At 34.6% G+C, this 265,076-nt stretch overlaps 3 protein-coding genes, 1 long non-coding RNA gene and 1 other non-coding gene across 19 annotated transcripts; 4 read left to right on the top strand and 1 right to left on the bottom strand.

Annotated features, from left to right (window-relative positions):
• Positions 1–984: 984 nt before the first annotated feature.
• LOC128558580 (uncharacterized) lies at positions 985–34,998 on the top strand. 2 transcript variants are annotated; one of them, XM_053548314.1, is made up of 2 exons: positions 985–1,167; positions 32,161–34,998. In XM_053548314.1, exon 2 carries the CDS (start codon positions 32,215–32,217, stop codon positions 33,202–33,204), a length of 990 nt encoding a protein of 329 aa, XP_053404289.1. In that variant the 5' UTR covers positions 985–1,167; positions 32,161–32,214; the 3' UTR covers positions 33,205–34,998. The 2 variants fall into 2 exon arrangements, with proteins under 2 accessions (XP_053404289.1, XP_053404288.1); XM_053548313.1 differs by lacking the exon at positions 985–1,167 and adding an exon at positions 31,510–31,619.
• Positions 34,999–53,763: 18,765 nt separating this feature from the next.
• LOC128558810 (excitatory amino acid transporter-like) lies at positions 53,764–62,158 on the top strand. The gene is made up of 10 exons (XM_053549025.1): positions 53,764–54,027; positions 54,772–54,846; positions 55,090–55,212; positions 55,476–55,554; positions 56,310–56,476; positions 56,878–57,004; positions 57,294–57,527; positions 58,300–58,494; positions 59,993–60,127; positions 61,464–62,158. The coding sequence occupies exons 1-10, from the start codon at positions 53,814–53,816 to the stop codon at positions 61,726–61,728; spliced, it is 1,614 nt and encodes a 537-aa protein (XP_053405000.1). The 5' UTR covers positions 53,764–53,813; the 3' UTR covers positions 61,729–62,158.
• A 5,329-nt stretch (positions 62,159–67,487) lies between these two features.
• LOC128558811 (uncharacterized) lies at positions 67,488–74,463 on the bottom strand. Its single transcript, XR_008371937.1, has 3 exons — positions 74,341–74,463; positions 71,506–71,605; positions 67,488–67,905 (listed from the first exon to the last, which is right to left on the bottom strand). It is a non-coding gene; the product is annotated as an uncharacterized LOC128558811 (long non-coding RNA).
• Positions 74,464–85,624: 11,161 nt separating this feature from the next.
• On the top strand, positions 85,625–236,086 carry LOC123556063 (unconventional myosin-XVI-like). Of its 14 annotated transcripts, none has more exons than XM_053548315.1 (46): positions 85,625–85,750; positions 87,931–88,066; positions 99,796–99,866; positions 103,847–103,990; positions 104,844–104,952; positions 105,550–105,671; positions 106,234–106,359; positions 107,387–107,518; positions 114,306–114,472; positions 122,458–122,546; positions 123,653–123,762; positions 126,291–126,401; positions 127,101–127,166; positions 127,699–127,926; positions 130,168–130,282; positions 132,105–132,252; positions 133,796–133,898; positions 137,126–137,243; positions 137,741–137,812; positions 140,007–140,145; positions 140,461–140,484; positions 141,542–141,611; positions 149,812–149,961; positions 151,043–151,136; positions 151,743–151,895; positions 153,388–153,617; positions 154,000–154,205; positions 154,462–154,564; positions 156,185–156,281; positions 157,163–157,259; positions 157,890–158,044; positions 179,147–179,301; positions 181,709–181,783; positions 184,718–185,972; positions 190,174–190,296; positions 190,982–191,176; positions 202,677–202,724; positions 207,015–207,118; positions 210,441–210,563; positions 216,569–216,601; positions 217,862–218,032; positions 229,622–229,651; positions 230,735–230,788; positions 232,346–232,429; positions 233,973–234,056; positions 235,643–236,079. In XM_053548315.1, the coding sequence occupies exons 1-46, from the start codon at positions 85,670–85,672 to the stop codon at positions 235,730–235,732; spliced, it is 6,390 nt and encodes a 2,129-aa protein (XP_053404290.1). In that variant the 5' UTR covers positions 85,625–85,669; the 3' UTR covers positions 235,733–236,079. The 14 variants fall into 14 exon arrangements, 12 of the variants coding, with proteins under 12 accessions (XP_053404290.1, XP_053404291.1, XP_053404298.1 ...); XM_053548316.1 differs by having other exon boundaries at positions 114,309–114,472; XM_053548323.1 differs by lacking the exon at positions 190,174–190,296 and having other exon boundaries at positions 235,643–236,086.
• Trnat-ugu (transfer RNA threonine (anticodon UGU)) lies at positions 155,394–155,466 on the top strand. The gene has a single exon. It is a non-coding gene; the product is annotated as a tRNA-Thr (tRNA).
• Positions 236,087–265,076: the final 28,990 nt, after the last annotated feature.

Here is a 265,076-nt window from a genome sequence, read left to right on the forward strand (position 1 = left end):
TTGTAAATTGCAGTTTTTACGCAAAATGCTCATTTGCTTTGAGCCAATCAAAATATTTAAATCTGGAATCTTATCACAATGATCTGTTAAATACTTGAGCATTGTTTTCAGTGTGTTCTTATTGATTTACCCTTGCCTAGTGAAATAAATGTTCAATCACTGACCCAATAATAACAGCCTTTTTCATGTAAATTACAATAACAGACTAACCGAAATTTAACATGACGAGGTGATACAGTCAATTATTGTTTAATGGGATTTATTTCCTGCTTCAAGGAACCGGTTCAATAAATTACAGCCGTCGTTATAGGGAAATAAGCAGCAGATCGATGATTTCCCTTTGTGATAAACTCCATAGTCACACCGCTGGGCTTACGTGGTGACAAGATCGATTTATTTTAATTGATCAATTCCTGCACGATCCGGCGCTTAAAGATATACTTTCAGCATTAAATGTTGAGCACTGATATTGCTTGTTGGTCCATTTTTCTGAGTTTTTATTTAAGTTTAATAAATATGACAGCCAGCCAATGGTTGAGAACTTATAGTTTGTATGTTAACATTTACTCCAGACTGAGTCTCGAAGTATAAATAAATTGTTCTCGATATTGCTTCCTGCAAAAACTTATACTGGTGTCGAAATAGAAGTCTATGGTCGTGGCTAGCACGAGTTCGGACTCAATGCTTCCAAAATGACCAACTTGCAAATTAAAATTTAGACTTGAGGAATTTGATTGCAGTTTTTGGGTTCTTCTTGTTAACTTATGCTAAATAACTGCTAGTAAATGTTTTATAAATAAAATAAACAATACATTGGACTGTGCCATGCTAAGGTATTTCTTTCTTTCTTACCACATATATACTTCCTATTTTTCAAGTAGCTGAACTCTTGACATTTCCAGCTTTCTGTTTCATTACAAAATGATTTAAATATTGGAATGACAGCTTTAATGTCTCATTCGGGTCGCCAGTATGAATATTTCAACTTGAAACTTCTAACGTCATATAACAGTTGCCAATCCGAAACAATATCGAGCAGGATATATAGATCTGTAACACAGACTGTAATATGGAAATGACTGAAAATGGATAGCATGGCAGAAATAGTAACTTAATTCAAGTTTTTGTATTTTCGGAATCATATTATGCATGGGCATTTCTTTCAAGGTAGGTGAGAATTTAAATTATACAACCAAATCTAACATAGTTTCAATAAAGAATGAATTAATCTATCTGAGAACCGTCCTTATAAAACAAAACGGGAAGCTAAAGATATTATTCCTATCATGTACATGTTATACATTATATATTTTATTATATTTTAATATTTCTTTTATTCTTTGCGAGATCCGTAGCCGTTTCGGTACGTTTATTATATGGTGTATTACTTTTTTTTTTTTCAAATATAAAAATTGATTTTATTCGGAATTGTGCATTCTATTATTCCATTTCCATAGATACATTTTATATTTTTGGAATAATTCAGTGTGATACACGTATCAAGAACTGCGAAGAACTTGTCTGATTTATTAAGTATAACTCTTATTTCAAACATACCACTTTTAATGTCTGCTGTGAGTGTGGTAGGTCGGTGGTACGATCCCTTTAAAACGTCATACCAAAGATGTACTTGTTTAGCACTGAGTAAAATAAAATTAAAATAAAACGTACTTAGACAAAAATGTAACAATTTGTATTCAAGGCCAGTAATATTGCACAAATGATTTTTCCTTTGGAAATACGTGCACATAACGGTGATATACTTACGCACCTAATAAACGAAAAGACGAAGTGCGAGTACACATACAAGAATTTTGTTAGGATTAAAGCTTTAATAGCTGACAAATCTAGACGTCACGGGTTCTATGCTTGTGTAAGTACAATTAATGCTGTCCATGACAGTTTTGCAAAAATGAGTTCCGAAATCACTCATTAAAATGTGTTTTCTTAAGTGACATTTATACGTGCAGAAAACTAGTACGGAATAAAGGTGTTCTAGGTGGAATCGACACAACTGAAATCTATTGAAGTCAAAATAAAAATGCATTTGAAATTCATAGTGTGAATATGTGTAGTGTGTTTTCTGTACTATGAAAAACATTAGTTTGGATAAGTTTAAGTCATAATTAAATTATCTATATAATAATATGTTTGGAAATAATAGTTTCCACTAAATTAAAACAAAAGTCTGACTTGCAAAATTGACGTTATAAAACTCATACAGTTAAAATGTTATTTCTGTTCGTACAATAGCAACAGAGACATAACTGAATCATAGATGAAAACTTTGAAACTTGATTCCATTGCTAAAGTGTGAGAATATTAAGAAAAACAGTATGTACAGGATGTGTCGGACTGGGTATATGAATGAGTAAATTATGATCAAAGACAAAATAATTTCGGAAGAAGAGTAGAAAATATTCACTGTTTACCTATTTCGAACTTGGCTATCTTGAAATTGTTAGCTGAACAAAGTGTTGGAAATACACATCAATTGGTAAATCATTTTCTTTGTTTTGCTTTAAAGACTGCGTACATGAAACATACTTCAAAGTATACGTACATGTATAATTGCTAAGGTTGTGTTTTTGTGATTATTCTCAGCAGTGCAGTATATGACAAATATCAATTTGCGGAATGACGAGCATGTTCCTATTTATTCATTGAGTTCAAGTTACTTATTAATAATTAATCATGTTAACAACGGTTTAGATATCTACTCAAAATGACTGAATAAAAGTAACAAAAACAAATGAATAAGAGTTCTATGTTTAACAATATTATTCAGTCATTTAGAATTATATTATATCTAAACAAATTGTCCGTGACATACTTAATATATCCGCCTGGCTATTGTTCACCAATTAATCAGTAACTGTTATGATAAGACATTTCACATATGGGATTTAGGTCAGGCACTGCTATTGTTTTTCCCATAGACTTCCATTATAAGAAATGACTCTATCACATACCCCAAAATTTAGAGATGACGATTTAAATGTGCTTAAAATAAAGTAACATGTCAGACACAAAAAAATAGTGAATGAACAAATTTGACTAGATTAAAATTGGAATTACAGAAATAAACTTATTTAAGTCCAATACTTTATGGCCAGTAGATTTAAACTAAATAAGACCACTGACCAAGCAGGGGAAGCGAAACAAAATGAGATCTACATAATTTTAAATGGAGAAACAGTTTAGTTCTCAATGATTTTAATGAGACAATAGAATCGCCTATATCTTTATTGCAAAATATAAACCCAAAGGGACTCCTTCAAAATGAAATTCGTTTCCATTTTAATGTATTTCAGCTCAATGGCATACCATACCAGTATTAATTACGTACTTCGCAGGTTGGTAAACGGGCGGCTAAATAGTTTTTCCAAAAACCTAACCTTGTTTTCGGCGTACACTACTATTCTAATAGGAATAGCGTATTCAGGCAAACACGTGTATATTCTAGTTCTACAGTTATATCAGGAAATAAATATGGCTTGCATAACAGCTGACTTTCAAATAGCACTGCAAGCATTCGATATTGGTGTAATAGTGCATAATGCGTTCGAAGGTGCACGCAATTAAAATAACGTGACAGTTAATTACGGGTTAAATGTTGTCCAAAATTGCACCTGTTCCTGATGTTAACAAGATGTATACAATAACATATGAGCCGTGCCATGAGAAAACCAACATAGTGGGTATGCGACCAGCATGGATCCAGACCAGCCTGCGCATCCGCGCAGTCTGGTCAGGCTCCATGCTGTTCGCTTTTAAAGCCTATTGGAATTAGAGAAACATTTAGCGAACAGCATGGATCCTGACCAGACTGCGCGGATGCGCAGGCTGGTCTGGATCCATGCTGGTCGCATACCCACTATGTTGGTTTTCTCATGGCGCGGCTCATATTGAAATTCTTCTTACCATAAAATATTGGCTCGAGAGGACTTCTTTCTTAACAACTGAGGCCAAAAGAAGTTTAAACATATTTTGAAACAAATATTTCATATTCTGCATAAAAACCCACTTCTTAACTTAAGTTTCAAAGATGTTAGTATCTATATTTTGCTAACGTGTGCTTGTCAAGGGGTTAAAGGGGGTTAACTCTCCTCTAAAACATTAAGGGTTGGATAGGGTATAGCTCACATCTGCCTGTTTTTCACTGTGCGATTAAAGCAACTATCTGATTGCTAATAAATGTACATGTATTATATTGTCAAACAATGTCAACAGTAAGGAGTTTATAACAAGGATTCTTGAACACTGAACCTTATATTTAAATTCAATGGGAAATTACAAAAATGGTATATTTTATCACTTTTGTCTGGGATGAATTAGAGAAATGATCTTAATTATAATTAAAAACTAGTACTGAGCCAGAAAGCAAATTCTTCGTGTTCCTGTATCAAGAAGGAACCAAAAAGACTTTTCTCAACTTACATTGTCAGCTTGTATATTTGCAAAGAAGGAAATAAGTACTATACCGCATTCATATTTTTACCAAACATGCTGTAATCACGGCTCTTCGATAACTTGAAATAGCTTTTTGCTAGGATTCTTAATGCAATCTGCATATAAGTATTCAAACATGTTCCTTTTTAATGTCCAGTCTTTTATGCTTTATTGACAAACTATCAGCATGATCATTTCTGGGTATGTTGACACAAGCAAGTTTTAACAGTAAACCATTCTGAAAGGTGTCCATTAACTTGTACACAAGAAGACAGTGCTTTTTGCCGATGGCGTTTTGGTAGACATGACAATATTGACTAACGTGTGTCAAAATTGATTTCTGTCATTGGAATCACAAAATGTTGACTTCAAGTCTCGGATATATTTTTCAGACTGAATAGGTGACTGTTGTGTTTAATTTTGTATCAAAAACCGTTCTGCTCCGCCAACATAGAAATACGTAGTATTCATCATCTGATCTCCGTGATCCGTTTGTAGCACACATCAAAAAACTATTTCAAACAAATATCGAGTATCTTTCATGAACACGTCGGATGGAGTTAAACCTATATCAACTGATTTGCCAATTTCAGTCGTTCAATTAATTTGACAAGTCTATATATATATATATATATTCTTTATTTCAGTCTCATCAGTGTACAACATATATTACATTATATACATAATAAAATATCAATAAAATGCACACTGCCACTCTATAAAAGAGTTATAAGAGACTTATAACTAAAACATATCAATATTACTTTGACTATTATGTAAAACACCATGTTAAAAGAAAGATGTAGTTGCTAATAAGCTCAAAAAAAATGTTGAGGCATGCCCATAAAACCATATATAAGAAAACAGCCAAATTTAAAAGTTAGCGGTACTGAAAAAAATGTAAAATGATTTTATCTCATCAAATTGTTGATGAGCTAATTAGCACCCACTTCTTATCAAAAATTATACATGAAAATAAAACAATCATTTAAATATCAAGAGCTGTCCACAAGTCTAAGTAAAAAAATTAGTATCAGCATTTTGGCAGTATCTACAACAATATAGTTCGTTCGGGTTAAGGTATTGTTTTACAGAGATGTAAGAGAAAACAGGAACGGTTCATATCATTCAATGACCATATTTTGGGTTTTACTATAGGATAAGTTGAGATGAATCAAAGAAGTATAAAATTATTTTTATAGCTCTATGGATGAATGTATGAAATTCGGTGCAAATTTTCCCTTACTTACTTTTTTGTGTAGAAAATGGTATTTTTCACTAAAGTTTATGGGTGTAGGCCACTTCCATACTTAAAGTACATACATGACGCAATATATTTAGAAGTTATTTGTTTTGTTTTACATTTCTGTTACACAAATAATAATTCAGATCTGACTCATAAAATGTTTGTTAGAATCACTGGAAGAAAGAACGCTAGTTTATTTCCAAACGTTGAAATTTCTGAACTTAGTACATAGAACAAAATGTTTTTCTGCAATAAGGAAGTCTGAATTCAACTACATGTACTTCGATTGGTATTCTTTTATCACATTATGTAACCGTGCATATTAGATAGCATCGTTTTGCGAAGTATAATTATGTATGAACTAGTTTTATTTTCTGTGTTTATACATTTGAGCCAGCTTTGCTTGAAATTCCAGAGAGTTTCTGGTTACATCAAGATAACACATTGTTCCCTCTTTAAAATAATTGACCTTGTATGAAGAATGATTTAATAATTTAAAATGCCACACTAAACTACTAGCTATTATAAACAGGTTTACACAAAAAGCATGCTGATTTCAATTAGACAAAATGTTCCCTGGAACATTCTTAAGGAGGTAGGTTACCTTGATTTTTGTATGTGCGCATGTCCAACCGGAAGCTTACGTGACGATTTACGACGACGTTTACGACAAACTAAATGTGTTTGTATATCCATTATTCTGGAAATAAATCATGAACCTACCTCTGATCTTATGTTTAATGGCTTAATAATGCAGAAATAATGAATGAATTGCCGCAGAAACGCTTCAAAACATTGTTGCCTTAAAATGACGTCATTGACGTCATGACGTTACGTGTCAGTTACCGCGCAAAATTAATAGCTTTTATTTGAAAAGTACGTTATTCTGTGCATTTTCTTTTTTTAAACTATTTATAAACAAGCATTATTTGCTGAAATACTTTTTATTAGCCCTTTGCTCTGAATAATAATAAATATTTTACTTCTTTTATGTAATTATATTGAAATGTTATGCGAATTTAAGAAAATGGATGATGGTAACTGATGTGATTGGGAATATACCTTGGTAAAAGGTAACTTATTACGGCCATTTACAAATAAAAATCGGGCAGTTTGATTTGTTATATCTTTTCCCCAGTTTCCGTTCATAATTTGTTACTTAAATACTAAAACTAAGCTCTAAAACTGTTCAAATTTCAGTTTAAAATTGTGGTGTTTTGAATTAAATTGATGTTTCCATGGAAACGAAGCCCGTGACCTATATGTCTAATTGTAAAATTCAAAAGCGTTGATACTGGTCTATTTAAGCAACACAGCTTCGGCTTTTTATTTTCATTTCTACAATATCCATGAGAATTATAGCAGCATGCAGAACGATTTTTCAATAAAAATGTCAGACGATGGGCACCGCTGTAAGTATTTAAAGCTCTGAAATTTGTTTAAATAAATCCAATTCATACGAAAATATTACTTACGTTAGAAATAAGATGTTTTAAAGCTATATTAACAAGAAAGATAATTTTATATAATATTTTATATAAGAAATTATGATAAAAAGCAACATATAAGCTATTTTAAACATCTCTGTTGCCATGGTTACTCTAAACTTTAAGAAAACCATAGTACCATGTAAAGTTCTGGGTATTTTGCTAATTATATTGCCCAAATAATCTATGTTGGTCAATAACAGAATGGCACTGAAGTCGTTGAAAAACTCGTTTTCATACATAATTGTTGGGAAAATGAGAGAAAATGCGTTACCATGGAAACACGAGCCCCGCGACATATATATTTTAAGCTTTTATTAGAAAGCTAATGCGCATACTAGTAAAAATATTCATTATGCAGACTTCTACGGATATAAATGAAACCGAAATACACTAAAAAGTGTTAAATATCCGTATTTTCCTTCTGTTTTCAATATAAAATACCTTAAGAGGGTCATGTACTTCGAACCCGGATAAAAAATATACTTGAAGGGACAGAGATAAATGGAACTGAGATTGTAACAGTTAAATATTAAATTACACGAAATACAAAAAATCGCTGCGGTTCAAATAATTTGAATTTACCCTTGTAACAAGGTAACCTACCTCCTTAAGATAGTTCCGTACGTTTGACACAAATATGTTTTTACAATGTAGATTTTTTTAATTATTTTTTTTTATTTATTATTATTTTATTAAAATATATTTTGTGAAAGCAACATTGTATCTGAAAGAAGTCTAGTCAAACAGGATATGGTCGCAGGCTTGCTTTGTTTTAAACCGAATACAAAAATACGGTCCTCATATCAGTTATGTGGGAAAATCCTTTTAATGACATTTTTGCGTACATAGAAAACATTTCTGATGTTGTAGATTCAATCATATGGTCAGATACAATATAAAGCTCCGTGTGCTATTTTATTATCACAATTCGCCAACTGTCTATCTTAGTCTTCACATTGCTACTTATTTTATGTGATTGCTTCGAATTATTTTATATCAAAATCGACCTGTTGTCAAAACTAACCTAAAGAAAGACTGTTGTGGTGACTTAACATATAATAGATTCATTCGATATTTATGCTGGCAGTACATATTTCTATGTTTTCCGCATAATAGACGTTACGCAGGATACTTCCAATTGATCAAACCCGTAGAACTACTTTGAAATTGAATTTATTAAAAACGTGGTGGCGGTTCAAAATTGTCTACATTATGAGAATGCTGACTAACACTGATATCAGAGTATTCCGTGCAATTATAGAATGATTTAGATTTAAATGTACAATATTTCCATGTAAACATTATTAATTAAGTCAGTGACAGTGAGTAACCTTAGAATCAGTAAATTTTTAAAGATTCTTTTTTTTTTACTTATTTTACAGTAATCAAAATCATGGGATGCTTTACTTGAGTCGGACGTAAAATCGTGTATATGTACGTAATTACGGCCGTCAAGCACACACATCAAAACAGTCATTACTGCGAAAAATTTTGTGCGTTAAAAAATCAATTAATCTAGATGGATTATACGGAGAAACGGGGCGATATCCAATGCGAATTCAACGAAAACTGATTTTAATAAAATATTGGTTAAAATTAATATCACCAGATAATAACTGCTTGTTGAAACGTATGTATAGAACACTAAAAACTGATGCTGATAATGATAACTCTTATAGTGGGAAAAACTGGGCCCATCAAATCAAATCCATTTTAAATGAAATCGGAATGACAGACTTATGGATTAACCAAGAAAATATCCAGATCGACTTTCAAGTTATTAAAAACAGAATAATTGATATATATAAACAAGTGTGGTACTCAAACATTAATAATTCTAGCAGACTGGCTTCGTATAGCCTTTACAAACACTCATTTCAACTTGAAGAATACCTTAATCATGTAAATATTAGCAAATATAGAATATCACTGGCAAAATTTAGGCTATCTTCTCAAAACCTAGCGGTAGAATCAGGGAGATATGAACAAGTCAGACGGGAAGACAGACTGTGTTTAAACTGCAACATGAATGTAGTAGAAAACGAATATCATTTTCTATTAGTCTGTCCAAAATATTATATGTTACGTAAATTTTTTTTGAAACCACTGGCCAACTGTTCATAAGTTTGAAACATTAATGTCTTAAAAAAATTCTGTGACACTTAATAATCTATCCAAGTACCTTTATTTTGCTAATAAGGAACGAAATAATGTGTAATAGATTCTATTTTGTGCTTTACTTTAAATAGTTTGCATTGTTATTGAAATGCTTTTTTATCTACAAGTATTCTTATTATATTTGTCTTACTTTGTAAACATACTTCATGTTAGGACTTTCTCTGAAAATGTCACATGTTCTACTCCATGCATGCATTGAAATAGTTTGGCTATAAATGTAAATGTGTTTAATGCCAAATAAATGATATGTTATGTTATGTTATGTCATTACGAAACTGAATTAAGTGATTGATTTAATATCAACAATATTACTTTGTTTATTTATATCCACTCCAGCAATTAATTCAAGAAGGCCGCCACAGCAACTATTCATATTACCACGTATTTGAATAAGTCCCTGTTATTGATATTCATTAAAAAAAACAACATGAAAAGTGGAAAAATACAAAAGTCATGAAATTGTTATTCATGTAAATCTAAAATCTCATGTAATACTGATGCGAAAACGGCAAATTTAATATAGAATAGGCATGCCTATGTTATTGTTTACAATTGTTTAGAATACTTTAAATACGAGTGTCTGTTCGCTTCTCTGCTTTTTTGTTTTAAAGATCGATAGCCTGGCATTTTCTTTTATTGTCAGGTAAAAACTTACTTTGTAGCCAGTTGCTGTAAAATGTCACGTATACTTTAAATTATAAGGAACGTATGATATTTCCTTGCGTTTAGACAGGTATGATATTTTTACAATGGTGGGTAATTCTGGCTGATTAATAGTTCATAGAGTAAGACAGTGTATTGAAATATATTGTATTAAATGGTTAAGGACACTCTAGGGGGTCAATTGACATTATTTGGACATTTTTGTTTTTATTTCATATAAATTCACCATACTTTATTCTATCGGATGCCAAAAACAAAGAATTTTAAAAGTTCAAATATAAAACATTTATTTGATGAATTGTAAATATTTGACATGTGTTTACAGTAACAGCCTTCAGGCATCAGCTTAGAATTTAATTTCCTGAATCTCAATACTATAATCCAAGGCTCTAGAGGGAGTGTTAATGGGAGATGTAATCGAAATTATATGGGTGAGTTTCATCGGGTAAATATAATTGATTTTGATCGGCTGTCTTGGTAGATGTGAATGATTATTAATAACGTTCAAATTGTGGACCTGTTATTGCATGGAATGGAAAATGAAGTAGTCTTATTCATTGGCAGAAAAATAAGGGAAGTTTTGATGAAGGTGGGGGCCTAAGGATTTAGTTCTCATCATACATTTTCTTTGTTTTCTCAAAACAGAGATTCATAACTTGGTGAAGTGTTTAATGTGATCCAATTCCTTTATTCATGAAGGAAATTGCATAAAATGGCAGCCTGTTCCTTAGAAGGGTGTCCTATAAAAGTGTATCACATTTTTTTAAATAAATGAACCCATGATTGAATTATACCACTTTTAATTCGTTTGGAAAGGAAACATACCCAAAAATAATTGAATTGTCTGTATCTCTTTTTCCTGGCAATTAAGGGGACATTTTGATACCCTTTTGTCGTGTTCTGGCCTACCATACTGCACATAAAATTTGGCTCATTTGAAGATGATGAGAGAGCTGAGACTGTTTGAAGCAGGTCACCCCTCCACCCCTTGGTTTGTCCTTAAACACGAAAGGCTGTTACACGTTATTGAAATTTGATATCTCAAGCTTACAACAAAACATCATTAACAAACCTTCCTAATGGTCTTGTTTATGGAAGATGAGTTTCAAGTTTTCAAATCAAACGTGTAGAATGAAATATGCATTTGACGCCTAGTATCAGACATTTTGGAGGCTTTTGAAGCATTTTCTACCCATTAGAAACAGTCATCGCTAAAATATTGATTATGTCCTTTAAGCTGTCTCCCCCCATGTATTTCATCAAGTTGATCGGATAAAAAGATCAAGAGAAGTTTATTGTGCATGATGAAACATCGTGTCACTTTAAAAATACAAACACAAAAAGATATATATTTATTTCTCTCCGCTCAAGGTTTTGACAGTACGAGGCAAAATATAATTTACATATTACACGTCGACCCGACTTCGTCTCAGTGCTGTTATATTTTCTGGTCCTTCGGGATCAGTGATTTCAACTCATTTAGATTTGAAAATTGAATGCTGTTTAAGCCGGTGCTAGCGGGGCGTGGGCAGTGTTGCATTTTCCATTACTGCTCATGAACAGACTCAATCAAACCGAGTCTGTAATTTTCACTGTTTGCATTGTTCTCGATGCTTCCGAGGGATCTACTTTCCAGATTTTATAATAAACTAGGGCAATTCTATATACATGAAAACGGGCTATTATATGCATTATACTCTGATATACGATATTGTGGATGTTTTGGTTTCGTTTTATTCCTTTGATAATCAAAAGAAACTACATTAAAAGATAGTGTGTTACATTACCTATTGCAGAACTATACAGTGTACATTTTCTCATATTAGACCTTTCTAACTTAAACTGAAACATAAACGTAAACAGAAACTTACTTCGTAATTGGTTTGCAAATCGGGGACTTTCTCAACTGCACTTAGACTATGAAAAACAAGGTAGCAATCACCGTAAGGACTTGCAAATGTTATGCATAAGCTGTTGCATTTTAATTTTTTGGCGTTTTACCAAACAATACCAAAATTTGAGACCTATTCGAATTTAATGCATACTGTATAGGCTAGTTGATTATATTTCTTACTTTTTTCCTAAATTTTTAGATCCTATATATCATTTAGTCATCCTATTTATCTTGCAACATTTTCGACACGTATTCCTTAAGAAAATTAAAAGGTAATGGTAGATTTCCAGGAAGCACTGAGCACAGCAAACACAGCTACACTCATGCATTTCAAAGCAGGCCCACCAGATAGAAACTGTAGCGGGTTAAAATATTATAGCAGATTTTTTGCCCATTATTTTGTGCTGACAGGGTCATTTTAGCAGCGAGCACAGTCAATGATTTTTTTCCAGACTTGTTTAAAACATTGATTTGACATTAAAGGTTTCTTATACCCTTATACTAAAGGGGTCAGACGTTTTCTTCAATAAATAAATAAGTTGCCAAAATTTTCATGCAGTTTAACAAAAAGATCATTTTTATGCAGAGACCCAGTTTTTATGTAACTTCTGTTATCAGCACAGCGTTTGTCTAATTATGTGTGTTACAATGTTTACCATGCAGCAAAGATCAACAGAAAAATTGATGCACTTTTTGATGTCGATTAGATTTTAGAAATTAGGGAAGACAGTGCATGTACCTGTACATATAATTTCGTTATGTATTAAGGTTGATAAATCTGCGTAAGTAGAACTGTTTCCAAAGCACGCTTTGTCGATCCGAAATATGGTTAAGTTTAAAAAGTTGTCGTCTCTAATCCTAAGGACTTTCGTTCCTGTTGTGTCGCAACATTTCAGAAGTTAGAAAAAAAGGACAATCAAATTTGAATAAATGCAAATGGATACTTCGGTAATTTGTCAAAACTTTAACACTTACAATTGACATCTACAATCAACCTTAAGTATATATCCAAAAATGTTAACGTCTTAGGTGTGCACACGTGCTGCGACGGTTAACTAATCAAACGCAATGCACGAGAAACCTACGCTACCTTTTTTGCCACCGTGATGCGGCGAAGATATTGTCAGTTCAGGTTAGACCGGAAATAACTTTTTAAAGTGCAAGAATAATACCCTTGCTCAAACTGTCGTCAGGGTTATCTAATATTTAAACAAAGTGCTTAAGGTGACTGCCATTGACACTATCGTTGTTTGTTTTAGTTACAAAGTTTGTTAAACATGTAGAGCTTCCAGGGCGATCTCCTAGCACCGGGTAGTAAATTTCGCGACTTTGTAATCCATGTCTTACAAGGTTCAGCGTTATTTCCGCAACATTACTTCAACAAAAAGTCAAACTGAATCTGAAATTGTAGAATCCAAAACATAATCTTGGGACTCAGTACCACTAAAAACGAGGAGTATGTTTAACCCTCATGCAATGAAATGAATTTATGAGACATGATGCTATCATCTAGTTTTATAATCCCAAAGAAACATGTTAAGTTTCAATTCCATATCTGCATTAGTTTTGGAGATAGTAACTTGCATGTAAAACTTTAACCAGAATGTTTTAAGTCCAAAAGGGGGCATAATTTGCCCAAAATACATGTCAGAGTTATGGAACTTGACACAGTGATGTAGATAATTGATTTAGAAAAAGAAAAAATAAGTTTCAAATCTATATGCCTTTTAGTAATAGCTGTATGTACTTGCACGCAAAACGTTAACCAGAGTTTTCTAAGTCCAAAAGGGGGCATAATTTGGTCAAAATGAAGGTCAGAGTTATGGGACTTGGTGCTATCAAATAGTTTTATTACCCCGAAGACACCTGTGCAGTTTCAATTCAATATCTGGATTAGTTTTGGAGATAGTAACTTGCGTGTAAAACTTTAACCAGAATTTTCTAAGTCCAAAAGGGGGCATAATTTGCTCAAAATACATGTCAGAGTTATGGAACTTGACCCAGTGAGGTTGGTAATTGACCTAGAAAAAGAAATAGAATAAGTTTCAAAGCTATATGCCTTTAAATGATAGCGGTATGTACTTGCATGCAAAAACTTAACCAAGGTGTGACGCCGACACCGACGCCGACGCCAGGGTGAGTAGAATAGTCGAGCTAAAAACATAAGAACAATGCATTGTGGAATCATGTCATGAAATGAATTTGAAAACGTCGATTATAAAGCTCAACTTTTGGCACAAGAATGTGTTGAGAAAACCCCAAAATTATTTCCGGAGTACGCATTCCGTTTACGAAGTCCGTTTAAGTTAGAAAGGTCTAATTAAGGTCTACATCAGTCTGAATTCAACTACATGTACTTCCGCTAATATTCTTTTACCACATCATGTAACCGTTCGTACTTTCGCGAAGTTCTGGTTACATCAAGATAACACATTGTTCCCTCTTTAAAATAATTGGACTTGTATTAAGAATGATTGTAATTAATACATTTAATAATTTCAAATATCACACAATTCATTGTAAACTACTAGCTATTATAAATAGGTTTATAAAACAAAGCGTGTTGATTTCAATTAGACAAAATGTTCCCTGGAACATTCTTAATGTAGTTCCGTACATTTGACACAAATATTTTTCTACAGTGTAGATTTTTATCAAAATATATTTTGTCAAAGTAACACTGTATCTGAAAAAAGTTTAGTTAAACAGGATATGGTCGCAGGCTTGCTTTGTTTTAAACCGAATACAAAAATATGTTCCTCAAATCATTTATGTGGGAAAATCCTTTTAATGACATTTTTGCGTACATAGAAAAAATTATCCAACTATCAATTTTAGTCTTCACATTGCTGCTTATTTTATGTTAATGCTTGGAATTATTTTATATCAAAATCGATCTGTTGTGAAAAGTAACCTAAAGAAAGTCGGCTGTGGAGACTGTTTGACATTTAAGAATCATTCAATATTTATGCTGTCATGTAGTATTGCGGCTACTAGTCATTATTCTATGTTTTCCGCATAATAAACGTTACGCGAGATACTTCCGCTTGATCAAACTTGAAATTGAATTTATTAAAAACTTGGTGGTGGTTCTCAATTGTCTACATTATGAGAATGCTGACTAACAGTGATATCAATATTCCGTGCAATCATAGAATGATCTAGATTCGAAGGTACAATATTTCCATGTAAACATTATTAATTAAATCAGCGACAATGTAGAAACAGTAAATTTTTAAAGACTCTTTTTTACTTACTTTGCAGTTATCAAAATCATTGGATGCTTTACTTGAGTCGGGCGTGAAATCGTGTACATGCAATTATGGCTGTTAAACACACACACATCAAACGGTCATTTCGAAACTGAATTAAGTGATCACCATAGGTGTTTGATTTAATACCAACAATATTACTTTGTTTATTTATATCCACTCCAGCAATTAATTCAACAACGTCGCCACAGCAACTATTCAAATCACCACGTATTTGAATAAAACCCTGTTATTGATATTCATTAAAAAAAAAATAGGTGTTAAGTTGGTCTGCAGTTTGCATTTTGCAGTTCGCAATTCGAATTGCAAACTGCAAACTGTTTTGCATTTTGCATTTTGCAGTTCGCAATTCGAATTGCAAACCGCAAACTGATTTGTATTTTGCAGTTTGCATTTTGCAGTTCGAAATGAAACCCCAAACTGATTTCCATTTTGCAGTTTTGCTGTTCGAATTGCAAAATGAATTATTTTGTGGTTCGAGTTATATATAAGTAGATGAACTGCGATTCGCTTTCCGAGAAAGATGTTATTGTATTTTGCTTTCAGGCTTTTAACTTAAACATTTCAACCCAATTTGCACTTTTAAATTTGAATTGCAAACTGCAAAACATTATGCATTTTGCAGTTCGAATTGCAAAATGAATTTTATTTTGCGGTTCAAGATATATATATTTGAACGGCGATTCGCTTTATAAATAAAGATTCTATAATTATTTGCCTTTCATGCTTTATTATTTAACATTTCCATCTTATTTGCACTTCGTAATTTGAATTGCAAACTGCAAAACATATCGATTTTGCAGTTCGAATAGAAAAATGAACTGTTATTTTGTGGTTCACGTTATATATATTTGTTTGTTTTTCGTGAATATGGAATAGGCCTATATCTCACTTAGAAGTGAGAAAATCTCAAATATTTTCCCGAGCGCGTAGCGCCAGTGAAAATGTGAACATTTTCTCACTTTGAGGTGAGATATATTCCATATTCACGAAAAACAAACAAATTTTCTTTTTATTTTATGCTTAATTATGTTGAGATATGCATTTTGCAACAAATTTTAATCTTAGCGCGGGGAACAGGCGCGCGTATACGAATATGACGTCAGGCGTGTCGTGACGTTAAGTGACTCATTTTTTCCGCTGTGAAATTATATGAAAATAAGTTGGTTACTTTTTGAAAATCCTTCGCTTGTCATTGGTTAAAAAAGATTTTTGAACTATAACATATTATCATATTATAATGTTTCCGTACTACATGACTTTTTATTTCACAATATCTTATTAAACTTTTCATTTTTCTAGGGTACTGACGCGAGTTTCGTGAATTGTAGGCCTAAGTTAGATGAACCACACACTTGTTAAAGATTTCAGTCGACATATTGAAAAATGGTTTACTGACATGTACGTTTGCGTTGAATAGTACAGTATTCTTTTATAGATGAACAAAAAATCATGATAAGTGTGGCAATTTTTTCGTCTTTTAAGTTTAATGATTTTGACGGACAGAGAGTCGAACATACAATCACGAAATTGGTAGCTGAACAGCTTTGATAATAAACTTTCAATAGTTATATCGTTATTTAGGTTCGGACATCGACAATTAATTTACGCTAAACATACGGAGTATTCATAACTGTCGGGTCAATACTTACGGACGATAAAAATGAAATCAGTATTTATATAAAATAACACGTTACAATTTTTATGTAGGTTTAAATACTAGATGGTGACTCGGAATATGTTCAATAGCTTTCTGTAAATAAAGACATTGTTGGTCTAAGTGATATACTGCATTTTGCAGTGTGAACTGCAAAAATGATTTGTATTTATTTATTTACTGAACCGTGGTGAAGTTTCTCAAAAGATGGTATAATTTTTAGGCTTTGGGATTTTAAGACTTAATTTTTAAATCTTGTTTGAAATTTTAATATTTTGTAATTTGAAATGCAAGCTGCATAATATTTTGCATTTTGCAGTTCGAATTGCAAAATGAATTTTTGTTTTGCGTTTCAGAATTAAAGATTTCAATGTCAATTGCGCTTTGTAATTTGAATTGCAAACTGCAAAATATTTTGCATTTTGAATTGCAAAATGCATTTTTATTTTCGATTCAATATAGGCCTATGTATCGAACTACGATGAAGGTTCTCAGAAGCATGGTATTTGTTTTTTTTTGGGGGGGGGGGGGGGGCTTTTCTGGCTTGAAATTTTAAAGTTTCAATTTAGGTTGCGTTTCGTAATTTGAATTGCAAACTTCAAAATATTTTGCATTTTGCAGTTGGAATTGCAAAATGAATTTGTATTTTGCGTTTCAGAGTTCAAGGTTTCAATATCAGTTGAGCTTTGTAATTTGAATAGCAAACTGCAAAATATTTTGCAATTTGCATTTTGCAGTTCGAATTGCAAAATGATTCAATATGTATTGAATTGCGATGAAGTTGCTCAGAAAGACGGTATTGTTTGGGGTTTTCAAAATTGAAAATTTAACGTTTCAATCTTATTTGCGTTTTATAATTTTAAATTGCAAACTGCAAAATATTTTGCATTTTACAGTTCAAATTGCAAAATGAATTTTTGTTTTGCGTTTCAGAATTCAAGATTTCAATGTCAATTGCGCATTGTAATTTGAATTGCAAACTGCAAAATATTTTGCATTTTACAGTTCGAATTGCAAAATGAATTTTTTTACATTAGATTCAATATATGTATTGAACTGCGATGAAATTTCTCAGAAACATGGTATTGTTTGGGGCTTTTCAGGTTTTCAATCTTATTTTCGCTTTGTAATTTGAATTGCAAACTGCAAAATATTTCAAAATATTCGCAAATAACCTTCAATATCTAAAATATCATACATATTTATATTTGTTTTTGATACAGAAAAAAAGAAATTCTGTTTCAAGTAACTAGCATTCAGTGAGGCAAATGTCAAATTACAGTCATTCGTAATACTTTAGACATCCCCCATCCCTTTTGTCCTATTGGGGTTTTGCTAAAGTCTGCTACGTCGACAAAGATTGTTTTTCTTGAGACCTCGGACGCTTTATTTCGTATACAGACATTCTTTTTTGATCGTGCCGAGTGGGGGCTCGTTGGCTCTAACCACGGTTTGATGGCGGGGATCTTGATTTCTGTTGCCTTGGTATTTAAGAGGAGTCAGAAATGGCATAGCTTTGTGCAACTGATTCATTTATACGGTTTCCAGCATACTGGGGTACATTGTTATTAGAAACTCTTGATGCTTGTGTTTCTGCACATAATATAGTCCCAGTGTGGAAATACATTTTTCACAATTTTTCCTTTTATACTTCTCTTTGCCGAGTAAACTAAACTAGCCTTACCTACTGGCCTTGATTGTGATCTGAGGTCAGTGTACTAAGCCCATATTCTTTTCCTAGCATCGCCAAAAAGATAACTTGTTGAATCTTAACCAGAATTGGAAAAAACGCATTTGAAATTCGAACTGCAAAATGGAAAATATTTCGCGGTTTGCAATTGAAATTACAAGTAGAGGAATGAATTTAAAGCCTGAAAATCATTTTCTCGGAAAGCAAATCGCGGTATAAATTTCTTGAACCGAAAAATTAAAATCTAGCATAAAACTGCTGTTCTTGATACGTTTCGAGGATGTTTTAACAGGAGAGTAAACGTGTTCTCGTGTTCACGTGCTGTTAAAACATTTTTTATATGCGCGTTTTATGCTAGAATTGCGTTAACGCATGTTCATTATATTTTCGTGTTATAACATCATCAGCTATCCCTCGGTATACGTTGCTACTCTCGCCCTCGCCCTACCGAGCTTGGGCACCCACCGATCCCTTGGGATTCTGCAGATGTTATAACAAGAGAAAAAAAAACGTGCGTTATCCATGCGTTCATTTTGAAAACTAATAATGCAAAGCGTAAATGAGAATGAAATGTTGAATTAAAAATTCTGAAAAGTTCAAAACAAAGCGCAAAAGTGACTGAAAAGTTCAATTTTAAAGCCTGAAATATATTCATTTTTAAATACTCTCCAATGAAAAGCTCAAAACATCACAATTCATATATATAATGAACAATAAGTAAAACTTCATTTTGCCATTCGAATCGCAAATCGCAGAAAAGAAAAACGATGTGACTGAAATATTCAATGTTATAGCCCGAGTTGCTCAAAATATTAACATTTTTCATGGAAAGCGAATTACGGATTATATATATCTCTAGAACTGCAAAATAAAAGTTCATTTTGCAATTCGAACTGCAAAGTGCAAAATGCAAAATATTTTGCAGTTTGCAATTCAAATTACAAAGTGCAAATTAGATTGAAATCTTCAATAATAAGGCCTGAAAGGCAAAACATAATAGATTATTTCTTAGAAAGAGAATTGCCGTCCATATATATATCTTGAACCACAAAATAAAAATGCATTTTGCAATTCGAACTGTAAAATGCGAAATGTTTTGCTGTTTGCAATTCAGATTACAAAGTGTAAATTAGAGTGAAATGTTAAATTTCAAAGCCTAAAAAAATGCGCTTCATATGTATCGTGAATCGCAAAATAAAAATTCATTTTGCGATTCGAACTGCAAATGCAAAATGTTTTGCAGTTTGCAATTCATATTACAATGTACAAATTAGATTGAATTGTCAAAGTTTCAATCCTAAAAAGCCCAAAACAATAACAGCTTTCTCGGAAAGCAACGCGGTTCATACAAATCTTGAATTGGAAAATAAAAACGCATTTTGCAATTTGAATCGCAAACTGCAAAACAGTTTGTGGTTTTCAATTCGAATCGCAATCTGCTAAACAGTTTGCAATTCGAACTGCAAAATGCAAAACAGTTTGCGGTTTGCAATTCGAACTGCAAAATGCAAAACAGTTTGCGGTTTGCAATTCGAATTGCGAACTGCAAACTGCAAACTGCAGACCAACTTAACGCCTATATAAAAAAAAACATGAAAAGTGGAAAAATACAAAAGTCATGAAATTGTGTTTCATGTAAAACTAAAATCTCATGTAATACTGATGCAGAAACGGCAAATTAATATAAAATAGACATGCCTATGTTATTGTTTACAGTTGTTTAGAATAGTTTAAATACTAGAGTGTCTGTTGGCTTCTCTGTCTTTTTATTATAAAGATCAATAGCCTGGCATTTATTTTGATTGTCAGGTAAGAATTTATTTTGTAACAAGTTGCTGTAAAATGTCGCGTATACTTTAAATCATAAGGAATGAGTGTTATTTCCTTGCATTTAGACGGGTATGATATTTATTTTTACAATGGTGGGTAATTCTGTCTGACAGTTGTACCAAATGGTTAAATATATTGACATTTTTTGTTTTTATATACATTAACCATACTTTATTCTATCAGATGCTAAAACAATGAATTTAAAAGTTCAAAAAGAAAACCTTTATTTGATAAATTTCCTGAATTAGCAGTAGATATTTGACATGTGTTTACAATAACACCCTTCATGCTATAAATTTAGTCACGTTATTTCTGGACCATCAGCTCAGAATTTAATTTCCCGAATCTCAATAATCCAAGGCTCCAGAGGGATAATATTGTTTGCATGTTATCGAAATTATATGGATGATTTTCATCAGGTAAATATAATCGATTTTGACAGACTGTCATGGTGGAAAGGGCTAATTATTTGTGAATAATTATTAATAACGTTCAAATTGTTGACCTATTATTGCATGGAATGAAAACGAAGTACATGTAGTCTGATTTGTTGGCAAAAAATAAGGGAAGTTTTGATGAAGATTTAGTTCTCATTATAAATATTCTTCGTTTTCTCTAAACAGAAATTCACAACTTGAAGTGTTTGATGAGTTTAAATTCCTTTATTCATGAAGGAAATTGCATAAAATATGACAGCTTGTTCCTTTAAAGAGTGTTGTAAAAGTTTATCACAGCTTTTAATAAATGAAGACATCATTGAATTATATCACTTTTAATTCATTAGGGAAGGAATCAGATACCCCAAAATATTTGATTTCTCTGTAACTCTTTTTCCTGGCAATTTAGGGAAAACTTGTGATACACTTTTGTCGTTTATTGGCCTATTATACTGCACACTAAACTTTTGGCTTATTTAAAGTATTGATGAGAGAGTTGAAACTGTTTGAAGATAACAATAGACTTTTACCTATTTTGTTATCTTAAAAGAATCAAGATGCATAAAATGCTAATTAATAGTACCATAGATTAGTTCAATCTTTCACCTTCATTATGGTATGCTGCACAATATCTTTATCTTCAGAAATGTGGAGAAAAAGATACGTTGAAGCAGGTCACTCCTCTACCCCTTAGGGTTTCCTTAAACACGAAAGACTGTTACAACTCAACTCAATTCAACTCAACTCATATCTTTATTAGAGTCTCATCTTTGTGTACATTACAATTTACAGATAAAACCATTTACATAACACAAAGCCACTCCTTCATAGGAATTATAAGAGACTATAAAACATCCCTATTAAAAATCATTATTAAAAATTCTATTTACATTCTACCAATACTATAATCAATATTTAGCTCATTAATTACAAAGTGTATATATTCTATTTTGTTTTGGCTATGGTATTATATAGTTATATAAAAAATTAGCTAAAATTTATGACTATTCCTATTTATAATCTTTTAAGCATGATGTACAAAATTCATATTAAGCTAATTTATAATTTCCAATTTTCTTGAGTCATTAGAAGGTATTGATAAAATATATAAACAAACTGCTACCTATTACTGCTAGAGTCATTTCAATTTACAGCCAAAAATTCATATTATTTTAAAAATTTCTCCTTAAACTAAAATTACTTCTCAAAGGTTCTAAAAGAAAAAACAAAGTTCACAGTGAACACCAGATTTGTCAAAATTATCTGCACCTAAGTTGTAAAATATAAAACCAAAATACTATATATTACAACTACAGAGTAATTTCAGCTTACCATTTTATTTTAAAATTTCTACTTAAACTAAAATTACTTCTCAAAGGTTCTAAAAAACAAAGTTCACAGTGAACACCAGATTTGTCAAAATTATCTGCACCTAAGTTGTAAAATATAAAATCAAAATACTATATATTACAACTACAGAGTCATTTCAGCTTACCATCTTATTTTAAAATTTCTTCTAAAACTTAACATTACTTGTTAAAAGTTCTAAAAACAAAGTTCATCAGTGAACACTGAATTTGTAAAATTTATCTCCTGAACAATTTTAAGCGTCTAAGTTGAAGTATTTGGAAGCAGGATTTGGCAGAAAATTTTACTATATCAGAATTCTGAAGTATAAAGCAAAGTTTCTCTCTATCAGACAACATCTCAAAAGTGTTACAAACATTTCGTATTTCCACATACAAATCCTCACGGATTCCATTGTATACCGGACAGTGCAGAAGGACGTGGATCTCGTCCTCATGTTACATATTAATTGAAATTTGATATCACAAGCTTACAACAAAACATCATTAACAAACCTTCCTAATGGTCTTGTTTATGGAACGATGAGTATCAAGTTATCAAATCATGAAATATGCATTTGAAGCCTACTATCAGACATTTTGGAGGCTTTTTGAAGCATTTTCTACCTATTAGAAACAGTCATCAGTAAAATATTGATTATGTCTTTTTAGTTGTCTCCGGCATGTAATTCATCAAGTTGATCTTATAAAAAGATCAAGGGAAGTCTGTTTCGCATGATGAAATATCGTGTCACATTAAAAATACAAATACAAGAAGATATATCTTTATTCGTCTCCGCTAAAGGTACTGACAGCACGCGGCTATTAATGAGTCTTTTAGTAAACTAGGGCAATTCTATAAACATATAAATGGGATATTATATACATTATACTCTGGAATGCGATAGTGTGAATGTGTGTTTGTTTGTTGTTTTTATCCATTGATCTCTACATTCTTGCTGTATCTCTGCAATGTTGCAGCTATAAATTGAAAAATCACACATAACATGTACACATTAATTAATGCAGAACTCTTAGGTAATACTAAACCTATCCAAAATCATGAAATTAATATGTATTGTCACAATATCTTTTGACAGTGATTTTACAACAGATTCACCATACACCATAGCATTAGGAGTAGAGGCTACCAATGCTTAAATCTTTTTATGATGCTATGTTACGATAGCCCCATATTTCACACCCATATAAAAGAACACATACATTATTACCATTTGATATGCTTTGTAGTATCACATATATTTATCAGTCTGCTATATATATTACGTTTGTCGTTCTCCATTGAACTGCAATTTGTTAATATGATATGCCGCCATTACCCACTGTATAACTATGAAAATGATGCTTATGTTGTTTACTTGATGTAAACCTAAGTTGGAAAATAAAGTTGGACAAAGAATGTGCTTCATGGTTTATTTAACAAATCTATGTGAATATCAGTAGGTAAAAATAATGACTTTGCTTTTATAAATTTGACATACATTGTAATAGTTTCTTGTTTTGCTTTGTGCGATTTTGCATTCAAAAATGAACCACTTCATCAAAAATAAGATCACGGTATTTGTATATTTGTACAACCTTCAATTTTTCATTCTTAACAGTAAAATTATACTGGATAGATATACCTTTTGAGAACCCTTTCATCTTTGTTTGTTTGTTGTTGTTGTTTTGTTGTTGTTGTTTTTTTTGTGTGAGATTTAATACTAATTTCCATTTATCACAATATGTTGATTATACATGAAAAGATTTTTTTTTGTAAATTTTTGAAAGATTTGTCAGATATAATAGTATTTTCTGCGTACAGCAAGAAACAAGTTTTAGAAAATTCATGAAATTTTCATTAATGTCATCTACGTTACAAGTGGCGCCTTTCAATAAACAAGTAACTTGGATCATTTAGAAGCAGTGAAATTAAGAAGGTTAACAGGTTTTATCCCAGTTGTGAACGAAGTAAACAGATCTGCTACCATTTTCACTTTCACAAGATTATGCGTTGGAATATAATATTTTACCCGCATTCAAACAATTACTTTTTATACTGATAGCATATAATTTACACTAAATCCCTGATCGTCAAATAATGTTAAAAGCGCATATAATAATTTCTTTTTACTTTTTATTAATATATCAACAAGAATATTTTACCAAAAAAAAACAACATTTTATCAAGTGTAGAAACCCCTCCTGGTTTTCATTAATTACACTGTGTTCTTCAAGTTTGTTTTTGCATTTACCTTACAACTTTACAGTATTAGAAGTATTTATTTGGAAAGGTCACGACATCACTTTTATTTTCATTAATTGCGTTAATTACTCCAACTGTCTAATCTGCTGGTACAATACCAGAAGTGAAATCAATATTAAATAGTATGTATTTCATACATGGACATGAATATTTAATATGTTCGCCTAATACCCTGTCAATGCCTCATGGCTTGATATTTGAAGTGCTTTTGTAGACTTTTCAAATTCTTCAATTGTAATTGGCATTTCTATTTCTGCTTTCTCCACAACAAACAGATAATAACATAAATATCTTGTAAATTGTCACTGCGTTTTACATGTGTTCAGATTCTTATAACATGTATATAAATCGCATCATTCGTCATGGATTTTAAAAAATTTCTTTCTATCAGAAATTGATCAGCATTGTTTCGGCTGCTTTGTTTTATCTAATTGTCTCAGGTTGGTTATAACATTATTTTTAAACTGCGTTAAATTCTTACAAACTTTACTTCTAACAGGAAGATTCTTTTCTCAATTTATTCCTTGAAAGTAACGTCGAGCTTTTTTACATTCAGAATTAAACCATCTAGTCACCTTAAGTTCCATATGGTCAACCTTCTGGATTTCTGATATACTAAAAATCTTAAATGAGGTTTTCTCAAATATTTTAGTAACATACTTAACAATATCGTCCAAGCTATTGAGGTAAAACAATATCTTTATTCAGCAAATTCTGTTATAACTTGATTTATTTTCGACATTATATGGTTTTAACAAATTCTACACGTTTACCTATATTCCAAAATTGGAAAGTTTAACAAAGAACGCATGTGAATAGTAGCAAACAGATATTAATTAGATTAAAATGATTCTTGCAGGATTTCCATGTATGTGATCAATTTTTACATATTGCAAAATGTAATATGTGAAGACGGTGATATACAATCCTTTTCAAGTTTCTAACTGCTACTACTTAAAATAACAGAGATGAAATTTGTTTTATCTATAGATTTTTATAATAAATTATAAATTATTATAAATTTAAAGAATCTATATTACCTAGCTTAATATACTAGTGGCAGTGGTGCAAATTCGATTATAAAGCAACAAATAAAACCCCTATACTCCAAAGTCATAAAGTGCAACATCAACCTGACAGTCTATACTAAAAATAAAATCTATAAGATCCTTTGGAGGCATAGAAAACAACAAATCAGAAAAAAATACAGCCTCGGTTTGAGTTTGTTAATTAGAAGAACGAAAAGAAAAAAAGCACCCCTCACGACACCTTACACCGACCTAAGCGGAATTCTATTATTGTAAATTTCAATGGACATACTGATATTCAGCAAAAGAAAATGTTCACAGACAAGGCAGTGTCACTGTGTTGTCTTTTTAACGATATAAATTCGAGAAAATTGAGTACATAATATCTGAAGAATGATTTCTCGATGCTTACCAGCCGATGCAGAAATGGCAATTATTCGTGCCAGTAATACACAGGTTCATTGGTGCGAATTACTCGCTGGAAATACTGCGTGAACTCAAATGCGTGGGTTCTTTTTCAGTCGTTGAAAACCAATTAATTATTAATGTCGTTTAACACGAACTGCATCTAGACCATACGTATACCACAACATCGAAAACGTTTTACACTGTACGTCCCGCTTTCATATGACATCATGTAGTATCTTTTGGTCGCATTGCTTTTCCTTAGCACTAACATAAGAATTAAATACAAGACTTTGAGTGCAAGAAAATCGCTGGTCTACCCATAGCCAGTTTATTTTGTAAAACATTTCTGCAAAAGATGACTGGTATTAAAATTTTCTTTTAGTAAGACTGAAATTCTTTAAGAAAATGTCTTGAGTATTGGATATTGAAATATATCTACCTATTGAAAAAATCATTTTGAGACGACGCCTTCCGATTTGTAGACCATAAACTTTTTAAAATTATGGAAACAAATTAAAGACACCCTAGAACCCTGGAAAATATACAAACCTTTGTTCAGTACATTTTCATATATCAGTGAAAAGATACAATAGAGTGGGCTGTTGATTCCCCCTATTAAGAATTACTTATCCCTCATTTCCAAGAGTCCGAACCCCCTTTGGCTCTTGATGTGAGAAGCAATCAAGTTGTTTTGAAAAGCTTCGGTGGTTCTGCTGAAGTACAGGCCGTACCTGAAATAATGTGCATTAGTGTACCTAGGTTCTTTCTAAAGCATTAAAGCTGGTACGTCGCCAAATCACTTGAGCTGAGTTAGTGCCACTTAAAGACCGCGGCAGAATATAGCGATATATATATGATAGTCTTTATTTGTAAAAAGCCATTTATGGCCCACGAACAAAGCATCAATATACAAAGTACAGAAAACACTGGAAATACAGCGAGTCACATTATACAATAAATAAAATACAACACAAATCTAGCATTAGTGGGAGAGACAAATTTACATATGAATTAATGTATTTGTTATTAAACATCGCATATCATTTCGTTTATTCGTTAATAAAATATATCTCACTATAGTCAAAAAAGAGAGTATGGCGGTCCGTATTAACAATTTGCGTAATATGAATAACTAAGTGTTGCGAAACTATTGTGTAGCAAAAAATAATAAGCTTTAATTTGAAATTCATAGCTTGTGAATAATTCATGGTCTGAACGTCACATTTGCGTTCAAATAAAACGTATGCTTAAAATAACGCTATTGTCACAAATCATTTGAATAAAACATTAGTTTAATAGTGTATATTGAAAATAAGTGCATCTCGAAAATAACTGTTCCACATGCCGACTTATACAAAATGAAAATATAGGTTATTATTATGTAAAATCACATGTATCTGTTTTGGGAACAATACTGTGAAATCATTAATTTTCGTGGGGGACTAATTTTCGTGGATTTCGTTGTAGAGTCAATCCACGAAATTTAATACCAACGAACAAATAAAATTCCCATTTATTTTATGTTCAAAAGTTGAAATCCACGAATTCATATCCCCACGAAATTGCCGTTTTAACCAAAACCAAGAAATTTCATGCCCACGAAATTAAATGATTTTACAGTAACTGGAAATTTTTATGACGCTTTATTCGTATTGCTTTAGTTTTTTTTATATTTCCGATATTATCATAATAATAAATGACATAAAATATAAATTTTTATCATTCTCATCATTGTCAATGTTTTTATAAGTATCTGAAAAAAGAATTGGAGGTATATTTTCCGTACCCAACCTACAAAATTATACTGATGAAAATCAAAACATGAATGTAATATCATGCTTTATTGTCGATAATGTTTAAATGTTTATTTATTTTAGCAGCCCGATTTTTGCCATGTTGATAACCAATATGCAGTTTCAAATATAAGAATTTGCTAAAAACATCATTTCAGATTGCTTATCTCAAGCTCTAATGCCGTATTTGTTTTTGGCAAACACTTTCTTGTAAGAAAAGAATAGGTAGCCTAACTTTGTTTATAAGAGACTAAAAAATACATAAATTACGCTTTTCGATGAAATACTGGAATATCTATATCTGTGAAATAAAATTGATAGAAGTCTAGAAAACTATTTAGAGATTCTTATAGTTTTTTTCAACTCAGATAGTGTGACGTCATAATGTAATGATGCACATTCCATTGTGCTGGTAAAAGGTAAATTTGGTATTTCTTTTATTATTTAAGCATGCAATAAAAAGAAAATCGGGTTGTTTTTCATCAAGAATGTAAATATTTTTCACTGGTGAACATCACAGTTTACATTTTTATAGTGTATCTGGCGTTCACTCGGTGAACTTTCTCCCTTATTTGATGTTTTAATTTGGTGTAACATTTTTATTCCTAGTAATGTATGTAAAAAAATAAATAAAATTTGATATTTTTAGTTTTTAAACAATAATCAACATTTTCTTTTATGCAAAATTATTTTGAGGCTCACCTGTGTAAACACTTTTCCGGGACAGCATGGAATGAACTCAGGATGAATATTTACAAATGGTGTTATAATCAAGCAAAACTTTCATTTTCCCTTTGTCTTGTTGTCTTTGGTTTAGTGGTTACATAGACGTTCCACTTAAGGAATCTCCATACAGGTTTAAAATACAAAAATACCAAAAATACTGATACTAAAATGATTTAAGAAAGGCGGTATGAAATATGACAGAACAGAACAGAACAGACGTTTTATTTAGACTTATACATAGTACATCGTCATATACATATATATAATATACAATGAAACATGTTATCACGTGTAAAAGTGTAAGTAAACATAATTTTGAGGATGAAAATGATACATTCGATTTTATATAAAAGTATCTAAACTTTGGGAGCCTGTACCGAAACATATAAACAAGTTAACCTTATACATGCATTAAGAATACCAAGTGAAGTCAGTTGCATTAAATATAAACATATCAGATGTCATCTCGGGGAAAATGTCAATATTCTTTCATCTAAACTTTTGTATTAAATCATCCCTTCCTGTAAGTTTTATAACAGTCAAAAAACTGTACAATATAGTATAAAATAAAACTTCTTAAAAAATCTAGTTATCATAAAACAGAAATAGCAGTTATCTACAATACATGTGCATCATTTTTACAGACCAAAAGGTATATATTTCCCTCTACAATTCAAAACAGAGTTCATTTTGAACTAATTGAATTCCTTTATAAGAAAAACACATTTCTAGCTGGCTGATTTTGCATATATCAAGTTAACTTAACCTGTATTTGATAGAAACTTTATTGAGAAATACTGCACTGTTTTGAAATACTGTTTGACGCGTTTTATACGCAATTAAAATTTTATATTGGAATCAATAACGAAATAATTGCGGTTGTCTGATTTATCAATTTATCAAATGTAACCTGTGGAATGAACTATGCTATCAGACTTCTGGGCGCTTACCTAGCAATTTCTATTTCTTACATATATCAATCAGTCGACCCATGAAAATGTCCGAGATATCCCACAAGCATTGTATTACATCGTATTCATTTGAGAAAAATCGGTAGGCAGTCTATTTAGTTTGTTGCAATCAAATTGTTTTCAAAATGGTTCTTACAAGATGTCATAATTTTAAGACGTAGGCCTACATATGGACGTCTCATTACGTCTGTACATGCTGCAAAATTTGTATGTTTGAGACTGTAGAATGTAATCGAAAATCTAGTACTTACGGAAGAGGAATTTTGTTTGCAAGGCCCGTTTTAAACCTATAATCCTGTCAATACGTACTTTAATATAATAATATCAATTTGCTGCCTTAATGATAATAGAATCAAATCAAGTCGTCAAGTTAACCGTAACACCGGCAACCCAAGATTGAATAGATTTATTCTGTTGAAGACAATGTTCGCGATCAGGGCACGCAGAGTCTTTTTAATTATGTATGTTCAATGAAAGGAACCAAATTTAATATCTCAAAGGTGATTATTTGATGATTACTAGTCAACCGTTGGATGCAGAAATACCATTTTATGCCAATAATAAATAGTTCACTCAATTTTTCACGCTAGAAATACTAAGTGAACTTAAGCTTAAAAGCGTGGGCGATTTTAATATGTATAAGATTGATGAGAAACACAGTTAGTAATTAATTTCCTGTAAACAATATGGATGTAAAAAAAAAAAACATCACTGAACTAATACGGTCCGCTGCCATAAGAAATTGGTAAAATTACATATTGCACATCATCGATTTTTTTCGTACTGGCCATCCTTTATTTGTATGAAAATCATTGGTCTCCTTCTGACTAGTCTTACTTTGATAGTGACGACTGTAACTGTTTATTTGTCTCTTAATTAAATTGATTATCTTAATTATTGACAAGAAAATTCTTTGTACGTTACAAAATACTTTTGTTTTTCAAAACATTTTCCTGTTTTAATATATCAGTCTCCATGGCAGAATACTTAAGGTTGCTGCTGAGGTCGAGCTGTACTCGGGTCATCATGTTCGTCTTGTGAGGATGCTACTCCGCTGGTTCGCGAAATAATGATGGTTCTACCGAAGCGTCTGCCCGTAGTCCCGAGGAGCATACGGGGTATCCCTCTATCATTAAAAATGAGAAGTCACCGTATGACACCAGTTATACCTATGTGACTAAAGAACCCAACATAAAGTATTTCAATAGTATGGAGACCTCATCCCACTTTCCTGAAAACAATTTCATACATGAAATTTTGCTCTAAACACATTTAAGCCTACAGAAAAAAACTATTACCCGAGACACTAAAGGTGAGGAAAGGTCATGACCAAGGGCAAAACAGTCTATTGCCTGCACCTCTAAAATGAATGAAGAAAAATATCAGTTTTAATTAAATATAGCAATAAATGTAAGTTAAAGTATTCTGTTACTGCTTCCAGATTTTTTTAAAAAAAGATAAATATTTCCAGCAGAAACTGTTTCAAAGATTTTATTTCAAAAGCGAAGGAAGGTCATGATATACAGCAAAATTAGTCTATTGCCCGGGACACTAAAAGCAATGGTTATGACCTACAGTAAAAACGATCCATCTAATGTTTGGGGAAGTAAAGGTGAGGGAAGGTCATGACCTACAGGAAAAACGACCAATCTATTGACCAGAATATTAAAACTGAGGACAAGTTGTAGCATACAGAAAAATAATACATCTGTTGATAAGGGCACCCTAAAACTACAGCATAAAGAATTAATCTATTGTCCATGACATTTAAAGTGAGGAGAAGACATGACTTTCAGCAAAGATAATATATTGCCTGGGAAACTGAAAGTGAGGAAAGTTTATGACCCTGGGTGCTAATAGCGAGAGAAAGACATGACCTAGAGCCAAAACAATCAATCTATTGCCCGGGACACTAATATCTAAATACCATTTTCGAAGCTTTAAATTATAATCAGTTCTTCACATAAAACAGTCGATTTTCTCTGTTTGTCTTCTTTGTTATATAGACTGCTTTTAAATAGCATTATGAATAAAATATCTATAAGCAGGTCGATACTCCGAAAGTGTTGTCCTGGTAGGTAATTCAATGCAACAATGGTGTTGGCAATTCAAAGAGACAATCAATATAATATGACGTCAAAGATTAATGGTTTGATGTTTTTCTCGGTCGGGTAAATATATTAAAATTGCTACTAACATTCATATCAGAATAACAAACAATTGACATATATTAAATAAACGTTTACTAAAACTTTGGATAACAGAAACAATGGTATTATTTTATATTTTCCTGTTCTGTACTTCTATTCTATTTCATTTATACATGTATTTTATATGGGGAAATATTTAATAAAGAAGCTTTTCATTTAAGTGTGCGAACTGAGCATAAAAGTGAGGTAAGAATAGACAGTATGAAGGGTGTTCGAAAAGTAATGTAGCCGATATTTTAAGTTAGAGGAAGTATAGGGAAACACTTGTAAAGACTAATGTTTTAGTTGTATTCACCATACATATCACGTGCACTGGAATCAAACAATTAGTAGCTAAGCTATGCAAGTTTCATTAAGGTACTGTCATATCTGCTTGCAATTAAAGATAGTTTTACTGCGTAGACGCTTTATTTTGCTGACGAGATAAATGAAGTTGAACTTCGTAACTTAACATTCAAATGTGGAATTCGGTAATTGTGTTATTATACTAGTGCACGCATATTTTGAGTATCAGTATATCTGGAAAAGAGTAGGCCTTAAAATACAAATAATTGTTTATCTACTGAAATCAATTTAAATGTCAATTATTTTATATACTTTCAGACAAAATAAAAATCAAAGTTCATCAGACTACGTCTAACACACTGACATAAGACAATGCATTTACAAAATCAAGACTTCCAACCAGATATGGCTGGCGAGTTGCTGCATCGTCAAAAGAGAGACTTATCATGGGACGATGTGGAGGACTTTTATGCAGACAAAAACAATTTTGCTATGTACTTAGTCTTACCAATAATTGTGATAGTTTATGGAGGATGCGCAGTAATATATTGCATAGCTAGATGCCGAAGATATCTACGTCGTAAGAAAAAGAAGTCCCTTCCACAACAGGAGTTTGCTAATGAACCTATAGAGGAACCAAGAACATCAGTACCTGTGGTTAATCTTCGGCAGGACGGCGGAGCCACAAATCGAGAAGGAGCCTCCTCATCTTCAGAGGTACGCGTGTCTATGGAACGTGACAGCGAAACTCCATTGCCCTGGCAGGTTCCAGGAGCGGGCGCCACAGCAGCTGTAATACATGAAAAGAAAGCACATGATAACAGAGGGTATGAGAGAGATTTCGACGAAAAGTCAAGACCACCACCAAGCTATGATGAAACATACAAACCACCTATACGGCCAATGTCAAAACCACCACCTTATGAAGAAAAGGGAATCAGGCAACGTCGCGGTTCCGTTGAGGAAATAATCACACTTGAGGCACCTGTGATGCAACATGGGGACTTTAACGACAGAAAACGACGAAGGCCGGGATCACGACCGGCATCTCGGCAGTCTGAAAACTCGCAACTTCAAAAGGTTGATGAATATGATGTAGAAAGAGAGAAAGCCCGACAACTTGTGCGTGGGGATCGTCCAAGGCGGGAACCATTACCGGAGAAGGTGGATCGACAGAGGACTCCGGACATTATATCACACGCGAGGACCGAACCACTAAAACCACAATATAAACCAACACAACATGATCCGAAAGCAGAGGCAACTTTAATGGCCAGACAAGCAGCACAGTTGCTTAGGTTAGATCACATGGGGAGACAAGCAGGGAAGAAACAAAAACGTCTAGTGTTTGTGGCAGAATAGCGAAGAGCACTCATATTCTATACTGCTGATTATTACTTGATAATTTGACTGATAATGTTAAGATAGGAAAGAAAAGCTTGGGAATATTGATATCTACGAAGATTGAAGATGTGTCTGTGATACGTTTGGTTTAATTATTATTTAGATAAATTTTCTTGATTGTAAAGATTCATTATTGACGTGAAATATTTAAAACCCAAAAAGCGCAATATGTTATATATAATCTTATTTATGGAAACCTTGTAATGGCACCTGTTTATGGAAACCTTGTTGTTAATTATATTTCATTGATTTATGGTGGAAAAAGTAATTGGATTAAGTGTTGAATGGTCCCTTTCAATGAAATACATGTACATTTTGTACAAAATGTACTTTTGTTGCTTCACGAATACCTGCAAATATAACATTGAATAAGAGTCGAGTGTTTCCATCTAATGAACTTATGACGGTGCCACACCAGTAAAATGCATCGAATATAGACAGTGTATCGAATTGATTATATTTATTTATCTCAGACAAAATTTGCAAAACATTATTATGCAGTCAAGAAGGTAAAAAAACATCTAATGTACATTGTCGTTTGAAATAATTAATTTTATCAAACTGAAGGAAAACCTGCAAATAGTATCACGCCGTCAAGAAGAAACTGCAAATATAATAATGCCGTGAAAAAAGTAAAAAGGTATATAATATACACTGGTTCTTTTCAACGATTTTTTTTGTTTACATGAAACAAAAATGGACAGTAATAAGGCGTCACAAAAGATTGAATTATCTGATAAAGGCTGTTTTTTCTATTTATATGAAAGAAAATCATGTTGACAGCGCCAAAAGAATAACGTTTAAAGCGAAGACGAAGAAACAAACGTACTAAGTGTAATACAAGATCTAATTTATTCCACCAAGTGCTGCAATGTTATTTGAATCTATGACATATCATCATGGTACGGTACAGTTCCTTCTCTAGCAGGTAACCACGGCAGACCGCTGGTGTGCGAGATTGTACAGGACACTCTAAATCAAGCACAACGCAAGTAATTATTGCCTTTACTGAAAACATGCTAATGGAAAACAATCGAACAAACTACTATCTGACATGGAAAAAATACCTTGTAATAGATCAAGGTGAAATAAATCATTTTTCAATTAGATTTTTTATGGAACGTTAGGCGTTTATGCAGGGCGTTTAAAGTGAAGCTAAAGAGTCAATTTCAGTGTTTAACAACTCTTGTGATCTATTTTATATCGATTCTAGAATTATAAAACATCATTTTTATTGACCGGGCAGAAGCTTGTAATCATGTCATATTGTGCTATTTAAGTATGTAAATAATGAAACAATAGTATGTTTGTTTGGTATTTAAACAGTTGAATCAATCATATTTCTACAAACTTTGGACTTTTAAATTTAAAATACCAGCAAATCAATTGCTTTTGTATGTGTGGTAATTAGAATTCCTATTGGTTTTCATTATATTAGATATAAATGCTGTGTATTTGTTTTATCATTTGCCCAAGGATCTATCTGTAGATTAGAATTGTATTCAAGTTTTGACACTTTTATATGAACCAGACACTGTTGTTAACATCAACTGATGTATCAATATATGCTTTGATAGATATATCTTGTGTTTCAAATCATATTCAGTTTTATATGGTTGCTGTTATATATTATATTTTAAAAGATATATCTGATGTTTTCATTGTTGAAATTATTAGATGTTTTAATTTATATAATTTGTGATTTTATTGTAATATTACAATAAAATCACTAATTATATATATTAAAACATCTAATAAATATGTTTACTATCTGCATGTCTGATCTTTTAGTGATATATCTGGTGTTTTGTTGATATATCAAATGATTTAATTTTTTATCTGTTATACCTTTCTCAGACTAAAATCAGCTGATTGTTTGGCCTGCTGTAGTGATACTTCTGTGATGTATTTAGATTATCTGTCATACTGCTGAGGTGTATTTCGGTTATCTGTAATAATGCTGAGGTGTTTCAGAGTCATCTTTTTGGTGGTTTAGTTGCGTTGGCTTTATTTGATGTTTTCTGTAATTCTTCTATTATATTGTTAATTGTCTCATAACATGTTTGGATAACGTTGTTTTTTACTTCTAACTGGGAAATGTTTTCTATTTTTACGCGACTTATGTTAAATTTATTCAGTCTGTGATACTGCATTCGGGAGAATTATAAGTTTTAGCTCTTTGATATAGAAATTGTCTGGACGTAACATTAAGCATCGTTGATTGTTGGAATTTTCTGACACTTAAACGAATGTCTAATTACATTAAAATACACAAGCTTTTAAACGTCAGAAATAAAGTTATTTATTGAATAGCAATATTATAAATTGTGGTATCACAGATGCTTAATCAAATTAAATACTACACGTTTACAAATATTACATCTAAACGTCTACAATTTAATGTTGTAACGGCATTCTTTGCATTTGTTTATATGTATAGTATATGTGTTTCTGTGATATTTATATTACACAAGGGGTGTTTATAATAGTTAAATCATAATGATATTAGTTTAATAGGATATTGAAAGATTCCATGCTTAAACATCATTTAATTAAAATTTAAAGCAAAAGTTAGTATTCGACGACTAGAAAAGTCGCCTACAGGCGTATGAACATTTGATTAAATAATGTATTGTAAAAGTTACTGCTTGTTGCGTTTAAATATTTGATATTCAATGTTATGACTTGAAAATCTGCTGAAACAAAAGAGTGATTGTTTTTAAACAGATACATTGAACACCTCTTGTTTTACAATATTGTGTAAATAGTTCTCTTTTAACTTGCCTTGCCTCTATAGTGCCTTTTTCTTATCTAATAGTTTAGTCTTATAGTTCAAAACAATCCTTTCATCTGATAAGAATGAAAAGAATAAGTGCATTGTTTCGTTTTGATCTCGGCGTAAACACAGTTTTCTGTATTCACTGTTTGGCACAAAATGCATTAGCTTCTCTGTGCCCGAACACAACATGTGCAATATTATAGTATATTTGACTCACATATTTCATCCAAACGTTTTCGTTAGTTTTATATATCTGTATTTGATATTAACAAGAATTAATAAGGTGATTATTTATCCTTTACAGATCTAATTATTGCAGACGATACTAGGAACAATTTAAAACATAAACCTTATACTCGAGTCTTAAATTGTATCTGTCTTACTATTGAAATCCATAATTTCATGTTTTGCATTCCGAATTTCATCAACTAAAAATATGAATATATTTTATTATAAATCTTTCAGATTAAAGATAAACATCAAAGCAATATAAAGGCAAAGGTGTACCAAGTGTTATTCTATCTGCTAGGTATTCTAAATCAATAGTTTTTACAAATCTATTTCATGACGATCGCGAAACGAGTTTTACCATTTATATTGATCACTATCGACACCTCATTCTTTACATGAGAGAAGAGGCCAGGTTCCCTTTTAAAATTGATCGCTAAGCAACGGAGCTACTAGTACCTATCTTCAAGTCTTTGATATGACACGATCAGGGAACGAACCTAGGGCCTCCTGCACTCAAAGCGGACGCTCTGCCACTAGATAACTGAGCTGGTTAATTCATTCGAAGCAGTGAAAGAATTTTTAAAATCGGCTTTCGAATAAAAAACACTAATATGCAAAAAGTTGATGAAAAGGCATCCATTTAGCTCCCAAAGCAATGTAAAAAAATGTGGATTTAATTTGTTTTAGATATTTATTTACATTTTCCAATCAGAACGAATGCTTTAACATCTTATGAACTAAAAGAAATGTAGGAGTTAAACAACTTGAAACAAATAATTCAGCCGTGTGTGAATGACGACAAAAACACTAAAATGGTTGCCTGGACGGTTTGTCATTTTTTCTAATTTCAAGCTACCGCCCTTTTCTCAACAGTGACCCGATTTTAAACGTATTGCAGTGTTCTGAATGAATTGAAGATGGCTTCAATATAAAATCAACTTACAATTATGTATTCCTTCCCCTTTAAGTATCAGTAATCATATAGCATATTAAAAATCGTAAATTAGTTATGTACTTGAACTGATTTCTGACAAAGTAAGATGGTTCTTATGCTGAAATGAATTAGTATATATTCAGCGAAAAGTGTACAGTCTAAAATGTTTATTCAGTTTGTTTTTTCATAAACGTAATTTGATAGATCAGTTTTCTGTTTAAGATTTCATGTACCCCTTTCCTGTAAATCATAGTGTTAAATAAGAAGGAATGAAAAACATAAGTAATCATTTTTGTTGCACTGTTTGTTTATGTTGCCATGGAAATTGACTTTAACTTGCAGAAATACTAACAAAAAAAAATGGAAATCTTCATATATATACGTCACATGTAATTAGGATGAAGATTAAAAATTTAGTTTTCATGCCTTAGATACTTCAAAGGATCTGTTTAACCTAAAGAATCGATATAAAAGTAATAATCTTCTAGGTCACTTTGAACGTTCCATCTGTTGAGCATAATAATATCAGGTATGTAATGATCAAAGTGATTCCTTTAAAGCAGTAAATTGGCTGGCAGGTTTAATGATCATTTTATACACTAGGGTCAGGCTAGTCTCTAGTCAAATTGATCGTGGTGAGATTAAATTTGACCTCAGCAAAATGCGTCAAAGTTCCTTATTAGGAGGTAAGCTATCATCCGACGTCTATTTTGATTTTTTTCACCATGGGGTAATAGTTCTTCAAATAGCTTAGAATTGTTCATAAATAGAAATTACATTGTATTTTATTTTCTGATGAAAGAGTTGTACACATGTGTGGAATGCATCCCGTGTGTTTTGATATGTGCTATGATCTGATAAAAACAAATTGGAAATACATGGACCCCATTCTTTATATGTTTTAATATTTAGTGCTAAAATGAATTGATGCCGAAACAACTTGGGTCGAAACGATCAGTTACCTGTGCGATAGCTCTCAAAGTGCCTGAACCCGCAGTTATAGTTTGGCGTGACGGTTTTCTTAATTGGTATATATCGTGACCATCCAGCGCTTCACTTTCAAGATTTTTGTAATAAACAAAATTGATATTTTATAAAGGATGGGCTTTGCATATTTCTAATCTGTTAGTTTGCTGTTTACATCTTTAAGACATTAGTATTATCACAAATTTCCCCGTAACTTATCTGATTCAGGTATGTAACAAGTAGATGGAATAGGGAAGCACTATTTCACAGCGCATGTATGACGTCAATTCTAATACGTCGACATGACGTCAACATGTAAAGTTCTGCACGTTTGAATCGAAATTTTTTTCAACAATGTAGAATTTGATTAAACTCTGATTTTTCAAAACTTCAGAATATATTTATAAAATTCAGCAAATAAAAATGTTAGGGCCGTGTGCTTAATTTTTGCTAGACTGATTTAAAAAAATTTGGACCTCACGCAATTTTTGATAATGGGAGTCTATGGGGAAATCATACCTTTCATAACATTTTCGCGAATAAAATTTTTTCTACACTGTAGATTTTAATGAAACTTCTCGCAGTTGTAAATAGACATATGGCCTATAAATTGGTGAAATAAAATATATAGGTCCGTGTGCTTATTTTTGGGATATTTGACCAAGCTTAAAGTGAACCACACTTTCACGCTAATATCAAGTCATTATTTTGAATTATTTAGCGTGTCAGACGTTTTAATATCATATTTTAACTTTAGAAAGATAGTAGCAGTGCTAATATATTGCGTTAACTAACAGATTGCCATTTATTCATAAAATGATTTTAATTTCCGTATGCGGAATCCAGGGTTTATTCTACGTTCTCCGGATAAATAACATTACGCCATCACTTCCGGTTTATCAAACGTGCAGAACTACCTTAAAGTACCTGGAATTTACACGTTCCGCGAAATAACTTAGAAGAGCGTAGACGTAGATGTCGAATGAGTTACTTTTCGCGCTTAATAATCTATACAGTTTGTGTGCGTGCGTGCGTGCGTGTGTGCGTGCGTGTGTATATGTGTGATTTTAGTGTTAAACCATTCTGTTCTATCATTTCGATTCTGAAAAGTCTTTTACGTGAAATAGTAGATCAAATTTCCGTGTTTTAACGGGAATGTGTACGAATTTTGCACATTAGAATTATGGTTAATTCACAATATCTATTTAGATATATGTCATCTGTAATTACTTTATATATTTTAGTTTCGGCAGTGAAAATTAAAAATTTCGTCAGAAATTTTTCAGTAAGCTGTCTTTAGTTATGTCATTTATGGTTAAGTTTTCAGAGTTTGTGGCTATATACATAAAGTTATGTCATATATATCAAAGTTTTAATTACTCTTCTTGCAGAGATTTTTTTAATTTTTTAAAGCTGTATACTCTTGTATATATTTTCGATTCAGTAACATAAGTATGTTATTACAAATTATGTCATAATTGTTTTCTTTAAGTTGACCTTAAATCAATTACATTTAGTTAATTAGTTTAATTGGATTAATTTTAAAATCAGTATTTGAAAACAAGTAAAATGTCTTTTTATGTTACGGGAAACGGAAAGTACTATTGAAACGGCATTTACTTCCAGCCTCGTTTTTAACGTGAAATATCTTATTTTTAGATGCTTTCCTATAAGAACAATACGCTATTGGAAGGAAATACGGATGCATTCACTTCTTTTTTTCCGATTCCAGACTTTTGTCGTACTTTCTATGTCTATTTACACGTTATCTGCAGCAATTGTTGTTGGGGACTATTTTCTGATGCGTATTTGTTTTATGTCAGCTGTTACTATGTGTTGAACAATAAAAGTTACCTGTTTTAAGTCGTGTGTCTTTTCCTGATTAGTTATGCATGAACAGACTAATGGGGTGGCGGAAACGGTATATTATTTCTTCGAAAAGTTAAAATCAATATACTGTATGATAAACGATCACAAACCCGGTATGTGATGTAAGTCAGCGCTTGACGTCTGTTTACTAAATACAATGCCAGAAACTTGAAGGAGACGTGATAAATTTGAATCATCTCTCTGGCGTGATCTAATCATAATCACGCATGAACCAAATCATCTCTAATGATTATTAATAAAAATATATACAAAGGTTGAAACAAGTCATCAATATCAAATCCAATATTCAGCCGCCTCGTTTACACAAAGGAGCAATTTTCAAATTCTTTCTGGAATTGGTTGACCTAGTATTGTGAGTGTACTTTGCATGGGTTATTGACAGGAGGTTACTGATCCCTAGGTGACTACAGAGTAAGAAATAATTGATCTTTCAGGTGGTTATGCGTGTATAAACCCCGCCAAATTACCAACACCTCCTTCAGTACGGATTTCGGGGATTATTTGAAATATATGCGTTTTCTTTTCGGCGGGCACATGCATAAATACCATAGAAAAAATAGTCTTTACAATTCCAATGATACATTCTCCTCATCGATTGTTCATTATTTAAAATGATTTTGCAAAATCATTTTCTTTCCGATTTTGAACCGAGGCCGTGATTAAGTTTACTGTTTACTAGGAATGTAACGAAGGAAGTGCTCCTTTTAGCTTGTTTCATTCAGAAATGAAAATCGTCGCCATTTTTCAAATTATGCTACGTTTTGATTCGGCACTGATACAGTGCTGAAATAAGCGTATAAACACAAAATAACAAGCAAATTCAATGAATTTATATTACCCGCCGAATAGAATCAGACGGAAGGGGAATATATTTGTATATTCTAAAAGATACACAAGTTATGTGCAAAAGGACAGTGCAACGGTTTCTTGGTTCCTATTTTTCACAAAATCAAGTGGAACATTTTTCGGAAGACATTTTTGACCGGATTACTGCTATATAGCCTGTAAACGGCTTCATGAAAATCCATCAATTGATTACCTTGTTTTCTAATGTGAATGCAGAGATTCTGACGAAAGATACCCATGCATCACCGCTCTTTGATGATTTATAATTATGCCCCCGCCCCGCCCCCCCCCGCCCCGCACCCCCCGCCCAGCCCCCCCCCCCCCCCCCCGCACAGGAAGTATTGTTTTGCAGATGTCGGTCGGTCGGTCGGTCCGTAGACTCAAGAACGCTTGGGCCTAAGATCATTAAAGTTGATAGGGAGGTTGGTCATGACCAGCAAATGACCCCTATTGATTTTGAGGTTAGTAGGTTAAAGATCAAGGTCACAGTAAACCCGAACAGTTAAATGGTTTCCAGATGATAACTCAAGAACGCTTGGGCCTAGGATCATAAAAGTTGATAGGGAGGTTGGTCATGATTAGCAGATGATCCCTAATGATTTTGAGATTAGTAGATTAAAGGCCAAGGTCACAGTGACTCGGAACAGTTAACCAGTTTCCGGATGATAACTCAAGAACGCTTGGGCCTAGGATCCTAGGATCATGACAATTGATAGGGAGGTTGGTCATGACCAGCAGACTACACCTATTGATATTGAGATCAGTACGTCAAAGGTCAAGGTCACAGTGACTCGGAACAGTCAAATCGTTTCTGGAAGGTAACTTGAGAACGCTTGGACCCAGTATCATGAAACTTGATAGGGAGGTTGGTCATGACCAGCAGATGACCCCTTTTGATATTGAAGTCATTAAGGTCAAAAGTCAAGATCATAGTTCATAGTTCATAGGATGATATCTCAAGAACGCTTAGGCCTAGGATCATGAAAGTTGATAGGGAGGTTGATCATGACAGCAGATGACCTCTTTTGACTTTAAGGTCAGTGGATTTAAGTTCAAGATTAGCATTGACCCGAAACAGTATAACTGTTTCCCGACGATAGCTATGAACAGCTTGGGTTTAGGATCATGAATGTTGATAGGGAGGTTGGTCATGACCAGCAAATGATCCCTATTGACAATGAGGTCAATAAGGTCAAAGGTTAAAGTCACAGTGTCCTGGAACAGTTAAACTGTTTCCGGGTGAAATCTCGAGAACGCTTCGGCCTAGGGTTATGAAAGTTGATAGGGACGTTGATCATGACCAGCAAATTACCTCTATTGATTTCAATAGTCAGTAGGTTTAAGGTCAAGGTCAGCATTGACCCGGAACAGTTTTTCCGGATGATGACTTAAAACGCTTAGGCCTAGGATCACAAAACTAAATAGGGAGATTGATCATGACCAGCAGATGACCCCTATAGATTTTGAGGTCAGTACGTCAAAGGTCAAGGTCACAATGACCCAGAACTGTAGAACTTTTTTTGCCAAATAACTAGAAAATGCTTTGGTCTAAAATTACATTTCATAAGAAGGTCACTTATGACCCATAATTATTGATATAAGGTCAGTACATCAAACATCCAGTTCACAGTGACCAAATAATTTCTGTTCCTTGTGCAGTTACTGAATGCATCAAGTGGGAGCGGGGGTGGGGTGGGTATATACGAGCTCTTTTTATGTTAAAATTGATTAGATCCATCAGTGGATTACTTGTACGATGTGGGAATTAATGGATTGTAAAATATCTAAAGGGCAATAACTCCGGTTTATGAAGAGTTCCTGACGGAATTGCACGCGCACCACTGCCGTATAGTAATCTATATTTGTGTAAAGATCCATTGATTACTTAGACACAGTCAAAAGTCCATATTTTTACAAAATCAAGGGGAAAACTCTGCTTTTAAGGGGTAATGGGAGAAGATACTTCATGTGAGCAAATGCCATATGCTAATAATCATTACATGAGGATTGGTGATTCTAATCTAAATACTTTTTGAATTAATCCATAAACAAATCAAGGAGAAAAACTGATTTTACTGGTTCAAGGAGGAAAATGTTATGTTTGAGTAAAGGTAATGTTCTAATTTATAATTGTGTGAGGTTTGATGATTTTAGCTTAAATATTTTTTGAATTATTAGCATTTTCTTTCTTTTTTCCCAGTCAAATTAAGGGAATAACTCCTCTGTATCATTGGGAGTAATGTGTCAGCAAAAGTCATGTGCTAAATCACAATCGTACGGACAACGTCAAAACAATATCCCTCCGCATTTGGCGGAGGTGGGGTTGGGGGAGCGGTAATCAATGTGTGAACGTCTCGACTAAACAAATCAAATCGCTTGAATTAAGGGCACGCATACTTTGAAATTAGAAAAAAGTGGGTGGGGTATGATAAAATTTACCTGCAAAAAAGTACAAGATTTTGGTACATGAAATGGATACAGTTTCAACTGTTATAAGTACACAAAGGATTGCTCACTAAAATAAAAATGAGAAAAACTGAAACAAGAAAGTTATTGTTGAATTACATAAGACTTATTGTGTACATTCAAAGTCAACAATTAATATTTTTTTGTGCGAAAATAATAGTGCTTCACCTTGTCCAAACATTTATCAATCTCCTACAGATTCTAATTTAAAGAAAGAATGTGAAATAAGTTCACTGTCTTGCTTTTCATTTCGCATATGTAAGCTAAAACACATTATTTAGTTTGTTTACAAAGTAGTGCATAAGAAAATATACGGTGGTCAAGGAATGCCACATTCCAAAACTTAAAGAGTATATTCCCCTTAATACATTAAACATTTATCGTTACGGAAGTCTAGTGGCTTACAATAAGGGCCTAGAAATGTTGCCATTATTAATTTTTAACTTGGTATTCATGAACTACAATGCACTTAAATATCAAGACACATTCAACAAACTTTTGAAAATGTATTGTCTTAAAAATCCCTAAAATAAGGTATGAAATTTGGTTGAGAGGTCCAATCAATGTGTATATATGCAAAAGTAACATTCTAATCTTGTTCACAAAACTTACTAATACACATCAGGAATGTCAATGATCAAAACTTGACGAATATACAGTTATCCTCACTTTAATGTCATTTATAATTTGTCCTTGAATTCTCCACCATACTTTTTATAACCCTTGTTTGCACGAGTTGCACGAGAATGCTGTCATTCACGTAAAAAACGGGGTCAAATAAGTTGTAAATGCAATATCATTTAAACGTAATTAATGGATTATGCAGTTCAAGATAAACTATATCTCATAACGTAACGAACATGTATAATGTTGTAACAACAACTATACTTACACTGATTAAGTAGCAATCGGTTTATAAGTGACATTATTGATTCATTTTGTGTTTTGTTATTGTTGTCAAAAAGTATAACGGAAGTGCCTCACAACTGAAGCGGAAACCAGTTTGATGCGCAAAGTAGTCCACTGTAAGTAATATTTTTTGATAAATGTCCACACAAATTAATAATTTTCTAATATTAAAGACGAATATCTGAATAGAATTCATTATTTGATAAGAAATTATAATCAGCGACATGTTTTTTTTAAAAATCGTACACGTGCTGACACCTAAGTTGTCTCCCGTTGTTTATTAGAGTTACCTTTCGTCCGGCGCAGTAATACATTTGCAGTGAATCGCCTTGAAGTCGTGGGAAAATTAAAAACCATGTAAATAAACTAAAATTAGCCACCTTTTCAAGATGAATTTCAAGTGATCGACATTATGCATTTAACCCGCCTGACCAGTGTAACATCTTAGATATCTGTTCTAAGGTATTCATTGTGTAGAATGTCATGTTATGCCCTTGCAATGCTAATCCCACTCTGATTTTTTTGTTTACATTTTTTATCAATGAGAAATATGGCGTCCATCCCGAGCTGAAATGACGTGGCGTTAAATTTTTACATGTTTAAACAAACCCGGTGTGTTAGAAAGAAAATTTCAGCCCTTCAACATTATTTGGAACACTGTTATTGTAAAAAATCTGTTTTTTCCTTATACAAAAGCTTAATATTTTGTGTTGAATGTACTTTCAAAAAGACCTCTGTTTTCCTATTACATTCATAGTACTGCATCCTTATCCACAAAGTACTGAATATTACAGGTGTCCATCAGTATTATATCAGTTTAGGAATATGTTTTTTATTTTCCCACCATCGATTTCTTGAATATGCACCCCTTCCGCATTGCTGTATGAACTGTGAATGTAGCAATATGCGTCCCCTTAACAGACATTGGAGTTATTTATTAATGAGCGCTCTTTGTACTGCCAGTATAAGGCTTTGAATAAATAATTCGTTTCAGAAGGCTATGTTAAGGATGACAGCGTGCTTATCTCTGACTCAGAAGACAAATTGCAAACTATGTTAAATACACTTTATGAATGGTGTAAAAAATGGAGAGTGCTTATAAACTCACAAAAATCTAAATGTATGCACTTTAGAAAAGGTCGCTCACAGCGTACAGAGTTTCAGTTCCGAATTGGGGAGAATATATTAGAAACAGTTAACCAATATAAATATCCGGGGTTATTTTTAGCGAAAAGAATGATTTTACGTTACATTGTGACGCTCTTTCTAAAGCAGCTGGACGTGCCCTGGTAGGAATAATCAGCAAGATACATAACCTCAAAGACTTCGGTTTCGGCTCATATGAAAAACTGTATAATTCATGTGTAGTCCTAATATTAGACTATTGTTCTTCCATATGGGGTTTTAAGCAGTACCAATCAATAGACAATATACAACATAGAGCCCTACGTTACTTTCTCGGAGTACATCGTTTTACGCCTGTCTAAGCACTGTACGGAGACTCAGGTTGGATACCGTCTTTATATCGTAGATGGTCTAATGTATTACGTTACTGGAATCGTTTAATATGTATGGATAATGACAGATTAACTAAACGTATATTTGACTATGATTACTCCGTTAACAACAACAATTGGAGCAGTGACGTAAAACAAATAATTAACTCTTTAGGTCTGGTTGAACACTATAACAGTAAAACGGTTATTAATCTCTCAGTTGTAAAGACTTTATCTAAGGAACATTATGCACAGAAATGGTCACAGGATATATTGTCAGTACCTAAATTGAGAACATTTAAAACTGTTTTTAATTGTGAAGAGTATGTCAAGATGAACTTAAGCAAGAATGAGCGATCCCTTTTATGTCAGTTTAAGTCTGGTATATTAACACTAAGAATCGAAACAGGGATATATGTTGGTGAGCCCCATAAAAATAGACTTTGTGAATTTTGTGATCTAGGCACAACGGAAGATGAAAAGCATTTTCTATTAGCCTGTCCTTTATATAGAGAGATTAGAACAAATATATTCGGTGATATCATAGCTAGCAATACATTTATCGGCATGTCAAGTGACCAGAAATTACAGTCATTGTTGTGTAATTACCCTAGAAAGACCGCTAAATTTGTATATAGAGCTTTGGCGAACAGTGTTGTATTGTAAACATTTCTTCTCATTTCATCATACTTATAGTGGACTATACTATTGTTGTAATTTGATATTGTATGACATTGTTGATTTAATGTTCAAATTTATATTACTTAACATTACCTATCTAACTGCCACACCATTGATACCAATATAACTGTAACATACGTGATTTAAATGTGATATATTTAAAGTTATTTCAGTTAGGTGACATATAGGTCCACTGGGCTGGGTCGGGTACTGTAACTTTGTTTTGTCATGTTATGAAATAATATTTGCTGTCTTATGTACATGTCACTATAATAAAATATTTACTTACTTACTTACTTACAATTGGCAATTATATAAAAGTGTTTTTTTTTAATTTCTAAAAGTGATTACGTGACAAAACACTTTGACAAAAGCATGGTAATGATGTAAGGCCTAGAAAAATTCTTTTTCTGTAACATGCTAAAAAAAATAGGGAAGGTAGGTCGTTTTTTTTTTTTTTTTTTTTTTTTTTTTTATTAAGTGAGACTTTTCAGAAATTATTTTTGTGTCAAAAAATGAGTACAAATAAGGGGGTTATGCCTTTAGAACATCAGTAAGTTGATTTGTAACATCACTGACAATGTTTAAAGTATTAAAAGTGCAGTTATTCTCTAAACACATTTAGGGTCGGGCCAAACATTAAGAGGGGTGGGGGTTAGGTCGGGATACCGGAAACAAACATTATTTTACGCCTTATGAAACAAAAAGACAAACAAAACATCTGGAATGAATCATGAAAAAGGGGCTTAAAGAATTAAATGACATTTATTATGGACGAAAGGACTCTTGAGCGGGAGCACGTGTCCTAACATAGTATCAAATACGTTCTTCTCCATATGTTAAGTTGTTTACATCTAGTCCGATGACATTTGCAAAATCCGTTACATCATAGTAACAGACCAGAACACCATTTAAAGAAACTGCTTTACATTTATCTGTGTATACAGACAGACAAACAATGTCATCTTATGACCAACTTTCCATAGTACCAGCGCACTTGATATATCAAACTCACGAAAATGTACAATTTGGTCAGTCCACCTGGCCTATGGAAGTTCACCTTAGGTCATCATCCACTATTAAAGCTGGATAGTCCCCAAATGACCTGAGATTCGCCGGCTTAATTTATCTTATCGGTTTCTTATGATAGAAGTTAAGTTAAAGATGTCAACTGTCTATACAGTCATTTTGTCTGTTTAACTTTCTGCACCAAAATTTAAAATGTGATTATGCAATGTAAATGTAAGATACGTGACGTTTTATGTGAACCAAGTTCATGAGCATGTAGGATTGACGACCTAATCTGTTTGCTTAGACTGAATCGAGCAAGGGTGTGGAGACAGGAAGAGGGCCCCACACCGCTAACTTTGCTTAAAACGACCGTTATGGTGGAGGATAAAGGATGGTCTTAGGTGGCATTAGCTGGGTTCGACGTATTGACTTTGTGTCCTTGACTGCGGTATCCTTTGATTGCGCCCGTTCCCATGTTATCCGGGTGGTCCAGGAGTATCTGGGCATGGAGGGTATAGAGCATATTGACTGGCCGGAGAGGTCTCCAGACTTTTATCCAAGAATATCTCTAGAATGAGTTACAGCTAGCGAGTTCAGCCCCATGCGCTCCAGCCGGGGATTGTGCGGGAGCTTGGCGCCATCTTGGTTAAAAAAAAATGGAACAATATCCCATAACACTTCATCCGGAACGTGATTCGGAGCTTGAGAAGACGCTGCCCAATAAAAAGTTCAGATTTGCGGTAATAGTTTCGAGTCATTGTCCAAATCTAGTACAATTATAATTTCATAATGTGTCCAAAAGTAGTACAACTGATACAATCTAACTTTGTGTTTAATTATGTAACCCTTTCATCACTTTAACCACTTTCACACTTTTACATTTTTTGCTACCCCCAGCTAAACACCCCGCTTCCTTCATTCTGATCAAGCGGTTTGTTTTTCAGGTGAGAAATAATCCGTCCCATTTTAATTTCAAAATAGAAAAAGTGGAAAATCTACAGGTCGTTCATAACCACAAAAACGGAAATGTTGCAGGTTCGGTTTGAATCAGCTTTTCAAGACCTTCAAGACTAATGTTGTTGTCGTTAACTCGATTGTTGTTATGTTAAAATGCATTCTAAAAAATGTAAATACAGATATTTAAGTATTGATTGAATACTACTGATTTATTTTCTGGTCCTTCGGGATCATTGATTTCAACTCATTTAAATTTGAAAATTGAATACTGCCTAAGCCGGTGTTACGGGGCGTGGGCAGTGTTGCATTTTCCATTACAGCCCATGAACAGACTCAATCAAACCGAGTCTGCAATTTACACTGTTTGCATTGTTATCGGTGCTTCCGAGGGATCTACTTTCCAGATTATATTGATTGAGCCCGTTTATGGACGGTAGTGGAAATGCATGCTACCGTCCACGCCCTCCAGCCCCGGGTTGAGCAAAACGCAGCATTTACACATGCTACAAGTACAAATATCAATTTAGAAACATCCACAGGTGTATTCATAAAGCGGTGGAACATTCAATGGTCCCCTGTTAAAATAATGGGTTTGCCCTAGAAAACAGTGGGCAGAACTAAACAAACTGGAATTTAGATAGGGGATCTGAGGTTATGGAGTCTGCATATCACAGAAACTGCCAAAAGACAAAATTAAAAAGCAGGCACCATATCCAAGGGGTAATTATACAATACCCAAAGCTATGAAAGTGGGAGTATTGGCACCGAGGCCGAAATGTCCAAAGACGAATTGTCCAAATTCTTCAAGGCCAACAAATCTAACAAGTAGGACAAGCCCTTAATACAATAAGGACCAATAAGCGTAATCTGAGAGCGTTTCTAATGAAAGTTTTGTATTGGCTGAACTACATACATTGTGTATTAGTAGCAACAGGGGCTGTATACACTGTGTACAACTCAAACAATTCTGTAAGAAAACCCCCACTTGAACCGTTGATATCCTTATTTTATGAAATTGATTTGGAGTATTATCAATGGCTATGTTTTTCTGAATACATGATATAGAAATAAGTGATACAACAACATGTTCTTGACATATTTAATGCAAAAGAATTATAAAACTTGTATCCAGCTGACCGTAACCTGGTAATTTAAGTGGGTTATCTATAATATTATAGTTGTTGTTGAGTTCCCTCAAATGTTGCGTTGTGTTGTGCATTGATCATTGTATTTCAATCGAATCTACTTTAGTGTGCGTGCGGTTTTTTAATTGAATTATATAATGTAAGATCATCAGATATTTGAATTTCAAACAAGAATAAGGAAATCTAACTGAAATCATTACGAACACAGCCTCCCCGAAACGAAAATCTACATGTACAGTGTATCAATATGGATATGAACACGACAACAATGACATAGAAACAATTATAGGAAGTCAATGGGGCATAGCCTTGGAACTGCCAGTGTCAACACAGTGAATAAATGTGATCAATGTTATCCTCGTCAGATCAATCCCTTATACATGGAATGGTACATTTTTGTAACAAAAGCTATAGGGTACTTCACAATAAATACAATATGAAGAAAATATTCCTAAATGTAGCATGACTTGTGTTCCTCTGCCATTTGGTATGAAACAATAAACGTAAGTCTTATGTGAAGGAATAACCAGTTCCTTTGGAAATACAGAAGGCAACTGATCAAAATAAAAGCACAATTTGATTTTGATAAAATATGTAACACCCTTTAGGCTCCAGAGCACTGGCTGAAGAGGATTCTATTGTACAGATATATTGAATGGACTCCATGATCCCCAAGACAAAGCAAATGTAACAAAACCAAATGCAAATACGTGGATTCTTGTTTGCAGTCGCCATATGCTACTTTAAGACGGCAGTTGTGATAGTTAATATGATACTTTTGAAACACGGAACGCAACCAGGTAAAAATATAGCATAGGTTCTCTGCGTTTAGATAATATAGCCGTCGCCGTTTTGACTAGCAGCCGTGATTTGACTGAAATCTTTACATATGTAGCCACCAAATAGCCCACAACTTTCGATGTTAATGCTTCTTTGAAATATTCAGAATTTGCATATGATAATAAATGGCAAGGTATCTCTCGCCATCTTTTTTAACCAATGGCAGTGAATTAATGTTTTTTACCTATCGGTCTTTGCTCAAGCCCTATCCATCCCCGGTCACAACCTCTTACAAGCTGGTCCGTACAGGTACCATATCTGAAATGAAGGTAAATTTAGCTACTGTGTAGTATGCAAGAGTAAAAAAAACTCTTTCTTTAGCGGATTATTAATGCGCTCCAAAAGTCGCACAAAAAGTCGCGCAATATTTACGCTGCAGAACTCGTGCATATATAGGGGATATTACATTCATGAGCCTCTTTTCATATTGAATTTATTATTTATTAGACGAGTTGAATAAAATAATAAAATGCGAGGCTCTGCCGAGCATTTTATCAATTTTTTCAACGAGTTTGATAAAATCAATGTGGAAAGACACAAATGCAATCTTCTTTTTATCAAATGTAAGCTTTGCCCGCTGAAACAACAAAATTTCTTCTTTCTTTACCTATTATAGACCAAGTAAATTCGGTCAACATCTCCTATACTTCAAACGATGTCAACGTCAAAGCTTTATTACACTAGCGTATTATCAAATTTATGTAATGGTTTTATTTCATTCCCACGACATCAAACATGTGATAATTCCCGATACAAAACTAACAAGTACAATTATAAAAAAAAAGTATATATATCATACAGAGATCAATATGACTCATATTTCAACTTCCAACGTATTTTAATTATGATTTTTTCACTAATCAAAAAGTTTCATCTTTTTATTGCTCTAGCCTAAAATTAGACTTAAAGACACACCAAAGAAGATTTTTTTTCAAGTTTGCATGATGGAAATTTTCAGCATGAACAAATTGAGAAATACTAATATCTAATTACAAATTGAAAGTAATGTATATTAGGCCAAGATAATGTTTTTAATTATTTTCTAGAATTAACACAACAGTATATGCCTACATGGTGTTTTTAGTAAAGTTTTGACCACAGTTTTCTAAAGTGGAAGATAATTATTTATTTTTGTTTTCAAAACTATACTGAAAATAGATTGACTGGATAAATTAGCAGCTAATTTGTGAGAGCGTTTTTAGTCAGGAAGGGTCTAAATTGTCCAACTGTCATCTTGTAGTATACCTGTATTATCAAAATAATTCATCACGAGGTTTATGTTGGGAGAAAAATTAGGTCACTAGGTTGTGGTGGGTCTTTAAACTAACCCAGTGAACCCATCAGCAGTTTTATTTATCTTATCGATAGATAATCCTGACATTGACACTACAGCTGACCCTGATGTCCCCTGTTTAAATCATGGTACATTTTTCACAATCGTTCATTTCCTCATGTTTTTAGTAGGGTTCACACGTACAATGCTAACAAAATATCTATCATTAACTAATGTTTTAAGCATACGCATAGATTGTTGTAAGACAAAGCATCTTTGTGATGACAATTGTATTATTGCGTTCTTAAAATTTTGATCAGATATATTGAAGAAAGTAACTGAAGTGTTTTGTCGAAGTTACATTAAAAAAGGAAATATCTTCAATCAATGGTAAGTTTTATACTACGTTATACTACCCCGAGGGAGATAACATAAAATCAAAACTTTTACATCTCAATGAAAGTTAACCTCCCTTGTTAAAATATGTATCGGTCAAGACCAAGTTTCCAGTTTAGTTAAAAAGTTTTCAGGATGCTGACTATACGTTAACATGAAAACACATTTCATATGTACACAGAATTCATAGAAACAAGCACTCCTTCAAAAGGAGATGCTTTTTCAAAACGCAAAATCATATCTCGGGGTGTATGACCAAAGATGTTGTTTTCTGAGGTTTTAAGTTTAAAAGTGAATATTATATAAAGATCAATGTCATCATCTATATGTAGGTCTTGCCACAAGGAGTGTTGAGTGCGAGTATGGCCTAATCGGGTCATGGCGAAACATACAACGATAAACCTGAACAAAACTATCACATTTGAAAAAAAACTTGAAAATGATACTGACGTATATATATCAGAAATGACGCCCGTTTTTTTATCATATAGCAACTTGATAGAATTTTATTTTGACACTAGAAGCATTTTTCAATTCACAATTTTCTATACTTTTTTCCTGATCTTTTGAATAATTTGAAAAAATCACGTATGTGGACTGACTACGAAAGCATTATTAAGACGTAAGATTGCATGTGTATGGTTGTGGTGGAAATTTCCTTTGACACTGTTATCTCCTTTTTCATGATTATGTTCTCTGCTTATTATCCCCTTGTTCTACAGCTGATTATTTTTTTCTTCACGTTCATCTGATGCATTTTCCCATACTTGTAATGTATTAGACCTTCATTCTTTTTGTCGTCAAACCCTTTGCATTTTAATCCGCGCATTAGTTGAAATATGCAGGCTATGGTAATACGAAATAATTATATTTTCTTTTAACCAATCCATTAAATATTCATTCAATATCATGCTATATAAAGAAAAAAAATGAAAACAATTCTTAAAGGGAAAAGGACATTTTAGTAAGGAAATGTATTTGTGATTAATTCATAAATCTATTATTTGATAGACATTTTCAATTCAATTCATTGAATCGTGGGGTAAGTCATTTTTGTAGTTTTTTCCGCTATAAAATCATCAACAAAATGCCATAGCTTTTTATTGACATAATTAACTGTATTTAGACATTTCTTTCTAATAACATGTACAATAAATAAATAAAAGACTCTTGTTACTTATTTAACTGAAAAGATTGGCGAGAAATCTGTCCGCTCTGTACATATCCGAGTAAGTAAATTGTTATTTGCAATTTTGCAAGGTTATTTTATTTATTTTTGACAATTAGTACTTAAATCTAAGTACGGGTAGCCAGACACAATTTTGGACACGTTCGCCATATTTCAACTCTGTCAAGTTCGTTATGTTTGACCACTTGCTCACGTGAAACTGACCAAAGATAAATTTGTTTAGTACATACGTATCAATATCAAATCTTACTTCAATGTAGATAAACTGAGGTTAAGAGGGTTCGGAAAATTTTCAACATAAAAAACGAATTTGATATAGCTGATTCAAGGACGCCTTACATCACTGCAGATAAACTGTTGATTTTAACTGACCTCTTTGCATAAAGTAGTGTACTTTGTTGAGGGAATTTTTTGCTAAAAACTCACACGGCTATGAGATGAAAACAAGTACTCAGTCAATACTAAAATACTAATTTCAGTATTTACTTTTTCAGAATGCTGTTTAACGTACAACAATCAATTTAACGAGAACAAAACTACTCCTAAAGGTGGTGAAAAATGGAAAAAGCACATCTAACAAACGGACACGCTGTTTTTATGCACGATACTTACAGGAAGAGCTCAACCTGTAGGAGGACTTGCAGAAAAATAAAGAATGTCATATTAAACAATTTGCTTCTGTTTTCTACAATACTTGGTGTTGGTGTTGGTTTTATCGTTGGGTTTGCAGTACGTGAGACGCATCCTTCTGAAAATGCACTGATGTGGTTAGGTCAGTTTCATTTTTTTTCTACTTTAATACTGGTTTAAGTTTGTCTCTATAAATAGACAAACTGATGCTTTGTCTCTATAAATAGACAAACTGATGCTTCCTTACTTGGTAAAGGTGGATTATATTACGTTTTTGTCTGGATTGTTATTTCCATTCATACATTATTCATAGGCACAGGAGCTAATCATCGAGTCTTGACTGTATCTTAGTTTTGGGATGTGTCGCATCAATAAAATTGCATAATAATCAATTGAAATGAGATTTTCTTTTAGTTCGTATTTGGTTAATTCTACAGTTTCAGAAGGTTTCTGTCACAACACAAATGAAGTAATATATAAAATATTGCAGAGTTATGTCACAATACAAAATTGATATGCTTTGTCGCAATACAGATGTACTATATACAGTATTACAGATTTCTTTAAACTCTTTCCAGCTATGAAGCTGTATGATATATCTCAATGATACATAAAAAAGCACATGTTGTTGCATACGTTTAAATTAGCTCAATATTGCAACTGTTTTTATCAACAAAACCAAATGCGACTTCAACTCATTTAGATTTGAAGATTGAATACTGCTTAAGCCGGTGCTAGGGGCGTGGGCAGTGTTGCATTTTCCATTACTGCTCATGAACAGACTCAATCAAACCGAGTCTGCAATTTTCACTGTTTGTCTTGTTCTCGGTGCTTCCGAGGGATCTACTTTCCAGATTTTATTTAATTAACTTCCTTAACATTGTAGGTTTGCCTGGGCAGCTGTACCTCCGGCTGTTGAAAATGATGATAGTGCCACTGATCTCCTGCAGTGTCATCTGTGGTAAGAAATAAGACTTTTTTCGTAGATAATGTTGATATATCGCGAGACATAGAGGTAAACACATTATATAAAAAAAAGATATTACAAATGGTTAAAAATTCTACAGGTCAATAACTTCCTGTCTTTTTTCAATTTTCGAAACAATGAAACAATAATTGTTACTGTTTCAAAACAAGACTTTGGCTATAGATCTAGTAAAACGTCGGATTGATACATATGCAAATGCATGTCGACTTCTTGCAGGTACGTCAGCGCTGGACCCAAAGGCAAACGGAAAGATAAGCTTGATAGCGTTTATTTTTATCATATCTACTAATGCTTTCGGCTCCGCCCTTGGTGTAGGGACAATATACATGTTTAACCCTGGTAAGATCTCTTTTGTCATGTTAAATACATTTTAACACATTTTGACTAAGAAAAGATTTAATTGTTGATAAGCGATATCCCATTACTTGACAAGTTAAACTTTCATTTTACTATTTAGTATCATACAAACACGTAGTACGTAAACATTCACTTATTTAATCGTCTTTACCTTTTTACTAAAACCTTCATCTGTTAATTTCACAGTTTCTTATAACCTTTCTTTATTTTGGAAATATTCAATATCGTAAATGTATCTTGTCTAGGGAAAGATGGTGTAAGACACGGTGAACCTAGTGTGGAAGGGACGATGCAAACACAGGATATTCTAGCTGATCTGTTTAGGTGCAAACCGTTTATCCTCATTCTTATTATTTGTTTGAATTAGATATTCAAATGATTATGATAAAATGATGAAATTAGAAACGACATTGCTTAGTCTGCAAGACATGTATTAGACAAGGTATCAAAATAAGTGATTTAGTCGGGCCCTCAATATTGTATCATTTTTGTTCTGCTTTCTGCAAAGGCACTGTATATGTGTTGATGTTTCTCCAGGTTTTGTGTTTTACATATTGTGCATTTTGTTATCAATTTAATAGTAAGTAGATTTACGGTGGAGTTATTTTTACTTACACTATCTGTTTTTGTTTTGTTTGTTTGTTTGTTTTTTTTTTTTTTTTTGTTGAAGGTGGTGGGAATAAGGAGTGAGGGTTTGCGCGTAAGTAACCAGATTTAGCTTCCGACTGGTATTTTACCACTGACCGTTCCAAGGCAGTGTTCCACTGTGTTCAATGGTGTGTTTGTTTGTCGCTTTTGTCTTCTTCTTGTAATATATCTATGTTTTATGTATATGTCTATTGACACAGACATGCCATTTGCAAAAACATATTGTGATGCGGTTTTGTTCTTTCACATACTGCTGGAAAAACACATAATGTCATATTTAGTCGCTCTTGAGAAAGCAAAACGGATTTTTGAATTATAATAGTTTACAATTAAGTCACAGATTCAACCTGTTCCACAGAAAACGGATCATCTCATTTATATGTGTGATGGTTTTTCTGCCAAAGTTCTTACTGAGAATCCTCTTTTTTCAGAAACATTGTACCAGATAATTTGTTTAAAGCGGCCTTTTCACAGACACAGACCAAGTATTATGTCAGGTATAAATCCGTACAGGTTAATGGCACAGATGGACTGAAGAACGAAACTGCAAGAGAAGTTACAAAGTATTTAGGAAGTATGGACAATGCTAATATAATTGGTAAGCCAAATACTATTTATCTATGTCGTTCCTAGTTGATTATCAATTATTTCATTACAATTCCATATAGCATTTGACCACACTGATAAGTTTTAATAACAACAATTATGAAAATAATTGACAACGGATCATAGTCCGGCAGACTAGTAAATTATTGACGTACTAGCTTTACTTTTATAATGATACAATTTCACTTAAGCCGGTGCTGTGGGAGGGGTGTTGCACATTTCATTACCTCATGAACAGCCTTTGCATAGTTACGTTTTAAGCGCCGAAAGGATCTTTTAAAAGACTTTATTCATATATTACATAATGTAAGGACAGTCTACTGCGTGCATATTAAAAAAGCAAAACACTTTAAGTCTATTTTAGTGTTGGAAATTATGTGGCATCTTTTACAGGATTGATATTTGCCTGTACACTTATCGGTCTAGCAGCAGCCAGTCTGAAAGAGAAGGGCAAGCCATTCATGAACTTCATACAATCTGTATCTGACACTGTCATTGTAGTGGTACGATGGTTTATGTGGTATGTTAACCCTTTCGGAACACTTTTTTTTTGTCTACAACTACCTCATTTGGTCGCTCTGCTCTTTTGTTCTTTTTTCTGTTATTTCTAGTAACCAAAACTCATAAACAACAGCCCAAGCCAAAAATAAAAGTAAAAACGATGTTTAACTTTAGTATTTATTTATAAATTTATTCTATATTTTCTAAATTTGTTAAACTACATGTGTGTACACATTGTTATAAAACATCGTTAACGTGAACTGTTTCCCTTGTTCCATGTGACTACTTCGTTCATCCTTTCTTTACAGGACGACACCCGTTGGTGTTATAAGCCTAATTGCCGTGTCTATAGCTAGTATAGGGAGTGTTGAAGATGTTTTTGCTCAACTTGGACTCTTCATTGCAGCTGTCACTGTGGGAATAACTCTGCAACAGCTCGTTCTTATGGCGGCCATATACTTCGCATTCACACGAAAAAATCCTTACAAGTTTCTTTTAAGTACGGCAAGGCCATGGATGATATCTTTTGCATCAACAAGCACGTAAGGATTATGTAAAATGTTACATTTGGTTATAAGAATATCAGAGAAAGTACAAAGAGATAAAACAGCCCTTTTTCACGATTTCTTTTTTCTCCTTATTATTTGCCTTATCATTGTACTTGAAAGCCACGTTAAATTTCTCAAAGTAAATTGTTGTGGTGAAAATTTTGTGCAATTGCAGTAATGTTTTGTGGTCTTTTTTTATATTTTTATGGTGACATTCAGCTATTTTTGAGTTGACTTGCCGTGAAGTTTGATTATGTTTCACAATTTCATCAAATAATCTCCTTTATAATGTTTGAAAGACATGCTAGAACGCATACAAATAACATTAAATGAAAGAAAGTAATTGCTGAATGACATTAACTTTATAAAATTGAACTTCATATTTTAGATCCTTAATAGTTATTTAAAAACAACAACGTTAAATTTGATACACATAGAGATAGATAGAAAGGACTATTTCATCATTATTGTTACAGAAATAGTCTAAATTAAACCAGTTTTATCATAGAAAGAAAAGTGTTTTGTTATTTCTTGCAAAAGATTTTTTTCCAACAAGCATATAGTTTAGATAATGGAGACAATGCAATGCTCATTTATGATAGATGAGTTTCACTAAAGCATGTGCTAGGTTGAGTATTTTGTTACACACTACATCATCTCTTATAAATAAAAAGACACTGTCATTGTTTTGCTCGATACCTGTCTATGCTTCCAATTTATCTTCTTTGATTATGAGTTGTTTATTGGCTCCTTTTCCTCTTCTTAGTGCAGTAGCGATCCCAGAAATGATGGCTGTGTGTGAAGAGAAGAATAGAATTGACAAGAGGATTTCAAGGTTCGTAGTTCCGTTCAGTGTAACGATCAGCTGCAACGGCAGCGCCTTGTATATCTCTGGAGCAACGATGTTCATTGCAAACCTTACAGGGACAGATCTTACATTTGGAGACGTTCTATTAATTTGGTAAGTTTCTATACATAGATATCTTCACGTTTTAGAAATAATTGTAATGTCACGTATATATTTTCCTTTGAGCAACAATATTTTAATTTTTCTGTTTTGTTCAGTTCGCGAATTTCAATACAAAAGAGTTTATATTTTTCATTTTTTTAACGTTATTCGTCAGAATTATAAAACAGTTAGTAAATTGGTAATACATTAAGACTGCCGACGCGGCATTTCTACATCGGGTACCTTTAAAAGGTAATTACGGTGTTCCATAAAATAAAACCGTTTGTAACATCTGCTATATTTGAAATATTTTCTTTGAGTATTCAAAGATATTGCAAAAAGTTGCTAAGACATATGTGCAAATATAAACAAGCTAAAAGCAATTTGAAATTAAGGAAATGCTCCTCTTAAATCATCTGGTAATGGTTGTAACTTACTGGCTTATTGAGAACCATCGATAGAATATACATCAATCTTAAAATATCTACATATTTCTCATGGTTGTGAGTATCGCATCATATCACATTTAAAAAAAAAACCAATGTATTTCTTCGGAGTACGCAAATTTTAATACGGATGAAAATCTGTTCTGAGGCTCGACAACAGCATATGCTCCTGCCTCTTCAATACATAGGTCTTTTCTTTTCAAACATATTGTTATTTACAGATACAAACATCTCAGAGAAAGTCTGTTTATTGTCAATCATGACAAATTATATGAGAATATTTTGTATAATTTCATATCAATTTTGATTGATGTGTATGAATAGAGGGGATTCTTTCATATGCTATTTATGGAAAAATCTTTCAGGAACCTTGACATATTTTAAGATTGAATATGCATACTTGTTTATGCAAGTAATCTAAGCTACTGATATGCCGTGCGTTGTACATAGGGTATTATTCAGTATTATTCATGTCTTAGCATTATGGTGAATATCTATGATTTTGTTATTGTTTCAACGGTATTATGGTAATCAGCGTTTAAGGTCAAACCTAAATAAAAAATGAAGCAAAGTTGTCATGTTTATGTTTGATATTCACTCATATGCTGGTACCATCGCATTTTTAGTGTTTTGTTTGTTTTCTGTCTCGTTCTGTTATGGCAAAAAATGTCAAACAGCAATTCTATAAAGCTGCTGAGGTTGTACTTGTATTCAGTTGTTTCATAACACGATGTTCACAATGAACTTTATACTAACATGATACAGTAACACGATTTACAATGATTAGCGCTTAATCAGTTAGTCCAAATATATGCCTTCCTCAGTATTGCTGCTATAATTATGGTGTAAATACTGTGAAATTAAGAGTAGGAACAGTAAAAATGGCATATATGCTATTAAGTGTATTCTATAAATAAACTGTGAACGAATTCTTTTAATATTTCAATATGACCGTCAGTTTCAAGATGGCCGACAATGCATCAAAACATTTTAATACGATGATTAAGATAGACATAGCTGAATGTATATCTTTTTTTTTATTTTGTATGTTTTATTTATTTAAGGTTACTGGTAACGGTAGCAGCTATGGCTATTCCACCAGTTCCAAGTGCAAGTATAATGACAACTATTATGATTTTGACATCAATGAATATTCCTGTGGACGACATCGCTCTACTTTTAGCTATAGAATGGTATCTGTAAGTGATTTTTAGCTACATAATGTTATAAATCGATTTTGATTGAGTCTGTTCATGACCAGTAATGGAAAATGCAACACTGCCCACGCCCCCTAGCACCGGCTTAAGCAGTATTCAATTTTCAAATCTAAATAAGTTAAAATCAATGATCCCGAAAGAAGTCATGAAATATTGTATCTCTAAGCGACTTTCTTTAAACTGCTTTTATCTGTAAATACTTCTTGCTTTTTAACACTATCAACTGTATTCATGCTTGCAATATACATCGTGTATTACTTTTATTCTCCTGCCCATTCTACTTTTAAATTTCTTGTACAGGCGCGCAGCTGCACGTAATACTCGAAAAGAGGCGTGATACAGTATAGATAGATAGATAGATAGATAGATAGATAGACTTGTAGCTTTAGAATTAGATAGATAGATAGATAGATAGATAGATAGATAGATAGACTTGTAGCTTTAGAATTAGATAGATAGATAGATAGACTTGTAGCTTTAGAATTAGATAGATAGATAGATAGATAGATAGATAGACTTGTAGCTTTAGAATTAGATAGATAGATAGATAGATAGATAGATAGACTTGTAGCTTTAGAATTAGGTAGATAGATAGATAGATAGATAGACTTGTAGTTTTAGAATTAGATAGATAGATAGATAGATAGATAGATAGATAGATAGACGTGTAGCTTTAGAATTAGATAGATAGATAGATAGACTTGTAGCTTTAGAATTAGATAGATAGATAGATAGATAGATAGATAGACTTGTAGCTTTAGAATTAGATAGATAGATAGATAGATAGATAGATAGACTTGTAGCTTTAGAATTGTATTCGTAGATGATGTTCATCTACAGAATAATAACTTGCAAGTACCTGTTAAAGAGCTCTATCTTTGAACTTGCCTTACAACCGCTATATATTGGTATTTGTAAACGACTTTTGGCTGTCAAATGGTATAGATAGAATACTAGTAACAGAAATAAGCCAGCTTCCATAAAATCCTCATATTATGTATTTGATGTCTTAATAAAACAGTGATCACGGGATATATTAATATATAAAATATATTAATCTTCAGATATATAGCGTAAGAAAACAATAAAGAATTGCAAAATGAATAAAAATACTATCACTTTTGGAACGTTAACAATATTTCCTGGGGGTACAAAGCAAATGTAATCTAGTCAAACATAACAATTCAATTCTTAGAATAGCAATAATTATATTAAATAGCACACAAATTTCCTAGATGTTGAACACCACCTTTGTTAGTGTTAATAAGTTAAAAATATAAACTTTTATCACGTTACAGTATAAAAATTATTTTGACAGGGACAGAATACGCACCACAAGCAGTGTCGTAAGCCACTGTTCATGCGCAGCTGTTGTTTGGAGCATGTGTAAGAAAGATTTAAAACATATTGATGAAAAGAATCGTCAAATGCACCGTAACGAAACGGATTTAACACTTGTCATGGGTGATTCGGAAGAAGTCAGAGTTGAAAATGGAAAAATAGTAAATGGATTTGGCAAACATGGAAAAGATCAAGAGAATAGTGACTCCTATTCAATATCACATGAGTCGTCATGTTCTTAAATGACTATAATTGTGATTATTAAATATTAACACTCAAAGGTACAGGAATAGTAGTAACCAGTTTACTGCTTTTTTCAACTTGACATATGCTTTATATATATATGTTGGCTAACAGTTAATTCAGCAGTTAAATTGAGTGAACGACAGTGTGAAGCCTACGAGGACTCATAAACGAGTTTGTTAGTGTTCTACAATTCTTTATAACGTTTACTGCCAACGTTAATACATGGTCGTGTCATTGTCAATAAAAGATATTATCTTCAAATCTAATGAGTTTCTAAATACGTGTTTTTATCATACTATATTGGACAACAATTTGACGCATTGATTACATTTGCATTTAGAAAAAATGCTCGTGTTATAACATCCCGCGAACAGACTCGGTCATGCCAAGTCTATAGCTATAGCTTTGCTGATAGTAAAAGATCTACTTGTATATTATTTTGTTTAATTTTTTAAACAAAGAGTATGACAATATCTGGAACCTGCTGTTCCGAAAATTAAACAGTACTAAGGAACTATTTAAGGCGACGTCTTTTAACGCTACGTCTGTAGTTGAAGTGGTACACGACGCCCTAATTGAGACGAAAACGAGTGCTAACGACTAGAACTAAACGTATTTTAAGGGCTCATCTCAACATAATTTAATTATATGATACGGTATGAAAAACAAGCCTTAAAAGGTAATAAGGCCGGGCTTATAAATCTCCGACTTCTCGTCGTGGATGTAATTAAGATTTGCCGTTGTCCATCGTTTACTTTTCTTTGCGATTCCACCCTATAAAGAAGTGTTGTGGCGGTTGAACTGGCAGTTTCAAGTTTATATCGCACGGTGCTCAAAATTTATATGACCTGGAGACATAAAACGTTCAGTATATCAAGTTGCCTCATCCCTACATCTGTTCTTTCGCCGTCATTTAGTCACACAAAAGAGGATCACCTGATAACTTTTAAAGTGCACATTATTGTTTCTTTAAATATGATATATAGATCAAATGTAATATGAAGAATGTGTACGTTACTTTGTTTTACCAAATCAAGTTGTTGCTACGCTAACTGGTACAATGTACGTACAATTTAGGACAAAAAATGAGATAGCTAAGAATGCAAGAGTTTCTTTCATTAAGCCTTAAATACAAATACATGTAAATGCAATATGGAATATATGTACTTTTTGTATTTTGTCGATAGCTAGATGGACTGATGGATGGCCTGATTGATAGACATAGGAAATTGAGGTCATAATACGCCCGTATTTATAACTATTGTGGACACGCGTTTTCTAGCCTTAAAATAAGGCTTTTATTAAAAGTACAAAATACCCGACTATGACTCGTCTTTAACTTTATTATCATTTCATTGTGGCGTTTATCGTCGTTATGTCGTCTGGTAACGCCGTCGTCTCGTATCATATTATTGTAAGTTTGGCAAAAGTCGGCATGCTAGAACTAAAATACAACGAGGCACATTGACGGTGAGACGATAACACTAGATTATAACGGCACAGCTACTACACCGTGCGCCGACTGGCAATAGTACAACGAGGATGATTCAACAAACATCCAATCAAACAGACACGAAAACTTCAATTCTCGAATATGATAGTGTTTACATTGTGGACAATAAATTTTGAAAAGAACTCTATTCTACATGGTAACACACACGGAAAGGTGATAATTTTAAAAAGGAAAAAAACCACGGGTCTCATTGCGAATAACAATTTTTTTGAAATATTACAGCAATGACACATAACTCGTTCGAAAATCTCCGTATTTCTAACTCCAGGTAATATAGGTAACCCTATCGAGTCAGAGAAAAAAGGACTTGGTAAATGAACGAGGACCAGCACATGTTGGCAAGGTGTTGAAAGGAAATGACGGCAAGTTGTCTATTTTAAAAATGAAATGTTCATAAAAAGGGACAAAATGACTGCCAATGAGTCAAACTTGACCAGGTCTTATCAATACAGAGCAAAGTGTTTATCAATAAAGCGACTATACCGAGTCATGAAAACAGGTAATATAAAACTTTGGGCTTAGAAGCAAGAAGATGAAAACATTTACTATTTGAAGGTTTCAAAAAATCAAAATGTGAAAATTATGACAATGTTATTGCTATTAGTTAAAACAAAGAGATCGAGTGACCTGTCCAGCATGAAGATGCCCTCGGGAGATCCTCGCCCGACAAGAAACATGCTAAATTACAGTTGAATTTGAGGATGTATCTGACGTGAAGCCTATTTTGTTAAAGTTAAGGGGGCGCATTAAAGCATTTACAAGGATTTACTACATGACACTGCACGCAAAAATATATGGGGACCATAGGAAGACCTAAAGGCGGACAATACCGAAAGTATAGAAATCACATCTACTGCTAAAGTAGTCGTTCGAGATGAATTCGTGCACTCGATTTACCGACACTCATTTACCTGTCCATTTTAGGAGAAGAACTCTTTAAGACTTATCTTTCGTTCTAATCCTTTCCATCAACTGTACTTGTTAAGTCTTATATAAATATAATAATGTATATTGTTGGGAATAAACTATATTTAAACCAGTATTTATACAATATCAACACTCTCAGTATCGATTCGCTGCGAGACGAGAATAAATTCATATCTCACATAAGTTGAACACACCGTTTGGCAAACAATGTAATTTACGTCGCCAATCAAAGTCGCCTCGCCGTAACTTGGCTCACCAGAGGTGTCAGGCATCGGAAATATACACATATTCATCTCCCGGTGCAAGTCCTGCTTCTCGCCTGTGGGGTATAATAGGGTTATTAAAATAATAGCTTGATTTGTGATGCTGTATTTGGTTCGAGTGAATTTTGCCAGGACGGATCACACGTGGCGCGCAAGCACCGTGTGTCATCCGCACTGGCAAAATCCACTAGAGCCGAATACATAGTCCCAGATCTATGCTGTTATAATGGCCCTTTTATTATATACTTCCACCTTTTTGTTGTCTTGTTATATGTTTCTGCCTATTCGTATTAACTTGTTTTCATGAAAGAATTTATAAAGGTACAAAACAAAAACACTTCCTTTTGCAAAAACCGTGCCTGTTAAAACTAACTTGTAAAACTATTCCCTTATAACGTGAATGGGTTCAGAAAAGACATTAGACTATCCGGACTTCGTTGACTTTATTAGATAACATGATATTTTGTGCTATTGAAACCCATACTGATGATATTGATTTTGTTGATATCAATAATCGTGTTTACTTAGAAATAATAGAAAATAAAGTTACAAGCACAATATAAGGATGTGTTTGGCTCAACTTACGTCAAGATTACCTACTTCAATATTCATCAGAATATTAAAGCTCCGCATGATACTAGTATTTATGACGTCATATATTTGGTGTGTTTTTTTTTATAATTATTTAAATGAATTCCATTTGCTTTTCAATGAGTATCATTTCGAAAGTATGTAATCTTTAATTATGGCTTTTCTATAATGATGGAAGTGGCTTTCCGACAATCAGTCTATTTGACAGTGTTAATAATTTAAACGCCCCAGGTGTATGAAAGTCGCTAATCTCATTGTATTTCTCAACAAATGAAATGAACGGTTTACTGATATCTCGTTCATGTTGTACAGGCAAGTGCGTTATAACAAACTTTCGGACGGCTGTGTCCTGTGTCTGTTGTTTACATATAAAACACTTTTGCTAAATATTTCAGTTACATTAAGTACCTTACTCACTTTGGTAAACAACAGAAATGATGAAACAGTCTTTAGCTAAAACATGCTTTGTATGTAAATCTGTTTAGATCAAAGTCAACAAGCCTCGTATCGTACCGTCGATGACTTGTATCATGACAACATGGTCTCGAATCATAACGCCATGGGCATGCATCATACCATCGTACCCTCATATCATACTGTCATGGTGTAATATCAAACAGTCGTGGCCTAGTATCATGCCGCCATGGTATCGTATCAAACCATCGTGGCCTTGTGTCATACCGTTGTGACGTCGTATATGCCATCGTGACCTCCTATCATGCCGTTTTGTCTTCTAACTGCATACATGTATGTTACTAAATATAATATCAAATTTGCACCGAATTTAAACGTATATGAGCAGCATGAGGCCGATATCAGAGTTTTTGTGTGCTGGTTTGGCAGATATTGATATCTGACCAATTTCCGGTGATATCAGGCACACATCCGGGTGCGCAAACATCCACATTATATACTTCAACTGACATAATAACAAAATATCTACAAACTAACATTCATTTTACAAAAGAAAACATGATAAATTAACATAAATTCGCTAGCTTCTCTCCTGACGTGGTTAATTGAGGCTGAGACAAGAAACTACAGCCTTAGAATGAATAAATTTATAACAGATGTTTGTAAGGAAATGACGTCAAAGTATCGTACATTTTGTATCAGGACATCGTGGTCGTGCATATTGTCGTACTCTCAAATAGTAGTCTTATCGAGAACTTAACTTTTGAATTTGCTACCCGACAACAACTACGTATAATCGTAACAGGATTCTGTGACGCATGCCATTGGTTGTGTAATACATGTCCTTACATTTTAATACCTTGTGTAATACATGAAAAGCGGTTTTAGCAAAATACTGTATTAACAGTCACGGGGAGAATTGATAAATTCTGTTTGGAACAGCTTACATAGTTCTCGGAAAATGCTTTTAAACTGTAATTTTTGTATCGCACTCAATCCGATTGTAATCTACATTTAGGGCTTTCTCATATCTGGTACCACTGGTTAGATCACTTAAAAGGAAGCAAGCTAAATCGAACTAAAGTGATGACATTTGCAAACATATAAAACGTATATTTAGAGTTGTCCGTGTAGGCCAATAAACTAAATGTCATCATCATTAATGCCGAAAGCTTTATAACGTGTGTGCAATAGTTAGGTCGGTGGATATATTATATTAATCATGTTTTTCAGTCAATTTCAAATGAATAAGACTAACTTTCGACATAATGATAAGCGAAGCTATTTTAGAAGTATGTATGTAATAATATGAGGTTCTTTACATAGAATTTATTATAGATACTGACTGATTCAATTTTACCAATTAATTATTCTCTCAAGTGTCTTTTGTTTCAGACATTTCGTACCTAACAATAACATTAAATACAATCACTTAGCTGTGGTAATTAGATTCTACTTGGTTATTTAATATGGATTAGAAATAAACATTTCTTAATTTACTTGTTCTTGAGGAACAACATCGATATAGCTTAAAAGATCAATGACACGTGTGCACAGAAAAAACTTTCTGTTGATTTGGCCTAACTTTCGTTTCAATACAACTTTGTCACAAGAGTTCAGTCATGAACCTATAAAGTTGCTTTAAAGTTTGAACAAATCTTTGCAAAACGGCAAAGCACCATTTTTGGCTCGATTTGCCGCTTTATTGTATTGTTTTGGTTACATTTTATACTTCCAGACTGTTATAAAGTATCCCAACAGTTGTCTTTAAGTGCCCTGTGTCAGCTTAAACAGTCTCCCCGTCGTTATCCTTTCTAATCCTTTTGGGTCACGGAGTTAATTCAACGTGTATTTATAAAGGTAACACCTATTTTATGAATAGAGATAGCTAAATATTTGCTTGGTTACGCTCTGTGTTTCGAAAGGGTCTTCTTGTAAATTATATTACATTGTTTACATAAATAATGACTTGTGGATGGTATTGTTAGGAAGCCACAGGGGACACTCTAAAAGGCAAGTAAAGGGCTTGTTATAAAACAAATCAGCATTTATCTCAGTCAATCTTTTATTACCAAATTGAGACATGATATTTGAAAAAAAAATGGACAAAATGTGTGTTCTGTGCGTTCTGTGTTTGAAAGTTGCGAAATCGTCTAAGAGTGTATAGTGTACGTGTTTTCGTATTTTACAGCAGGAAAACTTCATGTTTTTCTTAACAAAGCACATAATATGTGAACAATGCACATAGATTTGATATCATATTTTGATAACGAATGTACACAGTCCTAAAAGACATGTTAACAAGGTATATGTCTACTGTCTCACAACAGTTATAGTGTATCCTTTTGGTTGGCGGCATCTTAAGTCGAATCTCCCTCTGGTCAAACAATACTGCAAAAATGCCATTTCTTGGCTGTCCATCTGACGTTTTACCATTCCGTCTTCAAGGCTTGAATCTTCTAAGTCTGAAAACGAAAACACAAAAGTGCTACACAACACTTTTCCAACAGTCACTCTATATGCTACCGAGCTTTCAACTAAACGCATGTTAAGTACCAATAACTCAAAGATTGATTAACTGTTACTTTTTTGTCTTTTTTTCTAAAATTGTTTCTTTTGATGGGCAATCCAATTTGCAACGTTGTTCTCAGGTTATCAATGATAAGGTTTCATCATTGAGACGTGATTAACACGTGCGTGTCTTTTATATTTGGCACCAAGAATCACTATTAATAATAACAGCTCTTTCAAGTTTGTCTCAGAAATGGGACCAAGGTTATATCTTGGAGAAAGTACAAAAACTGCAAGTTATCCTTTATCTGGTTTACATCAATGGCCAAAGTTAGCTGCCTTCGAAGATGTCATCACTGATTTTGATTTTCATTACGAGTATTGTGATTTTCCCATAGACTCCTATAATGAAAACTTGTGTGAGGTCCAAATTTTTCAAATCAGTCTAGCAAAAAATCAAGCACACGACCCTATTTTTATTCGTCGAAATTTCTAAGTACATTCTGAAATTTTGATATTATCAGGGTTTCATCAAGTTCTACATAAAATGTTTCAATCCGAACGTGCAGAACTACCTTGAAAATGTTTATTTTAAATATGAATATGATAAACTTCTATTCTTTTTATAAGAATGTACTGATCAACAAAAGTAATTTGTAGTCTTGAAACTGTGTTTGGAAATTAAATGCTGAAATATCCGTAATTATGCATAAATCATTCAAAAGTATGTTTTTGTTAATATAATGCTCTCTTGCCAGGCAATTGCCGAGGAATCGTTTACTTAAAAATGGAAATTTAGTCCCAGATGAATTCAAGAAATCTGCGACAAATCCCTTGCATATTATTAAGCTGGTAAAATCAACACACGTGTAATTTTCATGCGACATTAGCAACTCTTATCTTTTTTGTCATAAGTCTGTATTAAATCGAGACGTCAGCCTCAGCCTAAATTTTTATGATGATTGGAATGCGTGAACAAACGATCTTGGGTGATTACTTATCATCGCAGGCTTATCATTCGTCTAATCATAAGCTGATTCAATAGGAAAACCATTGTCCAGCAATTTACAACACTGAAATAATTTTTAAATCGGACTTTGTTTGAAAAACAACTGACAGTTTGAATTCAAAGAAAATGGCTTCCCGCGGATGCATCCGTTTTAGTGTTTATGACGTCAATTACACGCTGTTGCATTACGTATTTAGCAAAAACGACAAACGACAGGCGTACCATTCTGATGTCTGTGTTGATTCATTATAAATAACATATTTTGAATAATTTGACTTCGTATTTGTGACAGTGATATCATTAAACGGATAGAAATAGCAATGATTATGTAAATATTTTAGAACTAATACTAAACAAGGTCTTCTTAGCGAAACTGCATTCTTGATGGATTCTTGAGTTATATAAGCAGTAATCATGTATCGCATGAATATCATATATTGATAGCAATGACAGTCATTTTCTTTATTTCAAAAATGATAGTCGAAGCAGTCGCAACATGTCCCACTGATCATCTAGCCCGAATACCTCTCTCTTAACCTATACGTGAAGACTTATAATCTCCAACTTTGTGTTATTTCTCTGATAACATGGATTTTTGTAAATAGTTATCTGATATTTTATTCATTATATTTGATCACATTTGTATATTATAAATGATGTTATGAAAATAAACTCGTCTGGCATTCTCAGTCAAACATTGCCAACCAACTGTAAGTTTTGTGTTCAGTTGAAATGAAAGACCTAGACTTAGATGTGCCAACTCATAAATAGTATGATACAAATTAACGAGAGGGTATAGCTTAAAACAAGCGATGTGCAAATATAAAGACCTCGTCCAGAAGGTCATGCACTATAGAGGTGTTTTATTGTAGTAACTTTATAACATTAGGTGAATTATGTATCAACTTGGATTTGGCAGAGAACGACGGCAGTTAGTGACAAAAAATCCCTTTATGACAATAAACACGCATATTGTAACAAAATTGGTTTATCGCTAAATTGCATGACATATAGCTTCCCGTTGGTATTCTGATTGTCACTAGAGGCAGTCACTAGTCATTCAAACGATTGCAAGCTATTTGTTTAAATGTGAAGAATGAATTTATCTTGAGGTGATATACTGCTCCCTTTTTATGACAACTAATAACGAATAACTGATTAAGAACTAGCAAAAATAGAATAATGTATATTTTAAATGTATATCAGGATATTTTCGTTTATAAAGAACAGTTACTATCAAAACAAATTCGATCCTTTTTGCGGTAGTCAGCTTTCTGTACAAAATGTCTAAATCATGACGGTGAAAAAAATGCATATCCAGTTTAAGAACAAAATCTAATCCATTCAATTCAATCTAAAAGAAATAATCGGAAATTGTACGTTTTCTTTCTTTCATGAGAACAATTGCCTAGAAAAGTTCTGTGTGATCTGACATTTTTAGCAAATATTATGATGTAATCAAAAGAGATTGCCAATAAGCCTCTGGACATATTATAACTTGTAGAGCTTCCTTCATGACCTAATCATAACTCTCGTAGCCATTTCTTTTCTATTATTGTCAAAGTAATATTTCACATTCTATAAAAATGGTCTATATAAAAGAGATTCGTCAGTAAATTTCTGCACAAATGAACTTAATTAATAAATGGTTTTAAATTGTAAGGGAAAGAGTGTTAAATCGTTGCAACAGTTTCACATCAAAACGTTAATATTTGCAAGATTATTATTTCATAATCTTTAATTTATAACAATAAAAAAATTTATATCATGCAAAAAGCAATACCTTCAATGTTTATTATCATATATTACTTTAAAAACACAATTAAAGTTGGGAATGCTGTGTGGGTATTGGGGTGGAGATCTAATTACAGAAAAGGGATTCATTGATAAAATTAAATAAAACCAAATTACAAATATCTGCGGTAACTTCTATCAAAACCAGGAATTATATGGAAATCAGAGCATAGATACGTGCAACCACATTATAAACAAATGCACTATGAATATTATTGTACGAAAATTTTAAATATTCTAAATATTAACAGTGCTACATTGTCTTGCAAAATTATGTCTGTTGGTGGGTGGAGATTCAGCTGATATTGTTTATAAGGCGCGTTTGTATTCCATAACACGGCTATAACGCAGTATCCAATGAATATTGGACTGCCATAGTTAAAATTGTATTAATAAATGAAACCTGAAGAGTGTAGAAATTTGATTAGTTTTGATAACATCTCTTTAAATATAATCAAATTACGAACACTATATTGTCCTCGAATTTATTTTGAACTATAGTCTGTCACGATATCAATAGATGTCAGAAACATGAGAGGCCTTTATTCCCATGCGTTCGTTTTAGTGCCCGGTCACGTGTCACGTCAATGTGGTTTCAATGAAGGTCTTTGGTCAACCATATTATGCTACTGCCATATGCCCCTAAACCATAAAACTAAACCAGGTTCACCAGAGTCCATCTATTTGTCAGAAACGTTTTACTGCCTTATCTTGAATTTAGAAACTCATAAGAAAATATATATCACTCTACCTGCTCTGGGTCCCGAATCAAAGAGAGATCTGCTTGCTACCATATTCATACATATCACTACAGCAAAGCAAAGGCACCACACAGTTGTTTTAAGTGACATCTGTAATGAAGTATCAAAATACAATCGTACCAAATAGTTGAACAGCAACAATAGTCCCAGCAATAATGATGAGCATTTGACTTGAGATAATGTCTATTGTTCAGTCTGTCTTTTTGGTACTTCCCCCTTTCAATTGGTGAAACAAAATGCAGCTTACAACGCGGCGGAACCAAAACCGAGTTGGATTTGGTCACTCTTCTCTTTTCGTGTTGAATTTAATAATTAAACATATTGATGCTGTTCTGGTCGGTCGATATGATGATTTAACGACTTTACATAACTGATATCGAACCTCTTGATACGCCCTCGGTTTCTCCAGGCAAATAAAACATAGCTATGTTTTCTGATGAAGGTTGATGCATTTGATGCACAAGTATTAATTTGTTCCCTCCTTCGGACATATTACATAAACCATTATGTCATTTAGGTACTAGCAGTATATTTTAAGGCATAATTTTACGCAGATCTGTAACTGTTTGATTACATATAATTAGCTATGGTCAGTTTGGCTGACTATTTTCGTAAGTCTGCAATACAGTAATTTTAAGCATAAATTAGTCAAAAGAGGCTCTCGTTTTAATTTTAAAATGATCTTGAAACATTCTATTATTATATATATTATTCAAAGGGAGAAACCAAGCAATATAATAGCAGGCTCTGTTTGACTGAGGTAATGTAACGTGCAACACATCCCTCCATTAACCGAATGAAAACACCGAGTCCAGGTGCGCACTATTTTAGTTATATGGCTGATTACTCCTTTGAAGAATCTATTTTCAAGGTATATATTACAGTGTGCAAGATTGCTTTACTTGATATATCTATATATGGATTAAATAGGAGTTTCTAAACATTTACGCTTTTCCGTTTCTATATTGGCAAAGAAACTCAAAATATAGGCCAGATTTTTTAAAATTTTAATGGAGTAGAGGCAAGACTTTAAGCACACAAGTTAGATAATCGCCAGTGATAACCTAACCATTGTAAACAGCATTTAAAAAAGACACGACGCAAAATAACTGTAATCTTTTATGTTTCCGTGTTGGTAATTTTGCATAATTTGTACTGTAAAATTGGGAAATGCAAGTACCTACTTTGTGTTCAGAGTTACAAATTGACTGGTCGCAAAGGCAGAATCACTTGCTGCCAGCAGGCTAAGGGTTAATAGATGTGAACGATAATTTGTATTTCCTGCATATGCTAAATAGTGTGATGATTGGATTGAGTGGTGAACTAAATTACCTTTAACGACGATATTGTGAAATCGCAGGACATTTAGCTTTATATTTATCAGGGGCAACAGTAAATAAGAAATTTAGTAAGATCCGTAAAGCTCTATACACATGACATGATGATTTAGTTAGTCCGTTGTAGTTGTCATTATTGTAATCACCCAATTTGTGAACAATATTTCTATGTCAAACCATTTGCTGGCGATTTCTCTAGTAAATGTATTTGTACTTCTGGCTGCATTGTTTTAATCTTTAGCGTGAAATTGCCAAAAACAAACAATAAATTTCAAATTAATTAAAATGTGATCGTGTCTGCTTTGATGAAATTTTCAAATTGAAAAAGAACGTGAAACTGCATTGGGACTTAAGTTTTCGGAATTTAATGAATTATATTGCGGACAGATAAATTGTTTTGAGAATGGCAATTACACTGCGCACACAACATTGACTTTGCTTGAAATGGTTGCGGGAAAATATTGTTATTTCCATAGCTTTAAATAATATGTTATTTTTTAAATTAAGGAAGTGAAACATTATTCTGTTATCAAGTTAGAACTTTAACCACTGCAGTATCTAATAAAGTATCTAAATTATATAATGAGTAGATTTCACCACGTCTAAAACTTTACTCTCAATATTTTCGAAAGATGAACATTGTAGAAAGCTTTGTTAGATTTGGTTTAAGGATAACATGGTGTAATAGCCATATTTCATATCTTGTAACTGGATGGTAATATTTAAATGAAATTTGGTCACTTTAAGACATTCAAAATTAAAAACTTTTCACCGAGAGATTTTTAAAATTTTATCATTTTTTGGGGAGATAGTCGGTATTGAAGTTAACATTGATGCCTATAGGAAATATATAAATTCTTTGATTATGAGAATCTGAACTTGAGTTTCGAGAAAATTTTGCGGCAGAAAGCTGCATTATATGATTCTGATACAAAAATCAAAAAGAAATCTAAAATTCCCTGTAGGGAAAAGGAGAAAATCATTTTTTTCTAGTTTTCAGGGGAGATAACTCCTGAAAAACCAAAATTATCAGGGGAGGTAATCTAAAGGAAATTTTTGAGAACTTCTGTAACTATATGACTTGTCAATATGCACCTTATTTCTATCGTTTGACATTTTTAAAGCTTACATTATCAGGTTGTATGTACGCTTTTGGTGAAATTGAGGCCTATTATACCATGTTATCCTTAATAAGAGCAGCATCTATAAGCTACTAAATATGATTTGAAATTACTGAGAAAAAGAAAAACAAAATGAGAATAATTGTAAGAACGAGACAATTAAAACGCACGTAAATTGAGCCAATACTAGCTAAAATAGATTTTAAAAAAGAAACATTTAATATGAAAATTATTGTTTTGTTGTAATGTCAAAACGTGAAAGAAAAGCATAAACATTTTTATAATCAGTATTTTTTCCACAAACTAAATAAAGCCTCTGGAAATCATATTAAATTGTAAGATTTAAAAACTAAATCAAACAACTTACTATTTCAATAGTTCCAACACAAAAGCCACTTGTAGAGTGACCACGCCAAAGGACTTGGTGAAAGTCTCTGGTGACTTTATATACGGTGTTCTGACGTGAATGGCGAATCAATAGCGCCTCACAGCTGACACGCAGTCAAAATAGGATAGGCTATATTATATTATTAAATTATTTAGTAATATTTGCTCATCACGTTCTTTAATAAACGTGGAAGAAAGACCGTTCGTTTTTTTTCAATTCTGCTGCAAAATATGTACATTCGGTTTCAAAATTTGACTTCATTGGGAAATAGGTCTAGCTCATAATTTTTCGCATACTTTGTTGGCTAAATTATGACGACACTGAAATGCATATATTACTTTTGCAAATGTTCTAGGGATTCCCTTAGATGAGTTAAAGTGATAATTCCTCTTTAAATAATCGATGTTTGACATTAATTCTTATATCAGGACACAAGGGAGAATATTATAGCTCGATCTGCTTATTAAAGATGCAGTCATGAAACCAACCATGTGTACTGGTCAATGAATAAGGTCGTGATAAGTATGAAGAGTTTTTGTTATTATCGCCGGCTAAAACAACCTGCGTTTTCTATAAATGTTCTAATGTTGACCAGTAACAAACGGGAAACAAGATTTGAAAATATTTGAAGTTAAAGAAAACAAAAAAGGCATGTTCTGTCTGCATAATCTGATCTATTTCACGGAATAATATATTTTCTTTGGACCAAGACTCAGCCAAAAGACTTTCAATTTGTTTTTTTGCCATTTAATATTCCATGTTAGAGATATAAGAATCGTCAAATATGAAGATGTTACATGTGCATCATAGACAAGATGCTACATTACTATGTGAATAATTGCTTATAATGTGCCATGCCAAGCTAGGAAAACGTACATGTAGTTAAAACAAGTACAAACTTAAAAATAAAGATAATAGTATTAAAAACCCTGACTGTCTAAAACATACACATAATCTGAACATTTTATCCATCAAATACCGCTTTAAAGCACGCCAAAAAGCAAACTTTGACAGTGACATTAGAAACTCAGTTTTATTTTGATGTTTTGAGGACTGTCTTACAACACGTGGAAACTACCGTCATATGAGCACAAGGCGTCAGTGTGTTTACGTATTACGCCTACTTGTGATGTTATAAACATTATCAGACGGTCCTAAGTGATATTTATGTAGCATATATTCACTGAAATTATAATTAGACAAATCATGTTTCATGTTCACCATGTAGCGACAAAGAAATAGGGCTACCATATTTTGATTTACTATTTAATTAAGGTCGAAAACGATGTTTATAACCGGTGGCGAAAGCCCGACTGTCTGGACTAAGTTAGGCCAAATTAATTACTTGATTATTTTAATCAAGATTAAACCTAAACGGCATTCATGTTTTCGTTTTTGTTGTTGCTGTTGTTATTTTTGTAAGTTTGGACATTTTGAATAATTCTCAGTCGTATAATAAGCAGTAGAAATACCTGCAACTAAATCGACTTTAATACTAATGTTCGCTTGGATTTCATGATATTGACATAAATTCTAATTAAGTATTAATAATATTGGTTCCTACCTAGAATTACCGTTATAAAGTTACTCTTTCACCGACCCCATCCTTAAGTATTACTTAACCGTACTTAGATACAGGTCAAAACAATACGCTAGACGGTATGACTTTGACTGTCTCCCCTTTAATAACGCATATACCTGTGTCTGACAGGTTGCAAGTCAGACATTGAAACATATCAAACAAGTGCAGTGATAATAAACGAAGAGCATTGTCCGGTCATGGTTCGAGGAGTGGATGTTTTGAGGACTCAAGTCCTTCCGATTTTCCGTATGCAAGTCCATTTAAACGGAATTCTATTATACATTAACAGTGAATGGACTCCATCAGCCCAAATGACTAGAAAATATAACAACACTGAGTACAAGTACGTGTTTTACGGCCGCCACATGGCACTAAAAGTCCGCTGTTGGCTAAAGCGAAAGTCTTTTATACAAAGACAATATATGGACTTCATGATCTTAAAATAACCAGGAAATACAAGAACACTGTGTCAAGTTATTGGGAGATATTTTTAATTTACGGCCGCCACGCGACACTTATTGCGATAATTACTACGATATGTAAGTAGATCCTTTGAAATATATAAAACACAAGCAAAATAAGAGTAGGTTCGGTTTGACTGAGTATGTTCATCAGAGGCAATGAAATGTGCAGCAACCATTCGCCCACTAACACTGGCTTAAATTTATCCATGCAGTGCCCATCTTTCACTAACATATCTTAAATGCCAAGCAGTAACAGATGTTTGTTAAAGAAACTTCCAATTGTTTTTAGTGGCAGTACAGATTTATCTATACATGTACATGTACTAAGTGTGTCAATTCCTCCTCAAGGCGAATCTTATAGTGACCGTTTTACAAAGGGAAAGACATTGTGTGGATGAAAAACCTTGTTATGCATAAAAAGTTGTCAAAACACAATCTGTTTCACAAAAAAAAGTGTTTAATTCGAAAAATGAAACTAGTCACCGATCTACTAGTACATCGCGAGTGACTTTTCCCGTTGTATTATGAAGAAGAAAAAGGACAACATCTTTATCCACATGGGAGGTATCAAATCAGCTGTCTTCGAAAATAACTAAAGTAGCAGCACTTAATCCCAGACGTCCGCCTACCCAGGCTCACTTTCGTTTATTTCCCAAGATGGCGGGCACGAAAACTATACCTACATTATTTTGTTGTAACTTATTCAATTTGCCAGGATACCATTGTGTCGTAAGTTTATGTCACCTTTAGAGATTTTTAGTGATATATGACCACCACTTCGTACATTACGAAACCTGAAGATCACATCGTTCATTCGTCTCGAGTGTGAGGTATCCCTGTTTTTCTATTATTATATATTTGTGAGAAACATTGCTGGAGTTCAAAACAGATACACATGTATATCATTTTGAGTTCAAACTTATTGTTTTCTCTTTTCGCCGTTATTACTTGCAGTTGTACCTCAAGAATAGGTTGGTCACTGAATGATTTCAAATCGAACGAAAATGAAGTCTTTATACGAATATCCTTCAATAGCATAGAACGCATTCAAACAAAATATTAGCAAACTAGGTTTGATGATCAAGTCGTCTGTTCGTGAGAAGTAATGAAATGTGCAACATCCCCCACCCCCACCCGCCTATGACTTTCACTTGATCACCTTGGCAGTATCTATTGCTTCCATCATAACTTCATTATTATATGTAACATTATAAATCAAAGCCTTGAGATGTCTGATGGTTGCGGGTTTTGCTTGATTTATTTTCATTTTAAATGCCAATCTATAAATATACATGTATAAGAAACAAATACTAATGTGCCTCATATCTAAGATAAACCCTGCCTGACCTTACATGAACAGCTGGAAGTCAGTGATGTAACCATGGGCTGGAATACCTAATCATTGACAGATTTTATATAATCTAAATGGTCAGTGTGAATGGATAGAGGATGAATAAGAACTGCTTGATCATTGATAGTTCATCCGCATTGTTCATGAATGGGACTACTTTGTGTAGCACATGAATATCCGGCTTTGGATGTGATTTGGAATCAAATAAAGATGCTACATGATTGTCAGAAATACACTTAACTTTGGTAGCGGGATAAAATCCTGAAATTTATTTGTTTCTCTACATATCTAGGTCATCGTCACTGCGCATTTTGCACCCCAGGTTGACGTTTCATTCCGTACGTAAAGGTTTAAAAATGGTAGTTATTAAAGATCTTTTCGCGAAGGCATTATATGATGATATATTCATCAATATATAAACGTTCCCAATGTACTTCTACTGCCCAGCAAACATTCATAACTGAGAGGCGCTTGTTTTAATTAAAACACGAGGTGCAAGTGTTTAAAAAAGTCTACAGTATAGTACATAATAGATAGCGTAACCAGTCATTCAGCAAATAGAATAGAGCGTGTACAAGATTTACATGTCCAAGGACATACTTTTTTTGTAATTTCGTGTACACGAATGTTTATCAGGTAGTGTTTAGGTTAGTTGCATTTGATTTTGAGGAACATAACAAGGGGTGTGTGGAGACGGTGTTGTTCCAGTGTTTGCCTGTTAAGAATGTTATCTTACTATTTATCGCACTGATACCCTAAGGCCTTGTTGCAATTATTGTTTCCGAATTTGAAATGTATATAAAATGTATCTTCACTACTATGATTGTTTATATTACATATGTAGTTGCCATTTTTCATATCACTTCGATAATGGCCAAAGGCAAAAATTTTGCCGATTTGCTATAAATAAACTTGTAACATGTATCATTTTACCTGCACTGTCACATTGTGTGCCACAGACATGCTTATCATTTGAGATTTACTTTTTTTGTTCTTCGGTAATGAAAACCGTGCACGTGTACATATATATACAGAAACCAGTTGTAACCAGAATATATATTTTTTGCCCTATACACAAATATTCCCCTTACACCCAGTATAATATTGATAAAATTGAAAAACTTCCAATGTAGAGCTCTTTGCTGGGTTAAAAATAAGTACTCGTATCATTCAGGACAGTGTAACCTCTATGAGAAACGAACTTGGGCGGCAGACCTTAGAAGATAGACGAACTGAGACAATACTTATTACTTTTTATAAGATTGTTATCCATCTAGTTGAAGTACCACTGCCGTCATGATTGAGCGCCCCATGAGAATGACTCGCCACATGCATCCCCTATCATATAGACAGGTAAGATAAGAATAAGATAAGATATGATAAGATAAATTTTATTTTAAGTCGGCAAGACAGAGAAACAATACAACATAAGCGACAAGCGCTTTTTATTAACCGACTATATATAACAAAGATAAACAGTTAAAACATATAGTAAGCAAGCTGTAAATAAGAGATAGGGTTATACAAAATTACATGTAGCAGGTCCATATCTCTGTCAATTATTTCAAATTTTCTTTTTTCCCTTATACGGTGGTGATATGGAGCAGCCTTCATTATGTCGTCTTGCAACCTGATCTTGATAGATTCAAGCAGGCCTATACTTACAAAGTCTGTTTAGATCAAATAGTCTGTAATGATGTTAATTTCTTTCTTCATACTGACACTGATAATGTCTCGGAAAACCATTTTCTCTCTAGGCTGAGGTAAGAGATGTTGTAATTTTTTCAAGAAAGTGCGATTAAAGAAGATTTTATAGTAGAGATATTTGTTTTGAAGAACTCTGCAGGCCCTGCACTTCTACTACAATCCCTGAGTAGCTGAAGCAGTGTTTTTAATCTTTTAACTCACCTGATGATGTGCTGTTATCTTTTAACTTCTGTCACTTTTGACAACTCTTGTCAATTATTTTTTAACCTTTTCTCGCACTGACAGGCAGCTGCTAGTAATATCCGAAAGGGGAGCTCGAGCAGTACCACGAGATAGATACTATAGATGGTTACTGGGAGGCTACTTCCATTGCGGTGTGTCTTTGGGAAAGGTATTTTATCACGATTGTCTTGATTTGTGTTTGTTTTGGGTTTAACGCCCTTTTTCAGCAGTATTTCTGTTATGTAACGGCGGGCAGTTATCCTAACCAGTGTTCCTTGATTCTGTACCAGTACAAAACTGTTCTCCGCAAGTAACTGTCAACTTCCCCACATGAATCAGAGGTGGAGGACGAATGATTTCAGACACAATGTATTTAATAAAATAGTCACGGAGAACATACGCCCCTCCCAGGAATCGAACTCACGACCCCGCGATTCGTAGATCTCATTATTGCATATTTTTGTTTCTTAGATGATTGTCCTTCAATATCCAGAGTTTGAAGAAATTCTATTTTTGGGAAAAATTTCGCCCATTTAAGTTATTTATAATTCTATAGAGGCGGATTAGTGTGCAGTATCAGACTTATGTATTATAAGTTAATTCCCCTATTGTTTGTCTTGATCTTTCTCCTGCCGATGCAGAGGGAGACATTTACTTTTGGTGTACTATTATTAATATAATTAGCGCACGTTTATTTTCGCGGATAATGTAGACAATAGAGACACTGATCATGAATTCCTACGTAAAGTAATGGGGTTTAAAGGCCTAATAATACAGAAGGAAATTCTATATATAGTATGCAAGAATTGCAATATCCCTTGGGTGCATTTTTATGTGACAAACTTTGACCTAAAAGACTCACTGGCTTGATTAGGCTCCATTTAAAAACTGCGCGCCTTTTAACTTTCACTAAACATTAAAATACTGGCGCTCAAAGTTCTATCAGTAAATATATTTAATAAACTAGGCCTATGACCGAGTGCTGCTTCGAACGCCTAACGTACTGTATCAGTGGATCTATATTCCATATCATTTGTAGATCTACATTAGTTGTTAATGAACTTTTTTTTTTCATTCCAATCAAACAATATCAATCATCGATAACTTCATACTGAATTTTAACATTTTGGGCGATTTCTCATTCGAATGACTATATACTCCTACTCCATGTCTATTTCAAGACGTGCGTAAAACCGCAAAACTTCCCGAATAAGAAATTTAGGTGACTGTAACCATCGTACCCGGAAGAACACGGGTAGAGTCTGAGAGTTTGACAGCGGAGCATTTATGTGTTTTGTTTGCTTATTATTCAACTTTTTGTTGTGGATTATGTATTAAGATTATTATTAAACCGTCCTAAAAAAGCTGTAAGTGCCAAATTAGTATTTATACATAAGAAGGAAGAGTAAACATGAAACAACTGCTTGTGTCACATGTTTTCGCGATGCTACATAATGATTAAAAATATCTGTCATGTGTTTACGAATCGGATAGAAATATCCGTCCCTCGGGCACCTGCGCATTGGGCGGTAATGAGGCTTGCCCATGGGCAGGTGGCCGAGGGACGGATATTTCCATCCGATTCGTAAACACATGACTGATATTTTTTCTTGCATATCGTATACATGTTAGCATTTTATTCTGGCAGACTTTTTTCTTGCATACCGTATTTTACAAAAGGTAGAAATAGTTTCTTTTTAGCACTCTTTCTTATAGCAGAGAATGAACACAAAGCGCGGGAAATTAACGTCCATAAGCAGAAGTGACGTCATGATGTTTTGCGTTACGCACAATAACAAAGTTCCACTATAGTTTTGTCGTTTGTAGCGTAACGTTATGTTTTTATGCTAAACTAACGTATTTTGAATCGAGAAATATACTGTAAGGAACAGAGAGAAACTATCAAGGTACCTGCTTTTTTCGTATTTTACATAAACAATATATTATTAGTGCATGAACCAGTAGTTGTCATTAACAGCACGAGAGTCATCTGGCATGGGGGGTGCCAGATGGGTTTTGTCGGCATGGGTAAAATAACCGGAAACGCCAGTCCGATATGCAAGAAATATGATACCACAAGTGACAACCTCAGATATGGACCAGTTAAAAATTTCTCAATCTCATTTCTGTGGATTTAGACTTGACTCTTCAGCACAAAAAAATTATAGAATTTAAAACAATTTTGAATTGCCGTGGCGCAATAAAAAGATTTATTCTGTAGTAAATGCATCAAGAAATGCAACTATTATTATTAATAGCATAGTGAATAACGAATTTATAGCAATTTTGTTTAACCCACCAGAAAAAAAAAAAAGTTTTGTTTTTTTAAATTAAGTAAAGTGCCAATATTTTCATCCATTTGTGTTGAAATCACTTGAAATTTTCAGTGTATATGAGTTTTGTCCTATACCTGTCTAGAAATAATTTTAGAAACATATAAAATTTATTATTTTACAACTTTAAAGCAATAAAGCCTATTAAAGGAGAATAAGACAAACCTTAAGTTAAAGAGAATTCCTTTAGTTTTTAGCTCACCTGAGTTTTTCTGATCGCTCGATGTCCGGCGTCCGTCGTCTGTCTGTCGTCTGTCTGTCTGTCAACATTTAGCTTTTGTATGCGATAGAGGCTGTATTTTTCAACTGATCTTCATGAAACTTGGTCAGAATGATTGCCTTGATGAAATCTAGGCCGAGTTCGAAAATAGGTCTTCTGGGTTCAAAAACTAGGTCACTAGGTCAAATCAAAGAAAAACCTTGTGTATGCAATAGAGGCTGTATTTTTCAATTGATCTTCATGAATATTGGTCAGAATGATTACCTTGATGAAATCTAGACCGAGTTCGAAAAGGGGTCAACTGGGGTCAGAAACTAGGTCACTAGGTCAAATCAAGGAAAAACCTTGTGTATGCGATAGAGGCTGTATTTTTCAGTTAATCTTCATGAAACTTGGTCAGAATGACTACCTTGAAGAAATCTAGGCCGAGTTTGAAAATAGGTAATCTGGGATCAAAAACTAGGTCACTAGGTCAAATCAAAGAAAAACCTTGTGTATGCGATAGATGCTGTATTTTTCAAATGATCTTCATGAATATTTGTCAGAATGATTACCTTCATAAAATCTAGGTTGAGTTCAAAAAAAGGTCAACTGGGGTCAGAAACTAGGTCACTAGGTCAAATCAAGGAAAAACCTTGTGTATGCGATAGATGCTGTATTTTTCAATTAATCTTCATGAATTTTGGTCAGGATGATTGCCTTGATGAAAGCAAGGTCAAGTTCGAATATGGGTCATCTGGGATCAAAAAGTAGGTCACTAGGTCAAATCAAAGGAAAAGCTTGTATATGCCATAGAGGCTGTATTTTTCAATAGATCTTCCTGAATTTAAGTCAAAATGATAACTTTAATGAAATCTAGGCCGAGTTCGAAAATGGGTCATCTGGGGTCAAAAACTAGGTCACTAGGTCAAATGAAAGAAAAAACTTGTGTATGCGATAGAGGCTGTATTTTTCAATTGATCTTCATGAATATTGGTCAAAATGATTGCTTTGATAAAATCTAGGCCGAGTTCAAAAATGGGTCATCTGGGGTCAAAAACTAGGTCATATCTAAGAAAATACTTGTTTAAACTCAAGAGACCACATTTTTAGTCCAATCTTAATGAAATTTGACCAAAATATTTGTTTTCATGAAATCACTAGGTTAAACATGTTTACACTGTTATAGTGTGTTTCTCAGGTGAGCGACCTAGAGCCATCTTGGCCCTCTTGTTTTCCTTTCATAGAATTTTTTTTAATTCACATATATGATAGGAAAATTTGTGCTGAAAACAATGAACAAATAAAAACAATAGGTCACCAGGCTTGTTTTTGTGAAAAATTGTTTTGAACACACCCACTGTTGCTGAAACTGCTAGCGATTTTTCAACATTTTCATAATTTTCTGCTTTTTTATAAATACCAACCAAAATATACATCAAGACAGCACAATAAGGTTTTTTTCTTTTTACAGATTTTATTATATACTTATTTGATATCATAGTCATATTTGTAATACTCTATCCTTACAATAATGGGTACAAAATTTAATGAAAAAAAAATACTGTTTCATATTTACTTTTGTGAACTTTTTTCAGTGAAAAATACCCATAGTGAAGAATATATTTTTAAATTTTGAAAAAATTCTTTCATAGAATTTTTTCCTGTTTTTCTTGTGTATAGATAATTGTATTGTGAGCATAAAAATGGCTAAAAATGTATGGGTCACCAGGCTAATTTTTATGTTAAGACCGCTAGAATACAACACCTGTTCGGACGGAAAATAGCGCGAACCTGGCCAAATTGATTACATGTATGTCTGCTAGAAGTTAAAAAAAAGTTTTAAAAATTCTTAATTCTTTCTATAATTGAATACTAAATAATCTGAAAGGTGATATTGTCGTATCAGTACTAAGTCAATTATCTTACATTATATGAACAACACTGTCTTTGTACCAAAATGCGATGTGAAAACACAACCACAAAAATAGCAAGATACCTGTCAGGCATGATACTTGTCAGTACAACATAAACCATTATCAACATTTGATTACTGATAAAACTTATCAATAATGTTATTTCATTCAAGATTCCTCATATTTATGACTGTCTATAACATGTTTCAACAAGTGTTGACTTCAGTTCAGTTTTCCATAGAAAGTGTCGGCTGCGCAGAAAGATGCGCATAAAAAACTATCGGAATTCCCTTTAAGAATACGAGAAAAGGGGATTTAGGAAGTGGCTAGGGGTCTGGTAATGGACCTCTGTACCAGAAGGTCCAGTAATTAATATATACATGTATGTACTGTCATTTACCATGTGTTTACTGTACTGCTGGTGTATAAGGTATTTTCTTGGATAACTTAAGGTATGATTAGTTGTCATAAAGATGCTGTTATTTTGTATTATGTCCCGTAAATGGACGCCTAGCCTGCATTTTAGCTACCGGTAACTGACTGTCTAGCCTAATCCATACGTTTTTTCTAGGTGTCTGGTAATCAGTTTCTTTATGAATATAGTTTAACAAATTAATTGATTTATTATATTTTGTTTGCCTAAGATAGTACATGTACGTAGTATTTACCAGTATACAAATACAGTATGACTTAAATTCAGACCTAAAATAGACAGATTTTTAATTACCGTTTCTCAAAGGTTAAATTGGAATTTGTATATATTTAACTGAATAGAACAGACAGGTTGTGAATTTTTTTTTTCTAAAGTCACTGTTGGGTCAAGGTAACAGTTACGGAAAATAGAAAATGCTTGTTCTCAGGCAATTTCCAAGTTTCGTTTATGCTTTGTACAGATTGTTTATCTTGATGATTCCTACTGGGTTATATGGGGTCAAAAACTAGCCGGTCACTTACTGAAATCAAAGGAAAAGCTTGTTAACACTCTAGAGGCCATATTTGACCCTATCTTCCTGAAACTTGGTAAGAATGTTTATCTTGATGATTCCTAGACCAAGTTTGAAACTGGATCATGTGGGGTCAAAAACTAGGTCACCACTCAAATCAAAGTAAAAGCTTGTTAACATTATAGAGGCCACATTTATGAACATATCTTTATGGAACTTGGTCAGAATGTTTATCTTGATGATTCCAAGGCCAAGTTTAACAGTTGAGCAATATAGGGTTATCATGACCATCTTTTTGAGCTAGCTGCTTTTCTTGACTTCCAAATATCATGGCTAGATTTGTATCTAGTTGCACACTGAACTCCTACAGTTTCCATCCTATTCAAATCAAACTTGTTATCTATCATCAACATGAAGCAGGCATGCACATTATATTCGTGGGACATCCATGTCTGATTACTCTTTTTGGAATAAGTCATTGTTTGGACTTGTCAAGCTTTTCCAAGTGGCAATTGTCATACAATGTTTACATGATTCTGATTTTTCAGGTTGACGTAGATGGTGTGAAATTGTCAAATTGAATTGCAAAAATGGATCTAGATCAGAGTTTTCTGTCTGAATTACCCCTTCAGCACCGACAGAAAGTTTGCCGGCAGATCCGGCAGAAACAGGTAAACGATTTTACTAGCTTTGGTGTAGTGATAAGTTGATAACCGTACTAAAAATTGGCATAAAAGGTTGGCATAATTTATTTTTATCAGCTTTTTTTTCTGCAGAGTTACGCTTGCCCACATAAAATGTCAGATACCTGTGTTTGCTTGAACTTGTCATCATCAGACACTCATGTACTTGCATTGTTAGATACCGGTACCTGCCTTTGCTTGAACTTGTGATGTACCTGCGGTGTCATATGCCAGCCTTTGTTTGAACTTTTCATGCACATGCAGTGTCATATACCTGCCTTTGCTTGAACTTGTTATGCACCTGCAGTGTAATATACCTGCCTTTGCTTGAACTTGTCATGCAGCTGCAGTGTCATATACCTGCCTTTGCTTGAACTTGTCATGCAGCTGCAGTATCGTATACCTGCCTTTGCTTGAACTTGTGATGCACCTGCAGTATCATATACCTGCCTTTGCTTGAACTTGTGATGCACCTGCAGTATCGTATACCTGCCTTTGCTTGAACTTGTCATGCACCTGCAGTGTCATATACCTGCCTTTGCTTGAACTTGTGATGCACCTGCAGTATCATATACCTGCCTTTGCTTGAACTTGTCATGCACTGCAGTGTCATATACCTGGCTTTGCTTGAACTTGTCATGCACCTGCAGTGTCGTATACCTGTCTTTGCTTGAACTTGTCATGCACCTGCAGTGTCATATACCTGCCTTTGCTTGAACTTGTGATGCACCTGCAGTTTCAGAATCCTGTCTTTGCATGAACTTGTCATGCACCTGCAGTTTCAGATACCTACCTTTGCTTAAACTCACATGTACCTGCAGTGTTAAATACCTGTCATGGCTTGAAATTACCATGTAGTGGAAAAAATCTCTATATAAATTATAATGCATATTGTTCTACATTGTATCACTCAAACAAAGATGGCTGGAACATTTAAACCATATTTCAGAAAGGTTTAAGAAAGTGAACTGTTTGGATTTTTTTGTATCATTTATGGAGATATTTGATTCAATGTAATGTATCTTACCCATATTTGAAAGTACATAGGGAACCTCTACTAGTCTATACACACAGATTATATTGATGATTTGAAATGAGTAAAATGTTCATTGACACAGAATTGGCTCTAATTATGTAACTTTAAAAATCAGAGATGTGAACAGAGAAATAATGCATGTAGAATGTTGTAATTTGTATTTCTTCATTATTTCAAAATTGTCTGAGATTTTATTGCTGTAGTGTGCATTTAGATATAATCTGTGCACCTGTAATACATGTGTTACACAATGTAACTACTTTACTGAATGTATGTCTAAACAAATTTGAGACAAACTCAATCTCACCAACAGAGTTTGAATAAGTCCTTGCTAATATATTTTTATGCCCCCACTTTTGGGGGGCGGCATATAGATAATGATTTGCCCTTGTCTGTCCGTCCGTCCTTCCGAGAATGTTGTGTTGCGCGTAGCTCAAAAAGTATTTGACGTAGAGTCACAAAACTTTACAGGAATGTTGGTCAGCATGTGTAGTTTTGCACCTGGGGTTTCGCGTTCGGATTCATTCAGTCTTGTAGGAGTTATGGCCCCTGACTTTGTAAAAATTGGTCATTTTAATGTTGTGTCGCGCGTAGCTCCAAAAGTATTTGACCTAGAGTCACCAAAGTTTACAGGAATGTTGGTCAGCATGTGCAGTTGTGCACCTGGGGTTTCGCGTCCGGATTCACTCAGTCATGTAGGAGTTAAGGCCCCTGACTTAGTTAAAAATTGATCATTTTAATGTTGTGTCGCGCGTAGCTCCAAAAGTATTTGACCTAGAGTCACCAAAGTTTACAGGAATGTTGGTCAGCATGTGCAGTTGTGCACCTGGGGTTTCGCGTCAGGATTCATTCAGTCATGTAGGAGTTATGGCGCCTGACTTAGTTAAAAATTGGTCATTTTAATGTTGTGTTGTGCGTAGCTCCAAAAGTATTTGACCTAGAGTCACCAGAGTTTAAAGGAATGTTGGTCAGCATTTGCGGTTGTGCACCTGGGGTTTCACGTCTGGATTCATTCAGTATTGTAGGAGTTTATGCCCCTGACCTAGGAAAAAATTTGTGTCCTTTGTCATGTAGTGGGGGCATCTGTGTCCCATGGACACATTTCTAGTTATAAACTTGTTTGTTATTACAGATAGAAAAGTACTTTGAATTCGAAAAGTCAGACAGGGGACGAGAATTGTTGCCAAGGAAGCAAGAAAAACGAAATGTGCATTTCTCACAGGCTTTGACCCTGCAAGTTGCAGTGGATAACTTTGATGATAGGGAAGGTATAATATTTAAACTTTTTTATCAAAAGAATTTGACTTAGTGCCCCATATTTTGGCATACAGTACAGTAAGTAACTTCCTGAATTTAGGGAAAAAACAATCATGACTCTTTTTTGACTGAACCAAATAAATTATTTAAGGCCCTCTTGAGTCAAACTTTTTTGTTTCCAATTATTTAAGAATAATTGTGCCACCTATACAGTACTCTGTAATTTGTTTCAGAGGTAGGCCTACATTTTCTTATGCCCCAACCACTCAGTGGAGGGGGCATATAGATCTGGTCTTGTCTGTCCGAAAAAAGTTTGTGATGCGCCTGGCTCAAAAAGTATTTGATAAAAATTGATGAAACTTTGCATGAGTCTTTATCATCATGTGACCTTGCTCACTTGACATTCTTCTTGAGAATTTAATGCTAATTACAGAGTTTTGGCCCTTGAAATAGCCAAAATAGTGGATTTTTTGTTTGTGATGCTCTCATAACTCATAAAGTATATGGCCTAGAATAATGAATCCTTTTATAAAAATGTTTGTTTAGGCTATACTCCCTTATGACTGCAAACATTTTAATTATTGCCCCTTATTTGTGACAAATGTATCAGTGGGGGCACACCCTGTGTCCTACAGACACATTCTAGTTACTACACACTTGCTACTTGTTGGTCTGGTGCTAATACTTTCCTCAAACTGTATGACATTTGATCAGAAATCCAGTACCTCCTCTGGTCAAATAGTGTGTATAATACATCTCTCAAATACTACAGAAAGCTTAAAAATGTATGTTAGAAGTGGTATTGTTGAATTACTTTTCCTTGACTTAATGTACTTTGAACTTTAGAAAATATCATAATGGGTAGGAATTATTAAATGAGAGTTTGTCTGTACATTTATATTTCTTCTTTATCATACCAGGTCATATACAGAAGTGAGTTATAACAATGGTATAATGCTTTTTTTGGTATAAGAACCAATCATGTTGTTGCAGCACTATTGTTGCTTTATGAAAGGAACCATTCCTTTTGTTGCCTTGTTGTTGCTTTATGAAAGGAACCATTCATGTTGTTGTCCTGTTGTTGCTTTATGAAAGGAACCATTCCTTTTGTTGCCTTGTTGTTGCTTTATGAAAGGAATCATTCATGTTGTTGCCTGATTGTTGCTTTATGAAAGGAACCATTCATGTTGTTGCCTTGTTGTTGCTTTATGAAAGGAACCATTCCTTTTGTTGCCTTGTTGTTGCTTTATGAAAGAAACCATTCATGTTGTTGCCTTGTTGTTCTTTATGAAAGGAACCATTCATGTTGTTGCCTTGTTGTTCTTTATGAAAGGAATCATACATGTTGTTGCCTTCTTGTTGCTTCATGAAAAGAACCATTCATGCTGTTGCCTTGTTGTTGCTTTATGAAAGGAACCATTCATGTTGTTGCCTTGTGGTTGCTTTATTAAAGGAACCATTCCTTTTGTTGACTTGTTGTTGCTTTATGAAAGTAACCATTCCTTCTGTTGCCTTGTTGTTGCTTTTTGAAAGGAACCATTCATGTTGTTGCCTTGTTGTTGCTTTATGAAAGAAACCATTCATGTTGTTGCCTTGTTGTTGCTTTATGAAAGGAACCATTCATGTTGTTGCCTGATTGTTGCTTTATGAAATGAACCATTCCTTTTGTTCTTTTGTTGCCTTGTGGTTGCTTTATTAAAGAAACCATTCATGTTGTTGCCTTGTTGTTCTTTATGAAAGGAACCATTCATGTTGTTGCCTTGTTGTTCTTTGTGAAAGGAACCATTTTTGTTGTTGCCTTGTTGTTGCTTTATGAAAGAAACCATTCATGTTGTTGCCTTGTTGTTCATTATGAAAGGAACCATTCATGTTGTTGCCTTTTTGTTGCTTTATGAAAGGTAACATTCATGTTGTTGCCTTGTTGTTGCTTTATGAAAGGAACCATTCCTTTTGTTGACCTGTTGTTGCTTTATGAAAGGAACCATTCCTTTTGTTGACTTGTTGTTGCTTTATGAAAGGAACCATTTCTGTTGTTGCCATGTTGTTGTTTTATGAAAGGAACCATTTCTGATCTTGCATTGTTGTTGCTTCATGAAAGGAACCATTCATGTTTTTGCTTTATGAAAGGAACCATTCATGTTGTTGCTTTGTTATTCTGTATGGAAGGAACCATTCCTTTTGTTGCCTTGTTGATGCTTTATGAAAGGGACCATTTCTGTTATTGCCTTGTTGTGTTTTTTATGAAATGAGCCATTCTTGTTGTTGCTTTATTGTTGCTTTATGAAAGGAACCATTCATGTTGTTGCTTCATGAAAGGAACCATTCATGCTGTTGCCTTGTTGTTGCTTCATGAAAGGAACCATTTATGTTGTTGCTTTGTTGTTGCTTTATGAAAGGAACCATTCATGTTGTTGCTTCATGAAAGGAACCATTCATGCTATTGTCTTGTTGTTGCTTCATGAAAGGAACCATTTATGTTGTTGCCTTGTTGTTGCTTTATGAAAGGAACCATTCATGTTGTTGCCTTGTTGTTGCTTTATGAAAGGAACCATTCCTTTTGTTGCCTTGTTGTTGCTTTATGAAAGGAACCATTCCTTTTGTTGCCTTGTTGTTGCTTTATGAAATGAACCATTCCTTTTGTTGCCTTGTTGTTGCTTTATGAAAGGAACCATTTCTGTTATTGCAGCATTGTTGTTGATTTGCATAGAAGGAAATGTAGATTCCAGCTTTATGTTTGTTTCAAGTCTTCAGTTCTAATGTATAATATATTGTCTTCTAGCTTTGATGCCAAATCCACATACTGTAATAATTTATTTTCTTCAAAAGTAAAGATATATCTTCAAGTGGATTCATTGTTTCATTTGAAAGTGTTTCTTGTAACAAAAACTTTTTTTGAGAATTTAAAGATTAAGGGGATTCTATTATCGAGTAATTAAGTGTGATGGCATAAATTTATTTGTCATTCCTTGCTGTAGAAAGGTGTTGTGCGAAGGGCATCTGTCATTTGAGAAAGTCATTCATGTAGCTTATAAAGGGGTGGTGATACTACCCAGGTGCCTGTCTGTTCAGAGAGACGTCTATGGTCTATCTCTAACATCTAACATGGAGAACTCTCGTCAGAAATCAGCATTCAGTACACCATGATGACATCCATTAACAAAATTTCATAAAGAATTTTTTATCAGGTCCTAATTAAAGTATGTTTAATATGGAAAAATAACAACAACAACAACAAATAATTTTATTGCACATCATCATTCACATGAATTTTGCAATGAACATTACAAACAAAATAAATATTACAATAATGTGCATCATATATTATATAATACAAAACATTTGTCATAGACAACGTAGTCACATACTCTTAAGCATTATGAATTAAATATAAGCATTTATATCACGATCTTTAAGGAAAGGTTTACTATATAATTGCATGTTAAACATACCGGTAATCAGTAGTTTTATTCTAATAACTTATACAAATATACATGTTTACAAATACTAGAACAAATGCAGGATTCATAGATATCAAACTTGTTGGAAGTGAAATAACAAGAATGACATGTGAACATGCATATAATGGCAAAATTTCTCACTGTTATGTATCTTGTGCAAAAGTAAAATACAAGGTAGACATGCACACACAGATATACCTGTTTAAACTTTATTACTTATTAAAATCTGTGTTATTTCTAAGTTTATATGCAGCTTTTAAAAATTTTCCGAACTTATCAATGGTTCTATGATTTTTTTATTTCATAAATGTAATAGACTTTTCAATTGTTGGCCAATTCATACAATATTTTGGTAAAAACATTTTTCTTAGCTCTCTATATTTAGGACAACACATTATAAAATGATACTCAGTTTCAACTAAATTGGTACAATTTTTGACATGTTCTATTATTTCTTTCTACACCCATTATATCTTCCTGTTTCTACAGCTAAACAATGAGAGTTTAAAAGAAAACATGTGATTAAGCTTCTTAGGTTATCATTTTCACAAAAAGTCGAATAATTTATAAAACCAAATGATGTTTTGCCTTTTCTGTAATACTCTAGTTTTGTACAGCTATCTGTGGAGGTATGCCACTCTTGAGTAAACTGGTCTTTCAATCGCTGTTTTAACATAGGAAATAACTGACCATCAATATTGTTCTGATAGAAAATGTTCCCAAAACCTATTTTGTCTAGAAACTTTTTTACAGATTTAACCCATGTTATACACTTGGTTCTATTCACATGTTCCCTTTCATTTAGGAATATTTTGCACATAAAAGACTCTTTATTTTTCATAGTTTTAAACCAGTATTTTAACCTTTACCCTGCTAAATTTCTAAAATGGACTGGTCCATCATTCAATTTGGGCAATACCATTTATTATTTGAAGGGGTGTTCACTGAAAATTTACTGACTGAACAGCGAACAGTGCAGACCATGATCAGACTGCACGGATGTGCAGGCTGATCTTGGTCTGCACTGGTCGCAAAGGCAGAATCATTTGCCGACAGCAGGCTAAAGGTTAATACTCTTTCTTTACACATAACTGACAAAGGATATCTACCTAGCTCTCCTAGGACAGCCATATTTGATGTCTGAGTTTTTACCCCTAGTATTCTTTTGCAAAATTTCATGTGTATCTTTTCTGCATCTTTTACATTATATACTCCCCATATTTCTGCACAGTAAAGAAGAATAGGCATAACCATTTGGTCAAACAATAAAAGCTTAGTTTTAACGTCAATATTACTCTTGAAAAAATTGAATATAGACCGTTCAAAGCTGAGACTCAATGCCTGATTGGATAATGTTGAGATGGTTTCTGTATAAATAAAGTTACTGGTAAATTTTACCCCAAGGTAACAAAATGAATCAACAGTTTCTAGCGATTTGTTATTTACAAGAAATTGTACATTAAGTTGCAATCTCTTGTTATTAAAAATACAAATTTTTGTTTTATTTAATATTGATTTTCAATCCTTGGCTTGAATTTTAGCGAATACATACATACATATAAAGACTATCAATCTGAGCCTGTAGACTCTCTGGAGTAGTTGTGAATAATAACATATCATCCGCAAATAGAAGCATTATATATACATGCATAGTTGGTTTAAATCAGTTTCTGTCAATGCATTAAAATTCATATTACATGTGATTTCACCAACACAGATAATGAAGAAATCCGAAACTACTTGATCATATCCTGGTGCTGTGTTACGCATCAAGCTAGAAATTATTGTTTTCCTATTTCATTTTGCATGAACAGCTTATAATGTAGACAATCAATATATACATAATTGTTCTATAGAATACCAAAATTCAATGTTTCTGTATCGGTTGCGGATGTGTTATACAATAAAAAGAACTATTATATTACCCATAAAAATAATTTAATTTAAAAAGAAAATGTCAATGTCAAATTTACTTTTTTGAGCATATTGTTTGATTACTTAACATGCTATTAAATAAATACCTCAAGTTTTCTGCCAAACAATAGTCTACTGTCAAATTTTTCAGGTATAAATTTGTAACAATAGGTAATTTGTCAGGCTGTTTTACTTATAAGGTTTTTCACCAAAATAAGAGTTCATATTTCTTTCGTTTCTCATGATAATTTACTACCTTGAAGTCATGAAAATATTTAACAAGTTAAACTGTTAAAGTTACCATCACCCATGTTGAATGACTCATTTAATCTTGGATACAATAATTATAGCTTTTTATCTGTATAAATCCTTATATGGGTAAATATATGAAACACTGACTAAGTTATACCTGCCAAGTTTCATGAGTTTCAGAAGCAAAATGTCTGAGCTTACCATACAAAAGGCCTGCAGTGCCCTCTCATTACCCATATAATGCTAAATCTAAGTGTTGAGACAACAGAGTATTTATACTTAAAAGCAATTTAAACCTATTATGATATTTGATATTACACCAGATTTATATAGCACGCTTTTCATAATAAACACATTCAAAGGTGCTTTACATACAAAGGCAGCCACTAAGGGTGCCAAATTATTCTGTGCTAGTACAGACACAGAGCAATGTGACCACAGGGACAGAGCAGTGAGTGTGAGAAATTGCCCCCAGAACAAAGAGAGAGATAGAAATCATTTAGATGAAGGCATATCTAACTAACTTAGCCTAGCTCTTTGCAGATAGACAGCCTGATCCCTTAGCATGTTAAATGTATAGCACCTATACACACAAAGCACTCTTTTTGAGGAAGAACCAGTATAGTACAGGCCTCTTGTTTGGGTGGGAAGCACTCAACAGCATCTCAGAAATTTCCAGCACCTGGACTATGATTCGAACCTGGGACCTCTGGATTGACAGGCAAGCGTGTAAGCACTAGATCATTCAGTCGAAATTGATGGTTTATTACCATGGTGATTCATGGTTTACCATGATAGTTCATGGTCATGGGACAATGGTTTACCGTGGTTGACCATGGCTGTGGTAATTGGCACCACAGTAAAAAAAACATGGTATCTGACCATGGTCAAAAACCATGGTTGTGGACCACAATCAGCCATGGTCGACCAAGGTTCACGACCATGGTTGAACATGGTATAAATATGAATTTGAAAGGGTAATGAAAATACATGACAATTGCAGCCTATATCTATTTTTGCAGGTCATTTATTTGTCATAAAATTGCTAAGATGACAACAAATTATAGTCAGACTATGAAAGTTTACCTTTGAAGCTGTCTATAAATGCAGGAAAACTATTCTATATCCAGGAAAACTTTTGGAGCCAAAATGCAGTCAGGTGCTTTGGTGCATTGCAAAACTTGATAAGTGTGAAAATTACTAGCATGACCATGGTAGTCCATGGTCAACTGTGGTTGAAAAAAATAGACCACAGTAGACCATGGTCAAACTGTTGATCGTCTTTTCTGACCGTGGTCGAGCATGGCCAATCTTATCTCACCATGGCCGACCGTGCTCCTGACCATGTTTTCACCATGGTATTTGATGGTTAACCACGTTAAAACTTGGTCAACCATCAAAAACCATGTCAACCATGGTCATCATTTCGCCTGGGCACCAAGCCCCCCAATTTATTTGTTAAATGAAGTAATTATTCATACTTTCAAATATTTAGTATTTAGTAATACCTAATTATGGCTTAAGGAGGTAGGTTACCTTGTTACAAGGGTAAATTCAGATTAGTTGAACTGCAGCATCTTTTTGTATTTCGTGTAATATGAAGTTTTAACTGCTAAAATCTCAGTTTCGTTTGTCTCTGTCCCTTCAAGTTCAATTTTTATCCAGGTTTGAAGAACATGACCCTCCAAAGGTATTTCATATTGAAAGAAGAAGGAAAATACGGATATTTAACACTTTTCAGTGTATTTTAGTTTCACTGATATCCGTAGAAGTCAGCATAATCTATAATTTTACTAGTATGCCCATTAGCTTTCTAATATAAGCTTAAAATGTATATGTCGCGAGGCTCGTGTTTCCATGGTAACGCATTTTCTCTCATTTTTAAACAACTATGTATAAAAATAGGGGTTTTCGACGGCTTCAGTGCCATTCTGTTAATGACCAACATGGAATTTTTGGGTAATATTATTAGCAAAATACCAAGCACTGTACATGGTACCCTATTTTTCTTGAAGTTTAAAGTAACCATGGCAACAGAGATGTTTAAAATGGCTTATATTTTGCTTTTTGTCGTAATTTCTTATAAAATAATATTGAATAAGATTATCTTTCTAGTTGATGTAGCTTTAAAACATATTATTTCTAACGTAAGTTATATTTTCGTGTTATCTGCATTTATTCAAACAAATTTCTAAGCTTAGAATACTTACAGCAGTACCCCTCGTCTGGCATTTTTCATGGAAAAATAGTTCTGCATGCTGCTATTATTCTCATGGATATTGTTGAAATGAAAATAAAAAGCCGAAGCTGTGTTTCTTAAATAGACTAGTGTCAACGCTTTTGAATTTTACATTTAGATACATAGGTCACAGGCTTCGTTTCCATGGTAACGTCAATTCAGTTCAAGAAACCACAATTTTCTACTGAAATTTGAAGAATTTTAGACCTTAGTTTTAGTATATAAGTAAAAATTATCAACGGAACCCGAAAAATAGGTATTACAAATCAAACTGCTAGATTTTTTTATTTGAAAGTGGCCATAACAAGTAACCTCTCACCCAACTATATTCCAAATAACAATGGTTACCATCATCCATTTTCTTACATTCCGCATAACATTTCAATATAACTACATAAAAGAAGCAAAATATTGATTATTATTCAGAGCAAAAGACTCATAAAAAATATTTCAGCAAATAAAGGTTATTTGAAAATAGTTTGAATAAAGAAAATGCACAGAATTACGTACTTTCAAGATAAAAGCTATTAATTTTGCGCGGTAACTGACACGTAACGTCATGACGTCAATGACGTCATTTTAAGGCAACATTGTTTTGAAGCGTTTCTGTGGCAATTTATTCACTATTTCTGCATTATTAAACCATAAAGCGTCAGATCGAAGACAGGTCTATGATTTGTTTTCAGAAGAATGAATATACAAACACATTTAGTTTGTCGTAAACGTCGTCATAAATCGTCACGTTAGCTTCCAGTTGGACATGCGCACATACAAATATAAAGGTAACCTACCTCCTTAAAGACACTTTTGTTGTAAAAATGAAACTCTGTCAAAACGTGTTCTAAACTGTAATATTTTTATATTGTGATATTTCATTTTTGCAAAGGTACAAAAAAACTTTTTAGACAATACTCTGCAATAAGTTTAGGCATAGGAAATAGAGATTAATATAATTGCACTTTTACAAATATTATAAAAGTGCTTCTATTGTGACATTTGATACAAGGAATACTGCATTATAAAATACTTTAACTGGTATTTCGGTTTATTATCGACTTGTTAAAGGTTAATTTTTTATCATAAGTAAGCTGACAAAATCATATGAAGCAGGTTTTGAAGGGTAAATCAAACACATAATGACTTTTAGACAACTAGTTAAATTGTCATTTGTTTGAAACAATTTGTTAATGCAAATAATTTTAGTTAAAATTGCATTGAAAGGCATTAAATTTATAAATGCATTTTCGCTCCCTTTACATCTACAGTTATATTGTATGCCTTCTTTCTCTGGCTTATTTCAGATTTATTAGTCACATATTACTAGCAAATCAGTGAGGTTGGGGTGTTGAAGGGCAGTTTCTTCAAATAGTGGGTTGTATTAGTTAAAAATCTCAGTTTAGATCCCAGAAAAAATAAAATGTTAAAGTTTCATGTTTACATTGCAAGATTAAATTTTGTTACTTACTTCCTATAAGTACCGCACAGTATTATGGCGTTTTTATTTTTAGCAACATGTAAATAAACAATCAGTCCTTAGCTATATCTTTTAAAAGGAAAGATATTGAAAGTAAGATCAATAGTTGGCTTGATGGTGCAGTAGGTTGAGTGTAATTATTTTGTGGTGATTGTTTTGATGGTTCGAACCTTGCATCCGTCAATTTTTTTTTTTCTATTTTGCATTTAATTTTTATACTTTGTGTATGTTTGTTTTTCTCCGATTTCTAATTCATTCACGAAAGCCTCAAACACATTAGATCATTTTAAAGGTGAGGCTTATTTAAACATGATTACATGTTAACAATGACATATATAAGTTAGTGAACAAGTAAGAACTAGATTAACAGACTTTTGTTGTTTTCGTTTGATCGTATTGAAAAAAAAAAGAAATTAAATTGCTTTCAAAATACTTTTTTACGGGTCCGGGAATCGAACTCCCGACGAAAAATTATAAGACGGATACCAATACCGCACGGCCAACAAAGATTTACTGTTTGCAGCATAAACGTTGTGTATTGACTTTAATTTATGCTATTGTTTTGTTTGTTTACATTTCAAAGCCCTTATTACTGCGCGATACCTATAGTTTCTTGATCAGTTTAATTAACCAATAGTTACATTTAAAAAACTAGAAATTCTTCAGCAATTTAACCATTGGCTGATGGACTGGACTATCATTCAACTTTGGCAGTACCATTTATTATTCGAAGGGGTGTTCACTAAAAATTCATGACTGAATAGCTAACAGTGCAGGCTGATCTTGGTCTGCACTGGTAGCAAAGGCAGAATCACTTGTGACCAGCAGGCTGAAGGTTAAGAACTATTCCACAAAGTTACCAACTACTATTCCCACAAATTTAGCAGATTTATTTAACCTTTATCCTGCTAAATTTCTAAAATGGACTGGTCCATCATTCAATTTGGGAAATACCATTTATTATTTGAAGGGGTGTTCACTGAAAATTTACTGACTGAATAGCGAACAGTGCAGACCATGATCAGCCTGCACGGATGTGCAGGCTGATCTTGGTCTGCACTGGTCGCAAAGGCAAGATCAGTTACCGCCAGCAGGTTAAAGGTTAAACAAATGCTATAGTTCCAGCTCAATGTTTTTCACAGATAGGTGTGCCAGAATGGAATACAAACAAATTACCATGTTAATTGAACAAGAGAGATAAATCTGCACCCACTCAGTCTCCCTACTTTTCAGATCAGTCCTAATTTTCAAAGTGTTTGTAAATGAATGATTTTCACTTTCAGAATTGTGAAAAGTACATGTTAAATGTATGTTGATATTTTTTATTTTAAACTTTTGGAACAAAATCAAAGGTGTTGTTAGCCTTTGTCAAATTGAGCATGGGGTGGAGGAGTTGTCTTACTTTTGCTAGAATAGGTTGTAGTATCCTTATTGTATTTACTTTTTGCCAATGCCTTTGAGTATGTGTGTTATTTTAGAAAGAAAGAAATATACAGAAAATAAAGAAAACACAGTCATGTATATTGTCATTGTGTTTCATTCTTCAGTAAATAACATTATAAACATCATAAATCAGTCTGTAAAAAGGAGGAGGCAACTCTATCAAGCATTTTGACTGAATTATGGCCCCTTTTCGACTTAGAATAAATGTTAAAGTTTGCGTACCACCCCAAATATTTTCAAAGTCCATTGAGATATTGCTTTGATATTTTGCATACTTGTTTACCATCATGACCCCAGTCTGTAAAAAGGAGGAGGCAACTCTATCAAGCATTTTGACTGAATTATGGCCCCTTTTCGACTTAGAATATGCTTATTGTAATGTTATAGTTTTACTCATAGCTTAATTATATTATAGCACTGAGAATAGTCGAGCCTGCTGTCCACTGACAGCTCTTGTTTTTAAATAATGTAACTTCATCAAAACTGCATTTATTTTACATTATAAATCTATGTTACTTTCTTCATTTTTTGTTGTTGTTATTTTTAAGTGTATTATAAGTATTTATTTCATTATTTCTTTTCTATTCATCAGTGCATGGTAAAATACTTATGGACATTGTGATTATTCTATATTTATGTAACTGTTCCAAGACTGCAGATGTTGTGCTGCCAGTTGGTTAGGCCAGTCTTGCATGTGTTATATTATTCACAGTGTATGTGTTAGATTGTGAAATATATAAAATTTGCCAGTCATCTATAACTGTCCTTTTCTGTACTGTAAATATGATATCACAATAATCATCATGTCATTCTATAACTATTCAAAATCAGTTTCAGAAATATAAGCTGAAAAAAATCTCTCAAACTGTATGTTCTACAAGAAATATTCTTTCCACTTAGTTTAGTTGTGCATACTTTATGTATATTGTTATATGTTTTATATGTACTTCCTTTTTTCAGTTGCAAAATGTCTTGACAATGGTTGTGATCCTAACTTTACCACTGGTAATGGGACCTCCTTGCTACATAGGGTATGTGTTATATTGTACTTTGTGTGAAAAAATTACACCTAATGAAAGCGACTATCTTTTGTTTCCATTTTTACCCACTATTTTTTGTTTCCATTTTTTTACCCACTTTAGCAAAGGTAAGATTTTAATGAGGCAACGAAAATGATTGCGAGGCAACCATGTATGAAGATGTTTAAAAGTTTCATGTTCTTTAAAATTTCCTGGCTGTCAAAGGGCAAGGTCATATTTTTATGGCTATATAGAAAACTAAAGTTATTATTCTCTTCATAGTTTAGGCCGCAATGAAAATATAATTGAGTCGCGCCATGAGAAAACAAACAAAATGGCTTTGCGACCAGCATGGATCCAGACCAGCCTACGCATGTGAGCAGTCTGGTCAGAATCCATGCTGTTCGCTAATTTTCTCTAATTACAATAGGCTTTGAAAGTGAACAGCATGGATCCTGACCAGACTGCGCGCAAATGCACTGTGTTGGTTTTCTCATGGCGCGGCTCATATGTGTTTGCTCGTCCCCTTAAAGGGTGAAATGGTAGGATGGCAATTAGCTTTTTTTGCCAGAATAAAAAGTGAGTTTTATGTGAAAGAATAGTCATTTTCAGCCTTTTCTGTGATTATGCATTAATCATTACTTTTTTGAAATTGAACACATAGATAGAACATTGGGAAATTGAATAGAAAAATGTCAGAAATTCAAACACTTCAGAGCTAATCACAGTCGTATAAACACTCTGAAGCACGCATTTTTGTTTTGTTATAGAACATTTTGATTACATTTCTATGACAGACAGCTTAATAAGATTCAGAGAAACAGTTCTGTTGACATATAAACTTAATGCCACTCTGTAAATTTTAGCTCACCAAAGCACACAGTGCTCAAGGTGAGTTATTGTGACCGGTCATTGTCCGGCGTTCGTCGGCTTCTGTTGTGTGTCGTCCATCAACATTTGCCTTGTGAACGCTCTAGAGGCCACAGTTGTGACCCAGTATTTATGAAACTTGGTCAGAATGTTTATCTTGATGATCTCTAGGTCAGATTCGAAACTGGATCATGTGAGGACAAAAACTAGGTCAGTAGGCCAGATCAAAGGAAAAGCTTGTGAACACTCTAGAGGCCCCAGTTGTGACTCAATCTTTATGAAACTTGGTCAAAATGTTTTTCTTGATGATCTCTAGGTCAAATTCGAATCTGGGCTATGTGGGGTCTAAAACTAAGTCACCCGGTCAAATCAAAGGAAAAGCTTGTGAACACTGTAGAGGCCACAGTTGTGACCCAATCTTTATGAAACTTGGTCAGAATGTTGGTCTTAATGATCTCGAGGTCAAGTTTGAAATTGGGACATGTGATAAAAAAAATTGGCTTGTCTTTGTGCAAGATGCTGACTGACAACTTAATGACGCTGGTTCAAGTGATGATGACACTGTACCACATCCAGATATATGTGAATATGAATAGATTAAAATATTAATAATAAAATATTATATAATTAAATATATGGAAGAGTGGGAGTATTCAGTTGATTAAATTATGTAATAAATGATTAAATGTCAAAATTGTTAGATTAAAGTAATATTACAATGAACAACAGTTAACTTGGGAATGTTTTAATATCGTTATAATGCTGCTCTTGACAGTTTTAACCTTAGATAACCATAATTACGGAAAGAAATCAACATTAAATGAATCATTTAGACATTAAAATAATGATATCTATTAAACTCTTTCCCCATTTATTATCGTATATGCTATAAAAACAAATGAATTTGAACAAAATTGCAATTTTCAGGTTTTATTGTAGACATGTTGCCATGGTAACCATCTTTCTGGTATTGAATTAAATGTTTTGTTTATGGCAAAAAAATTGTCTTGATATATTATTCAAGTCAATTTTTTGAAGTTCTGAGATGCTACCAAAAACAGCCGTTATAGTCCCTAAGCCTTTGTTTAAATGGGGGAACTTTGCCCTTTCTCCTAGCTAGGAGCAGCTAGAGCTAAAAAGGAAATACCTTTTAATGATATTTCCTGATGATCCACTGGATAGATCATCAGGGAATCATTGTAAGGTGTTCTCGTAAGTTTGTTGAAATGAGTGTACTTGGCCCCTTTTGGGGGTTGCTAGAGTTTTAAATAGGAAAACCTTTAAACAATTTTTTGTCATGAACTGCTTGATGGACCTTCATCAGTCTTGTTCAATTGCACCATTGTAAGGTCCTCTCCAATTATTTTTCAAATGGGAGCACTTGACCCCATTTAGGGGCCTCTAGAGCTAAAAATAGAAATACCTTTTAATGACATCTTCTCATGAACAGCTGGCTGGATCTTCGTCAGACTTGGTCTGTAGCTGTAAGGTTCTCAAATAATGGCATTTGGCCTCTTTTAGGGGCTGCTACAGTTTTGAATAGAAAAACAATTTAAACCACTTTCATGAACAGCTTATATATAATATTGATCCTCATCAAAGTTGGTCTGTTGTGTCATTGTAAGATCCTCTCTCAACTTTGTCGAGGTGGGGGCATTTGGTGAATCCATGCTGTTCGCTTTCATAGACTATTGCATTTAGAGAAACTGTTGGCGAACAGTATGGATCCTGACCAGACCTCGCGGATGCGCAGGCTTGTCTGGATCCATGCTGGTCGCAAACGCACTATGCTGGTTTTCTCATGGTGCGGCTCATTTATTTAATGCCCCCACTTATTATTTACAAAAAGTTTCATTTTATAACAAGTTAACATAATAATAAATTATATCTACATAGCACCCTTCTTTTATTCCCATTATACAAATAACACAAAATTAAATATTTTTGACAATTGCTATAATTTATACACTGGTTACAGATGCTATTTGCAAATGTCATGCTACTTAACATCATAATGTTTACTTTAAAATCTTTCACTCTTATGGGCATGTAATATTTCATTGTTTTACTCAAAACTGTTTCATGATGGTAATTTAAGAATTCATTGGATTTCAAGTTTTCATGTAAAGTCGATGAGAATTCATTTGTTCAATTTGTAATTGATTTTTTGTGGATTCATGCATTACAATTGTAACCTCGAAATTGTTGGAAAGTAGTCCGTCATGAATATTAATGATTTCACAGTATAATGGAAATAAATATTCTTACACGCATTCAAAGTCAGGCATCCTCTTTATTAGCATATTAAGTTCCTTTTTTCAAATTCAGTATAATTTAGTCAATTGTAAATAAATTGATCTATTTCTGTGCCTTATCATATTTTTTTTTATGGTTTCTACAATTTTGTCCTTGTATATGATAACAACAAGCTTAGACTTGATCCAATATTTATATAACTCTTTATTTAAGTGGCATGTCACCATATCAGATTTTTCAAACTGATGGCAAGGTCTTTAAATATCAAAACTCATAAATGAGAATTATTTAAATTGTTGTGTTGTGTGTATGATAATGATATATATTCCATCTTTACTTACTGGATTGCATTTGTCCTGCACCTCAGATTCTTGTGAAGAAGTTGTCTATCTTGCTAAGAAAAAATGGTGATATTGTTAACCCTTACCATGCTCAGACATGATTGATTTTGCCTTTGCGACCAGTGTAGATCATGACCAGCCTGCACATCCATCTGATCATGATCTGCACTGTTCGCTATTCAGCCTGTATCTTTTTGGTAAGCACCCCTTTTAACAGTTAATGGTACTGTCCAAACTAAAAGATGGACAAGTTCATTCTAGAAATTTAGCAGGGTAAGGGTTCAAACTGAAATACTGCTGAAATGCAGCAGTTGTCCTAGCAGAATGTTTTCTTTTCTTGAAAGTTTTACTTCAACATATTTTTGTAATATTTATATACATGACTGTGCTTTATAAAGCAGCAAAAACTTGAGTTTTTGAGTATTATAGCAGATTGTCAATTTCAATGTGAGGGCAAGCAGAATTTTCCAGAAAAGTAAAATAACTGATACTTGTATTGTTAACTAAATGTGCATGCTTTTTCAGTGTGCAGCAGAAGACAATGTTAGCGCAGCTGAACTGTTGATATCTCATGGAGCAGACGTGAATTTACATGATGATGATTGGTGGACACCACTACACACAGCGTGCTCATGTGACTGTCCTGAAATAGCAAACCTGCTTGTTAATGTAAGATCTATTATGATACTTTAATGCAGCAATAAAATTATTACAGTCAAGGAATTATAGAACAAACTGATTACCTTTTTTGGCAGTTTACATGACAATAGCACTATATACTCATTTATACAAAACTATACCATACAATATGCTGCGAACTACCAGATTTTTTTCTGGCTAAGGGAGGGTTGGTGGTTCTTCCATGAAGGAACAGTGTACAGAGGTGCACCTGGGGTCGTCCTCAACCATCAAAAGCTAGAATATCGCCATATGTCCTGTAAATGTGTCAGTGTGATGTTAAACCCAACAAAAATTGCACAAATTTCCACAGAGGCTTACAAATCCTCTGCCACATACTTTATAAAGGGTGAGAAAAAATGCGCAGCAAGACCTGAAATCAGGGCTTTGAAATAACAGTCAGATGTTTAAACTGATTGACCTGAGTACACTTCCATTCTCTCCCATAACACTTGTAGTTCTCTACCATAAAACCTGAGTGATAGTCAAATGCGTACCTTCTATTACGAAATGTTAAAAAAGTGAAAATTTTCACAGCCAATCATATTTTTCTCACTTAATAGTACTCATACCCGATTTAGTAGATTTTACACTAAATCATGTGAGGTTGAATTAATCCACACAGTTTTACATGACAGGTTATGTGAGAGTATTGAACTATTATATGTGTAAGAAATGTAATACTTCATAGACCAAGAGGAGACTTTGTGGTAGGAAGAGGTGCCTGTCATTCAAAGAAGGAGACACATTTTTCACAATTTACTGTAAAGTGTGAATTTTCATTTAGAAATGAGAAGGGCTATTAGCTTCATTTCTTTATTGAACATTACTTGTACTTTTTCAGAATGGAGCTGATCTAGCTGCTATAGATGTTGATGGTTATTTTCCTTTAGATCAGGCAGCAGAAGGGTCAGAGGTCAGGGCAGTGATGACCAAACACATGGAAAATAAAGGTACATAACCTTTACCCTGCTGAATTTCTAAAATGGATAATGGTCCATCATCCAATTATCAATTCCGGTAGTACCAATTATTCAAAGATGTGCTCACTGAAAATTTACTGACTGAATAGCGAACAGTGCAGTCAATGATCAGCCTGCATGGACGTGAAGGCTGATCTTGGTCTGCACTAGTGGCAAAGGCAAACTCACTTGCCACCAGCAGGCTAAAGGTTAAAAGACTAAAACATATTTAATCAGCGATAAGGCAGATCAGATTATAAAACTGGACCCTTACTTAGTCTTAAAATTTATGTCAACAGTTTATTAGACCAGTGGAATAATTCTTTTCATAAATTGGAAAAATAATGCCAGGAATAAAACACAAAGATGATGGGGATTCTGTTCATGCTAAAATGATTTAAGGAAATACTGCAGCTGTCCAAACTTATTGCTGTTTCTCTAGAAAAATAGGTTTTTATTTAAATGTTAATACTACCCTATTATTATAATTATATTAAATATTAAAAAAAGGCAATGTTTCAGTAAGAAGGCTGTGTACAGCTTTTACATTCATTGACACTAGTTCTTATTTCATTTATATATTTACAGGGTTAACAGAGAGAGTTCTACATGAGAACAGGCAGTTGCGACCAAAAGAGTTTTTAAACTATATAAAAAGTTTACCACTTGCTGTTGATGTCAACATGTTAAACAAAGATGGAGTGTCCCTGGTAAAATTTTATTTTTTAAGGGCTATATTTCATGTTTTGGGTCTCTGTGATAGAGTGGTTAAGGCTGATCACTGCTCCCAATGGTTATGGGTTCCAGATACCACAATGGATGTAATCTCTTTTGTGAGGAAGCCATCAAGCTAGCGTATGGATGCTGTGGTTATACACTGGTGCCCAACCAGAGTGGCACCTGGGGTCTTTTTCCTTCATAAAAGCTTGAAAGTAGACATATGATTTAACATGTGTTATTGAAGACAAAAATCCAACAAATCTGAATAAATTCATGTTATCATGTTTGTAATATAGAGATACCCATAGAGAGTTACAGCGTGTGTTCCACAAACACATTTCAGTCTGTCCTGATGTATTTGCTTTGCAGAGGTTTTACTGTATATCAGTAACTGTGAAGCAGTTATCTTAAGTTCAGAAAATAAAATATATCCTGGTTAAGAAAATAATTTATTCATCAAACAGCCTCAAGAAAAAATGGAGAAACATTAACCAGCAGTATGATAATTATTTTAACATGACAATCTGACTACATGGAGAATTTCTTTTACAGCTTCATATAGCAGCAGCAAATGGCTACAGAAATTGTATGAAAGCTTTATTCAGGTACAATGCTGATGTGAACAGGCTGGATAACTATGGTTGGACACCCCTTCATGTTGCTGCAAGGTTTAATCAGGTAAGGTTACACTATCTTAACCCTTACCCTTCTAAATTTCTAATATGGACTGGTCCATCATTCAATTTGGGCAATACCATTTATTTTTCAAAGGGATGTTCACTGAAAATTTACTGACTGAATAGCGAACAGTGCAGATTATGATCAGACTGCACGGATCATGATCTACACTGGTTGCAAAGGCAGAATCACTTGCTGCCAGCAGGCTAAAGGATTTACCTTCAGGTGATTATATCATTCTCAGAAGATGGTTTTGTTTGTTTTGGGTTTAACACCGTTTTTCAACAATATTTATGTCATGTAACAGCGGGCAATTAACCAAACCAGTGTTCCTGGAGTCTGTACTATTACAAACATGTTCTCTGCAAGTAACTGCCAACTTCCCAACATGAAAGAGAGGTGGAGAACTAATGATTTCAGACACAATGTTGTTTATCAAATAGTCACGGAGAACATATACCCCGCCCGGGAATCGAACTCACGATCCGTACACCAACGCTCTACCTACTGAGCTAAGCGGGTGGGCTCAGAATGTGATAGCTTTGAGAACATACTGCAAAGTCAGTAATATTTGTAATGGATTAATTTTCATGGATTTCCTCTGGTTAAGTCCAGCCAATAAATTAAATGCCATTGAACAAGTACTATTCCTGTTAATTTTATCTTCAAAAATTGAAATTTCATGCCCAGGAAATTAAGTAATTCATAGGAATGGTTAAGTTTGAGTAGTATTAAAAATGTTTTATTTTAAGATTCCATTTTGTTAGCTCCAGTTGTTAGAGAAGAAGGGAGAGTAATGTAGTTAGTCTGTCCATTGATCTGTCACACTTTTTGTCTGTACGATACCTTTTAAACCATTGAAGGGAATGTAATGAAACGTGACATACTGATACATGAAATGAGGTAGAATGCAGAGGGAGAAATTGTAACTCAGTCTTAAATATTTTTTTATTTCTCTCAGTTGGCTTGATGCAAAGTTTGAAAACCTGGCTTTTGTGGAATTTTCATTTTCCTTGATATATTTCAGGAAAGATCAGTTATACTGTTGTTGAAGCAGAAGGCCAATCCAAACCAGGAGGACCTGCTTGGGTGCAAGCCATCAGCTGTAACAAGCTCCGATAAAATCAGAGGGATTCTCATGAAGTGTGAAAGAAAAATGGTATTTATTACCTATGTCATAGTTTGATTGCAAGAAATTCACCAAGTACAGCCCCACTCTAAGAAGATCTGTCTTTCCTTCTAAATGTGTATTTTTGATCATACTGTTATTTCACACAAAATGTATGAAATTAAGACAAGATCAGTTCTTGACAAAATGTCACACAACAAGATAATGGGCTTGGTGCTTGATGACATAAGAACTGTGAGGTATGATTTTCTTGATTTATTTATATTCAGCACCAGTATTATTTAAGCTAACTAGTGAACACAGCATCTAAACTCGTATTTACTTGTTCTCCACAAGTCATTTTTGGCAACTTACCATATTTTCCCTCAGTCTTGGGACACCCCTAAAATCTGGAAAAATAATTATTTTTCTTGTCCCTAATTTTTTGGACATGTATTTTCTCAGCGTATTTTTCGTCCCTAAGTGTTGGGACTATAGTTGTGTACTGATTCAAGATGTAACTCAAATACCGTTATTATACATTGTATGGTGTTGTATCGATCAAAATATCAAATAATTATAAAAAACAAAGAATATTTTTTATAACATTGTCTGGTCGTGTTTTTAGCTCACCTGTCACAAAGTGACAAGGTGAGCTTTTGTGATCGCGCAGCGTCCGTCGTCTGTCGTCCGTGCGTCAGTCCGTCAGTCCGTCCGTCCGTCCGTAAACTTTTGCTTGTGACCACTCTAGAGGTCACATTTTTCATGGGATCTTTATGAAAGTTGGTCAGAATGTTCACCTTGATGATATCTAGCTCAAGTTCGAAACTGGGTCACGTGCGGTCAAAAACTAGGTCAGTAGGTCTAAAAATAGAAAAACCTTGTGACCTCTCTAGAGGCCATATTTTTCATAAGATCTTCATGAAAATTGGTCAGAATGTTCACCTTGGTGATATCTAGGTCAAGTTCGAAACTGGGTCATGTGCCTTCAAAAACTAGGTCAGTAGGTCAAATAATAGAAAAACCTTGTGACCTCTCTAGAGGCCATATTTTTCATGGGATCTGTATGAAAGTTGGTCTGAATGTTCATCTTGATGATATCTAGGTCAAGTTCGAAACTGGGTCAACTGCGGTCAAAAACTAGGTCAGTAGGTCTAAAAATAGAAAAACCTTGTGACCTCTCTAGAGGCCATACTTTTGGATGAATCTTCATAGAAATTGGTCTGAATGTTCACCTTGATGATATCTAGGTCAAGTTTGAAAGTGGGTCACGTGCCTCAATAACTAGGTCAGTAGGTTAAATAATAGAAAAACCTTGTGACCTCTCTAGAGGCCATATTTTTCATGGGATCTGTATGAAAGTTGGTCTGAATGTTCATCTTGATGATATCTAGGTCAAGTTTGAAATTGGGTCAACTGCGGTAAAAAACTGGGTCAGTAGGTCTAAAAATAGAAAAACCTTGTGACCTCTCTAGAGGCCATACTTTTGAATGGATCTTCATGAAAATTGGTCAGAATGTTCATCTTGATGATATCTAGGTCAAGTTCGAAACTGGGTCAAGTGCCTTCAATAACTAGGTCAGTAGGTCAAATAATAAAAAAACCTTGTGACCTCTCTAGAGGCCATATTTTTCAAGGAATCTGTATGAAAGTTGGTCTGAATGTTCATCTTGATGATATCTAGGTTAAGCTCGAAACTGGGTCAACTGTGGTCAAAAACTAGGTCAGTAGGTCTAAAAATAGAAAAACCTCGTGACCTCTCTAGAGGCCATAATTCTGAATGGATCTACATGAAAATTGGTCAGAATGTTCACCTTGATGATATCTAGGTCAAGTTCGAAACTGGGTCACATGCCATTAATAACTAGGTCAGTAGATCAAATAATAGAAAAACCTTGTGACCTCTCTAGAGGCCATATTTTTCATGGGATCTGTATGAAAGTTGGTCTGAATGTTCATCTTGATGATATCTAGGTCAAGTTCGAAACTAGGTCAACTGCGGTCAAAAACTAGGTCAGTAGGTCTAAAAATAGAAAAACCTTGTGACCTCTCTAGAGGCCATACTTTTCAATGGATCTTCATGAAAATTGGTCAGAATCTTCATCTTGATGATATCTAGGTCAGATTCGAAACTGGGTCACGTGCCATCAATAACTAGGTCAGTAGGTCAAATAATAAAAAACCTTGCGACCTCTCTAGAGGCCATATTTTTCAATGGATCTTCATGAAAATTGGTCAGAATTTATATCTTGATGATATCTAGGTCAGGTTCAAACCTGGGTCACATGAGCTCAAAAACTAGGTCACTATGTCAAATAATAGAAAAAGCGACGTCAGGTGAGCGATTCAGGACCATCATGGTCCTCTTGTTAGTTGATATTCCTTGACAGTAAAGTGTTTTTTACCATACCAGTTAAGTGATGTATATTTTTTGCTGCAGCCAGGAAGTCCGTTTTCCATTGGTTATTTATTTTTATTTACCACTGACTGGAATTTACCTGCGAATGGTACAGATATCAAAACCCCATGCCGGTAATTTTCCATTGCACGAGCACGTGCGACCTATCGTAATGTCTAATTTACATTGCCGTTACTTTTGTTTATCGACACGTATACAAAAAACATGCGCCATGCATTCATTCTTTAATATTATCGCTTCAAATTTTCAGCTCCGATTGAGAAGTAATATAGTTTGAATTCTGTAATGATTTTAAAAAGATATCGACAGAAATGTGGGCAATATTCTATATAAACAGTCAAATTTTCATAAAATTACTTGCAAAATTTCAAACAGCGCGATCCTAAATACTTATTAGTCCCCTACTGGTTGAAAACCAGTTTTGGGGACTATAGGAATGCTCTTTTCCGTCATTCCATCTTTCCGTCATTCCGTCATTCCGTCCGTCCGCAATTTTGTGTCCGGTCCATAACTCTGTCATCCATGAAGGGATTTTAATATTACTTGGCACAAATGTTCCCCATGATGAGATGACGTGTCATGCGCAAATCCCGGACCCCTAGCTCAAAGGTCAAGGTCACAATAGGAGGTCAAAGGTCAACAGGGCTTTTTTCCTGTCCGGTCCACAACTCTCCCATCCTTGAAGGGATTTTAGTATTACTTGGCACAATGTTCCCCATGATGAGATGATGTGTCATGCGCAAATCCCGGACCCCTAGCTCAAAGGTCAAGGTCACAATTGGAGGTCAAAGGTCAACAGGGCTTTTTTCCTATCCGGTCCATAACTCTCCCATCCATGAAGAGATTTTAATATTACTTGGCACAAATGTTCCCCATGAGGAGACGACGTGTCGTGCGCAAAACCTGGACCTCTAGCTTAAAGGTCAAGGTCACAATTGGAGGTCAAAGGTCAACAAGGCTTTTTTCCTGTCCGGTCCATAACTCTCCCATCTATGAAGGGATTTTAATATTACTTGGCACAAATGTACCTCATAATAAGACGATGTGTCATGCACAACTTTCAGACCCCTAGCTCAAAGGTCAAGGTCACACTTAGCAGTCAAATGTTAACATAGCATGAACAGGGTCTGTTTCGTGTCCGGTCCATAACTCTGACATTCATTAAGGGATTTTAATATCACTTGGCACAAGTGTTCCCCATGATGAGACGACGTGTCATGCGCAAATCCCGGACCCCTAGCTCAAAGGTCAAGGTCACAATTGGGGGTCAAAGGTCAACAGAGTTTTTTTCCTGTCTCGTCCATAACTCTGCCATCCATGAAGGGATTTTAATATTACTTGGCACAAATGTTTCCCATGATGAGACGACTTGTCATGCGCAAACCCAGTACCCTAGCTTAAAGGTCAAGGTCACACTTTGAGATCAAAGGTCAAGAGGATTTTTTTCCTGTCCGGTCTATAACTTTGTCATGCAAAGCAGGATTTAGATATCAGTTGGCACAAATATTCCCCTGGATGAGACAACTTGTCATGCGCAAGAACCAGGTCCCTAGCTCTAAGGTCAAGGTCATATTTAGAGGTCAAAGGTCAAATTCAAGAATGACTTTGTACGGAACATTTCTTCTTCATGCATGGAGGGATTTTGATGTAACTTGGACCAAATGTTCACCACCATGAGGCACCCTTGTTTTTAGGATTACGTCCCTTTGTTATTACTATAAATAGATTTTATTGTAACTTTTTTATTACTGGCGGTGGAGAAAAATCGAGACCACTTTTCTGTGGTACAGCATGCATGTTACATCCAATTTTTAGGTGTATTTTGACCTATCTCTACCTGGTAAAGAGTTTCTTGTGGACTTATATTATTATTATTATTATTTTTTTTTTTTTTTTTTTAAAGATTAATTTCCCTTTGTTGTTACTATAAATAACTTACATGATAAAATTTTTATAATCAGCCCAAAAAATTCAATATGAAAACAACTGTGGGTCTTTATATATGCACATTTTAATCCAAGTGTGTTGTTATAATGTTATAACATATTGTATATGTAGTACAATATTGTTTATACATCATTGACAGATATCAGTTCATTATGTTATACTGCAGTAGAAAAAATTAGGTGCCTTCCAGTAGGGGACTTTGTATTGCATGGCAATACTTCATTCACTTGTTTCTTTCTTAAAGTAAATAAATGATACATACTATGGGCATAAAATTCAGACTTTTGACCAGAAAATACAAAAAACAGAATAGAAAAATCTTAAATAATGAAAAAGCGGCAGCAATTTAAAAATATGGAGTAAAAAGATTTTTGGCAAACAGATTTCTGTTAGTGCGTCAGAAAAGGTTATGTGACCTTGTGAACGTAAATAGAAAATGCGATTAAAAAAAACCAAAACAATAATGATGTCGTCCTTGCGGTCTTTTAATAAGTTTTGAATGAATCTATGTACATGTATTTTTTGACACAACACTTTATAATAAGATATTCTTCTCAAACCATTATGTAATTTCCTTAAGGGCAAATAGGTCACAGAGGTAGGATATCCGCTATTATAGTTTGACACATTTACCTGTCAGTTTATACGGGATATTGCACATTCGCTTTAAAAAATTAAAGAAGAAACTTTTTTATTGATTTTTACAACACTAGATCTACTTCTCAAAGATCTTCTTAAAGAACCAAGGCAGGTCGATCAAACAGTGATGTGCCACATGGCGCGAAAACATGACGTAACGCCATGAAATTCCTAAAAAACTATACCGCTTTGATCTCCACTTCAAATGTCATGATACCGACACACTTCTTTCAGCTCTCTGAGGCGGGTGTTAATTGATGATGAAAACAAGGCCAATTACTTAGTTTATCAACAGAATAATTTAATTACCGATAATTGTTAACATTTGTTTTTTTTTTCGCTTTCAACACGGGTGGGTGGGGGATGTTACCCAATGACAATTATTGTGTCCATATTTTTGGGACACTTTTCAAAATAATTATTTTTCGAGAAATAAGTCTTGGGACAGTGAAAAAAATTATTATGTTATGTTATGCTGTCCCAACACTTGGGGAATATATGGTACTCACATAAATCAGAGAAGGAGGTTAATTGACCTCAGACATGATGTGTTCTGTCAGATCAGTATGGTGACTGTACACCTCATGTAACCTCTTGATCAACAGTCTTGTGCCAGATCTATTGAGTGTAAAGCTGACAGCGCAGACTGAATGAGAATGTTTGGATGTCAGTTAGAATAAGCTTGATGCTTCTTTATTGATGGCAGTTCTCTATGCTCAGTAAATTACCCTATTTCCAGAGTTATGGCCCCTGAAAATGCACATTTTCACCTTGTGACGCGCCTAACACAAAACGTAATACATATAATTTGATCAAACCTTACCTGAGTCTTTATCATGATTAGAACTTGCGCACCTCTTATTTTTCATCTGGGTCTGCCCCCTATTTTCAGAGTTATGGCCGCTGAAATAGTAAAAAAATGCACATTTTCACCTTGTGAAGCACCAAGCTCAAAAAGTATTACATATAAATTTATTAAACCTTGCGTGAGTCTTAATCATGATATGAACTTGTGCATCTCCTATTATTTGTCTGCCTCCACCCCCTATTTTCAGAGTTATGGCCCCTGAAATAGTAAAAAAATGAACATTTTCACCTGATTATGTGCCTAGTTCAAAAAGAATTTGATGTAAATTCATGAAACCTTGCTTGAGTCTTTATTATGATGTGACCTTGCGTACTTGGCATTCTTCTCGTGAATCTTAATGCTTATTACAGAGTTACAGCCCTTGAAATAGCCAAAATAGTTGATTTTTTGTTTGTCATGCTCATAGCTCAAAAAGTATATGGCCTAGAATTATGAATCCTTTTTATAAATTGTTTGTTGAGGCTATACCCCATCAAGACTGCAAACATTTGAATTATTTCCATTATTTGTGACAAATGTACCAGTGGGGGTAACACCCTGTGTCCTACAGACACATTCTAGTTTATTTTCACTTCTCTTGAATACTTTTAACTCTGAAACCATATACTGTGAAATCATTAATATTCACGGGGGGCTACTTTTCATGGATTTCGTGGTTGAGTCAATCCACAAAATCTAATCCCAACAGTCAAGTAAAATTCCCATTCATTTTATGTTAAAAAGTTGAAATCCAAGAATTTATATCCCAACGAAATTGCTGTTTTGACCAAAACCACGAAATTCATGCCCACAAAATTTAATGATTTCACAGTAGTTTTTGTCATCAGTAGATTAGTAAGAATTCCAGAAACCATTAATCTTCCCTTGCATATTACCTTAAGTCAAGCACTTACTGATCAGTGTAGGCACCCATAGGCCGTGCTCTTGTTATGAAATTACAGTTATAAGTTTAATTGTTTGTTTAGCAGCAGAAAGGTCAACAAGAAAATGGACCTGTGTATTTAGAACTAGATGGCGGGGATGATGAAGATACAGATGACAATGTTTATCATGAGATTCATGACAGTGAGGTAGGGAAAGGCAGAGAAGATTCACAACTTGTTGGCATTTTCAGGATAAATAGTAAAACTGTGTAAGTGGTTCTGCTTAATAATAGTAAAAGACTTTGTGAGCTAATAGAAGAAAAAAAACCAAAACTTATAAACCTTTTCTATTAAACCAATTGTTGGATCTTCACCAAACTTTGTCACTAGCATCCTTTGATAGACAGTTCTAAAATTTATTCAAATGGTTTTGCTTGGCATTTAGGGTTCTCCATTGCTGAAAACACAAAAACCTTTAAACAACTGGATGTTTACTAAACTTGGTGAGAAGTATCCTTGTATAGACCTGTTTTCAGTTTTGTTTAAGTGATTCTTCTTGACAGCATTTAGGGGCTGCCAGAGTCCAGTTTCCCTTTTAAAAGGGTTGAGTGTTAAGCAACGGTAGTACGGGTATGAGGGGTGTTCAAAAAAATTTGAGACTAATGCACTTCCGTAGAAAGTTACCATTTGATTTTCACGAATTTCACGGGATCATATTGTTAGCATTTCGTTGACAACCGAGTAAAATTTAATTGAAATCAAATCAAGCGTTTTAAAGTTATTGTGCATTATTTTCAATCTGATAAAGGAAATTTTAAACGAAAAATAAAAACCTAGTGAAAAATTAGAGCCGAGGATATAAAAATTACGGGTTAGTTTTGGGGATTTATGCAGATAAGATTTTTAAGAAGTGCTAGCATTTTGGATCAACATGTATGGGAAAAGCACATTTACGGTGGTTCAAAGCTTCACTAATGGATCGAATAATGTCAAAATGGGAACCGTTCGGGCAACTAGACAGCAACATTCCCAAAACTTGCGCCTAAAAACCCCCTCTAAAAGTGATGCCCCTTACACAGTAAAAGGAATAGTAGTTACTGAATTATCAACGAGAACGTTCAGAACTTTCGACGAAGAAATTGTATTTAAAAAAGATTTGCCCAATGGGTGCCCCTCCCTGACGGGTCAAAAAAACATTGAGAAGAATCAAAGGCTCGTTTCCAGGAAAATAAATAAACTGTTTAGGGGAGATGAAACTAGATCTAATTCGAGCCACAGAGTGCATAAACAACAAGCAATGGCCCCGAAAAGCCCTTAGGCCCATCATTGCTAAAAGGCCCAAGAGTGCCAAAAAAGTCAGTATCGTTTTTTTTAAAGGGCCCTGTGGACAGATTAAAAAATTCCAAAAGGGAAAAAACTTCCTGTAAATTTTTTTGGGGAAAAGGGTTTTTTGAAACTTTCAAGGCGTTTTATGAAAATCATCGCCAAAACGGGGTTTAAGGGGGCTGATCACATAAAACGCTTCATCCTAAAATGATTAGTGCAAAGGTTCTTTGAGGAGAAAAAGTTGTCAATTGGAGCACCCCCCTTTATTTCCTGTTTTTATCCTGTGTTTTTTTTTCTCTTCCCTAAAGTCAAAAAGCGGCTGTCGGGACGGTGTTACGCACACCAGCACCGGGGAAGTGGCTATACGTCCCTTTTGGGTACCCCCAAGGGGGCTACTCTGACGCTTTCCCGGGGGGGACGATCGACTTCAGAAGGATTCGGTTCATGGGAACTATTTTGGGGATTAAAATAGAAGGGTTTTTCATATCTTTTGTTTTTTTTATTCTTTTGCTACATCAAAACTTTTTGAACCCCCCTCGTACCTTTTTTTTTTACGTCTTTTGGTTCCGTACAGTAAAATGGTGTAAAAAAATTCAGAAAATGGGAAAAGCAGGGAAATTTGGGTAAAAAATACTTCAGGGCAAAATACAAAAAAGCAAACCCCCCGAAAATCCAATAGGCCAAAAATCCAAGATGGCCCCCAATTTGTTACTTTTTCAAAAATACAAAATTTTTATATAAATTTTTCCTATTGCACTTACATCATCATTAAATAAGCTAAAACCACCTGCCGAATAAATCAAAAAATTATAAAAAAAAATACCGCTCCCCCAAAAAACAAAAATAAAAAAAAGTTGTCTCCCTGGATAAAATTCTATTAAGCAAAGAAAAGTCATAACTTTTTTAAATAAAACAAAATTAAGTTTTAAAAAGGTAACTGGCAATCAAGAATGTTTAAAAGGGCAACAGTCCTGTGCAAATTTTACAACAATTTGAAATTAATTAATTATAAATACATTCGAACTTCGGTAACGAAACCCATAGGACCGACAAATTTATTCAATTATCGTTGTATAGTGACGAAAAATATTTTTTAAAAGGAATTTGTTTGGGACCTGACGATAGTTTAATTGAAAAAAGGGTGTTCAAATTATCAGAGTTTGAGCAAACGAATTTTAGTCGTAAGTGTATTATAAAAATACACGGTTTCATTTTGTCATTAGTTTTGTGACCAAATTTTTTAATGTTGCTGTTTTCAAATTTATTTACACAAAGGAATAAGGGACCTTAATAAAAATATATAATTCTTTAAATTATGTTAGGTATAGACCTGTGAAACCCCGGCCCTTGGATCACATGATTTCTTTAAAAAGTCATTCCCGTTGATCACAATCAAATTTACATTTGCATGACCCTGAAATTTTTCTCCCTTTTGTCAAAGTAGCACATTGTGCCATAACTGGTTTTTAGTTTATTGTCTAAGCTAAATGTACAGTCATTTTCCCTGATCACTCCAGGCAAAGCCCAAAAAGATCATATGTTCCCTAAAAAATTTTGACGCGGGGGGGACGGGATCAAACTCGAAAAATTGAATTCAAAGTTCATATGCGCGTTTTTAAACACCTTCCCATTTCTCACGGGCAACACTTACCAATTTTCTACCAGCGTTTTTCCGGGTAGTGTGTTTTTACAATTTCTTTAGTACGATCAGTCAGATTGCACCTCGCTTTCCATGCTTTAACCATATTTTATCACCTTTTCCTCATCGCGGCTCTTATAAATACTACGCCATGGCCTCTTTTTTTTTCATTCCTTCTGCAAGTTATATTGCAAAATTTGTGTCCGCATCTAACTCAAAAACCCTAATTACAAAAAACCCCCCCAAACCCCCCCCCCCCCCCCCCCCCCCGCCCCAACGCCCCAAAAAAAAAAGAGCAGTTTATAGAGAGACTGGGGTGGAAAAGCAAAAGCGTGTAAAGGAATCGGGGTCCAAAAGTCCACTACAAGCTGCCGTCTGCGAGCCATGATAGGGCCCAAATTCTGATGATGTTTCGAACCCATTTCTGATTGAAAACGAAGTATCGGGAATTGGATCCATATTCAAAATTAAATTTTTTAGAATCTGAACCCAAATATGGGAGAACCTCTGCAAAGTAATAATGTGTTAAGAACCGAAAGAACGTATTAATAAACCCTTTTAGGTATACTACAAAGTGGCATCACGAGATGGTATAGCACAACGTAATAAGTTGTATAAGAAATCCATTGACGGCAAAAACGCCCCAAAGAAACCAATAACCGCAGGGCACGCCCGCAGCCTTTTCCCCTTTCCCAACCACGCTTGTATAGTCCACCAGGTTTTTGTTAATCATTACTCGTCCTTCCCTTTCCCGATTTGACCGCTTCCCCTACTTTGTTTTTAACATGCCCAAATTTGACCGCGTTTTCTACAAATGGAGACCATAATTATTACTTTTTCATGTTCTTATCGGATCTACTTATTTTTTCTACTTGTACGTTTTTTCTGCGTCCTTGTTTTTACCGTAAAGGAAGTGGCTGATGAACGGGGGGATAAATTTAAGAGCAATCATCATTTCTACAAAAAAAAATGTGCTTAATATCTATTTCTGGACATTTTCTGAAATTAAAATTAAATTAAAAATGAGTATTAGATTTTTTAATGAGCACAGGTACATTCGAAACACATTTTTAAAACCAATTTAATTACTAGTTTTAAGCACAAAATATTATCTATTTACCATTTTTTACTTCCCTTAAACATCCAAAGTAAGAAATTTAAAACTGTCTTTTCAAAAAAAAAAAACCAGTACAAACTCCGCTTACCGGTGAAACAAGCTTTTTTAAAAGCATTTTACTTTCCACAAGCAAACTGTTCGTATTTTTTTGGGTATAAAAGGGGGCTTTTGATACTCTTTTTTTAAGCAAACAGTAAAAAGCTTTACAACCCTCGTTCACATAAGATTAGGGGTAAAATGTCATTCCCCACGCTTACACCTCTTGAACATACAAAAAAGGTTCCCATTGGGCGGGCAAAATTTTGGGGGTGGGTTTTTCTATCACTTTCCCAAATTCCATCAAAACAAATAAGCTGACCAAGAATCTTTGAAATTTTTTGGACCTTTCAAAAGTTTTTTTCCTCAAGTACCCGGTCCGTACCAAACTCCCCAAAGGGTTTTTAACCTTTTTAAAAAATCTGTCGAAGACTAATTGTCAAACGTGTGAAATGCTCGCACGCCTTTTGCAATTTTAATAAAGTTGTCGACAATCTGTGTTGTGTGTAAAAAAGTATCGATTGTACCTTATTTCGTTTCAGCTCACTGTTCAGGTAAAATTTTAAGAAAGTTACTAAAGGGGGTCATGAAAGCAACTTTTTATTTTCCCTTACTCTTCTTTTTACACAGTTAGCAATTTTTTTTCGCAGACATTGTGATGCGGGTGCTAATAAGAACATTTTTTTCATTTTAAACCCACTAGTCCGCGTATAAATCTTTCTTCATTTCGAAGCCCAAAAGAAAGGGGTAGTTGTCGTACTTTTTGTCAAAAAAACTCAATTTTTTTATAGCAACTAAGTTTAATTTTCCTTCACATTTCCAATCTTTCCCCTATAAAAAGGTTTCATAAAAACTCTTTGAATTTGCAATTTTTAAGTTATTTTAAAAACGCTATTTTCAAATGAGGACCGACAAACAGACGGACAAAATGATGACAAGAGGGAAAAAAAGTAACAAGCGTGTTCTCAAAATTTTTTTCCCCCTGCCCCATGTAAAAATTTTTTAAAAACAATCTCTCTTGTTTTAAGAAAGAGGAGACACTTTTTGCATATTCGTGCACTATTGTTGCCATGCAAAAACATTTTTTGCCAAGGAACAAAATTTAAAGACATTGGGGATTCTCTGTATTGCCATCATCCATGTAACCCCGATCATAAAATTTGCTGTGTTTCAAAGTTATTTCAGTTTCCCACCTGCTGGCTGAGTTTGAAGGGAAAAAGGGGGAACCATAACCCCCCGGCTAAATACTGGTAAGGGGAAAAACAACAAAATTTCAATAGCTCGTGGGGGAATTAAAATGAAATAATATAAATTCTTTATTAAAACAAAAATTCTTTAAAATATAAAAATACACAATATAATATTTTAAAAGTTTTAAAGGTTAATTTTTGCCGTTTCCTAGAAACAAAAGAAAAAATAACTCTTTTGAATTGTTTGTTTTTTTGCATCTGATCAAATTTGGATTTATTTTATTTTATACATTTTTAAATTTTTGCATTTTGGGGGGGAATGTAAATATAAAGACCTTTTATTTGAAACTTTTAAGTAAAATTGAGTTTTTGGGGGGCCTTTTGGAAAATGCCCCCATATCGGCCCCTTTACAGATATAAAGGGGCCCAGAAAAAAAAGTTTTTTTGCTTTTTAAAAAAATTTTCCCTTTAGGTTTTTTTTTCCTTTTTTTGAAGTATTTTTTCATTTTCGTTCGAAATGTTCGCACATCCCTTTTTGGGTGAGGTCTAATAGAGAAACCTTTTTCAAGTTTGGTCAAAAAGTTTTGCTTTATAACACTAAGGGGCTAATTTTAAAAGTAGAAAAACCTTATAAAACAGCTTCATCCTATGATTAAATTGTAAAGTTAAATAAAAAATTAATCAGTAACAAATATAGCTTTTTAGCAGCGTTATTTCCTACATCACATGTTGCTGTACTTCAATCAGGGTGTAAATTGTTCAAATGGGGATGTTGGGCCCCTTTTAGGGGTTGCTAGAGCTAGAAATAGAAATACCTTTAAACAAATTTTTTTCATGAACTGCTTGATGGATCTTCATTAAACTTGGTATGTAGCGTCAGTGTAAGGTCCGCTTCCAATTTTTTGCAAATATGGGAACCCATCCTCTTTTAGGGGCTGCTAGAGCTAAATATAGAAATACACCTTTAATTAACTTCTCCTGGTGAACTGCTGGATGCAGATAAGCATTACAAACAGATCTTCCACAACATCCTCAGCCTGCTCCAATGGTCTCTGTGTATTTTTTTCCACCAAAATTTTAACGACCTAAGAAGCATAAAGTATTAGAGCTATCACATTTATGTAATCAACTTCTCCTGCCTCAGAAACTTTCGACAGCAGGAACATATGAGCCATGCCATAAGAAAACCAACATAGTGGCTTTGCGACCAGCATGGATCCAGACCAGCCTGTGCATCTGTGCAGTCTGGTCAGGATCCATGCTGTTCGCTAACAGTTTCTCTAATTGCAATAGACTTTGGAAGCGAACAGCATGGATCCTTACCAGACTGCGCGGATGCGCAGGCTGGTCTGGATCCATGCTGGACGCAAAGCCACTGTGTTGGTTGTCTAATGGCGCGGCTCATATTATTATAGTCCTCTTCCAAAGTTGCCTGTTTAAGCTCTGAAACTCAGGTGAGCGATCTAGTGCCATCAGTTTATTGTTTTTACTCTAATGCTTGCTCAAAGAAAGTTGGTTACCAAGCAAAGCTTTCTGTATTTTGTAATCAATGATGCACATCAATACACACAACTGGTTTTATACAGATATGAATATTTGAAAGGAAATTTTATGAAAATTAGCATAATATTAACTGGGTAATTGCTTAATAATACAGTAATAAATGAGAATTCTGTAAATGCATGTTGTGTTAAATGGTAATTGATTGAAAATTAGTAAATCTATAAAAAATATATTGAAATTAACAGTACATAGAAAAAAGGATATAGAATTTATACTGAAGAAAGAATGTGCACTGGCATATAACCTTTTCATCATATTTAAATATATTAAAACATGGTTCTGCTAAATATCATTTCTTAAATAAATCTTATTTATACATTTGATATTTAGATGGAAGTGTTAAAGATTAGATTTTCTTAAATTTCATATAAAAAATACTGAATTGTGTCTTGGACATTCTGAGGAAGGTGAAAAGCAAATGTGCAATAGATATACCTTATTCTTTTACATTGTGGCTCAAATAACTTGTATGATATGAATTATATACAGGATATTTCTTTGTTTCATTGTAAGATTGAAATAAATAAATTGTATGTTCTGTTCTGTTCAACCAGATGCAATATTTTAACCTATAACCAGTGAATGCTATTTTGATCATACATGTAACACATATTTTCTTTAATTTTCATGTTTAACTAAATTTTAGGCCTGCTATATCAATAGTTTCTTATCAATAAAAGCAGTAATGATATTTTTACTGTAAAAATAGCTGAAATATTCACTAGAACTGAAAACATATAAATTAACATAAATGTGGCATTTAATAAAACATTAGGTAAACAGTATCAGAACCTTCCGACAGTCTACTCAGCGGGAAGATCATTGAATCGCAAGTGTTTTTCTGCCTGTTTAATTATTAATCCCTTATTATCAGTTATTATGCACATTAGTTACACTTGCTATTTTTCAGCAAGGCAGTGCACATTGTGCAAATGGGTATTACATCAGTTTAGTTACCATATCTCTTATAAATGAAAATTTTCTTTCCAGCTGTGACTGAATATATTTCAGGTTTGTATACATGGAAGGTGTGAGTAGCTTCCTGGTTTAGAATACAGTTCTTCCATCTTCAAAGTAAATGTATATGTTTAGTGAGGCATGCTTTCAGTTTAAACATCAAAATTTGTCAAATGGATAGCAGCCTATAATAATCTTTGGTAAATGGTATATTGAGGAGTATAGTAGATAAAGTACATCTAAATTCTGTCTGTTGGTTACTCAGCTATAGGGATGTCATATTTTAGTTACTCTTCAGTTATTCATCAGAGAAATGTTGTTAACATGTCATTTATTTAAAAAAAAAATTCTTGTTTTCAAAAGAAAAAAGTGTAGGAACTTGCCTTGATAATGTTTAAGAATATTTAAATGTTCTTTGTTTTTCAGTCGAACAAAACATGTGACAATATCAAAGGAAGATGAGTTACAAGAAGCCAAACAGATGTATGAACACATAGCAGAATTCAGCAGTGGAGGTATTAACTTTTATATCTACTTCACTTAGCATTTTATTGTCAAGATACTACAGTTTTACTTGTGTAACAAAATGTCACATTTATGAACAGGTGTTCTTTTACATGACAGGTAGGCTTAGTAAAGGTGTTTATAATATCCATCTGTAGTAACTGCCTATGCCCACTAATTGCAGGCCAGTGTTGGATAATAAATGAATTTCTTCTTTCATTAATGTACATAAATATATGAAATGTATATCTTGATGTTGAGAAATAATGAAAGAAACAACAAGTGTATTTTTTATGTAAATAAACTTGTGTTTTAATAGCGGTCCTACAATAGAATGTTGTATTAGCCTGAAGCTGCAGTTAGTTTAACCAGATTTAATAATCCGGATGAAGATCATCTTATGACAGAAACCAGTAGATTGATGAAAACTTAGTCTAGTTTTCCAAGTGTGCTTGTGTTGTCTCTCTCTTCCATATTTAAAACAGATGTAGTAATAATGAAAAGGTACTATTACGCAACTTTTAAACATGGGAGTCAGACAAAAACCAAAACTTAGCAAGTTGCAGATTTCATGATAAATACATAGTTTTGAAATGTTATGCAAGTTCTCTTGAGCCACATTAATGATTTCTTTGAAGTAAAAAATTGAAATATTTCTATAAGACTTCTATTCCATTTTAATATGGAGGTGCTTACATATATTGTTTGTACAGTAATTATACACATCTTTGCCTTTATTTAACAACAATTTGATAAGAATTCCTGATAGTAATAATTCATCCTCTGCATTTAAGTGTAGCTCCATTCCAGTGAAAAATATCAACTTTATTTCATACTTTTGTTTCCATATACGGGATATCATTGTATATTTCGCTGGCAATGAAATTTCGCGCAAACGGAAAAGGACTGTTTCGCGCGACTTTTAATTCCACGCATTTTCAATTCATATATGCAAAAGTAAATTAAAAAATAATAATAGCTGGTCTTAAATTCGCGGCATCGTTTCCTAGCGCGAAAAACGCAAAATTTCGTCCTACGCGAATAAAAATGATTTCACAGTAGTGTTTTTCAGTTTGGAACATGTCTTGGAATAGTATTGTTCCTATTTATTTTAAAGATGTAAGTGCAACTGCTGCTACTGCTGAGGCTGTTGAGAAAGATGATAACAAAGATGATGAAGGTGACTATGTTTCCATGGCAATCTGGAAATCAGCTAGTAAAGAACAGGTACGAGGAATAAAAAAATCAAATGGTACCATACAGTTTTGTTTGATGGAAATCTAAGTAAATATACTTTGATAAAGTAGAGATCTTTGACCAAACTACACAACTAGGAGTCCCCAGTTATATTCTGTGCCCAAATTTATAACTTGTGGCATCTGTAATTAAACCTAGATATTACATACTCGTTTCTATTCCCCGTTAAGTTACACTGGTACCGGAAACGTCAATATTTTTCCATACACTGACGCCTGAATTTCATATTGGGTGTGTGACGTGTTATTGCACTATTTTAGTCCCCTACTGGTTGAAAACCAGTTTCGGGGACTATAGGAATGCACTTTTCCGTCATTCCGTCCGTCCGTCCGTCCGTCCGTCTGTCCGTCCGTCCGTCCGTCCGTCTGCAATTTCGTGTCCGGTCCATAACTCTGCCATCCATGAAGGGATTTTAATATTACTTGGCACAAATGTTCCCCATGATGAGACGACGTGTCATGCGCAAAACCCGGACCCCTAGCTCAAAGGTCAAGGTCACAATTGGAGGTCATAGGTCAACAGGGCTTTTTTCCTGTCCGGTCCACAACTCTCCCATCCTTGAAGGGATTTTAGTATTACTTGGCACAAATGTTCCCCATGATGAGATGATGTGTCATGCGCAAATCCCGGACCCCTAGCTCAAAGGTCAAGGTCACAATTGGAGGTCAGAGGTCAACAGGGCTTTTTTCCTGTCCGGTCCATAACTCTCCCATCCATGAAGAGATTTTAATATTACTTGGCACAAATGTTCCCCATGAGGAGACGATGTGTCATGCGCAAAACCTGGACCCCTAGCTTAAAGGTCAAGGTCACAATTGGAGGTCAAAGGTCAACAAGGCTTTTTTCCTGTCCGGTCCATGACTTTCCCATCTATGAAGGGATTTTAATATTACTTGGCACAAATGTACCTCATAATAAGACGATGTGTCGTGCACAACTTTCAGACCCCTAGCTCAAAGGTCAAGGTCACACTTAGCAGTCAAATGTTAACATAGCATGAACAGGGTCTGTTTCCTGTCCGGTCCTGACATTCATTAAGGAATTTTAATATCACTTCGCACAAGTGTTCCCCATGATGAGACGACGTGTCATGCGCAAATCCCAGACCCCTAGCTCAAAGGTCAAGGTCACAATTGGGGGTCAAAGGTCAACAGAGTTTTTTTCCTGTCCCGTCCATAACTCTGCCATCCATGAAGGGATTTTAATATTACTTGGCACAAATGTTCCCCATGATGAGACAACATGTCATGCGCAAAGCCCAGACCCTTAGCTCAATGGTCAAGATCACAATTGGAAGTCAAAGGTCAATAAGGTTTTTTCCCTGTCCGATCCAGAACTCTGTCATCCATCAAGGGATTACAATATTACTTGGCATAAATGTTTCCCATGATGAGACGACGTGTCATGCGCAACACCCAATACCCTAGCTTAAATGTCAAGGTCACACTTTGAGATCAAAGGTCAAGAGGATTTTTTTCCTGTCCGGTCTATAACTTTGTCATGCAAAGCAGGATTTAGATATCAGTTGGCACAAATATTCCCCTGGATGAGACAACATGTCGTGCGCAAGAACCAGGTCCCTAGGTCTAAGGTCAAGGTCATATTTAGAGGTCAAAGGTCAAATTCAAGAATGACTTTGTACGGAACATTTCTTCTTCATGCATGGAGGGATTTTGGTGTAACTTGGACCAAATGTTCACCACCATGAGGCACCCTTGTTTTTAGAATTACGTCCCTTTGTTTTACTATAAATAGATTTTATTGTAACTTTTTTATTAATGGCGGTAGAGAAAAATCGAGACCACTTTTCTGTGGTACAGCATGCATGTTACATCCAATTTTTAGGTGTATTTTGACCTATCTCTACCTGGTAAAGAGTTTCTTGTGGACTTATATTATATAGATTTTTTTTTTTTTTTTTTTTTTTTTTTTTTTTAAAGATTAATTTCCCTTTGTTGTTACTATAAATAACTTACATGATAACATTTTTTTAATCAGCCAAAAAAATTCAATATGAAAACAACTGTAGGTTTTTATATATATAAATTTTAATCCAAGTGTTTTGTTATAACATATTGTATATATAGTACAATATTGTTTATACATCATTGACAGATATCAGTTCATTATGTTATACTGCAGTAGAGAAAATTAGGTGCCTTCCAGTAGGGGACTTTGTATTGCATGGCAATACTTCATTCACTTGTTTTTATCTAGTTCAGTATTGTCAATCCTATTCAGGCTATTGAACTAATTCATAATATTTACGTTATATTTATACATGTAGATGAGTATGTAATAAAAAGGTTATTATCTTTGCATCGGAAAATATGCACTCGTTCTTCAGCGGAAGAATATTGCGCTCCTAAAGTCAAGCAATATTTCCGCTGAAGAACTCGTGCGTATTTCCCGATACAAAGCTAATAACCTATAAATACACACTCTCACTAACACTGATGATGATTGTATTGTACTTGTTAAGTTGTTTTATGTTACAGGGAGATCTCGTTCCATGTATGGATGGCGATAACTTAGTGACAGTGACTCTGGTCAAAGATGATTCAATACTAACTGAAATACAGAGAAGATACAACAGCAAACAGATATATGTAAGCCTTAATAAATGAGCCGCGCCATGAGAAAACCAACATAGTGGGTTTGCGACCAGCATGGATTCAGACCAGCCTGCGCATCCCCGCAGTCTGATCAGGATCCATGCTGTTTGCTAATGGTTTCGCTAATTGCAGTAGGCTTTAAAAGCGAACAGCATGGATCCTGACCAGACTGCGCGGATGCGCAGGCTGGTCTGGATCCATGCTGGTCGCAAACCCATTATGTTGGTTTTCTCATGGCATGGCTCAAATAATTTATTCGAAAATTATACTGACTGCTGTGAAACCAATTTAATATGGTTTCTGCCAAAAGATAAATTTTTAGCATTTAAATTTTAAAAGATATAAAAAGTAAGAATTGTATTGTTCTTTATGATTGAATTTCATAATTTTTTTATGACAGTAAAACAAATAATCAGCAAACACAGTTCATTTTATTGTTAGGTCATCAATGGTCATGTGGTGTTTGGCCTTCAGTAGTCAAGTGGTTAAGGATGCTGATATCACTTGATCCTCAGTACTGAATGTTCAAACGCCACTTGGGTGTACAGTTCCTTCATGTAAAGTAGCTATCCAGCTGGCTTGCAGAATGCCGATGGTTTTACGGAGGTGCCAAGCTCTTCCTGAGGAGGACCTGAAGCCCTCAAAACATAACAAAACAAACAAGATAATATTATACATTTATATTATTTTCAGACACTAATTGGGGATGTACTTGTTGCTGTGAATCCATTCCAGACCTTGCCATGCTATGCCAAAGATGTAAGAATTTATCGAGATTTTTCTTTATACACTGAAGCTACATGTAGTGTCACACTTGTATTGATGGCTCAAGTGCACAGGCTTGTTCAAGCAAGTCATGTGGTCACCAGCCATTGTCCTTATTTTTTCCTGCAGTTGTATTGCTTGACACCATTGATAATTTGAGCATTGAGTTAATCTTTTGGTGTCCTTGAGGGATCAGTGTTTAACTGCCTGATTAAACCCTTTTTGCTCAAATGCTTGAAATCCTTTGTGTATATTTTACTGTTGTTATTTCTTTGAATTTGAAAAGTTAATTCAATATGAGAAGAATTTTTATGTTTGTTTTATTAAGGCCAAAAGTTATGATCTTTTTAATTTTAATCTGTGGTAACTTTAAATGTAGACGATTGTATGTTGTTTAAAAGGCAGATAGTTGTATACTGTTTAAAAGGCAGATAGATATATACTGTTTAAAAGGCAGATAGATATATACTGTTTGGTACCTTTTAATGTAACATTGCTGAAGCAGTTTTTATGCCATTTGTTTCAGATATCATTACAGTACCATACTGCCACTTTAGAAACCAAATTGCCTCCACATATATACCACATTGCTGAGAAATCATACAAACGACTTTTGTACAATAAGAAATCACAGTGTCATGTGATATCGGGAGAGAGTGGTGCAGGCAAATCTGAATCATGTAAATACATTATACAGCATCTCTTACGTGTTGCTGGTAGTGAAGAAACAAATTTAAACTCAAAAGTTAATCAGGTATGTTGTTGTTTGTGTTTTAGACCATAGCTAGGGGCTAAAGGTTGAAAAATGTGAAAGCTGGTTGTACATGTTATAAAACCCTGCATCTGATTGTTTGATTAATAAATACATTGTTTACATAGACCTGGTAAAGTCATGGAAAACAATCTTTTTTGGGGAAAATCATGGAATTTGAATAATGGACAATACCAAATTTGACTTGGAAAAGTCAGAAAATTTCTCAGTAATAGCCTTAAATTTTAGTATGTTTCTTGAAAATATAAAAAAAAATGAAAATGTCAAAAATAAGCACAAAACTAAACTTATTTTTAATTGATTGAAAGCCTATACAATCATAAATGTGTTAAGAAATAGGATGTTTAAGCATTTTGGTCTTGGCTAATATTTGAATGACACACAGTTTTGCACCGTTTCTGATAACAGACGCATTCGTTTTTAGCTCACCTGTCACATAGTGACAAGGTGAGCTTTTGTGATCACCCTTCGTCCGTCGTCAGTCCGTGCGTCAACAATTTCTTGTCTGCATGATAGTGGTTTCATTATGATTTTATTTTAACCAAACTTGCACACAACTTGTATTACCATAAGATCTCGGTTCCTTTCTTGAACTGGCCAGATCCCATAATGGGTTCCAGAGTTATGGCCCCTGAAAGGGCCAAAATTAGCTATTTTGACCTTGTCTGCACAATAGCAGCTTTATTTATGATTTGATTTTTACCAAACTTGCACACAACTTGTATCACCATAAAATCTTGGTTCCTTTTTTGAACTGGCCAGATTCCATAATGGGTTCCAGAGTTATGGCCCCTGAAAGGGCCAGAATTAGCTATTTTGACCTTGTCTGCACAATAGCAGCTTCATTTATGATTTGATTTTAACCAAACTTGCACACAACTTGTATCACCATAAGATCTTGGTTCCTTTCTTGAACTTATGAGATTCCATTATGGGTTCCAGAGTTATGGCCCCTGAAAGGGCCAGAATTAGCTATTTTGACCTTGTCTGCACAATAACAGCTTCATTTATAACTTGAATTTAATCAAACTTGCACAAAACTTGTGTCACCATAAGATCTTGATTCCTTAGTTGAACCGGCCAGATCCCATAATGGGTTCCAAAGTTATGGCCCCTGAAAGGGCCGGAATTAGCTATTTTGACCTTGTCTGCACAATAGCAGCTTCATTTATGATTTGATTCTAACCAAACTTGCACACAACTTGTATCACCACAAGATCTTGGTTCCTTTCTTGAACTGGCCAGATTTCTTCATGGGTTCCAGAGTTATGGCCCCTTAAAGGTCCAAAATTGGCTATTTTGGTTTTTGCAGGCATATAGAGACTTCATTTATGGTTTTATTTAATACAAACTTCCAAAATAACTTCAACAACAATGATTCTTGGATTCCATGACAAATCAGATCCAAGCGTAGGTTCAGAGTTATTTTATATCTGATTACCTCCCCTGATTGTAATCAAAATGGATTTATATCAGTAAGTACTTATAGGACTTATTTGAAATTTCATTATTGTCATTAGTTGGACTGAGCCAATCAGGGTAGATAACTATGGACTGGTTTTATGTCAAATTACCTCCCTTTATTTCAAATTAAAATGGGTATATCTACGTAACTAATGAAGATACTGATCTGAAATTTCATTTATGTCAAAAGATTTATTCGGCAGATCCTTCTTTTGTTCACTTACAATAAAAATAATTTTCAATTACTTCCCTTTTACGTTACTATAAATAGCTTATTTTTAGTAACTTTTTTGTTATTGGCCGTAGGGAAAAACCGAGACCACTTTTCTGTGGTACAACATGGATGATACCTCCAATTTTTAGGTGTTTTTTGACATATCTGTACCTTGTAAGAATTTCTTTTTCTTTTTGGTTAAATTTCTTCCCTTTATTGTTACTGTCCTTTGGACTTAGATATTTTTTCTGAGGACCTTCTTGTCCTCAAGTGCAATGATAACAGGTGAGCGATATAGGGCCATCATGGCCCTCTTGTTTCAGCCTTTGTTGGCATGTAAAATGTTATTGTTAACTAAAAAATGTGTTGAGGAAAAATCATGGAATTCCATCAGCTAAAATGTAAACCAAGAAATCTGGAGAGATTGATATATGACATAAAAAAGCATATGAATGATACCATTTTCAGCAAATTGTTTTCAGAGGCTTAAGTTGTAATGTTAGATGTGTTTTAACAGCTTAGAAGTCATGTTACATTTTTTGCAGGTGAATCCATTGCTGGAAGCATTTGGTAACGCTGTGACGGTGATGAACAACAATTCCAGTAGATTTGGCAAGTACGTGGAACTAAATTTTACAAAGGAGGGAAAAGTTTGTGGAGGTAAGCTTGCTGTTGTACACAAATGTTTTTGACTGGCATAGATAATCCTGTATATCTGTTTTGGAGAAAAATTATTTTCAGTTATTTAGAATACTGGATACTGAAAATGCTGGATGTGCTATCCAATCGAAAACCTGCTAAATTGTCTTATGAAAAATTTGCATAAAATCTTTAGAACAGTTTTTTTTTTGTACTTCTAATACATCGTATTTTTTTTTTAGTTTTAGACAGGCATCTGATAACTAAACAGGGGAAAAAATGGTATTAAAGTTGAAAACAATAATTATATCACAAAAATAAATCAATTTTCATTGTAGTTACTGAAATATTTCTACATGCAAAATCTGTGAAGACCTCATAAAAAGACATTCATATTTTGATTAAAAACTGTCATATCATCATGTATATTTCATGTATTTTATTTTTACAATTTTGTCATTAATTTTGAAATTGTTATATATATGCAGTATTGAAGAAACTTGAAACCTGAATTTTGTTATGAAAAGTGTAATCAGTATTGCTATTTCTAGTTAGTATGTGTTCAAGAAATAGTTTGGATCCTTAATTTTTTTAACCTGAATAAAGGTTTTTTGTCTCATGAAAAATGTTATCATTTGGGGTTTTGAATGCCAGCTGATGATATGTTAAACTTCATTCTGAAAGAAACTGGTTAAGTATTCATGGACAGAAGCTTGCAAAAATAAACTGGTTATCACTGAAATCGAATACTGACTTCACTCTTTATTACTGGCATGCAAGTAGTCCCCAGACAGAAATCGCATATATTTCGTCCTCGAACGCTTAAACAATATCAAAAATAAAAACGATTAACATATATAAATACCTTAGCTCTGGTATTACCAGTTCAGGGGTTTTCCTGTGAAATGACGTCACGTTCGCGAGGAGTAAGCGAGGCCCGAAAAGGGGTCTGTAGAACGTCAAATTTTAACATGCTCGATAGTAATGCCCGGACACCATTTTGTCTTGAATATATTTATTGGGAACTGCCCATATGAGCTGGAATTATGAAAAAGACAAATGATATTTTATATAACTGTAAAAAGATCGAACGTTTGAGTCAAATTTATTTGTCCCAGCCACACGGAAAATTGCGACAACAAAAATAGAATAATCATGCTTAAATCACTTGCAATAACTGACTAATCGAACAAATTATGAAATATTTTGGCATATTAGTATTGTTGTCACAAAGAAAATAAGGTTTTTTTGTTGAACGTGTATGTATCGTCTGCTAGTCGTGAAGTAAAGACATGTAGCCTTAATTTTAAATCCCTCTAGACGGGCCTTTCTTGCGCATGCGCAATAAAAACGGAAGCCCCGCCGATGAAAATGTAAACAAGTAACCATGCGGAAGGATTTCCACGATTATTATATTCATATGATTACCTGTGAAAAAATAAACTTGATAAACTTCTCCAAAACAAACGTCTGTATGATTAGGCACAAAAATATGTAGACAAATCGCGAAATTAGAGCGTTGCGGGAGTGTGTCCGGTGACTACTGCTGTCCGGGGACTACTTGCATGCCAGTAATACTCTAAGTTTCTTTTACAAATTTTATTATATACATGTATACCATTTGTATTTAATTCAAAAGCATTTATAGTTTTAAATACTTTTTTTGCTATACATACCAATTTTAATTTTAAGATTTTAATCTGTAGAAAGGTCATTGATTAAGGGAAGTTTTGTTTATAAGCTGTTTGCTGAAAATTTGAAGAATTTATGTAATGATATAAGGTATTACTTAATTAATACAGATAACATTGAAAATTCTGAGATTTCATTTGTTTTATTTCAGCAAAGATCTCGGAGTATTTACTGGAGAAGTCCAGAATAGTACTTCAAGGTAAAGGGGAGCAGAATTTCCACATTTTCTACTGGATGATGGCAGGCTTGTCACACGAAGAGATCAGTCTTTACAAACTAGAGAAAATGAATCAATTCAGGTAAATTTTAGGGACACAAATATGGGTTTTATTTTATTTGTCTCTATGTGAGTTTAAAGGCTTCATAATGTTGTCTAGAATTTCATATTCTAATAAATAAATCAATACAAACAGACATGGTCAACTGCCAGCTGTTACTATTTCATTATCAATCCTGGTTAAAATTTTGCATGCAAGTACATATGGCTATCATATAAAGACAGATAGCTTTGAAACTTATTTTTTCTTTTTCTAGGTCAATTGCCAACCTTACTTGGTCAAGTCCCATAGCTCTGACATGTATTTTGGCCAAACTATGCCCCCTTTTGGACTTAGAAAATCCTGGTTACAGTTTTACATGCAAATTACTATCTCCAAAACTAATGCAGATATTGAATTGATACTTCACATGTGTCTTAGGGGTTATAAAACTAGTTGATTGCATCAACCCATAACTCTGACATGTATTTTGGGCAAATTATGTCCCCTTTTGGACTTAGAAAATCCTGGTTAAAGTTTTGCGTGCAAGTACATGTGGCTATCATTTAAAGGCATATAGCTTTTAAACTTATTTTTTCTTTTTCTAGATCAATTACCAACCTCACTGGGTCAAGTACCATAACTCTGATGTGTATTTTGGGCAAATTATGCCCCCTTTTGGACTTAGAAAATTCTAGTTAAAGTTTTGTGTGCAAGTTACTATCTCTAAAACAAATGCAGGTATTAAATTGAAACTTCACATGCGTCTTCGCGGTTATAAAACTAGTTGATTGCATCAAGTCCCATAACTCTGACATGCATTTTTGCCAAATTATGTCCCCTTTTGAACTGTAGTATGCAAGTTACTATCTCCAAAATTATGCAGATACTGGATTGAAACTCTGTACATAGTTTAACATTTCGAGGGTTCAGCGCAATAAGGGCGTATCTACATATAGTTATTATATGTAGATACGCCCTTATTGCGTTGAACCCTCGATTTAGGATAATATTCCTGCTTCTAGGACATTGATTTGAATAGTCAAACATTACAGACAGCTCTTGTTAAAGTTCCTGTTTATCTTGACTAAATGATTTCTTGTCTCCTTGTTGGCAATTACAATGGTTTTTTTTTTTTACCCTTATCAAATTTGCATAGCAATGTGGGGAAGTTGGCAGTTACTTGCAGAGAACAGAATCCAGGAACAGTGGTTAGGTTAGCTGCCCTCCGTTACAAAATTGAAACACTATTAAAAAACAGTGTTAAACCCAACTCAAACAAAGTTTTTTCCAGTGTAATTTGTACTAAACATAACTAAACAATTAATCTCTACAAATACATGTATATAATAATTTTTCTAATGTAAACAATGAACAAATGGGAATATTGATTTCATTTCTTTTTAAACATCTCTCATAAGTGTAAAGCACCCATACAGGGGACTGTTATCTATAAGAATGTTAGTGATTTTAGTCAGTGGAGTTGTGACTCAAACTGGCAACCCATTATTTTGTAATGTGACATCTAATCACTGCACCACTCAGTCTGTTCCATCTGACTATATGTTGACTGGTTATTTTTCAGGTATTTGAAATCTAGCCTTCCAACTGACCAGTCTGCTTCAGAGAACAAAGCCAAGTTCTGGGAAGTGAAGGAATGTTTGAAATATATTGGCTTCACCTCAGCAGTACGTACAAATATTATGTCTTATAAGGAAAAAAAAAATCTAGTTGAAATTACGATATTTTTATTTAGTACATCTCTATTAGATATAGGTAGAATTGGTGTAAGATAAAAAGGTCTTGTATAGTCTCGATGAATGCACATTTATTAGTGGCATAGGAAATATTATTCAAAGTTGGACACCTCAAAGAGGTTTGTTCACAGATTTTTTGATAAAAATAAAATATAGATACACTTTGAAATTGCAGTGTTAACTTGGCCAACTTAATTTTATTCTTTGAATATCTCTTTGGTACAATAAATGTTTCTTAACACACAAGAGAGTTTTTGTTTTTTAGCTCACCTGAGCACAAAGTGCTCAGGGTGAGGTATTGTGATCGCTCACCGTCCGGCGTCCGTCCGTCCGTCCACACTTTCCTTTAAACAACATCTCCTCCTAAATCAACAGGCCAATTTTGATGAAACTTCACAGGGACGTTCCTTGGCTGGCCCCCTTTCAAAATTGTTCAAAGAATTGAATTCCATGCAGAACACTGGTTGCCAGGGCTTCGGAAATTTGCCGGTTTGTCGGTTTTGGACCGATTTTTGACTTTTCAGACCGATTCGTGAAGTGAAAAAACGAAAAAAATCGGTCCCGTAAAAATGGAGAAAAGTATAAATTTCGGCCTGATATCTCAATACACGATCACCTGCCAAGTAGGAAATTGTTGGTCGCACCTTCAGATAATCAATAAACGTGTCAATCGGTCTGATTGTCACTTTGATAATCGGTCCGTAATTAGCGTGTGACGCAATCAGTGCTCGCGCGGCACATCCTTTAATGTTTGCAGACAGCCGACTGCCGTGTATTAAACATTTTTGACTGGTTTCCTAACGTTTCTGACTGGATCCAAATCATTTCGACGGGGATCCACTTCTTTTATTTAGAATCCGACGGATGGTTTATTTCAAAAGGCTATGTTTGATCACGGTAACAAACAAATGGTCGCATTTAATCAAAGAGCTATAATTGTACATTTATTTTAATATAGGTCTTTGATTTAATGATCACAAGGAAAACCGATAAAAATAATTTTTATAATTACTTGATTTGAAAAAATTACATGATTCATTTGTTGGGGCTCCAGTTGAAACAAATGCAGAAAATCGTCTTTGCAACCCGACTGTACAAAAAAGAAAAAAATGGACGGGCAACCACGAATGATAAAGAAAACCGGAGTGGCACTGTTTATCAAATCGGTCTTTTAAAAAACGTTTCAAAATGAAATTTTGTTTACATCAGAAGAGAACATATAACTTTATAAAATGTAGTTGCTTATTGAAGTACAACGTAAGTGAAAAGAAATATCCGTGGCCAACCCGCGTGACGTTTTGGTACTATACATGCGGGAAATTCGATCTCAGCGTTCAAATAACGTACACATTCGGTCCGCGGCAGAGTATTCTTTAAATACTGAGGTTGTTTAGCAGAGAATATGTGTCGTGTAACTCACTTTGACGCATTGTATTTTAGACAAGAATGAGGAAACATCACAAGTATCTGCCGTGTATACGGTATCGAAGTCACGTGCGTTGGCTTTTAGACTAGTTACGCACACGGTGTCAATGCCTCGTATTATCTCGGAAAAACATCGAAATTTAAACAAAGTAACGATCACACATAACACTGAATAACTGTCTTCATTGTATGGTAACGCGCGGTGACTGGTAACTTAGTTTTAATGCATGACATGCTTATTTCTTTACCCTATCACGTTTTACAAAATATGTAATATTGGGAATGCGGTGGGTGGGGTAGCGCCGATGTCAGGATTTTCGTTTCGGACCGATTGAGTTATCAAAATTTCCGGAGCCCTGCTGGTTGCCATGGCAACCGAAAGGAAAAACTTTAAAAATCTTCTTCTCAAAAACCAGAAGCCTAGAGCTTAGATATTTGGTGTGAAGCATTGCCTAGTGGACCTCTACCAAGTTTGTTCAAATCATGACCCCGGGGGTCAAAATTGACCCCGCCCCAGGGGTCACTTGATTTTACATAAGAAAATCTTAAAAAATCTTCTTCTCAAAAACCAGAAGCCTCAGAGCTTAGATATTTGACTTGTAGCATTGCCTAGTGGACCTCTACTAAAAATTTTCAAATCATGACCCCGGGGTCACTTGATTTTACATAGGAAAATCTTCAAAAAATTTCTAAAAATAAACCAGAAGGCCTAGAGCTTAGATATTTCACATGTAGCATTGCCTAGTGGACCTCTACAAAATTTGTTCAAATCATGGCCCCCGGGGTCAAAATTGACCCCGCCCCAGGGGTCACTTGATTTTACATAGGAAAATATTTTAAAAATCTTCTTCTCAAAAACCAGAAGCCCTAGAGCTTAGATATTTGACATGTAGCATTGCCTAGTGGACCTCTACTAAAGTTGTTCAAATTATGACCCGGGGGTCAAAATTGACCCCGCCCTAGGGGTCACTTGACTTTACATAGGAAAATCTTCAAAAGTTTTCTAAAAATAAACCAGAAGGCCTAGAGCTTAGATATTTCACATGTAGCATTACCTAGTGGACCTCTACAAAATTTGTTCATATCATGACCCCCTGGGTCAAAATTGTCCCGGCCCCAGGGGTCACTTAATTTTACATAGGAAAATCTTCAAAATTTTTCTAAAAATAAACTAGAAGGCCTAGAGACTAGATATTTGATATGTAGCATTGCCTAGTGGACCTCTACAAAATTTGTTCAAACCTTGTCCCCCGTGGTCAAAATTGACTCCGCCCTAGGGGTCACTTGATTTTACATAGGAAAATCTTAAAAAAAAATTTCTAAAAATAAACCAGAAGGCCTAGATCTTAGATATTTGACATGTAGCATTGCCTATTAGACTTTTACAAAGTTTATTCAAATCATGACCCCTGGGGTCAAATTGACCCTGCCCCGTGGGGTTACTTGATTGTACATAGAAAAATCTTCAAAATTTTCTAAAAATAAACCAGAAGAGCTTAGATATTTGACATGTAGCATTGCCTAGTGGACCTCTACAAAATGTTTTCAAATCTTGTTTTTAAAGTTACTTAAAGAAAATTTCAACTATATTTTCTCATAATTCTTTTGATTGATTTCTATTATGATCTTTTGACCTTGAAGACTTGTCCTTAAGTGCAATGATAACAGGTGAGCGATATAGGGCCATCATGGCCCTCTTGTTTTTGCTAATGGAAGTTTTATTCTCCATACAGGATATACAGAACGTACTGAAGACATTGTCAATTGTTTTACATCTCGGGGAGATTGAGTTCCATGGTGTGGGGAACAATGAGGCAGCACAGGTGCGAAATACTGACATGTTGACTACAGGTAAGTTTTTTGCAGGTTTTTTGTAAACTTTGTTCACATTATTCTTTTAGAAATTAGGCTATAAGCTCTGATTTGGCACCTTTGAAGAGCAAACACATTTTTGTAAAGCCAGGTGTTTTCCTTCCCACTGGAAAAAAGTCATAGAAAATTGACTTTCTCAGAGCAACAACTCATGATCGGACTTGTGGTTTGTCTGCAGTCTATCAGCCAGTCCATTGTGATATGAATTTTGTAAGTACAGTATGGTCAGCAAGATAGAATCATGTGGTTTGTGAAAAGATGCAAGGCATACTCAGTTGAACAAACCCATATCAGACTTGAGATTTGCTCTTGTCCTTCTAAGAATTTTAGTGACAGATTCTTTCACCAGCAAGTCATATGACGATTAATTTAGCTGAAATATGGATGAAAGTACTGGCAAATAATTTTAGTTTGTTTGCAAAAAGATCACACAATTTTGAATTAATAACTCACTTATCACCTGTTTGCTATTTAAGTGTCAGAGATGCTGGATGTTTCTGCAGAAGAGTTGAGATCTGCCTTGGTTGCTGATTACACTGTGACTAGAGGTTAGTTTGTATATGTTTTCATATCATAAAATGGGAATTACTTGAGCTGCTAAATTCTTGTTTGATATTGTTTTGTGCTTGTTTTCTCTTTATGGCTATATGGAAAGCATTAAAAATCTTCTGTGAAACAGCTAGCTAATTTTAAAATAATGAGGTTCTTTTACAAAAATTTCTTCAAATAATTCCACTATGATTAAAAAGATGGCTGCCAGAGGGTGGGGCATGCTTTTCTTACATGGCTTTAGTGGAAACAATTATTTTGTCTGAAACTGCTGGCTTGATTTCAAAGTAATTTCTCACAAGTGTCTCTTAATTGAGCCTCTACCTAGTGCCATCAGATCATTCCACTTCATTAATAAACATGGTTCCACCCACCTGAGAGGGAATAATACCTGAAGGGGCAGCTGGAGTCTTCCATCCCCCATTTACGGCTGGAATCAATTGTGCTATTGTGACTCTAAACACACAAAAATGTCAATAAACATGGCTGCTAGAGCTAAAAATAGAAAAATCTTCAATAAACATGGCTGCTAGAGCTAAAAATAGAAAAATCTTCAATAAACATGGCTGCTAGAGCTAAAAATAGAAAAATCTTCAATAAACATGGCTGCTAGAGCTAAAAATAGAAAAATCTTGCAACAGTTTACTATGTCTCCTTAATCACCCATCCAATTTTGAAATATTTCTTGAAGGACCCTGACCCAAGACCATTAAAACTTTTCGGATCCTTCAAAAACATGGACACCAGAGCTGAATATCAGGGCTCTCGCGAGTGGGCGACTTGAGCGAAATAGGCGCTCTAGAACTTCAAACTTCGCTCAAATCTAACCTCAAAGCGAAATGCAAGTCGCCCGATTTTCTTTGATTTCCGCAGTCGCTAATTACTGTTGACAATTTGCACGGTGTCATAACGAGTGTCGAATACACAAACACACGCCGGTAGCATAATTTAAGCTCCGCCTGCTTCAGGTACTTGCGAGATTTTCCCGAGAAGTGTGAAAGCGAATCAAATTATCCGATACACCAGAGTCGATTGTGTTCAGCCAATTAGCGCCGCGTTTATGTCTTTGACACTTCGCGTTTAATTGTCATCATGTTCGAGTGCAAAAAAAACCTATGTTTTTATAAAGAAACTGCTGATTAACCATGCGATTAATTGGAATATGGTACACAATTATTTGTTATCTATGATAAAATAACGACATGTAATGTATTAACTACGTTAAATTGACTTCCGTCGATGAATTTATTTGAATATGTATTTCTAGTTTACACAGTTTACTTTCAGTTTTATTTGAGTGAGATACTGACATTCCTCGGTCACGTCGGTGAATGACTCGGTGTTAATAATAAACACTTCATACAAGATATAACCAAAATTCGGCGGGTTACATTTACAGAATCGGCTTGAATTTTGAAAACGACTTTTTTCAGAATTTTGTAACGAAACAATAACCACTGTATGGGAAATGATCTAACTAAGAAAATGAATGGTCACATGCTTTTTATCAAGAAACAAGAAAATTACATCCACCTTTCGAATCACTCAACATCATTGCGGTAGGAAAAGTCTTCCCACTTCTCCCTAAAGTCTCCCCACTTCTCCTTAAATCAGCTTGAGGGAGAAGTGACCTCCCAAAAAATTGGACCTAGCTAGACCCCTGAATATAGAAATGTCTTTAACTGACCTGTTCTTCTAAATTGCTGGTTGAAACAATTTCACAAAATGGTTTCTTATTGGCTCCTCCAAGATATGTTAAAATTATTTTAAAACATCAAAAACATGGCTGTCAGAGTAAAAATTAGAAAGAGCATCAACATCAACAGCATCTCAGAAACTGTTGGTCTGACTTTGAAATAATTTCACAGAAATGTTCCTTTGGTGACTTTATACAATGTTTGTTAACATTATTTTTTTTTTTGTATGGTTTATGTGTAGTGGGTCCTGTATGTATCTTGTCAGAGACTAATTTCAAAATAGTTTCACAGATATTTTCCTTGCATGACCCTGTGCTAATATTGTTCAACTCGGGTGAACGATATAGGGCCATCATGCCCCTCTTGTTTTGCAAGCGTATTTCTTGTTTAATGAGACTGTGTTTTGAAATTGCCATTATAACTATGCATGTTTCTATTGTAAATATTTTTGTTTGTGCATGCTAACAATTGCATGATTTGCATGTTTTGTTGTCAGGAGAGCAGATAAAGAAAGAAAGAACAGTTCAACAGGCTATAGACTGTCGTGATGCGCTTGCCAAAGCTCTCTATGCACGATTGTTTAGCTGGATTGTGAATGGCATAAACCAACTTATACAACCTGTATATGAACATGGGTAATATAAACTTTATAGAATACAGCCTTTCTATGATTATGGATAATATAAAACTTTGTAGAATACAGTCTGTCTATGAACATGGGTAATGTAAACTATATAGAATACAGCCTTTCTATGATAATGGATAGTTTAAGTCTTTGTAGAATACAGTCTGTCTATGAACATGGGTAATATAAACTATGTAGAATACAGCCTTTCTATGATAATGGATTATATAAAACTTTGTAGAATACAGTCTGTCTATGAACATGGGTAATATAAACTATATAGAATACAGCCTTTCTTGATAATGGATAATATAAAACTTTGTAGAATACAGTCTGTCTGTGAACATGGGTAATGTAAACTATATAGAATACAGCCTTTCTGATAATTGATAATATAAAATTTTGTAGAATACAGCTTGCTAATGAGCTTTGGTGATTACTATAAGCTATGTGTAATAAACAAGTTTAGAATACAACCTGTATTTTGACATGGGTATTATAAACTTTTAGAATACAGCCTTTCTGTGAACTATGGAGAAAACATTGGTAATATAGACTTGTGGAATACAGTCTGTCTGTGTACATGGATCGTATAAACTCTTTATAATGCAGTCTGTCTGTGAACTATCGCAGCCAGCAGTCTTCAAGTGCCTTGTGGCGGCTGTAAAAAGTCTCCCTATACTTGGACTCAGTCTTATATTTTCAGGTCCTTTTGGAATCATGGAGTACACTCATTTTTACTGAAATAGAATTTTGCTTAAGCTAGTGTTAGAGGGTGTGAGGGGTGTTTGCACATTCCATATTCTTTCATGAACACGCACAGTAAAACTGAGTACTGTGAAATCATTAATATTCATGGGGGACTAATTTTCGTGGATTTCGTGGTTGACTCAATCCACGAAATTTAATCCCAACGAACAAGTAAAATTCCCTTTCATTTTATATTCAAAAGTTGAAATCCACGAATTCTTATCCCCACAAAATTGCCGTTTTGACCAAAACTGCGAAATTTCATACCCATGAAATTTAATGATTTTACAGTCTGCCATTATGTTGCTTGGTTGCTTTCTATGCTTCCAAAGGAGCTTTTCACCAATTATATTAACCATGTAAACTAGCACAGATAAAATGAATATTGCAGAATAGAACTATTGATAGGTTTATACTATGAAAAATAACTTTCTTGAACTCTTACATGCTATATTTTGCATAGCATACACATTTTGAGTTTGATTGAAATCAAAAGTTTTCAGATATTATTTTTATTGTTTAATATAAGTTTTAAGCCGTTTTCAACAGTATCTCACTGATTTAGAAAAATGGCCATTTATCGTAACCAAGGGAACAGAGATGTTTTATACCTGTTTTGTAAATGATTATCACACTTGATATTGTTCTCATTTCAGAGAGGACCTGCAGCTTGGTATCCTTGACATATTTGGATTTGAAAATTTTCCTCACAATAGCTTTGAGCAGGTATGGTGTTTTAATATTATATGGCTATTAAAAATGTAACATTTTCTCCCAGGGAACTTTACTTCATGCAGGTGTGAATGTGAAAGTCAGTTGGAGGGTAATTGTTTTAGGTAGTAACAAGCCTCAGCCAATTTGTGACATGTATATTTTGTGAAGTTTGGCACTCTTGTTTTTCCAGTTTTTAAAAGTATGAGCACTTTTAAAGGTCTTTTTTGTAAGGTCACTTTTCACAGCCTGTAGATAATTTCTGACTGAGTTACTTCCTTAAATGAAAGAAATGCACAACTGTTTTTATGATAATATCTGAAGAAGGAGACAAACTTATAGTTTGTAATACATTGGTTTGAAAACCTTTTGCAGATATTGCACAACTGATTGCATTTGCATTCATGAGTTTGCATTTGAATCCATGAGCTTACATTTGCATCCATGCCATAACATTTGGATCCATGCACTTGCTTTTGAATCCACAACCTTACATTTGCATTCATACCATTGCATTTTTAGCTCAACTTTGCGAAGAAAATGTAGAGCTACTGCACTCGCCCCAGCGTCGGCATCACCTTGGTTAAAGTTTTTGATAAAATCAGATATCTCTGTTACTATCAAAGCTATTGACTTGAAACTTAAAATACTTATTTACTATCACAGTCTACACCAGGAGAAACAATCCCAATAACTCTGATTTGAATATTGACAGATTTATGCCCCTTTTAAACTTAGAATTTTTGGGTTAAAGTTTTTGATAAAGTCATATATCTCTGTTATTTTAATACTCGAAAGGATTACAAATAAACCATGCTTTATACCTTTTAATTACTACACGGTAGTATTTCATATTACAATGTTAATATCTTAATATATCATAAACCAAACAAATAAAACATTTGCTAAATGAATAAAATGTTGGGTATTGTATTGGCCGCTCAAAAACATATACTTGACAAGGTATCTGCCAAGTATGTGATAACGTAACCGGAAGGAGACCAGGCGCGTCTTGCAAATATCTGCAAACTATTTACACAAACTCTGCACTGTCACATATAATTTACACTCTCATAAAGTGGTAGCAATACTGCTTAATTTCAACATAACGTAACTCTGTACTGTCGGACATAGCGAGGTAGCAATACTTGACTAGCTTTAACATAATGTGGCAATGCACGGCAACTTCGGAGCCAGTAGTCACGGTATGATAGTTACCAGACACGACCAGGTATCCGGAAATGACGAGTCACCACATACCAAAACCACTGCGTGAAGGAAAGCAGTAAGTTGCATGCTAGAGGGTTGATAACGCAATACAAAGCAATACGCAATACAAAGCAATACGCAATACAAAACTAGATTTCGCCAAGTACTATGGGCAAAACCTATTCAACCCTAGCCACATAACATCATAAGAGTAACCACATAAGAGTAACACACGCCGAAAATACAGTGCTTGTAACTTCTCGCCAGACAATAGATGTATTAAACTTATGAAACAATATTTGTTTCCATTATAATTATCAGTTTATTGTAAACTAATGTAAGCAGACACGCCTGATCACCTTCCGGTTTATAGAATTTTCCGCCACAATAAATTGAAACAATTTATCCCCCAAAATTCTATTTAGTAAAATGTGCATTCTATATACAAGGTTTTAACATGGAAGCTTCAGCTTTTATGTTTACTATTTGTTTTACTTATATTAATTTCCTAATTGAATCCCTTAAGTAATCTATGTAGAATTCTAGTCCGACGAGATTTAAATGAACGCCGTCGTTTCTAAAAAATGCTGTTTCCGCGTCAATATCGGGGCTGATGACGTCACTTCTCCCGGACTCGGTTACTATTTTCCGCGCAATGGGGTTAAGGCGTTTCCTTTTCTTTTCAGTTGGCTTTTTCCCGCCAAATGCCCCTTGCCAATTTTGCCTCTGCAGTATATCTACCCAGACTATTGTTGTATCTGGGAATGCTTCCCGTAAATAATTGATCTCTATCTCAATGATTCTTCTTAACTCACATGTATTTTCATAAACTAGGTCATTTCCGCCTAAATTGATATAAATTATTGAAGGTGGAGATGAAAGTATGACCTGTGTTTCAACTGCATGTCTGAAACCTCTCCAACGAAGACCTCTGACAGCCCACCAAGCAATTGATATGTTAGGTTTACCAAGATTTGGCTTCCCGGTCGCCTTTGCATGTTCGCCGGCCCAGAACGGGATCGAGTCGCCCACAACCCAGACATCTGAATAAAAATTTATTCAGAGATAAAATCGAATTAATGAAAAAAAAAAAAATATTACGTTTGGAATGTAAATTACTACTGTTGTGAAACAAAGTTAATTGTATTGTACCCTATAAGACCTGCAGGCTAATACTATGTTCGAACATAGAGATTAACGCAATTGGATGTCCATCTACCAAGTTTCATTATGATTTCCGACGGGTATCCATCAGAAGCTAGATCAGTGGCTCTACCTATCCTAAAACTGTGTGTTTTGTACTGTGCACTTAAAAAGCCGGTTTTACTGATGGCTTTTGCTAAGACTGCAGAGAATTGGGTCCTAGTTGTAACAGACCCATCCCGATGACAAAAAAGTGGAGCTTGAATGCTTGGCCTCACAGACAGAAATTCCTTTATTGCTTTGACTGGGCACAAATTGTCAGCTTGTCTTGGCAACTTTAAGTATACCGGTTTACCCCTTTGATTTGTTTTATAACGGTGTAATCGAATGATTAAACAATCATCTTTCGTAACATATAAATCTTTGCGCTGTAAGGCAATTTCTGACTGGTGTTTGTTTACATTAACAAGTTCACTGACCCGAAACAAACCGAAATACGCTAAGGTAAAAAGTGCATGAAATAGCTTTACTTCATAGTTGTCATAACATACTTCCGAGAGTGACCTACAAACAGCGAATAATACAGGCTTGGTCAGCGGAGCACGCTTATCTTGTGTAGTGCGACTCCTATGACAACCTTCAAGCAATTTCTTGACAATAAAAATACTGTTAAGATCATAAAAACCGTGAAGTTTATGATAATAATTGATGCCTGCTACATAAGTAGATATTGATTTCGGTGAGAGTCCTTTCTCAAAGCAATAAGCTATAAACAGCGTAAGTTGTTGGACAGGAATAGGTAGTTGGTTTTTTAACCCATAAATAGACCGAAAGTTCATGAAAGCATTTACAGCTGTGTTATATGTTGACCTGGAGTTATATGCAATTCCTGATCGAATGAGCTGTCTAGCTCGACGTCGAAGATTTTCCATAGGAAGTGTGGAACGGGACATGGCTCTTGATCCGCGTCTGGGACTATATTTTTGAATCTGTTCAACTGAAAACGAGACAGTGCATCACAGATTTCGTTTTTACGACCAGGTACATAACAAGCTTTAATTAAGATATTTAGTTTTAAACATCGTAGCGTCAATACTCTGACCAGGCACATCACTGCTTCTGATTTTGAAGTTAATTTGTTCAAAATTTGTACTACTGCCTGATTATCACAATTGAATTTTATCTTTTTATTGGACAAATCTGCACCCCAAATATACAGTGCCGCTAAGATTGGAAACAGTTCTAAAACTGTTATATCTGCCGTAATACCCGAATCATGCCATGCTTCAGGCCATTTAGCGTGCGACCAGTGACCTTGAAAATATATGCCGAACCCTAAGTTTTCACCAGCAGCGCTATCTGAAAACAGTTGGACATCTGCATTCGATATCCAAAAGCGGTCATGAAATACAGAAATTCCGTTAAAATTCTGCAAGAAAATCAACCACATTGACAGATCTAAGCATAGTTCTTTTTTTATCCTTATATGATGATATGGTTTCGTTAATCCACAGGTCGCGTTTATCAAACGACGGATGAAAGGTCTACCCATAGTGATTGCGCAGCAACAAAAGTTCAGAGAACCTATAAGTGATTGTATTTTCTTTAGTGTTGTTTTTGGATGTAGCAAAATTTCTTTAATTTTTTGCATTAGTTCTTGGATTTTTGAAGCTGGGATACGAACGAGCATTTGGTTTGAGTCTAACTCCAGCCCTAGAAAAACTAATACCTCAGTCGGGCCTTCCGTTTTTTCCTCGGCCAAAGGCACACCTAATTCTATCATGGTATCTCTAAACGTTTGAAGTGCAGCAGTACATGATACGTTTGATTTGTCTCCGCCCAAAAAATCGTCTAAATAATGTAATAGACCACCTGATTTGAGTTTCGATTTGACACTAAATTCAAGAAATCTTGCAAATCTTTCAAAAGTGATACAACTGATTGAAGCACCAAAAGGAAGCGCTTTATCAAAATAATATTTTTCTTCAAAACGAAAGCCTAATAATTCAAAATCAGTCGGTTTTATAGGTATTAGCCTATATGCACTTTTAATATCAGTTTTGAATAATTTGCAATTACGTCCCAAATCCTGTACTAATTTCACCGCTTCGTCGAAGTGTGTGTATTGTACAGAACACAAAGTAGGGTCTATGTAATTGTTCACCGAATCTCCTGACGGATATGATAAGTGATGTATCATTCGATACTCTCCAGGTGTTTTCTTTGGCACTAATCCTATGGGAGAAATGATTAAATTAGGTAACGGCCTTTCTTTGAATGGGCCAGCCACCCTACCTGTTTTAATTTCTTTTTGTATTTGTAGTTTTATGATATCGGGATTTAACAAAGTTGAACGCAAATTTTTTGAATCCCGTGCGATACGTGGACCTGTATACTGTAACGAAAAACCATTCATAAATCCATCTAATAGGAAATCTGCTTTGGTGACGTCATAGTTTTTTAAATGCTTTTTAAGGGCTGTTATGTTTACTGGCGTTTGGGCCAAATTATGAACGTCCAAATTACTCTGTTCAGTGGAAGAGCTAGATTTTGAGGAACTGTTAATTTTTTCTTGGGCCTCCGTAACTGCCTCGTCTAACAAAGGGTCTGCCGCGAAAAAGATTTCGCTGTGTTGGGCGAAACTGCCCACCCCGTGAGTAACCAGATTGGTTCATTACAGATGAACCTTGTTTAGAGCATGTGATGTCTGGATGGGGCCCCGAACATTTTGAGCATACATGAGGAAATTTGCAATTTTGCCAAGTACAGTTGCCTCTGTTAAAGTCTTGACACGTGTACCGACCTACATATGATGTATTGTTATGAGTGGGTTGCAGTTGCATGCAGCGCCACCACAAGTCATTATTGATTTTTGACCAAGGGGCTGGGGAAATTGCTTGGCGAAGGCGAAATTGCTCATCATACGTTCTCCATGAAAAATCGCCTTGGCGTAAGGCACATTCTCTAATGTTAAACATGTAGTGTAACATTTCATACACTTTATCTGCATGCGTAGCTAAGTAAATGGATGTATAGATTATGAACGCGTTCGTCCATTTCTCTATGTTTGTAATTTTTTCTTTACATTCTTTGTTTGTTGATTCGATATGACCTTCAGAATTTAAACGAAAAACGCTACCCGAATAAAATTCTGATAATTCTACTGCCCCTTTGAGCAGTAACGCTAGGTTGACAAATTCCCCTTTGCATATTTTTTGTTTTAAAGAAGCTGGGACATGGGCAGCCAGATCGTCGTCCGCTAAACGAACCATGGGCAAAATAGAATTTTCGGACTGAAAATTAAATGGCCCGTTACATTGGGTACCTAAGGCTTGTGGGTCAGTAGAATTTGCGCCGCCACACCCTTGTAAAGAATTAGTTACATTCGAATCAGCATTGCACGTAGGAGGAATAATTTGTGAGCTTCTAATAATTTGTTCACAATCAATTACATTGCACTCACCGGCTTCTGTTTGTAGCAGCCTCTCGTCTACAGCGTCCTCGAGGTCAGCCGCAGGCCTTTTCTGTCCTCTGGTACCCCTGACATTTCCTTGACCTTGGTCATTCTGCTCGTCTCTGGCAGCGTTCCTTCTCAGATTACGCCGAACATTTGGCGCATTTTGTTCCTCCTCCTGTTCAACGTCTCTCTCCTGTCTCGGTAATGCACGTCTAGCCTGTGCCTGTCTCCGGCGACCGCGTGGCATTTTAATGTTTCTTTATAGCGTAACCTTGAAAAACTTCTCTCTGGCCTTGGTAAGTTTTCTCTTGACACAACCATGTAGTAACGCAAAGTGAATGAAGAGCACGGGTTTAGCGGTATTTATAGCACAATACCTGATCATGCGTATTAGCTTGAAACCGGTTTAAAAAACGTCGGTACCCAGGAGATAAAGAAAAGCTATGGAACCAGTTATAAATCTATATTGTTTTGCCTAGCGACCAATAACGTGATTTCTCGAAAATAAATAAAATTATTTTTATTCAAAATAATTTACATTACTATCAAAGCTTTTGACTTGAAACCTGAAATAGTTATTTACTATCATAGTCTACACCAGGAGAAACAATCCCCACAACTCTGATTTGAATTTGACAGAGTTATGCCCCTTTTTAACTTAGATTTTTGAGTCGGCTAAAGGCTGAAAGCCTTTTGACGAGTCCTTGCTGTTCAGCGATTCTCTAAATGGACCGAATAACACGTGAAGGGATGTAGTTCCATTAGATTTCTCAAATTTCAAACAGTTCACTGCATGAATGAAGTTAAGTTGTGTCAATTCCCTTTGCTATGACCAATATACGATGTAATCTGTCATATTTATAACTTGTAATTGTGCAATACTCGAATGTAACTCATTAAGCATAAATGTGCATTTTAAGAATTGCGCAGGCTTACAAAGCTTGTGTAACATCCAGCGAAAGACAAAAAATAGTTCCACAGGGCTCCAGATAAGATGCGTATTAGCGTAAATTACGTATAGAAATAATGCAAATACGCATGTCTAATAATTTCTAAGCGTATAAAAACGTATATAAAATTACAGAAACGCACACAATGCTTTTTTAAAAACAAAATCTGAATCGTCTGGATGCGTTAGTTAACATAGCCGATCAGCCTTAATTTTCCCACATTGAACGTATACACGCATCGTATGATTTCTATAAACTTTGCTGCGGTTGAATTTTGCAGTCAGTAAATGGATAAATTATCAGAAGAAGAAGCTCTTACTGGTTTGTTTAGTTACTACTGATATTAAAAATGATTTTAATTCTTATTTTTCGAGAAATAAACAAATCGGCGAAACATTAAATTGTATTTTCTTGTAGTTTTTGAAATCGAAAGTAGATTGTCTATGTTTGGCTGCTTTCACGAAACGAAACAACTTTTTTATGAAAAGATTTAAATAAGAGGTAATTTAACCGTAAACTTCAATGTCAGATACTGCCAATTGCTGCTAAATGTCTCCGTATCATCACAATTTGTAAAATATATTGTTGAAACTGGAGAAAAGTGTAATCGTATCCGGATATAATATTTTGGGTAAATATCGAGCTGTGTTATGAAATTTTAAGAAAAAAAACTAAAAACAAACTGAAACTGGTAGACTATACTGTCAGTACATCAATCATTAGCCGACTCAGGCCCTTCAGGCCTTTGATTTGTTGTTAAAGTTTTATCTCTATAAGTCCAATATCTCTGTAACACAGTTACTGTCAAAGCTATTGATTTGAAACTTAAAATAGTTATTTACTATCAAAGGCTACACCATAAGAAACAGTCCCCATAACTCTGATTAGAATTTTGACAGATTTATGCCCCTTTTACTGGCAAAGCTCTTATTCAGAGTCAAGTACTGAGAGAAGTCGAGCATGCTGTCTTACGGACAGCTCTTGTAATTCATGCCCATTTGTCTGTATCCATGGCCTTACATTTGCATCAATGACTTTGCATTTGAATCCATGACTACCTTTGCATTTATGCCATGGATCCATGACTGCATTTTATCCCATGCATTGCATTTGAATCCATGCCCTTCTAAATGAATCAGTGACCTTACATTTGCATCCATGACCATGAATTTGAATCCATGATGTTGCATATACATCTATCCCCTTACATTTAAATCCATTACCTAACAGTTTCATCCCTGCCATTGCATTTGAATCCATACCCTTGTAATTGAATCCATGACCTTAAATTTACATCCATGACCTTGAATATGAATCTATTACCTCAAGGTTAGATATCCATCTCTTTATATATGTTACCTTTAGCACTTTGTTTTTAAAATGTTGCTACTGTTTTCACATATATATAGCAAATGTTTGTTTTCAGATCATGTATAAATGTTGTTACTGTTTTCAGATATGTATAAATGTAGCCAATGAGCAGATCCAGCAGTACACCAATGATAATATATTCCAAAATGAGCAGGAAGACTGTTTGTTAGAGGGTGTGCCATTGGTTGACTTGGATTATAACAACAACCAGGCCATATTGAATGTCTTCTTTGAGGTGTGTTTTTAGCTTGTTTGTTTGAAGAATATGGAGAGCTGTTTTTCTCACTCTGATGTCGCCATTTCTTTAAGCTTATAAATTTATTGCAAGCTTTTCAGTGTCACTGTATCTTCTTTACTGCTGACCCTGTTAACATGAATTCTAACATAAAGATATAAAGATTGGTCTTGGTAAGGGAAAGTAAAGTTGTGGTTAAGAGCTATCAGGAACCCAGAATGTCAAGGTCACTGGGGTCAGGTATTGTAATAGTACTGGTTAGAGTTGTATGTCAAGCTTCTCATTTTAAATGTTTTTGTGCCCCCCCCCCCACCCCCCCTCCGCCCCAATAGTACTTCACAGACTTCTTTTGTCTGTGAAACCAAGAGTTAAAGGAGATGTTGAAGTTTTCTGTTGGTCTTCTCCTGTTACACTCCCGAACAACCATTGGCAGGTCTTCGACATCGTCGAAAGATGAGCCTCTCAATTCGTTCTTGATGATGGAGCTTGTCGGCAAATTCTTTCTTCACTATGACAGTGCAACGACCATACGTCTGTCTTTACCAAGACAACACTAGCTGGGCTAGATATTAAAACTATACCACATCCCCCATACTCTCCAGACCTAGCACCATGTAACTTTTGGCTTTTCCCAACCATCAAGAACGAATTGAGATGACGTCGAAGACTTGCCAACGGTTGTTCGGGAGTATATCAGGAGAATACCAACACAAAACTTCAACAGCTGCTTTAAATCTTGGGTTCACAGACACGAGAAGTGTGTGAAGTACTCTGGGGAATATTTTGAGAAAATTTGACATGTGTATTGTGTCCGATATTACGACATAGACTTTCTGCAATTATTTATACATTTAGTTGACCTGCTCACATTTATCTAACATTGCTATGGTAATAATAATTAGCATGTTATTTTTGATTTTGTAAATTTGCTTCTGACAATGGGTAAAAGGTATATGGAACTATGTATGTTTAAAGAATTATATAAAAATATTTAAAAATACGAATGCTACAGCACTTGTCCTGAAACTTTCCGAACACCCCTCGTATATTATATGTTTCATTTTTATTTTCTGTATTACAGAAACACACAGGTTTATTGGCCATTCTAGATGAGGAGAGCAGCTTCCCAAAAGCTACAGACAAATCCTTGGCTACTAAACTTCATCAAAACACAGGTAATCTCAAGTTGCCTTGATATATAACATTTAATTACCTCCCTTTATCTAAAAAAGAGAACAGAACAATTTTAATATTTCATTACAGGTTCTGTTAGTTATCTGCATTTTATGAAAATATTTGAAAATGATTTCAATCTTCCCATCTTATACTTTCTCCATGAACAATTAATTACAATCATTTAAAAAAACATCTAAATCATTGTGGCTGATGGCCGATTCCATATGCTGTAGATAAAGTCCACTTCTTACTAAGTTTTCCCTGTTTCCTTTGATAAAACCTTGTCACTTATTAGGCAACTCATATTTGGTGTGTAACAATCACATGGTTTAATACTTCTGTAATATTTACTGATGAAGTTATCATTTTAGTGGGTTCTGCTCAGCTACATGAATTATGGTAACAGCTGTTTGTAACTTGAATGTAAATGCACCAAAAGATGTGCACTGGCAACTCATGGATATGTCTTTAAGCCTGGTGAGAAAATGTGTAGAGCATAAGTGTCAGGTCTGTATGTCCCAGGTCAAGGTCACCCTAAACCTGGAAGGGCAGTTCACTTTGGGGGTATTTATCATTTACAAATGACATTTCTTATTCTGTTTCAGGAAAGAAACATCCAGGTTGTTATAAGACACCGAGAGATGGGGGTTTGTGTTTCACAGTGGTGCATTATGCAGGAAGTGTCATGTATGATGTCACAGGAATGTTGGAGAAAAATAGAGATACACTGCCAAACAGTATTCTATACACCATGAAAAGTAAGAAACATTTAGTCAAGTTTGAGTTACTGTTTATTATTATGCTTTGGTCAGTGTTAGAAGTTTTTTTTAATTTTGTTTATGTTAAACTACTGGTAAGTCATGTGAACAGGCATCATAAGTTTCGACCACAATGTGTTGTTTGTTGTTTTCTTTAGGTATTGTTGTTTGCTACATATAGCCTTAGTCTTGCAGTGTTTCATGTGAGTAAGCTATCCAGGAATGAGTTGACTACACAGGGGAAAAAATAAAAATAGTATTCATACTTTTTCAGCTAGAGTATAACATTTGTATTGGTACACGGCAAGCAAATTTCAGCTATTCCAATAATGCTTTTATACAGTGGTTTCATTTTGTTTCCTTTGTTTTTGAACCGTCTGTCTGTCTGTCGGTCTGTCAGTCTGTCGGTCTGTCCGCAATTTTCGTGTCCGGTCCATATCTTTGTCATCGATGGATGGATTTTCAAATAACTTGGCATGAATGTGTACCACAGTAAGACGACATGCAGTGCGCAAGACCCAGGTCCGTAGCTCAAAGATCAAGGTCACACTTAGACGTTAAAGGATAGTGCATTGATGGGCGTGTCCGGTCCATATCTTTGTCATCGATGGATGGATTTTCAAATAACTTGGCATGAATGTGTACCACAGTAAGACGACGTGCAGTGCGCAAGACCCAGGTCCGTAGCTCAAAGGTCAAGGTCACACTTAGACGTTAAAGGATAGTGCATTGATGGGCGTGTCCGGTCCATATCTTTGTCATCGATGGATGGATTTTCAAATAACTTGGCATGAATGTGTACCACAGTAAGACGACGTGCAGTGCGCAAGACCCAGGTCCGTAGCTCAAAGGTCAAGGTCACACTTAGACGTTAAAGGATAGTGCATTGATGGGCGTGTCCGGTCCATATCTTTGTCATCGATGGATGGATTTTCAAATAACCTGGCATAAATGTGTACCACAGTAAGACGACGTGCAGTGCGCAAGACCCAGGTCCGTAGCTCAAAGGTCAAGGTCACACTTAGATGTTAAAGGATAGTGCATTGATGGGCGTGTCCGGTCCATATCTTTGTCATCGATGGATGGATTTTCAAATAACTTGGCATGAATGTGTACCACAGTAAGACCACGTGTCACACGCAAGACCCAGGTCCGTAGCTCAAAGGTCAAGGTCACACTTAGACGTTAAAGATCATTTTTCATGATAGTGCATTGATGGGCATGTCCGGTCCATATCTTTGTCATTCATGCATGGATTTTAAAATAACTATGCATGAATGTGTGACACAGTAAGACGATGTGTCGCGCGCAAGACCCAGCTCCGTAGGTCAAAGGTCCTAAACTCTAACATCGGCCATAACTATTCATTCAAAGTGCCATCGGGGGCATGTGTCATCCTACGGAGACAGCTCTTGTTTTGCATAAGCTTGTAAATATATATATAAAGAGCTGTGATCAGAGGCCAATGATTTCTTAATATTTTCTATTACAGCTAGTAACCAGCTTCTCATCAAAGAATTATTCCAGTCCCGGATCACACGGACTGGTTCTCTAGCACCAAGCGCAAGACAGCAGCGGAATAGCAGAAGAACCAAGAAGAAATCCTCGTCACCATTTGAGTTCTTCAAGAAATTCAAGGCCAATAATAAAGAGGCAAAGAAGGCACCAAAGAATGTCAGTGTGGAGAAAAAAGGTGCTTCTACCATGGCCTTCCACTTCAGAGTAAGGAATTTCATACAATTATTATATGTCATTTTGGTATTTCTTTATGTATTTAATATGATGTCATGCATTGCCCAAAACATGATTTACAATGTTTTTTTCATGGCACACTATTGTATCTGATAAATATGATTTAAACTTGGTAGAGATGCTTCTATATTTAGTTGCTGCTTATTTCAGACAGAAGCCAACAACTGTTTAGAACCCATGACCTCCCAGAAGCCAGCTTGATAACTGTCTCACAAAAGAATTAAATACTCCAAGCAGGGTTGAAACCAACAGCTGCAAGGGGCAAGTGATTTGAAGTCAATGTTCTTAACCACTCAAACACTGAAGCGTGGCTCATTACTTTATTTTACATGCTGTTATTTGTACATTTCAGAATTCCCTTAGTGACCTTATCAGCAAGCTACAAGTGTCCAGTCCACACTTTGTCCGATGTATAAAACCCAATACAACCAAGTCTGCCTTCATGTTTGTCCCGGAATATGTTCTCGCACAGCTACGGTATACAGGAATATCGGAAATAGTAAAGATCAGGAAATTTGGATATGCACTACGGCTGCCATTTTATGACTTCTTGAATAGGTTAGAATACCACTTGTATGACAGTTAAGAAAGGTTTAATTTGTCATCCCTTGTAATAGTATTATGAATTAAAGTATATTGTCAAAGATGAGGATTGTATCATGCAGTTAGAAAGAATAAAGTATAAAAGTTTATGCAGTGTACAGTACTGCCCTTACATAGCAGAGAAATGTGCAGACGTTAGGTTGATATTGAAATATAACCGTGAACCTTCCAATTAGGCATCTACACGTAAGTGAATATTTACATTTTTCAGGTTTCATGTATTGGTGAAATGTTGTCTACCAGCATTTTGTCCTCTGACAGACATTCAGAAATGTGAGGAAGTTGTCAGAATATATGGGCTAGAGCATGTCCAGGTATAGTATAATAATTGAGCCGTGCCATGAGAAAACCAACATAGTGACTTTGGGATCAGCATGGATCCAGACCAGCCTGCGCATCCGTGCAGTCTGGTCAGGATCCATGCTGTTCGCTTTCAAAGCCTATTGCAATTAGAGAAACAGTTAGCGAACAGTATGGCTCCTGACCAGACTGCGCGGATGCGCAGGCTGGTCTGGATCCATGCTGGTCGCAAAGCCACTATGTTGGTTTTCCCATGGCGCGGCTCATATGTTGAAACCATGATAGATTAATTTCTGTACAGCATTAACATGGCAATCAACATCATTACATACATGACTTAAACAGTTAGTAGCTACATAAATGGATAAATAGAACTACTTAATTATCAGGAAGTTAATAACATCTGTATTTATAAGATGTATGTATCATTAATGTGATGGACTAATGTGATGGACTAAACAAATAAAATTTTATGCATTTCAACAAGATCTGAAACAAGGGAAGTAAGTCTTGCAAGGCAATAGAATTGTGTCTTACCAGGTTTACTCCCTTATGTTTATAACCTGGCATGGCTACCTGAATAAAGTACAGCTCCAATTAACGCTACGCACATAGGATCTGAAGACGTGCTATTGATAGCGTTGTTCTGACAACCCTTACAGTAGCCAGTCAGAGCCTACTTACTACATCTTGTAATCGAAAGTAGTTTTAAAAAAAAAATCTATATTTAGCCTGGGTTTTTCATATTTACAATTCTTATGGCGACCACATCGCGACTATGCCTTTGTGTTTTGAGAGAAATCGTATGTCATGGTACGGACTTGGTCACGTAAGGTGTCAGACAGCCAGTTGGCTCAGTCGGTAGGGCACTCGCCCTGTAAGCGAGAGGTCCCGGGTTCGAGCCCCGGACTGACTGCACATTTTTCTCACCCTTTGACATTCGACGCTGTTTTGATGGTTCAGTCAAATGCTGAAACAAGGCGTCTGATCGGTTCAAATAAAAATAGATTTGCAAAAATAAAAATAGTAATATCGGAAATCCAATATATACAGAAGACGAATGTGAATGGGTCATTCTCAGATCTTCGTTTAGAAGATCAAATACTTTAGTCAGATTGCCTGAATCATTTGCCCAGCAGTGCTGTGGGTTCAAGACCCACTGGATTCATCATGTGAGAAAGACATCAGATGCTTATGATAGTTCAACCCAGGTGCTTGCCCGTGATAGTGCCTGTGCCTGAGGTAATGCTTGAAGGGACACTTCACTAAAAGTGTTGAAGTCACACCTAAATTATGTTAGTGTGACTTCAAACAAAACCAATCAAAATAATCAAAACACAAAAATGACCTTCATTACCTTTACTTTGAAGCGTTATTTTTGGTCAGCTTACACTGAGGATATGTAAAATGTAATTGAGTACCGGGTACCAGCACTGGTACAAAATATAAGCTTCCTTTCATGAAAGTACGGTTATCCAAGAGCAGAACGCAGCTCAAACTGACAACAGTGAGGAATAAAAAATTTTAAGTCAGCAACTTTTACTACTTTGCTAAGGAGATCCCTTTTACAGTAGACAGTTCCTTAAATTCTAGTAAGTTTATGCATCTTAGTTAGTATGACTTTATGTTTTCAGTTTGGAAGAACGAAGCTGTTTCTGAAGAGTGAACATGTCGACAAACTTGATAACTTGACCGCTGACCTTGAAAGGAAGGTCACTACAGCACAAGCAGGTGAGTTACTACTGCAATAACCATTTTTCATTTGATAAACCTGTAATATTAGAACAAGTAGAAGCTTGAATATGTTGATGTCTTGGTCCCTTACATATCTGTACTCAGCTTCCTACAATTTTATCAAAACTTTGGTTTGTATCTTTAATACTATTATATGAATATAATATCTTCGCGTTTTCTTTCAGAAGTACATGTAATGAAACATCTGTATTTGACAAAACTGTCCTTGTGTGTAGTAAAAACCAATAGTTGCTAAGAAATTCTTTGATATTTGCTCTTTTCATCCTATTTCAAATACATTATTGTTACTTTAGGTGATAGAGGATTGAGAATCATGTAATGTTTAAGAACGAAGTCATATTTACACCTTGTAGAGATATTTTTTTAGATGATTGATGTCACCTTAAATCTTAAATTTTTATACGCCCATCTCTGAAAAAGCGGGGCGTATTATGTAAACACCTGCGGCGGGCGGGCAGGCAGGTGGTCGGCGTTCAAAAGCATGTCTGCTCTCTAAGTCAAATAGTTTTCATTCGATCCTAACCAAACTTGCTGACAATTTTTGTGGGCATAATATCTTAGCCAAGTTCGATAACCAGCCAAATAGCCCTGGGCACTCTTTGATTATGGCCCTTAAATTATTCGAAATCTGCGAATTTAGCCTCTCCGCTCTCAGAGTCGAACAGTTTTGATCCGATCTTCACCAAACTTGCTGACAATGTTTGTGGGCATAATATCTCGGCCAAGTTCAATAACCACCCAAATCACCTCAGGCACTCATGGATTATGGCCCTTTAATTACTCAAAATCTTTTTATGATACTTAACTGAATATTTAGACGGGCGTATTTTGTGACAGACTTGCACTCTTGTTTATAGTTGTACGAGGATTTTTGGGAAGACAGAAATCAAGAAGACTGTCTGCAGCAAGAGATGAAGAACTTAAACGTAGTGCTTTGGTCCTGAAAAATGACCAGTATGTATAAATAATAAATAACTACAACATTTAACTTGTCATTTGTAATATATAGAGATATTTCCATTCAATTATTAGCTTTACTAGCTGTTCCTTGTACTTTTATATAGACTGAATCTTGGCTATGAGTATAGAAAGATTGTCTCCTAAAAAATGTCTTGGTGGAAACACTGTTGAAAGACTTGTGCTTAATCGTTACTATAACATATAATTGAGCCGTGCCATGAGAAAACCAACATAGTGGCTTTGCGACCAGCATGGATCCAGACCAGCCTGTGCATCCACGCAGTCTGGTCAGGATCCATGCTGTTCGCTAACAGTTTCACCAATTCCAATATGCTTTAAAAGCGAACAGCATGGAGCCTGACCAGACTGCGTAGATGCGCAGGCTGGTCTGGATCCATGCTGGTCGCAAACCCACTATGCTGGTTTTCTCATAACACAGCTCATATTGTATTGAAAGTATATTTTGACAGTAAGACAAACATTTTTACAATGCTAAGTATAACATAGCTGTTTCATCAACCTTTAACTGTATGGTCACATTACTGACTGGACAGTCACATGACATAAAATTGAGGGGTGACATGACTTCCATAAATTATTACATGACTGATTTCTGTATTACAGAGCTGAGCAGGCTGCCAAGTCTTTAAGTAGTCTAGAGGAGATAATCAGTGACTACGATGATGCTTTCACAGTAAAACGAGAAACTGCTGTCACTGCTGATGATGATGATGAATACTTGTATGATGATGCTTTTAGCGTTCAGCAGCATGCAACAGGTAAGTGATATGTTGTGTCTTACTGTTTCTTAAAGTCAGTATTAAGTAAAAGATAGAATTGAACAGCTGAATATAGAATACACTTACTTATGTAGAAGGAAATTCTGCAGGAACATGTACAAATCTGAAATCATAACCTCATAATCTTTTTCTTCTTTAACAAATAATTTTGAATTTTGCATGAATTAAAAGGGTGAGGGGTTTTGTCAGTCCATTTGAAAAATAAGTGTTTTTCCACTGGAACACTGCCCCAGTGTGTAATTTAAGGAACAAGACAAAAAGCTTAAAAAGTCACGAAGCATGAAGTGGTAGAGAAAGGGTGCAGATATCATTGTCACCTATTCTCTAGTATCTTATATACTGAACCAGTATATTGTTGTGTAGTGGTCACTTCAACATAAATATTTCTCTTGTGGTAGAAGTAATATAATGGTATCAGTAAGTAAGTAACTACTTATTGTCATGCAATTCATCAAGTAAAATTAAGTAGAATTTAAGCTAGTGTGGAAATGTCTCGTGTGCAGATAATAACTAATCAATATTAATATTTACTCCACGTTTAGGTTGGTGTAGAATGTTGCTGTTTATAGTAAATCAAATTTGTTTCTGTGTTTGTTTAATACCTGGCCAACATTTGTAACTAACTTCAGCCTGCTGGCGGCAAGGGAAATTGCCTTTGCGACCAGCGCAGACCAAAATCAGCCTGCACATATGTGCAGGCTGATCATAGTCTGCACTGTTCGCTATTCAGTCAGTAAATTTTAAAATAACATCCCTTCGAGTATTAAATGGTACTGCTCCAGTTGAATATTGGGCAAGTTGATTTTAGAAATTTAGCAGTCTAAAAGCTAAAAACTGTAGATATACTGTGAAATCATTATTATTTGTGGGGGATTAATTTTCGTGGATTTCATGGTTGAGCTCAACCACGAATTTATGTCCCAACGAACAAATTGTGCCAGCAATAATTTTTAATTGTACGCAAAGTCGTCAAAACAGACAACATAGCCATTCAATCTTATCCATAGTTGTGTGCATGCGGCAGTACTAACCTGCAGCTTTCGTGTAGTTATGGAGACTCCATAATGATAAACATAAGTATGCGTGGAAACAAAACTGTTTCATTTAGAAATGTACCCGTGGTTTGTTTATGACATGTTTGTCAAAGTGAAAGTAGATACTAAAAATAGAAGTTTGACGTAGCGTCACGTGCCAACCACACTATAATACGGCTGTTATTTGATTTTTTTCGGCCCCGCTATGCAGTGTTTATACACTAGCCTTTATTTTTACTGAAATGTAGTAAAATACTACGACTTTAGAACTATTAAATATTACAAATTAATTGTTAGATTTGTATCCGATGCATTAATATCTAATTCACATCACACCTTTCTCGGCAGGAAATAACACATGCACAAGTTCAACAGCTTGTAATTTTAGATGCAGACGCGCATTCATTTTGAAAAAAAAAAAAAAAAAAATCTGACCAGTTTATAATAGTTTATGTAAGGATTATTATGGTACTACATTATTCCAACTATTATAGTTTGTTTTAATTTGCAGCACAATAAGTAGTTCTTGTTTAAAACACGATCAAATGATCAACTTTATATTTGTTTCGATTATGAATACTAATTGTGTAAGTTGCTACGATTTTGACACTTTTTAATTGGCGCCCACTTTTCTCGTTGAATATTTCACAGTTTTAAAAAGTTTTGCAAATTAGGGGTCGTATAATTATAGATAACGCATTCGTTAATTGGCACATGATCACTCACTAATCTCCTGAGGCGTAGATTGCAAATTCGGTAACCATGTTAGCGCTGTTTGACATGTGTAGGTTTCACATGTAAGGACAGAAGTACTAGTAGATCTATTCCTGTGGAAATTATGATATATTTTTATGCCTCCGGCATCTACTGATGCGGGAGGCATATAGTGATTGTCCTGTCCGTTCGTCCGTCCATCCGTACGAGGTTAACCTAATGGAATCGTTTCGTCTAGCATCAATACCCTAACTAGAATGACTTGATACTAATGCAGATGTAACCTGTGACCATTCCTCATCTTCAGACATCACCTGACCTCAGTTTGACCTTGACCTTGACCTCATTTTGGACTTAGGTTGCTTTATATGGGCCATCTCTTGGTTAACCAAGTGGGACCGTTTCATCTAGCATCAATACCTCTTACTAGAATGACTTGATACTAATGCAGATGTAACCTGTGACCATTCCTCACCTTCAGACATCACCTGACCTCAGTTTGACCTTGACCTTGACCTCGTTTTGGACTTAGGTTGCTTTGTATAGACAAGGATGCCACCGGGGGCATCAAGCATTTATTGAACGCAGCTCCTTGTTGTTTTTTTCAAAAATTGAAAATCCACGAATTTACGTCCCCACGAAACAGCCATTTTGGCCAAAACCACGAAATTTCGTGCCGACGAAATTAAATCATTTCACAGTACCAGCTCATTTAAGAGTGTTTGCTCAGTTGTTCACCATTCATCTGTCCACCACATTACCTTTAAAATCATTTAGTGCATGTTGATGAAACATAGGTGATCTTCTACCAAGATTGTTCAGATTATTCTTATTTTGAAAAAAAAAGATCATGACTGCCAAAGGGCATGATCACTTTTCCCTGTATATATGTAGTAAGAAATTTATATCTTGTCAGAAAATATTGGCTTAATTGTATTAGAATTTCATTCAAATGTTCCTTTAGTGACCAGGATTAGTTTGTTTCTTGAGATTCATCGAAAAACATGATTGCCAGAGGGTGTGGTCAATTTTCCTTTTATGTATATTTACATAACGAAACTGCAACCAGTTGAAATTTGATGTCTCGAACTGTCTTATCTCAAAATTCTGGCTATCTGGAAGACATTTTCAGGTACTTGTTCAGTTTCAACTGTAATTTATCGCAGACATTTCTTAGGTGATCCTTTTTCCAAGATTGTTGAAATAGTAATTACAAAGAAATGTTCCTAGAGTGACTGTCTACAAAGGGAGTTTAAATTATTTTGAATTGTCTGAAAACATGGTCTCCAGAGCTAAATATATGACGAAAAATATATCTTCAAGCTTCATCTTTCATAAAACATGATTCTTGTTTTGAAATGTTTTCATGGAAATTTTAATTTTTGCTCGACTATATGAAGTATATGGAGAGCTATCCTACTCACCCCAGCATCGGCGTCTTTCTGCATCCCCTCCTTGGTTAAAGGTTTTTTACACCTACTCTTTTTTATACGCCCGAAGGGACGTATTATGTTATGACGCTGGTGTCCGTCTGTCCGTCCGTCTGTCCATCTGTCCGTCTGTCCGTTAGCAATTTTGTGTCCGCTCTGTAACTCTTGAACCCCTTGAAGGATTTCAAGGAAACTTGACACAAATGTTCACCACACCCAGACGACGTGCAGAGCGCATGTTCCGGATGTCTCGCTTCAAGGTCATGGTCACACTTAGGAGTCAAAGGTCATATCAGTTTGTTTCGTGTCCGCTCTGTAACTCTTGAACCCCTTGAAGGATTTCAAAGAAACTTACCACAAATGTTCACCACACCAAGACGACGTGCAGAGCGCATGTTCCGGATGACTTGCTTCTAGGTCAAGGTCACACTTAGGGGTCAAAAGTCATATCAGTTTGTTTCATGTCCGCTCTGTAACTCTTGAACTGCTGGAAGGATTTCAAAGAAACTTGGCAGAAATGTTCACCACATTGCAACGATGTGCAGAGCGCATGTTCCGGATGACTTAAGGGTCAAAGGTCATATATGACTTTGCTTTGTGTATATTGCTCTGCATTGCAGTGCTCTTGTTTTTATTTGGCAGATCTCTTTTTTTGTACTTACAATAATTTTTTTTTGAATTACTTCCCTTTTATGTTACTATAAATAGCTTATTTTGAAACTTTTTTATTATTGGCCGTAGGGAAAAACCGAGACCACTTTTCTGTGGTACAACATGGATGGTACCTCCAATTTTAAGGTGTATTATAACATACCTGTACCTGATAAGGATTTTTTTGTAGACTTTGAATATTTTTTTTGTGGACTACGTTTTTTTTTTTTGAAGCTTTCCTTTTGTTGTTCCAGTCCTTTGGGGCTTCAACAGTCAAGTTCTCCCATCCTATGATGTAAGCCTTTGGGCGTATATTGCCCCGCTTGGCGGCGCTCTTGTTCTCCTTATCTCTGTAATTACTCAATGGATATGCTCTAACTTTAAAATAGTTATTCCTCATCATCACCCACATAATATGGCACCAGGACCATAACTCTCACACCAATATTTCATGAATTATCCCCACTTTTTACTTAGAATTTCAGGTTAAAGTTTTGATGCACTTTCACTCTATCTCAGTTATTCCTAAATGGATTTGATTCTAACTGAAAGTAGTTGTTCCACATCATCTCCCACATCATATGACACAAGGTACCACTATTTAATGAATTATCTCCCCTTTTACTTAGAATTTCAGGTTAAAGTTTTGATACACTTTCACTATATCTCGGTTATTACTAAATGGATTTGATTCAAACTTAAAATAGTTGTTCAACATCATCACTCACATCATATGACACAAGGGCCATAATTCTTGCACCAATATTTCATGGCTATCTTGCCATAAATTTCAAGGCTGATTTTTTAAAGAAATTTAAGGTATGCATAATGTTTTTGGTTATGTTCAAAACAGCTGTGTTGTGGGGACATGAAAATAGTGATTAGATATCCTTAGGACTAAGGGCACATTTTTATACATTCTTGCATACCAGACGGGGATTTCCGGTATTTTTACCGGTGCTGGAAAAATCCATCTTATACCCCGGGGTATAAGATGACTCTCGTGCTTTAAATGACGTATTACGAACTACATATATGTAGAAGATTTATGTAGTTATTTATATTTTATTTCGAAAAACGGAATAAAAATCCAATTCCTTGGCAGTTCCTCTTTGTTCCTGATAGTATATTTCTCGATTCAAAACATGTTATTTCATCAAAAATTCATAACGTTACGCTGGAACTGATAAAACAAAACCGGAACTAGACATTGTTATTTGTCTTTGAAACGTCATGACGTCTTTCCTGTTTACGACGTTGATTTCCCGCGCTTTGTTTAAATACGCTGCTATAAGAAATAGTTCTAAAAAGAAAGCCGTTCGACTGATTTTAGTTTTATTATTATATCTTGATATCGGTTTGCAAGAAAAAGATTCTGTCACTGGTAATAGGTGCAGATGGGAATATCCGGCTCCCGGGTAACTGTTTAGGTGGTAACTCGGTAGGAACTTCGTTACCGCCTAAACAGTTACCCTCGAGGCCGGAAATTCCCATCTGCACCTATAACCAGTGAAAGAATCTTATAATCTCGCCAGGCATACGTATGTTTTTGACAACACAGAAAGTGACGTCAGACAACCTTTAGCTTTTTCTGAAAGTAAAGAAAATGAAAGTAAACAGGCTAAACTTGAAAACGAAATTTGCATTTGCATTGGTCTATAGTAGTCGGATATCATGCACATGGGTTATTCTGTTTAAATGTATGCGCGTGGACTCCTTTTTTTATGCTAATGGAGATTCAATTTTCAGCACTTTCTAACAATTTGAAAATACCTGGGCTTTAGCATGACATGTCAGCTTTTCATCTACAAAAAAATAATTGAACTCAAAATAAACACAAATCTCACAGGGGTTGTAACGGTGCAAGGGTATATGGAGAATTTTGGAACTTCGTCAAATCATTCAATTTAAGTCTAAAAGTGTCAGTATATGCCTCGGATGTTAGATATTTCTGTATTTGAGAGCTGCAAACCCAGACATGTCAGAAATAGTTTCAAAATGATTTTTGTGTAAAAAAAATAAATGTTGATTCTATGGAGGAGTGAAAGGGCCATCAGAATCTGATGCTAATACTTTTTAATACATTACAGGCGTGGAAAGGTTATCTGGTCACTGTAATTTGTTGTTTTTCACTAAGAAAAATAGTCACTGTCAAATGTCAGTGATTTTACATTGTAAATTGTTAAGCTTTAAGTTTAGCATAAAAAAAAGCACTTACAGACACACATAAAATAAATTGACTGTTCTTACCGCATGGTTCGATCAATTTGTTTCTCTTTATTGTAAACCATACCTTTGATCAGTGCCAAACATTGAGAACTGTTATCTATTGGATCTTGACCATGTACAATGTCTGGAAAGAATTAAAATAATTATATATATATATAATTTTTTTCTGACTGAAACCAGGAAGAAAAAATAAGTCCTCTTAAATTTGACATATTTTCGTTATGTTGTTTGTTTTGTTATGCCTAATGAATTCTGAAAATCTACTTTTGCATTGCCTATGGTAACTGTCAGGCTACAATTATTTTGGAAATTATCTTTTAAGGAGTTACAGATATGGAAACATTTTCAGGTATTTTAACAAAAGCATAGAAATTTTTCTGAGGGTAATATTATGATATGCACATAATAAAATGTTTTTAATTTAGGTAGGTGGACCTGTAGTGACAGTTAATGAAGTACGTACTGTGATTTCATTATTTGAGCCGCACCATGAGAAAACCAACATAGTGCATTTGCGACCAGCATGGATCCAGACCAGCCTGCACATCAGCGCAGTCTGGTCAGGATCCATGCTGTTCGCTTTCAAAGCCGATTGCAGTTAGAGAAACCGTTAGCGAAGAGTATGGATCCTGACCAGACTGCGCAGATGTGCAGGCTGTTCTGGATCCATGCTGGCCGCAAATGTGTTATGTTGGTTTTCTCATGGTGCGGCTCATTTGTAGCTATGTGCATACTGAGTTTAGTGTAGTTACATCTGAAGAATGCTGAATTTAATAACAAGAATATGTAATCTTACAGAAATGACCAAGTGTTGTTATACATCCAGTACCTTAACAGAAATGTTTGATTGGTTAAGATAAATAAGGGTATGAATGTATGATATTTTTATGATTTAAAAGAAAAAAATGTAATTATTAGGTGTAAAATTAGTTGCTTTTTAGATGAATTATTTTGCAGTATGATACATAACAACCGTACTGGCATTGCAGCGATGTATACATATTAGCTGATTAATGTTCATGATGCAAGTAGTTCTGTAGGTGGTAATAACTCCATCACAAGTAATATCCAGTCAGCAGTATTTGTTTGGTTAGGTGATACAGTGATTGTCCTGGGGACCTCCGTGGCCGAGTGTTTAAGGTCGCTGACTTCAAATCACTTGCCTCACACCGATGTGGGTTCAAGCCTCACTTGGGACACTGAATTCTTCATGTAAGGAAGCCACCCAGCTGGCTTACGGAAGGTCGATGGTTTACCCAGGTGCCGGAGAGGCACCGCTGTGGTCTTCCTTCACCATCAAAGCTGATAAGTCACCATTTGACGTATAATTGTGTCAGTGCGACTTTAAACCCAACAAAACAAAACATTATGATTGTCCAGTATAATGAGTGAGACATATTGATTGCTTTTTCAAAACTTGTACCCACCCTTAAACATTTTTACACAGGCAGACATAATCATCAGGCTTCATTTTCTTGAGCACAATATCAGATCAATGTATCAGCTTAATTTATGATCATTTGATAATCTGTTTTTATTGAAAAATTGATCTTTCTGATATAAATGAGTAATTTGATATGACCTGTATTATTCTTTTAAGATCTTTTGTAGATTGTGTTATAAATGTATCTTTTGCTGTAAAAAAAAGTTCAAATACTGGGAACAAAGGACTTTGACCCAATCAGGAAATTATTTGTCCTGTTGTACAATAATTATGAAATGAGAAAATTGGATCAATTATTGGACAGATTAGGATCTTTGTCAACTAGAAGAGCAGCGGCTAACTGGCATGAGGCTTAATATGTCATGTTTGTTTTTCTGTGCTACCAATTATCTTTCTTTTTAGGAATTTTTTTTTGCAAAAAAATGAAGAATTTTTCTCTTATCCAAAATTTACTTTGATTTTATTTTTTTATAGATAGGCTATTTTTAAATACTGATAATAAAATGTATTACAGAATTTTGATATGATAGTTTATTTTCAATATTCCATTAGGCCAAATGGCCCATGAAGATATACAATACATGATATATGGCAAGACAGTGTACATCAAATAAATCTATATGCAACTGAAGTTTATGTGCAGAGAAGGTTTACAATGCATTGCATAATAATATCCTTAATGCATGATAATATCAATGCCTAATAAATAAATAATATTGAAAATTACAAAAACCATGCGTTTTACAAACCACACAATCTTATGATACATTTTCAGACGAGTTTTGTTTGAAGTCTAGTTTTGCAAACTCTTTGTTTTATAGACACATTTTGATAACTGATAGCAATATTTGTATGGAAGTACTTTTGTGCGATAATGAACTTTGACAGCAAAACTGGCGGGTAGATCATTTATTGTACACTAACTTGTGAACATTGATAATGAGTGTTTGGTATGCCAATGGATCACTGCAGTCACAGTCACAAGAATTGCAAGCAAAAAAAAGTACGAAGAATAAAAAAGAAAAATAAGCTTAAGTTCAGAAAAAAAGGAAACTGAGCATTGCTTAAGAATGCTTTGAACATAAAGGAACATGACATTTGTATTTAAAGCATTTTATTCAACCTTTTGTATTTAACCCTTACCCTGCTAAATTTCTATAATGAACTTGTCCATACAATGTTATAAGGGGTGCTTACCAAAAAAATACCGACTGAATAGTGAACAGTGCAGATCATGATATACAATGGTCGCAAAGGCAGAATCAATCGTGTCCAGCATGTTAAGCCCGTTAAGACTGTTAAGGCCTTTTTTTAGATCAGAAATATTATATAAAAATATTTTTTTAGAAAATTGTAATACTTCATTATTAGATAATGTTCGTGCAAATTTAGACTTACATTGTAAATAATCATATGCATGTTAATCTTTGTGGTGGAAGTTAAAATCTGCATTTATACGAGGAAATTAGAAACCACTAAATAAGTGAAAATTTATTCCTTACATATATTTTTGATTTTACAATAGATCTGATAAGTATCAGAAAAGATTTTAAGATTTTATAAATGTTAAAGTTAAATGTATAATTCGTCATGTCAGCGCAATAACTCAATAAGTGCTTCTATAATATATATGTGCTTATTGAGTTATTGCACTGACATGATGATATCTTAAACTTAAAAGCTGAAATATATCTTATTGTCCTAATTATACAAAACAGCCCTGTTAATAGTCATGTATACAGCCTGTTTTGAATAATCTATTTTAAGTATGCTAATTAATTTAGTCCCATATGTTTAAACATTTTTATGCATTAATTATTCAACAAGAGCAAGCTCCTAAGGATTTTCATGTAAAAAGGCCATTAACAAATTCTATAGAATTAATGGTGAGCACCCACTGGAACAAAAATGGCACAGTCTGCTGACTGCTGAAGCTGATACATCACAAAGTGGAACAGTCCATTATTTGTTTGAGGAGTGTGTGCTTGTGTGAGAATAAATGCTGTGTGTCATCTATTTTGAATTATACTTGAAAATAGGATTTTATTTCCTTTGCATGGCTTTAGGAAAATGTTGAAAAATGTGTAAGTGGTTTATATTTCAGCATGTCAGGGATTTTAAAGAGCAGTTTTGTTGTCGTTTTTTCAGTGATGAGTCAGGAGACTCCATTCTATAAACAGTTATTGTATTGATTTTCAAGTATTGATTAACTTGTGTATGGTGATACTTTAGTCAGATAATGCATGTTTAAGATAAACAATATTTTTATTTGTTGATCTTTTTCTGTTAAAGTTTACATTTCCCCCAGCAAAAAGTAATGCTTTTAAATAAATTATTAAAATGTATTTAAAACAGAGAATGCATTTTTTTAAAAATGATAATATAGAGTTATACAGTATTATAAAGGCTGTTTTGCCACAACATAAAGGAAGTTAAGAATGTGTTTGCATGATTTCGTGTTAAAAGCAAATTAAATTTAAATGCTGTCACACGTAAAACAGCTGTACATGCATTCATTGACCCAAAAGTAATGTCATTATAGTGTGAATGCATGATGATGACTTGAAATTAAGTCATGTTTTATAATTTATAAAGGTAGCACAGTTGAGAAAACATGTTAATGTTGGTATATAGTAGCCATTGTTAATACTTGACGTGTGATTATAAGTCAAAGACATAATCAGTATAAAATTTTGGAATATGGATACACTTGGAAAGAAGGTTACTAAAGTTAAATGGAAAATATTTCCCTTGTATATTAATGTAAATATAAACACCTTGACTTTCTATTATTACTTCTAATATTGTGTGCTTTATGTGTCTAGCTAAAATTTCTTCGGTATCAGTTGCAAAAAGTGTTAATTAGCTTGGATTGATCTGTTTATTATACTTGTTACAGCTATGATATATTGATATTTGTCATACAGAATTTTCAGTTAATCACAGCCTTATATAATATAAAGTTTATTAAAGAACTAATTATGTACTTGCATTTGGGTTTCAAAGATAGTCAGTGAAATGGTATATATTGCTGCATGGTGAGCCAAAAAGTTCTTGAAAATAATTGTTATGTGAAAAAAGGCATCTACATCCTAAAAGAATGCAAAATATAAGTTTGTTACATGTACTACATCAGAGGAAAAAGTATCTTTTGATGTCTTTAGATGTGTCTGCTACATCAAAGTATATAGGTAGTGTTTTTTTTCTTTTCAGGTAATATAAACCTTTTTTTTCTCATTACCCTAATTACTTAGTTTGAAAGAGAATGATGCATTGTAATATTCAAGATCTAGGTTATCTACTCTTCATTTGAACACCATTATATAAGTAATAATAATCTGACATTGCAATGCAGTCATGCAGGTTCCATAAATCTGATTAGCCTTTCTACAGTGTTATGCCCATTATTTATCATGGCAATTTCTGGTTAAGTTTTTGTATAGTGTGACTAGTCACTGCTTGTGGGAATTGCTTGGAACTTCACGTCCTTAAACTGTGATAATGTAACAAGCAAGTTACATAGGTTTCATGAATAGAAGAGCATTGCATGCTGCTTTCATTAACTTATATCCTAAATTTCAGTTCATTTCTAGACTAGGATCACCTTAATAGGATATAACCCTCTGTCTGTCCTCTGTTGTCGTCTGCCGGCACTATATTTATCGTATCCTAATGTTCCTTAAGGGTTTTATTTTTATCTTAAAAACAGAAAAAGCAGCTATCCAAATAGAAATTATGCATTATTACATGGTTAAAAAATCACTTTCAGTATAACAGTAATAGCCATGAAGGGAGATAATCATAAATAGTGGATTCAATGATATTTTCTACTTTTTAATCGGTATTCAAACCTTTGACAGTTACTTAGGAAAACAATTGCCAAAATAGTATTTAATGAGAAATAGACATATTTTATATTTAGAACATAACTTTTGGCAGCCACATTATAAATAAAAGCATTATGAGCCTTTAATGATACCTGGTCAGAATATTTGTCTCAATGAAATCTTGGAGAGTCGAAACTGGGTCATCTTGGCTCAAAAATTAGGTCACTAGTTCAAATCATAGAAAGACCATGTTAACACTTAAACAACCATATTTTCCAGTTGATTTTCATGAGACTTGGCCTTTTTAAATATAATAAATTGCCCTTTAAAATCTAGAAGTTTGTAATTGGGTCACTTTGGCATAAAAGATTGGAAATAAGGTCAGATAGGTAAGTATCCTGTGACATCATCCAATCCACCATCTGCTCTCTATCTCTCTCTCTCTTTTTCAACATTTCTGCACAGATGTTAAGTCGAAACATTTGAAAATCTTATTGTCATATAACACTAGCCAAATTCCAAAATAATTTCCTGGCATAACCAACTGTTCAAGCAAGCTAGAAACACAGGTGAGTGATCTAGGGCCATGATGGCCCTCTTGTTTTAATTTAACAAAATGAAAGAGGGCATTGGACTTTGTTTCTGGTGTAGAATTCTGTCTTGCTGGAACAAATTGCACAGATGGGACTTATTCCTACACTTTAAAAATATACAGCATACCCTTGTACAGCTCTTGTCAGATTTCCTGTATGTTTATAGTACTTCCTTAAAGATGTGGATTTTACGTTTAGAATTCAAAAATTAGAAAATTTAGAGGAAAGCACTTTACATATCATATCAGAAGAGTATTTGCTATGATGGTGACTATTAGCTTACATCTTATATTCTGTTGTGTTCTGTCCTCCAGTGCTTCAGATTGTGACTTCTGCCCAGATGTAGGCATGTAGTTATTGTTACCTGTCTGTCTGTATATTTGTTTTCATCTGAAACACTGGTCGGCTGTAATTTCACACCAACGTTGGGAACAGTTTGAAGCGTGTTTTGTAAAAAAAGGTCATGGTCAAGGAACCTAACCCAAACACTAACCCTAAATCCATCCACAAGGGCACATATTTCCTACACTAGTGACAAATCTCTTTATGTATTGGAACTTTTATGAAATGTTGTTTTATTTCAGAAATTTTGTTATAAAACTGAGACTATATATCAGCTTAGGGGGCCAAGTGGTTATGGTTTAACTTCAGACACTTGCCCCTCACTTGCCCCTGATGTGGGTTGGAGCTCCACTTGAACGTTGAATTCTTTATGTAAGGAAGGCATCCAACTGGCTTACAGAAGTTCTTGGTTCTACCTGGGTGCCCGCCCATTATCCACCATCAGAAATAAGAAAGTCCCCATGACCTATTATTGTATCTGTGTGATGTAAACCGTTGCACATGCACCCCCCCCCCCCCCCCCAAAAAAAAACCCACAAAAAAACCCAACAATAAAACAGTCAGCTTATAGTTCTATTAGAAGACATTGTGAAGAACTGTTCCACTATGTTTCTGAAAAAATTGGCACAATAATCAATGTTCTGTTATGGTATAGTCTATAAAGAATTCCAAAATGTGCCTGGAAACTTTACTGACATTTTATACTTTAAAGAGTTTAATACAGACAGATTTCAGCAAAGGAATAATTTCCATGGGTTAAGATCATTCTGTCAAAACTGAAGAATGATTTCTGTGTTTCAGTGTAAGGTTACCACAAGATTTTTGTGTGATCTCAAGCGATTGGTTGGTCATGGTCAGGAGTCCGTAGGCCGAGTACCCAAACATATCCAGAGATTCTCTTGTTTCACAAAACAAACATGACAGTGTATTCTTGCATTATATTTGCAATATTTTATTTCAGAGATTCCAGTGACAGTTCCTGGCCTCTTATTCTTTTAACATTTAAGTGATGTCGTACACAAACAAGATGGTGACATTTGAAGATTTCTTTGAAAATTTATAACCAAAATATCAAAAAAGAACATTGGGATATAAGCTTACTTTACCCTCGATCAAGATCGATATTGAATCTACTTGAATATGTGATTCTTTAGTTGGTTTGAGAATATTTTATATGAAACAATATTAGTTTTAGTTAGCCAAAAATGTTTACCAACAATGCAGGCCCTGAGAGTTCCCATATTTGCAGTACACAATTTTCACAAAGTTAGTGCATTCCCAAAAATGGCAAATAACAGGTTTTATGGCCAAATGTGTATTCAAATAATCAATTTTATTTCTGGATTCAACTCATAAGATATGTAAGATTGTTTCAACAAAACAAATAAAAAACAAAAGAAATTTGCCGAATTCTCCTCCAGCAAAAGTTACAGTGACTAAAATCTGTCTTGTCTAGGCTGTAAACAAAACCTATAAAAATGCCAGAAATTTGTCTGCTAGAGGAATGTTCCATGTTTGGCAGCTGAATGCCTGCAACTAATTAAATACCACTGGAAAACCAATTGTCTGAAATATTTTGAGTCAAGCTGTATTGTAACTGCTGGATCTTGTATTATATTAGGGGGAGCATGTTTGGTTTTGTATTGGGGATCCATTGTTTGTCCTTGATTTCTCTTGGGACAAACGGAGCCAGCTCACTGATATTGGACAGAAGTTGAATGTTGACTGATTGTTCATAGATAATCACATGTTAGCTTTCTGTCTTTGTCATTTTTGTTGATTTTTTGTCTTCTGTGGAATGTTAATTAATGTGACATGTTTCAATTTTCGGTTCATGTTTTGTATGTACTAGAAGTGGAATTATTTTGAAGCAGGTTGATTTGAGCACTTGGATAGTTTATAATAAGTTGAAAGGAATATCAATCAATGATACTACATTTGGTATATATCATAAGTCAAACCTGTGTAAAGGAACACCTTTGAACAGTGACCACCTGAATGTTAAGACCACTTCAGTTTCTTTCCAAGTTGAAATAATTTCAATATAAAATTTAACATAAAGTTGATACTGTAAATAAGAACCATTTTCCAGCTATCCCAAGCGTGGATTTTATGTAATAGGTTTGACTGCTATTTCAGGTCCACTTTGTTTTATACAACTTAAAAATACATTGTCAACAAGTGTCTGTGACTGAACGACCTGAAATATCAAATATATAAGGTCATTCTATTTAAGAAGCATAATTTGCAAAATGCCGTATTAAAATATGGCAGCTGTCTTTCCTTCAGTCAGTTTGTAGATTGTGCTCAGAAACAACCAGTCACTATACTGAGCTATTTTTATTAGGTTGACTATACGAAGTATGGAGAACTATCCTACTCAACATGGGGTCAGCATCAATGTCTTTCCACGTCCCCACCTTGGTTGAAGTTTTGATGCACTTTCTCTTTGTCTTTGTTATTACTAGATGGATTTGCTTCAAACTTAAATTAGTTATTCCTCATCATCACCCACATCATATGGCACAAGGATCATAACTCTGGCAACAATAATTCATGAATTATCTCCCCTTTCTATTTAGAATTATGTCTCCCCACAACTGGGGGAGACATATTGTTTTTTCCCTGTCCGTCCGTCCGTACGTCACACATCATTTCCGATCAGTAACTGGAGAAGCATTTGACCAAGAATCTTCAAACTTTATAGGGTGGCAGGGCTTATGGAGTAGATGACCTCTATTGCTTTTGGGGTCACTCTGTTAAAGGTCAAGGTCACAGGGGCCAGAATGTTGAAACTTCATAGGATGATTGGTCATGCAGAGTAGATGAACCCTATTGAATTTAGGCTCACTCTGTTAAAGGTCAAGGTCACAGGGGCCTGAACATGAAAAACCATTTCCAATCAATAACTTGAGGGGATAGAAAATGGAAATCCATTTCTGGTTTATAACTTGAGAACCATTTGACCTAGAACCTTCAAACTTCATAGGGAGATAGGAATTACAGAGCAGGTGACCCCTATTGTTTTTGGGGGTCACTCCTTCAAAGGTCAAGGTCACAGGGGGCTGAACATAGAAAACACTTTCCAATCAATAACTTGAGAACCACTTGACCCAGAATGTTGAAACTTATTAGAATAATTGGACATGCAGAGTACATGACTCCTAAGGATTTTGGGGTCGCTTGATCAAAGGTCAAGGTCACAGGGGCCCAAACATGGAAAACCGTATCCAATTCATAACTTGAGAACCACTAGGCCCAGAATGTTCACTTTATCTCAGTTATTACTGAATGGATTTGATTCAACTTAAAATAGTTGTTCCACATCGTCACCCACATCACATGGCACAAGCTCCATAATTCTGGCACCAATTTTTCATTAATTATGCCCCCTTTTTACTTAGAATTTTATGTTAATTGTGATGCGTTTCACTATATCTCTGTTATTTCAGAAGGGATTTGATTCAAACTTAAAATAATTGTTCATCATCATCGCCTGCATCATTTGACAGAAGGACTATAACTGTGGCACCTGTATTTTATGAGTTATCCCCCTTTTTATGCCCCCGAAGGGAGGCATATAGTTTTTGAACAGTCTGACGGTCTGTCAGTCTGTCTGTCCGCAATTTTCGTGTCCGGTCCATATCTTTGTCATCGATGGATGGATTTTCAAATAACTTGGAATGAATGTGTACCACAGTAAGACGACGTGTCGCGCGCAAGACCCAGGTCCGTAGCTCAAAGGTCAAGGTCACACTTAGACGTTAAAGGTCATTTTTCATGATAGTGCATTCGTGTCCGGTCCATATCTTTGTCATCGATGGATGGATTTTCAAATAACTTGGCATGAATGTGTACCACAGTAAGACGACTTGTCGCGCGTAAGACCCAGGTCCGTAGCTCAAAGATCAAGGTCACACTTAGACGTTAAAGGTCATTTTTCATGATAGTGCATTCGTGTCCGGTCCATATCTTTGTCATCCATGGATGGATTTTCAAATAACTTGGCATGAATGTGTACCACAGTAAGACGACGTGTCGCGCGCAAGACCCAGGTCCGTAGCTCAAAGGTCAAGGTCACACTTAGTGCATTGATGGGCGTGTCCGGTCCATATCTTTGTCATTCATGCATGGATTTTAAAATTATTGGGCATGAATGTGTACCACAGTTAGACGACGTGATGCGCGCAAGACCCATGTCCGTAGGTCAAAGGTCCTAAACTCTAACATCGGCCATAACTATTCATTCAAAGTGCCATCGGGGGCATGTGTCATTCTATGGAGACAGCTCTTGTTACTTAAAATTTCAGGTTATAGTTTTTGTGCGCTTTTACTCTATTTGTGTTATTACCAAACAGGTTGATTCACATAATATGACACAAGGACAATAACTCTTGTGCAATATTTTTTTTAATTATCCCCCTTTTTGCTTAAAATTTCAGCTTAATGTTTTGATGACACAAGGTCAGTAACTCTGGTGCAAATATTTTATGAGTTATATCCCCTTTTTACTTAGAATTTTAGTTTAATTTTTATTCTTTTTATATCTCCATTGTTACTAAATGGATTTAATCAAACTTAAAATGGTTGTTCCACATCATCACTCACATAGTAACACAAGTTTGATAATGCTGGCACCAGTCTGCTCTGTGTTATGCCCTCTTTTTACTAATATAAATTCCGGTTCAAGTTGCGATGCACTTTTACTGTATCTCCAGTATTACTAAATAGATTTGATTCAAACTTAAAATAGTTGTTCCAAAATAGCCGCATGATATGACACATGGTGCATTACTTTTGCAGAAGTTTTCTATGAATTATGTCCCTTTTATACAGATTTAATGTTTTGAGACTTAAGTTTTTGTCCAATATCTTCATCCACATTTGAGTCATTAAACACTCCAGTGATAGCTTCAGCTCCCTCAGATGTGCCCAATTTCACTATTCAGCATTGAAATAGTCGGACGCGCTGTCTCCTGTGACAGCTCTTGTTAATATTTCTTTTAAATTTTTGCTCAGCTGGTACTTTTGTCCTAGGAATGAACTGAACTTGAAGTAAAAGGTAAAGCTTATCATTGTAACAGACCTTCAGATAATCTTCTGCACATAAGAGTGATTGTTGCTGGAATAAAAATTCAAGGATATTGTACAGTGTTTTATTTGAATGGGCCTCTGATATATCTCCCCAACAGCTGTGTTTCACAGTTAAGCACATTGTTAACTCTGACAGCTTGAAGCTGCCATCCAACTGCTGTTTGCAATGAAAAACTCATTATAAAACAGATGTTAGAAGTAGGAACAAAAAATAAACACTCAATTAATCTTACCTCAGACTGCATTCATCATGCTTAAGATTATGTTTATAAACTGTTAAAAGGCAAGTCTATTTTGTTTATTATATTGAAGAAGAATGGTGAATAATGTCAAATAATTCAATTATTTGAAAAAATTGCATAATAAATTGTTTAATTTCATTGGAAAATATACAACATTCAGTGGTATTAATTAATCAAGACAGCTTTTTTCCGTGGACATAAATTTTTCGATACTTTAAATCACTAGGCAGGATTTATTTTTAATGGATATATTCACCAAAATCAGCCTCCCACAAAAATTGATAATTTTACAGTACTTTGTTTACATTACTGAGGAACTTCTTTTCTACTGTCAATTTAAAGACTTCTTCTATTTATTTTTTTTGTTGAGAAAAAGGATATCCTTTCAAAAGTTATTCATAAACTTCTTTTTTGTAGGAACAGTTTGACATTTGTATATTTGTATTGTAATCGATTGTAAAGAAGAGAAACATTGATTTAAAAGTACTGAATTGTTTGTGACTCTCCTTTAAATAATGGGCAAGGTCTATATTACAAATTTAGTTGTGCGTTTTTGCTTCTTACTGTTTATATAGTAATATTCGTGATGGATTTATTTTGACAAATATCCATGAGCAGAAAATACAGTCATAAATATTAATCAGCTCTTTGTATCACTAAAAATTATTTCAAGGCTACAACTTGAAGGCTGCTACATAGTAAAATGTTTGAAATTGATAATGCAGAAAATCCAGTCAAAACGGATAATATGATATTAAAGATTCTGGAAGTTCTTAAATTTATCAAATGCTGCAGTCAGTCTTCATTGCTGTCAGTCTCTCTGAGGTAAGAGCTATAGGTTGCTGTCAGTGAATTACTTGACTCTCATAGCTGCTGACTGACAGCCAGGCTTTTTTTAAGAGCCGTGGAATGGGGATTTCCTCCTGCTGTAGCTACTTTTTCTGAAGCAAATAAAGTTCCCACATGGAGGACCCCAGATCCTGCTATTCTTTGCAACTTCCATCTTCCACTTCATGGAATTAATGAAACCTTGCAGAATGGGTTTGAAACCCCACTTAGAATGTAATATATTATTAAGCTGGCAAGTGTAAGGCTTTGTCTGAAATAATGTTTTTCTTATGCGGAAGCGGTTTTTACAGGAAACGGACTCAAGAGTGATTCATATAAGCTTGAAACTTTCATCAGTAGTATAAATTAAAACTTTATTATGTTCGAAGAGGCAACTAGGTTATTCCTCCATCTTTAAAGCTGGATAGATGCTTTGATGGCCTGAACTTACTTAGTGTGACATTAACCTTTACCCTGCTAAATTTCTAGAATATGGAGTCTGGTCCATCATTTAATTTGGGCAGTATCATTTATTATTCAAATGGGTGTTCACTGAAACTTTTCTGATTGAATAGCAAACAGTGCAGACCAAGACGTCCGCGCAGGCTGATCATGGTCGCAAATGCATATTCACTTGCTGCCAGCAGGCTAAAAAAGCAAAACAATGTCAATTGACCTTCATTATGTCTGACTCTAGCATTATGTTAACTGATTGAAGCTGATTAATAATTTTACTAAACCTAAGAAAGAAAGAAAAAATATTATGATTGTATGTAAGATCATACAACAAAAGCGGAACAAAAACATACAGATGCAGAGGACAGGCATTAAGTGCCTACTTCCTGACTGTATGTTTGTCACAACAATGATTCATTCTATAAATACATGTAAAATTTGAATAATTCCAGCGGATTATTTGTAAACAATTATCCCCAGTTATCCACATATACTGGATGTTGAATTATACAGAAAAAAAAAGAATATTTAAAATTACAAGGAATTAATTAATATCTTCTGGGATGTAATATTATTTGACAGAGGTTTATCTTTGTCTACTATATCTAGAGTAAGGCTTAGTAGTTTACTGTTTTAGGTTATACAAAGGAAAATTCAGAATGCAGTTTCAGTTCCTAATTTAAGCAGATAAAATGGTAATTGTGTAAAAAAAAAATCAGGATAGAAAACAGAGCATTTCTGTAGTTTTATGTTCTGTAAAGATTTGAAATTTTTCCTTATGAGGAGTATACATTTTAAAAGGATGTTATTGATAGTTTTGTTGTTTACGAGTGAATTGTGAACACTGTCTTGTGATATATAAAGCATTTAATACTGGTAATAATATTCTTTAATATTATAAATTTGATTTTAAACAGAGTTTTAGCTTTAGAGAAGGTGATATGTTTTATAATGTGTGTAAGATTGAATGACATTTGAAGAGTTACTTTCATTAAATTTCTCTTCTAGGAAAAGAGAATTAACAAATAAGATAATTTGCTTTTTTGGCACTTTTTCTTCTATGGAAATTATTTTTTCTTATGATAATCATATCAGTTTCAAAAACTTGCAGCAAATGTGGGTGGGGTATAAGGTAAAAAAGAAAAACAAATCTTTTGTGGGAACAGTACTGTTTATGTAGTCAGGTCAGTTACATTAATGGAGTATAGGCCAACAGTTCTTCTTTATTTTCATGCACCTACACTCCTTTCACTCTGTGCCTTTATAGCGGAGCTTTGGACTCTGTACAATTTGCTTAAAAATCAAATGTAGTGAGGGAGGTAACTTGACAGTTATATCCAAAATCTTACAGAGGAAGTCCTGGTGATTAGTACAGGGAGTTTGTTTGTTTTGTCTGTCCCTTCACTTGCCTTTCACTGATGTAAGTTCAAAACCTTGCAGTGGGTGTTAAATGTATGGAAACCCTCCAGCTAACTAATAGAAGGTCAGTAATTCTATCTAAATGCTTGCCCATGCTTGAAAAAATACTCAGGTAGGCACCTGGGCCTTCCACTAGCCTCAAAATCTGGAAATGTTGCCATAACATCTTAATTGTTTCAGTGTTACTCTAAACTCATCAAAAACAAATTATCTGCCCCTAGGATGCCAAATCCATTACTGGTAACTGGCTATAGTTAACTGACCATCATTAAATGACTGAAATACTGTTGAAAAGAAAATGGTATTAACCCCAAAGAACAGAAAGTCAATTTTTGCTACTGAAAATGTTTTCACCATATCATGTCATATATCATGTATGTAAGCTAGCCTAGAGTCTCATAGTAGAGTATACTAAACAGCAATTAATGAGCAATGTTAATTGCTTGTAATGAGAGACAATATGTTTTGTTTCGTTACTAAAATCAGCTTTTACCCTAAGTGCTACGTAAGTACATTTTCACACAATGCCAGAAGTGTTACTTTGTGGTAATATCTGTCGTCTGTAGGGACATATATATATATATACATCTGAAGCAGTAAGAAAGAAAAAACAGCAAAAACTCCCAAAGTGTTTCAGTTATGAGGTTTTCTCTTAGTTTTGTGTCCATTTAAATAATTAATTTTATAGAGTTATACAGTAATCCCTCTATAGACTGTATGTCAAGGGAATTAAATTTTATTCATTACATAAATTTTATGTTGTGTTTGTATTTTGTAGGAGACAAGTCTGGTGAAGAAGACAACATGAATGGACATTTACAGAGAGGCTTACCCCCAACCCCTACACATGGAATGCATTATGACCCTTCACGACCCCCACCTCCACCCAAGGAGATGTACTCTCAGGGGATGTATGCTAGCATAGAGGATCAGGTAATTTTTCTTAAATCATCCCATTCGCTATATCTGAACACAGATTTGAAATTGACCAATGATATGAGTCTGCATGAGACTCGGGTCTACTAAATTTGCATCTGTAAGTTGGACTGTGGTTATAAAAGTGAATTAGGAGACCAGTCACCAGGATGTGATTGGTTGTTTCTTTGCACAATGTTAAGATTGATCAATTACAAGTTAACATTCTGAGCCTGGTCTCCAGACTCAATTTTACAATGTTGTTGCTCACTGATTGCCAGCAAATTTTTGTGTGTAATTGATGGACTTCAGGGAGATCAGTTAAAACCCAGACTAGAGAAGAACCTGCAAATTTGATGAAAGGTGTATTACAATATAAACATATATTTTCGCCTCCTTTTAGTTTTTATCTGAATATTGGAAGATGCAGATAAAAGAAATTTCTCAGAGCTACAAACATTTTATTACAAGTCTGAAACATCAGTTACAGTGGAGATATTTATACAGAAATGTAATCATGTAAATCACTGTAAAGTATTGCTTTGTCACGCAAAAAGCAAAGCTGATATAGAATTGGTTGAAATGTCTGTTATATTTGTCTTAGTTTGTTTGATTCTATGGTATTTCAGGTAAATACATTGGCCAGTATTCCTGGATTCTTTACCAGAGTTATTACTGATCTCCACAATTAACCTGACTATTTTTATAACTTCTCCATATGGATAATAGATAACTGATGACTGATCGCTGAAGGACATAGTATGTTATGACGCCAGTGTCCATCTGTCCATTAGCAATTTCGTGTCCGCTCTATAACTCTTGACCCCCTTGAAGGATTTTGAAGAAACTATCACAAATGTTCACCACATCGAGACAATGTGCAGAGTGCTTGTTTTGGATGGCTCGCTTCAAGATCAGGGTCACACTTAGGGGTTAAAAGTCATATGACTTTGTCTTGTGTCCGCTCTGTAACTCTTTAACTGCTTAAAGGATTTTAAAGAAACTTGGCACAAATGTTCAACACATCAAGATGACATCGATTTGACATGCAGAGCATATGTTTCAGATAGCTCGCTTCAAGGTCAAGGTCACACTTAGGGGTCAAATGTCACACTCTCGGGCGTATTTTGCTCCACATTGCAGTGCTCTTGTTGCCTTTGGTCAGTCATTATAGAGAACATAATACCTTGTTTAGGATTCAAACATACACCCTTCTAATTCAAAGTATTGTGCTATACCTATTGTGATAATGACTGGATATGTCTGCTGCATAGGATTGTACCTATTAAGATCTGCTGTATGGGATTTTATTTGAAGTCATTTCAGGTTGTAGCTTTTGTTAAAGACAATAGCTGAGAAATCAGAAGAGTAAAATATGACAGGAAAAATAAGGCTAACAAAATCATTTTTTTTGTGTTCAATGTTAGTCTTCATCTCTTTTGGTATCTGTCTTTTCAATGTTTATTGTAGAATTGATCAATTGCTAGGTTAAAAAAAATGGCAAAATGTCATGCAAAAAAGCACTTAGTCCTATATGTAGAGATGGGAAGACACATAAGTGGACTAGTGAAGTGCTCTGTACCAAGGCCAGTTGAATCATTGTTGCATTATTATCTCATACTAACCAGGATTATGATGATTCAATACAGGAATATGATTTTATTACATACCGTCTAACTTCCGGTCTGAAATACAGTCTGTATTTCACTGACGAATGCAAAGCTCTGTATTCAACTCCTATTCGATATGGAAAAGTATTCGATGGTGGAACTTATTGTTTTAGTTGGGACATTTCATGCGTCAAAAAGTACACATTTGGGAGTCCAGTTTTCAGCTTTATTTGTTTACAATTTTATTCCATTTTGACTGATAAAACAGTAGAAATAGGTGTAATTATGTATATAATAAAAGGGCCATTAAAGCAATACCTTGATCTGCAATGATGCATTCAGCTTTCCTGGATTTTAGCAGACCTGATCACACTCGGCGCAATTAATTAAGCGCCTCTTGGGATCCGGGCCTTGCATAATCCACTCAGGCCAAATACAACATTGCAGGTCAAGTTACTGTAATATTAACCCAATTGTATTTTCCTAGAATGAGTTTGACCTGTTGTAGATACCCAGTTTCGTTTATTAGCTCAAAAGTGTAGCACAGTACCTCATTATGAGGTCATAGGTTTGAATCCCAGGCAATGCTAATGGTATTGGCAAAGACTGACTGTAGACAAAAGTAACAAGATCTTTGATCTAACAACTCTGATTCATGTACAGAAGTAGTCAGATACTGATGGAGAACAGGCTAGTACTGGCAAAATTTTACTAGTTAGGTTATAGCATACAGTATAAACGAAAGAGTGTTGAAAAAAATGAAGTAGACTGTCCTCGGTTTCTGATTCACTCATTAAAAGCATTTCATATTTCAGGGCTATCTTGAATATAGAAAGCAAGCCCCTCCTCCTCCAAAACGTGATCCAGGAACCAGGCTGAGTACGTCTTCGGTAAGTGAAAAAATTTGTCTTGGTTCGAATAAACTCCAGATGTACATACAGTATTGGGAATTTTTGTGTGTTGCTTTTAGTTAACAATTTATAGTCAGCAGCCATATTGATGTTGCTTTTATGCCCCCAGCATCTACTGATGCGGGGCATACAGTGATTGTTCTGTCCGTCCGTCCATCAGTACGAGGTTAACAAAAGGGGATCATTTCGTCTAGCATCAATACCCCTTACTAGAATGACTTGATACTTATGCAGATGTAACCTGTGACCATTTCTCATCTTCAGACATCACCTGACCTCAGTTTGACCTTGACCTCATTTTGGACTTAGGTTGCTTTATATGGGCCATCTCTTGGTTAACCAAATGGGACCGTTTCATCTAGCATCAATACCCCTTACAAGAATGAATTGATACTAATACAGTTGTAACCTGTGACCATTCCTCATCTTCAGACATCACCTGACCTCAGTTTGACCTTGACCTTGACCTCATTTTGGACTTAGGTTGCTTTATGTGGGTCATCTCTTGGTTAACCAAATGGGACCGTTTCGTCTAGCATCAATACCCCTTACAAGAATTAATTGATACTAATACAGATGTAAACTGTGACCATTCCTCATCTTCAAACATCACCTAACCTCAGTTTGACCTTGACCTTGACCTCGTTTTGGACTTAGGTGCTAAATCTATCGACAAGGATGCCACTGGGGGCATCAAGCGTTTATTGAACGCAGCTTCTTGTTTTATCATAAACTTTAAATGCCATCCTTCCAAGAAGAGGCGGTATATTGTTTCGCTCGTTTCTGTCAGTCTACTGGTTGGTTGGTAGATCTATTGTCTTCTGATCAATAACTGAAAATTCTTGGACCTTACCCTTGAATCATCTCTTTGATTCTAGCAGGTACCAAAGTTGAATGCATACCTCATATTTATTTTGATGTAAATGAGATATGAAATGAAACTTTTTAGTCCACTTTGGTGCCATATAACATGTACTGTTTGTGCACCATTAAACTCAAATCAAATCAAACAAAATTTCATAGGTACCCAGTTGCCTCCAGTAAGCAGTCATGGGACTAGGGGCCATATATGTTTTACGAACTGCTCTTGTTACTTTTTCTTAATAGTTTTATGTTCAACACTCAAAATGATAAAAGCTGTTGACCATTAAAAGTATCTGCAGAAGTATTTCAGTGTCAGTAAAACTGTTCTTTCTGTATATGTTTTCATTATATTGTTAAATTAAACACATAATTTTGCCAGTCTGTTATGTGTGAGAAAAATAAGTATAGAGTAATAAGACTATTTAACATTTTCTGTACAATGCTATATGTCAGATGATGAAATGCTGGTTACTGATTATGCAAAAAAAAAATATAAAAAGACAAAGTATTCATGCCCGGTGTTTGCCACATAGTTGTCAGTTTTAGCAAAACTAAAACCATCACAGCTATTTTCCAATCTTCTCTGGTGTTCTGAAGGTCTGGGAACAGATGCAACAGGCTGCATGAATCTGGCTGAAATTTTACGATGGAAACTATTTATATGCATAGAAATTTGATCTCTTGGGATAAACTACAACAAATCTTTGAAGTTGAACAAAATATTCAGGCATTCCTTTTTCAGATAAGTTTCCAGTGCTGAAAGAAATAATGACTCAGACATTAAATTACTTTTGGGTTAATCAAGTCATGATTTTCAGCATTTTTTCCTAACATTTTCATATTTATACCCCCACAAAACGAAGTTTGGGGGGGTATATAGGAGTGAGCTTGGCGGTTGGCCGGTCGGTCCGTTGGTTTTGATGGTTTCCGGATGATAACTCATGAAAGGCTTGACCGATTAAAATAATTTTTGGTACACAGGTGTAACATTGGAAAATACAGGTCAAGTTCGAATTTGGGGTCAGTAGGTCAAAGGTCAAGGTCACAGTGATCCTGAACAGTTAAACGGTTTCCGGATGATAACTTGAGAATGCTTGGACCTAGGATCATAAATTTTGGTACACAGGTGTTACATCATGAAATGCAGGTCAAATTTGACTTTGAGGTCTGTAGGTCAAAGGTCAAGGTCACAGTGACTCGGAACAGTTAAATGGTTTCCGGATGATAACTTGAGAACGCTTGGGCCTAGGATCATAAATTTTGGTACACAGATGTAACATCATGAAATACAGGTCAAGTCCGACTTTGAGTTCAGTAGGTCAAAGGTCAAGGTCACAGTGACTCAGAACAGTTAAATGGTTTCCGGATGATAACTTGAGAATGCTTGGGCCTAGGATCATAAATTTTGGTACACAGGTGTAACATCATAAAATACTGGTCAGGTTCTACTTTGAGTTCAGTAGGTCAAAGGTCAAGGTCACAGTTACTCGGAACAGTTAAATGGTTTCCTGATGATAACTTGAGCATGCTTGGGCCTATGATCATGAAAATTGATAGGAGGTTGGTTATGACCAGCAGAAGACCCCTAATGATTTGAGGTCAGTAGGTCACAGGTCAAGGTCACAGTGACCTTTTAACAGTTTTCGGACAATAACTTCAGAATGTTTGGGACTAGGATCAGGAAACTTAATCGGGAGGTTGGTCATGTCAAGCAGATGACCCGTATTGATTTTGAGTTCCAAATGTCAAAGGTCATTTAAACCTTTTACGGACAATAACTTGAGAACGCTTGGGCCGAGGATCATGAAACTTCATAGGGAGGTTGATCATGACTAGCAGATGACCTCTATTGATTTTGAGGTCAGTAGGTCAAAGGTCAAGCAAGTTTGGCTTCAAAGGTCAAGCAAGTTTGGCTTTGACATTGGCTTAGTTCTGTAACAAGGCCATATTGTGGGGGTATAATTTGTCACTCCTGTGACAACTCTAGTTTGTGATTATTTTTATAAGAATGTTTTTGGATTTTGTCAACAACAAAAAAATATTTTTCAGACAGGAACTTACGAGGAAATCCATGTTACAGAATCTTATACCCATCACCAGCATGGTCATCATCAACAGTCACACAGTTACGGGAGCCAGTCCCCAATGCATTCACCCCACAGTTCCCCAGCACATCACCCAGGATATCACCAGCAACCACAAAGTTATGGGAACCAGTCACCAGTTCATATGGTCCATGGTTCCCCTGCACATCATACTGGTTATTATCAGCAACAGCAGAACAGTGGGAATCAGTCAGATAGACACACAACTCACGGTTCTCCAGTTTTAAAGTCAAGAGCTGGACATGAGCCCCAGAGCCCGAGTTCGGCAGGAAGTCGACCATTTTCTTATGGTGCTGCAATTTTATCACAAAAACTACATCATGTGACAGACCAAAATGTGAATCAAAATATTCCCTCTGGTACACAAAATGGACACAGTCAACAAAATGTGCCAAATCTTTCGAACTATCAGTACAGTGATCAAGGTGGAAGTAGTCCAGTGATGAATTATGGGAAACATGAATCAGCATTTCATCCACAATCACACAGGCCACCACCCTGTGGGCCTCCACCTCCAGTACCGCCAGATCATCCAAGTCAAGGTCATAGAGTGGCAGCCCCACAGCCACATTATCCACAGAGCCCAAAAATACAAAGACAGTCATCTATTCAAGGTAGTGTTCATAAATCAAATTTTCCTGGATCACCAAAACTTGCACAAAAATTATCACAGAGAAGTAAATCGGTTCCATGCAATCCAGAGGAGGATTTACTTCCTGCACCACCCCCACCTCTTACAGTGAGAGAAAATTACATGGCTGCAGCCCAGCACACCAACAGAACTCCTTCCCCACCTTTACCCCCTCCCCCGCCAGAATTGCTCACAGATCTTCCACCTCCGTCACCACCGCCACCACACCCAGCGATGCTCGGTAATGTGCCTCATATGATGGAGCCTGTTGTAAATCAAAGTCTTCCGAATTCTGCAGTATCCATGTCGCCACGACATCAACCTGCAGCCCCTGCTGCCCCGCCACCTCCACCGCCAGTGTCATCGATTCCAAAGAAGCAAGGAGTTGCAAGCAATCAAGAGGGACCAAGACCAAGAATGGCATTACCTAATGAGAATGCAGGAAGCTATTCTCCAGAACCAACCAGAGGGCACAATTTACAATCAGTGGCGCCACCTAGAAAAGAGTCTTCTCCAGATCAAGCTGCTCTTATACAACAGATAAACAAGGTTCAGTTAAAGAGAACAGGTATGTAAAAAGAACGTTTTTTATTTAAGCTGATACATTAATAAATGTTCTCATAAAATCAGTTTCCGTCGTTTATATGACTGAAAAATTGTTGAAAAAGACGTTAAACCCAAACACACACACATATAAAATCAGTTTAACCTTTAGCCTGCTAAATTTCCAAAATGGACTGGTCGCAAAGGCAGAGTCACTTGCTGCCAGCAGGCTAAAGGTTAAATGTTTTCTGAAGTTCATTTCTGTAAAACACTGTACTTTTCAAAAACTGCTACTTTTAAAGTTTTGGACAAGTTGTAGGTTTTAGCAACTTTTCAGCTATTCAGAGATTAGTCAGAGCAATTCTGCTCACTTGAGATTTGCTGTCACACCTTTATTAAAGTGTGCAAGTTTATTTATCAGTCATGATTGCATGCTACAATGCCTCCCAGTGGACAGAGTTGCTTATATAATGCATACCTCATATTTATTATGACCCCTTTTGAAGAAGAAGTTAGAAAACTTTTGGTTGAATTATCAAGCAGTATCTCAGGAACAACTACATGTGTTGGATTGAAACTTCCCAGGCATGAAGTGTACTGAAATAATCAAGTTAGATAACTCTTGATTGATTATAATGTAAAATATGGCAATTTTTACTTAAAAATAAAAGAAAGTTATATTTTTGCATGCAACTAACTATCAGGCTGAAGACACCCTTCTCATCAAACATACATACATTCCCACATTAGAGAAATCTTGATTGAACTAAATTCCAAACTATGGCCCTTATTAAAGAATTTCTAATTTTGTATTGAGTTGTAACAAAATAATTCAGTTACGTAAGTCTTGCCATGTTTTGCCCCAATTCAGCTTAGACGTTGCTGAATAGTTGAGTAAGCTATCTTATGAACAGCTCTTGTTCTTGAAGAAGTTTCCAGAACATTTATTGAAACTATTTCATGCAGTAAATTAACGTACTGTTTTACTTTTAATTGGTCATAATTTAGACACAGGAATAGCATAGCCAACTAAGAACAGCAATAATTTTCTTAAAAGCAAAAAGTGTGTTACAGTAATTAGTGATTAACAAGTACATCTAACAGTTATTAAGTTGCCAAAAATGCATGCTTTAAAGGCTTTTGGTTTGTAATTAACCACTTGAAAGGCTAAAATATGTGCATGTTTTGCTATTTGTGGTATAAAAATGTGTTTCCTTTAACCCCACTTAAAGTAGATTTAAATATGTGTAATTCATTGAAAATGTTGTGAAAGTAACAACTCTGTACTCTGTGTTAAAGGTTGAGATTGATGGTCATTATTTTGGCAGTCAGTTATCCTACCCAGTGTTTCAGGATTTAACCCCCTTACCCAGCTAAATTTCTATAATGAACTTGTCCGTCTTTGGACAGTACCATTAACTGTTAAAAGGGGTGTTTACCAAAAAGATACTGACTGAATGGTGAACAGTGCAGGCTGATCTTGGTCTGCACTGGTTGCAAAGGCAGAGGCACTTACTGCCAACAGGCTAAGGGTTAATTACATTACTTACTAGCTCTACACATGTGATTAACAACATCCAATCACGTAACAAAACACATGTATGCAAAAAGTGATTTTTTTGAAAAAAATGTGAGTTGGACCTTTTTTGCACTGAGCCCTGGAATTAATCACAGAAATCATTTATCCAAGCAGTGATCAAACTCTTAACCCATTAGGTCAGTAGTGTCCTGTTCTCCATTCTAAGCCAAACTTGCAGGTTCTCAAATATTTTTTCTACTCTTTCTTGAATTTTTCTGAACACATTAACATTATGTGGCACGTTGGTCTGGTGGTAACAGGCCTGAATAGAGTCTGGGCACTGGAAAATTTAGAGATACCTTTGAGGTTCTCACACTTAACCAGAGGCCAGTGCTGGTTCTTCCCTGGCTTTTAGTATATTGCTCCTACACACCAGACATGTTAAAGAACCAAACTGATTTTTGCAGAGAACTATGCTAAATTAGCTAGACATGTCTGTATCTAAAAAAGTTCTGTCTCTGTTCTGGAGGCTTTCTCTGTCTTTGTCACTCAGGTTAGATCCCTGTGTTTCTCTACTGGTAGATGAACTGGCACCCTGATTGGCTGCCTTTGTACATAAAGCACCTTTGAACATGTTTGTCATGAAAAGTGCACTATCTAAATCTTGTATAATAATAATGTGTCCACCTGGTTCTGATTTCTTTGACACACTGATCCTCTTCATTCACCAGCTCCACCTTAGTGTCTTCATGTTTCTGAACTTCCTGGTAGCAGCTACTTTCAGGTCTGAATACAGTTCATGTCCCACTGTCCCTGAAAAATCTACAAACATAAGTTTGCTATTTTAATAAATAAAATCAGTAAGGATACCATTTGAAAGTGTAGGATTTAATAAAGTAAGACAATCAGAAGCTTGCATGCATTAACTTTATGTGAAAAAATCCGTGATTAGTGCCAAAACATTTTTGTTCAAGAAGTTCTATGCAAACTTTCTGTTTCCATAAGACATAATGCATGGTAAAAGGATTAATTAAACATATATTTCAGCAGAATGTAAGACTGTAGTATATTAGCTTTGTATCATTAACCTGCTGAGAACATTTTATTTTCTGCACATGTGAAAGTTTTTGCTCTATAAAATGCAAACGTTATGTTCACATTGTTTTCTTACATCTAGGTCTTAGGTAGATAAGTTATTTTCTGAGTAATAATGCAGAAATTATGAAAGTCTATCTATATTTAAGAATTTCTAATGCTTTTTCTTCCTATTTGATGTACCAGGTAGACATAAAATTCCATAGGCTTGCAAAGTTAAATTAAGACAAAATGGTAAATGGCATTAGTTTACTAAGGAGAAACACAATATGATGGTTTTACAATGGTCATACATTGACTCACTTGAGGACAAAATATGGTATCCGATGTCTCTTTTGCAAGGGACTAGATTGCACAGGGACAAATATTTTATGTCTATTTTACAAGAGACTGGATTACATAGGGACAAATATATTATGTCTATTTTACAAGGGACTGGTTTTTTGTAGGGACAGTATGTTACACCTGTTTTAAATGGAACTGGGTTACATAGGTATATATACAGTCAATATGTTTTACAAGGGGCTGATTTACATAGGGACACAATTTTAGTCTGTAAGGTGCTTTGATGGACTTAGCTTGACTTTAAGGAAATAAATTCATAGACATGTCCTGACCTTGTATGATGCACACACTGAAGACAGAAAATATACTTAGGTTTATTTTTTCTTTTGTAAACAAAGTGTAACCTAGAGCATTTTGCCTAGATAGCTTTTGATGTTTTTAACCTGTAGTTGCTTTACATAGTTGTACAAAGTAAACAAAAATAGCCTAGTGGTGATATTAGCCTTGTATCCTTAGGTTATACATAACCAAATTATAATTATGATGTTATTAGGAGGTAGTTAATGTTATGATTCAGAGACGTATTGCAGTAAGTGGGTCATTAATGTTACTAGCATCATAATTGTCCTGTAACAGAAAGCAAAATTAGTCTCAGTTTTAGCATAGATATTGAAAGGCCATGAAGGAAGTATTTCTACACTTCCACTGAAACTGTCAAAAATTTTACAATCCTGGTGTACTACTATCCTACCCAGGCTTTGCACCACTACACATAGCAAAGTACAAAAAAATGTCTTACTGTTTCAAGTGAATGATGAATCTCCATAAAGGTGCCATATAAGCTCAAGTCACCTTTTCTTGTTAAATGCTAGATCTTCATCAAACTGTCCCCTCTTGGTTGTATCTTATGCACTACTGTCATGCAAGAGTAAAGTAAATTCAAGGCATACCTATTCTTTAAATGAGGCTTTTGTGGCCGAGTGGTTAAGGTCATTGAAACAATGTCCGGAGGGGCACCTTGGGTTGTCCTCAACTATGAAAAGCTTGAAAAGTCCCAATATGACCTAGATTATGTTTGTGTTGCTCTATAACCAAACCAAAACAAACAAAACAAGTCCGTAAAAAATTAGTAGTTTTCTCAGAAGGTTAGGATTTCATCTAATACTTGTAGGACACCTTATTTGCCATCATATTTTCCACGAGCTTCTTTTGTTGCTGTATATATTTGATTTTCTTGTACATTGTAAATAATGAGTATGTCTAGCCACATCCCAGATATTTTCCGACTGCTGTTCTTACATATTTGTTCAATATAATGTACTAACAGAGAGTCTGTCACATGAGACGGAAGGGGAGAGAACTAGCTCAAGTCCTAAAACAGGAATGGTAGAGTTATCTGCAGTGAAGCTGAGACAGACATCTGCTAGAATCAAGTTACTGGAGAAAGATGGTATATTATTAAGAATTTATTAAATACATGGGAAAATAGGGTATTCATTTAAGAGTTCAGTAATGCATGTAGGACTGTATATATGCTTACATTTATAACATTTAAGTTTGCATGGTTATGTTAAAATAGTTAATAATGCATGAAACTAATAAACAAAATTTAATGTGTTTGCATGATGTCAGTGTTTATAGCACTGATTTTAACAGGAATATTGTGTGTTTAAATCCTGCAAAGTGGCAGACTTTGCCTATAATTGTCACAGTCAGTGGCTCTAGATATCAGTGCTGGTGTGATAGCCAGGTTATGAACAGTATATTCACAATAGATTGATGATGTAATATAATTGAATATTAATGTACCAGATATCATAACTTTGTATTTTAATGATACATTTATATTGATATTGTACTTGTGATCTTGTTTGGAGATATGCAGACCCTTATATAGGATGAGGGAAGCTATTAACTTTGTGATGCAACCTGAGTGTAGTTGGGAGGAGAGGTGTAGCTTTAAATAGTAAAAAGGTAAGATTGGGAGGGGCTTTAGAAAGATAGGCTTAATGAGAGGAGATACCAGGTGTAATGGCTTAGTGAGGGGAGTATTTACAGGATTAATCATTTGTTTAAATTTCTTATTTCTGTATAATTTTGTCCATATATTTCAATTTATTTTTGCACTTCAACAGGAATAAAGGCAACCAGTGAGGAACCAGTGCCAGAACCTCTCCCAGTACCACAAGAAGAGGCCCCACCTCCACCTGCAGTTTCCCAACCTCCCCCTGCGGAACCTCAGCAACTGACACAGGTGACGCCTGCTGTGTCCATGTTTGAGAAGAAAGTCGAGATGATAGCAAAGGGAGATCAGCGCATTAGGAGAAAAGGTCAGTATTAAGTAATTGTCAAACTTAGTACTGAGAAGGGTACCAGTCTTCTGATCACTTCCATGAGATTGAACAATGGAAAGACTGGTCTTCAAACTAAGTGTTATAACTGTAGAGCCTCAGTTTTTCTTTAAATCTTAAATACTGTTTACATCGTACTTGCGACCACCTCTGTTAAGAGATTTTTTTATGAAACGACTGGTCAAAATCCCTCCCAAACGTTTTCAGTACATAAATTCATTCAATTAAACGGCTTTATTATTAAATGACTAGCGACCACATTAATGTAGTCCCGACAGGTAAAATATTTGACAAAAGTATCTATTAAGCAACCCGATACCAAAGTCCCGCTGGGCTTTTCTTCACCTATATTTGGTGAGTACATATTGAACCTGACTGAATGCAATTAACCTTTGTAACAGTCAAACTGACGAACAATCCAGCTAAAATTTTCACGGTTTGTGGACTTGGAAAAGTGTTCATGATCTTAAAACAGATTTTAGTTAGTAATACAATGTCATGTCAAAACAGTTAAAAATAACTGTTCTCTTCACCTGACTGAAATTCATTAAGAGACCATTCCATTAAAAGACCACCTTTATCAGTCCCTTTGGGCTGTCTCTTAATACAATGTTGACTGTATTGAGATTTGTTAGATCACCTATTTGTCTCACATGAAGAGATTAAATGTGAAACAAAGAAGTCATCTTTACTACAATACTATGTTGCAGTTTGCTTAAGAAATTTTCTCAGAGATGTATGTTGATTGCTCAGATTAAAGGAGAAACATATCGGCCGCACCATGAGAAAACCAATAGGGTGCATTTGGACCAGCAGGGATCCCGATCGGGTCGGATCCATGCTGTTTGCTTTAAAAACCCTTATTGGAATAGGAAACGTTAAAAAACAGAAAGGGACCTGCCCTACGCGCGATTTGCGGGCTGGTTGGACCAGCTGTTGCAAAGCCACTATGTTGGTTTTCCCCAAGGCGCAGCTCAATTATGTTGCTAAATTCTTGTAAAAAAGACTAAATTTTAAGGATGTTTACTAATAATGGAAACTGAAAAGTTCAAATTTAGAAGACACTTGAACATCTGTCTGCATTATAAGTGAATCAATCAAAGATGTACTGATTTGTTTTCTTCTTTCTGATTGATTTGGCATGTCACTGCTGGGGCACATAACAATCACCCAAAATGCGAAAAATTTTCAAATTTTTTTTCTTTAAAAATTTGTCATGTATTTAATTTTCTCTGTGAAAAGTTTTACATAAAAAAAAAGAGAGATGAATTTGTTATGGACAAGACTTGCAGTTTTTTACTCACCTGAGCACAAAGTCCCGGGGGTGAGCTATTGTGACGCCACCGCCCGGGCGTCCTCCGGCCACACTTTCCTTTAAAACAACATCTCCTTCAAAACCACTAAGTAATTTCATCCAACTTCACAGGAATTTTTTCCTTGGGGTGAAGCTCTACAAAAATTGTTCAAAAAATTGAATTCCATGCAAACTCTGGTTGCCATGGAAACCGAAAGGAAAAACTTCAAAAATCTTTTTTCTAAAAAACCAGAAGCCCTAGAGTTTAGATATTTGGTTGAAGCATTCCCTAGGGACCCAAAAACCAAATTTGGGTTCAAATCATGACCCCGGGGTCAAAATTGACCACGCCCCAGGGTCACTTGTTTTTAATGGAAATCTTAAAAATCTTCTTCTCAAAAACTAGAAGCCCTAGAGCTTAGATATTTCACATGTACATGAGCATTGCCTAATGGACCTCTGTTAAAGTTGTTTCAAATCATGACCCCGGGTCAAATTGACCCGCCCCTGGGGTCACTTGAATGTTAACATTAGAAAATCCCTTAAAAAATCATTCATTCCTTTCAAAAAACCAGAATCCCTGACTTAGATAATTCACATGTAAAATGTGAAACTTGCCTAATGGACCTATCTAATTTAAAGTTGTTCAACTCAACCCTGGGTCAAAATTGACCCCGCCCCTGGGGTCACTTGTTTTACATAGAAATCTTCAAATTTTTCTAAAAATAAACCAGAAGGCCACACTTAGATATTTCCACATGTAGCATTTTTTTTGCCCTCCAAATGGACCTCACAGAATTTAGTATTCAACAATCAATGACCCCCGGGTACAAAATTGACGCCCGCCCCAGGTCACTTGATTTTACATAGGAAAATCTTCAAAAAACAATTTTCTAGAAATAAACCAAGTGCCTCATATCAGTAGATATTTCACATGTAGCAATTGCCTAGTAGACTTCTAAAAGATTTATTCAAATCATGACCCCTTGGGGCTTCAAAATTGACCCCGCCCCATGGTTACTTGAATTTGTACATAGAAAATCTCAAATTTACTGAGAAAATAAACCAAGAAGGCCCTAGAGCTTGTTAGAATTTTCACAATGTAGCTTGCCTAATGGACCTTCAAAAACATTTGATGCGAATCATGACCCCTGGGTCAAAATGACCCCGCCCCAGGTCACTTGATTGTACATAGGAGAAATCTTGAAAACATATCTAACCATAAACGCGAAGCCTAGAGCTTAGATATGTTCACATAAGCATTGCCAGTGGACCTTTGTTCAAATTCATGACCCCCGATCAAATTACCCAGCCCCAGGGTCACTTGTTTTACAATAGGAAAATCTCAAAATTCAAAATAAACCAGAAGTCTGATTTTAATATTGACATGCAGCATTGCCAATAGCCTTCTACAAATTGTTTCAACATCATGACCCCCAGGTAAATGGCCCATGCCCCAGGGTTACTTGATTGTACATCGGAAAATCTTCCAAAAAATTATTTAAAATCATCAGTTTTGACATTTGAAACATGTAGACTTATACTCTGTGAGCGACAAGACTCATCATGACCCTCTTTTTTAAGAGAACTGTGGTTATGCAAACCAGTAGTCACATAAGTTTGGTGCAGAAGCTGAAGTAAGTGCTTGTTGATTAATGAGAAAGTGGAATGATATTTTAATTCGTTGATCATGTACCTCTGATTTATCTGGATAGGTTGTCCTTTGTTACTGGAAATATTATATAGGCGTTACTTAAAACCCAGTATACTGATATCGCATAGGTGTTCTCTTGAGCATAACTTTGTCTTTTTGGTAGGATTCAAAAGGTTTGTGTTTGTAAAAATCTTGTAACAGCAATGTTTGAAGTTTGTCATATAACCTGGAGGGAGAGGTTTGATGAGTTTTTCAAACACAAGGTGTTAATACTACCCGATTATTGAATATATGTACCATGAGAAAACCAACATAGTGTATTTTGCGACCAGCCTGCATATCCACGCAGTCTGGTCAGGATCCATGTTGTTCGCTAATGGTTTCTCTAATTGCAGTAAGCTTTGAAAGCCAACAGCATGGATCCTGACAAAACTGCACAGATGTGCAGGCTGGTCTTGATCTATGCTGGTCGCAAATGCACTATGTTGGTTTTCTCATGGTGCGGCTCATGTTTATATTGGAATTTCAGTATTTGTTTATATAAAACATTTCTTTAGATTGCTTTTACAGTGTTAGAAAAAATATTACTTAGAAATAGATAATATTCAAAAACTCTGGATTATAGATGTATTCTTCTGTAGATTTTGTAAAGTATTTTCTCTCGTAAATTTCCTTAAATTCTCACTACTTCGGGTAGAGCAGAAATCTAATTTTGTTATGAAGTGAATTCAGTTTTACCTGTAGCTTTCAATCTTGCTAAAATTTTGCACTACAAAAATTAAAACACAAATATGTGCTTTGGCAGACTTCCTGTATTAATTAAAACAAACTAATTCAGACTGCTGATGTGTCTTTGAATTTATTCCAGTAACATTTGAGAACTGTTTAACACTCAGAGATTGCACTTTTACTACATACTCATGGAAATCTGTCCTGTATAACAAAACTGTTTCAGAACAAAAAAGTGTGAATAAATGGTGCATCTTCTGGTTTTGTTCATGGAAAATTACTGTTTTATGCTGTTATAATGCTTTCTCAGAAATCAAAAGAAAATGTGCAGATACTTTAATCAAACCATCCCCTAATCAAACCATCCCCTACCTTGAGTCTTTAGAGACTAAATTTTGGTTGATGCTCTTCTGTTAGGTGAGGGGATAGGGTTTAAAAGCCCTCAGAAAAATGTTGAAAATAAATTAACTTGTAAATATGGTAACTAGTGATGGCCTGTACTGACCTATACAAGTAAAAAGCTGATAAATTACTATGGGATAGGAGGCTTTCATGCAATTATATTAGAGCACTGGGGTCGGTGTTGGGGGAGGGGAAGGGGGCAGAACATCACCCAGCTACTTCAAGATAATGAAAGTTTCTTTCTGCTGCATTCATTAAGTCTGTTTATTTAACAGGTAATATTAAAGGTGTGTATCATATGTGAGTAACATTAATGCAATTGTAAAAAGCATGCAGGAATGTGAAAAAGATATAATTAGTCAGTTATTAACTTAAGTTCTAGCAATCAATGTGAATGGTTTTCTCATTTAATAATGTTATTAATAAATTTTTACTTGGGTACTAGGGTGCAGTATTTGCATTATTTTGCCTTTATACTTTCAAAAGATTCTGAAACATGTATACATGTAACAATTTAGGGGAAGTCACTGCATTACTAGATGAAAAAGACTAGTTTGACCCCCTGCAGTGTAGTCATAAATGTGTTAGTCATATTCCCTAGAAAGTCTAGCTGGCTTACTCAAAACGTTAATAAACAAAGGAAATACCATAGAAAAAAATAAAAGTTTCATTTGCTGGAAGAAAATTGTTTTAAGTTTTATTGTATTTCTCATTTCGGCATTGTTCCTTGTATCCCTGTTATTCTACAAAAGAAATTTGTTAATTATTCTGAATGGAAACTAAAACAAAATGCTCATCATTGTGAAGTGTGAGATTTTTTATGGTTTATTTATTGAAAGAAATACATTTGTATTCAAGTTAACCCTTGTAAGAACTGTCCCATTCAAAATCTTTAAACATTTTAAATCTTTAAAGTCAGATTTAATGTCACCACCATTTCCAGGTATTTTTAGGAAAATCTAGGACTAGTCAAGTGTTTCTGATTCAACTGACAATTCAAGCAAGTGGCTTCAGTAGAAGAAACAAAGAAGTAATGAAATCAATACTACAGGAGAAAATATATTACATAAATTCATGTAAAAAGTAAAAAGCAATATCAGTAAAATTACATTACATTTACTTTGAAAAAAAAAAAAGTATGATGTGAATTTGAACCCATGGTAACATAATATGTTGAAGTAAGAGACCTTACCACTACACCACCCAGTCGTCAGTTAACTTTATTGGTAATTTTAGCAATGTAGATATTTTCCTGATACAAATATTGTGTAAAGAAAGGAAAAAACACCCAAAAATACTGGCGCCATGTCAGTAGGAATAATTACCAGCTAAATAGTTTAATGTGAACAATGGAGTTGCACTACAAAGTTTACAATCAGTTTTCATTGTATCATAATGTAATCCACATTGTAGGCATGAAAGTTATTTCCTGTCAACTAGAATTCGGTTTGGGCAAGTAAAGTTATAGTTGAAGTTGTCCTATGTAATTTAAAAGTGCTCTTCAAAGTCAAGGTTAAGCCCTGAATTGAAACATCATTAACATGAATTTGATACGCACAAATTGTCTTAACTTCCATGCCCAATTATTTTTTTCTGAAGTTTAATATGGACATTTTTTTAATTTTAGATACAGCTACATCACAATGCCTCCAATACATTGTGTAATTGGTACTTTTTCTGTAATGATGGCCCTTTTTTTAGAATTTTTTGGTACATTTATAAGTGACAATGTTTCATAATTTTGACTCATTCTTGAATTTTGATATCTATTAACAGAAAAAGAAATCTGATTTGTAGTATTATAACAAAAAAAGTTTTTTTTTTCTTTAAATGTTAGATAATCAATTTTTTTTAATGAAAAGAGATTTTTGTCAATTATTTAAGTTCAATGTTTTTTCTAATAAATTTAAGGAGTTAAATGAATTACTTATTCATGAAGAATTTTAAGCCCCAGTAATAACTGAATGAAGAATCACAGAGAAACTTTTCAAGTGAGGATATTCGAGTATTCCATTCTGGAACGGAAATTATCAGTAGCTCTGGTTGTAGTTATATCTGACAGCATTCTGCTGGTGCACAAATAGCTGGCACAGATAATGCTGCAGCATTTCCATGATAACAAATTTATTTGGGAAGTGTAAAAACAGCTTATCACTGCCATACCTTGATGTGCAATTCAAGGGATTGGATTTATTTGAAAAGTGTTAAAACACAAAGTAAAAGAAGTGTTGTGTTTCCATTAGACCTCATTTTTAGGTTTAAATGCGTAGAAAAACGAGGAAATTGATTGAAATTTATTCTGGAATTTAGACAGGGAATATATTCTAAGTTTAGACTGAATAATGTTTAGTATTAATATAGTTATAATAATTTATTGTTTGTATAAAATATAATGATAAAAACTGAGATAAGTGAATAATTTAATTTTTAAAGATAGGAGTGAGGGAGTGTGATAGGGAGTTTAAAATGAAATTGTTCTGAAAGGGGTTTATATAAGTAACACATTTCATATTTATAGTCAATGGCAGGTAAATACGTGTTGTTTTTTGTGCAGGAATAGTGTTTTAAGGTGAGTTTGTAAAATGAAATTTTCCTGTAGGTAGGGTGGTTTTAAATAGGTTAAAACTCTTTTCAACATAATTTCTTATAGTAGTCGAGGCTTAGTTATTAAACCTGTTTCATTTCCAGGTTTTTTACCACATCTTTTCTTCCAAGTCAATGAAACTTCCGAACTGAGATATAATTCAGAAGTCTTCTACAATTCTCATGGGAATGCTTTGTTAAAAAATGTTCTTGAAATCAGACTGGCGTTTAGTTATAGTTTTGCAGAACTGACAACATTGGTGTTGAGCCTTCTGAATAGAACTCACAAATTGGATTAGTTTTGTGTGTAAAACACTTAATTCCCAATCAAAAGAAGTTTGTGCGCTGCTTTTAGAACAGAACTGACCAACATGGGGAAGCCTTATGAATGGTCTCTCAATATTTAATTATAGTTGTGTACTCCAATTATATTCTGAATGAAACTCACAGCACTAGGTTGGTACCAGCCTCCTACTGTCTAAACTGGCCATTGTGTTGTAGGTTAACTGATTTCTTTTTTTTGTACATATCAAGATGATCCTGCAAATAATTCTTTTTCTTTCAAAAAAGTAAACAAAAAAAAAAATAAACCTTTTAACTTAATTATACCTCAGGTCTTACCACCCAGGCTTCTACCCTTTGCTTAATATAGATAGGAGTTTAAGCAGAACAAATATTCCTAGCAGTTACAGTTTGTTGACCTCAACTATCCTTCTATAACATTCTTTAACCAGTAACTCTACTGAATAATTTTTTTTCCTTTGGTCAAGAGAACTAAGTTAACAGAATTTCAGTAGCCCATTTTGAATGTTTAGAATTTGGTCTTTTAAATTTAATTTTGATGCACGAACCCCAAGAATAATTATCCAGACCTATTACAAACTGCCGAAATATACCTTAGAACTCTGAGGAAGTAAAAAAGTTTTTAACCCTTCCTACTGGCGCAAAAGATTTGCTTGCGACCAGTGAGACCAAGACACCTCCACATTCCGTGAGCTGCGATGCATGTTCGCTATTCAGTTAGTAAATTTTCATGAACACCCCTTTGAATAATAAATGGTATTGTCCAAATTGAATGGTAAACCTCCCATTTAGAAAATTTTGCAGGCTAAAGGTTTAAAATCATCCCTCATTGTGATGGATGTTTGTAATTAAACAAAAGGTATCCCAAGTTATTTGTCATATTAATTGATACTGAATATATAGAAGAAGTCCACACTTCACAGAGAAATAGTCCTTTTTTAATTTTCTACCACCTGTATGGTTAGTGGTTGTTTTGAGCTGGAATTTATAGACGGTTTAATGACTATTCAGGCAGAATATTGAAAAATTTGAAGTTTTAACAGAAAGTTGATTGGAGTTGATAAAATAACTCCTGCTGTTCTTCTTTATTAAGTTAAGTAAATTCTTGATAAAAAACAATGTAAAGACTTCCTAAAACAATTGGTCTTGTATTGTGCCTTCTATGAATACTATAAATAATGTAGGAATTCAATAAGCTAAAAGAATTAAGATTTCTGTATATTACTCTGCAGGATTACTATTCACCTGTTCTCGAAACTATGGTAACCATGTAATTATGTAAAATATTGAAAAAGTATATATATAATACTGGGTGTGATATATATACAGTAGATGGTGTCAGAATAAATGGTCAGTTTGCAGAATAATTGGATTTATTTATTGATATTTTATATTGGACTTGACAACAATTTGGGTAATAAATTACAAGAAAGATTGTTTCAGTACTAAATTGTGGGAGTCCTCCTACTACCATAATAAGTTTGCATTTAGAAGAACAATTCCATTAATGAATACCTAGTAACATTAAAAGGTGACATCTTCATAATATTTTTAAATTCCTCATATGAGTACTGCCTTGAAATAAGTTTCATAATTGTGTGAAATGCCTTTCATAATGTGGTGTAAATTCCTTATATGCATGTATGCCTTTAATTGAGTGTAAAATTTCTTCATTTGCAGTGTAAATGGGGTTTCTTATTTTGGAGGTGTAAATTCCTTCATATTCTTCATAATGTGTTGTAAAATTCTGTCAAGTGTGGTAAAATGTCTTCACAAATTTGGTTCATTCTTCATATGGGTACATGCCTATTCATAACGTTTAAGGTTTCATGATGATGTACATCCTATAATGTTTACAAAATATTGCATGCTTCATGTTGTACTATGCCTTCATAATGAAGTGTTGAGTCCTTCATATTATAGTGACTATGCATTTATCATATGTGGGTCTGCTCATACTTTAAGTGCCTTTTATGATAGGTGTACCTGTCTTTCGCAGTGATGTACCTATTTATTCGATGTACATGCTGAGCCCATTTGAAATTTCTCAGGGAAATTTTAAGTGTTCGATTATTGTATGATCAGTTATTAAGTAATTAAATATTAGCTGCAAATTCAAGAGGAAAAATGAGTTAACATATATTTCATTCATGGACTTTTTTACATGGCTCATTTAAACAGTAAATGCAATTTTATCTTTTATTACCATTTCAAAGGAACTGTCAAATACATGTCTTTCTGAGAAAAAAAAGGTTATTTTTTCTGAACAATTTCAAAAAAGCTAGTTTTTCATTGAAGCTTCTGTTCACCGATATATCTTGTTCATTAAGATTTACACACCGGCACTACTTTCTTGTACCTACAAGTAGCCAAATAACAGCTTATCTGACATCTACTATCTTATCTTCTCCTAATTTCCTAAACCACAGGAGGCAGGTAACCCAGTGCTTATGATGCGGATCACTGATGATTATTTTTTGTAGGAGATCATTTTTATCTTTTAAGATGCATTTGGAACACTTGATCTGCCATTAAAAATAGGATTTTTTTATGTTAAAATGACCATAAAAAGAATATTACTTAAAAGATTCGTAGGATTATTCTGATGACACATTCTGTTTAAAGGGGACTTGTGCTCTTGGAAAAATAGTTGTTTTATCCCGGAATAACTTGAAAATTGTGATTTTTCCCAGATTCCAAGAAATCTTTTTTTTTAAACTTCTAGACAGTAAAATGTTTGTATCATAAGTTTTTTACCATTGGCATACCTATACATCGCTAATGGTGTTTGTTTATACATCTACTGATTAAATTAATTTGTATTGTACAATACGTAAAAAATATTCGTTGAATTATCAAATGTAACAAAACCAAAAAAATCAACGAATACCATATTTATATGAATTAGTGATTGAAATATTTTTTCACATTCATTCAATTTCAGCATTAAACAACGGACTGTCAAAGCGCTAAAAGCTAGCAAAAAATATACAGAAGTTCTTTTACGATACTATAGAAAAAGGGAAAAATAGATAGCAAATCATTTATATCTACTAATCTGTAAAATTAAAGGTATACATGTTAATACACAAGTGAACATACATTAAATTTCTTCTTCTCACTTGAAACCATAAAAATAGCCCTACTCCATGCTTTCAGAGACAGACAGCTGTTTGAAGTATATATGCACATGACAGTGCTACCCATGCCTTTATAGAAAACTGTTCTAAATTGCACACTGACAGCGCTATCCTGCCTATAGCAGACAGACACTGTATTGTGATATTCACATGACAGTGCTTTCTCCATGCCTTTATAAGACAGAAAGCTGTTTTGTGAAATATTGTGCATCTCCATGCCTTTTTGAGACAGAAAGCTGTTTTGTGAAATATTGTGCATCTCCATGCCTTTATAGAGACAGGAAGCTGTTATGTGAAATATTGTGCATCTCCATGCCTTTATAGAGACAGAAAGCTGTTTTGTGAAATATTGTGCATCTCCATGCCTTTTTGAGACAGAAAGCTGTTTTGTGAAATATTGTGCATCTCCATGCCTTTTTGAGACAGAAAGCTGTTTTGTGAAATATTGTGCATCTCCATGCCTTTTTGAGACAGAAAGCTGTTTTGTGAAAGATTGTGCATCTCCATGCCTTTATAGAGACAGAAAGCTGTTTTGTGAAATATTGTGCATCTCCATGCCTTTTTGGGACAGAAAGCTGTTTTGTGAAATACTGTGCATCTCCATGCCTTTTTGAGACAGAAAGCTGTTTTGTGAAATATTGTGCATCTCCATGCCTTTTTGGGACAGAAAGCTGTTTTGTGAAATATTGCGCATCTCCATGCCTTTATAGAGACAGAAAGCTGTTTTGTGAAATATTGTGCATCTCCATGTCTTTTTGGGACAGAAAGCTGTTTTGTGAAATATTGTGCATCTCCATGCCTTTTTGGGACAGAAAGCAGTTTTGTGAAATATTGTGCATCTCCATGCCTTTTTGGGACAGAAAGCTGTTTTGTGAAATATTGTGCATCTCCATGCCTTTTTGGGACAGAAAGCTTTTTTTGTGAAATATTGTGCATCTCCGTGCCTTTATAGAGACAGAAAGCTGTTTTGTGAAATATTGCACAATCATGCACAGTGCTATCTCCATGCCTTTTTGAGACAGAAAGTTAATTGTTTTTTAAACACAAGAGGAGGTTTTGTCATAAAACTTAACATAAATACAATCTTAGGAAATGGTGTTTCTCATAGACACAAAAAACAAATATCTGAATTATCTGGATGAAATGATTGCAGGAATAGCACCTATATAAAGTGGTTATTACGTGTGTCTGGAAACTGGTTTTGTTTAGATACTGGTTCCGCAAACTAGCACAGTATTCTTTACTGTTTTGAATGAAATATTCTGCGATCTGTGTGTACTTACTCTATGCCAAGTAATGTTGTTATTACGCAGTTTGTGTAAATAATATGTTGAAAATGATTAATTACAATTGTGTATCTTTTTCTGCTTTCAGGTGATACTTCAAACGATTCCACAATGGATATTAGCATAGATAACATAGGTATGGCATATAAATATTTATAGTATAGTGTCATAAGAACAGAACTGCTCTCAGTATATTCCACTGGCTGACAGTGTATTCTGTAAACATTTGTCAACAAATTGTCATCATCTGCCATGACAGTATTGCAGGTTTTTTATGCCCCCAAAGGGAGGCATATAGTTTTTGAACCGTCTGTCTGTCTGTCGGTCTGTCCGCAATTTTCGTGTCCGGTCCATATCTTTGTCATCGATGGATGGATTTTCAAATAACTTGGCATGAATGTGTACCACAGTAAGACGACGTGCAGTGCGCAAGACCCAGGTCCGTAGCTCAAAGGTCAAGGTCACACTTAAACGTTAAAGGATAGTGCATTGATGGGCGTGTCCGGTCCATATCTTTGTCATCGATGGATGGATTTTCAAATAACTTGGCATGAATGTGTACCACAGTAAGACGACGTGCAGTGCGCAAGACCCAGGTCCGTAGCTCAAAGGTCAAGGTCACACTTAGACGTTAAAGGATAGTGCATTGATGGGCGTGTCCGGTCCATATCTTTGTCATCGATGGATGGATTTTCAAATAACTTGGCATGAATGTGTACCACAGTAAGACGACGTGCAGTGCGCAAGACCCAGGTCCGTAGCTCAAAGGTCAAGGTCACACTTAGACGTTAAAGATCATTTTTCATGATAGTGCATTGATGGGCATGTCCGGTCCATATCTTTGTCATTCATGCATGGATTTTAAAATAACTATGCATGAATGTGTGACACAGTAAGACGATGTGTCGCGCGCAAGACCCAGCTCCGTAGGTCAAAGGTCCTAAACTCTAACATCGGCCATAACTATTCATTCAAAGTGCCATCGGGGGCATGTGTCATCCTACGGAGACAGCTCTTGTTTTTACCTATTTTATAAAAAAGTTTTAGAATCTCTGAGTTTTTTAGTCTTATGTGTTGAACTTACATAACACCCAAATTTTGAAAGGGAAAATTGGCTGCAACAAGATTTTGGTTGATTTTTCATTAAATATTACAGTACAGAGGGTGGTAATAGGAACTTTTTAAATTATCAGAATATCTTGTTAATGCCTCCCTTTGCTCATTGTTGGTCTGTCTGTTGGTCTGAGTAAACCATTTGGTTTCCAATCAATTACTAGGGAATTCTTGATCTTAGAATGGTCAGACTTATTAGAATGATTGCTTTATTGCTTATAGTCAAATGATAACCCCTGTACTTTCTGAGGTCAGTAGATCAAACGTCAAGGTCACTTTAATATCGAAAATGATTTCCTCTCTAAAACTAAATACCAAACTAGGTCTACAGTTGTCAAACTTCATAGGATGATTGCTTGTGATCAGTAGATGACCCTTATTGTTTTGAGTATCAGTAGGCCAAAGGACAAGGTCAGTTATCTCAAGAATGAAAGCAAATTCACTCTATAAGAACTTTTTGACCAACTTTTGTCAAATTTCATAAGATGATTGCATGTGGTCGTTAGATGACCCCTATCTTTTTGCGGGTCAATAGATCAAGGTCACAATGACCTCAAGACTTAAACTAGTTTTAATAGGGATCAGTTTGTCAAAGGTCAAGGTCACAAGGTCTTTGAGATTGAAAATGTTTTCTACTCTATAAATAAAGAATGCTCTGACCTGCAGTCATCAAACTTCATAGAATGATTTCTTGTGGTCAGTAGATGACTCCTATAGATTGGGAGTTCTAAAGATCAAAGGCCAAGGTCACAGTAACCTAGAAACAGAAAATTTCATCAAACTTTAAAAGAGAATTGACGGTGGTCAGTAGAATGATTGCCTCTGGTTAGGGGAGATGCCTTCTATTGTTTTGGGGGCACAGTAATCTTGAGATTGAAAACAGACTGATCAGTTCCTTGAGAAAGCTTGGGCCTATGGTTGTCTGTCTTTGTAGGCTGGTTACCTGTATTCAATAGATGAGCTTATTGTTTTGAGGTCATTTGGTCAAAGGTGACGACACTCAAAATTACATACTCAGTTGCATCCATCAAGCCATCATGGGGGCATAATGTGTTGTTCAAAAAGCTTAGTTTAATAATATCTTATTTTAACTATTTCAAACAGCTCTAGTTTTTAGATTTGAATTTTTGTCTTAAAGTGATTTTGATGAGGTTGTTTTCCATTGTATTTAATTCAGCTATTTTTGACAATGGTTTGTTTAAAATGTTGAATTTGGACTTTATTTATGAACCAGTTGTTATAAAACTTTCAGTATATCTTAAATAACACATATACAATACCATGTAAATGTTTTGCTAAATTTCAATTTTTGTTTTTGAAATTGTAATTTTACCTGATTTTTACATTGAGAAAAGTACTGTTTTTGGCCATAAAGTTGATACTATTAAAAATATTTTTAAATTGCAAAAATCTGAGGTCTTTAGAATGATACATAGTTAATATCTTGGCCTTGTCTATGGCCCTGAAGCTAAGAAGATTTTTGTTATTATTCTATGAGATGTAAACTGCAATGTGGGCTATTGATAAAGGAAGTTTCTGTTGCAAATGTTGCAGCACTATCTTAGATCAGAAACACATGTAAATGCAACATGCACTATTCATTAGTATACTGTATATCATGTATGTATAGTGGTGTTACTTGAGAAATCATTTTACACTCACTCACAAGCTCATATGTAATTAATCTCCAAGGATTAACTGCAGAAGTTGCTATGCTACATTTAGATATGCTTGATTGTTTCACAAATAATATTGTTAATATTTCTACAAATATGCTGTAGCTTGTGCAATAATAGAAAAAGAAATAAATATACACAGCCTTAGTGGTTTTGAAAATGTAAATAACTTGATATATTCAGAAGATATTATATACCTTAGTTATAACTGCTACCTTCAGCTTACTTGAATTCTGGCACTTTGGATGTAATTCTTAAAGTTAACAGTCTTCTTACATATGCCACAAATGCATATGGCAAATAAGTAGCTTTGCATACCTTTTTGGCATCCATCTCCAAAAATTAAATAAATCTGATAATTTTAAAATATATCTGATTGTTTTATTAGTGATACAAATGATGTTGTTCCTTATGTTATGAATTAATCAGTGTTTTATTATATACAGACAAACTTCAAGCTCCATATAATTTATCATGACAAAGAAAATGTATATAGGATCCCATGAAAATTACTGTACTAAGACTCTGCTTGTGTTTAAGAAGCTTTCTTTTAAATGTCCCTTTATCCAAATTATTATTAGTTTTCATCATGGTCATTTAAAGGACATTCAGTGTCTCAGGTCAGTGCTACTGGGACATAATAGTCAAAGGATCTACTTTGTTAGAATTATAAATTCTGAAGTAAAAACTTTTGTCCTTTGGAATTCAAGATATGGTAGTCAATAGGTTATTGTCTATGATGGAATGAGGGTGACAGTGATTTTGTTTTGTTTTACTATTATTTAAGAAATGTTTGTAAAGAACAGATTTGTGTTTAACATAAAGGAGAAAAGTTGTAAACAATAAGTGACGGGCGTATACATTAGTCAATACAACAGACAACAGACTTTGAATACCTATGGAAATGCTTGGCAGGCTCCCAAATATTCTCATAGTAAATTTGCCATGAGGTAATAGCTTGTGTTTTTGAAACAATCAAGGTGGAAATGTGTTCAGTTTCTTAGAAAACTTAGCAGAAATAGAAATTCTTAAATGATGAGAAATGAAAACATTCCAAGGCTTACCAAAAATAGACCCAAAAAATGAATTGCTCTAAATAAAATACTTTGTATTTGATCATTTTGTGTCACCGTGGGTACGTAACACTAAAAGGCCATGGTGAATACTTACCATCTGCAGAAGTCACTCCACGTCATTGTAAAAAGCCCTGGGGTTAGTTATTAATCCCATCCAGTTCCTACACAAAAAGGAAAAAAAGACACCTCCAATACCTTATAGACTGTATTTTTGAAGCATAAACAAATTGTAATTACTGTTAAATCATTAATATTTGTGGGTGACTAATTTACTGGATTTCATGGTTTAGTCAGTCCACGAAATTTAATCCCAACAAACAAATAAAATTCCCATTACGAACAAGTAAAATTCCCATTGCGAAAAAGTAGAATTCCCATTCATTTTATGTTCAAAAGTTGAAATCCATGAATTCATGCCATTTTGATCAAAACCACAAAATTTTATGCCCACAAAATTAAATGAGTTTACAGTAATTGAAATGTATGTATGCCAGTCTTATACTCCATATCTGTACTGATGTAATGTTCAATTTATATAAATATGTTCCACTATATCGACAGATCTCAATGATGTACCGGGATATACTCCAATCACAAGAAGTACACCAGTCTGGAAAAGAGACATGATTGAAAAGAAAAACCAGGAGAAAATACAAGAATATATTGTAAGATACTTCACATTGGTTTTTTTTTCAAATGAACACTAGAAAATGATGTTGTTCTTTCACCTAAAAAAGTTTTGTGGGCCTAGTTTTGAAATTTTCATTAAATTATATTGTTTGTGTGCTTGCTTTGGGTTCTGTGTTGTAACAGTATCTCAGTTGTGTAACTGTGGGCAGTGAACCTAACCGGGTTCCTGGATTCTGTACCAGTACTAACTTCCCCATATGAATGAGAGGAGGACAAGAAATGATTTAAGACGGGGTGTCATTTTATCAATCTTCATGGAGAATATACACCTCATTCAGGAGTCGAATTCATGACCCCCACAATCCATGTCTGTGCTCTTGCTAAATCTGTGGACCTCGACTGAAATTATGTCTCCCCCCCTCTGGGGGAGACATTGTTTTTGCCCTGTCCGTCCGTCCATCCGTCCGTACGTCACGCTTCATTTCCGAGCAATAACTGGAGAACCATTTGACCTAGAACCTTCGAACTTGATAGGGTTGTAGGGCTGCTAAAGTAGATGACCCCTATTGTTTTTGGGGTCACTCTGTCACAGGTCAAGGTCACAGGGGCCTGAACATTGAAAACCATTTCCGATCAATAACTAGGGAACCACTTAACCCAGAATGTTGAAACTTAATAGGATAATTGGTCATGAAGAGTAGGTGACCCCTATTGATTTTGGGGTCACTCGGTCAAAGGTCAAGGTCACAGGGGCCTGAACATTGAAATCCATTTCCGATCAATAACTAGAGAACCACTGGACCCAGAATGTTGAAACTTCATAGGATGATTGGTCATGAAGAGTAGATGACCCCTATTGATTTTGGGGTCACTTGGTCAAAGGTCACAAGGGCCTGAACATTGAAAACCATTTCTGATCAATAACTAGAGAACCACTTGACCCAGTATGTTGAAACTTCATAGGATGATTTGTCATGAAGAATAGATGACCCCTATTGTTTTTGGGGTCACTCCGTCAAAGGTCAAGGTCACAGGGGCCTGAACATTGAAAACCATTTCCGATCAATAACTAGAGAACCACTTGACCCAAAATGTTGAAACTTCATAGGATGATTGGTCATGTAGTGTAGATGACCCCTATTATTTTTGGGGTCACTCCATTAAAGGTCAAGGTCACAGGGGCCTGAACATTGAAAACCATTTCTAATCAATAACTTGAGTACCACTTGACCCAGAATGTTGAAACTTCATAGAATGATTGTACATGCAAAGTAGATGACCCCTATTGATTTTGGGGTCATTCTGTTAAAGGTCAAGGTCACAGGGGCCTGAACATTGAAAAACATTTCCAGTCAATAACTTAAGAACAACATGACCCAGAATGTTGAAACTTTATAGGATGATTGGTCATGCAGAGTAGATGACCCCTATCAATTTTGGGATCACTCTGTCAAAGGTCAAGGTCACAGGGACCTGAACATGGAAAACCGTTTCCTATCAAAAACTTGAGAACCTCTTGACCCAGAATGTTAAAACTTTATAGGATAATTGGACATGCAGAGTAAATGACCCCAATTAATTTTGGGGTCACTCTATTAAAGGTCAAGGTCACACGGGCCTGAACATGGAAAACAATTTCCGGTCAGTAACTTGAGAACCACTCAACCCAGAATGTTGAAACTTCATAGGATGATTGCTCATGCAGAGAAGATGACCCCTATCGATTTTGGGGTCACTCCATTAAAGGTCAAGGTCACAGGGGCCTGAACATTGATAACCATTTCCGATCAGTAACTTGAGAACCTCGTGATCCATAATGTTGAAACTTCATAGGATAATTGAACATGCAGAGTAGATGACCCCTATTGATTTTTGGGTCAGTCTATTAAAGGTCAAGGTCACAGGGGCCTGGTCATGTGAAATAATTTCCGGAAAATAACTTGAGAACCACTTGACCTAGGATGTTGAAACTAAATAGGATGATTGGACATGCAGAGTAGATGACCCCTATTTATTTTGGGGTCACTTGATCAAAAGTCAAGGTCACAGGAGCCTGAACAGTGACTTGAGAACCACTAGGCCAAGAGTGTTGAAACTTAGCAGGATGACTGGACATGCCAAGTAGATGATCCCTATTGCAGCCAACCATCAGTGTCTCTTTGACTTTTGCTCCTGACCCCTACTAACTTCTTGCCTATACCACTTTGCATTAGGGGAGACATGCGCTTTTTTGCAAAAGCATATTCTAGTTTTCCTTGAATTAGAACAATTGGATGGGCCTGGACTGAAAGTTTTTAGTTCTTTATACTCATCTGTAAGTCAGTTGTAATCCTACAACTCAGCAGTACATCTGTACACCGATGGCTTAATTTGTTAAATTAACCATTAATGTTTTTGATTACACCACAAAAGTTAAATGGTAGTATTGTTAAGTGTAAAATTATTATTACATTATAAGTATTTACAGTTCTTACTTTGTTTCTTTTGAGTTCTTTTGTAGAAAAACAAAGATTCTAGGGCAGACACACACGGGCTGCTACTAACATTTAGGTCAGGTTAATGTAAATGAGGATAAAGTAAAAGTTAAGTACCCCTGAAAGCATTGAACACACCAAATGCATCTGGAGCCAAACCGCACAAATTAAGCCACACCCCACACACCAAGTCAAACCAACACAAGCCAAACCCCACAAACCAAGCCACCCACAAACTGACTGCAAAGTAGAAAGAAGTTACACTGTGCTTTAATATAATATTTAATATACCCTTTAAAGGTGAACATAGAGCTTTTGTGCAACCATATTTCAAGAACAGTTAAAACCAAGTATACCTTGCCCTCAGTAATTTGCAGGTATCTGTTTACAGCTGGGTCAGTTGAGGCAATCGCGATAAAGTGCTTTGCCCGAGGACACACTGCAATGTCCGGAATCTAACCCCAGGCACACACCGCAAATGGAACCACTGCATTGCGCATATCCATACTCAGAAGTCTATGACTGAATGCTTTTGAAAGGTCTTAAGAACTGTTTTAGCTGTGTTGAAAAGGAAAATGATGCAAAGTGGCTATGAAAAAGATGATAATAACTTCTACAATATTTTTATGTGTGAAAAAATATTATGTCATGCACAAATAAAAATTTTTGTCTGTTGACTGCCAGAAGGTGCTATCAGCCTTCTTATTTCATGTGCTGATGACACCTTCTGGCAGTCAACAGACGAATTATAATAAATAATAAACAGTAACCCAGCAAATAACTAATAAAATGAAAAGATATGATAAGACAGTACAAGAGCTGAATTGGAAAAGGAATATCTTTGCCTTTCTATAACTTCAGATTTATGTATTTTTTTTTCTAGGAAGAAAAACGAAGAGAGAAAGAAGAGGCAGAGAAATGGAAGAATGTGCCAGCATGGAAGAGAAAGTTGATGATGGAGAAACAGAAAGAACAATCACAGAAATCAAAAGAGGAACGGGAAAAGGTGGGTTTTGAACAAAGTTTCGTTGGCAGATTGTGGCCAGTTGTCATTGACTGTAGGAGCCTCCATGGCCTAGTGGTTATGTTCACTTACTTTGAATCACTTGCCTAGATGGGTTGGAAACCTTTAGGGGTGTAAAATTATTTCGTATGAGGAACCGTTCTCACTATTTACACAGTTTTGGTGGTTCTACCTAGATGCCTGTCTATTCCTGAAATAATACCCAACAGGGCACATTGTAGTCTTCTTCCACCATCAGAAGCTTTAATAGTTGCCATATGAATAAAATTTTCAACATTGGTTATTGGCTGAAATGATACGGGTGGTTTGGTATCAACAGCTTTGAAATTGATATAAATTTCATAATTATTAAGAAGCTGTGCATTTGATAAAACTGAAAATGCAGTGGAAAAGTTATCTGCTTCAAATAGATGTTTGATATGAAATGCAAATTGTCAGAATTATAGTGAAAAATGCATGATTTATGTGTGAAATACTCAGTTAGTTGTTTGGAACCCATAAATAGGTGTCTTCTAATTTGCAACTTGTCTAATTATGTCTCCCCCATAAAATGGGGAGACATATTGGTTTTGCCTTTGCCGTCCGTCCGTCCGCATTAAGCTTGTATGGCTTTCACAGGTCAAACTGCTGGCCGGATTTCGACGAAACTTCTCAGGAGTGATCAGTACCAACCCTAGTTGTGCATATCACCGGCACATTCCGCTTCGCTGCACAAAATGGCCACCAGAGCTAAAAATAGAACAATTTTGTCCGGCTTTCATAGGTCAAACTGCAGGCTGGAGTTCAACGAAACTTCACAGGAGTGATCAGTACCAACCTTTATTGTGCATGTCGCCGGCATGTTCCGCTTCGCTGCACAAAATGGCCGTCAGAGCTAAAACTAGAAAAATCTTGTCCGGCTTCCACAAGTCGAACTGCTGGCAAGATTTCAACGAAACTTCACAGAAGTGATCAGTACCAAGCCTAGTTGTGCATATCGCCAGCATGTTCCCTTCACTGCACAAAATGGCCTCCAGAGCTAAAAATAAAAAAATCTTGTCGGGCTTTCACAGGTCAAACTGCTGGCTGGATTTCTATGAAACTTCACAGAAGTGATCAGTACCAAGCCTAGTTGTGCATATCGCTTGCATGTTCTGCTTTGTTGCACAAAATGGCTACCAGAGCTAAAAATAGAAAAATCTTGTCCGGCTTTCACAGGTCAAACTGCTGGCTGGATTTTGACAAAACTTCACAGGAGTGATCAGTACCAAGTCTAGTTTTGCATATTACCAACACATTCCTCTTCACTGCACAAAATGGCTGCCAGAGCTAAAAATAGAAAAATGTTGTCTGGCTTCCACAGGTCAAACTGCTAGCTGGATTTCGATGAAACTTCACAGGAGTGATCAGTTCCAAGCTTAGTTGTGCATATGGCTGGCACGTTCTGCTTCACTGCAAAAAATGGCCATCAGAGCTCTGCTGCACAAAATGGCTGCCAGAGCTAAAGGTATACATGGGGAGACATATGTTTTTGTGACAAAAACTTTTCTAGTTTATCATTTTGAAATATTAATAACAAATGATTTTATTCAGTATATTTGTGGTGACATATTTGGTTCAGACTTGTCAGTTGCAGCTGTTATGTGTGATTCAACTGTTTTCTATATATACCAGACTAAGCAGGATTTCATGATGGATAGAAGCATGGTTTTGTGCATTGCATGTGGCAATCCCTACTCGGTGTCCTCATCTGAGTCTCTAATCCAAAGAGTGTTTAACTTGACTAATTGACTGTTGCAAGCCTGCTTTTTAGCTCGACTATTCAAAGAATAGGGGAGCTATCCTTCTCGCCCCGGCGTCGGCGTGAGCGTGAGCGTCACACAAATGTTAAAGTTTGCGTACCACCCCAAATATTTTCAAAGGTCATTGAGATATTGCTTTCATATTTTGCCTACTTGTTTACCATCATGACCCCAGTCTGTAAAAAAGAGAAGGCAACTCTATCAAGCATTTTGACTGAATTATGGCCCCTTTTCGACTTGGAATAGATGATAAAGCTTGCGTACCACCCCAAATATTTTCAAAGTCCATTGAGATATTGCTTTCATATTTTGCATACTTGTTTACCATCATGACCCCAGTCTGTAAAAAGGAGGAGGCAACTCTATCAAGCATTTTGACTGAATTATGGCCCCTTTTCGACTTAAAATAAATGTTAAAGTTTGCGTACTACCCCAAATATTTTCAAAGTCCATTGAGATATTGCTTTCATATTTTGCATACTTGTTTACCATCATGACCCCAGTCTGTAAAAAGGAGGAGGCAACTCTATCAAGCATTTTGACTGAATTATGGCCCCTTTTCGACTTAGAATAAATGTTAAAGTTTGCGTACCACCCCAAATATTTTTAAAGTCCATAGAGATATTGCTTTCATATTTTGCATACTTGTTTACCATCATGACCCCAGTCTGTAAAAAGGAGGAGGCAACTCTATGAAGCATTTTGACTGAATTATGGCCCCTTTTCAACTTAGAATATGCTTATTGTAATGTTAAAGTTTTACTCATTGCTTATATTATACTATCTTGTTGTCGAGCCTGTTTGCGGAAGTGAAGACATAGTCGTCCAAATGGCTGTACAGTGTATGTTAGTGTGTCCTTCCGGATTTGTTTGTCTGGACCATAACTTTGACATGCATAGAGCAATCTTGTTTATATTTGGCATGAATGTTAACCTCAGTGAGACAGAGTGTCATGTGCAAACCTCAGGTTCCTATTTTAAAGGTCAAGGTCACAGTTGGAGGTCAGAAGTCATGTCAGATCTTGTCTGGCCCATAACTTTTACATGCATTGAGGAATCTTGTTTATATTTGGCATTAATGTTTAACTCTATGAGGCGGAGTGTCTTATGCAAACCCCGGGATGCTATTTCAAAGGTCAAGGTCACAGTTAGGGGTCAAAGGTCATTTTAAGGCTTGTCCAGGCCATAACTTTGATAAGTATGGAGCAATCTTTGTTTTCTTTGGCGTAAATGTTCACCTTTATGAGACTGTCATGCGCAAATATTGGGTCCCTATCTCAAAGGTTGAGGTCACACTTGGGGGTAAAAGATCATTTTAGACAGCTGGCGGTCTAGACCTGTTGCCCGTGGACAGCTAGTCTAGTTCCTTGTTATTATAGGATCATTAGTGAAGCTCTATAAGCATATTGATACATGGTAGCAGTTTTCTGTTTCTTATTATACAAGATGGTTACTGCTGACTGGCTTGTAAAGTATAGAGTATTTCACCAAGGTCTTTATTGATATTGGAGTAATATAATTCTAAAACAATGAATACACCATCTGCATATGCATGATCCTGACTGCTCACACACGTTTTAACCTTATACATTCATTTTAGAATACTGAAGCCTATAAATAGTTTGTAGTCTGCATTCTTTATCCTCTGCTACCTCTGGTCTGTTCAGATACATTCCAGAAATCATGATACAAATGGCATTTTGAGGATTATCAGAAAGAAGAAATTATCTGTATTATGTCACTTTTCAATCCAATTTTAATCCATTTTTAATTAAACACAGCTGGTTTTTCACTCTGTCTATTACTTACCATCTTTAAACTTTGAGTAAATGTCTTACGGCTGGCATTGGTATGTTTTACATCATAATAAAGTTCCTTAGAATATCTATCAGATGTTTTATTACAGGTATTTTGTGTAGGCTAAAACACTAAGGTTATTACACCATAGATATATTTGTGTATTTGACATAGGTTTGACATAAAACAAATCACCATGGTACCAGGTGCTGGTGTTAAGTGTGCATTTTTTTTCCAGACATGGCAACAGCTTCTGTAAATGCAAAAGTTCTGTTGTCTTTAACACAACTATGAAATTAACCCTTAGCCTGCTGGCGGCAAGTGATTCAGCCTTTGCGACCAGTGCAGACCAAGATCAGCCTGCACATCCGTGCAGTCTGATCATGGTCTGCACAGTTCGCTATTCAGTCAGTAAATTTTCAGTGCAAACCCCTTTGAATAATAAATGGTACTGTCCAAATTGAAAGATGGACCAGTCCATTATAGAAATATAGCAGGGTAAGGGTTAAACAGGTCTGAAACTCAAATAAGAACATAGAGCAAATTCTTGCTATACCTGGTAATGGAAAACTGAGATCTCCTTTATCAGTGATGATGCTTTACTTCGCACTTTGCATAATAAGTATCAAGGCAGTAAACCAGTAGATTAGAGTGATTTGCGCAGTTGCAATACTGTTTTTATTATTACTTTGCTTTAGCATTAAAAATAATTCCCAGGATAATACAGCCTGTGTTTTTAGCTCACCTGTCACATAGTGACAAGGTGAGCTTTTGTGATCGCCCGTCGTCCGTCGTCAGTCCGTGCGTCCGTCCGTCAACAATTTCTTGTCTGCACGATAGTGGTTTCATTTATGATTTTATTTTAACCAAACTTGCATACAACTTGTATCACCATAAGATCATAGTTCCTTTCTTGAACTGGCTAGATCCCATTATGGGTTCCAGAGTTATGGCCCCTGAAAGGGCCAAAATTAGCTATTTTGACCTTGTCTGCACAATAGCAGCTTTATTTATGATTTGATTTTTACCAAACTGGCACACAACTTGTATCACCATGAGATCTTGTTTCCTTTCTTGAACTGGCCAGATTCTATTATGGGTTCCAGAGTTATGGCCCCTGAAAGGGCCAGAATTAGCTATTTTGACCTTGTCTGCACAATGGCAGCTTCATTTATGATTTTATTTTAACCAAACTTGCACACAACTTGTATCACCATAAATTCTCGGTTCCTTTTTTGAACTGGCGGGATTCCATTATGGATTCCAGAGTGATGGCCCCTGAAAGGGCCAGAATTAGCTATTTTGACCTTGTCTGCACAATAGCAGCTTCATTTATGATTTGATTTTAACCAGACTTGCACACAACTTGTATCACCACAAGATCTTGCTTCCTTTCTTCAACTGGCCAGATTCCTTCATGGGTTCCAGAGTTATGGCCCCTTAAAGGTCCAAAATTGGCTATTTTGGCTTTTGCAGCCATATAGAGACTTCATTTATGGTTTTATTTGATACAAACTTCCAAAATATCTTCAACAACAATAAATCTTGGATTCCATGACAAATCAGATCCAATCATAGGTTCCAGAGTTATTTTATATCTGATTACCTCCCCTGATTGGAATCAAAATGGATTTATATCAGTAAGAACTTACAGGACTTATTTGAAATTTCATTATTGTTATTAGTTGGACTGAGACAATCAGGGTAGATAACTATGGACTGATTTTATGTCAAATTACCTCCCTTTATTTCAAATTAAAATTGTTATATCTCCATAACTACTGAAGATACTGATCTGAAATTTCATGTATGTCAACAGATTTATTTGGCAGATCCATCTTTTGTCCACTTACAATATTTATTTTTTTAATTACTTCCCTTTTATGTTACTATAAATAGCTTATTTTTAGTAACTTTTTTATTATTGGCCGTAGGGAAAACATGAGACTAGTTTTCTGTGGTACAACATGGATGGTACCTCCAATTTTAGGTGTATTTTAACATATCTTTACCTTGTAAGATTTTTTTTTCTTTTTGGTTAAATTTCTTCCCTTTGATGTTCCTGTCTTTTGGACTTAGATATTTTTTCTGAGGATCTTCTTGTCCTCAAGTGCAATAATAATAGGTGAGCGATATAGGGCCATCATGGCCCTCTTGTTAGGAATGTTGTCATTTTCTCACAACTTGTATTAAATGTAAAGCCAGCTAGTTTTGGAAGGTTGAATTGCCATTTTCAGGGCTAAATCTTTATTATTGCCTTTGAATTACTACCAACCTGTTGTGGTTACTGTTAGATGCATAGCAAGCTGTCGCTTGACTAGAAAGGATGTTCCAGTAGTTTTTAATTAAGCATGATATTTGTGTATGCAGCATGTATACTAACATTTTAACATTGTTCTGTCTATGCAGGCTGCTGAGGAGGAAGCTAATAAGAAAAGACGGGTAACTTTTTAATTTTGTTGTCTTTATCCAGAAGTTTTTCTGGATGTCTCATTTTGGTAGTTTTCTCCTATGTTCTTGTTAAGTTTAAAACATTGCATCCTGTGTATGGTCTGACTCTTACTGCATTTTTTATGCTCCCATCCCAAGACAAGGAGATATATCAAGTTTTTGTTAAAGTTTGTCTGTCAGTCGGTTTGTCTTATCAATAGGTAGACCATTTGGTTCCCAGTCTATAACTGTGCTTGGTTTCTCAGTTGACAAACTTTATAGCATAATCACTTGTGGTCAGTAGATGATCCCTGTCCTTTATGGGGATAGTAGGTCAAAGGCCATGGCTACAGTAACCTTGTATCGACTAGATATGCATAGATTGTTTTGACCTACAGTTGTCAATTGCCTGTGGTCTGTTGATATCTCCCATAATATTCTAGGCATCACAAGGTCAAAGGTCAAGGTCACAATGATCAGACAGAAAATGGTTTCCACTCTATAACTTGAGAACCATCAATTATGGTCTGCTGTCTTTAAACTTGATAGGATGATTTTTTTGTTTATACATAATTTATTTTAGGTCGATTGTGAAGGAAGTTCTACAACTTATATTAATCACTCTCGACACCTCATTCCTGATGGCATCCATCGCCACGAGGGTATGAGAGGATGATTAACTGTGGTCTACAGATGAATCTTATGGGTTTAGGGATCAGTTGGTCAAAATTTAAGGTCACAGTGACCATGAGCCTGAAGGCAGATTGTGCTCAATAACTAAAGAATGCTTTAGCCTAAAATACATAAACTTGTAAGCTGATGGCCTGTGGTTAGTAAATTGCCCCTATTATGTAGAGGTCAATAGGTCAGAGGTCAAGATAATTGTGATCTTGGGACTGAAAAAGGGAAGGCCATCATAGGTTTGGTGGGGGGAGGGTAAATGTGTTTTACAAATAGCTCTTGTCCTTTAGATATTTTGACTATGTTAACAAAAAATAAAGACATTAAGAAAACAGAAGTACAACTTAAGTAAAGTCTCTTATATGTTGACAAGCAATTAAGTTGCAGCTGTACTCTGTTTATTTGTGACATTGTTTACTTATATGTAACAGAACATGATCAATTTTGTCCCACATGCTATTTAATAGACCTATTAGAACAATACATAATAAAATGACACATCATCTAAAATTACTTCATTGCAAGTGCATTTGACATCTTTTCAAGTTGCATGTTTGTCATCTTCCTTAAGTTGTTTTCTGTAATTTTCAGGAAAGGCAGGCAGAAGAAGCGCGAAAAGCAAAGATTCGCGAGCAACAGGAGATGGAGAAAAAAATGGATGAAGAATTACAGGATGTTCCTGCGTGGAAAAGAGAGATTATGATGAAACGAGGCGGAGCTATCAAGAACTGGGCAGATGAGCGGGAGGATCTTAATGAACAGGTGGATAAATAATTCCTGCCTGTTGTGTTCGTAATGTTACTAGGGTGTGCGGTGTGTCATGTTTTGTGTATGACAATCGTTGATTGGTGCTGGAATAACTGCATGATTTGTACAATTTTTGCTTGATTTCATTTATTTTTCCATTTGTTCATCTGAAGTAAGAAAATTTATGACCTGTTACAAAGTCATTAGTAGCCCACCTACTTAGCTCAATAAGGAGAGCGCAGATCTTCAGATAACGGGGTCATGAGTATAATTCTTAGGCAAGATGTATGTTCCTGATGAATTGACAAAAGACATATTTTCTGAAATGATTTGTCATCCATCTCTGATTCATGTAGATAAGTTGGAAGTTACTTGAAGAGAGCAAGTTTGTACTTGTACAAAATCCAGGAACACTGGTTAGGTTAACTGCCACTTGTTACATAACTGAAATACTGTTGGGAAAAGGCACTAAATACCGAGATGTCATTCTCAAAGGTTTGGGAGAATAATTCCATTTTGTGAAAGTACTGTTTTAAGTATTGTTTATGCATGTGTAGTTTTTGTTTACAATACCAGTACCAAAAATATAGAATATGAAATTATTTAGATTTAAATAGCAGTATAAGTTTGTGATTTGAATTTTGCATGAGTAAGATTCACCAATTGTAATAAGTACATTACATGTATATACAGGAAGTATTATCATTTAATCATAACAGTTTATACTGATTGTTTTTGGTCACTGTTTCTTTTTACATGTTTAAACAAGAGCATGCATTTTATATAAGCTATGATACATGTTCCCCATTACAAGCATTTGTTAATACACTGCATTTGTTGGTATTAAAAATTAACAATAAGTTATAGATGTAAGCTGTTTAGTGCAATGTGTAGTATTGATAATCTTACTTTTGTTTTCATTAGTTTCTTAAAAACTTAGGGAGAGCATTTGGATCACAGTATGAAAATCCAGTTGCATATTCAGGTTATATCAAACTTTGGTGGGATCTTCCTGGACCATCAAAAGCAGATGAGTCACCACATTACACCCTTTTAAATCCAACAAAGCAAACAACAAATCATGGCTCCTTTTAAGATGTAACATTGATTGCCAAACAATATGTCTGAGATTTTGAAATGTTGGAGTTACAAGACCCTAGCATGTGATTGGTTGTTTCAATGCAAGACTTTAAAATAGACCAATGGAAAGCTTGCATCCCAAGACTGTTTGCAATTTTGGAGCTTGGTTTGTATCCAGAAGTGATATTTACTGTCATGTTAGATATTTTTGCATGACCTTGATAATCCGTGAAATCTGAAAAGAGTCTGACAACATGAGGTTTAATCTTTTCTTAAGTCATAAGTTTTTGCCATATTATTATACAGTGATCTAAATTCAAACTTTCCCAAGAACTAACTTTTTGAAAAAAAAACTTGAATCAGTAGAAGTTAATCCCTTGTGAATATTTCAGATTTCATAGTGTGTTATTCTCAGATCCTCTGTTTATTACACATCCATTATCATTTTTGTAGTGGAAATTCAGAAAATTTCTTTTGAAATGTGGCCAACAGTCTAAAATTCCTGAACGGTTACAGTACCCGGTTGGTGAAATACCTCTTGAACTTTGAAGTGATCTTTAATCCTTTAATTTTAGCATTATAAGATTGAGAAAGATGGATGCCATTTTAGAAACAAACCAATAAAACATTTCCTTGAAATGCAAGTGAGATATAAATTTGAAACCCATATAAACACTAGGAATTTATACCTGTATGTTACATGTGCATGATACCTGTGAAAATTATTTAACTGCATGTTTTGTTTTATCAGTAATAAGCAAACTGTGCCAAAACAAAGGGTTCCAGTCTTGATGTTTGCTAAATACCTAGGTATGCAGAGAACTGTTTTATATCATAAGCTGGTCCAATTGGCAGGTATATATGTAGTTAGACAGTAGCTATTGTAGACTGAAAAGCTGGACATGAATTCAGCAAAGATTTTATGATTAATCTAATTTTGCAGTGTATTTTCTTAGATTGGAAGAAATTAAATTTCCAAGTAATTTCCAAAGATTTGATAGAATTGATACATTCAAATCAAAACAATATTCAAGGATTTGCTCCGCAGTTAATGCCTTATTACATTATATTATATTTTTAGATGCTAGGTTTTTAGCTCGACTATTCATAGAATAGTGAGCTATTGCACTCGCCCATGCGTCGGCGTCCACGTCCGCGTCCGCGTCCCGATTTTGGTTAAGGTTTTGTAAGCTGGTATCTCAGTAACCACTTGTGGGAATGGATTGAAACTTCACACACTTATTCACTGTGACAAACTGACTTACATTGCACAGGTTCCATAACTCTATTTTGCTTTTTTACAAAATTATGCCCCTTTTTCGACTTAGAAATTTTTGGTTAAGGTTTTGTATGTAAGCTGGTAACTCAGTAACCACTTGTGGGAATGGATTGAAACTTCACACACTTATTCACTGTGATGAACTGATCTACCTTGCACAGGTTCCATAACTCTATTTTGCTTTTTTACAAAATTATGCCCCTTTTTCGACTTAGAAATTTTTGGTTAAGGTTTTGTATGTAAGCTGGTATCTCAGTACTTACTAATGGGAATGGATTGAAACTTCACATACTTGTTCACTATCATGATCTGACATGCACTAAGCAAGTCCCATAACTCTACTCTCTCTTTTTTCAAAATTATGCCCCTTTTTCGACTTAGCAGTTTTTGGTTAAATTTTTGTATGTAATCTGATATCTCAGTATCCACTTATTGGAATGGATTGAAACTTCACACACTTGTTCACTGTCATGATCTAACATGCACTGTGAAGGTCCCATAACTCTACTTGGCATTTTTACAAAATTATGCCCCTTGACTTAGCAGTTTTTTGTTAAGTTTTTGTATGTAAGCTGGTATCTCAGTATCCACAAATTGGAAAGGATTGAAACTTCACACACTTGTTCACTGTCATGATATGACATGCAGTACAGAGGTTCAATACCTCTACTTTGCATTTTACAAAATTATGCCCCTTTTTCAACTTTTGTATTCATTCAATTGACAAGGCTGTTGAATAGTCGAGCGTTGCTGTCCTCCGACAGCTCTTGTTTTATATTAAATCTCATAGGGCAGTAACTTCTCATTTTTAAATTGACATAATGCCTTTCTTTGGTTAAAATAAAATGTATAAATCAGTGTGTTTATTTTTGAGATATTTGCCCATGATTGAAGAGATCTGCTAAATTCAAGATATCTTGATTTTTTGACCTAATTAGGATTTAGTGTTGGTCTTACATTTTAATATTAAGAAAGACAGAAACAGTAAACACAAACGTTGCCATTGATCCATGGTTTGATTTACATTTCTGTATACTGGATCCAGGCTGTATTCCGTTTTTGGATAAATGTTACGCCATTTTGTTACGTTTTCCAAACATGTAGAACTTGCATAGTACCCATGTATAATGCGCAGTTTTTTTACCCCCGGGACCACCCCCGAATCGTGGGTGCGCATAATACACAGGTATAGACAATTTTCCAACTTCAAAACAAGTTTGTTACCGATGTTCGCCATTTTGGTAAAGGGAAACTACTCCCCGCGCTTACTGTCTCCGCTAAAATCTAAGATTGCCGTTACGTTCCGTAAAAGATCGAATTGTTTATTTTTCTTTCAAACAAAATTAATTTCATATAAATTTAAAAGTATTTTGACGAAAGAAATGTTTACAAATCACAAAAATTATGATACTAATTAAAGATCGAGAATTATCTTTAACCGAGATCAAACTGTAAACAATAATTGACACTAGGTGACACGTTAATTGCCGGTAATTACTGGCTTTATGATCGTGACAAAAAGACTATCACACCTTTTGTTATCTGTTTGAATTGAGAAGCTCATGTCATTTTGAAAGATACCATTCCGAAATATTGAATCAGCTGCTATTTATTTATTCAAAATAGTGAATTAAAAAAGGTAAAACAACAAACATAACAATAATTTACTGGTTTTATTTTCGAGAAAACAAAAATCGATAGTACCGTGAGACCGATGCTGCTCTCCGCCGCGGAGATAAAATTTATTACTGGTGTCGATGTAAACTCTACTTTCGTTTTCCATCCACCTCAAAATTGACCAAAATTTTTTTTTTCCCCAGGATTTTGGACTAAGATCGGGGGTGCGCATTATACACGGGTGCGCATTATACATGGGTATCTACGGTATGCCCTAAAAGTCATAGCATAGAAATTCTCCACTATTTTTGATATGATCTTAAATTTTTTCAGCTCTTTTTTGATATGTTTTTAATTTTATAGGACTGATATACTCTACTGTTTTTAGGGAACTGTAAATGATATAAGGCAAATGCTCTCTGCTGTTTTTGATATGCTGTTTGTTATAGGGCTAAAATTCTCCACTGTTTTTGATATGTTGTTAATTTCATAAGGCTGATATTTTCTGCTGTTTATTAATTTTGCTAAGACATAAGACAGAATAAACTTTAACTGTCTACTGTACTTGATATTCTGTATCTTAGATATGCTGTAAATGATATAGGCACTTCATACATGCTCTGTGTCATGGCAAATACTCTACTGTTTTGATATAACATATTATACATTCATCTGTTTTAAAATTTTCTCCACTTTATTTGAACTACAGTAAAATAATAGGGTAGTTTTTCCACTGTATTTTAAATGTTTTTAAGAACTTTTTTTTGCCCCACATTTATGTTGTGGGGGTGCATATAGCAATGCTGCTGTCCGTACATCCATCTGTACATCCTGAAATCTTGTTTGTCCAGCTCCTCCCACACTATTAGCCTGATTTGCTTCAAACTTCAACTGATGAACAGACTTGATATGCAGATTACTCTAAAGGAAGGAACTTTTGTTGTGACTATTTTTACTGCAGTTATGGCCCTTTGATAGTTTTGCTATCTAGAACATAGAGAAAAAATGCTATCTTGTGTGTCCAACTCCTCAAACACTATTGAAAGGATTCACAGATGAAGGACCTTGATGTGAAGATGACCATAGATAATGAACTTTTATTTATGTGGCTATTTTTTGTAGAATTATGCCATTTCTTAATTTCACAAAATGGGCCATAGTGAAGAAATCTGGTGTGTTCAACTCCTCACACTTGTTGAATGGATTCAAAGTTGCCCAGATGCACTACCTTATCTGAATACAATTGGCTTCAAACTTTCAGTCAATCGTCCTTCATGTGAAGATGGTCTGTACTAAAAACTTTACTATTTAGAGGATAGCACAGTATGTGGGGGCATCCGTCTTCTATACACAGAATTCTAGTTTATTTCTTTATAACAGTATACACAAGATATGCTTGTATTGAAGTTTTTCAGAATGTTTAAAAAAAGTTTTACCAATCTTGATATAGAATATACTTAGGTTATTTTCCCATTTATTATATAGTTATTTTGTAGTATGTTTAAGATATAGTTTATTACAGAAAGTATTAGTTTTGCTATGGTGTAAATAGATCAAAAAAGTATTCAGATATAATATTCAGCCTTTTGCTATAGATATTTAACAGAGGACAACTTTTGTTGTTCAGCTTCTTTTGTAAAATACTCCTTTTTTAAGTGCAATATGTTACAATGTATATACTCCAGTATTTGTTTTGTTAGACTGGTGCAGTATTAATGGAAAAAAAACTAGACTTAAGTTGCATTTTGAAATTAAAAGTTAATATTTCAACATAAAACTGGACTGCTTCTATGCTACAAGTGATACAGGTCAGTCTGGGTCTTTTAAAAAAAATAAGTTTTGATAAAGATAGGTCAATGTCAAATTTTGATAAACTGAGATTAATTCGGATCACATTTTGATATTTATGGTAATAATACTCCTTTTCAGTATAAGGTAATAATACTCCTTTTCAGTATAAGGTAATAATACTCCTTTTCAGTATAAGGAACGTTAATGTAATTAAGATTCAGTTGCATTTATTATTCTTTTTGTTTGTTTTTACCAACTACTTACAGAACTATTTCTGTATGCAGATTATGCCTGCTAACCCTGATAGCTGTAAATACCTTTATGTTGGTTATGCTTTATGTTGATAATTAAATACTGTATGGTTTGAGGAAATTGATTGTGTAGCATGCAGTTTGTGGTAGCAACTAATCTGTACATTGGCAATACTTTTACTCCTTTAGCTGCTACATAGATCTGCATTAAAGTCATATAAGAGGGCTTTATATTCTATTGTGTCACTGGCAACATTCCTTTGTGTGTTGATTACAATATTGTGGTAAAAATGCCGAACGTTTTTGTTTACATTTTATATTTGTGTCATTAAACATTGAAATATTATAGTTACTGTTTGATCCACTTGATTTGTAGCAGGGTTTATTGCATATTGTAGCATTATTTCGCAAGATTCAGTCGTGTACTATACATCATTCTAAAGATATCTGATTTAGGTAGTAGGGTCTTTCTGAATTTTTATGCCCCCACCCCCACCCCCGCATCACACTTTGAAGAAGAGAGGGTATATTGTTTTGCTTGTTTATCATCAGTCTGTAGGTAGCTAGACCATTTGGTTTCTGATCAATAACTAGAGAGTGCTTGGTCTTACAGTGGTCAAACTTTATTGGATGGTTGTCTGTGGCCAGTAAATGGCCCCTGTTGTTTTTGGGATCAGTAGGTCAAGGTCACATTGGCATTGAGAGAGAAAATAATTTCTGCTCAGTAATTAAAAAACCATTGGCATACTGCCTTCAGACTTCATACAGGGATGGTTGCTGTGGTCAGTAGGTCAAAGGTGAAGGTCACAATGACACTGAGACTGAAGACAGTGTCAGCTGAGTTTATAAATTACCTGTAGTCAGGAGATCACCTTTATTTTGGGTCATAAGGTCGAAGGGCAAGGCCATAGTGACTTCTGAACTGAAACTAGAACATACCATCATTGGGGGAATATGTGTTTTACAGACAACTCTTGTTAAAAGTGTTTTAAAGAAAGATTGTTTAAATGTTAATTCACAATTTTGAAAAAGAAAAAAAAATAGATTGGTTACAATTAACAGTAAATTCTAAATTAACAAAGAGTTCTTTTAACCCTTATTATGCTGGACATTGGGTTTGCCTTGGTGGTCAGTGTAGATCATGATCAGCGTGCACATTCGTGCAGTCTGATCAAGATCTGCACTGTTCGCCATTTAGTCAGTATCTTTTTGGTAAGTACCCCTTTTAACTGTTAATGGTACTGTCTAAATTGAAAGATGGACAAGTTCATTATAGAAATTTAGCAGGGTAGGGGTTAAATGATGTATAAAGTCAATGACACTCTTACACAGGAAAACCCTTACTTAAGAAAAGCTGGATTAAACAGTAACTTCAATTAAATTTACATTTTAACACAAGATTTTTATACTCGAGAGAGAGAGAGAGAGAGCTAAGTTCAGATTTGTGAAGGGTACTAAATTATAATTGTATATATTTGTCTGTGATGAATTTAAAGTCACAGTAGTGTTCAAAATCAGGAATTGTTCTCATTGCAAAATGAGGAAAAGGCTCTTCTTACAAAATGAGAAAGAGGTTCTCCTTACAAAATGAGGTAGAATTTCTCCTTATAAATTGAAATAGCAGTTCTCCTTTCAAAATGAGGTAGAATTTCTCTTTACAAAATGAGGTAGATGTTCTTACAAAATGAGGTAGAATTTCTCCTTACAAAATGAGGGAGAAGTTTTCCTTACAAAATGAGGTAAAATTTCACCTTGCAAAATGAGGGAGAAGTTTTCCTTACAAAATGACATAGAATTTCTCCTTGCAAAATGAGGTAGAATTTCTCCTTACAAAATGACGTAGAATTTCTCCTTACAAAATGACGTAGAATTTCTCCTTACAAAATGACGTAGAAGTTCTCCTTACAAATTTAGAAAAAGTTCACGTTACAAAATGAGGTAAAAGTTCTCTTTACAAAAGAAATTGAAGTTCTTACAAAATGAAAAGAAGTTCCTTACAAAATGAGGTAAAAGTTCTCCTTACAAAATGAAATTGAAGTTTTAACAAAATGAGATAGAAGGTCTTCTTATGAAATGAGACAGAGAAGTTATTCTTACAAAATCAGATAGAAATTTCAGAGGAATCAAGTTTGATCCTTCCGAAATAGCAGTGGAAAACAAAAAAAGTTAAAACGATTTTATGTAGATTTATGAGATTGTAAAAAATCTAGGGATAGTCCTTTTTTAAATTTTATTGAATTACTTGATTCTAGACTTATCCAACATATTGTTTTCTTGGTAACTTTTTTTCACTTATCTTTTTATCTCCTACACTAAAGCTGTTCGAATATTCCTTTTTATTTCCTTTCATAATATTTTTTCTGTTTTTGAACACTATTATCACTTTAAAACTTGTGGAACAATCTTACCTTTATTTCATTTTTATTTCATACAAAAAGTTTTTATATACTGTCGATATAATGCCAAAGTTCTGCTTGCTTTTGATATCATACTTTTTATCTATACACATATCTGAATAAATTCTTGGAATCCTGTGTTGTTTTGTTGTTGTTGTTTTTTGTTGTTGTTGATGGTAATTATAATGGCATGTTGTAATGAAATTTGTTTGGAATGTTTAGCTACCTGTTACTTGTATTTATTGAGCATTATGCAGTTAACAAATACCTGTAAACACTAAGTAGGTTATTCAACTCCAACGTTATTACTTTTCCTTCAGTTTAACACATAAATATTCATGAATAACTAGTCTCGTAAACAGTACGCACCTCTTGTTTACAAAGGCGTTATGTATGACTTCTCCACATCTCTCGTTTGAACATTTCTGTTAGACTACAGTGTAAGTTGTTGTCCAAAAAACAAAAGAAATAAAACACACAATTACCATTTAGATCATTCCAGTAGTTTACAAACTAGATCTAATAATTTATTTTGCAGACACAAAAACAGAAATTGGTGGTTTCTTGCAATGACTTCTATAATTTCAGTAATAATGTACAAGGAAACATGTATATATCGAAAGAAAAGCTGTTCTATTTCGATACGTGATACTTGCATATGCCTCGGAATATAGAACGATATTTGGAACATGTATTCAGTTTGGTTTTAATCTTGAGGAAACTATATTCCTATTATATTGAACCACATTTTGAACTTATTTCAATGGTATGAGTATAATAAAACCTGCATCGATCGGATTTGGATTGTAATCCTAAAATGTCCTACAAAATCTCACAGAGGATATTTACGAGACAGAATATGCAAGTATTATATCGAAACAACTTCTACTACATTAAATATAAGTCTGAAGTGTAATGTCTTTCTTGCCAAAGAAATGTGAAAATGAAAATTTCTTTTGGCACGAAGCCTTTGGTAGTTGGAAATTTTCTATTTACCATACATATAAATTTCTTTTTCTTGATCGATGACAGTTTAATTGTTGATCTTGCGCAAAAGTTTTTTTTACAGTTTCACAAACCTATCTTCATACAAACACTTAAACTGAACAGCACACGGTTGCGAGATTTGTCTTTGATGTAAATGCTAGGTTATCAGTTCAAATTGAAGACGCATCCCTAAATTGGAGACGAAAACGGCAAATAATAAAAAGACGAAGATCCAATAGAATTAGCCACGCGAGCCGAATAGTTTAAGTCTACACAAATCATCTTTCTTTATCTCAACAATGTTCCAACGATACATGGTAGTGAAAAAGGCAAGATATATATTAAACAAGAGGGTCATGATGGCCCTGGATCGCTCACCTGAGTAATGAGCTACATGTTTCAAATGTCAAACAGTGGTAAAATATTAAGTAGGTCTCAGTCATGGTTACTGAAAGTCTGTTTTAAGATCGGTGTGCTAAACTAGGCCTAAATGTCATCCAAATTTCAAGACTGTATCTTTAAAAACAAGAAATTGGGTCAAGGTCACAGTAAAGTGACTCCTACTTTGGGTCATTATCAACTAATTATAATTAAACAGTCTAGGAAATAAGGTCAGATAAGTTTTTAAAGTATTTTTCCTATATACCTCGTATAACAAATGATCCCTCTTTTCACCCCAGGTGCATAATTTGAACACTCCTGTCCATTAGGCAATGCTACATACCAAATATCAAAGGACTAGGCCCTTAACTTTCAAACAAGAAGATTTTTAAAGTTTTTTTTCCTATATAAAACTTAGGACCCCAGGGGCAGGGACTTTTTTCACCCCATGGACATAATTTGAACAATTTTGATAGAGGACCACTAGGCAGTGTAACATACCGAATATCAAAAGCCTAGGCCTTGCAGTTTCAGGCAAGAAGATTTTTAAAGTTTTTTCCTATATAAGTCTGTGTAAAACTTGCGACCCCCAGGTTAAAGATTTTTAAAGTTTTTTCCTATATAAGTCTATAATAAACTTGCGACCCCCAGGGTGGGGCAATATTTGACCCTAGGGGGATAATTTGAACAATCTTGGTAGAGGACCACTAGATGATGCTACATAACAAATATCAAATACCTAAGACCTGTGGTTTTAGACAAGAAGATTTTCAAAGTTTCCCTATATAAGTCTATATAAACCACGTGACCCCCAGGACGGGACCATATTTGACCCTAGGGGGATAATTTGATTGTCTTGGTAGAAGATGATGCTACATACCAAATATAAAAGCCCTAGGATATGTGGTTTTGGACAAGACGATTTTTAAAAAATTTCCTTTCTGTTGCCATCGCAAAGAGTTCTGTATGGAATTCAATTCTTTGAACAATTTTTAAATAAGACCATTCAAGGAACATCCCTGTGAAGTAATAACAAAACTGGCCTTTTGGTTTAGACGGAGATGTTGTTTAAAGGAAAGTAGACGGACGCCATCACAATAGCTCACCCCGAGCACTTTGTGACGATAAAGCACGAGAAGGCCCTTGTTTTCATCGTTATATGCCCATTGAAATAATTTGATTAAACATGCTGAACTTCATTTATTTCATTCATACCGGACGTCTTACTGGTCCGCGCGTCAACCGTTGAATATTGCAGAATATACAGAGCTTGCTTTCTTCTCTTTGTAATCAAATCGAGCCTTTTATTGAATTTATCTAACCTTGTATACCAATAAGAAGTGTTATGAAAAAAAAGGCCAGCATTTCGATTCCAGTTAATACATAGGTTTTCTTTGTGTATCAGCAGATATGGTCACATCAGCTCTTCTAGAAAATGTATTAACCAATCCCATACAAAGGATATGTTGTGCTAGTTTTATTCAAATGCGCATTCTTATGTTTTAACTGGTAAAGTGGTCTATATAAAGACATTACAGAAAGCACTTCTTGCAAATTGGAACTTGCTGCTTTCAATATACATGTATATACAAACAATCATTACCGGACACGAACAATCTTCCCATCTTAGCTAAACTCATCATCATTATAATCGAGTTGTTCACGCATGTATATGTATTTATCTTTCAAAACCAGCATCATATTTGTCCACTATCATACTGGATATAGCAACTGTGTTTTTCGCAGCATCTATCACTTTATCATGCCAAACGTAGCGACTCGTTTGAATTTCTTTTATTTATATTTTACTCTTTCATTACAGGAACTGGAAGAACAACGACAAGCTGAAATGGTAACGAGTTTATACACTGCATGTATAATACATTCAAGTTTGTCGTGTTGTCTCAATATTGCATGTCAAACACTTTATTAACTATCATCAAATTATCTTTACTTTATCTTATTTTATGTAGAGTGTGTTAATTATTTCTATTGCAAAAAAGCTTTCAATATGTTGTATTTTGCCCAATATTTTACTTTGCTAACGTCACGGCCATCTTTGGAATATGTAGCAAACGGTGATTACCTTAGTGTGCGCATAAAAAAGAATGAGACGTAGTTGAAGTTTTAGTCTTTTAGGTGGCATGTTGATATTTAGTATTTCTTTTCAAGAAATCTGGCATCTTACGATGGAAAGCTACTTCTAGGCTAGGCTGCTATCCGGTGTAACATCTGAATCCAATGTCATGCATCTTCCGATGTTGTTTTGTGCACAACTATGCAGTTATTCCGCATATCTTATTAGAAATAATCGAACCAGTTAGCACATGTAGTGAAGGCTTTCATGAAACGTCGTTATTAGTAACACATGCAGTATCTTGTATATGTTCCTGATCATATACACACAATATATAATTTGTATTTATATAGCTGTTGATATAAACATTTCGAAATTCTCCCATGTTTGTTAATGTATGCAAGACTACGAAAAATATAAATAGCTGTCATAGACATAAACGTAACTGCAAGCAGCTTATATAAAATATCTAATCAAAGACATGCATGCAAACACCTTTATCAAACTATTTTCCCAACTTATTATTATTTATTATCGATATAATAAGCGAAACAACACCATGCCTACATATACACCGCTATTTCGTCGGGAAACATACAGTTCGTTTACACATTCGTTTATTTTCTCATGTTCTCTAAAGCTCGCTAACTGGAGATATTCGTATTATCATTACAATAATTATCATTATTATTATTATACGTTTGCACCTTAAAATGTCTGTTTCTTCATCTTCTGCTTTTTATATTTTAATTATGTTGTATCTAATAAACTGTATTTTTGTAACCTTTGTTATACCGATTTTTATGTTGTTAATAATGTTTGTATCTTGTTTTTTTTTTCATCACTGTACCGTTACAGGGTGTCTCAGATGGTCAAAAAGTTTTTACACAAAAAGCCACTTTGGTATTAAAAGTGAGTTATGTTCTTATCTGTTGGAGTTGGTTGCTTGGTTACGCTTTGCCTCAAGTGATATTACACTGTTCGAAATGCCCGTTTTTCCTTGGCCAGACTATACCCTATAGATATTACTGACACATAACAATAGCAAATATAAATATATTACGTTAAGACAGATATTATAAACATCTTTCATAAAATTATCAATGATTAACATTAGACAATTTTCTGGCTTCTTTTGTTAATAAATTGATGAATGATTGATTAGTTTAACCTACATATTAAAATGTTTCCATATTAAGTTTTTTTTTGTACGTAATTTTTTGTCGTTTTATAAGTAATATTAGATGAATGTCTTAATTCTTTACTAGCTGTAAAATTGTATTTTAACTGTGTTAAACACTGTTTTAATCATTTACATTGTGTCGAGAAAACTAGCAAAGAATTAACACAATGAGAGTTGCATGATGTTTTTTCCTGATGAGACGCAGGCTTGTTTTGTTCTTATAATGACTAACAGGCATGAGATTATAGGAATAAATCGTATATATAATATATAGAGGATATTGCATGAGTGTTGAATAAAATAATAAAATACGAGGCTCTGCCGAGTATTTTATAAATTTTATTCAACGAGTTTAATAAATTTAATGTGGAAAGTCACAAATGTAATATTCTTTTTATCAATGTTAGCTTTTCTTGTTGAAACATAAAAAAATCTACTTTATTTACTACACTTTAGTATTATAAAGATGTCAATTTGACCGACGTCTCCAACACTATAAATGACGTCGACGTCAAAAGCTTTATCACAAGTTAAAGTAGTGTATCGTCATTTTTATGTAATGACTTTATTTCACTCCCGCGACGTCAGACATGTGATAAATAATTTGACCTTTACGTTTGATGTTTAGAATAAAGTCTAGCTTTGGTCATATAATGATTTCAGAGCAAGATATTTTTTATTATGTTATGGTATAAACTGAGTATGGAAAAAATAAATTTGCTATTCTTCGTGCTGAAAACAACTACATTCCTGAAACGGTACATGGTATGTTCTAAAACAGAAAATGTATTCATTTCGCGTAGTCTGTGTTATGGATTAGCTAAAATATATATCGCATAGACTTGCAGGTGTATCCTCTCCAAATGTTATTTGTAATCCTAAATTGGCGCGCTAGTTTATAATAAACAAAGACTGAAGATTTTTATACATGCTTTTGAAAGCATTTATGCAAACGCATTTGTATGATACCAATGTTCTTGTAATAAACCCTTTTTTCATCACATGTAGCTTTAATCATGACGTAATAAATGTAATGAATGAAAAAAATAAAATCTAAATGAATAAAGAAAATACCAAGTTTATTGTCCTAACCAAAGAACCTATGAAAGAGACCGATTGTTGTTTGTCTAATAACACTTTATTTACCTGTTGCTATGTAATGTATCCAAACACATTTTCTGTCTAACCTGTTAAAATCTAACATATTACTGAGACACATATATTCGATATTGTTTTCACTGGACAAGGTATGTTCTCTGTATGCCATGTAGCTTGCTATATTCCAGGAACGTGAGAATGCACCATCCCCACCTCCTGCTCAATCCCAACCTAAAAAAACTTCCACAAAAAAGTCTTCAGTCGTGTTGCACGTGAGTCAATGTTATTCCTTATATGTGTATTAAGTGATATGTGACGTTTGCCGTCATGTTGAAATTGAGTTACAAGAATTCTTGCCAACCTAGCGCGGAAAGTATACATGTATATGTCCGAGCACGTACCAGGGATAGATATTCCTGTCTTTCCCTAACAAAATGTCTAAAAAAACGTGCACTTAGGTGACGTCACATAGTTCTGGCACTATAGTTATGACGTCATAAATTATTAAAATAATGCCAGGAAATACCTAAATCTATTTGTTTCCACGATCTATTTTGAACATGATGGGCAAAAAAAATGATCTAAAATGTCTGCCTGTATAAGACTGCTGTTTTCCCAACCCTCGGGACAGCTTGGATATAAAACATAGCTAACACTCGGTTTTTCCATACCACACTGTGCCTCGGGTAGGGAAAACCCGTCTTACACAGGCAGGCATGTAAGATCCTTATAGTCGATGCTGTTTGAATTATAAAACTTGCTGTTTGTGTTGCACATGAGCCTTATTTATGTATTAAGGTGAAATGTGACATTTGCCGTCATATTGGAAGTGAGTCAAGGAGTCTATATCATTCGAACCGTATAAAACATTTACCGTTGTGTTGCACGTGTGTTACTGTTATTTCTTATATATGTATTTGGGTGATATGTGACATTTGCCGTCATGTTGGAAGTGAGTTACAATGACTCTATGTCATTTGAATTATGAAACATTTGCCGTTGTGTTGCACGTGAGTCAATGTTATTTCCTACTGTTCATTGGAGCACAGGTGTTCGAAGCTCTGTCAACGAAATATATGTGCAGGTTAGGTATATTAGGTGGTTGGGATATGGTAATGCATATATTTATTGATAGAGCTTCAAGCGCCTGTGATTGGGGTATAATATGACAATTGCAGTCATGTTGGAAGTTGGTGACTGCTATTTCATATATGTGTAAACATGTTAGATTATACGTAAAGTAAATCTGTGTTGTTTTATATATGTGTTTGAAACCGAGTTAGTGTTATTTCTTATATGAAGAAACAATGTCGCATTTGCGAGAAACAGATGCATCATGAGAGCTATTGATACATATTGGTGGACGATTTATGTTTTAACCCTTGCGAATGCAATATATGTCGACTATGTAACGGAGACAGGTCATTTTGTTAGACAGATCTAAGATCTATTTAAGTATCGAACTTCTTAAGAGGGACGAGCATGTAGATTTGAATACTGGCTTTAAACATCAGAAATTTAAACGAATCTGAACAAAAATAGTGCTTTGAACTTTTAATGGTAGTTTTCTTTTTATTTATGAAGTGTAAGGGAATATGTAATCAATTTTCTACTTGATGGACAAGTATTGTGTTAATTGAACTACATTTTCCATTTTATTCTGATACATGATGCATCTAAAAAGAAACGACTAACACTTTTATGACCTGTTCTCCCAATATTGTACACGTTCAAGTTTGTTCTGCAACCAATGTTTCAAACATTGGCTTTACCTTGTATTTGTCGACCTGTGTTATGCCGCCTGCTTTTTTCCAGGAACGCCAGGATGCGCCTTCCCCACCACCATCTCAACCCCAATCTAACAAAGCATCCGTTAAAAAGACTTCTGTCGTTTCAAAAGTGAGTCAGTGCATTATTTGATTACATATGAAATTTTGCAAAAATATTGCAAAAATCTAAACCACACTTCAGACTGTATTTTACTCGTACTGAAGTATTCTATAAACATCCTATTTATAAGTATACAATTATGAAGATCACAGAGTTTTAGACACTTTTTGTATATCGTACATGATAATATTTATTAAAACGTCAAACTTTCACAGATTTAAAACACTCAACACGTCACCTTTGACAATATTAATACTTTTCAAAAGAGAATTGTTACAAACATCTGTAGTTTTTCAAGTTTAATATTGAAAGTCAAACGATAGTTCGGCGAAATCATCTTCCTTAAATGCCATGCTCGATATGATAAGTATATGTACAGTGTATATTTTTTATTAGACCATAATCCTTTTGGTATTATTTTAAAATATTGAGGAAGGGCAAAGATTTCTGCAATGAACGCATGTTCAAAATTATTGAAAAACACCTGTACATTTAGAATGATAATTCGACAATTCTGTAAATACAAAAATAGTGGATGTTGTACAGACTGAATCCCCTTATGTTGGTTTACAGTTGAGTTATCTTATTCAAAGCGACACTTCATAGTTGCTGTATTTTTTTGTAATATAAATATGAAATGCCATTAACTAGTCAAGTCATTTTTAATCTACTTCAGTAAGTCGAAAATTTTAGAGAATGCAAAATAACGGAAAACATCTGTGTATCACTATTGTCTAGTTTATATGCAGATTAGTTTCGGTTTGTAGGTCGAAGAGAAAAACAACTAAATTTTGATGAAATTTATAAAACAATCTTCGTCAGTCTTATATATAATTCTGGTAACCATCCGATACATTTACTTATAGTTCATTTTGTTTACCTGGTCCCACTTTTAAATAAAGTTAAATGCTTCAACACATTTCCAACAAGTGCTTGTATCATATACGTTTAAAGTATGAAGTGTTGCTATTATTAGGCATATTTTATTATTTCACAAGTAATTAAAATCCTGTATGCCTTTCCTCCTATATTCTTCCTATGTAATTTCTGATGTGGTGTGTGTGACTGGAATTTCTTCGACATATTTGCAATACTATTTCAAATGAGTATTTTAATGTTCTTATTGTTTTCATTCATGTTGCATACGAGCTAATGTTGTTTTCTATGCGTTTAATTGTGTAGAAAAATGCATTATGGGAGTCATGAATACTTACATGCATGTACATGTACTTGTGCGGCGACCAAGGGACAGATCATTTAGTCATGATATACGGACTTGTGTGTAGAACTTACAGAGAAAGTACAATGTAATATGCTATTTTGATACATTAAATGCTTCCATTTGTAAGTCTGATCTTACTAACTTGAAAGGCAATGTAATCCATTTGAGCAAAAACTGTTACAAAAAGTGCATATAAGCAATTTTCGTCAAATCATACTATATTGCACTACGAATATCTATTTATTTAAATGACCTGTCCCGTTGCTTGCGTAACTTTGTTGACGTATAAAGTTTCTGCAGCCACTGCCTCGGACTTTGCCTTCACCTTTATGTGTACACCTGTAGCCTTGCATTGTAGCTTGATGTTTTGCAGGAAGCCCGGGATGAGCCCACCCAACCACTTTCACAACCTCAACCCAAAAAGGTATCACCACAAAAGACAATTGTGTTGCAAGTGAGTTAATGCTTTATATAGATGTGAATTGTGATGCATACAAACTATATTGTAACAAATATATATTCTACAAAACTCGATGGATGTAAAGCTTTTGCTCTCTTGTCATTTTTTTCTGATGCAGATTAATAATCCGTTACTTTTTCTAACTGTACAATACGTACATCAAGACTGACCTAGTACGGTGAAATGAAGATTTGTCTTTCAAGTAACTGGCATACTAGATTGTTCTAAAATGTACGTTGTGTATATGTATAAAACGTTTTTTTTTCTTGCTTCATTTACTGCAATCTAAGTAAAAGTAATATGCCGTTTTGCTAACAAATGGTCAATGTAGTTGAACATGGTCTGATACAATATATACCAGAAGAAAATAATATAGATACAATTAATTTTATTATAATATATCATTTTATTGTCTAGGCAAAACTCTATTTGTTCTTACTTTTTTTCTTGTAAAATACTGTCTTCATTTTCTGTTGGTCTGATATTGTCAACACGTTGGTACTTTTAAATGTCAGAGATACAATATGGTATTTTTGTTATCGCCCTGTGTCCAGCACCCTTTTATCCATCCGTTGGCTCTGAAACTGTTGGCCAAAATGACACCAAACTTTGTTTGTAGCACACACCTTGGCTCTCTCTCACGGTTGTTGAAATGGTCCCACTGGATTGCATTTAGGTGCCACCAGAGCTAAAAGTATATAAAATATACTTTGAAAATTTCTTCACAAGAACCACTGGACTTTCCTTTACACAAAATGGTTTGCGACATTCTCGGATGGGTCATTCTCAATTTTGTTAAAATGGTTACTCTTGACTGCACTTAGAGTTATAAAAGAAAAAAAAGTTTTAACGACTTCTTCATGAATCGCTTAATGGATGGTCAACAAACTTGACCAGAAGCAGAATAAACCTTGTATTGACCTTTCTCAGTGTTTTCAGTTAGTTCCATTTGACGCAAAAGTTAAAAAAAAAATAAAACCTTTCTTGTGTGCTTTTCTAAAAGATAATTGTGAACTGTTTTCATTTCAAAATAAAATGATTTATAGATTTTAAAACTTATTTATTATTATATTCTTATTTGATGCTTAGTACAGCTGTTTATTGTACTATCTTCTAGCAAATTAACCTTGATAGTATAATGAATTGAAAATTGATTGATGGGCTACCCATGAAACAAATAGCCTTGTCTTGCCTGTATTCATGAAAGTAGCACATGAGATATTAAACTTTTTATTGTTCCTCTGTGAAATAACATTTGGATAATATTTGTGATAATGCGGATGATTCAAACAGTTTTAAAGACTGGAAAAAAATGAAAGTTATAAATAGAAATTTGTGTAAACTAGATCTTTACAAGTTATTTGTGATTTTCAAGCTTGTCAAGGCTGCTGCGAAATGTGATCATTTTCCTTCTTATCTTCTTTTTAGTAGTTTCACCGCAGCCTTTAACACATATAGATGCTCAGTCCCTAATGTTGACAATTCAGTTTGTTAAAATGTAAGTCATACGAACATATTTAAAAACAATATGTGGGGCCAGAATTTGTTTATCTTGACAATCTAAGGACATGACTATAACAACAGTTATTACTCGAAACTCAGGGGAGCGATCTAGGGCCATGTTGGCCCTCTTGATACAATTTTAAATACAGCGGCTCAGTAACGACGTACATGTCTACTAGTACATTTATTTCTGAAATAGTTTTGCATATGGCTTATCCAGTGATATTGTGTTATTAAATTGTTTGGAGCAAAAACATGTATTAACGGTTTATTAATTCTTAGTTAACAACTGGAATGATTTCAGTCCCACAAAATAAAAAACTGAAAATACCTTTGCTCATATGCTTGCCTAAGTCTTACAGCATGCTATGCATACTGCCATACTTATGTCAAGAGTTTAGGTTGATGGTTTTCCTGGCTTAATTTTGTATAAGGCATATATCTTCCAAAATATAGGTGATCACAGAAGACCTCAGTTTCTGTCGTGACTTTGGAGGAAGCCATTTTTATGTAGAGTAGTTTCCCTTGGCGTAATTGCCCCAAAGAACAGTAAATACCAGAACAGAAACAACTAAATCATTTGTTTAGGATGCCAAGTAATTAATCAGTCAGGGAAATGTGAAGTCGGCGATCGCGCTCATGAATGCAACGCCGACAATTATTCGATTGTCGCCAATTGTTGGCCCATCACTACGTCTGTCAGCAATTTTCGTCGGTCTGTCATTCTGTCCGCAATTTTCATGTCCGGTCCATATCTTTATCATCCATGGATGGATTTTCAAATAACTTGGCATGAATGTGAACCACAGTAAGACGAGTGTCGCGCGCAAGACCCAGGTCCGTAGCTCAAAGGTCAAGGTCACACTTAGACGTTAAAGGTCATTTTTCATGATAGTGCATTCGTGTCCGGTCCATATCTTTGTCATCCATGGATGGATTTTCAAATAACTTGGCATGAATGTGTACCACAGTAAGACGACGTGTCGCGCGCAAGACCCAGGTCCGTACCTCAAATGTCAAGGTCACACTTAGACGTTAAAGGTCATATTTCATGATAGTGCAATGGTGGGCATGTCCGGTCCATATCTTTGTCATTCATGCATGAATTTTAAAATAAGTACGCATGAATGTGTGGCACAGTAAGACGACGTGTCGCGCGCAAGACCCAAGTCCGTAGGTCAAAGGTCCTAAACTCTAACATCGGCCATAACTATTCATTCAAAGTGACATCGGGGGCATGTGTCATCCTATGGAGACAGCTCTTGTTATCTTAAAAACAGAAAAAGCAGCTATCCAAATAGAAATTATGCATTATTACATGGTTAAAAAATCACTTTCAGTAAAAAAGTAATAGCCATGAAGGGAGATAATCATAAATAGTGGATTCAATGATATTTTCTACTTTTTAATCAGTATTCAAACCTTTGACAATTACTTAGGAAAACAATTGCCAAAATAGTATTTAATGAGAAATAGACATAAAGTTATATTTAGAACATAACTTTTGGCAGCCACATTATAAATAAAAGCATTATGAGCCTTTAATGATACCTGGTCAGAATATTTGTCTCAATGAAATCTTGGAGAGTCGAAACTGGGTCATCTTGGCTCAAAAATTAGGTCACTAGTTCAAATCATAGAAAGACCCTGTTAACACTTAAACAACCATATTTTCCAATTTTCCAGTTGATTTTCATGAGACTTGGCCTTTTTAAATATAATAAATTGCCCTTTAAAATCTAGAAGTTTGTAATTGGGTCACTTTGGCATAAAAGGTTGGAAATAAGGTCAAATAGGTAAGTATCCTGTGACATCATCCAATCCACCATCTGCTCTCTATCTCTCTCTCTCTCTTTCAACATTATCTGCACAGATTTAGTCGAAACATTTGAAAATCTTATTGTCAAATAAAACTAGCCAAATTCCAAAATAATTTCCTGGCATAACCAAAACTGTTCAAGCAAGCTAGAAACTCAGGTGAGTGATCTAGGGCCATGATGGCCCTCTTGTTTTAATTTAACAAAACGAAAGAGGGCATTTTGTCCATCTAGGACAAAACAAATTGAGCAGATTGGAGTTTGTTTCTGGTGTAGAATTCTGTCTTGCTGGGACAAATTGCACAGATGGGACTTATTCCTACACTTCAAAAATATACAGCATACCCTTGTACAGCTCTTGTCAGATTTCCTGTATGTTTAGTACTTCCTTAAAGATGAGGATTTTACGTTTAGAATTTAAAAATTTGAAAATTTAGAGGGAAACACTTTACATATCATATCAGAAGAGCATTTGCTATGATGGTGACTATTAGCTCACATCTTATATTCTCCTGTGTTCTGTCCTCCAGTGCTTCAGATTGTGACTACTGCCCAGATGTACGCATGTAGTTATTGTTACCTGTCTGTCTGTATGTTTGTTTTCATCTGAAACACTGTCTCGGCTGTAATTTTACACCAATGTTGAGAACAGTAACTGTTGGAAGCGTGTTGTGTAAAAAAGGTCAGGGTCAAGGAACCTAACCCAAACACTAACCCTAAATCCATCCACAAGGGCACATATTTCCTACACTAGTGACAAATCTCTTTATATATTGGAACTTTTATGAAATGTTGTTTTATTAGCTCACCTGTCACATAGTGACAGGGTGAGCTTTTGTGATCATCCGTCGTCCGTCGGTCCGTCTGTCGTCCGTCCACAATTTCTTGTGAACAAGATAGAGACAACATTTTGCAAGCAATTTTGATCAAACTTGTACAAAACTTGTATTGGCATGATATCTAGGTTCCTTTCAAAAACTGGCCAGATCCCATCATGGGTTCTAGAGTTATTGCCCCTGAAAGGGCCAGAATTTGCTATTTTTGTGTGTCAACAATTTCTTGTCTGCACGATAGTGGTTTCATTTATGATTTTATTTTAACCAAACTTGCACACAACTTGTATCACCATAAGATCTTGGTTTCTTTCTTGAACTGGCCAGATTCCATTATGGATTCCAGAGTTATGGCCCCTGAAGGGCCAAAATTAGCTATTTTGACCTTGTCTGCACAATAGCAGCTTCATTTATGATTTGATTTTTACCAAACTTGCACACCACTTGTATCACAGTGAGATCTTGGTTCCTTTCTTGAACTGGCCAGATTCCTTCATGGGTTTCAGAGTTATGGCCCCTGAAAGGGCCAGAATTAGCTATTTTGACCTCCCCAGTGAAAATGATCAGTGAAATTTCACTGATATTTCAATAAAATATCAGTGAAATAACAGTGAAAGATTTTGGCAAATTATCAGTAAAATTTTGTTGAAATTTCATTAAAATTTCGCCAAAATAACAGTAAAATTTCGGTGAAATTTCACTAAATTTCAGAAATATTTTGCCAAATTCTTTCGGTGAATTTTGATGAAATTTCATTGATATTTCATAAATATTTTGCCAATTCTTTCAATGAATTTTGGTGAAATTTCATTGATATTTCTGTGAAATTTCACCAAATTTCATCATTATTTTGCCAAATTCTTTCGGTGAATTTTGGTAAAATTTTATTGATATTTCTGTGAAATTTCATCAGTATTTTGCCAAATTCTTTCAGAGAAATTTCAGAGAGATTTTGTCAAAATTTCGCCAAAATTTTACAGAAATAATGAAATTTCATGTAAACAATTTGGCAAAATTTCAAAGCAAAAACGTTACTAAGGTCAAGGTCAAAGTGAAGTTACCCCAAATTACTTGGGGTCATCAGTTAATTGTACTTGAATAGTCTAGGAAAAAAGATCAGAAAATTTTTGAAATATTTTTTCCTATGTAAGTCATATAACAAGTGACCCCCAGGCTGGGGCCTCTTTTCATTCCAGAGGCATAATTTGACCAAATTTGTTAGAAAAACACTAGGCAATGCTACATAACAAGAATCAAAGGCTTAGGCCTTGAACTTACAGACATGAACATTTTTAATAACACATGCCTTATAATGTAAGTCAGTGTAAAACTTGGGACCCCCGTGGTGGGTCCTTTTTTCACCCCTGGGTAATTATTTGAACAATCTAGGTAGAGGACCATACGGCAATATTACATACCAAATATCAAAGGCCTTTAAGTCTTGTGGTTTCAGGAAAGAAGATTTCTAAAGTCTTTTTCTTTATAAGTCTATGTAAAACTTGGGACCCCGTGGATGGGCCTCTTCTCACTCCAGCGACATAATTTGAAAAGTCTTGGTAGTAGGTCAAGATAATGTTGCATATGGTACCAAATATCAAAGCCAAGGAGGCCCTGTGGTTTTTGACAAGTATTGAAGAAGATTTTCAAAGTTTTTTCCCTATATAAGTCTATATATATAAACCAAGTGACCCCAGGGCGGGGCCATATTTGACCCTAAGGGAAAAATTTGAACTATCGTGGTAGAGGACCACTAGATGATGCTACATGCCAAATATAAAAGCCCTATGAACTGAGGTTTTGGACAAGAAGATTTTTAAAGTTTTTCCTTTTGGTTGCCATGACAACCAGAGTTCTTCTTGAATTTCAATTCTTTGAATAATTTTGAAGGGGGCTACCTAAGGATCATTTCTGTGATGTTTATGTTAGTCTCACACTTATCTTCTTTTTTTTCTACATTTCCCCACCCACTTGTTTACATCAAAGAGCTATAAAATAAATAGATTGGCAACTTGAAAGGCATATAGAGCAAATCTCGCCAACCTCCCGTGACAAAAAAACGAGATCTCGTTACCGGAAGTGGCGCTTTCTCCACGCGCCATTTTGTATGCGAAAGCAATTATTCATCGGTAAAATAATTATCACCGTATGACCACGCTTCTTTCGATGGCAAAAAGAACCCTGTACTTCGTGTCTTAAGACCATTTCTCATTAAACTAATTTTGTTTTAGAAGCTAACATGTATTTTAAATGTAGTTTTAAAGGTACAAATTGTAACTGCATGCTCGTCGATGTTTGTTTTTAGTAAGATAATGCCGAATCACGCTCTGACACGAGCTCACGTGAGATTACAGCCAGTTGCCATTCTGTGTATTTTATACTTCTTTGTTTACATCAATGTTTTCTAAATTTTCCGCATTGTTTGAAAAGCTTTAAACACTTATTTACTGTAGAACTATCAATTTTCAATTATTCTGCAATTTTTCTTCTACTATAACCATGTTCATGTCATGAAAATATGGTATTTTTCACAGATGGAATCAAATCTTCTATCAATGTGACTTTGCAGACGAAATATGTAATCACCAGTTACTTCCCTTGGTGCTAATGTAGATTTTAACCCTGAAAAATTATCCTACCCTTAATTGCATTTCAATTGGAAGAAAACATGCTTTGAATTTGCTGTCCCTTGTTAATTAATAAGTTGATGGCCATTTTAGGACATTAATTTGGCACATGAGTATACATAGTAAGGCTTTACTTCTAAATAATGATGTATCACTTCATCAGACTTTCTCACAAAAATTTTGCACACAAAAATTTGACAATCAAAATTTCACTGAAAAATAAATTTTGGTGAGAAATGAATTGCACCAAATTTCATCGAAATTTCAGTGAAATTTTAGTAAAATTCCACCAAATTTTTATCATTTAGTTAAATTTCACCTGTTTCAATGAAATTTGGTGAAATTTCACTGAGATTTTAGTGACATTTTCACTGGGGCTTGTCTGCACAATAGCAGCTTCATTTATGATTTGAATTTAACCAAACTAGCACACAACTTGTGTCACCATAAGATCTTGGTTCCTTTCTTGAACTGGCCAGATTCGATTATGTGTTCCAGAGTTATGGCCCCTGAAAGGGCCAAAATTAGCTATTTTGACCTTGTTTGCACAATAGCAGCTCTATTTATAATTTGATTTTAATCAAACTTGCACAAAACTTGTGTCACCATAAGATCTCGGTTCCTTTCTGGAACTGACCAGATCCCGCAACAGGTTCTAGAGTTATGGCCCCTGAAAGGGCCAAAATTAGCTTTTTTGACCTTGTCTGCACAATAGCAGCTTCATTTATGATTTGATTTTAACCAAACTTGCACACAACTTGTATCGAACCAAGATGTTGGTTCCTTTCTTGAAATGGTTAGATTCCTTTATGGGTTCCGGAGTTATCGCCCCTGATAGGGCCAGAATTAGCTATTTTGACCTTGTCTGCACAATAGCAACTTCATTTTTGTTTTGAGTTTAATCAAACTTGCACAGATCTTGTGTCACCATAAGGTCTTGGTTCCTTTCTTGAACCGGCCAGATCCCCTAATGGGTTCCAGAGTTACGGCCCCTGAAAGGGCCAAAATTAGTTATTTTGACCTTTTCGGCTTAATAGCAGCTTCATTTAATATTTGATTTTAACCAAACTTGCACACAACTTGTATCACCATAAGATCTTGATTCCTTTTTATACTCACTAAAGGAAATATTATGTTATCGCCTCGGTGTCTGTCGGTCTGTAGGTCTGTTGGTTAGCAATTTCCCTTCTGCTCTGTAACTGTTGAAGGCGTTGAAGGATTTCAAAGAAACCTGACACAAATGTTCACCTCATCGAAACAATGTGCAGAGCGCATTTGGATGGCTCACTTCAAGGTCAAGGTCACACTTAGGGGTCAAAGGTCATATGACTTCTTTTATGTGTATGACTTCTTTTATGTGTATATTGCTCTGCATTTGCGTCGATTGCAGTGCTCTTGTTTATATTTGGCAGATCCTTCTTTTGTTGACCTACAATAATTTTTTTTCAGTTACTTCCCTTTTATGTTACTATAAATAGCTTATTAAGTAATTTTATTATTATTGGCCGTATGTAAAAAACCGAGACCACTTTTCTGTGGTACAGCATGGATGGTACCTCCAATTTTTAGGTGTATTTTGACATATCTGTTACACCTTGTAAGAATTTTTCATTTCTTTTTGGTTAAATTTTGCCCTTTGTTGTTTCTGTCCTTTGGACTTAGATATTTTTTCTGAGGACTTAGATTTACTTTTAATTTCTTCTCTTTGTTGTTTCTGTCCTTTGGGCTTCATCAGTCAAAATTTTGCTCGATGTAACCCTTTGGGCATAAAACTACTGGCCTGATTTGAAAATAATTTTATTTGAAGTAACTTTAAGAAAATTTCAGCTATATTTTCTCATAATTCTTTTAATTGATCTGGATTATGATTCTTTGATCTTCTTGTCCTTAAGTGCAATGATAACAGGTGAGTGATATAGGGCCATTTTGGCCCTCTTGTTTCTGAAATTTTGTAATAAAACTGAGACTACAGTCAGCTTAGGGGGCCAAGCTGTTAAGGTTAAACTTCAGACACTTGCCCCTCACTTGCCCCTGATGTGGGTTAAATTTGGAGCTCCACTTGAACGTTGAATTCTTCATGTTAGGAAGACATCCAGCTGGCTTACAGAAGTTCTTGGTTCTACCTGGGTGCCCGCCCATTATGAAATTAGAAAGTCCCCATGACCTATTATTGTGTCGGTGTGATGTAAACTGTTGCACACCCCTCTCCTCCACCCCAAAGAAGAACAACAACAGTAAAACAGTCAGCTTTCAGTTCTATTAGAAGACATTGTGAAGAACTGTTCCACCATGTTTCTGAAAAAATTGACACAGTAATCAATATTCTGTTATGGTATAGTCTATAAAGAATTCCAAAATGTGCCTGGATATACTTGAAGAGATTAATACAGACAGATTTCAGCAAGGAATAATTTCCATGGGTTAAGATCATTCTGTCAAAACTGAAGAATGATTTCTGTATTTCAGTGTAAGGTTAACACAAGTTTTTTGTGTGATCTCAAGTTAAGCGATTGGTTGGTCAGGAGTCCATAGGCCGAGTACCCAAACTTATCCAGATATTCTGTTGTTTCACAAAACAAACATGTATTCTTGCATTATTTTTGCAATTTTTTTTCAGAGATTCCAATGACAGTTCCTGACCTCTCATTCTTTTATCATTTAAGTGATGTCGTACACAAGCAAGATGGTGACATTTGAAGATTTCTTTGAAAATTTATAACCAAAATACCAAAAAAGAACATTGGGATAAGCTTACTTTACCCTCGGTCAGGATTGATATTGAATCTACAGTCTAACCTGTCTTAAGCAGCCAGCCAAGGGAAGCAGACAATTTGGCTGTTAAAGCTAGGTGACCGCTGACCGAGGTGCAGCCAGTATATGTATTTTTCAGACTTCTGACCAGTCTATAGCCTTTAGCCCCGTTTCTTTTTGGGTTTTCCATTATTATTTTACCAGGATACAATGACGTGCATTTGCCTTCGCAATACAAATGGTCTTCTTAGCAATCTAAAATTCTGCGTGTTTTTTTTACTACAAAAATTGTTACAGACAATTTTCCAACTTCAAAACAAGTTTGTTTACAATTTTCGCCATTTTGGTAAGGGAAGCTACTCTCAGGGCTTATTGTCTACGCTAAATCTAAGATTGCCGTTACGTTCCGTAAAAGATAGAGTGGTTTATATTTTTTTTTCAAACACAATTAATTTCGTATAAATTTAATAGTATTTTGATGACAGAAGTATAAAAAAAATCACAAATATTATGCTACTAATTAGTTATCGAGTAATATCTTTAACCGAGGTCAAACTGTGAACAACAAAATTGACAAGAGGTGACACGCTAATTACCGATAATTACTGGCCATTTGATCATAACAAAAGGGGATTACACCTTTGGTTATCAGTTTTAATTGAGAAGCTCATGTCATTTTGTCGTTCATGTGGTGAAGTCCCGCGAAACTTAGCAACCACGTGCTTCTCAAAATCGGGTATCTTCGGCGATTATTGCCTAAACATAATTGGTTTTGGAAGAAAAATGGCCGCTGAAAGGGGCCAAATACGGGGTTCGGGAGGCAATTTTGGTGGCCGCTGGCCGCGGACGGCAGGTGGCCGCTGAATAAAGTGATAAAATAGAGGAAAATCCGTCGGGTGCGTCATAAAATGGCCGCTGAACGGAGGTGACCGCTGATCGGAGGTGACCGTTAGTACAGGTTAGACTGTACTTGAATATGTGATTCTTTAGTTGGTTTGAGAATATTTTATATGAAGCAATATTTGTTTTAGTTAGCAAAAAATGTTTACCAACAATGCAGGCCCTGAGAGTTTCCATGTTTGCAGTACACAATTTTCACAAAGTTAGTGACATTCCCAAAAATGGCAAATAACAGGTTTTATGGCAAAATGTATTCAAATAATCAATTTTTTTCTGGACTCAACACATAAGATATGTAAGATTGTTTCAACAAAACAAATAAAAAACAAAAGAAATTTGCCGAATTCTCCTCCAGCAAAAGTTACAGTGACTAAAATCTGTCTTGTCTAGGCTTTAAACAAAAATGCCAGAAATTTGTCTGCTAGAGGAATGTTCCATGTTTGGCAGCTGAATGCCTGCAACTAATTAAATACCGCTGGAAAACCAATTGTCTGAAATATTTTGAGCCAAGCTGTATTGTAACTGCTGGATCTTGTATTGTATTAGGGGGAGCATGTTTGGTTTTATCTTGGGGGATACATTGTTTGTCCTTGATTTCTCTAGGGACAAACAGAGCCAGCTCACTGTTATCGGACAGAAGTGAATGTTGACTGATTGTTCACAGATAATCACATGTTAGCTTTCTGTCTTTGTCATTTTTGTTGATTTTTTTGTCTTCTGTGGAATGTTAATTAATGTGACATGTCAATTTTCAGTTCATGTTATGTATGTACTAGGAGTGGAATTATTTTGAAGCAGGTTGATTTGAGCACTTGGATAGTTTATGATAAGTTGAAAGGAATATCAATCAATGATACTGCATTTGGTACATAGTCAAATCTGTGTAAAGGAACTCCTTTGAACAGTGACCACCTGGCTGTTAAGACCACTTCAATTTCTTTCCAAGTTGAAATAATTTCAATGTAAAATTTAACAAAAGTCGATACTGCAAATAAAAACCATTTTCCAGCTATCCCAAGCGTGGATTTTATGTAATAGGTTTGACTGCTATTTCATGTCCACTTTGTTTTATACAACTTAAAAATACATTGTCAACAAGTGTCTGTGACTGAACAACCTGAAATATCAAATAAATAAGGTCATTCTATTTAAGAAGCATAATTTGCAAAATGCAGTCTTAAAATATGGCAGCTGTCTTTCCTTTAGTCAGTTTGTAGATTGTGCTCAGAAACAACCAGTCAGATTTAGCATGGAACAATACTGAGCTATTTTTATTAGGTCGACTATACGAAGTATGGAGAACTATCCTACTCAACATGGCATCAGCATCAATGTCTTTCCACGTCCCCACCTTGGTTGAAGTTTTGATGCACTTCCTCTTTGTCTTTGTTATTACTAGATGGATTTGTTTCAAACTTAAATTAGTTATTCCTCATCGTGATATCACCCACATCATATGGCACAAGGATCATAACTCTGGCAACAATAATTCATGAATTATCTCCCCTTTCTATTTAGAATTGTCTCCCCCCAACTGGGGGAGACATATTGTTTTTGCCCTGTCCGTCTGTCCGTACGTCACACATCATTTCCGATCAAAAACTGGAGAAGCATTTGACCAAGAATCTTCAAACTTCATAGGGTGGCAAGGCTCCGAGTAGATGACCTCTATTGCTTTTGGGGTCACTCTGTTAAAGGTCAAGGTCACAGGGGCCAGAATGTTGAAACTTCATAGGATGATTGGTCATGCAGAGTAGATGAACCCTGTTGATTTAGGGTCACTCTGTTAAAGGTCAAGGTCACAGGGGCCTGAACATGAAAAACCATTTCCAATCAATAACTTGAGAACTACTTGACCCAGAATGTTGAGACTTCAAAGACTGATTGGACATGCTGAGTAGATGCCCCCTATTGATTTTGGGGTCACTCCTTTAAAGGTCAAGGTCACAGGGGCCTGAACATGGAAAACCATTTCTGGTCAGTAACTTCTGAATTCCCTGACCCAGAATGTTGAAACTTCATAGGATGATTGCTCATGCAGAGGAGATGACCCCTATCGATTTTAGGATCACTCTATTAAAGGTCAAGGTCACAGGGGCCTGAACATGGAAAACCATTTCCCGTCAGTAACTTAAGAACCACTTGACCCAGAATGTTGAAACTTCATAGGATGATTGGACATGCAGAGGAGATGACCCCTACCAATTTTGGGGTCACTCTGTTAAAGGTCAAGGTTGTAGTGGATAGAAAATGGAAATCCATTTCCGGTTTATAACTTGAGAACCATTTGACCTAGAACCTTCAAACTTCATAGGGAGATAGGAATTACAGAGTAGGTGACCCCTATTGTTTTTGGGGTTCACTCCTTCAAAGGTCAAGGTCACAGTGGGCTGAACATAGAAAACTCTTTCCAATCAATAACTTGAGAACCACTTGACCCAGAATGTTGAAACTTAATAGAATAATTGGACATGCAGAGTAGATGACTCCTTAGGATTTTGGGGTCACTTGATCAAAGGTCAAGGTCACAGGGGCCCAAACATGGAAAACCGTATCCATTTCATAACTTGAGAACCACTAGGCCCAGAATGTTCACTTTATCTCAGTTATTACTGAATGGATTTGATTCAACTTCAAATAGTTGTTCCACATCATCACCCACATCATATGGCACAAGCTCCATAATTCTGGCACCAATTTTTTCATTAATTATGCCCCCTTTTTACTTAGAATTTTATGTTAATTTTGATGCGTTTCACTATATCTCTGTTATTTCAGAAGGGATTTGATTCAAACTTAAAATAATTGTTCATCATCATCGCCTGCATCATTTGACACAAGGACTATAACTGTGGCCCTGTATTTTATGAGTTATCCCCCTTTTTACTTAAAATTCCAGGTTATAGTTTTTGTGCGCTTTTACTCTATTTGTGTTATTACGAAACAGGTTTGATTCACATCATATGACACAAGGACAATAACTCTTGCGCAATATTTTTTGTACCCCTCGACAACAAAGTTGTAAGGGGGTGTATACTGGTTTCAGGTTGTCTGTCTGTCTGTCCGTCTGTCCGTAGACGCAATCTTGTGTGCACCATCTCTCCTTATCCCCTTGACAGAATTTAATGAAACTTCACACAAGTGATCAGTACCAACAGTAGTTGTGCATGGGGCATGTTAGGTTCTTTTAGAAAAAAAATTTGCAGAGTTATGGGACTTTGTTTTTTGTTACTATACTATATACATAGACACAATCTTGTGCGCACCATCTCTCCTCATCCCCTTGACACAATTTAATGAAACTTCACACAAGTGATCAGTACCAACAGTAGTTGTGCATGGGGCATGTTAGGTTCTTTTAGAAAAAAAAATTGCAGAGTTATGGGACTTTGTTTTTATGCCCCCGAAGGGAGGCATATAGTTTTTGAACCGTCTGTCGGTCTGTCAGTCTGTCTGTCTGTCTGTCAGTCTGGTTGCAATTTTAGTGTCTGGTCCATATCTTTGTCATCGATGGATGGATTTTCAAATAACTTGGCATGAATGTGTACCACGGTAAGACGATGTGTCACGCGCAAGACCCAGGTCCGTAGCTCAAAGGTCAAGGTCACACTTAGACATTAAAGGATAGTGTATTGATGGGCGTGTCCGGTCCATATCTTTGTCATCGATGGATGGATTTTCAAATAACTTGGCATGAATATGTACCACAGTAAGACGACGTGTTGCGCGCAAGACCCAGGTCAAGGTCACACTTAGACGTTAAAGGATAGTGCATTGATGGGCGTGTCCGGTCCATATCTTTGTCATCGATGGATGGATTTTCAAATAACTTGGCATGAATATGTACCACAGTAAGACGACGTGTCGCGCGCAAGACCCAGGTCCGTAGCTCAAAGGTCAAGGTCACACTTAGACGTTAAAGGATAGTGCATTGATGGGCGTGTCCAGTCCATATCTTTGTCATCGATGGATGGATTTTCAAATAACTTGGCATGAATGTGTACCACAGTAAGACGACGTGTCGCGCGCAAGACCCAGGTCAAGGTCACACTTAGACGTTAAAGTTCATTTTTCATGATAGTGCATTGATAGGCGTGTCCGGTCCATATCTTTGTCATTCATGCATGGATTTTAAAATAACTACGCATGAATGTGTGACACAGTAAGACGACGTGTCGCGCGCAAGACCCAGTTCTGTAGGTCAAAGGTCCTAAACTCTAACATCGGCCATAACTATATATTCATTCAAAGTGCCATCGGGGGCATGTGTCATCCTATTGAGACAGCTCTTGTTTTTGTTACTATACTATATACATAGACACAATCTTGTGCGCACCATCTCTCCTCATCCCCTTGACACAATTTAATGAAACTTCACACAAGTGATCAGTAAGAACAGTAGTTGTGCATGGGGCATGTTAGGTTCTTTTAGAAAAAAAATTTGCAGAATTATGGGACTTTGTTTTTTTGCTACTATACTATATACATAGACACAATCTTGTGCACACCATCTCTCCTCATCCCCTTGACACAATTTAATGAAACTTCACACAAGTGATCAGTAACAACAGTAGTTGTGCATGGGGCATGTGAGGTTCTTTCAGCGACAAAAATTGCAGAGTTATGGGACTTTGTTAACATACTATGTGCATACAGTCGGCATATGCAGTCTTGTGCGTGCCTAATCTACCAAACCCTTACACACAATTTAATGAAACTTCACACAAGTGATCAGTACCAACCCTAGTTGTGCATGGTGCATGTTACATTCTTTTAGATAAATATTCTGCATAGTTATGGGACTTTGTTTTTTGTTACTATACTGTATACATACAGTCTATATACATACAGTCCACATAATTATGCATTCTTGTGTGCGTCAAATTGCAATGTACTTTGTCAGTGCATGCGGGGGGTACATTCATCACCTTTAGTGATAGCTCTAGTTTAATTATCCCCCTTTTTGCTTAAAATTTCAGGTTAATGTTTTGATGACACAAGGTCAGTAACTCTGGTGCAAATATTTTATGAGTTATATCCCCTTTTTACTTAGAATTTTAGTTTAATTTTTATGCTTTTTATATCTCTGTTGTTACTAAATGGATTTAATCAAACTTAAAATGGTTGTTCCACATCATCACTCACATAGTAACACAAGTTTGATAATGCTGGCACCAGTCTGCTCTGAGTTATGCCCTCTTTTTACTAATATAAATTCTGGTTCAAGTTGCGATGCACTTTTACTGTATCTCCAGTATTACTAAATAGATTTGATTCAAACTTAAAATAATTGTTCCAAAATAGCCGCATGATATGACACATGGTGCATTACTTTTACAGAAGTTTTCTATGGATTATGTTCCTTTTATACAGATTTAATGTTTTGAGACTTAAGCTATTGTCCAATATCTTCTTCCACATTTGAGTCATTAAACACTCCAGTGATAGCTTCAGCTCCCTCAGATGTGCCCAATTTCACTATCCAGCATTGAAATAGTCGGGCGCACTGACACAGTCTCCTGTGACAGCTCTTGTTAATATTTCTTTTAAATTTTTGCTCAGCTGGTACTTTTGTTCTAGGAACGAACTGCACTTTAAGTAAAAGGTAAAGCTTATCATTTAAACAGACTTTCAGATAATCTTCTGCACATAAGAGTGATTGTTGCTGGAATAAAAATTCAAGGATATTGTACACTGTTTTATTTGAATGGGCCTCTGATATATCTCCCCAACAGCTGTGTTTCACAGTTAAGCACATTGTTAACTCTGACAGCTTGAAGCTGCCATCCAACTGCTGTTTGCAATGAAAAACTCATTATAAAACAGATGTTAGAAGTAGGAACAAAAAATAAACACTCAATTAATCTTACCTCAGACTGCATTCATCATGCTTAAGATTATGTTTATAAACTGTTAAAAGTGAAGTCTTATTTGTTTATTATATTGAAGAAGAATGGTGAATAATGTCAAATAATTCAATTATTTGAAAAGATTGCATAATAAATTGTTTAATTTCATTGGAAAATATGCAACATTCAGTGGTATTAATTAATCAAGACAGCTATTTTTCGTGGACATAAATTTTTCGATACTTTAAATCACTAGGCAGGATTTATTTTTAATGGATATATTCACCAAAATCAGCCTCCCACAAAAATTGATAATTTTACAGTACTTTGTTGTGTTACTGAGGAACTTCTTTTCTACTGTAAATTTAAAGACTTCTTCCATTTATGTTTTTTATTGAGAAAAAGGATATCCTTTCAAAAGTTATTCATAAACTTCTTTTTTGTAGGAACAGTTTGACATTTGTATATTTGTATTGTAATCAATTGTAAAGAAGAGAAACATTGATTTAAAAGTACTGAATTGTCTGTGACTCTCCTTTAAATAATGGGCAAGGTCTATATTACAAATTTGCTTCTTACTGTTTATATAGTAATATTCGTGATGGATTTATTTTGACAAATGTCCATGAGCAGAAAATACAGTCATAAATATTAATCAGCTCTTTGTATCACTAAAAATTATTTCAAGGCTACAACTTGAAGGCTGCTGCATAGCAAAATGTTTGAAATTGATAATGCAGAAAATCCAATCAAAACGGATAATATGATATTAACCCTTAGCCTGCTGCAGGCGAATTTAATAGCCTTTGCAAACAGCTTGGAACCAGATCAGACGCCGATTAAATCGGCGTCTGATCAGGTTCCAAGCTGTTTGCTACTCTGACAATATTTCTTCCAATTTTGGAGCAAATTGAATGAACTTTACAATTTTAGCAGACGACATTTCCAGCAGACGACAATTTATGTATTTATTCTGAAAGTTCTTAAATTTATCAAATGCTGCAGTCAGTCTTCATTGCTGTCAGTCTCTCTGAGGCTAAGAGCTATAAGTTGCTGTCAGTGAATTACTTGACTTTCATAGCTGCTGACTGACAGCCAGGCTTTTTTTAAGAGCCATGGAATGGGGATTTCCTCCTGCTGTAGCTACTTTTTCTGAAGCAAATAAAGTTCCACATGGGAGGAGCCCCAGATCCTGCTATTCTTTGCAACTTCCATCTTCCACTTCATGGAATTAATGAAACCTTGCAGAATGGGTTTGAAACCCCACTTAGAATGTAATATATTATTAAGCTGGCAAGTGTAAGGCTTTGTCTGGAATAATGTTTTTCTCATGCGGAAAGGGTTTTTACAGGAAACGGACTCAAGAGTGATTCATATAAGCTTGAAACTTTCATCAGTAGTATAAATTAAAACTTTATTATGTTCGAAGAGGCAACTAGGTTATTCCTCCACCTTTAAAGCTGGATGGATGCTTTGATGGCCTGAACTTACTTAGTGTGACATTAACCTTTACCCTGCTAAATTTCTAGAATGGACTAGTCCGTCATTTAATTTGGGCAGTATCATTTATTATTCAAATGGGTGTTCACTGAAAAATTTCTGATTGAATAGCGAACAGTGCAGACCATGATCAGCCTGCATGGACGTCTTGGTCTGCACTGATCGCAAATGCGTAATCACTTGTCGGCAGCAGGCTAAAGGTTAAGCAATACAATGTCAATTGATCTTCATTATGTCTGAATCTAGTATTATCTTAACTGATGGAAGCTGATTAGTAATTTTACTTAACTTAAGAAAGAAAGAAAAAATATTATGATTGTATGTAAGATCATACAACAAAAGCGGAACAAAAACATACAGATGCAGAGGACAGGCATTAAGTGCCTACTTCCTGACTGTATGTTTGTCACAACAATGATTCATTCTTTAATACATGTAAAATTTGAATAATTCCAGTGGATTATTTGTAAACAATTATCCCCAGTTATCCACATATACTGGATGTTGAATTATACAGAAAAAAAAGAATATTTAAAATTACAAGGAATTAATTAATAACTTCTGGGATGTAATACACAGTATTTGACAGAGGTATATCTTTGTCTACTATATCTGGAGTAATTAAGGCTTAGTAGTTTACTGTTTTAGGTTATACAAAGGGAAATTCAGAATGCAGTTTCAGTTCCTAATTTAAGCAGATAAAATGGTGATTGTGTAAATAAATCAGGATAGAAAACAGAGCATTTCTGTAGTTTTAAGTTCTGTAATTAAAGATTTGAAATTTTCCTTATGAGGAGTATACATATTAAAAGGATGTTATTGATTTTAAGTTTTGTTGTTTATGAGTGAATTGTGAACATTTTCTTGTGATACAATATATAAAGCATTTAATACTGGTAATAATTAACATTCTTTAATATTATAAATTTGATTTCAAACAGAGTTTTAGCTTTAAAGAACACGGTGGGGAAACCACGTGACTAACTTGGGTAACGTGCACGCAAAAGTGCTAAAAATAGGCCCGCTTCAGGTATGTTTTTTCACTATAACTTTTTTGATCCGCAATTGTTTTAAACGAGATTACGTGCATAAACCCCGCAATAAAATGCTCTTTCATCGGATATATGTAATTTGATGAAACTCTCTCCCGTTTTTACGTAATCCTTGCCCAACTGATTCGAAAGATGCAAAATATTTTGGTAACGAACACGTCTGTTCACAAGTTACGCACCTAGCACAGATTCTGCAGAGAATTTCTGCTGGAATTTAAGTTTAAAATAAAGCTTGTCATTGTCCAGAGTCCTGTACCAAATAATTAACATGACTATTCAGGAATATTCAAGATATCGTAAGACAAAGGGTGCGGTAACGTACATGTTGCGGTTTTTCAGGAGGTGACGTACACGTCATTTTTCCCCAGAGGGTAATATACACGTCAGAGACTATTTATCATGCATGTAGAACATCTTTGTCTCTAAATGACTGAATTGTTAACATTTTGACATTGTTAAAAAAGATGCAAATGCTGGGAATAGGCTGTTTTTCTTTCGGTAGGTTAGTACAATTCAATTTTTTTTGACAATTTTTTTTTTATTTGACAATGGCCACCGGCCCATATCAAACAAATACAGCAAATATAATATGAATACAAAACTGGTACCCAACAATGGGCTGAATGTAGTATTACAAATAAACCACTACTATCAATTCTAACTACATACAAATGTGGTATAATGCAAAAAGACATTATGATATAATTGCAGTGACCTGTACAAAAAGTACACACAGTTTCCCATGAAATGTTTAGGTATAACTCACTTTTAATACAATTTTCGAACAAAACAAACCTATGGGGCATACCTTACAATTCAAGTCAGGTATGCAGAATATGACATAATAACAGTATCAAGTGTACAGTACATAAAATTGAGTTGAGCATTAAACTAAGGGTTATGCATTTAACATATTTTTCCTTTCTTTCAATGCAAAGTATGCATATTTTGCTAAATTAAGAATAATAGTATATGATGTTGAACTCATTAAAACATTGAATTTATGTAAATTTGGGTCTGTATAAAACTTCCTAGGAATATAATTTTCTCGCAGAGCTAAAAGATTTGGACAGATTAATACAAAATGGTATTCAGATTCTACGTCCTTTTTACATAACTTTACAGATACGTGCCTCCCGAACAACATTCTGATATCTACCAGTTTCAATTTCAAGATCATGGGCAGAAATTCTTAAAATTGAGAGAGCTCGTCTATACTTTCTCTCCATTACAATTGATAGATAATATTCATGTCTGAATGTACTTTTAAATTGACAATAATTGAAAAGCTTTGGGCTTGCTTGTAAAGAAGCTTCCCATTTTTGACGGTATTGATCTTTTAATCTCTGGTCAAAACTTTTCATAAAAGATTTCTCATTATGAACCATCTGGGCTGCCCAAACATACCCAAAACCGTTAGAAGATAATAAGTCCCTTACACCTGTACACCAATTCACTTGTCCGCAATTGTCAAGGTACTTCAACGTAAGATAACTTTTCTTAACTAATCTTGTATCTCTCATTTGTAATATTTTAATCCAATATTTTAAACATCTTTTAGCAGCATTGATAAATAGAGGGAACCTTCCACAGTCCCCAAAGACAGCTAAATTTGCCGAGTTTTTACTAACACACATGTATCTTTTGCATGCATAATGCTGTACAGTTTCAACTGAAGAATTAGCATGTATTCCCCAGATTTCTGAACCATATAAAAGGATTGGGCTTATTTTAGTATCAAAAGTATTAAAGAACACTTTACGCGGGAGTTGACCGTACTCATATAGTTTAGATAATACAGAGATTAAAACTCTTTTGGCTTTCAAAGCTTGCTCATTTGCCATTCTGTTAAGGGATAGCTGTGATGATAAGGTTACGCCTACATAACAAAAACTACTTACAACTTCCAGAACTTGACCATCGTAAAACCATTTTTCATGTTTAGACATTGCCCCTCCTCTTTTAAAAACCATTATTTTAGACTTTTGTGAATTAACTTTTACTTTCTTCTCATCACAAAACGTTTTAAGCAAATTTAATAGCTTTTGAAGTCCAACAACTGTATCAGAAGTCAGTGCAAGATCATCAGCAAATAGCAACGATAACAATTCAGTTGTGTCAGGGAATAACTGTATACCCCTTATGCCACTATTTTCTATCAATTTTACTAGTTCATCAATAAAAATTAAAAACAAAATCAGGGATGGTAAACATCCTTGCTTTAGACCCATTGGGCAGTTAAAATAGTCTGTCAAACCTTCATCTGTTCTGACACAAGCTTCTACAGATCGATACATACCAATAATTGCATTGTACAATTTACCTTTTAAACCCGAACGCCTAAGAGCCCCCCAAAGTTTGTCTCTTTTAATCAAGTCAAAACATTTCATAAAATCAATAAGAGCAATATACATTTTCCCACCTGGTTTGGCTAGTTGTCTATTTATAACTGCTTGTAAAATAAACACATTATCTGTGGTAGAGTAATCTTCACGGAACCCGGCTTGCGGCTCACCCAATTTATCAAATAAATTTACATAAAAATTTAGACGCCTCGTTAAAATGCTAGTATAAATCTTACTGAAGATATTCAACAAGGAGATTCCCCTGTAATTATCAGGTGAATTAATATTTCCCTTTTTATGGACAGTAACAATTATTGCCTTACTCCATGATTCTGGGAATGATCCTGTATCATACAGTCTATTAAATAATTTACTAACTAACGGCAACAATAAGTCGATACCGTTAATAAAGAATTCAGGGATAAAGTTATCTTCACCCGCGCTTTTACCACGTTTCAGTGACTTACTGCTTTTAAAATTTCTTCATCAGTAATTTCAGAATTGAATACAGAGTCTTCTATATCATTTTCAATTATATCTATGGGAAGGAAATCCTCTGTTTCAAAATTATCGCTAGCATCTGTATCAAATAAATTTTCAAAATGATTCTTCCAATCAGTCAAAGAAATAGAACTTTTTGTTTGTATTTTTTTTTTTACTCATTTTCTTTAGTTTATTCCAGAATGACTTCGGACTATTTGAAGAGTCAATTAAGCTATTCAATTGTTCATTATTGTATTCATTTCGTTTTTGGTCGCAGGTATTTTTGAATTCCCTTTTTGCTGATAAGAAGGCTTCTAAGTTATTGTCATTTCTTTCTCGCCTAAAACTACGTAACCTTTTATTTTTAATGTACTTTAATGTTCTACATGTAGTATCAAACCAACCCGGCTGCTTGTTAAATTTATTTTTTGTTGACTTTGCACAACAACGGCCACTCATGTACAATATATCATTGAATTTTGATATAATTTGTGTCAAACTTGTGGAGAAATCTGCTAATTCAGACATAAATTGATTTACGAAACTAGGAGTCAAAATATTAGACAAACACTCTCGGTATTCAAGTGTATTTGTTTCTGTAAAGATGTATCTCTCTCGTGTATTTCTGTAATTCGTATTGTTTGGTGTCTTTGATCTGTAGCAGTCTCTTTAACATTACAGTCTAGACGGAAACTTAATGTAAGGTGGGAAGATTCTGATCTGTTTTCTACATTAAAGTTACTCAATGAATTAAGAACTCCATTGGAATATAACATATAATCTATAACGCTACATCCCGTATGACTTATATATGTAAAATCACCTTTACCTTTGTCCCCAAACAAACGACCGTTTGCTATTTTCAAAATATAAACTTTACAAAAATCAAGTAACTCAGCGCCGAACGAATTAACTCTTATCACACGAAACTCTGGGAACGGTAACATCATCTTCAAAAATATCACGATATGCGTCTAATTCTATAGAACTAGTCGGAGCAAATATATAGTCATTTCGTTCAGCTGTTCTGGCATTTAAATCGCCAATCAGCAATAGATCGGTATTATTAGACAAATCGAGCTCCAATAATGAATCTTTGAGCATTTTAATTCCTTTAAAGGGCCGTCTATCGTAAAAAGGAGATGAGCTCGGAGGTAAATAAATAAAACCAATAATCATATCTCTTCCCGACTTCAAAAAGCTATTACTTAATTTTACAAAAATACCAAAGTCGCAGTTTGGCAATAAACGGGTTACAAACTGGTTGACAGATTTTTTAACAAATAGCATGATCCCTGCCATTGCTCTACCGGCATTGGCATATTTTACACCTGATACAAAATAAAAATCATGGTCATTAAAAAAGGTATCAATATTTCCAATATCAACAAGCCATGTTTCCAACAGAGCAAATACATCAAAATTTTTACAATAAGATAAAAAATCAATATCATTGAGTTTGTTTTGGAAACCCTCTACATTCCAACATAAACAGTTTATGAAATAATTCTCATTTGGACCTTGGCCAATATCCTATCTAGGTTGGTCATTGTCACCTAATACGGAATGTATAGACTGCATTGAGGCACTGCTGAAACTAGACGTGTTATGTAAGTCAACATTTTCAGGACTAGATTTAACAACTTCACTGTAAGTTTTATCAGGTATTCGATTCATACTACCAGCTTTGCGCTGGCCTTTCATTAAAACTCGCTGTTTCGGCATTTGCTGGCTTCCATACAAAGGCATTTCATTACTGATAGATTTTTCATATATTCTGAGTTCACCTTTATAAAAATACCCTATTTTACCCTCGCGTTTTAATCTACTCAGTGTCTCTCTTTGTCGTCTCGTCAAGTCATCACCAACTCGGATACCGTTCAATCTCTACATACAGAAATGCTACAGTGAAAATGTGTAGCGTCGGTCCTCCTCATCCTAGCTTGGAAATAATTACACGTTTACAGCTCTTGTATATCTATACATAAATAGGTAAGATGATAAAATTTTGAAATTATTTTGCTCTAAATCCATCATATGCGCAACTGACCATGTATCTTTGAGTGAAAAAGTTGACAGTTGCTTACGGGTGATGGATGCCTAGTACTTGTTCTTTCCAGTAATGATAGTTAGTTTAGTTGTCCGCACCGTATGATTCTGACTTTTGAAAGAGACAAACAAAAAGAAGTATTAAATACGCATATAGGTATAATTGTTACACCGAGAGTAACAGCAGTAAAACTATTATCTATTTATAGCATGGAGAATGAATATATTTGCCAGGAGTGCGAAATGTCTTTTCGGAGAAAAAGTAATTTAAAGGCGCACGAGAAGAGCCATAGTGGAGCGTGAACCTACCACTGTTGTGGGAAAAACCTTTTTTTGGACGACCCATTTTCTAAAAATAACAACAGAAAAAAACTTGTTACTTTTCTTTTTGACATGTTTATATTTTGTATATCATTGATTTTACTTGGATTCCATACAAGTTTCTTATACATACAGAGAGGTAATTAAAAATGGAGTCAGTAAGAGTTATGATTCCTTATCACTGCACTTCCTTTCTTTGACCTGTATTAATGTACAAAGTATCAGATCAACCCTTCATAGTTTTTGGCTTGGGCTTCAGTCAAGCTTCTTGCTTTTCCTTTTCATGCATAAAGGGAGGTGATTCAAAAATGGGGTCAGCTAAAGTAATGGTTCTTTGACACTGCACTTTGCTTCACTGACCTCTTATCAATTTATCAAGTATCAAGACAATCCTTTATATGGTTTTGACATTGGCCCCAGACAAGTTTTTTCCATAGATAAAGGGAGGTTATTCAAAAATAAGATCAGTTAGAGTTATGGTTCTTTGACACTGTACTTCCTTTCATTGGACCTCTATTTATGTGCAAAGTTTCAAGTCAATCCTTTATATAATTTCGACTTGGGCTTCAGACAAGCTTTCTATATAACGATAAGGGGAGGTAATTTAAAAATGTGACCATTACACTGCGCTTCCTCTGTCAATGTGTAAAGTATCTTCAAATTCTTCAAATAGTTTTTGACTTGGGCTCTGGACAAGTCTTTTTTATAAGGATAAGGAGAGATAATTGAAAAATGGGACCACCTACAGTTATGGTTCTTTGATACTGCACATCCTCTCACTGTGTTCGATCATTGTATGAAGTAACAAATTAGCACCTTTATTATTTCTTGAGTTATGCTCCGGACAAGAAGCGTGATGGACGCCAACCGGTCGCCAACGGACAGAAAGACGGACGACGGAAAAGTTGGGTATGTTTTCCCAAACTGAAAGTAATTCTCATTCTGTAAAATATCATGCTTCATATTGATGAAAATATTATGAATACATTGTATTTCTTTAGAAAAATACATATATTTATTAAAACGATTCATGTGAATTTGTCTTTGGCTGTTTCTTTTAACTGCGGATGACAAGTTAAATGTTATTCATGGTCGGGTAGGTATGTACAACATAGTTACACGTCTTTAAGTGAAAGATGTTGTGCGATTATTCCTCAGGAAAAATGGATGTGTCGAGAGTGATTAGTATAAGTTGTAGGACTTGCTTCACACTCGACCTAAAATAAATTAGTATAAACTAAACAAATGGTCCAAAGTTTCTCGCCGGATGTTTTATTTGAAGAAACGAGTCTACGTTTACAAGGATTATGCATCAGGTAACATGTAACCAATACCAAATGGACCAACTTGTGACACAAAACCTTAATTTGTTACATACACTTCGAACAAACTTGACACCTCAAAACTTTAATATATATGTTCATTTTGCCACCTGTAACAAGAAACAAATGTTAATAAATCTCTGGAAAAAAGAAAAGGAAATATACGTAGTAAACATTAAAGCATTTTCAGTGTTCAGAGAGTTAAAAAATCAGGAATTTCATGCCTTACGTTATTAAAAACGTACACAAACGAGACATTTATCGACATCAACCCTATACTTTACTCGAACTCGTATAAAATAGAGGACTAAGCCTGCTGGAAAACATTTCTTTCTATGGCGAGCCCCTCGTAACTTATAACAATGAAATTAACATAAGTTACCAGAACAGTAGAATAAACTTATAAAATATCATATTCACAATAAATCATATTCAGTCCCCATAATATGAATGGTTGTTCCACATCATAGCTGTTAGATATGTTGGGCATTTAGCATAGGACGTCATTGTCATTCAGTCAAGTTTTATATAAATCGATATTATGTGCGAGGGTAAATAACTGATGTTGACGTCTGATGCGGCATTATTTAGGAAATTATTATTATTTACAATACGATGCCGCTAGTGTTGTAACAGCTTTAACAAGATCAGAGATCAGTATCTATTCAAAAATTATTTTTAAAAAATCGGATGAGTACATGTATCTCTTGCGGACAGATGAAAAAAAAATCAAAAATGAACTTTAGAATACAAAGAAAACATCATTTATTGCCATTGTACCTACCACAGTTATTCACCCTGTAGTCAAAAATGTATATGAAAATAAATACTGGTTGAGTAATAATGTCAATTCCACACTCTAAGCACGAAGAAGTAACGGATTAATGGGGAATGTATCTATTTTTTCCCGTACCCTTTATGAAAAAAAATTCGGTACGATTCTTTTTATATTATTACGTTATTTCTTAAAAACGTACACAAACGAGACATTTATCGACATCAAACCTATACTTTACTCGAACTCGTATAAAATAGAGGACTAAGCCTGCTGGAAAACATTTCTTTCTACGACGAGCCCCTCGTAACTTATAACAATGAAATTAACATACGTTACCAGAACAATAGAATAAACTTATAAAATATCATATTCACACTAAATCACTGTAACGGATTAATGGGGAATGTATCTATTTTTTTCCGTACCCTTTATGAAAAAAATTCGGTACGATTCTTTTTATGTCCATGTTTTTCTTTTCTTGAGATGATAAGTGATTGTTCACATATATCGCATAACGGCAGTATTTTTAAATAACATATAGTATGCTTTTTCAGGAGAGGGTCCCCGACAATGTTGTTGTACCTTCTGGCCTACCCTTTTGTACTAATGTATTTATGTATGCTTTTTGTATGGGTATGAATAGAATATATATATATACGAGGGCTCTTAAAAAATAACGTGACTTTTCTCTAGCTTTTATATACATTAATGAAGCAAAACAAGAAATTTACCATCATGATTTGCAAACTTTCTACTAACTGCACTGCAAATTTGACGTGATTAAGGTAGTTCTGCACGTTTGGATCGAATTTTTTTCTACAATGTAGAATTCGATTAAACTCCAATTTTTCAAAACTTCAGAATATACCTAGAAAATTCAGCAAATAAAAAAGATAGGGTCGTGTGCTTGATTTTTTGCTAGGCTGGTTTGAAAAATTTGGACCTCACGCAATATTTCATAATGGGAGTCTATGGGAAAATCATAACTTTCATAACATTTTCGCGGATAGAATGTTTTCTACAATGTAGATTTTGATGAAACTTCTCACAGTTGTAAATAAACACATGGCCTATAAATTGGTGAAATAAAATGTATAGGTCCATGTGCTTATTTTTGAGATATTTTACCATGATTAAAGGGAACCGGGCACTTTACGTTAATTTTAAGACATTATTTTGATTTTTTAACGTGCCATATGTTTTATTATCATATTTTGACTTAAGAAATATAGCAACAGTGCCATTATAACAAATTTACTCACAGGTTTCGATTAATTCATAAATTGATTTTCATTTCCGTACGCCGAATCCAGGCTTTATTCTAGGTTTTCCGGATAAATGACGTTACGCCATCACTTCCGGTTTTTCAGAACTACCTTAAGAACCATGCATTTAGGAGTTACGTCTCACTTACACGGACCCGGCGCACGGCGGTCATGTTTCAACGACGTTAACGACGTCATGCTTTCATGGTATTGCTTTCATTAAGTTTGCATTAAGGAGGTAGGTTACCTTGTTACCAGGGTAAATTCAAAGTACTTGAACAGCAGCAATATTTTGTATTTCGTGTAACATGATGTTTTAACTGCTATAATCTCAATTTCGATTATCTCTGTCCCTTCAAGTTCAATTTTTATCAAGGTTTGAAGAACATGACCCTCCCAATGTATTTTATATTGAAAGAAGAAGGAAAATACGAATATTTAACACTTTTCAGTGTATTTTGGTTTCATTGATATCCGTAGAAGTCTGCATAATTGATAATTTTACTAGTATGCGCGTTAGCTTTCTAATATAAGCTTAAAATGTATATGTCGCGGGGCTCGTGTTTCCATGGTAACGCATTTTCTCTCATTTTTAGACAATTCTATATAAAAACGGGTTTTTCGACGGCTTCAGTGCCATTCTGTTAATGACCAATATGGAATATTTGGGTAATATTATTAGCAAAATACCAAGCCCTTTACATGGTACCCTATTTTTCTTAAATTTTTAAGTAACCATGGCAACAGAGATGTTTAAAATAGCTTATATCTTGCTTTTTTGTCGTAATTTCTTATCAAAAATATTGAATAAAATTATCTTTCTTGTTAATGTAGCTTTAAAACTTATTATTTTAACGTAAGTAATATATTCGTGTTATTTGCATTTATTCAAACAAATTTCACAGCTTAAAATACTTACAGCAGTGCCCTTCGTCTGACATTTTTCAAGGAAGATCGGTCTTCATGCTGCTATTATTCTCATGGATATTGTTAAAATGAAAATAAAAAGCCGAAGCTGTGTTCCTTAAATAGACCAGTGTCAACGCTTTTGAGTTTTACATTTAGATATATAGGTCACGGGCTTCGTTACCATGGTAACATCGATTAAATTCAAGAAATCACAATTTTCTACTGAAATTTGAACAATTTTTGAGCTTAGTTTTAGTATAATAGTGACAATTTATCAACGGAAACTGAAAAATAGGTATAACAAATCAAACTGTCCAATTTTTATTTGAAAATGGTCGTAATAAGTAACTTTCACCCGACTATATTCCCAAAAATATTGGTTACCATCATCCATTTTCTTACATTCCGCTAAACATTTCAATATAACTACATAAAAGAAGCAAAATATTGATTATTATTCAGAGCGAAAGACTCCTAAAAGATATTTCAGCAAATAATGTCTTTTTAAAAATAATTCAAATAAAGAAAATGCACAGAATTACGCACTTTCAAAATAAAAGCCATTAATTTTGCGCGGTAACTGACACGTAATGTCATGACGTCAATGACGTCATTTTAAGTCAACAATGTTTTGAAGCGTTTCTGCGGAAATTTATTCATTATTTCTGCATTATAACACCATGAAGCGTTAGATCGGAGGCAGGTTCATGATTATTTTTCAGAAGAATGGATATACAAACACATTTAAATTGTCGTAAACGTCGTCGTAAATTGTCACGTTAGCTTCCGGTTGGGCATGCGCACATACAAATATCAAGGTAACCTACCTCCTTAATTCATATCTGTGAATTTATTTTATAAAGTTTCATGAGCAATATTTAAGTCATAAGAATTTGTTTGGATAGAATACTAAAAAGATAAGAACACTTATGACGCGCATCTCGGACAGGGTACTCAACGTGAGAACTTGGTCTTTATCTACAACGTCATACAGGTGCGTTAATATCCATTCGCAGTTTTTCCGTTTTCTCCCTCCATCTTCGCTG

Source organism: Mercenaria mercenaria, chromosome 7 (assembly GCF_021730395.1).
Source record: "Mercenaria mercenaria strain notata chromosome 7, MADL_Memer_1, whole genome shotgun sequence".
In the NCBI taxonomy this organism is placed as follows: Eukaryota; Metazoa; Mollusca; class Bivalvia; order Venerida; family Veneridae; genus Mercenaria; species Mercenaria mercenaria.

Excerpts from the sequence above, each read along its gene's own strand:
- LOC128558580 (XM_053548314.1), top strand. The coding sequence starts at position 32,215 with ATGCATTTACAAAATCAAGACTTCCAACCAGATATGGCTGGCGAGTTG.
- LOC123556063 (XM_053548315.1), top strand. The coding sequence starts at position 85,670 with ATGGATCTAGATCAGAGTTTTCTGTCTGAATTACCCCTTCAGCACCGA. Across the intron at positions 216,602-217,861 it reads AAGCTAATAAGAAAAGACGG|GAAAGGCAGGCAGAAGAAGC; the intron begins GTAACTTTTTAA and ends TGTAATTTTCAG. Across the intron at positions 218,033-229,621 it reads GGGAGGATCTTAATGAACAG|GAACTGGAAGAACAACGACA; the intron begins GTGGATAAATAA and ends CTTTCATTACAG.
- LOC128558810 (XM_053549025.1), top strand. The coding sequence starts at position 53,814 with ATGGAAAAAGCACATCTAACAAACGGACACGCTGTTTTTATGCACGAT. Across the intron at positions 55,555-56,309 it reads ATTCTAGCTGATCTGTTTAG|AAACATTGTACCAGATAATT; the intron begins GTGCAAACCGTT and ends CTCTTTTTTCAG. Across the intron at positions 56,477-56,877 it reads GGACAATGCTAATATAATTG|GATTGATATTTGCCTGTACA; the intron begins GTAAGCCAAATA and ends CATCTTTTACAG.